The sequence below is a fragment of the Peromyscus leucopus genome, chromosome X (genome assembly GCF_004664715.2).
Source record: "Peromyscus leucopus breed LL Stock chromosome X, UCI_PerLeu_2.1, whole genome shotgun sequence".
Taxonomy (NCBI): domain Eukaryota; kingdom Metazoa; phylum Chordata; class Mammalia; order Rodentia; family Cricetidae; genus Peromyscus; species Peromyscus leucopus.
Window position 1 is genome coordinate 33754279 of NC_051083.1, and position 243793 is coordinate 33998071.

A 243793-nucleotide genomic window follows, 5' to 3' on the forward strand; every position below is an offset into this window, starting at 1 on the left:
TACAACCTAGTTAGTTATGAAGATAAATTTCCACTCAAAGTTTGCTTCCCCACTCAATATAACCTAGTGATAGTTTTTGAATCGTGAAATTAGCTTATTCCTCTACAAATCAACTCCCTGGGCCTCACTGAATATCTCAGAGGTGACAAATGTTGGAAATAACATCCGGGCTTTTTGATTCTCAGAGCAATGCTCCCATTCTGTCTCTTTGTGCCTTTCAGGGATGAATGTCACTGAAATTATTTTCGACAAAATTTGTAAGACTCCATACATTTTCCTCTTTTTCCCTGCTGTACTGACAGCTCCTTCTCAATCACTCTTGCCGGTTCATTTTCAGCTCCCCACACTGTAAGGGGTGGCGGGGCCCAATACCTCTCACTTCAGAACATTTCTCCATCTGCTCACCCTCCATTGGTGAATATACTAGTTCGTTTTATGTTAACTTGACACAAACTGGAGTCACTGGAGAAGACAGAGCCTCAATTGAGAAAATGCCTCCGTAAGATCAGGCTGTAGGCAAGCCTGTAGGACAGTGGCTCTCAAGTATGTCAGGCATCTGCCTACCTCAGGGCCCTGGCAGTTGCCATTCCTTCTGCTGTGAACACTCTGCCCCAAGCTTCTGCACTGGATTCCTATAGCTCCTTCGCATCTTTCCTCAAGCATTATCTGAGGAGAGCTCTTTTTTTACTTGTACGTGTACAACCCTCAATCTTAGTACTATTACTTTTCGTGGCTATAGAAAGGTTGAAGTCTCCCATCTAAAATAGATTTTGAATATTTATGGTATTAGGATACCAGCATATGACCATTAAAAGCCTATAGTAAATGTGGCTTGAAGAATCTGGATATGAGCAGTCAGGCCAGTGAGGTTGCTCTGCTTCATCATTCACGATTGGATTCCCATCTGCATATTGAAGCTGAGTCACCATCGGTCTTTATTCCAGCTAGCAGAAAAGAGAAAGAGGACACAGGAGAAATACAAGCAACATGTGAAATCACAGACTAGGAGAAATGCGATTCACTTACACTCACATTTCATTAATGAGGGCTTAGCCATATTAGCATACCTAAGCAAGGTTAGGGATGCTCTTGTAAACAAATCCAGCGCTGTAATACAGAAGCCTGAAGAGTTCCATACATTGGCTCTGGGAAGAGGATCAATGTTTGTGCTTGAAGTTTTCCAGGAAGAGAGTGAATAGGGTTTAGCAGGAAGTCATAAGGTTACATCCTACAGTGATTCAGAATGGCAGAAGTCAGTAGGTTTTTTTTTCAACAATATAGGGATGTTGGTTGAAATCTTTATCTGTTTCGTGTTAATGGTCTTGTATTACAGTCATAGCTCCCTTTTATTAACTATGGGGGATATTTGCTTTGCTAATGAACAGTGGTCCCAGGAAGTCTCTGATGGTCTGTGACAATAAGTATCTGTGTCTCACACTCCCTCCATATTTCCCTGGCAAACAGAAGCCTTCCTCCATTTACTCCTTTCCCAAATAGAGCTTAATCACAGAACAGATTTCCTCCAAATGGTCAAAATATAGTTTTTAAAGATTTACTAACCCAAAGCTCTTTGTAACAAACTTGCAGGTGCCTCTGATGTAAGGCTTGGCTCTGTTGAGTCCTAGCAGTGGAAGAGAGGAAATCACCATGAAGCCTGGGAACAAGGAAAAGTTTCTTTTCTTCAACTAAGCACTGGAACAAAGTGGAGGACTGGGAATTTTGTGTCTCCATAATCTTTCTCTAAAGTATGTATTAACACTCTTGTTAAAAGATTTGATTTCCTGGTGGAGTGGCACATGCCCCACACTCTGTGGGGAGAGATGGAAGCAGGTGGATCTCTGTGAATTCAAGGCCAGCCTCATCTACATATTGAGTTCCAGGCCAGCCAGGGTGACATAGTGAGACCCCATGTCAAAAAAAAAGATTTTTATTAATTTTAGTTACGTGTGGGTGTGCACCTGGGTGTAAATAGAAGACCAGAAGACAGTGTCAAATCCTCTGCATCTGGAGTTACAAGAAGTTAGGAATTGCCTGACTTGGGTGCTAGGAATCAAATCCAGGTCTTCTGCAAGAACACCACATGCTCTTAACTGTTTCCAGGGTGAACTCGGGTATTAGAGAGGAAAGCAGCAAAAATGGGAAGAAATTCAAACTGTTTTTTTTTTGTTTTGTTTTGTTTTGTTTTTAAGAAAAGGGAGGGTCCAGTGAGATGACTCACTGGTTAGAGGTGCTTGCGCCAAAGCCTAGCAACCTGAGTTCAATCCCTGGAACCCTGTGTAGTGGTTTGAGTGAGCACTGTTCCCCATAGGCTCAGGCATTTGAACACTCAGTCTCCAGTTGGTGACGCTATCTGGGGAGGTGATGGGGAGGCATAGCCTTCCTGGAGTAAAGATGTTACTGGGAGAGAGTTTTGAGAGTTTATAGACTAACCTCACTTCTAGTCCTCCCCGCCCCACTTGGGGGAGCTCTGCTTCCTGTTTGTGCTTGAAGATAGGATCTCTCTGCTTCCTGCTTTTGCTGGCTGCTATGCCTGCCGCTTGTTGCTATGGCTCACTGCCACGATGGACTTGTATCCCACTGAAACCATCAGCCAAAACAAACTCTCCTGGAAGCTGTTTTTGGTCATGGTGTTTTATCATAGCAACAGAGAAGTAGCTAATACACCACGTAAAAGGTGTAAGAAGAGAACTGACTCCACCAAAATTGTCCCCTTTCCTCCAATTGTGTTCTGTGACACATGCACCCTCCCCACAATAGCCCCACAATAATAATCAATAAAATTAAAAGAAAAGGGAAAGCACACACATCAAGATTGTTTCCATCTACATCTAAAAGGTTATATTGTTCTTACATTATTGTATTTAGTTACCTGATACATCTTATGTTTCATCTGTTTTTCAGATTTTTGAAGAGACATATTTTGGTGTGAGAACTTTGTTTCATTTGCCCTCTTGATGTGTTAGAATTTCCTGGAGATCCAGAGTGATATTCCCCAGTCTGGGGGAGCTAAAAGCAGAAACTATGAGAAAGTATTTTCTATTGGTTTCTTGTTTAACTATAAATTCATTAATATTATTCTAAACTGGAAGTATTAACAACTTATATTGAATTCACATTATATTTTTTTCCTTTTCATACTTCAGAAACACATTACTATTCTGAGTTTTCTTTTGCAAACTCTGGTTTAGATATTATGTGGCAAAAGCTGAATCTTAGCTATCAATGGAATGTCAAAGTTCCCAACTTCCAAAAAACACCTGAAGGTTGAGTCACGAAAAGGTGGGGCAATAATCATAAAATTCCAGAATGGGTAAATCTATAGTATAGAGGCACAAAATACTCTTAACCCATACCACTCTAAACACACCTAATCTTGCCTGATCTAAAAAGTCATGCAGGGCCAGGCCTGGACAGTATTTAAATAGGAAACAAAAAGTCTTTGCTTAAAGCCTGGGCTGAGTGGAAATAGGAAAGACACTTAGAGTTCGTGCTATCTTTTGAAAGGATAAAAATGTCTTAAAATTGCAAAGATGATTATGCATCTGCGCATATACTAAAAACATTAGATTGTATATTTTAAGTGAGTAAATTATATATCAAAAAACATTTTTAAAGCATGAACAATGGCTGGCTTAAAGCGAAGCTTGAAGTGTGTCATGGAAATGCTTCAACCCTACTATCACTATAACACGCATGCATAGAAGCATGTGTCTTTACTGTTTTCCTACTTACCAATTCATTCTCCAGTAGCCTCAAAGAGTCAAGACATCTGTAAATACGTAAGGAAAACAGGAATGACACATGTTACTTCCCTATGTAAGAAAAATCATTGATTTCAAGAGTCCCTGAACACATAGTTTAGAATACTAACAAAAATCTTGAAGCATATGTCCTGGTCCTCTGGCTCTTACAGTCTTTCCACCCTCTCTTCTAAGATGTTCCCAGAATCTTCAGGGTAGTGATTATATTGTAGATGTATCATTTGAGGTTGGACACCCCATAGCCAGATGTTCTCTGCATTTTGACCAGTTGTGCATCTTTGTAATGGTCTCCATCTGTTGCAAAAAGAAGCTTCTTTGATAAGGGTTACAATTACACTTATCTGTGGGCATAGGATATATATTTAGAATTGAGTTAGAAATTATACTGGTTTAGGAAGCTGGTAATGGTATGTTCTCCTCTAGGGTCCATGACCCACCAGCCATGGATATAGTTGACTAGGTTTACAATACCAGACATGAATTCTCTCCCATTGAGTGGATCTTAGGGCTTATTGACTGCTGTTGGTTACCTCCAAGATATAAGTGCCAAAACTGCACCATAGGGGATATTTTGACATGCTGGTAATTTTTTGTGGTTTTCCCAGGTCTCACCCCATAAGACAAAGAACTACAGGCAATTAATGGCTGCTAGAAGAGGTACAATTGGTCCTTCCCAGGGATGAGCCCCTAATTAGTTATCCAATACCAAGTGGTCAGCCCTGAAATCATATACCTATGGTAATACTAAACAGACTGAGGAGATGGTATTTATATATTTACTCATTTATATGTGTGTGTGTGACAATAATTTTTTTGTTTTGTTTTGAGACAGGGTTTCTGTGTAACCAGTATGGTTGTCCTGAAACTCACTTTGCAGACCAGGATGACCTGGAACTCACAGAGATCTATCTGCCTGCCTGTCTCCTGAGTGCTAAGATGAAGGGCATGCACCACCACGCCTGGCTGACAATAATCTTTAAAAGGCCATAAATTTGAGAAGTATTTTGGGGGCATGGGAGAGGTTGGGGGGAGGAGATAAAGGGGAAAATATGTAAATACAGTAGCATATGAAAATAAAAAAAATTAATTTCCAGGAGGTGCAATCTCACGGCAGACTTGCTAGTCCTATGGCTCTTGCAAACCCCCCCCACACACACACACACTGTGTTCCCCGAGCCTTAGGTGTGAATTCTGTTGTGGATATTATCAGATAGGGCTGGGAAGCATCACACTATCACTGCTTCTCTGCAGCTTAACAGTTTCTGCAGTTGTGGTTCTCTGTGCTAGTCTCTGTCTATTGCAAAGAAAGTTTATACAGTGAAAAAGAGAGGGTAAATTTGAGAGAGAGAGAGAGAAGAGAGAGAGAGAGAGAGAGAGAGAGAGAGAGCACAGGCGACACATGGGAGGCATTGGAGGGAAGAAAGGAAGGAGGAGATGATGTTATTATACTTCAACTTCAAAAAACGAAAAAGAAAAGAAAATTACAAACCTAAAAGTAAATAAATTTAATCAAAAGTTATTCTTTTAAAAAAAATCACTGAAAATAAAAATCTGTTAATTCTAGTGGTAGAAACATCAATGGTAGAAAATGTCTCACTTCATACACTCCATGTTTATGCCTCCACCTAAGGAAGTAATTCTGTGTCATTCATCTTCAAGGGTAGCTATTCAACAATATGCTGGGAATATGTTTTTTGTGTTAAAAGAGAATTATATGAATGGGGAGTGAGTCTACAAAGACTCCCTGTACAAAATGAGGCAAGTTCAGGTGCAAAGGGAATCCTTACTATCTGCTCTAAATAAACTTAAAAGAAGGTCCTGTTGACATCTTGGGATCCCAATCCTGTGGCGATCAAGGTTAGCTGGTACTTTCTGATGTGCCAGTGTTTGCTAAGGCTGGGGTGGGGAATCATTCAGAGAAGACTGATGTTGAAGATGGTACCTGTCCAGACTTGAGATTTCTTTTTCTCTGTAGTTTGCCTCAGGGAGAGAATGAAAATCACAAACCACTAAAATATTCAAAGATACCATAACTCTCAAAACGCCATGTCTGTGAACACTGAGCATTTTTTAATGAATTAGTTTAAAACAAATGATACTGGTATTACAGCTGTGTTATTTTTGAGAACGGACTCTGGAATTACAGCTTTTTTGAGATAGAGTCTTGCTGTGTAGTCTTGGCTGTCCTGGAACTCACTATATAGGTCAGGCTGGCCTCAGACTCACAGATATACACCTGCCTCTGCCTCTCAAGTGCTAAGAGTAAAGGCGTATGCCACCATGCCTAGTGAGTTACCCATTTTTCAGCACTATTTATTTTGCCATCGGAGATTGAACCCCAAGCCTTGAACATGCTAAGCACACTTTCTACCACAGAACTCCACTCCTAGCCTATACATATTTGTTTAACATTTTTAATTTTTATTACATTTATTTATTGTGTGTGTATGTGAGGAAGGGTATTACACAAATAATTTTTGGGAATTGGTTCTCTCCCTCCAACATGTGGGTCCTTGAGATCAAACTCAGATTGTCAGACTTGGTGGTAAGCACGTTTACCCACTGGGCCATCTCCAGCCCATTAGCCTATATTTTTTGAAATGGTAAATAAGACTATCTGAGTTACAGTGAAATAATTACAGGTGAAACAATATTATGCTTAGGATTTGCTTCAAAAAATTAGACAAGGGGCTGGAGCAATAGCTCAGTGATTAAGAGTACTCACTGCTCTTGCAGAGGGCCTAGGTTTGGTTCCCAGCACCCACGTGGAAGCTCACAGCCATCTCTACCTCCAGGTCCAGGGGACCTGAGACCTTCTTCCTGTATCCATGGGCACTGCATGCACACGGTGCACAGAAATACATGCAGGAAAAACACCCAAATATATAAAAGAATAAAATTTGTTTAAAAAAATTAGAGAAGGAAGAAGTGGGTAAATTTGGAGGATGAAACAAGATTGACCATGACTAGTTCCTTGTTGAATTAAGTGAAGGATCAAAGTGGCTTTGTTAAACTCTTCTGTCTACTTTTATAGGTGTTTTATATTTTCTACAAGAAAAAGCATGAACATTTTGAGGCAATGGATTTTTTTTAAACATTCAAAATGAAATCTGGGTCCCATGGCCAAAGATACTAAATAGGGGATTAGCAAAAATACTTTGCAAAAAGATTATTCTGCAATACTAGTTTCCATTATAAAGACACTATGGCCCACATGATTGGAAATGCCACTCTCTGATCAAGTTCAAGTACATGGAAGACACTCTTCCAGAGGTGCCTATCTCTATCACCCATCTCAGAAGAGGAGAGGGAGGGGAAGAATATGACCTAAATGTATCGTGTGGAAAAATAATTAAATAAAAAAGAGGAAATTTTTCAAAAATAAAAATGAAGGGAGGTGACCCGAATAAGAAAGTGGCCCAGCTGTGGCTAATTGGGAGTAGCTGGCTGGCAGACAAGGCCAGAGCAGAGTGCTGGCCCTCCTTCCTCTTGGACTAGACACACTGCCAATCCCAGGAGTTCCCCAGCTGAGAGCAAGAGGGGGTGCTTATGAAAAGAACAGAAAAACAGCTTTCTTAAATAAAAGCTGGAAAATATTCTGGGATTTTTTAAGGGGGGATTAGAAGTAAAATTAAAGTCTTATGTACTTCAAGAACATAAAAGCCCTGTATCATAAAGCCTTTTATTCTTTAACTTGACAGTCAGGCAACTTGGTCCTTCTAGCCTGTGGTACTGATGTGCATGAAATGGACCAGGGACTTCTAGTTACTAGTTTGCTATACTTTCCACTCAGAGAAAGTTTAGGCTAATAAAATTTAAGGAAAGGGAATGTTTTTCTCAAAAAAAATCTGTGTACTTTCAATTTTAATTTGCTTCCATAGTCACAGTGTCATATTTATAATTATAATCCATGTGAGGAGCCAGCAAACTTTCCATTAAGGGCTGGTGAGTTTTTTGGGCTTAACAGGCTCAGCGTTTTCAATATATGAACAAATGGGCTTGCCTGTGTTCTGATAACATTTTATTTACAAAAACAGGTAACAGTCTAGACTTGCAGGCCATTGTTGCTGACCTGTGATAATAAACTTTATCAATAAAGGAACTGTATTAGTTTCCTATCACTTTTGTAACAAACTGTCATAAACATAATGACTTAAAACAACAAATATAGGAAGTAATGCATCCATGACCACATTCTGATTAGGCTTTGATTCCTCTAGGCAGTTGGCTCTTGTCATTAGCAAGGACAAGAGTTCACCCTCAGGAAGAAAACAATACTCTAAGTTTTTGTTTTTATTTAATTTTTTTAAAAGATCTCTCCCTTGGTATGTTGCCGTTCAAGATGTGTGGTGCTAGGAATCAAACTCAAGAGCCTCGTGCATGCTGGACAAGAAGTCTGCCAAATGACTTAGAGCCCTACCTCCACTCCCAGTTTTAAAAGCAGATGGGGAGTTCTCAGCGATTCAGAACACTGAGTGAGTCTCCATATAAATCATGGTGGTTCTGTGTGGAAGCAGCACAGATGATATACACGCTCTGGAGTCCAACAAGCCCAATTCCTGCCCCAACACTCAGTGGGCTTGGAATTTGTTACTTTCTTTGCAGTATCACTTTCCTACATGAAACAGGTGTGATCACAGCTATGTGGTGTGTACTAAATGAGATAACAGTTATGCATAGGGTATGTAATAAATGAGATAACAACTGGGAAACAGAAAAGCCAATGTCTAGCCCACCATCAAGCTTGCTTCTGCAGAGCCATGGGATTCTACTAAAAAGTGAATCTCCCTCTTTGAGCACAATAGCCACAGAGTGAAAATATGTTACAGCCTAATTTCCCTGCACAACAATTTTTGGTTCTACCTCCACCATAACTTCATAATTGGGTCCTAGTTATGAAGTCAGAAGCAGCATTCAGATGGCCTTAAAATCGCATTATGTATAAGGACCTAGTTCATGAAAACCTTCTGGGAATGATAACACCTCAAACTATTTACTCTCAAATTACTCTGGCAGACCGTTCACTGGGGACACTGCTGGGGGCTGGCCATGAACTGCACTTGTCATATGTTACAAATAGATGTCAGAGAGCCATTCAATAAATGCAGTGGCTTTTACAGTCTTAAGAAATGATATTAAATTGCTCTTGCCAGAGTATGGAGCAAAGCTTGCTCAAATATAAAAGCAGAATTCTGTTTCCCATTTTTAAGAGTTAATCATCAGATGTTTTCAATAAACAAAGTTTTTAATTATCTACTGCATCATACATGTCCCTCAGCCAGGATTCCTAAATATCTACTTGACATCTCTTAATTATTTGTGTTTTAGCATTTTGACAGAACTGTGAAGAAAAAGGCCACCAAAGAAAGCCTATCAGAAACTAGAGAGAGGAAGCTGAAATCTCATTTTGCGACTCAACCAGACACACTCATTTGTAGCATTAAATAAAAACAAATAGTTCCTTCATAGGGAACTTCTAGAATCTCAAGAGAAATAATGACATATCACATCTGAGTCATTCTTCTCTGGTCTGCTTGAATATCCAATTCTGAACCTCTCCAAGCCAATGCAGATGCACACCTACTTTGTATTTATCCAAAAGAGCATCTAGGGTGAAAAGAACATTCTCGAATGCATACTCATTTCCACTTTCACATCTTTGTTTTCATGGCAGTTCATATGGAAATGAATTATTTACTTCAAAGAAAATTATTCTGGTGACTATTAACTTTCTCCTCCCTCATCCCTAGGGCTTCTCATGCTTTTCTTTTTTAATTCTCCACTTCAGAGAAAATCCTTAAGCTGGAGTTGACGCATGAGCCACATGATCAACAGTAATTTCTTTCCCTTTATTCCTTCAGGTCCTTTCCACAATGTGAATATTTCCTGTGCCTACCAGCCAAGATTCCTCAGCCAGTCTAACCAAAGGCAAAATGACCACGTTTCCTTTTCAGTAAGTGAAAGGTCTTTGAAGGCTGCTGCCAGAACTCCACTGAATGTAGAGATAGGCTACTGGCTGGCTATATTTTGAGCAAGCTAATTCTGAGGGTGATAAAATTAGGAAAGTCACAGACTAGGTGTTAAGTATTTCTCTAGCTTATTTTGGTCTGCACAGTGGGTTTGATGATTTCCTTATCAAAACTGATTTTTAAAATACAGTCTCAAATGTATGCCCAAGAAGTGTATTTAAACAAAAATCCCACAGAAGGCCTGGGTAAATGGGAAAAAGGCATAAAAGAATTTCAGTGCTATGAATATTAAAGAACTTGGACCTTTTTCATATTTATCATGAGTGTTTTATGACAATGCCTGATTTGGCTTTCTTTCAGATGGTTTAGAAATATAGAACTTCAAAAAATCTCATGCTTTTAAATGATCATACCCATTGGAAGCAAAATACAAAATGAACCCTAGGTATTTCTGGGTGGAAATGTAATAGCCTTTCTACTATCTGATAAGACCTTTGAAGACAGGCATCACCTTTAATCCAGAAATCTTATTTCTTTGCCCACCAGCAACATATATGAAATGTATACTTTTGTACAAAGAGGGTCATCACAGCACTGTTTACAATATTTTTTAAAAGTTGAACAACCCTTCTAAAAATAGAGCATTTGAAGTAAATGACATTATAATGCATCCATATTATGGGATATATCTAACCATTACAGTTTTTAAGGAAATTCATTAAAATAGTATTTAACTAAAAAATAAATTGCATAAGCATGAAGTATCATTTCAATACCTACATATCTTTATATGTAATGAGTATACAAAAGAGAAAATGATGCAGAGATGTATTCCCCAATATAACACATACAGTGATGGTGATGGTGATTTTCTCTGGGATTTCCCATACTTACTATCATCACTACAATCAAGATGTATTGCTTTTGGAGATCATAATAATGTTGGTGTTTTCATTTCAGAAATGGAATTCTGCGGAAAAAAAAATCTCTATACTCCTGGATGCATGCAATTGGTAAACTGCAAAATAGGGCAATTTACCATGTTGATGCTGTGGCTATTGCTTCAGGGCCTCTCTGTTCTCCCAGAGAAGCTCATCAAAGGTCTGTCTCGAACAATGGTGCTTCCTTCTTTTCGACAAACTTGAGTACCTGATGGAAAACAGGATATGTTTGCTCAGTTCCCTGAACATAGATTTAGATATCCTTTGTGTTGTGTCAAAACCTGTCAAGAGGGCCATAGCTCAATGGTAGAGTGAGTTCATTCCCAGTGTCACCAAAAAAGCAAAAAAATAAATAAGTAAAACCTGCTAGGAACCCACTAACATTGAGAAAATAAAAATAACTGATGATGCAAAGTATTGAAAGACTATCACAAAACTGGAACTCTCACAGCTGCCGGTGGGTGCATGGGAACCTGTTTGCACATTTTAAGTAAAGTTTTACACACATCTGAGGCTAAGCATGTACTCAATTCGGTCAAGTTCAGTCTGGAAATATTAATGGTAAAGTCGATAAAAAAAAATCATAAGTTTTAAATTGTAATTCTGAGCAACATGACAAAAATTTCATGCCATTCCAATAGTTCTTAACCTGTGGCTCATGACCCCTTTGGTAGTCAAATGACCCTTTCACAGGGGTCAACTAAGACCATTGGAAAACACAGATATTTACATTACAATTCATAACAGTAGCAAAACTACAGTTATAAAGTAGCAATAATATAATTTTGTGGTTGGGGGTCACCACAACTTGAGGAACTATATTAAAGGGTCGCAGCATTGGGAAGGTTGAGAACCACTACATCACACTCTGTCCTATCTATAATGTGAGTCATTCCTGTGTCCAGCATATAGATATATGCTAATGTATACGGTCTGACCCAGGCAGTGAGGAAACAAAAGGAAAGAACACACTCATAGAACTTTTATTACTGTTTGGTGTTACATTCTATTTATTATTATTTATTGTTAACCTTAAACATCTATTATAGAAATTAGACTTTATCATAGGGATCTTGGAATGTATTCCTAATGGCTAAGAAAGGACTACTAGATTGTTCTCATTTTTTCACTCTGTTGACTCAGAGCTGTCATTCACTGCTCTTGCTATGGCTTCATGGTGGGAGAGTAGACCTCCCTAACACCTTGGCTTTGATATGTATAGGAAAGACATAGCACATACCAATGCTATATCTAAAATCATCCATGATTGCAAGCATCACTAGAAGTTTTAGAACAGTATCCTCTGCAGATAAGGGGACAGGGTACTTCTATATATCTCACTTAATTTTTAATTTTTAAATTATATTTATTAATCTATATGAAGTAGAAAGCATATGTACATGCCAAGGCATATGTGTGGAGGTCAGAGAACAACTTTGTGGAATGGGTTCTCTTTTTCCACTTTCACGTGAGTTCTGAGGATGGAACTCGGGTCATCAGGGTTGTGTTGCATACTGTTTCAGCCACTGAACCACCTCATCAGCCCCTTTATCTTACTTCTTAATGAGAAGTGAAGAACTACCCAAGAACATAGTTGAACCTCCCAAATGTGCTTCTTGCATCCATCGAGGGAAAGGTGGGAATTTATGGCTGTATCCTGGTGTGTATCAGGCTCCTTAACATAAAAAAAAAAAATCAGACTGCCACATGAAATATTAGCCTAACCTAGGAATCAAATGCATCTCTGCAAAATTCCTTATCAGACCCTTTCAAATGCAAGCATTTCTGGCATTTTAATGGCAGATGGAACCTCTAAGGAATTTCCATTTCTAGGTGGACTAAGAATTTTCCCAATAATTCACTTTTAAAATGATGGCAATGCCCACCTAGTTTAATACCATAGTCAAGAAAGAATCTCTTTTGCTTTTTGTAATGCTTGATAAATTTGGTGTTAATAAGATTATTCTTGCCAGTTGAAAGGCTTAAATTGGGATTGAAATCCTAAATTTATCTTTGACAATGATAAGCATTCCACCAACTTGAAAGAAAACAATAAATTATCCTTTGAGCCACAAAAAAATCTTTTAATAGAATTTTATTTCAACAATATAAGCCCAGGAAAATTCCAGATGTTCATTTTATAGAGCCAAAATGAAGAATAGAACAAGAATAATCTATAAAACAGAAGCTGCTATTTGGAGGAGAAAAATGAAGTGTTCAGGAAAGGAAAATGGACTTGGGTTTTCTTAAGAGAGTGTAAAAGATGAAAGGCTTTGGGGAGTAGAATCTATTATCTCTGTACTTGCTGGTTAAGTGTGGCCCTTGGCACTTTATATAAAGAGATATCCACAATTTCAAGGATTTACTTTCTACCCTTATCCCATCATTTATACAATATATTTTGGAAAGAAAATTTAAAAATACTTTACTCTCAGTTGCCAGCACCTCTCCCTTACCCATGAAAGGAACGTGTAAACCTGAGGCCTATAATTTGAAGATTTTGTAATAATCTGACCCAAAGTTACCTAACCAAATCTTTTAGTCATCTATACTCAGCCTTTGATCCAACCAACCCTGTCTTAATTGATAACTCCAAAGTAGCTTAATGATTCTCACCTCCCTATTTTTGTCCATATGTATGTGAATATGTATGTATATGTATAATGCTGTATGTACTCATGTGTTTGTGGAGTCCAGAAGAGGGCATTGAGTGTCCTTCTTTATCGTTTTCCACTTTACTCCTTTTTGATACAGGGTCTCTCTGTAACCCTGGGGCTTGCATTTCTTGGCTAGGCTGGCAACCAGGAAGGCCCAGCAATCTCCCTGTCTCCATCCATGTCAGTGCTGGGGTTTCAGGTATAAGGAGGACCATGCCCAGCTTATTACATTGATGCCGAGATCTAAACTCGGTTCCTACTTCTTACATGGCAAGCACTCTTAACCACTGATCTCTCAGGCCCTGCCCGCTTCAAATGATGCTTATGCTGGTAGAGTGCTAGCGGAGAAAGCATATGAATTAGATTAACTCTCATTCTCCAGTGGGTCATTTATTAGCCATGCCATCTGCTCACTAGCCACATGAGTTCAAGCAAGTCTCTCAGTCATCCTTAACATCAGTTTTCCTGTCTCTAAAGTGAGAATACTAGTACTTTCCTTTAGTTCAGTGTATTAATGCTCTATTTTGACTATGAAGTGAGATTGCCAGGCACATCAAATGTGATAAGTGTCTATCATTTCATCCCTACTTCTGCTTTGAATCTCCCTAAGCCCTAGCCTTCATTCAGAGTTGCTCTCAAGTCCTACATCTTGAAACCATATCAACACCCATCCCCACCACTCAATTGGCCTTTGATATGACATTGTCCCATGGTGCTATTTAACTTTTTACTAGAATATCTTGTCTTCCCAGTGGCCTTGTAAGTTCCAGAAAGGGAGAAAGTATTTTTGCATGTGTTATACATCAACTACATTGCAGGATTATATTAGGTTTTCATGCTGTATTTATTCATTAGGGAGACCCCAAATAGAACTCAGTGGCAAAACCAGCTGCATGTTTATATAGTTGCATAGGTCTCCATAAGAGTTCCAAGTTTGTTTCATTGCTTAGCTATCACAGTCTTAGAATTCTTAGTAATTTGTGAACGATTTTTATTTGCATTTTATTTTGTTCTGCACCCTGCAATCATGGAAGCAGTTCTGTCTGGAAGGCCTCTCTGATTCAAGGAGAAAATTTAAGGATTTGGAGTATAGGATAACTGGGGTGGAGAGAAAAGAGAACTATAAAAAAAAACTACATGGAAAGAAGGCTCCAAATGTTTGCAGGATTTCCTTCAAATCTTTACCTGTCTGCTGTTAAGAACACACATATATACGATCTACCCAAGGACAGAGAAACACTCGAAGGGAGATGGCAGAGTAATTACTAGAGTTGCTATATTAATATCAAAGTTGACTTCAAAGGAAAGTCTAAGAGTAGAAATAAAGAGAGCCATGATAAAGAAATAATTCATCCAGTTGTCACAAAAGCCTAAACATTTATAGTTCTGATGACAGAGCTTTAAATGCATAAATTAAAAATGCATAAATCTGAGAGAAAACTAGCTAAGTTCACAATTTTGGTCTGAAACTTCAACATACTTTCCTCAATAGTTGACAAGACTAATCAACATAGCACCAGTAAACTATAAAATTGTCTAACATTGACAACTGACTTGACCTACTTGACATTTATGAAATATTTCAACCTAACAACTGCAGAATATGCATTATTTTAGAGTCACATGAAACATTTAGAAAGGCAGCTCCTAGTCTGGCCTGTTTTAAAATAGTTTTATTATAATTCAGGTACATCAAGGCCAAAGTATTAGGAGAATACATTGAAAAGATAGTTGGTTACTTCCAGATTCTCAGGCGGCATGGCATGTCACAGGGCAACACAGAGGAGTACCAGGCCTGATCAGGAAGCAAAAGGAGATGGGAAATGTAGACAAGAAGCTTTATTGAGTTTTTCTCTAGTGGAAAGGAATGGGCAAGGCAGGAAACTGCAGGCTGAGGACTAGCTAGCTAGTTTGAATACTGCAGGCTGAGGACTAGCTAGCTAGTTTGAATAATTTTCTTCAGACCTGGGGCTTAGGAGCTGTCCCTAGTTGTTAGGCACCCGGTTCTGCATGATTATGACAGGTGGATGAAGTCACTGGAATAAAGGAGTTCAATAAAGGAGATAATTGGTGCTGTGAGTTCTAGATTGATTGGTTTACATATGAAAGGCAATGGTTCCTGATAAGCTCTTTGCTGTCTCTAGGAACTAGCCAGTCCTGGCAGAAGCCATCCCTGTAAAATCTGAAAGATCCAAGCTTTCAAAGCATCAACAATACAGAATTAAAATGCATAATTAATAAACAGCCACAGAGTAAGTTTCAATAAAATTAGAGGGATTTCTTTCATTCAAAGTATATTTACTCAGCCAGGCATGGTAATGTAATTCTGTAATCATAGCACTTTGAAGATGGGGGAGGGTAGGAAGATCAAGAGTCAAGTTCATCTCAGCTACAATCAAACTTGAGGTCACCCTGGGTTACATGAGATTTTGTCTCAAATAAATAAAATGTATTCTCTAATCAAAAGTAATTAAATTAGAAATCAATAAAATATCTAGATAATCCCCAGTTTTGTAGCAGTTTCCTGTAACAGGAAAATTAAATAATTTTTAAAAGCATCAGAACGTATTTAAAATTGATGGAAAATGAAAACAAAGAACTTCAAACATGAAAGTTTGTGACATGCAGTTGAAGTAGTCCCTGGTGAAAAATGCATAGTGTTGGCTACACACAGAAGAGAAGGGTCTGGGGATGTGGGCTCCTGGTAGAGTGCTCTCCTGGCACCTGCAAGGCCCTGAATTCTAGCCCCATGCACACACACATAAGCCACGGTGTAGATGTAGATATCATAGAACAAGAATCATCTTCTCCTTCCACCACGTGGATCCCAGAAATAAGCCAGCACCCTTATCATCTGAGCTGTTTTGGTCTCCTTCATTTTGTTGTTTTGAGAAGGGTGTTGCTGTGTAGCTCAGGCTGGCCTACAATTCAGTCTTCCCCAGAGCTGAGATTGCAGGCATGTATCAGCATACTTAGCTCCATATCTATTGAAGACATTAGCATTATAGTGAAAATCATTACCACATCAAAAACTTCAGATCCAGATGGTATAAATGGAGAATTAAAGACAAATATTACAAACAGTAAAGATGAGAAAAGCATTTTCTAATTTATTTTGTGAGGCTAGCATTTCCTTGATGTCCAAATCACACAAAACAGGAAAGAATAGATCAGTAGCTCTTATGAATATAGATAAAACCCTAAAACTGGAACAAATTGAACCCAAAAACATATAAAAAGGATATAAAATATAAGTTAGTAGAATTTATTCCAGAAAAGCAATATTGGTGTAGAGGTTAAAAAGATCAAAACATTGTAATTATTCTTTATTAGGCTTCTCTAGAGAAACAGAACTGATAGAATGAATGGATAAAACGATAGAGTAAAAAAATATGTATATATGAACGGGATTTATTACAGAGGACTACTGCCTGTGATTTGGTTAATCCAACAATGGCTGTCTCCTGACACAAAGTTCAAGAATCTAATCAGTTCCATAGCTCTATGCCTCAGCTGGTGTTCAGTATATATTAGAATCCCAAAGAAGTAGATCTAATAGCAGTGAAGGAAGTTGCCAGTGAGAGTGGGTAAAAGCAGACAAAAAGAAAAAACTTCCATCATTCATGTCCACAAGAACATTTATCTGAGACCCTCGGTTCACTTTTCAGAATCACATGGTGGGGGCCTAGTGGGGGGGGGTGGTTGAGAGATGGCTCAGCAGTTAAGACTTGTTAAGTACTTCTTCTCTTGCTGAGAACCCAGGTTTGATTCCCAGCACCACATGGTGGCTCACAAGCATCTGTAACTCCAGTTCTATGGGATCTGATTCCTTCCTTTTGCCTCCAAGGGCACCAGGCACACACATGGTGCACAAACATACACGCAGGCAAAACACTCAAACACACAAAATTAAATAAGTAAATATAACAAATTTAAGAAAGAAATTTTAATTCTTGCTCCCCTGCATGTATCAATGATAAAAAAAATAAAGTCTTAGCAAGCGGGATGCAACCCAGTAACCCTGATAAAGAATAGCTATAAAAACCTATAATCTTTGATGAAATTCTCTACAACTGAACACACTCTTTATAAAATTATAAACAAGGCTGGTGAGACGGCTCCACTGGTAAAGACACATGCTGCCAAGCCTGAGAACTTGCATTCAGTCCTCCGAATCTCCATGATGAAGGCAGAGAACAAACTCCGAGAAGCTGTCCTCTGAGCTCCACCTGCATTCCTTATTCCTTGGCACATATGTCCACCAAGCATGTGCATGTACACACACACACACACACACACACACACACACACACACACACACACACACAAATAAATGTAAACAGTTTTAAAGGTTATAAATGAGGTAAAATGCTTCCCCTTACCATTCAACAATATACAAGACGTACTGACCAGCACATCAAAGCAAGAAAAAGAAAATCAAAAGTCTACATATTGGAAAATAAAACATCAGGTTGTCTTTGTTAACACTCGTCTGTGTAAGTGATCCTGGGGGACCTACAAAAAATGTATGCTAGAAGTGAAAATTAAGTCACCATCATATTTCTTTTTTTTTTTCAGGGGTTTTTTTGTGTAGTTTTGGTGCCTGTCCTGGATCTCGCTGGCCTCGAACTCTCAGAGATCCACCAGGTTCTGCTTCCTGAGTGCTGGGACTAAAGGCGTGTGCTACCACTGCCCGGCTCACCATCTTATTTCTATATAGTAGTAGTAAGACAGCAAAAAGTTACAAGAGTCCATTTATAATACAACATAGCTATGAGAAACATACTGATAAATTTGACAAGAAATAGCAAATCTTGTAGAGTAAAAATTACGAACCAGTTCCAAGAAGAATAAAAGACTTGAGTAAAAATCAAAATACACTGCAATTGTAGAACTGAAGACCAAAGACTTGATATTTTCTGATGTCTCTTATTTCCAAATTCATGTTGAGACACGATAATCTAAATTTCAATCAGAAGCTTAGCCTAAGAAGGAACTGACAAACTGATTCAAAATTTACATGGAAATATGCTGGGCAGTGATGGCACATGCCTTTGATCCCAGCACTTGGGCACTCAGGAGGCAGAGGCAGGCAGATTTCTGTGAGTTTAAGGCCAGCCTGGTCTACAGAATGAGTTCCAGCACAACCAGGGCTGTTAAACAGAGAAACCCTGTCTTGGGGAAAAAAAAAAAAAAAAAAAAAAAAAAAAAAAAAAAAAAAAAAAAAAAAAACGCTGGGCAGTGGTGGTGCATGTCTTTGATCCCAGCACTCAAGAGGCAGAGGCAGGTGGATCTCTGAGTTTGAGGCCAGCCTGGTCTACAGATCTACTGAGTTTCAGAACAGCCAGGAGATACTCAGAGAAACCTCTACAGAGCGGGATCCAGGACAGACACCAAAAATACATAGAGAAACCCTGTCTCGAAAAAATAGATAGATAGATTAGATAGATAGATAGATAGATAGATAGATAGATAGATAGATAGATAGATAGATAGATAGACCAGAGAGAGAGATGGCAAAGGACCATGAGGATGTGTCTCAGCTGTGCTGATAATTTTGTGAATATATATTCACACACAAACACACGTGTATAATACATCAAGTTCTACTTTTGCAATATGTGTAAATGTACATCATTTAAGCTAAAAGTTAGAGAGTAATTCATCACAAAAATAGATCAGATTATTGTTATTTAAATTGTTTGGAACTGTAAAAAAGAAATTTTAAATTAAATTTTTTCATTGGTACTAAAATTTGATAAATATTGTGCACATATAATACTCTGGTCCAGTCCCAATTATTTTTTAGATAATCATTCTAAATAAAATACTTAACAAATGTGCTCGACAGAATATTAAATAAATTAATACCACTCAACTAAGTATAATTCATTAGGGATTAAGGACCATTCAATATTAGTACACTTTGAATACGAATCATATTAATAGATCTGGGGAAAGATGAAACAGTCTTTTCTGCACACACTGAAAAATTATTTGGCAGAAACTAACAGTTTTTCAGACTTAAAAAAGATTGTGTGGGGGGTAGGTATAGAGACAAACATACACAAGTGTGCATGCCTATGTGTGTGTGCAGAGTCACGAGACTTTGAGTCTTCCTCTAAGGTCCTCCACACTAGCTTTTGAGACAGGATCTCTCACTATACCTGAAGCTTGCTATTTCAGCTAGGCTGACTGGCCAGCCAGCTCCAGGATCTGCCTGTCTCTGCCTCCCAATGCTGTGATCAGGACATTCATGGCTATCCCTGACTTTTAAATGGGTGATGAGGATTTAAATGCAGGTCTTATTTATGAAGAAAGTACTTTTACCCACAGAGTCTTCTCCTGAACCACCACTTTTGTAGAATAATATATACATAACAGGAAACTGTAGATTATTTAAAGATAGATAGATAGATAGATAGATAGATAGATAGATAGATAGATAGATAGATCAGAGGTATCTTTTAGGAAAGTCAGTACGTTCTTAAATGGGAAAGCAATAGTACCCATCCCACTAAAGTCAAGATCATGACAAAGACAATCACTATTATTTCTCAATGAGCACAGCTGAGAAAGAGCAAGAAAATGAAAGTGTAAAAACTGGGGAAAAAGTATGGTGTGGTAATGTACATCTGTAATCCTTGCATTCATGAGGCTGAGGCAGGAACATCACATGCTCTGGGCCACCCAGAGCTATATAGTGAGATCCTGTCTTTTAAAAAGTGAAAAGAAAGAAGTAAACCATCAAATAATTAACTGAAAAATTACCTCAAATATTAACAGAATAGATAAAATAATCAGCAAGACAAAAATTTAATAAACAGTATTCCAAAGAGACAGAAATGAGGTGATAGAAATGGGCACAATTATAAGAACAATAAAAGTGCTCCACTAGGTAGGAATGAAATTATTAAGAAATAAACACAATACCTATGGAAACAAAATTTTGAAGAGCAAATAAGGAGATATAACATGTTCTTAGGAATAAATGGCACCAGAAATGTGCAAATATGCCTATGTAAGTATGTAACGTTAACATAATCCCATTGAAATTAAATTTCCTGGGCTTTGTTAATTACCATTGCTTATTCTCTATTTTTACATGTTGACATTGACTGTCCACGGTTTTTTTTTTTTTTTGTATCAATTACTAACAGAGGAGTTTCCTTCACAGATTTTTTTTCTCAAAAAGAAAAGGGCAAACCTTCAAAAACCGGCAAAAGACATGAATAGGCTGTTCACGAGAGGAGGCATATCAAATAAAGATATGAAATAATGATCGGGTTCATTTGCTATTAGAGAAATGCAAATGAAAAGCAAAATGAAATACTACTATATACCCATAAAATTTGCAAAAATTACATCTGATTATGTTATTTTCACAAAACCAGGGGATAAGGTAAACTCCTTTGATAAAGTTTATAAAGATATCATTTTCTCATAAAGTCAAAGTTGTATATTTCTCCAAGATTATAAACTTTTAAGAAACTTTACTATTCATATACCAGGACACAAATACAAGAGTCACAGCATTGTTCTTTTTTTTAATTAATTAATTTATTTTACATCCTGACTGCAGTTTCCCCTCCCTCCTCCACTTCAAGTCTCCCCCCCCACCCCACCCCCCGCCACCTTCTCTCTGCCCAAGGCAATCCCAGTGTGAAGCATAGGTTCCCAAGAGTCAGCCAAAGCATTAGAGACAGCCCCTGCTCCCATTATTAGGAGTTTCACAAATAGACCAATCTACACAACTGTCACATATATGTAGAGGGCTTAGGTCAGTCGCATGCTGGCTCCCTGGTTGTTGATTCAGACTCTGTGAGTTCCTATGAACCAAATTAGTTTTTCCTGTGGGTTTTCCTGTGATGCCCTTGACCCCTCTGGCTCCTACATTCCTCTTCCACAGGATTCCCCAAGCTCAGCCTAATGTTTGGCTGTGGGTCTCTGCATCTGTTTCCATCAGTTACTGGATGAAGGCTCTCTGTGGTGGTTTGAAAGAAAATGTCCCCCAAAGGGAATGGCACTATTAGGAGGTGTATTCTTGTTGGAGGAAGTATGTCACTGTGGGGGCAGGCTTTGGGGTTTCTTTTCTCAAGCTTCACTCAGTGTGACAGTCAGTCGACTTCCTGTTGCCTGTAAGATGTAGCACTCTCAACTCCAGCACCACATCTGCCTGCATGCTGCTATGATAACAACATTGTTCTTGATAGACCCAGATTGAAAACAATCCAAATACCTATCAACAATAAAACAATTTATCAATAGTCAGATGTTTTACACTGAAATACTACATATCAATGGAAATGAATAAACTGGAGCTACACAGGACACAACGAACTGCACAAAATAAAGTTTGGATTTGCTACAAAATACCTTGATTTGAAAGTGTATAATAACTCTAGACATAGATAAAACTGTGTGTGCGCGTGTGTGTGCGCGTGCGTGCGTGCGTGCGTGTGTGTGTGTGTGTGTGTGTGTGTGTGTGTGTGTGTGTGTGTTGCCAGCATGCATGTCTATGCAGGACATGTGTGCCTGATGCCCACAAAGGCCAGAAAGGGTGTCAGATATTCTGCTATCAGAGTTAGAGACAGTTGTGAGCCATTCATTATGTAGTTACTGGGACTCAAACACGGATCCTCTGGAAGAGGAGTCGTGATCTTAACTGCTGAGCCCTCTCTTCAGCTCCCATGTACAAAACAAGGAGAACTAAATTACCACATAGATCATAAACTAGATAAAAGTGATAAAGTTCCTCCAATTAAAATTATTACAGCTGGGGCTGGAGAGATGGTTCAGCAATCAAAGGTGATTATTGCTCTTACAGAGGACCCAGGTTTGATTTCTAGTGTCTACATGAGGCTCCAGCTCCAAGGTATCCAACACTCTCTTCTGCACAAATGTGATGCACAAAAATTCATGCAGGCATACACATATACACATCAATAAAATAAACAAATCTTTTTAAAATGAAAACCTGGTTCCTTTTAGGGAAAAGAAAGAGATTAACAGGGGAACTCGTATGCTGTGTTGTAGCTGAGGTTTTCCTATGTCCCAGCCTGCCAGCAGTCGGGACAAATCTCTCCCACTTGCGTCCCCCAAGTAAACACACAGAGACTTATATTACTTACAAACTGTATGGCTGTGGCAGGCTTCTTGCTAACTGTTCTTATATCTTAAATTAGCCCATTTCTATAAATCTATACCTTGCCATGTGGCTCGTGGCTTACCGGCATCTTTTCATGCTGCTTCTCATGGTGGCAGCTGGCAGCGTTTCCCTGCCTCAGCCTTCCACCTCCCAGAATTCTCCTCCTCCTTGTCCCACCTACCCTATCCTTCCTGCCTGGCTACTGGCCAATCAGCATTTTATTTATCAATCAATCATAGCAACATATATTTACAGCATACAGGACATCCCACAGCACTGTGTTTTCCTTCTAAACTTAATGATATCTCAGTAGGAGTTCACATAGTTCATGTAATACTTCCTGATTACATTTTCTGTAGGTTTTTATATAAGTCATTCCACAGTTTCGAGGTGGAGGAAAAGCACTACTGCAATAGTAAGATGTGCTCAGCACGTAAGAGAGACTGAAGGAAAAGGAAAAGGAAACGGCTCTTTAATATACAGCTGGATGGACTGTCAAAATAGCTCAATGGGTAAACACTCTTGTCGTACCAGTCAGATGACCTGAGTTTGAGCCTCAGATCCCATGTAAGACAGCTGAATGTGGTGGCCTGTATCTGTAATCCCAGAATTCCTCTGGCAAGATAAAAGACAGAGAGAACAGGAGAATTGCCCACAAGCTTGTGGGCCAGCTAGCCTGAAGTACATAGTGTGGCAGAAACAAGAAAGACCCTGCCTCAAAACAAGAAAGTTGAAAACCAACTCCTAAAATTTGTTCTCTGATCTCTATAGGAGTACCTTGTTGTAAGTGCACCTGCACCTACCCACATGCACATATGCACACTGTAGCAAAACAGCATGGCAGAGAGATGACATGGGTAATGTGTCTAGCATAAGAAATAAGAACCATTCCTCTGTCCCTAATCCAGAGGAATGGTAGATTGATCCTACCCATGTTCACAGGCTTCAGGGTCAGGTGTTATAATAGGAACTTAAAGGAAAGGGATGTTGGCTAGCTAGTAACTATGACTCTGTGAGTTTCAGGACTGTTTATAACTGAGAAATATTAAAAGAATGTACCAAGGAAATAAAACTGATAGCATGCTCAGGCCTTGGGGATCTCCTTCTCAATGAAAATTGAGTCAAAACATGTAGTGGTCTCTGTGACCACCATGGCCAGCAGAGTAGTGATCTGTGGGAGGCAAGAAGGTAGTTTAGTTCACCATGACTCAGTAGCCAATGTTGGTTCAAACTTCAAGAGTCTGACCCCCAACTAATTTATTTTGGGCATATGTAAGCATAACACAATTTGATGATGTTTCCTGGTGAAAAAATAACTTAATTCCACGTGTGCAACATGACTATATCAAAACTCTTTGTAAAGTACATGTACCATCTTCCATAAACTTAGATTCTATAGATCTACTGAGAAAAACATGCTCATGGTAAGGGTCTGTTGACGATCCAGTGTGACCTCAGCCTCATGGATAGTACAAAGATCACCTGGATACTCCCATCCTTCTAGGTGGAAAACAGGTTATACATCTCCCCCCCTTGAAAAGACATTCCCGTGTGTTTAACATTCTTGCTTCCTCTAGTGTTTATCTGTGAGCACATGAACCTCCATGCCTCCTACACAGACAAAAGGTAAGAAAGCAATAAAGTACTTTATAATTGAATGAACATGAAAACACAACATACTATAACCTATGAACACATGAAGGCAGTTCTAAGAGGGAAATGAACAGTACAAAGTACTATAACCAATCAAATGAAAGACATATATAATAAAAACTTTTTTATTCATTTTTTCATTTATTTTATATCCTGACTGCAGTTTCCCCTCCCTCCTCTCATCCTATTCCCTCCGCTGCCTCCCCTCTGCCCCCTCATCCACTCTGTTCAGAAAAAAGATACTAAAGAAATTAAAGAAGACATGAAAATATGAAAAGATCTCCCATGCTCATGAATCAATAGGATTAATATAGTGAAAATGGTCATCCTACCAAAAGCAATCTACAGATTAAATGCAATACCCATTGTGGGAGTCCAAATTACTCAGGGTCAGAGAATCTGAGCTTGCTTTACATAGTAGGGCTGCATAAGGAGATGATTTGACCACAGTGTGGTTACCAGGTGTTTGGAATGGTCTACACTTGGCTGTAAGGTGTGCTTTGATCTTCCAAGGGTGAGGTCTTTTGCCTCTCTCCTTGGCATATTATAAAAAGCTCTTTTGAATAAACTTTGAGGCAGCTGGGTATGGACCCAGGCCCTCCTGAAACTATCCAGTGTCTCTGTCTTTCTCCTCGCTGTCTAGGTCTATCTTTCTGCCTAATATTTCCTAATTCTTCTCTCCTCCAATCAAGAACCCTTTGAAAGGTGGAAGCAGGTCTCCCACAAACTACTACAACCTATCAAACACAAAAACAACAAAAACCTGCATTATCTAAAATAATCCTGCATAATAAAAAAAACCTGCAGGAGTTTTCACCATTCCATATTTCAAGTTGTACTACAGTGCTGCAGAGCTATAGTAATAAAACCAGCATGACATTGACATAAAAATAAACATATTGATCAATGGAATTGAACTGAAGATACAGATATAAGTCCATATGACTACAGAAAGTTGATCTTTGTTTTTACAAAGAAACCAAAAATATACACTGGAGAAAAGACAGTGTCTTCAACAAGTGATGCTGGTCAAACTGGATGACTGCATGTAGAAAAATGAAAATAGGTCCATATTGATCAGCTTGCAAAAAAGTCAACTCTAAATGGATCAAGAGCCTCAATATAAAACTGGATACATTGAACCTGATGCAAGGGAAAGTGGGCAATAGGCTTTAACTCATTGGCAGGAAAGGACTTTCTGAACAGAACACCTATAGCACAGCCACTAAGAACAACAATTAAAAATTGGACCTCATGAAACTGAGAAGTGCTGTGGGATGGTCTGTATGTCAAATTACTCTGATTGGTCAATAAATAAAACACTGATTGGCCAGTGGCTAGGCAGGAAGTATAGGCGGGACTAACAAAGAGGAGAAAAGAAAGAACAGGAAAGCAGAGGGAGTCACTGCCAGCCGCCGCCATGACAAGCTACATGTGAAGACGCCAGTAAGCCACGAGCCACGTGGCAAGGTATAGATTTGTGGAAATGGATTAATTTAAGCTATAAGAACAGTTAGCAAGAAGCCTGCCACGGCCATACAGTTTGTAAGCAATATAAGTCTCTGTGTTTACTTGGTTGGGTCTGAGCAGCTGTGGGACTGGCGGGTGACAAAGATTTGTTCTGACTGTAGGCAAGGCAGGAAAACTCTAGCTACAGAGAAGTTTCTGCATGACAAAGGACACTGTCATTCAGACAAAGTGGCAGCCTACAGAATGGGAAGAGATCTTTATTACAGATCTGATAGAGAATTAGTATCTAGAATGTGTGTGTGTGTGTATTAAAAACCAACAACAACAACAAAAACACCTGAGCATCCAAAAAACCCAAATAACCCAATTTAAAAATGGGGTATAGAACTAAGCTGAGATTTCCCAAAATATGAATTACAAATGGTGGAGAAACACTTAAATATTCAACATTCGTAGCCACCAGGGAAATGAAAATTAAAAGTGCTTTGAGCTTTCATCTCACTCCAGTCAGAATGGCCAAGATCAATAAAACAAATGACAGCTCATGATAGTGAGGATTCAGACAAAAGGGAGCAACTATCCATAGCTGGTGGGAGTGCAAAATGATACAACCATTATGGAAATCAGTGTGATGGGTCCTCAGGAAGCTAGGAATAGCTCTACCTGAAGATTCAGCTAACCCCTGGACATATACCCAAAGGACTCTACTTTTATAGACAGAAATTGGAAACAGAATAGATGTCCATCGATCAATGAATGAATAATGAAAATGTGGTAATTTACACAGAGAAATATTATTCAGCAGTTAAAAAATAAAATTTGCAGGTAAATTGATGGAGCTAGAAAACATCATCCTGAGTGAGGAAGCACAGACCCCAAAACAAATATTGTATGTTTTCTCTTACGTATATGTTAGCTTTTAAGCTTTTGTATGTGATCTACAATCTCAATAACCACAGGTGTTTGTTACCTAGTAAGGACCCAGTGGGGAGGAGTGGATCTCCCAAAGAAGGAGAAATAGAAGACAGTAATATGAAGAGACAAACAGGAAACTAGAATAGGAGGATTAAATAGGGAAGGGGATACGGAGCAGGGTAGAGGGGGGGAGTATGTGGAGAAATTAATAACACAAAAGGCTATTTGAAAATTATTTGGAAGCCTAGTCCTCTAGAAGCTTCATAAATTTTATATATAGATTAAAGTAAACTAAATGGAGTCCCTAAATAATAGGGAAGACAATGTCCCAACTGGAAAGGCCACCAAGTAAAACCTCCAGTGCTGGAAATGGGTTACATCTTTTTAACAACTGGCTAAAAGAGCCCCATGTAAACCCCTAAACATCAAAAGTTATCCCCAAGGCTATTGGCTGTTCCCCACAACCTGATGGTGAAGCCCTATTGCTGAAGACAACACATACTTATGCCATCGAAAACAGAGAAGTCAAGCTACTACCTCACTAGAAGCTTCACTCCTGCTGACTAGCATTCATGAAACTGGAAGGCACCCTGCATGCTGTGGGAGGAGAAAGTTAATCATTAATACCACCCAGCTACAAACCCCATGACCTACAACAGTGACCTGCCTGCAAGATCTACTGGTACAATAATGGCATAAAAGTTATGGGAGTAACCAGCAGCTTTTAAAAACTGATTTATGGGGCTGGAGAGATGGCTCAGCAGTTAAGAGCACTGACTGTTCTTCCAGAGGTCCTGAGTTCAATCCCAGCAACCACATGGTGGCTCACAACCATCTGTGATGAGATCTGGTGCCCTCTTCTGGCCAGCAGTCATATATGCTGTATACATAATAAATAAATAAATCTTTTAAAAAAACTGATTTATGGCCCACTCCATGAGATGGATCCCATATCTGACACTGGTAAAGTGGCCAAGAACCTGAGACTAGCTAGATCATGGCCTTATGGGAAAACCTACTACTATTATTCGTTAAAAAGAACATATCAATAAAAGGAATCCTAATGACATACTGTTATGCCCATAGACTGGTGTCTCTCCCAGTTCCTATCAGAGAAGCTTCTTCTTACAGTAGATGTGAATTAACACAGAGACTCACAATTGGACAATGTGCAAAGAGTGAGATACTTTAGAGCACTCAGACCTAAATGGGAAGACTTTATCAAATCTCTCCCCTCAAGACTCAGTGATCTATATGGAAGAGGAAGCAGAATGGTTGTAAGAGCCAGAGGTGATGGGTGACTCCAAGAAAACAGTTTCATCCAGACACAATAGGAGTGGCGTATATATAAACTCACAGTGACTGTGGCTGAAAACATAAGACCTGTACAGGTTCAAACCAGACAGGGTCCTATCACTAAGAAAGGAAAGTGGACACACACACCCATCCCTAACCCAGAAGCTATCTCCAGTTGATACTCACTGACAAAATGAAAATATGTTTTCTCCAATGGAGTCTCACTGGGTATATCAACCACACATCAAATATCCCATGCTCAGGAGTAGTTGCTAACACAAAACAAACTCAATGATGTTTTTTGTGGACTTTTTTTTCATTTTACTTTATTTTGGCTTTTTTTTGACTTATTGGTCTTTCATTTATTTGTTTTGATTTTTATTTTTGTGGTTTTGGAGGGAGCTGTGTTTCTTTTTTTTCCTGGGGGTGTTAAAAGAGAGAAAGAAAATAATGTTGGGTGGGAAGGGAAGTGAGGAGGATCTGGAAGAAATTGGGGGAAGGGAAAAACAGGATCAAAATATTTATTATATGAATTTTTTTTCAAAAAATGTGTATACTGTGGTAGTCTGAATGAAAATGACCCACATAGGGGATGGCATTACTGGAATTGGTGTGGCCTTGTTGGAGAAGTGTGTCACTAGGGATGGGCTTTGAGGTTTCAGAAGCTCAAGCCAGGCCCAGTGTCATTCTCTCTTCCTGCTGTCTACTAATCCAGATGTAGAACTCTCGAGTCCTTCTCTAGCACTGTCTGCCTGCATACCACCATGCTTCCCACCACGACTAAAATTCTGAAACTGTTAAGCAAGCCCCAATAAAATATTGTCCTTGTTAAGGGTTGCCATTGTCATGGTGTCTCTTCACAGTAAAAAGAAACCCCAAATAAGACATATACCTTCATATAACCTGACTGTAGTGATTTAACCAATAAAGATTTCTATTTCTCACATTAGGGGAATGGAGAAGTTGGCAGCCAGCCCAACCTGCAAGCAGCATCTCATGCTCCTTTTCCTTTCATCTCCAGCATTCTTTGAACATGTTTCCACAGCCTGTGTTTGGTACCCAATAGTTTCTCCACCAGCAGTCCATGTCAGAAAGTCAAGCACATTCCCAGAACTCCCTTGCTGACATCTGTTCATATCTTCTGATCCTAGTTGTAGGGGAATCTGTTCTGGTATTTTCTAGCTAGGTATGTTACCTTCTAGAACAAAGATCTATGTTGCCAGACATGGTGGCGCACACCTTTAATCCCAGCACTTCAGAGGCAGAGGCAGTTAGATCTCTGAGTTCAAGGCCAGCCTCTGGTCTACAAAGCAAGTTCCAAGACAACTAGGGCTGTTACACAGAGAAACTCTGTCTTGAAAAAAACAAAAAAAATCTATTTCAATTTCATATATGACAGAACAATCTTTAGGCAGGCATCTAACAGTGTTTGGCCTGTCACTCAGAGGTTAAGATAAGCCAGGATCTATTTCCTATTGTGAGCTGAATGAATCAAGACTTTCCAGGTGAGGGAAGCTAAAGAGGAAAATGAATACAAGTAGAATATATTTGTGTAATAATGTATCTTATCCAAAGTGCTAGCTGTTTTGTTTTTTTTTTTCTTTTTTTTTTTTTTTTTTTTTTTTTTTTTTTTTTTTTTTTTTTTTTTTTTTTTTTTTTGGTTTTTCGAGACAGGGTTTCTCTGTGTAGCTTTGTGCCTTTCCTGGAACTCACTTGGTAGCCCAGGCTGGCCTCGAACTCACAGAGATCCGCCTGGCTCTGCCTCCCGAGTGCTGGGATTAAAGGCGTGCGCCGCCGCCGCCGCCGCCGCCGCCGCCGCCGCCGCCGCCGCCACCCAGCAGCTAGCTGGTTTTATACATAAAATTAGCTGCTGTGTTCTTAGCATGCAGAATACTTCCATGATCCTGGATCACATGTGGTTATTCAGGATCCCAGGGAACTATATCACTCTACCTGGGTACTATTATTATTAATTACATTATCTTTCATACCAACCACTAAAGTAGATGGCAAGACAGACAGATCTGGTGGTTCACTGCCCTGCAAGAATATTCCCATAATGGTATCAAGTAGAGCTAATTGTCTGAAAAAACACAATTATCTCTGGAAAAAGAATCTTAGCAAATGATAACCTTCATGGAGTCTACCTTGTCAGAGTGTCAAAGACCATGGGATGGATCTTTTGGTCCTACATATAAAGGTCACAGACTTTACCATGGTGGGATTAGATCAACTCAGTTCAGTGTTCTGGTTTTCTGAATGTCACCATACAAGAAAACGATTTTATATCTGACTTACAAACATTAGACCAAGATGGCAGACTGACTCTAAGTGCCAGTGTTCCCCTTCCAGACTCAAAGCTTTTGAAATAACAGGGAAGAGATATATAGATTATAGATATAGATTTAGATATAGATATAGATATATAGATAGACAGTTTCAAGACTAGCATGTTAGTGCTAGAAAGTAGTTCCTGTTGGGGGAAAGTGGAGACTGAATAAAATTTGTAAAGAACAGAGATTTTTTAAATGAACTTTTAAAGTTTTAATGTGTATATATAGTGTATACATGGGTGTGCATCTGTGCATGAAGGTAAACCCAAGTATGGAGGCCAGAAGTCAATGTCAAGTGTCTTTTTCTATTGACCTCCACCTTATTTTTGAAGACAGAGTCTCTTGCTGAACCTGGAGCTAACCAGTTCAAATAAGCAAGCTGGCCAATGAACCCTAAGCATCCACCTGTTTCCACCACCCAGGACTGGGATTACAGATGTGCACTGCCACATCTTGCCATTATGTAGGTGCATGGGGATCTGAACTCAAGTATGCACACTTGGATAGCAAGTGCTTTACCCACTGAGCCATCTTCCCAGCCCTAGAAATGAATATTTTGATTGTTTACCTTTTTTGCCTAATGACTCCTAGCTACTCGCAAGAAATTTTGGTAGAAGAAAAAAAAAACCTATCTTAATAATCCCTATGTTCTAAGCACAAAGCACTTTCCAACTTCATAGGTTTTTTTAATCACAGAAAACACTAGAAAGGGCTCAGTGGTTAAGAGTGCTTGATACTCTTTCAAAGGACCCACATTCAATTCCTGGCATCCACATAAGGTGTTTCATAACCATCTATAACTTCAGTTCTCTGGCCTCCATAGGTACCTACACACATATGATATATACATAAATAAAAATAAAATAAAATTCAATAAACAAATACATAAATAAATCACAAAAAAACAGTGCTTTAAAGAGAAAGATACATCATTTTGCATTTAGGAAAGGGTCTTGAGTGATTTTGAAAGGCCAAGGCAAATCTGACCAAGTCACAAGCCCAGAGGAAAGACAATGCTGCCTATGGAGTGCCAGCAAGTCACTCTCCCTCCGAGCAGCGAAGAAATGCCAGAAGACTCCATGGGTCCAAACAAGGCTTAAGTTGTGACAAATGCCAAGACTGTACTGGAAGCTTTGAAAGAACCACCTGACTCTCTTCATATAGTTTCCAACTCTTAGGCTTTCCAAGTCTCAGCTAGTAATGCTAGAAACAGAATTTCTCTCATAGTTTTGAAGTTTATCTGCTAAAATCACCTTGTGACTTTTGTGCTAAATGAAAAGTTTGAATTTGACCCTATGAAGTGAATTAGTATGTAATAAAATTATTTTAAATAATCTAGTATATTCATTACCTGCCCATAATATTTGGCACAATTACAATAAAACTCCATTAACATGTGGAATTCTTTAGAGAAATCTGAAATGGTCAGGATTTAGAATTATCTGATTTTTTAATGAATAAATAACAAGAGAGCATTTAGTGGTTGAGAAACAATAGCTCCTTTGAATTACATATTCACTTAGTATTACTATATGGTAATTTTAGTGTGTCTAATATTTTTATTTCCTTTCTGTTTTGTTTTTAAGATAGTCTTATATATCCCAGGCCAACCTTGAACTTGCTGTGTAGTCAAGGATGATCACCCTGCCTCCACCTCCCAAGTGCTAAGATTACAGGTGCACACTATCATGCCCAGTGTATGTGCTCCTGGAATGGAACCCAGAGCTTCATACATGCTAGACAAGCCCTCTACCAACTGAGATAGATCCCTATCACTCATACCTAATATTTTATCACAATGGGAAACTTGTTAATCTTAAAACAGGAAATTTTAATTTTAATTCCAGTTCCACTTGCAAACATAGTGACTTTCAATAAGCCATTAACTCCTTTGAACTTCAGTGTTGTAGAATATTATTTTAAGGTGTGTTACTTTTGTTTATGTTGAATTTGTTTAACTGTGAAGCTGTGTTACTGTGCCTGTGTAAAACACCTGATGGGCTAATAAAGAACTGAACAGCCAATAGCAAGGCAGGAAAACGGATAGTTGGGGCTTGCCGGCAGAGAGGATAAATGCAAGGAGAACTCTGGGAGGAGGAAGAAGTAGCCAGAGAGGGAGGAGGACTTTAGGGGTCAGCCACCTAGCTACACAGCAAGCCAAGGAGTAAGAGTAAAATTTACAGAAGAGAACAGAAAAAAGTCCGGAGGCAAAAGGTAGATGGGATAATTTAAAGTTAAGGAAAGCTGGGAAGAAACAAGCCAAGCTAAGGCCAGGCATTCATAATTAAGAAAAGGCTCTGTGTATTTATTTGGAAGCTGGGTGGTGGGTCCCCCAAAAGAGAAAAAAAAACAAGAACAACACTTAAGTTTATTTGTGAATATTACGAAAAGATTAGACTGAAATATTCACGATGCTTTTCTTTTTTGCTACCTCCAAAATATTGTGGCTTCACTTTTGACCAGGGCTCTTTTTTTTCTTTAATTCAAGTGTGTGCGTGCGTGTGTGTGTGTGTGTGTGTGTGTGTGTGTGTGTGTGTGTTGCTTGCACTCTTGTCTGTACATCATTTGTATACCTGGTGCCACAGAGGCCAGAAGAGGGCATCAGATACTCAACTGAAGTTACAAACTGTAGTGAGTCACTATATGGGTGCTAGGGATTGAACCTGGGTCCTCTGGAAGAACAGCCAGTGCTCTTAACCTGTGAGCTAGCTCTCTAGCTCCACCCCAGGTTTTTTTTAATTTAATTTAATTTTATTTTATTTTACAATACAATTCAGTTCTACATATCAGCCACAGATTCCCTTGTTCTCTCACCTCAGGTTTTTTTTAATCCCCATACCTCTTCCATCAATTCTAAATTTGCAGATACTCCTGCATTTACTTCTACTGTCCAGTGTTACCCCCTGAGACATCTGCCCATGGAAGCAGGCACCAGTGTCTGTCCCAGGAACATAAATGGACACTGTCTTGTTTCCTCAGAACCAGTCTACTTATGGAAGGCACCCGTCTAAAGTGGGAAAATGATGCTAAGTTTGAGCTACTGTGGCCAGACTAGGACAGGGGACAGATCAAATTATGCTCTTTCTTTTTCCTTTAATTTTTTATTTAAATTTTTTTCCATGCAGTAGATTATGATATTTGTTCTCTTTTCCCAACTCCTCCCAGATACACCACCCCAAAAATCATAGCTGAAAAAATCTGTTTTTTATATGCTACCAGAGCCTTCTCTGCATGGTACCATACACATCTATCCTACACACACCTAGGCACAATGCCACAAAGCCCATGTCTAATACTCACAAGCTATTTTGAAGCCAAAGTCTCTCCACAAACGAAGTTACTTTGAGCATTTCTCCTGGCTAGACCAGCTCAGCTGTAGCTATTTAAACCCCCAAATCCAGTATGCATTCATGCAAGTGTGTGTTTTTGCTACAGGTGAAATGCTCTGGTTTCTTTGAGCATGTTTAACATGTTTTAACATGTTTCTTTTAACATATTTAAGTGAGAAATGTCTCCAGCATATAGTCTAAACCTGTGTGTTTCAGCTCCATCAAAACATTATCTCTTACCTGTCAATATCTTGGCCCATGTATTGTCAATACCATAGTAGAAATCCTAAGTTTGAGAAAATTGGGCAAGGAAATTCTGTATCATCTCCCTTGGTGTTCCACCTCCCCAACCCCCTCCCTTGTGTCTAGACATTGCGGCAGGCTTCACAGTTACCACCCTTTTTTCCACATTTCATTAATAATCGTACAAGTCAAACAATAGCTAATCTGGCAATTATGCGCAAGTTAAAACACTGGAACATGTTACCCTGCATTGCCTGCCAAATCACACTGAAATTTGGATCAATGGAGGCAATGCAAGATTTTTCAAAAAAAAAAAATCACTTGTCCTCCCTTTCTTCCTGCGGTTTGGGAGCAAAATTTTAAAAGTGACCAGATTTGTTGCAAAAGCAAATTAACAACAGCATGAATCCTGCCTCCTTGTGTCAGTTTTTCACAGTTAACTGAAATCCAGAGTTTCGGGGTGGGGGAGAAAAGTGGGGAGTGAGGCCGAGTGTACCCACACCCTAAGTTCATTGCATCAGGCTGGAAAAATGAGTACCACACCCCAGGCAGTTAGATTTCTGGGGTCACTTAATCATCTGCTGTACACCTGTGCTCTGAGTGCAGGACAGCTGCCAGGAAACCCAAGTTCTTGCTCACCCCCCTCCAGGCGGGCGGAGCCACTTCCAATGCCCTAGATCAACCAAAAAAAAAAAAAAAAACCTGTTTGAAAAGTGAAGGAAAGCCAGAGCAAGCATGGATCCACAGTATACCGCTCCAGACTCAGCTCCACAAACACAGCTCTTCTGTGCTTCTTCAACCTAGGCTCCAGCTGCCCATGGCCCACGGAACCTCAGTTTCCCATGACCACAGGGTTTTACCCATGCCCTGAGCTGTATCTATGAGGGTCCCTTGCTGTCTCCAAGAGTGCCTTCGGAATTCAGGGAGTACCTAAAAACAGTACTGGTTACCCAGCCTATCTCATCCTGGGTTTCTTTGCTTCTTGTATTCCCAGGAGATGTTACTAAGAGGTAAGAACATGAATACTCAAGGAAGCAGGACATCAGTCATCTCTGAATCACAGATTCCCATGGAAATCCAGAGAAGCAGCAGGTAGGAATTTGATGGAAGGACTGAATTAGGCTCATATACAATCTTGGAAAGTTCTGTAAGGGATCTGTGCTGGGTGAACTTAAAGGTCAATTTAGTCCTGAAATACTTCAATTCCTTGTCAACATACTTGATTGAGATTTGGATCTGGATTTGGACCAAGAATTTAACATCAAGCTGGTGTCCAATTATAGTAGATTACCTTCCTTGCATCAAAGAATATTATGGTTCATTGTAGGTTCCTTGAGAGAGTTGGTCTACCTCACATCTAGAAAGAAGGACTCAGTGTCTGGAAAGAAATCCTGGAATGGTTTAGCATTGCCATTTTATGAGCCTAAATCTACCTTGAAAGTTTCCAAAAAGATCTGCCTATTGATTCTCTATAGAACACCTGCATAGACAACGATGTGGAGTCGGCCTTGAGTCTCTGAAGCAATTACTAACAGAGGAATCTACCTTAGAGTCTATTTACACTCACTGAGAGCTGGCATAGACGATAAAGTAGGTTTGTCTTGATTATCCACTACCCACATCTTGTTCTTTTTCTTTCTTTCTTCCAGCTGATGAGTACACTCATAGACCACTGGGTGGCCTGGCTAGGTGAAATCTGGTCCTTCCCCACCACCATCACCTCTCACTTGGATTCTGCAGTCACCTCTGGTCTTAAACCTTCTATAATCCATTTTCTCCTTTAAAGGGCAAATCAGGTCACAGTCTTGCTTACAACCCTCCACTGGCTTTCCATTAACATTGGGTTAGATTTGGGTGTGGTGGCGCACGCCTTTAATCCCAGCACATGCAAGGCTGAGGCAGGTGGACCTCTCTGAGTTCCAGGACAACCTGGTCTCCAAAGCAAGTTCCAGGAGAGTCAGGGCTGTTACGCGGAGAAATTCTGTCTCAAAAACAAACAACACAGAAACATTGGGTTAGACTTTGTTTCTTTCTGTGCTATGCATGTCACTTTAGATCCAGCCTATGCTTAATCTCTCTAGCTCCATTTCTTACTACTTCTCCGTTTACCTGCTGACACCATCTACAGAACTCTCTTCAGTGCTGGGACTGAATCATGCTAGCCTTCATACCTGCTACTCCTGTTCCTGGACTGTTCTTTCCCTCCTTTGCCCAGGCTACCTTTGCCATAGGACCACCCCATCCCTGGAGGGCAGGCTATATTCTTTTACAGCATCCCCAGTCCCACTTCTTGTCGCTGCTTGGTTGTCTACCATCCCTGCTGGATGGAAAGCCCCACCGATGTAGGAAATGTATCTGTTTCATCACTTCAGACACCCAAACACACTCTGCCTGGCATGCCTGGTAGGGATTTTAGCTTAAAAACTCTCATCTCTGTAGCCTGAAATATCTTAAAAGATAACAATACTACCTAATAATTCCACTTTAGAGCCTACAAAAATTTCCAACAACACTAGGTTAGAAGTTCCACCTCAACAAGAGGGACACAAGGTAGTGTAATACATATGCTTACTGTTTTTTCTTGACCTTTCCCTATACCCACATAGGAATGATACCTGGGAAACCTTAAGAAATGATATATTATTTCCCAAAACCTATTCCCAGCCTATATACCTAGAGTCTTGAAGATGGACGCAGCTTCTGACTCTTTGACTACAAGAAGAAGAGAAAGTTCAAGGACTGACAGCACAGGAAGCAGAGAAAAGAGTTCAAGTTTGGCATAAGTTAGAAGATTGCAAAAGAAACCCCAGGACAGATGTCCTCAAGCTATTTGTCTTTAACTCCACTTGTATGTTAAGAATCACATATGGAGTTTTAACAATATGCAGATATCTGGATCTTCCCAAGAATGGTTGGTGCCTTAGCACTTACTGCATATTTAAAAATTCTATATGTGATTATGAAATTTGATCAAAGTTGATTTTATTGCCGGGCAATGGTGGTACACACATTCAGTCCCAGCATTCAGGAGGCAGAGACAGTCAGATCTCTGAGTTTGAGGCCAGCCAGGACATGCAGGGATACATAGAGAAACCCTGTCTAGAAAACAAAAAGGTAAGTTTTATTGTTAGCTCTAAATGTGTGTGTGTGTGTGTGTGAGAGAGAGAGAGAGAGAGAGACAGAGAGACAGATAGATAGACAAACAGACAGACAGAGACACAGAGTATATGCTTGAGAAAAAGGCAGATGGAATCTAGATCTAGAAGTCCATTCAATATGTAAAATTTAGTTGAAGCAAGAATGAATAGGTGTATTCACAGTGACTGAAGCCTAAGAAAAGATAACCAAGGACAAAACCTAAAATTGGAAAAAAGCAAACCAATGAAGGGCCCTGAGAAGCAAAGCTCAGAGAACTAGAGTGAAGTGTGCTTTTTTTTTTTTTTTGATATATATTTTTTTATTTTACAATACCACTCAGTTCTACATATCAGCCATGGGTTCCCCTATTCTCCCCCCTCCCACGCCATCCCCTTACCCCCAGCCCACCCTCCATTCCCACCTCCTCCAGGACACGTCCTCCCCCGAGGATTGTGATCAACTTGGTAGACTCAGTCCAGGGAGGTCCAGTCCCTTCTTCCCAGACTAAGCCAAGTGTCCCTGCATAAGTTCCTGGTTTCAAACAGCCAACTCATGGAATGAGCACAGGACTTGGTCTCACTGCCTAGATGCCTCCCAAACTGATCAAGCCAATCAACTGTCTCACCTATTCAGAGGGCCTGATCCAGCTGGGAGCCCCTCAGCCTTTGGTTCATAGTTCATGTGTTTCCATTCATTTGGCTATTTTTTTTCAATAATTGAGTAAAACTGAAATTTATTATATGCCACAGTCGTCCTAGGGACCTCCATGCTATATATATAGCCTCTATGGTTCTATGGGTTGTGGTCTGATTGTTCATTTTATATCTAGAATCCACCAATGAGTGAGTACATACCATAACTGTCTTTCTGGGTTTGGGTTACCTCACTCAGGATGATTTTTTCTAGTTCCATCCATTTGCCTGCAAATTTCATGCTTTCATTGTTTTTCTCTGCTGAGTAGTACTCCATTGTGTATATGTACCACATTTTTTCCATCCATTCTTCCGTTGATGGGCATCTAGGTTGTTTCCAGGTTCTGGCTATTACAAATAGTGCTGCTATGAACATAGCTGAGCATGTATCTTTATGGTATGAATCAGCATTCTTTGGGTATATGCCCAAGAGTGGGATGGCTGGGTCCTGAGGTAGTTCGATTCCTAATTTTCTGAGAAACCGCCATACTGATTTCCACAGTGGTTGTACAAGTTTACATTCCCACCAACAGTGGAGGAGTGTTCCCTTTGCTCCTCATCCTCTCCAACATTGGTTGTCATTGGTGTTTTTGATCTTAGCCATTCTAACAGGTGTAAGGTGGTATCTCAGAGTCGTTTTGATTTGCATTTCTCTGATGATTAAGGATGTTGAGCATTTCTTTAAATGTCTTTCAGCCATTTGTAGTTCTTGTTTTGTGAATTCTCTGTTTAGCTCTTTAGCCCATTTTTTAATTGGACTGTTCAGTGCTTTGATGTCTAGTTTCTTGAGTTCTTTATATATTGTGGAGATCAATCCTCTGTCAGATGTGGGGTTGGTGAAGATCTTTTCCCAATCTGTTGGCTGTCTTTTTGTCTTATTGACTGTGTCTTTTGCCCTGCAAAAGCTTCTCAGTTTTGAGAGGTCCCATTTATTAATGGTTGTGCTCAGGGTCTGTGCTGTCGGTGTTTTATTTAGGAAATGGTCTCCGGTGCCAATGCGTTCAAGAGTGCTTCCTATTTTCTTTTCTATTAAGTTTAGTGTAACTGGATTTATGTTTAGGTCTTTGATCCACTTGGACTTGAGTTTTGTGCATGGTGACAGATATGGATCTATTTGTAATCTTTTACATATTGACATCCAGTTATGCCAGCACCATTTGTTGAAGATACTTTCTTTGTTCCATTGTATAGTTTTGGCTCCTTTGTCAAAAACCAGGTGTTCATATGTGCATGGATTAATGTCAGGGTCTTCAATTCAATTCCATTGGTCCGTATGTCGGTTTTTATACCAGTACCAAGCTGTTTTTATTACTATAGCTCTATAGTAGAGTTTGAGGTCCGGGATGGTGATGCCTCCAAGGGTTGCTTTATCGTATAGGATTCTTTTAGCTATCCTGGGTCTTTTGTTTTTCCATATAAAGTTGAGTATTTTTCTTTCCAAGTCTGTGAAGAATTGTGTTGGGATTTTGATGGGGATTGCATTGAATCTGTAGATTGCTTTTGGTAAGATTGCCATTTTTACTATGTTAATCCTACCTATCCATGAGCATGGGAGATCGTGAAGTGTGCTTTTAAATTGAAGCAATAGTAACTTGGCTCACACAAGCTTAAGCAATCAGGAAACTATGTCACACAATGGGGAGTTTGGTAGCATAGGTTTCCGGCATGGTGCATCAGGAGTCCAACTTCACTTTGCTGAAGTTTGTCTAGAATATTACTGGCTTTTTCCTTAGTCTAGAGCAGTGGTTCTCAACCTAATGTTGCGACCCTTTAATACAGTTCCTCATGTTGTGGTGACCCCCAACCATAAAATTATTTCATTGCTACTTCATAACTATAATTTTCCTACTGTTATGAGTTGTAATTTAAATATCTGATATGCAGGATATCTGATATATGACCCCCTGTTGGGGATGCGACTCACAGAATGAGAACCACTGATCTAGAGAAAAACTGGCCTTGGAGAATATTAAAGCAATCATTCATTGTCAAGAGGAATAGCACCATCGCTACTGATTTAGACTAATTATTCTTGCCTTTGACTGAGGTTTCAAGTGTTGATCATAATAACAATGACCAAAAAAAGGAAACAGAAGCCAGGGATGTTAGAGAAACTGAAAGAGAAGTGAACATGTATTCTTTTCACATAGTATAGCTGAACTATTTTTAGTTAAACATGTTTGATGATTGCTCAATGATTGATTAGCCTTATCCAGTGAGCCATGGTATATACAGCTCAAAATTCTATCTGGCCATTCAATGGAAATAAAGAAACAGGCTCATAGTAAAAAGGGAAGAGGAAAAGAATATGGAAAGATGAACAGTGAGGAGAAACAAAACATTTTTAGGATGGTATTAACAGCACACCAGACATGTCACTACCCTGCCCAGCAAAGAAAACAGTAGAACATTAAAACAGATTATCCAGAGAACACAAATGCCAAAGATCCAGAATTAGGAGCAACTGTAACCCGTGACTTAATGGTAAATCTAAAGAACTCTGGTGTCTTGTGTTACTTGGTGTTGCCAAGGTAGCCCCATAGCTTTGAAAATTTTGGCAAAGCAATCCTTGGCCAACAGAGAAGCCATCTCTCAGAGGCCTCACTTGGCCATCACCCACGATGTTGATCAGTTCCTTGATGCTATTCTCAGAACAAATTTTCCAACAGATGCTAAGTTAATGAAAACACACTGAGGATTGTAAGAGAATTTCTTTTCCATCTGCTTATACCTGTAATTAATTGAGAATAGCAGATCATAGCCTAGGCAATATATGACAGAGGCCAAGGGCTACTCCACCCATATTTTATAAAGTGCTCATGGTGCCAGTTTTAACATTACAGCTGTAAATAACAAGACTCCAGAGTCCCAAGGAGTGATCTCACTCACTAACATACATCTGAAGCTTAAAGAAGACCAATGTCTTATAATGAGTGTGGCTGAGCTCACCAGCACTCAGATGGTCCAGCTGCATTTCCTTAGGGTTCCTCTGTACATTCTCCCCTCCCTTCTCCATCTGGGAATTTCATAAACTGTTTCCCAGGGATTCAAATGTAAGTGCTAGATACTAGGAAGTTTGGTAAGAAGTAGGATGGTCACATCATCACTATAAACATAGTGAGTTGCTTCCCTTTTGGTGCTAATGAAGTGCTGTAGTTTCGATCGTAAGTATTCCCCAAAGGCCCCTGTGTTGAAGCCTGTCCCCAAGCCTGTGGCTCTATGAGAGGTGGTAGAACTTTTAGGAGATGTGGCCTGGTGGAAGAATGTGAGGTTGCCGAGGATAGACCACTGAAAGACACACTGGGACACTGACCCCTTCTTGGCTTTTTTGCTGTTGTTTTGCTTCCTGGCTGCCATGAGGGAACCAGTTTTGCCCTATGGTATAGTCCTTTCCTTCAAAGACAAAAGGTCCAGGTGGCAATGGACTGAAATCTTCAAAAATGTGAACCCAGATAAATAGTTTCTCCTATGTTTATGTCAGGTATTTGTGATAGTGAAGGACGGCTAGCTAAAACACAGAACATACCTGGAGATGACAACTGAGAACCTCTTGTTAGAAGAGGTCCGCAGCTTCCCCTGGCCTTTAAAACACTGACCAAAGTCCTGCCATGGCTAATGAGGACTTCAGAGTTCACCCACCCCTCCAGCATCACCTCCACCCTTCAGCACTGCTCACATAGCACACTTCTCACTGTCCTCTGACTCCTTGGCCAAGGAGGTCCAGGTCTCTCTGTCTAGAATCCACTCGACTTCACACCTCCTCTTCACCTGGGTTGTTTTTTCATACATCTACTTGTTTGGAGGGGGGTCAAGTGTGTGCCACAAGGCAAATTTGGAGGTCAGAGGGCAGCTGGTGGGGTTGGCTCTCTGTTTACCACGTGGGTCCCAGGGAGCAAGAGCAGTCATTAGGCTTATGGCAAGCTCCTTTACCCATAGAACCATCTCACTGGCCCTCACCTAGCTTATTAAACCTCAAGCACTCCATTCAAATATCACTTCGCTGCTGAAGCCTTCCCTTCCTTTCTAGATTAGATTAGGACCCCCCATTACAGCTTTCCCTACTGTCTGCATTTTTCTTCTACAGAGCCCCCCAACTATGTAATTCTTTAACTTCTGTAATTCTGGAACACTCTAAGACTTAGAATCTAAGTATTCTGAGAACAGTGAAATGCTTGTTTGGTCCACTATCCTCAATGCTCATCTCAGTGCCTGGCATGTGGTAACTCAGTGAGACTTCTAGTAAGATTACTGCCCGATGAATTGTTGTTCCTTATCCCCACTTGAGCTGAAGTGGGTAATTGTAATCCTAACCTACTCAATAGGTTTTGCTTTTGCTAGTTAAATTCTGTGCTCTTTCTTCCCCTTTTATTCAAGCAACTTTTAAAACTTGTTTGTTTGTGTTTGTTTTTTGAGACAGGGTTTCTCTGTGCAACCCTGGCTGTCCTGGAACTCGCTCTGTAGACCAGGCTAGCCTCAACTCAGAAATCCACCTTCCCTGCCTCCCATGTTCTGGGATCAAAGGCATATGCCACCATGCTCAGTTTAAAACTCTTTATTAAGATGTAATACACATACCACACAACTGGCCATTTTAAGCATACAATTCAGTGTTTTTTTAGTGTATTCACAGTTATTCATTCACCACCACAATTGATTTTAGAATATGTCCATCACCCCCAAAAGAAATTCCATATCCATTAACAGTCATTCCTCAATATTCCCATCCTAAGCAGCCATCTGTACTGTCCAGTATTATATTAACTTGACACCAAGCTAGAGTCATCAGAGAGGAAGAAACCTCAATTGAGAAAATATCTCCATAACCAGGCTGTAGGAAAGCCTGTAGGACATTTTTGCAATTAGTGATTGATGGGACGGGCCAAGCCCATGGTGGGTGGTGCTATCCCTAGGCTGTGGTCTGGGTTCTATGAGAAAGCAGACTGAGCAAGCCATGGGGAGCAAGCCAGTAAGCAGCACCCCTCCATGGCCTCTGCATCCAGGTTCCTTCCCTGTTTGAGTTCCTGTCCTAACTTCCTTTGGTGATGAATAGCAATGTGGAAATTTAAGCTGAATAAACCCTTTCCTCTCCAACTTGCTTCTGGTCATGGTGTTTCATCACAGCAATAGAAACCCAGCTTGTTTCAGTTATTCGGAGTCCCTTGAATTTCCATGTGAATTTAAGGGTCAGGTTATCTATTTCTACAAACAAGCTGGCTGCTCTTTTGGTAGAGATTACTGAATCTGCAGCAATTTGGGAATCATTCCCATCTTAAAAATATTAATTCTTCTTGCCCATGAACATGGCATGGCTTTCTCTTTATTTAGGCCTTTTGAAGATTCTTTCAACACTATTTGGTAATTTTCAGAACATATATGTTTTATACTTCTTATATTAAATTCATTCCTTGTAAATATGTTATTATTTTCAATGTTATTATAAATGAAATTCTTTACTTAACTTCATTATTTTATTGTTCATTCCAGTGTAAAGGAATAAAATTGGCTTTTGTGCATTGATCTTGTGCCATATAATCACGCTGTTCAAACATCTTAAAGTTATCATAACTTGGAACCTGAAGTGTCGGTTCTATTTCATCCAGTTAATCATTCAATGTTCCTCTTCGTATAAGGCCTTACTTTATTTGTTTGTCTACTTACTTATTTTGACAGTGTTATCAATGGAACATGTGACTTCAGCTCAGCTAGGTAAGGGCTGTACTACTAGACTACGTGACTAGCCATATGAACTGATGTATTTAAAGAGTGATTAGACTGAATAAAAAATGCAAGACCATCCTTTAGTTTAGTAAGAATGCGGAAACATTGCTCTCTTCTCTTTGGGCTAGATATGGCTATAGAGATGATTTAAAGCAGTCATTTGACTGTTTCCCCCTTTTATGGTTGCTTTGTATTTTTGTGTCAAGATTCTTGATGGAAGCTCAATTTCTTACTAGTTTTGTAGCTTTTTCCAAGATTGGAGGAGTGTCCCTTAGATCCATAGCACTTATAAATCTCAGAAAATTAAGGTTAACTATACTTTAAATCTTGTGCACATTGCAATTTTGCCAGTTGACCCAATAACATTTTTTAAAGCATACATGGTCTTCTAGATGCTCATGTTTGGCATTAAGTTGTCATGTTCTTTAATCCCTTTTAATATAGATCATTTCCTCCATATTTGTCCCTTATGACATTGATATTTTAAAAGAATGCTTCCTGTTGCTTTTGAATCAAATGTTCCTTCCACTTACATATTCCCAACCAGAATACTATATGTTGTGTCCTTCTCTGGGTTCCATAAACATCTGACTCTCATTTAAGGTGATTCTGATCCCCTAGTTGAGATGTTACCCAATTGCATTTAGTTATTAATATTCTAAAATGTTTTGTATTTATCTTTCTCTTGTGTTTTAACCATTGAACCTCAAGCTTTTGCGCTGTCATTAATTTGATATGCACTTTTGGTCCATTCCATTTCAGGTGACTTTACCCAACCTCTAACAGTGTTCTGTTGGCTCTCAGTTTGTTTTCTTGACTCTGATAGGTCATCTTTTAGGCACATGTATTATTTCAGCAATCTTTTTTCTTGTCTTTTATTTAGTTTTTTTTCAATTTTCATTTATATTTTGATCATCTCCCCCGCCCCGCAACTCCTCCCAGAATCCCCCCTCCCTACCCACCTACCCATCGAGCTGCATATTCTTTCTCTCTTGAAAAAGAAAAAAAAAGCACACATTAAAAGCTAAAAAAAGAAAAGAGAACAAGCAGGGAGTCCATTTCATGTTGGACACTGTCCCTGTGCATAAGGCCTGCTCTGGGCTGTGGTTGATATACCCAGTGACACTCCATTGAAGAAAACTGATATTCCCTCTCCCAGCAGTTAGCTTCCTCTGCTATTTTAACTATATAATGTCAAGATTTTTCTGCCATTAATTTGATATCACCCTTCTTATTTTGTTGTTGTTGTTGTTGTTTGTTTTGTACATTTTGTGGATAGATTCTTGATCCTCTTCTAAGTTACCAGCTTTCTCTTAGAGCTGAGATTTGTGGTCTGAATCAGGTGTTCTATATACTTTCCTTTACCCTGATGATGTATAGTCATGGAAGCAGAACTAGACTTGGAATTATGTACCCCCCCCTTTTTAGGGTCATGGACTCTCTTTACAAATCTACTATGTTTTACAGTAGGAGTCCAGTTCGTCTACTTAGGGACATATTCTTCTGCAAAGGTATTGGAATCTAGACCACCAATTTTGTATGAATCCATAAGTGACACATACTCAGAGTTTTATTTATTTTTATATCTGTATGGAAGTACTTGGAGGCATTTCACTGGTGCTTCCTAGGGTGTTTCAGTTTCTCATCGGTCACTTCTCTCTCAATTTGGAGTTACTGACAAGAACTTTCCCTTTGGTGTCTAACATTTTCTCACCCACTATGACTTCAGGTGATCACGGATGGAGGAGAGGGGTGAAGAGTAAGATGTGAGCAGTAATGTGGTGGAAAATGGATACAACTGGCTCCCAAATTGTAATTCCCTGCGGCTCGAGTAATGGTTCAGATGGTGGTTATGAATGTGTATAGTTCTTGCAGGCGACACAGGTTCAGTTCCCAGCACCCATATGGTGGCTCACAACTGTCCATAACTCCAGTTCTAGGGGATCCAATGCCCTCTTCTGACCTCCACAGACACTAAGGACTCCACAGACACTAAGGACACATAAAATAAAACAAATAAATCATATACATATTTGACATGTGTATATGTCACTAATGTATAAAGTATGCTACAAGCACTCCCACTACATCCAAGTTGTAGCTGCCAATGTGATGCGCTACTAAATGTGGAATTGGCGCATCTCTCATCATGTAGTGTCATTATGTGCCATTTCCAAATGCTCACAGTGGGTATAAAGAACTTCAAGAGTACAGATAATATCAAAATGAGGTTAAAAATGTGAAAGTAGTGTTTCTGAGAATTCACTACCTTTGTTTTAGATGTAACTTGGTTCTAATAATTGCTGTGTCCATGTGCACATGTAGAGTTCAGAGCATGACTTAAAATAGTTCTATCCTTCTACCTGGTGGGTTCCAAGAGTCAAACTCAGGTCATCAGACTTAGGAACAAATGCATTTATCCACTGAGCCATCTCATCAACCCCCATTTTGTATTTTTTAGCAAAGGGTCATCCTTCTTCACTTCTATGATTTTCTATTGATAATATTTAGCCGTTCTTTTAAAATTCCCTTTTGTTTGTATTAATAGAAAAGAAAGTCCATATTTAATTTCACTCTTCCACTTCTTTTTTTTAACTAAATTATTTTGAGAATTTCACACATGAGTATTCATTTTCATCCCTCCTTCCCTTACCTCCTCCCATGTCTCCCCAATTTCCTCCCAAATTATTGGCCTCTTTTTTAAAAAAAATGTTATTGTTTTACACACACACACACACACACACACACACACACACACACACACACACACACAATCTGCTGAGCCCATTCAGCACTGTTTACATGTACATGTGTTTAGGGCTGGCCCCTTGGGAGTGGATAACACACCAGGGCCTCGTCCCGGAAAACCCCTGCCTTTCTCTCCTCACCAGCCATCTAGCCCTTCTTCTAGAGCTGGGGCCCTTGTGACACTTCCCCCTTCTGCACTGGCATGTCAGCTGTTGTCATTGTGCAAGCTTTGTTTACACTGCTACCACATTTTTGAGATTTTTGTGGGTACACCTCCCATGTCAGACAGAGAAGCCAGTGTCACAGCAAACTTCTTGATCCTCTGGATCTCCCAATCTTTCGGCCCGTCTTCCTCAAGTCCCCTGAGCCTTAGGTATAGGGGTTGTGCTGCAGATGTATCACTTGAGGCTGGGCACATCATGGTCAGTTGCTGACTGCTGTTTGACCAGTTGTGCCTTTTGAGAATGATCTCTGTCTGCTTCTTTGGAAAGGAGCGAGAGCTATGCTTATTTGTAGCTCTAGGGATAAGTATTAAGAATATGGTGAGAAATTCTACTGGTTTGGGAAAGTAGTAGTGTAATAGTAAGTTCTCCTCTCATTTCCCTGATCTAGCCAGCCATGGGTAATTAACTAGGCTTGCAGTACTAGGCATAAGTTCCCTCCTAAATGAGTGGGCCTAAGTCCAATTAGACATGGGTCTAATTTGTTGTCCCCAAGATAGAAAGCATGAAAATGACAAGGGACCATATGGGGTGCAGGATCTCTAGGGAAGACAGTGAGATAGACGCGGGTGCTATGAAGGGAGAATTGGAAAATCAGGGTGGGAGATTTTAACTGCAGAGGGGAGAGGGTGATACAGAGGGAGAGGAAGGGGAAAGAGATTAAAATACAAAAGATAATTGGAAAAACCACAGGAAACGCATCATTTTATATTTACTTGAAATACAGATATAGGGCCTAGAGAGAGAGAGCTCAGTGCCTAAGAGCACTTGCTGCTCTTCCAGAGGATCTGGGTTTGGTCCCAGCACCAACATGGCAGCTTGCAACCACGTGTAATTCCATCCAGTTCCAGGGGATCTGACATATTATTCTGGCCTTCACTATCATGAGACACACATGCAGTGCACAGATATACATGCAAGCAAAATACCCATACACTTAAAATCAAATAATAAAGTTTTAAAGAAATATTGAAATTAAAAGCCATTTAATATATAGAAATCTGTCTGTGTGTGCGCATGTGTAGTTTAAAAGAAATGACACTAATCAGGGAGTGGTGGCACACACACCTTTAATCCCAGCACTAGGGAAGCAGAGGTGAGGCAGGTGGATCTTTGAGTTTGAGGCCATCCTGATCTACATGTTCTGAGACAGCCAGTGCCATGTAGGGAGACCCTGTCTCAAAAAGAGAGAGAGAAATGACATCACTTGGGGTCATAATGCTTCCTCTAAGATCTATAGCTGATCTAATAAAAGCCCATGATCAGCCTCCCTTTGAGTTGTTGGGCAGGGGAGTCCAAAAGACTCCCAAAACAATATAGGCTATTGCCGTTGCCCTAGTTCCCTCCCGGAACCTGAAGGCTAAGTCTCTGTTGCTGAAGGTACCACACACTTACAATACATTCTCTCATTTCTATCTCAAGATCTCACTCTTTTTCTCATAAAAATTGCTTTGGGTCTTAGATTGCATGTGCATCTATCCAGGACAATAACACTGCGTTCCTCTAAGGACAACACTAACCCAAGTTGGAAAAAGCAGAAGCTAAGCACTCTCGCTGAGGAAAGTGAGGCCAGAACCAGCTGCAGAATTACATAAAGGCTTCTGATGGGGGTCGTCAAGAGTAGTGATGGACCTAATCACCCTGAAGGAAAAAAGGAATGTTCCAACCCATGCCACACAGCCAGCCTCTTGCGGATTATTTTGAAAGAAGTTTGGGGAGGGCTTAGGAGTAGAGTGCTTGCCCAAGATCAGGCCCTCAGTTCGATCTCCAGCACCAGTAAATAAATGCTTGGGGGCTGGGAAGAAGCCTCACTTGGTAAAGTGCTTGTCACACAAGCATGAGTAACTAAGTTCAGATCCCCAGCACCTACATAAAAGCCAGGCAGGTCAGCATGTGTCTGGCATTCCAGTGCTGGAGAGACAGAGGACAGATAGATCCATAGAGCTCCTTAGGCAGCCAGGCTGGCTGAATTAGGAAGTTCCAATTTCAGTGCAAGACTCTATTTCAAGAAATGTAATGAAGAGCAACTGAGAAAAATACCTAACGATCTCTCACCTCCATATGCGTGTGCACACATAAAAACAGGCCTATATGCACATACACACACACACACACACACACACACACACACACACACATACACATGCACACGTGCAAATAGCACACAGACACACATGCATGTGCACACACATAAGCATGAATGAATGAATGAATGAATGAAAACTTGGAAAGGTGAAGTTTGGTGAAATTTACCTCAGTGTGCCCAAGAGCTTGTGAGCTGCTCAGATTGCAGCATTTATTTCATACATATCTATATGTATGGTTTTATGGGAAACATTCTATTTGGGGAAGTTGTTTTTAAAAGATTACTTACTAAATGATTCATGGCTGAACCAAATCATACATTCTAGTCAATATTTCCAATAATGTAATTGTTCAAAGCCCTGTCTGGACTTTAAAAGTCACCTGGGGAGCTTTTAAAACCTCCAATGCCGGGACCCCACTCCAAAAACTTCTGATGGAATCACCCGGGGTGGGGTTGGACCATTAGGAACTTTGAAAGACTCCCAGGTGATTCTAATTGGCAGCCAAGTTTGTGAAACCCAGTCATAATGTAACAGTTGGACATTTGATTGATACTCTGGAGAACTGGCTAAAGTAATATATTAGCCCCCAAGATAGAAGAAATAGGAAAGTCTGCAAAGTTCCTGAGGATGTTTGAAGAAAAACAAGATCATAATCATCACTTCACTAAGAAGGTCTTTTTGCTTGCTGAACCTCTGAATGTTTCACAATTAACAACAACAAGAAAAAACCTGTGTAATGACTTATGGAGCAGCAGAAGGTTATTAAATGTAATCATAGCTTGAAGCTGAGTACCAAAGCAGGGTTTGTGGATGCCAGCACGTCCAGATACTCATCAGGAAGAGTAAGTCTTCTGTGATAGAATCCCTCGGGTGTGCTTCAGTTAACACTGCAGTTCAGATAGATTCTTTCTGAGCTGTTTCTCAGGAGCACAAATGAAAATCATAAGTAAGATTATGAGGAGGAGGTCTCAAAATATTTAAACAAATAAACTTTCCTCAAGGGCTCCATCACAGAAGAGCTCACAGACTCCTTAGAGGCTCTGATCAGCTACTCACTCAAGCAGGATCCCTGAAGATCTCTTCTACTTTTTAAATTAGATTTAATTATTAACCATTTAAAATAAGATAATCATATTAATCAAGACTCCTTGATTTGTAAACAAGTCCAATTAAAGTTAAGGGAAGAAGGAATGTATTTGGTCAAATTAATTGCAAAGTTCAGGGACACACTCAGAGCAAGGCTGAATCTAGGGGACTTGGTTGGAGATGGAGGTTAGTGGAAGTGTTCCCATCTAGCAAGTACAAGGCCCTGGCTTCAGTACCCAGGATTATATACAGAAAAGGCCTGTATTTTCCACCTGACTGTTTCCCCTTTAGGGAAACTCCATTTCCAGACCAATTATCTCCCCTGTGCTAGCAAGATGTCTGAAAGGAGTATTGGGTTTTCACACAACTGTTCAGTTACCTTAGTCAAATATTATGCCATCTCCAGATCTCCAATAAAACTCATAGACTTGAGTTTTATTGGCCAAGATTGACAGGCCCTTGGACAAGTGTTTATCCCAAAGCAACCCCAACAAGCCACTGAAATGCAATACTCTTTATGGTCATACTTATGTCACATGCCCAAACCTGGAAAAAGATTGATGTGAACTGTACCTCCATGACTGAGGCCAGTCAAGATGACAGGTACCCCCCAAAAGAGGCAACCATCACAATATTTGTGAGCAGATGGCAAGCAAAGAAAAACAGAGTTTCACTACAATTTAGAAAGAAATATTTCAAACTTCCCTGCGGTTCATGTAACTGTAAGAGTTGGCAATTCATAATATTTTAGGAAATATTTTTCCAAACATCCTATTTCCCATTAGTATTGTGAATAAACATTTTCTGATGTTCAAATAGTAAATGCTAAAGGATATGTCCATTGGTAAAATTGGCACATTATGGTTTTTTTATTTGCCTAAACTAGAGCTATAATGTAGTTTGTATGAGAAATGGAATAGAATAAGGATATAGCTTGGTGACAGAGCTCCCACTTAGCATGCACGAGGCCCTGGGTTCATATTCCAGTGCTATGGAAAAAGAAAGGAATGGAAGACAAAAGAGCTAATCAAAGAATAGAATAGGGGCTGGAGAGATAGTTCAGTGGTTAAGAACACTGACTGCTCTTCCAGAGGGTGGAATTCCCAGCACCCACATGGTGGCTCTAAGGCCATCTGTAACTCCAGTTCCAGGGGATCTTGCACCCTCTCCTGGTCTATGTGTGCACCAGGCAGGCACGCAGGCAAAATACTCACACCCATAAAATAATAATTTTTAAAAAATGAATAGAAGCCAGGCGGTGGTGGCGCACGCCTTTAATCTCAGCACTCGGGAGGCAGAGACAGGTGGATCTCTGTGAGTTCAAGGCCAGCCTGGGCTACCAAGTGAGCTCCAGGAAAGGCACAAAGCTACACAGAGAAACCCTGTCTCAAAAAAACAAAAAAAAATGAATAGAAAAATATGACCAAAGACACTGCTTTCTAAATACTCTTTAGCAGAAGTCAAGTTTTTCTTGTACACAACGCTGATGTCTTGAGAAGATTTTCAAACTGCCAGCAGTGGATAAAGATAAAAATATATACAATCTCAGAAACACCATCAGCTTTCCATGGTTCCGAGGTGAGCAGTTAGAAGCAAATTAGTGACCGATGTTGAAAGAGTTCATGGTTTGTATTTTGTTAGTCTCAGTTGTCATGACGACCCACAGGCTCTGCATAAAACGCCTGAAGCCAGCAGACATGTAATGGAATACATTCCTCTGAGTGAGTCAAAGCCTTGTTGAAAAGGAAGCAATCACACTGTTGTGGAAATAAATTATAAACTCCTATGAACGGCTCCGGATTGAAATAAGCAACTTTTTTGGAATCCACTTTCTCCCTCCTCCCACATATTTTTGGTGATAAGTAACTTGGCAGTGCTTTTTTTTCTGATGGGACTACCCACCACATCTTTAAGAAGGGCCGTGGTCATGCATGCCCTGCCTGCCCACCTCACAAGGTTTGAGTGTGGGTCCAATGAGAACGTGTGGGAAGGAACTGTGAAAAAGACAATGGGTTGCACTAACATGACTAATGCTGTTCATTGTTTCCTTAACAAGCAGAAACAGAAGTTCCAGATCAAAGTTTTAACTTATTCCTGAGCCGTTAGAGGTGACTTCCTATGACACACACACTAATATTTTGCTTCATCTAAAACCCCCCACTGATGAAAGTGCAGCTGCTCCCCAGGAGTATCCTGGGTCCAAACCAGAAAGTTTATGCTAACAGAATATTGTGTGAGACAGACACCTGTTCAAATCTCAGCTCTACTGCTTTGGAGGTATGGGAACCTGATCATGTTACTTGAGTCTGCATTTCAGACCCTCATATATAAGGCTGGTAAAGGAGGTAATGTGTAGATGAAGGTTTTCCTGTGTCCTGCTCTGTCCACAGTCGCTCATACCCAAGTAAACACACACAGGCTTATATTAATTAAAATGCTCAGGCATTAGCTCAAGCTTACTCCTGACTAGCTTTTACACTTAAACTCAGCCCATTTCTGTTCATCTATATGTTGTCATGTGTTCTGTGGCTTTACCTGTATACCATTACATACTGCTCCCTGGATAGTGGGCTGGTATCTCCTCCTCAGCCTTTCTCTTCCAGAATCCTCTTTTATTTATGTCTGTTTATCCCACCTATACTTCCTGCCTGGCTATCTGGCCAATTGGGTTTTTATTTATCAGCCAATCAGAGCAACACATTCACAGCATACAGAACATCCCACAACAGTAATGGTACCTACCTACCCCATAGAGCTGTAAGAAGAATCTATGCAGAGAAGTACCTTGCAGCTTCTTGCTCATAGTTAAGAGTTAAGTAACTGTTAATTACCGTATTCTTTGGGGAGAACTAATGTTGGAATTATTTCTACCACAATTCATTCTTTTTCTCCTTTTGATTTCCTCTCTGGCTTTCAAATACCAATTGAATACTTTGGCTGTCTTGATCCCTACCTTTTGTCACCATCACGCTGGTTAGGATAAATCATTTATTGCATGATCCTCGGATAACAAGATCCACAACAATGGCTAATGAATATTTAGTTCCATATTATCTAACATTATTATTAGCATAGATGGAATATGATGAGGCCTGCTCACCTCCACATTCTTATGGAGCCTCACTAGCTTGGCAATGAAGAGGTTCTTTAAGTGTCCATGGGAGAGCCCCTTTTGGAAAGCCAGATGGCTGTGGTCAGCCATGATGACCATCCACTGCCCAGTACCTTCACCTGGCAGACAGCTGAACTTGGATGGTCCACAAAAGCCAAATTGCACAACTTTGGCAGCAAATTTTGTTCACTATTTATCCATCACTTGGACAACCTGGGTAGATTCCTGCAACTCGAGCCTATCTGGACTCTTCATTTTAGCACTGTCAGCCCAAGCAGACCAATTCCGGCTTCTGGGAACGTTCCTTTGGAGAGCAGCAGAAATGTCATCAGATTCTCTATTGCTCTTTCCAACTCCTAGATTGGTGTGGCCCATGAACCAATTCTCCTAATAGACTCAGAAAACCAGTATTTGAAGCTGCAAATTTGCATAGGATCAGTTTTTCCAAGCAATGCAGTCTCCCCTTTGGATACTTAATTTGGAAATGTTGGCATTTCTTTCTACCTGGCCACATGTGTTTTCTCCATCTTCTCAGACATTGACCTTAAGTAGTTTTTCTATATCTGTCTTTCCAGAGATTCCATGCACTCTTTTCCAGCATTTTCATTAGTTTTAATACCAGGCTGATTTTCCTTTTCCATAAAGGGATTTCAGAGTCTTTCGTTGTTCTGTGATTCCTCCTGAACCTACCTCTCCCACATAGAGTAAACTTAACAAAAGGGGGTTTTACAATCACACCTCGTGCCTTATGACAGACATGATAAGTAATACAATCTCTTGGCCTCCTCCTTCACCAGTAAACCTTAATGGTTGGGGGTGGGGTAGAGTAGTCAATTCCCAGAACAGATTTTTTCCTTCTTACTCAAAGACACCTTGGGAACCTCATGTTCAAGCCAGAACTATTTTGGGTAGAAAAGAGACAGGACATTTGATACCTTTGTGTCTGGTAAAATTCTTCCCAAATAGCACCAGATCTCAAGGCTTCTTTGCAGTTGCTAATTCCAACTACTCTTGTCTCACTCAAACTCTGAACTGAAGACCACTTCCTTTTAGGCTGGGCATCCCTTTAGTTGAAGCCCTAGTCTGAAGAGAAAATGCTTTTGATTAGAGAGGCATTAAAAAAAACAGAAGCCATGTGTCCAAAATTATTTTATTCCATCCGACCAAGTGGCCTGGTTTCTATTTTGGAAAACATCAATTATGCCCTGCAATAAACTTGCCATTTTCAAAATACAACAACCTCCAAGACAGTGATGTGCACTGAGTGATTTCCAGTGGTATCAAGAAACCAGAGATACCTAACTTAATTGGAGTGTGGTTTTCAAATTGCAAAGTTACGGACGGTATTTCACACCAATTTCCTCACTAATGGAGCCATAATTGCATGCAGAGAAGGGTTCCTCAATTTCAGCACGACTAGCATTTGAGCCAGATAATTCTTTGTTTAGGGCTGAAAGAGGAGCTCTCCTATATATTTTAGCAGCACCCCTGATCCCTACATACTAAATGCCAATAGAAATTTCATTCCACTAGTGACAGCCAAGAACGTCTCTAGACATTGCCAAATGTCCCCAGAGGGACACACCCACCCCTAGTTGAGACTCACTGGTGTCTTTCCCTTGCTTGCTTTTCTAAACTATAAAAATCTTCGAGGCCAATGAAAACTAAGCACATTGGACCATGGACTGTACTATTTGGACATTAGTATCATAAAACCCTTCATTTTTCTTACTTGAGATTTTTAGAAAGACAATTAGGTTTCCAAATATAGTTGCAGTATATAAACACTGATACCTAGCAGCTCCTAGCTCTCTGTTCTCTGCCAAACTTTACAGGAGGTTTCCCAAGAGTTTATAGGGCCCCTCTTTGGCCTAGATCATTGAGGGCCAGAATAAAACTACTCATTAGCAATATGACTAATCCACCAGCCTATTAGCTGAAATAATCTGGGAGGGGAAAGGGAGTGTCGTGTTTCCTGTTCACTGCCTTTCCTCCTAAAGCATAATATGCAGTAGTCTGGCCACATCCAATTCGGTTTCACACATTGGCAAACTTGGTCTTTGCTAGTCAGTACCTCAATGAGATCAACCAACCATTCTGACTGAACAATCAGCATCAGGATGCCAGGCAGAGACAAATGCTACACTCAATGAGCATGATTTGAGGAAAGTTGAATAAAGGAGTGATTTGTACAGTCTTATAATTTAGAGTAAAAAGAATATGATCCCAGAAAGATATTTCGACCAGGAACGTGGTCTAACGCTAAAACAAAACAAAACAGTCCAGAAGGGAAGCTGTGGCGGTGACCATCTCCAAGGGGCTGTTTCTTGCACCCTGACCCAGCGAGCCACACTGACCTAGTAAGCATGGGGGTTGCTGAAGAATAAATACTACAACTTCACTTTCTTATGCCTTCACACCTCCTCCTTATATGGTATACTCACCAAACCCAACCAGAAGAGACAGGACAAGGGAATCTACTGATACAATGTATACAGGACAGCTTCCCCACACATGGAGCTGAGTGCAAGGGGGTGGAGAATAGATATGTAGAGAAAATGGAAGCTATCCAGCCCATACTACAAGCCCAAGGAATACCAGCTGCCCTTTGGGTTAAGGAGGAAAATTCTCTCCTGATAATTTCTCTATGTCCCTTGGAGTTGTGAGACTGGTTGGTTGCCTTCAAGCACAGTGAAATTGCTCAAAGTTCCATGGGATTTTATTGTGAACCACTCAGTAGACATGGCTTCTGTGATCCCCATTTGATTTTCTTCCATGTCCACTACCCACAAATTCTGATTTGTGCATGTGTCTAGAGGAAAGTCATTTGCCAAGCTGCTTCCACCTCACTTTGCTTTCCGTGGCCACCTCACTCACTGTGATAATTTTGTATGAGCAAACATTATTTTCAGGTTTGTTGAGGATATATTGACAAAGAGCAAGCATTTCATTCTGCAGGGACGGTCACATCTATTACCAGGTTGCTACCAGGACAAGCTGTGTGGAGTTAGCCATTGAGACTGAGAACGCGGAGGGACAGACACTCGGAGGAGGCTTGAGTGGAAGCCAAAGCTTTGTGTCAGCTTCTGGGGGCTTTGCTGGTTGATTTGTTGGAGTGCGAGTGGATTCGTTATTTTTATCCTTGCTATAACAAAATACCTGATGAAAGTAACTTAAGGAAGAAAGGATTTCTTTTGTCTCACAGTTTGAAGATATTATAGGGCAAGTGTGTCAGCATGATGGGGAGGCAGCTGGTCACATTGTATCTGCAGTCAGAAAGCAGAGTGATGAATGCTGCTGCTCAGGTCACTTTATTTTTGTATTTTGTATTCAGTTCAGTACCCCAGTCCATGGAATGGTGACCCACATTTAGAGTGGATCATCTCTTCTCAGTTGGTCCAGTCTGGAAACTCCCTCATAAACATGACCAAAGGTTTCTCTCCTAGTTCAGTCCTGATCCTCTCAAATTCACAGTATTATCAATTGCATGAGGCATTAGTTGGCTTTGTTCTCATAAAAGAAGAGCCATTGCTTCACATTAGTAGCATTGCAAACATGGGTAAGCCATAGAACAGGACTCCAACTCTGTACACACACCTTAACTTGGAAGGCATCTTCCAAAGCATCCCACCGTTTGGAAATATCAGTTACAGAATGGGATCTGATTGGTGGGAGGAAAGCCTCACCAAAGAAGTAACGTTTGTACTTTAATATCATTGGGTTGAGAAACAAATGTGAGAATGTGCAAAGAATGTTCTTGGTGAAGATAACACGTGCAACAGACCTGAGGTGAGAATAACCTCAATGTACTCCAAAAATAGAAAGAAAAAAAAAAAAAACACCAGCATGGTCATGTAGTCTCAGAATTTGGGAGGTAGAGGCCAGAGCACAAGGATTCCCGAGTCCAGCCTAGCTACATAGTGAGTTTGTAGCCAGCCTAGACTACATGAGAGACTGTCTTAAGACAAAAAAACAGCAAGAAGGCCAATCTGGCCAGCCTGGAATGAGAAAACTGTGCAATCAGAGGTAGCGTCTAATTCATGTTGGGCTTTACATGCCTGAGAAGACACTGGGATTTCATCCCAAGTAGGAGGAAAAACTGGGAGAGTTTAGGTAGAAGAATGATATGATTTCATTTAATCGGTTCATTCTGGTGGCTGATAGCTTTGTACAAGAGAAATATGGAACATGTTGAGAAAGCTTTCTTGTTGTAAAGTATCTTCCCTTTTAATGATGGTCACCAAGTTGCTGGTTAGAATGCCATTACTGCAAAACTGGCATAAGCGCTTTCCAATTCCCTTCCCCTCCAGTACCTGGTGCCGCCATTTTCTTTGTTTTATTTTCAGATTCCACATATCAGTGAGATCATGAAGTGTTTGTCTTTCTCTGCCTGGCTTATTTCATTGGCCACAATTCCTTCTCTTTCTTTGTCTTTCTTCTTTTATTACAGAAAATACGTTTTTTTTCAGACAATATAGTCTGCTCAGTTTCCCTTCCCCCATCTCTTCCCAGATGCTCCCTCCCTACCTCTCCACCCATCCAACTCCCTGCTCTCACTCTTACACTTGCTCTCTTGCTTTAGAAAACTAACAAAAAAGGGGAAAAAGTGAAAAAGCACTAGAAACAGACACACACACCAAACCCATGAAAACACAAAATCAGAAGCCATAACATACAAGCAAAGACCAGTAAGGTAAAACATGTCCAAACAAAGCACTACGAGACAAAAAAAAAATCTACAAAAACACCATTGAGTTTGTTTTATGTTGGCCATCTACTGCTAGGCATGGGGCCTACCCTTAAGTGTGGTTACTGTACCCAGTGAGACTTCATTGGAGACAATAATTTTTCTTTGCAAGCAATTGTCAATTATGTCCCTCACTTTTATCCACTTTTTACAAACAGCAGGAATTCCTTCTTTTTAAGTCTGAATAATATTCTGTTTTGTGCGTGTGCGTGTGCTTGTGTGTGTGCGCGTGTGTGTGTGTGTGTGTGTGTGTGTGTGTGTGTGTGTGTGTGTGTGTTCACCCATTGATAAACATTCAAATAGTTCCATATCTTCTAGGCTATTGTGACTAAAGTGGCTGTGAGCATGGCAGTACAGATGTCTCTTTGGGATTCTGATTTCATTTCCTCCAGCTAGGACCCAGAAATGGGATTGCAGTATAATAATAATTGTTTTTAGTTATTTTAGAATTTTTCATACTGCTTTCCAGAGTGGCTGGACCAGTTTGCCTACAGTGTATGGAGTTCCTTTTCACCACATCCCCCAAAACACTTACCTTTTTCTTTTCTTTTTGAGATTATGATATAATTAAACATTTCCCCTTTCCCTTTCCTCTCTCCAAACCCTCCCATATACCCCTCCTTGATCTCCTTCAAATTCATGGCCTCTTTTACACTGAGGGAAGACCAGTGAAGACACACCTTGATCAAGACAAAGCTTATAAAGGAAAGCATTTCATTGTAGGCTTGCTTACAGTTTCAGGGGATTTAGTCCATTATCACTGTGTTTTGAAATCAGGTGATGTGATGTTGCCACATTCTTATTAAAGATTACTTTGCTTATTTGTAGCCTTTTTTAGTTCCACTGAATTTTCAATTTCTATGACAAATGCCATTGGACTCTTGGTAGGAATTACACTGAACATGTTGATTACTTTAAATAAAATGGACATCTTAATAACATTATTTTTTTCCAATCCATGAACACAAGGTTTCTTTCAAATTATTTATTTTTCAGTTTATTTAATTACTATCTTACAATTTGAGTATCCTGGCCTTTCACCTCCTTGGTTATATCTATTCCTACATATTTTATTTGTTTTGATATGGCTATACATAAGAATGTTCCCTTAATTTCTTTTTCAAATGGTTTTCAGTTAGTGTATAAGAGTACAACTGATTTGTCCATATTATTTTTTGTGTCCTATAACTTTATGGAGTTTATTTACAAGTACAGTTTTGGTAGACATTTTAGGGTGTGGATGGGCGGGACTCACGTGTATGCATATTCATGTACACAAGTGTGTGGAGGCCAGAGGAAAGACAACCTTGGGTGGCATTTCTCATGTGCTGTCACCCTTTTATTTTAAGACAAGGTCACTCACTGACCTGGATCTCACCAAAGAATCTAGACTGGCTGTCCATCGAGCCCCAGAGAGCCAGTGTCTCTAATCTCCCCAGCACTGGCAAGAGTTGGCCTTCTTATCTGCTTCGTTCCTGTTCTTACAAGAAATAATTTCAAATTTTTACCTTTTTTCCCTTTTTTGTTTTGTTTTGTTTTGTTTTGTTTTTGGTTTTTTGTTTTGTTATGATTTTGTTTTTCAAGAGAGGGTTTCTTTGAGTAACAGCCTTAACTGTCCTGAAACCCACTCTGTAGACCAGGCTAACCCCAAACTCGCTGCCACCACCTGGCAGTTTTATTTATTTATTTTTGTGGGTTTTTTTTTTTTGAGATAGGGTTTCTCTGTGTAGCCCTAGCTGTCCTAGGACTCCCTCTATAGAACAGTCTGGCCTTGAACTCACAGAGATCCACCTGCCTCTGCCTCCTGGGTGTTGGGATTAAAAACATGTGCCACCACTGCCTGGCATCAGATTTTTACCTTTGAGTATGATGTTAGCTGTAAACTTGTCATATATGGCTTATAATATGATTATATATATATATTCTTTTTCTATCTAATTTGTTGAATGTTTTTGATCATAAAAGAAAATGCACAACTTTGTCAAATGCTTTTTCCTATATCAATGGACATGACTGTGTGATTTTTATCCCTGTCATGGTACTACATTTATTGATTGCATATATTGAAATACTATTGCCTCACAGGAATAAATCTCAATTATCATGATACACAATCTTTTCACTGTGTTGTTTAATCTGGCTTCTAATATTATATTGAGGATTTTTATATTTGTGTCTATCAGGAATATTGGCCTTTAATTTTCTATTCTCACAACAGAGTCCTTGTCTAGGTTTTGTATCGATGTAACATTGGCCTCATAAAATAAGTTTGGAAGAGTTCCTTCCTCATCACTTTTTGAGAAGTCTGAACAGATTTGTGTTAATTCTCCTTTAAATATTTGGTAGAATTTGCTGGTGAGGCCATCTGTTCTTGGGCTTTTCTTCGTTGGGAAGTTCTTGACCATTATTAATTCAATCCCCAATACTTGTTATTAGGCTATTCAGATTTTCCATTCCTTCATGGGTCAGTCTAGATATGTTACATATTTCTAGGAATTTATCCATTCCTTTCAGGCTATCTCATGTGTTGGTACATAATCATATCAGTTATGTTGTGTCTCTTTTACTGGGGATTTTAGCATCTTTTTTTCCTTTTTTCTCTTAGTTAGTGAAGTTTAAAGTTTGTCATTTTATCTTTTCAAAAAACATTCCCGGGGCTGGAGGGATGACTCAGTAGTTAAGAATATTAGCTGCTCTTGCAGAAGTGTAGACCAGTTCCAAGAACCCACACTAGGCATCTCACAACCATCTGTAACTTCAATTCCAGGGAATCTGATGGCTTCTTCTGGCCTCTGTGGTTACTGCACTGATGTGTATAAACACACACACACACACACACACACACACACACACACACACACACACACAATTAAAAAAAAATAAATCTTTTAAAAACACTCTTTAGTTTTATTGATCATTTCTATTTCCTCCCTTAATTTACTTTGGGCTTAGTTTGTTATTCTTTTTCTAGTTGTTTGAGGTATAAAATGAAACTGTTTAATGGAGATTTCCCTTTTTTCTTAATACGGCCATTTATTGTCAGAAAGTTTCCTCTTAAAAGTACTTTTAGTAAACCCCATAATATTTCTTATATTTTTATTTACTCTTTGAGAATTTCAAACACGTGTGCAATGTATTTTGATCATATCTACCACCACCCATTTTACCCCTCCAACTCCTCTAGACTCTCCCTATGTGTCCCCCTCCAAATTTTATCTCCTCATGAACACACCGCAGCTGTGGTTGCCTGAACATTTACACAAGATATAACCCAGCAGTTCACAACCTGTGGGTTAAGACCCCTTTGGGGGGGCTGAACAACCCTTTCACAAGGGTCGCCTATTAGACCTGCATATCAGATATTTACATTACAATTCATAACAGCAGCAAAATGACAGTTATGAAGTAGCAATGAAAATAGTTTATGGTTGGGGTCACCACACCATGAGGAACTGTATTAAAGGGTCTCAGCATTAGGAAGGTTCAGAACACTGATCTAAACAGTCATAATTCCAATAATGATGGGGGAGGAGTTAATAAGGCCCCACCCCTGAAAAGCTACTAGTAGATAATGGAGCTAGGGAAGGGGGAGTCCGTTATCTTCTGGGGTGTGATCCCCTGGTAGGCTGTCCATGCTCCAGTGCACAACCCCGATGCTCATATGGGTAGCACTAATTGAACTCATTGGGCTATTAAAAAAATTAAGTCGCTGCGTAGTGGTGGCATATACCTTTAATCCCAGCACTTGGGAGGCAGAGGCAGGTGGATTTCTGTGAGTTCAAGGCCAGCCTGGTCTACAGAGGAAGTTCCAGGACAGCTAGGGCTTTTACACAGGAAAACCTTGTATCAGAAAAAGAAGTCTTGGTATTTTTTCATTGTCTTGGTTTTGTTTTATCTCAAGATATTTTTATTCCCTTTTTCATTTCTTCTTTTACTTGTTTGTTAAGGAACGTATTGTTTAATTTTCACATTTGTTAACTTTGAAATTTGCTTCCTGTTGTTGATTTCTAGCTTCATACCACCATGGTCAGGAAAGTACTTGATATGATTTCAATGTTCTTAAATTTGTTAAGACTTGTTTTGTGCCAGATGTTGATGGCGCATGCCTTTAATCCCAGCACTTGGGAGGCAGAGACAGGTGGATCTCTGTGAGTTCAAAGCCAGCCTGGCCTAAAGAACGAGTTCCAGGACAGCAGAGCTAAAGAGAGAGACTCTATCTCAAAAACAATCAAAGACTTGTTTTGTGGTTCATGGCTCAGTATACCTTATCCATTCTAGAGAAGTTCCATGTGCTCATGAGAAAAATATGCATTCTGCTTCTATTGGGTATTTTCTGCTTCTATTTTTCTGCTTCTATTGGGTATATTCTATTCTGTATGTCTATTAAGTCCTTGGTCTGTAGTGTTAATGAAGTCTACTGTTTCCTCCTTGATTTCTTGTCTGAGTGATTTATCCATTTTTGAAAGTGAAGTACTGAAGTCACATACTATTATTGTATGACTCTCAATTTTAATCTTTGTTTCTGTTAATATTATATGGTTTTTTGAGACAAGGTTTCTCTGTGTAGCTTTGCACCTTTCCTAGAACTCACTCTGTAGCCCAGATTGGCCTCAACTCACAGAATCTTCCTGCTTCTGCCTCCCGATGCTTTATATGTTTTGATGATCCAAGGTTGGCTACATGTATATTTGTAAGTGTTATATCCTTTTTTGCACATTTACCCTTTTATCATTGTATAATAATCTTGATCTCTTGTGGTGTTTTAACTTGATATTTATTTTGTCCACTGGAACTATTGCCACTCCTAATCTCCTTTGGCTACATTTGCATTGGAGATGTTTCTGTCCTTTCTCTTTTAGCTTATGTATGTCCTTAAAGTTAAAAAGACTCTTTTCATGGGCTTTCACTAGTGTGAAAAGACTCTTTTTATGTGGAGCCCCCATGGGACTGGAGTAGACCCTCTGGATACGGGAGATGGTTGTTTGGCTCAAACTGTCTCAGGGGCACCCAGGCAGGGGGATCAGGATCTGTCCCTGGTCTATGGGCAGGCTTCTGGACCCTGGTGCCTGTGGTGTGACACCTCACACAGCCTTGGTGCAGTGGGAAGGGGCTTGGACCTGCCTAGGCTCAGTGTGCTGGGCTCTGCTGACTCCCCATGGGAGACCTCGATTTGGGGGATATGGGTATGTGGGGTGACTTGGGAAAAGGGCTGGGGGTGGGAGGAGGGAGGAGGGGGATCTGTGAATAGTATGTGGAGTGAGTAGAAAATTTCTTAATAAAGAAAAATGAAAGAAAAAATAAAAAGAGTCTCTTATAGGCAGGACATTATTGGGGAGGGGTTTCCAGGATTTTTTGGATTTGTTTTCATTTGTTTATTTGAGGTGGGGTTTTTGTTTGTTTTTATTATACCTCGAAGTCTTGTGATGCTGTCTTAATCTCTGAAGAGGCAATCGTGCAGGGATGCTGGGATTCTGTCAGAGCTCTCCCGTAGATGTGGCTGCTTTACTCGTTGGAGGTAAAAGGGCTGGATGCCTCTGCTTTATTTCCTCTGAGACAGTACCCTAAAGTATTCAAGTTTAAGACTCCCACAGAGTCAAGATCACTCTGTGTGTGTGTGTGTGCGCGCGCGCACATGTAAAATCACTCTGTGTGCGTGCGCATACATGCCAAATGTATTGTCCTTGGGGGCTTGAAGAGAATGTTGGGTTCCCTGGAGCTAGAGGCACGGGCTGTTGTGAACTACCCAATGCAGCTTTGTATGCATACTTGTGTGTAATATGCAAGCTAGGGCCAGGGAGCGATATAGTGCTAGAAGAGCATGTGGTTGTTCCCTCATGGCATTGAATTGTGCCCTATTGGGTGTGGGGTGAGGCAGGTACAATGAAGCTTTCTCCTTCTGCCTTTCAGTGTGCTTATTTTTGTGGTTTGTTCCAGTGGGGCACTGGACTTCTCTACTAGACTCCTAATCTCCCACAACAGCACTTGTGTCTATAGGTGATTGACAAAGTCAGCGTATATGGTGGGGGAGGGGAGGCTGGGATGAGGGCACCATCTTGCTGATTTTATGCTTGCAAAATCTGAATTAATTTTAGTATCTACCCTTAATGTGTAGTAGTATACTTTTTGTGTTTTAATGGTTTCTTAGTTTAATTTTTTTAGGTTAGCATAAAAAAAAACTACTGGATTTTATTAGTGTGTGTGTGTGTGTGTGTGTGTGTGTGTGTGTGTGTGTGTGTAACCTTTGAGTGTCATTCCTCATCTTCCTACCTTATTTGAGATAGTCTCTTCAATGATACATAAGCCAGACTAGTTAGTCCAAGACCTTCTAGAGAGTCTCCATCTCTGCCTCCCATCTCCCAGTAGGGGCATGCTGGGATTCCTGCCTTTTACATGGGTTCTGGAGCTCTGACATCAGGTCATCAGGCTTGAGCAGCAAGTGCTTTTACCTAGTGAACCATTTCCCCAGGTTTCATTGTGCTGTTTTCATACACATGTATCATTACACTTTGTTCTCATCTATTCTTCTCCTTCACTGCCTTCCCCCATACCTTCTGGCTCTTCCCCTTCCTTCCCCTAAATAGACACTACTCTGCTTTCATGTCATATTCCAAAACCCTCTTTTCCTCCTCCCTTAAGACCTCTTCATTCCCTCCTTTTCTAGTTTAATTACCTACCTACCTACTGACACACATGCACACATTCACACACACATATACAGACACATGTGTGTATCATGTTAAAAGCTGGATTCTACACATTTAAAAAACTGTGGGTCCCTTAATAGCATTTTGGAATCTTGGTTGCAAAAATCTGTAAGTAGCCAGGTGGTGATGGCACACACCTTTAATCCCAGCACTCGGGAGGCAGAGGCAGGCGGATCTCTGTGAGTTCAAGGCCAGCTGGGCTACAGAGTGAGTTCCAGGACAGCCAGGACTGTTTCACAGAGAAACCCTGTCTTGAAAAATAATCTGTAACTATATACTCTTGTAATTTGCATCTTAATAAAACCAGTACCATGTGAATGATAATAAAAAAAAAAAAACTGTAGGTCCCAGGATGAAGTTCATGTCATCAAGCTTGGCAACAAGTGCCTTTACCCACTGAGCCAGCTTGCTAGCCCATCATTAGCATCTTCTTTAAATTAAATGAAAGTTCTCCATCTTGCACATGTTTCATGTTCCCTCATGACTAGATCAGGATCATACATTCTCAGTGAATGCAGTACACGAGAGATGCATCCTTAGGGCATCATGTTTGGAGGTCCATAATTTCATTTACTTCTCACTGTAAACATTGGGTTTGATCACCCAGGCAAGGTGCTGTGCTGCTAGTTTTATGTCCACTGGATATAAGATAGAGACATTTTGGAAAAGGGCCCCTCAATTGAGAAAATTCTCCCACTTGATTGGCCTGTGGACAAGCCTGTGGTGCATATTCTTGACTGGTGGTTGATGTCTGGGGGCCCAGCTCACTGTGGGCAATGCCACTCCTGGGCTAGTGGTCCTGGGTGCTCTAGGAAAGAAGGCTGACAAATAACCTTGAAAACACACATAGAAGTAACATTACATGTACTGAACAGATTATATTTAGGAATGTGTGTGTGTGTGTGTGTGTGTGTGTGTGTGCGTGTGTGCGCGCGCGCACCGCGCGCACATGCAATAACAATGAAAGAAAAGGAGGCTACGAATTTGAAGGAGAATGGGGAGGGGAGGAGTATATGGTAGGGTCTGGAGAGAGGAAAGAGAAGGGAGAAATAGGGCAGTCATTATAATCCCCAAAACAAATTTTTTAAAAAAGATAGAGGATGGGGGCTGGAGAGATGGCTCAGTGGTTAAGAGCACTGGCTGTTCTTCCAGGGGTCCTGAGTTCAAGTCCCAGCAACCACATGGTGGCTCACAACCATCCTATAATGAGATCTGGTGCCCTCTTGTGGTCTGCAAGCATACATGTAGGCAGAACACTGTATACATAATAAATAAATCTAAAAAAAAGAGGAAACTTAATTGTGAAGTGAAATAAATGAATCTGAAAAGGGAGAGAGAGAGAGAGAAAAGAAGAAGGAGGAGGAGGAGGAGGAGGAAGAAAGAAAGAAAGAAAGAAAGAAAGAAAGAAAGAAAGAAAGAAAGAAAGAAAGAAAGAAAGAAAGAAAGAAAGAAAGAAAGAAAGAAAGAAAGAAAGAAAGAAAGAAAAAGAGAGAAAAAAGCTGAACAAGCCATGAGGAGCAAGCCAGTAAGCAGCACCCCTCCATGGCCTCTGCATTAGCTCCTGCCTCCAGGATCCTGTCCTGTCCTGTCTTGGTTTCCCTCGATATACTGTGAACCATGATATGTAAGCCAAATAATCCCCACCCCCGGCAAGTTGTTTTTGCTCATGGTGTTTTGTCACAGCAATAGGAACTCAAACTAAGAAAGGTGTTATCATGTTTCTTCACTTTTAACAAATTAGCAGATTTTATGAAAACCATATACATATCTTGCTACTAAAATGATTCCAGATTAAAGAGACTAAGAATCATGACAACTGAATGCAGTTCCTGAACTTACACCAAATATTGTACTAGCAAAATATATTGCAAAGGACATGATTAGATCACCTGATAAAAACGGAACACAAGTGATAGTTAGATAAAAATATATCAACATTAAATTTCCTGACATTGAAAACATAACTATTAAGTTGAAGTCTATCTTTTTTCTTAGGAAATGAACTTATCTGTTAGTATAAAATATGTTCGATAAAGAATTCATTTTTACAAAAACAAAAAAAGCTCCTGGAGCAAATTTTGAGAAACAGATCTCACAGAAGACAGCGGGGCAAAGGTGCTTGGAACTCAGCCATTGTTTCCTGTGAAGAAGGAAGTGCTTCTTACATCCTCATAGTACCTGCTCCCATTATTCCTGACCCTCATCTAAGCATTATCCACATGCTTGGTGGGAAGCAGCTGCTGCAGTTACTGTGAAAAAAACATAGGATTCCAATGCATTAAAAAGTCAATATCTATACAGCAAATTCGCCAAACATAAGAAGGCTATTCAAAAGATACCAGATGGCCACAGGTGGAAAAAGCAGCCACAGCACGCACACACACACACACACACACACACACACACACACACACACAGAGAGAGAGAGAGAGAGAGAGAGAGAGAGAGAGAGAGAGAGAGAGAGAGAGACTGTAACAATGCTTTTTGGGGATCACTCTAGCCTGTCTCTCAGGAGTCTCTTGTTCTCTTCTGCTTCTTCATAGAAGCAGTTACCAGAGGCTGGCAGTGGACCAGCAGGCATGACCTGTTCATTGATCACTACAACCTTCTGCAAAACTGTCAATAGAACCCAGTGTGGTGTCATTACGCACCAAGTACTGGTAGTCTGAGGAAAGTGAGGGCTCACTTGTGGGTGGAAGTCCAAATGGGGTGAGTACTGTGGAAAGGCTGTGTTAGGCGTATTCTATGATGAGGCAATTCCATTCTGATGTGTAACTAATGACAATGACTTTTTATGTCTCTCAGAATATATATATATTGATGGTATTATTATTCATAATAACCCAAAGCTAGAAATGACACAATGTTTATCTATAGTAAAAATGATAAACACTGTGATATGTGCAAATAAAATACTATACAGCAATTAAGAAAATCATTGAACTAACCGTATATACAAACAAGGATGAATCTAACCAACAATACTGAAAAAAGGAAGTCAGATACAAAAAAAAAATACATACTGTATGATGCAATTGATGAGAAGTTCAGGAACAGGGAAACAATATCATAATACCATACACCATTATAACAACTCCAGAACAGTTGTCTTACAGTGAGTATGGGGTGATGGGAACAGTCGTTTGTGGTGATATATCGTGTACCCTAATAAAATTTACCTGAAGATCAGAGAGACAAAGGAACAAGCCACTGAAATGTCTCACCTCACCAACTCCATGACTTCTCTGACTGAAATCCTCTGAGTCCTCACCCGAAAGGCTCCAACTGGAAAAGCCTCAGCCGAATGAGCTTCCTCAGCCGAAAAGGCTTCTAGTTCCTGTCTCCTCATTCCTTATATACCTTTCTCCACCCAGCCATTAAAGGTGTGTGTGCTTCCCAAGTATCTGGCTCTGTTTCTCTCCTAGACTGAGCCAATCTCATGTAAAAGGGGAAATGTGGTGATATATTGTGTATCCTAATAAAATTTACCTGAGGATCAGAGGACAGAACAAGCTACTAGATTAAACATAGAAGCTAGGCAGTGGTGGCACACACCTTTAATCTTAGCACTTGGGAGGCAGAGATCTGTCTGGATCTCTGTAAATTCAAAGCCACCCTGGATTACATGAGATTGATTCACTCTAGGAGAGAAACAAAGCCAGGCAGTGGTGGCACACACCTTTAATCCCAACACTTGAGATCTCACGCCTTTGCTTAGGAAGCACACACGCCTTTAATCCAGGAAGTGATGGCTGGGCAGAGAAAGGTACATAAGGTGTGAGGAGACAGGAACTAGAGGGTTTTTCAGGCTGAGGAGTCCTAGAGGTAAGAGTTGGCTTGTTCCTTTGTCTCTATGATCTTTCAGCACTTACTTTACCAATAGCAGGTACTGAGGTTTTTTTTTTTATATTAAAAGACCTTTTAATATTCATGTTAGTCATTAAGATCTGTGCATTTTGCTCTAAGAAAATTATACCTCAACCAGGGGTCAGGCAAAGTCTAGAAGTAGAATCAGAGCTCCTCAACATTTAAGTGATCTTTTCTGTCGGGAAGTGGTGGTGGTGCATGCCTTTAATCCCAGTGCTCAGGAGGTAGAGGCAGGCAGATCTTTGTGAGTTCAAGGCCAGTCTGGTTTACAGAACAAGTTCCAGCACAGCCAGGGATACATAGAGAAACCTTGTCTCAAAAAACCAGGGCAGGGGGAGTGCTTTTCAATTAAACAAAAGTATAACATGAGTTGCTAAACAGTCTTATTAATAAAAAAAAAAAGGAGCCAGACATTGGGGTAAAAACCTTAGAGATCAGAGGAATAGGAAAAGCCACAGACAACCTCGCCTCACCGACACCTCAGTCTCCAAAGAGACCTACTTCCGGTACACCCATGCCTATATGCCTTTCTGTTCTGCCATCTCATTTCCTCTCTCTGCCCAGCTACATCACTTCCTGTCTGTCTGTCTGTACAGACCTCTATGGTTAGTGCTGGGATTGAGGGCATGTGTCACCATGCCTGGCTCTGTTCCCCAGTGTGGCCTTGAACTCACAGAGATCCAGAGGGATCTCTGCCTCCCAAATGCTAGGATTAAAGGCATGTGCTACCATTGCCTGACTTCTATGTTTAATATAGTGGCTGACTTTTTCCTCTGATCCTCAGATAAACTTTATTAGGATGCACAATATTGTGGGATATAGATGTAACTATCTTATTAAATAAGAAACACAGAGCCAATGCAAAGATGAAAGCCCAAGAGGTCAGAGCGATAGCTAAGAGCTAAAAACCTTACCCTTCACTGCCACTGCTATCTTCCTCAGCAAGAGACCTGTTTCCTGTCTGTTTCTTTTTTATATACTTTCTATTCTGCCTTCTCATTGGTTGTAAACCCAACCACATGACCTCCTCGTCACTGCCTGTCTGTACAGACCTCCAGGTAGGTCTTCTATGGTTGGTATTGAGATTAAAGGCGTATGTCTCCAATGCTGGCTGTATCCTTGAACACACAGAGATCCGCCTAGCTCTGCCTCCCAAGAGTGGGATTACAGGCATGTACCACCACCACCCAGTTTCTGCTATGGCTTGCTATGAGCTCTGACCCCCAGGCAACTTTATTTATTAACAGGGGGACACAATGCATCACCACACAAAAGAAAAGGTGCTATCTGAGGAAAATGGAGCCTCCTAACTTTCTAAAGGGGTTTGAGCTATTGACACCATTTTTAGCCGTTGTCTCCTGCCTTCCTATCCTGTCAGGATTCTGCAGTTAAGTCCCAGGAATCTAACTAGAAATGCAGGTGTGTAAAGTTCTGCCCTGTCTGCTTACATAGTGTTTTGCTGTTCAAAAAGAGGAAAGATCTCTTTTGATCCTTGCAACAGCCTCGTGGGCAAGCGTGTGCAGTTTATATTTGTTACCAAAAAGAGTCTGGAGCTCTTTGAGGATAAAATGTCATTTAAACTCAATACCTCAGGGCAGGAACGATTATAGGAACCAGAAGGGCCAAGGACACCATGAGTACATGGCCCATATAATCAACTAAGCAGGGCCCATAGGGATTCCCAAAGACTAAACAAATGAACAAGGAGCCTGTATGTGTCTGAGCTAGACTCTCTGCATGTATGTTGTGGTTGTGTGGCTTGGTGTTCTTGTGTGACACCCAACAATGAGAATGGGGGCTGTCTCTGACACTTCTGCCTGCTGGTGGGACTCTTTCCCCCTACTGGGCTGCCACATGCATCTGTGATATGAGGGATTGTGCCTAGTCTTATTGTATCTTGTTAGGCCATGCTTGGTGGATAACCCTGGGTGGCCTGCTCTTTTTTTTTCAAAGGGAAACAGAGGAGAATTGGATCTGGAGGAGAGGGGGAGTAAGTGGAGGTACTGGGAAGAGTGGAAGGAGAGGAAATTGCAGTCAAGATGTAATGTATGAGAGAAGAATAAAAGTTATAAAAAAATAAACTCAACATATCTGACTTATAATCAGGGTATTCATAAGCACTGATTTCAATACAAGTAAATACAGCAAGTGATCTTGGATTACATACTGGAAAGGGTAAATGCTATGAAGGATATGATTGGGACAGTGGATAAGATTTGATTACAGATATATGTAGAGAATAAGATCATATTTACCACTGTTGACTTTTTTATGGTGCTGGGACTAGAACCTGGGACATGGTGCATAGTAGGCAAGCACTCTACCACTCCGCTATGTCCCAGCCCAACAACCATTCATTTCTTGGCCTTGATAATTATACTGCTGTTGCACAAGAGAGTGTCCTTGTTTGTAAGAAGCACTGAAGTATTCGATGTAAGGTCATCGTGTCTACAATTTAGCCTAGAGTAGCTCATTGAAAACTCTATGTATACAGATAGAGAGGGAGAAAGCAAATGTGCAAACGTTAACAAAATGTGAATCCAAGGTGAATGGTGCACAAATAGTTGTTGGATTGGTCTTGTAACTTTCCCCATAAATATGTTTTTCTTTTAAGAAAATATTGGGGAGAGGGTAGAGGAATGGCTTGCCAGCTAAGAGCACATATTGATTTTGCACAGCACTGGAGTTTCGCCAGGCAGCTCACAACTGCCTGTAACTCCATCTCCAGGGGATCTGATGCCATCTTCTGGCCTCTGTCGGCACTGCACTCACATGCACACACCACACAGTCACTCTCATATACATAAAATTAAAACAAAAAGGGTTTCGAAGTATTTTACTAGCACATATTATATTAGTTATACACAATAACTGGTTTCATTATGAGATTTGCATAGCATATACAATGCATTTTGATCATATTACCCCCATTATCCTCTCTTGTCACCTTCCTAGCCCACTCCTACTGGTCTCTTTCTCTTCCCAACCAGTTCTCCTCTGTTTTCATGTCTTTATTTTTGGTGACACATTGAATTAATGAAGGTTTCTTACAGGAACATTCATACAGGGTCAGGGGTTATTTACAGTAGCATATGCAAGTTACCAGTGGCCACACGGCTGAAGAAAATGTCTCTCCATCCCCCAGCAACCATTAACTGCCTGTAGATCCCCAGAGAGGAGTAGAACCTCATTGGCCTTTCCTCCTTAGCAACATAAGCATTACATTTTTCTAAATAAGAAGTTTTAAAACCAACGAAAACACAACTTTTCAGACAAAATCATGCTGTGCTTATGTTGGGCTCAAAACCATAATTATCTCAGGCAGTGTGTAAGAAATGACAGAATTCTAATTCCTAGCAGATTTATTAGTCGTCTCATTTCATCAAAATACTGGCAAAATATCTCTTATATTTTTTGTTTAGCATGGTCTAGTGAATTTAATAGGAAGCCTTGCTCTTCCGGGGCCAGTTGGAGTTTTCTTTATTTTCAAATACCAGTGCTTGATTTTGAGGCCTTCAAAGAGGGAAAGACTCAGCACCCTTGTGATCCCTGATGCTTTACCAATGTCCTCGGGAGGTGGCAAGACCTTGGAGGACTTAGCCACATGGTACACAAGGAACCTTGGATGAACCTTGGATCCCAGAGACAAGGGCTCCGTCTTTACCGGAACTCCATGATCCAAATAGGTCTTGGAAGCAATAGAACTGCTGACCTTGAGAGGAAGGTAGAACCCTATCCTATCCAGTGTGTAAACATGGTCAAAAGCCATTAAATAGCTCTAGGATGGAGAAAACTAGACAACTGAGTTTGAACTTCCCCCACCGTATCAACATTGGTATCCCACATTGAATTTAAGCTAAAGTAAATAAAACTTGTTTGAATGTTTGGAATGAGTTATTCCTATCACACAAAGCAACACACACTGAAATACATGCTGAGCACCTTCTGTTGATTATCTCATCTTGTACTCACAATACCCCATGCCATAGCAATAACAATCCCCACACCATTATAGGGCCTCACAACTAACTATGTGATGTCACCATGTAAGTCACTGGTGGAGCCAGCATCTGAACCAGGCAACATGACTACAGGATCAAAGCTCCTAGCCCATCTGCCATGTTTGTGGGTAGATAACCTCTTCACTTCGGGGCCATTTCTCCCATGGGAATTCTTACCTCTAGCTTCCAGTCTGTAGAAGATGGGTCTGTTAAAGTTGCTACCCTGTGGCATAATAGCAATGGAAAGAGCCTATCCAAGTTCAGCAGAGCCCAAAAAAAATCACTCCTCCCATCCCTTTCAATAAGCAGCCAGACTTTCCATAGTGCAGATGACTAAAAGATGAGCTGATTGTGCCCAGGAGGGGGTGACTCTTCTGCCAAATGTCCTGGCTGGTGGTGTGCTCATCTCCTGCAAAGAGTGAGGTCCTTCCAAACGACTGGTCTTCTCCATTCCCCCCGTGGATGGATGCATAACTGAGTCAGGTTAGTCTGCCAAATCCAAACACTGTTCCATATCCAGCGCCTGAAAAGAGCTGGTCCTGCATTAACAGCAGTCTGTGAGGCATAATTAGTTGCAGATTCCTCCTGGAGCTGCTTAAGCTCCTTGATGTCTCAGAGATGTGGCTAGCTCTCTTTGGCAGTGAGGGGCTGGAGAGGAGGTCCAGATGTCAGAAACCAAGGGCATCATTCTGATCCAGCTTGGCTTTCCCAAGGCATGATGGGGCAGGCTCACATGCATGAATGGGGCTTTGGGGAGCACGTACCCTTTCAGCAGATCCAAACCACACAGATCACAGAAATCTAAGGGAAGTAATGTCTTCCTCATGAGCTGGCCAAATGTTAGCAATAGTCTCCATTTGGCTCAGTGGTACCTGGAGTGGGAAAAGGATGTAAGAAGCCTTTTCTCTTAGAAAAGGAGCAATATAGTCAACTAAAGACAAACCAAGTAACTAGAAAGGATTTACAGTCACACAGAAGACAAGCCTTTGGGCATGTCCGTGGTGGGGTTTCTAGATTAGGTTAATTGAGGTGGTAAGGCTCATCATAAATATGAGTGGCATCATTCCATGGAGTGGGGCCTTGGACTAAATAAAGGGAATGCAGGCTGATCACCAGTGTTCGTCTCTCTCTGCTTTCTCACTATGGACTTGATATGATCAGCTGCTTTATGCTCATTCTGCCCTGACTTCCCTACCGTGAGGGACTGTATTCCCCCAACTGTAAGCCAAAGCCCCTTCCTCTTAAGTTGGCTCTTGTCAAATATTTGGTCGCAGCAATAAGTAACTAATATATCTAAATAGCATTTTATTTGTGTCCAGACAAGTATCATGGACTTTGGTTCTGATACTATACTGTTTCCAACTATATTTACTATTGTTATCAAATGACAAAATTAATATGAATATAGCTACCTTTGGTTTGGACTTTTCCTCTGGTTTAAGAAGGAACTATCTGATATTTCCTTTTCAAATAAATAACCAAGTCAATATTCACCTAAATCATCATCTTTTAAAAAAAAAAACAATTCATACAATTTAAATTATACACCAATCCAAGTACCATAGTGAAGTTTCTCATTGTTTGCTCTATGCTGCCCAAAATGTGAACCATCTCTCTGGGCAATGTATCCACACAGTATATATTACCCACCCATTAGTTACTTGGTACCATCTCTGTTGTCAGACCAACTTTTTCAGTCAGTATCTGTGTGTGTGTGTTAGTAACCTTTTCTAACATAACAGACCCAAGTGCAAAAATAGTGATGCTGACAATCCAAATATGCAAACAAATTGCGAAGTGTTTCTTCGAGTGTGAAAGCACAGGAAGATATATGATGAAATGGAGACCACCATAACTGCTGTTGCAGTATATTATGACTGCTCTGTTTTACTGCATCTCTCTGATTTTTTTTTAGAAAAGTAGCTTACAAAGTAACAGGATTCTATATGAAGATTTTATACATACTTCATTATAAGCAATTCTTCCTCTCCCTCATCTCCCTGCCCCTCTTTGCTCATTATATTCTTTCATTTCCAGAATTTCTCCCTCCCCTTTGTTCTGTTGTCTTCCCTGCCCCTCCCTTAAAGCATCCTTTTTTCCAGTCATATGGCCTCCTTTCTAGTTTCCTGGTCTTTATCCGTATTTACTCCTCCCTGGACTTTCTACTTGACAGAGTCTAGGATCCACATATGAAAGCGAATATACAGTATTTGTTTTTCGGAGCCTGGGTTACCTCTCTTAATACAATGTTTTCCAGTTCCATTCCTTTTCCCACAAATTTTATGGTTTCATTATTCTTCCTTGCTAAATAAAATTCTCTTGTTTGTACGTATCACATTTTCACCATTTATTTGTCCATTGATGGACATCTAGATTGGTTGCATTTTCTTGCTGGCAAGATGTCTCAGCAGGTGGATGCGCTTGCTATGTGAGCCTTATGTCCTGAGTTTGATTCCTCAGAACCTGCAGAAATGTGGAAGAAGAGAATCAACTCCATAGAGTTGTCCTCTGAATTCCACAAGTGTGCTGTAGCTCATGCACCCACACACATATGATCACATGTAGAACATTGTATTAAAGTCTCCATTATTATTGTGTCTGAACCTATGTGGCCTTTTATACCTTTTAGTGTTGATTTCATTAAGATGGGGTTGCAAAATTTGTTGCATAATATTTTACAATAGATCTTGATAACTTCCTTTATCAATTTGCAGTAGCCCTCTTTATCTCGCCTGATTAGCTTTAGTCTGGAATCTACTTTATCAGCTATGAAAAGTGCTATGCCAGCTTGCTTACAGCTTCCATTTGCTTGGTAGTTTGATTTCCAACATTGACTCTTGGTTTTAGATGTCTTCCTAGCTATGTGTGTTTCTTAGAGACAGAAGAGATGTAGGTCATTTTTTTTTTATCCAGTCCATGTCTTTTAATTCATGAATTAAGGCTGTTTGTCTTCAAGGTTATGGTTAGAAGTGTTTGCTATTGTTCACTATTTTTCAATTGGTTAATTGTTATTTCTTTTCCTCCTTACCTAATAGTGCTGGATTCTTGCTTGTCTGCCGTGTTGAACATGATTGATTCCTTCTCAGTTCTGTTCTTCATCCATTGTATTCTGCCCTGCATTCTTATGTGAGAAGCTGTCTTTCTTATTCCTCCATGTATAGGATGCTTTTAAGAATTTTCTGTAGTACTGGCTTAGTTATCATGAATTACCTTAGCATTTTTGGTCTTGAAAATTTCATAGTTTTCCATCTGTTTTAATAATTTTGTTGTGTATAACAATTTTGGTTGACAAATATGTACTCTCAAGGTTTGGAGTATATCATTACATGCTTTCTTAACTTTTAGGGTTGCTGGTGACAGATTTGCTATTATTCTGATGTTTCTGCCTCTGCATGTGATTCAACATTTTTCTATTTACAACTTTTAGTATTTTTCCTTTGCTTTATAGTTTTGAGATCTTGACTATGATATATGTCTTTGTTAGGGTTTCTATTACTGTGAAGAGACACCATGAGCATGGCAACTCTTATAAGGGAAACATTTCACTGGGGTGGCTCTCTTACAGTTCAGAGGTTTAACCCACTATCATCATGACAGGAAGCAAAGCAGCATGCAGGCAGACATGGTACTGGAGAAGGAGCTGAGAGTTTACATCTTGATCTGGAAGTGACAGGAAGTGAACTGTGTCTCTGAGCCTGGCTTGAGCATATATGAGACCTCAAAGCCCACCTCCACAGTGACACACTCCCTCCAACAAAGCCACACCTCCTAATAGTGCCACCCCCTTTGAGGGTTATTTTTTTCCAAACCACCACTATACAACAATACACACACACACACACACACACACACACACACACACACACGGTTCAATATATCTACAGATCTTCAAATGAGAGAAAACATGCAATATTTGTCTTCCTCATTAGACATTTCATTTAGCGTGATAATCTTCAATTATATGTTTTCAAAAAAACATAATTTTATTTTTTTATAGCTGAATAAAACTCATTGCATAGAAATACCATGTTTCCTTTCTGTTGGTAGACACCTGGACTCATGCTAAAACTTGCCTATTGTGAAGAGCAGTGCAACCAATATGTATGTGCGTTTCCTTGTGTATGTTGCCACTAAATCCTTTGAGTATGTACCTAGAAGTAGTATGGCTGGGTTAAATGGTAAACTTTCTTTTCTTTATAAGGAAACCCCTTAGTGGCTAGACGGATTTATAGTCTGACCAGCAGTGTAGAAATATTTCCCTACATCCTTGCCAACGTTTGTTCCTATCTTCTTAATGATAGCCATTCTGACTAGCGTGAGATAGACTCTTAAACTACACTCTGTGTATGTGAGTGTGTGTGTTGTGTGTGTGTGTGTGTGTGTGTGTGTGTTTATACATGTTCATATTATGTGTAGTCAAGCTTGGCGCACTCATGTGTGTATACTAAAGTCAGAGGTCCATGTCAGGTGTCATCTCTCCTCGCTCTCCATTTATTTATTTTAGATAAAGACTCTCTCGTGCCGGGCGGTGGTGGTACATGCCTTTAATCCCAGCACTCGGGAGGCAGAGCCAGGCGGACCTCTGTGAGTTCGAGGCCAGCCTGGGCTACCAAGTGAGTTCCAGGAAAGGTGCAAAGCTACACAGAGAAACCCTGTCTCAAAAAACCAAAAAAAAAAAAAAGACTCTCTCTCTCTCCCTCTCTCCCTCTCTTCTTTCATTCATTCTTTTTTTGAGACAAGGTCATGTTATGTAGTCCTAACTGGCCTGGAACTTGGTATGTAGACCAAGCTGGCCTCACAAAATACTCATATTTTTTTTCAGGCAGGATTTTTCTGTGTAACAGTCTTGGCTGTCCTGGAATTCACTCTGTAGACCAGGCTGGCCTCGAACTCAGAAATCCACCTGCCTCTGCCTCCCAAGTGCTGGGATTAAAAGCATGTGCCACCACATCTAGCTGAGATAAGGTCTCTCACTGGAGTTGGAGGTCATCAATTCAGTAAGACTCGCTGGTCATCATGCTCCAGGGATCCTCCTGTCTCCCCCTCTCCATCACAAGGATTAGAGGCCTGTGCTTCTACATCTGGCTTTTTACATGGGGTGCAAATTCTTCATGGTTGTGCAAAAAGCCATCTCTTCAAACTGAGTCATCTCCTCAAACCCTAAAGCTCCATTCTCAAGACTGCATGTACTCCACTATATTTATATTATCTCTCCCACGAAGATGTCGTCACTTTAACAGAATTAGAGGCAGGTTCTAGGAATAGAACCCAGGGCCTCATGCATATTAAAGACTTGTTCTACCATGGAGCTACATCGCTACCATGGAAATCTTAGAGAAAACTTCAGAGGCTTGGAATATAGCTCAGCTGACAGAGTGTTTGGCTGACGTAAACAAAGCCCTGGGACCAATCCCCAGCACCACGTAAATTTGGCATGGTGATGCACACCTGTAGTCCCACCACTCAGGAAGGAGGGCCAGGAGGATCAGAAATTCAAGATTATCCTCAGATACATAAATTTGCAGTCAGTCTGGCATGCATGAGACCCTGTCTGTAAATAGAAAACAAAAGCCATTTCAGAAGATTTTTTCTAATATACAAAGCCTAAAATCACTTTTTTTTGTACTTAGCTAGATGTGAGCAAATCTTGTGGCTTCTCTGATTTTTTCCAAATCCCATTTTGTACTTAAAATGGATCTATTCATATTAAAAAAAAAACTCTGCTTCTGAGTAATAAACATAAAGAAGAAAAAGAGAAAGAGTCCCCAAATTCTCACCTGGAAGCTTAAAAATACTTTTCTGAATGAGCAAAATGGTGCACGCTTTTCTTCCAGCATTCAAGTGGCAGAGGCAGGTGGATCCCTGTGAGTTTGAGGCTAGCCTGATCTACATAGTGAGACTCTATCTTGGGGAAAAAGACAAGAAAGGGGCTGAAGAAATGACTCAGTGATTAAGAGGACGGGCTGCTCTCCTGGAAGACCCAGGTGTGATTGCCAGCACGCACATAGTGACTCACATCTGTCCATAGCTCCAGTCCCAGGAGACTTGACACGCCCTTCTGGCTTCCAAGGGCACCAAGCATGCATGTGGTGCCCAGACATATATGCAGACAAAACATGCATACACATAAATTAATTCAAATATTTTAATTAAAAAATGTTCTTGTGAATTCTTGACTTGTTCCTAAGTATGTGGCCAGGAGCTCTGCAGAGCAAAAGCGGTCGAATAGGGTCAAATCAATCATCAGACCATGGTACATTATAACTGAGATAAACAGAGCCCTATGGTAGGCAGAGCAGCAGAGTGCTTGTTTGGAATGCATGAGGCCTGGTCCTATTCCCAGCATCAAATATAAATACATTTGAAATGTATGCCTCATTTTGACTCCAGAAGCAAGGAAATGAAAATCAGGCTAAAGAAAGAAAGGGGCGTGTTGGCTATAATTTTAAAAAAGAAATGAACTAAAAATCAGGGAAAAAAAAACAAATACAAGGTCCTTGGAAGTCCAGATACATATCTGACAAACATGTCCTAGACCCACAGGCAGCCTCATACTGCAGTTGTGGCACAGTACAGGAATTCTAGTCTTTGAGGCTAGCATGCTGTTGATTGCAAGTAAGAAAATCCATCTGCCTGGGTTGTTTTTTTTATATATATAAAAAAAGTAGGGCTGGGGGTGTGGCTAACTGGTAGAATACTAGCCTGACATTTATGCAACCCCTGAGTTCCTTCCAATATACAAAGATATAGGGACATATTTTTGCTTTATGAATTAATGCTCTGTGTGTGTGTGTGTGTGTGTGTGTGTGTGTGTGTGTGTGTGTGTGGCTGAGAATGAAACCTAGGGCATCATGCAAACTAGGCAAGCACTTACCACTGAAATGCACTTGTAACCCTGAATTAGGGTGCTTCAGAGAAATGGAATGTGCAGGATGAGTCTTCGTATACAGAGTTTATTTGAAGTTTTCTTGGCAGCCATCCTATGGACAATAGCAATCTCACCGGTCCTTTGCCCAGAAGAACCGCTAGATGATTCTTCTGATCCTGTAACACAGAAAGTATGATGTTGACTCAGTAGTGCTCATTCATTGTGATATAAAAATCAAGGAACCTTATGTTACATGCGGAGGGGAGTAAAATAAAGACAATGTGTGCACAAACTCTTTTGAATAAACCTCTCTGAGACTTTCGTCCCTTCTGTACTTACATGGTAGCTACCGTCTCACACACAGAGCACTGTCAAGAATCCACCTCCATGGGTCCCTTCAGGGCGGCCACACCATCAGGAATCAAGTTTGGAGTGCCGCTTCCATGATAACTTAAGAAATTTTAGTGTTTATGGTTCCCAAAGCTAGACCAGGCATTCAGAGAAGGGGCCAACACCAATGCCCATTCCGGTGACTGCAGTCTTCTGGGTGGGAGCTCATCAAGTTTTCTTGGAACATAGCCATGTCAACTACTGACGTGGAGCCTACCACAGAGGCTCCACAGTGGTAGTGTTGCATAGTTGTGACAAAGAGGCTGTATGTCCCCAAAGCCCAGGCTATATATAGACTACCCTAAACTTTACAAGAAAATTTCCTGACCACTACTCTAAATTTTTTTAATCTAAATTTTTAAGTAGAAAATTCATTCACACTTGTGTAATTTATTTATTTGTTTGGGTTTTGATATTTATATTTATTTTTAGTTTATGTGTATAGGTGTTTCGCCTGCCTCGATTATCGTTACACAAATTGCATGCAGTACTCACTGAGGCCAGAAGAGGGCAGCAGATCCTCTAGAACTGGGGTTAAAGCTGTAAGCTGCCATGTGGGTGATGGGACCAGAACCCAGGTCTATAGGAGCAACAATTGCCCTTCACCTCTGAGCCATCTGTCCTGCCCCTGTTTGCTTGTTTTTGAGGCAGGATCTCTAGCCCAAATAACTTCAAAATCCCTGTGTAACCAAGAAAGACCTTGAACAGACAGCTCCCGCTGCTTCCACCTCCCAATTCTGGCATATTTGTATAATTTATACAGTTTATACTTATTTATTTATGGAGAGCATGTGTGCCAGTGGCAAGCATGTGGAGGTCAGAGGACAACTTGCAGGTGTCGGTTCTCTCCTTATACTATGTGGGTCCCAGGGATCAAACTCTATGCTTGGCAGCAAGTGCCTTACCCAATGAGCCATCTTACCGGACCTCATATTTGAGTAAGTTTTAAATACTTAAATATGTATAAAAAAACAGTAGATATTCAAAATGAGGAAAGGAAAAGAGAAAGGCATGAAAGGATGTACTGTGTTACATCTGAGCAATGTTTATGTTTGCATAATAGAATAGTTTTGTCATTTTGTGCATTTTTTTTTTTTCGAGACAGGGTTTCTCTGTGTTGCTTTGCACCTTTCCTGGAACTCACTTTGTAGACCAGGCTGGCCTCGAACTCACAGAGATCCGCCTGCCTCTGCCTCCCGAGTGCTGGGATTAAAGGCGTGCGCCACCACCACTGCCCGGCCATTTTGTGCATTTTATGTATCACTCTAATACATACACATATTTTTAATGAAAAAAAATTTTCTTAAGATGTATTTTGATCATGTTTTCCCATCTCTCAACTTCTTCCAGATCCTTCCCACCTCCCTATCCACCCAACTCCATGATTTTTTTGTTCTCTCTCTCTTTAGAAAACAATCAGGCAAATAAAATAAACAAACCATTATGGTTTAAAAAAACACACACAATGTCAGGTATGGTGACCTACACCTGCAATCTCGGCAGTCTGGAGGCATGGGTAGGTGGATCTCTAAGTTTGAGGCCAACCTGGTCTACAGAGTGAGTTCTAGGACAGCCAGGACTATACAGAGAAAACCTACCTGAAAATAACCAAAAAAGGAAAAAAAACATGAGAAACACACACACACACAAACAAAACCATAAAAATACAAAATCAGAGACCATAATATACAAACAAAAGACGAGTAATGCAAAAATGCCTAAACAAAGCGATGCGAGACAAAATGTCTACAAAAATACCAGTGAGGTTGCTCTGTGTTAGCCATCTACAGCTGGGCAAGGGCCTGCCCTCAAGTGCGGTTAATATATTCAGTGAGACTCCACTGGAGAAAACTAAACTTTCCTTTGCAAGTAGATGTCAACTGGAGATAGCTTCTTGGTTCTTGGTGGGCTCCTGTGTCCCCTTCCCCCTCTCAGTGCTGGATCCCATCTGTCTTGACCGGTGTGAGCTGCCACAGCTCACAGAGGTGAGTTTTTTTTTTTTTTTTTTTTTTTTTTTTTTTTTTTTTTTGCTTTTGACTCATGTAGGCTGCCTCGCACAGAGATCATGCTCTGTGAGTGCGGATAAGTGTGCGCCACAGGCTCAGAGATGAGTTCTTATGTGCATCAGTTCTGAGTGTCTGGATGATACCTCTGCCGTGTGTGTGTGTGTGTGTGTGTGTGTGTGTGTGTGTGTGTGTGTGTAATTCTTTATTGATTCTTTGGGAATTTCACATCAATTCCACTTACCCCCAGTCCCTTCATATTCACCCCTCACCTCTGCAGCCTCTCCCCCCAAGAACCCCCCCCAAATTGATTAAAAACAAAACAAACAAAACCCCTACCTCACTCCTCCGTCTTTCTCTTCATTCATCCTGTGCCACTGGGAGCAGAGATGTGTCACACAGTGTACCCTTTTGTCCAGTCAGCCCCACCTGAAAATGTTCTCTGCAATGAGTCATTGGTCTGGTTCAAGGCCTCTGACACATTATCATGACTGGACCTTCTGGACTCATGGAGATCCTGCGGCTATCATTCTCTGCCTCTTACACTCCCCTCCGGCTTACAATCTTTCTGCCCCTCTCTTCCTCATTGAGCCCTGAGCCCCCAGGGGAGGGGTTCAGTGAAGACATCCTATTCAGGGCTGAGTGCTCCAAAATCTCTCACTCTCCACACATCGTCCAGGGTGGATCTCTTATTTCCCATCTATCACAAGAGGAAGCTTCTCTGATGACGGCTGAGCATGATCTGTGAGTACAGCAGAATGTCCTTAGGAGTTAGTTTATTGCTACATTCCTTTAGCGGAGCAGTAGTGTTGGTTTTCCCCAGGACACACACACACACACACACACACAAGGTCATCTGGGTCTGTTTTGGTAAGGAGGTTGTCCTACAGGAACTTGAGCTACAATTTATCTTTTTTTAAAGATTTATTTTTTATGTGCATTGGTGTTTTGCCTGCATGTATGTCTCTGTGAGGGTGTGTGTGAGATCCCTTGGGACTGGAGTTACAGACAGTTGTATGCTGTCATGTCGGTGCTGGGAATTGAACCCGGGTCCTCTTGATGAGACCAAGTGCGTTCAGAGTGGTATGGCCATAGACTAATCAGGGTCCTCTGGAAGAGCAGTCAGTGATCTTAACCACGGAACCATCTCTCTGGCCCCCAACTACAATTTATCTTAAGCCACACTCTCCTAGCCCTCCTTTTCCCAATCCTCTACTTCCTACGGCTGCTCCCCTCTGCTTTATTAGCCAGGCTCCTTCCACCCATGGAGTGAGACTCAGGATGAACTGCCTCCAAGCCATGTTCCCTTGCAGCACACCCTCCCTCCATGACGTCACCTTGCTAAGAGGGAAGTCCCAACAATGTTATCTCTAGCTTTAAAAAAAACACCACCGACTGGTTCTGCAGTGTTAAGTCCAAATTCCACAGTGCCGGAAAAGCCCCAGCGCTCACCGTGAAGGGAATAAGAGAGAGTTTATTCTGATTGTGGTCCAAGAATACAGATTTAGGTTACCCTAATCCCGTGTTCCAACGTGGAAGCAGTTTCATGAAGTTTTTGTAGTTTTACAGAACAAAGAAAGCCAGAAATCAAGGCAAGTTTAAAATACGTTGGTGGGTGCACGGAGACGAGGGAGCTTTCTTTGTAGGTCTAGCGTGTTACCTGATGACATTTTAGCTCTTGCATTGCTGAAAGCTTGTGCTCTACGTTAATGGCTTCTAAGAGGTTTTTATTTCTTATCACGAGGTGTCACTTCAGATAACAGAGTGGGGCATGGTACAGCTATTCCAGAAGGCCAAAACTAGCCCAAGATAAAGTAATTAGCCTCTGAACCATCAAAATTCCAATCTGTCCACGGTACTGAAATTCCAATGGGTCCATTAGTCTCTCCAGACACAGACTCCTTCCCGGAGTTTAGCGTTCACAGCTTCTCTTTGGGAATTTTAGTTCACAATAGACTCAGGATCTTCCCCGCCCGGCCCCACTGCCGCCGCCGCCGCCGCCTGTTCACCTAGGCTCTTCTCTTGTGTTATCCTATGCCACCCGGCTCCTTCTCAAATCACCCAGTCTGCAGCTACAGAGAGCTGTTACTCTTTGAACCCTTCCTGCTTGGTCAGCTTTCAGTGTGCCTTTGCACATGCTGGCCCTTTACCCCCCTCCCCCTTCCCAGTGAATGTCTGTGGCTTCTTAGGTAATTGTCACTTCCTCAATGAACCTTCTCCCAGCTCCTCGGGCGGAACAGGCTCCCCCTGCTGGGTTCCTCATACCTCTGGTAATTACTTATTGATGCTTAACTCTTCCGACTGCCAAAGGCTGTGAGCAGCCGTCAGAGACTATGCCTATATCATGGCCACTGTTCTCTCTCCAGGGTACAGCTTATTATAAGGGATCAGTAAATGTTGTTGGGTAAATAGAATAATTTCTTGAGCCTCAATCAGATCAAGAGTGCGTAACCCGGAGCTGGGGAGATGACTCAGCAGTTAAAAGTGCATACTACTCTTGCAAAGGAATGGAATTGAGTTCCCAGAGCCCATGACAGGCAGCTCATTACTGCCAGCAACTCCGGTCCTAGGGGATCTGACGCCCTCTTCTGGCTTCCCCAGGCACTGCATACACATGCAATTACCCATGCACAGACACACACATAGGCACCCAATTTAAAATAATAATAAAAATAAAATCTGTAAGGGCTCATAACCTTAAGTATGTCCACAGAGAAGAGGCAATGAGGGAGCAGCAGAGGGCCCTATTCCTAACCAGCTTACTCTAACCTTAACCCTGTGAGGATAGGGACGATGGTTATCTTTAATCAACAACTTGACACACCCTAAAATCACTTGGGAAAAGAGTCTCATTGAGAGACTGTCAACATTGGGCCGGCCTGTAGACATGTCTATAGGTGATTGTCTTAAGTTAACTGATGCAGGAAGACCCAGCCTACCGGAGTAGCACCATTCCAAGGCAGGAGGTCTGAACTGTGCAAGAGTGGAGAAACTGAGTTCAGTCCAAACAAGCCAGTGGGCATGTCTGAACTCATGTCTCTCTTCTCTTGGCTGTGGACGTGATGTGACTAGCTATCTGAAGTTCCTGCCGTGACTTATCTACAACGATGGGCTAAAACCTCGTATTGCAAATGAAAATAATGTCATTACCCTCCCAGTTACCTTTTTTGAGGGTATTTTCTCACAGTAACAGAAATGAAATTAGGACAACAGGTCATGGGAGGAAAGCATTAGTATTTCTTAGAGTAGCATTGTGGTTTGAGTGGGAATTGGCCCCGTAGGCTCACATATTTGAATACTTGGCCCCCAGTTAGTGGAACTGTTTGGAAAGGATTAGGAGGTGTGGCCTTATTAGAGTAGGTGTGGTCTTGTTGGAGGAAGTATGTCATTGGATGCTGGTTTTAAAGTATCAAAAACCCAAGCCAGGCCCAGTGTCTCTCTCTGCCTGCAACTTGAGGGCCAGATGTGAGCTGTCAGCTACTTCCCCAGCACCGTGCAGGCCTGCCCATCTGTCACTGAGCTCCCCACCATGATGGTAATGGACTAACTGTCTGAAACTAACTATAAGCAAGTTCCTGATTAGATGCTTTATGTTATAGGAGTGCCCTTTTTACAGCACTAGAACACTGACTAAAACAAGCACCCACTGTTATTTTTGTAATGCTTTATCCCCTAGCACTTCCTTTGAATTGGGTGTCATCACGACTCATCAAATACTGCTGTTCTTGGGAATGGAAGACATAAATGAATAAGACAGAAGGGCTGAGGGAAAAAACACCTCATCGTCCCTAGAGAAGTCGCTCCTCGTTCCTCCTACCTAATATCCTTGAAAAGTAATAAGCTCTAACCTAAAGAGCATCATCAAGGTCTCACAAGAAAGGGCCATTGACATTTTATAAGAGGCATTTCTTGAAAGATGAACAGTGTCCTCTGGTCGCCCTCCTGGCATTTGGAAAGCTGGAGTGAGTGATTCTCATTCTCGGCGGCTCTGACACAGAGGGCACAAATGGGTTCTAGTAGAACGAGAGATGGGAGCTGCCTCCTGCTAATGTGCCTTGATAGCGTTTTGTTTAAAGTTCACAAGGATGTAAAGGGGGTGGAGAAAACATGGCCTTGATGAAAGGAAAAGGCGAACCACACGCGAGTCCTTACATGGCAACATTTCAAAGAGCCGTGCTGTAGGCCTCTGAAGTAAAGCATTGCTGAGCAGTAAACACTCGCAGAACTGCATCTGTCAAGGTTCCCTCGGGAAGCAGGGGGGACACACAAGCTGGGCAGGTAGAAGCACGTGGACTCAGGAATTGGTAAAGGACTGTGCAAACGTTTCCATACTTCCCACCATCATGGACTCACCCTCTGAACCTGTACTCAAGCTCCCAGTGAAATGCTATCTTTTCTAAACTGCCTTGGTCATGCATGGTCTCCCCTCACAACAATAGAACAGTGGCTAAGACAAGGACCCGCTACTGTTTTTGTAATACTCTCTCCTCTGGCAAACGTCGCTTGAAGTGTGATATCATGAGTCATCAGATACTGCTGTTTGGGGGAATGGAAGACAGCTGGAATGGACTGACAGGAACACTGACCTGCTCAAAGCCTGCCCCTTGCTGTTGTGGAGTGCCAGTTAAACCCACAGGTACAGCGTACAGCTCGGGCAGAGGGTGGCCTATGTCGCTGGCTGTCCTGTGTCCTGTACGCTGCCTAGCAACACCCTGGACCTCAGTCCACTTTCCTCCCTCAAGTAGTGATGATGACAACCAAAAATGTCTCCAAACGTTTTGACATGTTTAATAGGAACAGAATCACTCGAAGTTGAGAACCATAGATCTAAGAGAAACTACGTATTTAAAACACAGTCAATAATGAAAGTGGCACATGTGATACTCCACAACTCCTGTTCCAAATGGCTGCTCTAATTGTATGTAAGTTTGCCTAGATGTATAGATTTGGGGTATGGTTAATTTGGGTGTGCAATTTTCTTTTCTTTTTTTGTATTTTAAGGGCATTTTTATAATAAATTTTAATTATTTTATTTTAATTTTTTAATTACAAAACATACCATTGAAGAGCCAGGAAGGGAATTAATATCATTCTACTATTTGGATAATCTTGTTCTTCAATTCAAAGAGGCCAATGTTATGTGAATCTCTAACCTAAAGTAATTTTTATTCATTTTTTTATATTTATTTATAAAAAATATTTATGCCAAGTCCACAGAACAGCAAACAAACCAACAAACAAACCAAAAAAAAAAACCTGGGCAGTGGTGGCGCACACCTTTAGTCCCAGCACTCAGGAGGCAGAGGCAGGCAGATCTCTGTGAGTTCGAGTCTATAGAGTGAGTTCCAGGAAAGGTGCAAAGCTACACAGAGAAACCCTGTCTTGGAGAGAGAGAGAGAGAGAGAGAGAGAGAGAGAGAGAGAGAGAGAGAGAGAGAGAGAGACTGTAAGACTCTGATGAGCAGATTTCCTCTGTGCAGTGGCTCCTAAGGAAGCTAGATTTTTCAAAGCTGGAGTAAGTCACCACTGCTTGGTGGACATCCATCTCTCCTGTGTTCTCAAAGAATATTAGATGAGTGGAATGCCCAAAATGCTCTGTGTCTGAATCTTCCTAAGTGCCACAATTTGCAGTGATTAATTTTGCTTTTGTGTCCAGAGAGTATACAGATGCTTAAGATCCCCCAAGTGTTTTGTGATGAGTGATTAGTACTTGTTGAATATCTCCTTTGTGCCTGGCATTGTTCTAGGATCTGAGGTGGTCACCATGGTCAAGATGTTAACACTCACAGGGTTCCACACACTCTAGTGAGCGGAGCCCATGATAAACCCTGAAACACACATGAAATCCAGATAATTCAGCAGAGAAAGGAGTCTGCCACCAAGCTGGACAACCTGAGTTCCATCCCCTGGATCTACATGGTGGAAGGAGAGACCCAGATCCCACAAGTTGTACCATGATCTCCATAGTATACCTAGCAGGTGCACACCCACCCACAAATCCATGCACGAACATGCATAGACACAATAAATAAATAGAGTGTTTTCAAAAGAAGCTCAAAATCACCTGATTTTCATTTGTGTTTTCTAGTTCATATCTTGTTCTCATATTAATTTTATCTTCAGTAGCCCCTTGTAGTTTAATATTACACATACATCTTTATTTAGTAAATATTTACTGAATACATGCTATGTATCGGCTTCCATAGTAGAGGCTGGAAAGACAGAAAAATATTTTTTTTCTTCCCAAGAGGATTTGCTGGCGGTGGCCAAACTGTAGAAGCAAGTCACTAAAATGTGAATAAAAAACATTATAATCAAGATGCACTCCAAACAGTGAACACTAAATTTTAGTTTACATTTTATTAAGTAAAGAAACCATGTATCCATCACTTACATGTGAGTTGAGATCGGTAATATTGTCTTTACAGATTTCAGGACAGTTCCATGCTATTGGCCAGTGTATTCGTTTTAGGGTGTTAATGCCAAACTTCTCCTATTGCTTATGTTGGGTGGCCACCTGGTGGGAAGATTGTGTAAGCTCCTCACCGCCTTTATTCTTTCTCTTGTTGGAAATCCATTTGGGAGATTCTTAATCCTATTGTAGATGAGGTTTCACCCATATTTCTTATGTTAGATTACAGCCTTATGGAATTTGTGTGGTGTTATAAGACAGTCATTCCTTTTTACATGTCAAGACGCCTCCTGAGGAATTTGTCATAACAAAGCAGGTCTTTTCAGTATTAAACAGGCCCAATGCAGATCGCATGTGATTGCACATACATGTTTCATTCGTACTACCGTTGCAATGCCCCCAGAGTGGAGTTTGTCTTCAATTGCACACTGGAGAAGATTTGCCCCGATTTTTCTGGGTAGAGTGCCAGCTAGCCATCTGCTCACAAATCAGTGAGGTCTTCGCTGTGATTCAGGTTAGAGCACTAGCCCAGGGGAATTCATCTGGGTGGGATTACCATGTCATCACAGAACAGATATTTTTTTTCCCTTCTACCAGTATTCACATTGTAAGTTGGACATGTGATAGATAGAAAACGCATTTAAGAGCATTGGGATATGATTCAGTAGGAAAGAATGCTTACTGTGTAAACACGAGGCCCTAAGTTCAAATCCCAGCACCCATGTAAAAATCTGGGCGTGGCTATGCACATTCCTGCAACTCCAGCTATGTGGGGGAGCAGAGACAGGAGGATCTCCGGGGCTTGCTGGCTGCCTCCCTAGCCCCAGTTTCAGTGAGAGACCCTGTCTGGAGGGAATAAGATGGAGAGGAAAAAACTAGGACATACAACATCCTCTTCTGGTCTCTGAGTGAACACAAGGCATACCCACACCACACACACACACACACACACACACACACACACACACACACACACACACATATGAAAATACATTTAGTAACCTAACTACTGACCAACCTAGCTAAGCCACACACTAAAAAGTACTGGCTGCTTTCTTTTGTGATCTCATGGCTGGGCTGGAAACTGTGGCTGCTAATCCCCACTGGAAACACGGAGGAGGTGTTTCCTTCCGGTTGGGGATTTCTTTCTCCCTGGTGTAGCCTGGTGGGATTACCCAGCTCTTGCAGAGCAAATGCTTCTTCTCTACTACAGTACTGATGAGAGTGCCACTTAGCTGGATTGCTGAAGATTCTAAAGTCCATGACTGGTCCTCAGGCTTGTACCCAGGCTACCCGGAGAACTTTGGAACACAAAGACGCAGGCCTCTGCTTGCTCTCCTCTGGGGAGGGGAGCTGGGAATTTTCATTTTAACTTGTATCCCCATGTATGATGATGCTGTCTATTGGGGGGGGTCTGTACTTTGAGAACTGAGAATCCATTTCCTAAATGTTAGCTTCCCACATAGCCCAGGTTCCCCCTGTATAATTCAATCATTGTTCCAGCTGGGAAGAGCTGTGGAGATTTGAAACAGCTGCTTTCTGGGGTCCTTCCAAAGCCCTCCTGGTGCCTGTTGATCAACTGTTGCAGTGGGTTTGGGGTTTGTCTGTTGTATGGGTTCTTGTTGACATTATTTCATGGTATGGGATCTTATCTGTTTGTGGATCTCCAAATCCTAGAGTAGGTATGCCCCTAAAATCAGTTGTCCTTCAACAGTGACAGATCTGTTTGAATAAAATGGAGTAGATGGGAGCTTTTCGTCTCCTTCCTTCTCTCACACTTCTCTACACCTTACAGTAAAAGAAATCATAGGCAAGATTCTGTCAAAATCTTTCACTTAGGCAGGTACAAACTCTGCCATACATCCTGTTCCCATGAGCTTGGCAATACCTTCTTCTGTCCTTGTGGGTGCCTGCCTAGCCGGAAGTGCTGACCCAAGGCCCACTCAGTCATGGGACAGTCTTCCATAAGGACAGACATAAGGTCATAGCTCTAAAGGTACTTGGCCTTGGGCTCCTGGATTGCTCCATTCTGTTCATGCAGGGGCAAAGATCCCTCAGAATCCTTCTTGCCCGCCTCATCTCCAGAACACCACTTACCCGCTAAAACTTACTCCTAGCACTTCTTAGATGCATCACTAAGTTCCTCTGGTACAAGATTATTTTTATTTTAATTTTTGAGACAGTGTGTCATCAGGCGTGGTGGTACACACCTTTAATCCCAGCACTCAGGAGGCAGAAGCAGGTGGATCTCTGTGAGTTTGAGGCTAGCCTGGTCTACAGAGCAAGTTCCAGGACAACCAGGGTTACACAGAGAAATCCTGTCTCAAAAAAAAGAGGAGGTTGGGGGATATAGGGGGTCTTATGTATGGCAGGCTGGCCTCAGACTTGCTATGCAGTTGAGGATGACTGGAAACTTCTACCTCCTGACTAGTGGGATTATGGACATACACCACCACACCTGTTTTTTGCATATGGCATTGGGACTTGAGTTAAGGGCTCTGCACATGATCAGTAAGCACTCTACCAACTGAACTACATTTCCAGACCTCTGGTAAAAATTGAAATAGGGTACTCACAGGCTTTCTAATATACGGACTACTTATTAGGATTCTTCCACCATCATTGGCACAGACCTGCAGTGCAGATCCCTGACTAGGGTACATCGCAAGGTAAATGGGTGTGGAAGAGTCCAGTTAATTAGGAGGCATGTTGACGACACTCTGTTGACTGAATTCTGTTCATTGCAGATGGTATAAATCCAAGGAGCATGAAATTATTGTTCATGCATTTATTCACTCACTATTAAAAGTCTTACATATGGAGTTTTAGTCTAAGTCTCAAGAATTTTAAGTCCTACTCTTACCAACATCCTTTAGGCAACTTATGTGATAGCCTTGGACTCTTGGAGTTTAGTCTATTCATGAACAAAAAGCCTACACCGGCCATTGCTGAAACTAACCCCAGTTCCTAATGTGTCACAGAGATACTATGTTCCAGGCAGGCTGAGCTGGATAGTGAGCCCTGTCTCAACGAAAAACTAAGAAAAAAGTAAACGCAAAGGTCCTGCAGGTGGCGCTAACATACCAAGGTGGAATACCAACTTGCTGCAAGGGAAGAAAGTATGGGCACAAAGTCCACCTCGGAGTCTGTTAGGACTGGCTGGCTGGCAGTAAGCAGTAACACAATAGAGAATGGGGTGAGACGCAATCTAGCCCTCTTTGCGTTTTCCAAGCATGAACAGACATATAGGTCTGGCATTTTCACTGTGGCCCCAGCCAAAGCCAGCCTATGCCAGGAAGAACCTGGGATACACTTGAGGGAATCATAGCTGGGGGTGGGGGGCAGGAGTGGTAGGGGACTTGAGTGGAATCTGAAGGGGTGTGACAACAGATGGGTCAGATGACCGAAGGCAAGTCAAGCAGTGTCTTAGTCAGCGTTCTATTGCTGTGCTGAAACACCATGACCAAGGCAACTTATAAAAGAACGTGTTTAATTGGGGGCTGGCTGACAGTTTCAGAGGGTTAGTCCATGACCATCACGGCAGGAAGCATGGCGGCATACAGGCAGGTAGGCAAGGGGGCAGGGAGGGAGGCATGATGCCGAGAAGTAGCTGAGAGCTCATATCTAATCTACACGTTGCAGGCAAAGAGAGAGCAAGACTGGGCCTGGTGTGGGCTTTTGAAACTTCAAAGCCCAGCCCCAGTGACATGTCTCCTCCAACAAGGCCACACCCACCCTAACAAGGCCACACCTATGAATCCTTCCTGAACAGTTCTGCTAAGTGGGGACCAAACCTTCAAATATGAGCCTATGGGAGCCATTCTCAGTCAAGCCTCCACAAGCAGTTTCATACTATGGAGCTAGGAAAACTTGCGGGTGGGAGGAATAACAGAGATTAGTTGAGGCTGGGGTATGGCTCAGGGTGAAAACACCAGGCTAGCATGCACAAGGCTTTGGATTCCATCCCCAGAGCTGCCAAAAAAAATGTCAAATTTGGGGGCCAACCAAGCAAACCAAGAACCCCTGACTTAGTAAGGTGTGCCAGCTGCAGGTCGCAGCACCCTGGAAGAAAACTCACAATCCTACCATACTCTGTGTTACCCCTGACACCACTGCCCTTTGTTTTTGGAGACAGGCAGTCCGTAGTCCAGGCTAGCCTGGAAAGCATGGTGTAAAACAGGCTGCCTGGAAATTCACAGTGATCTTTAGGCCTTTGATTATCAAGTGGTGAGATCACAAGGTTAGGCACCAGGCCTGGTTCCCATGGCCCCTTGGAAGCATAACTAGAAGATATCTGCTTACATGCATTTTATGGGAGGGTGGTGAGACAGGGTCTCTCTGTGTAGCCCTGGATGTCCTGGAACTCACTTGTAGACCAGGCTGGCCTTGAACTCACAGGGATCCACCTGCCTCTGCCTCCCGAGTGCTGGGATTAAAGGCATGCACCACCACCTGGCTAACCTCCTTATAAATTTTTAAAATGAAAGCCATAGATAATATAACCTATGTGTGCACATCAGGCATAGACTTTTCAATGGCTGTAATATTAAGAAGTAAAAGAAAAAAAAAAAAGCCAGGCTATGGAAGCACACGCCTTTAATCCCAGCACTCTGAAGACAGAGGCAGGTGGATCTCTGAGTTTGAGGCCAGTCTGGATTACAGAGCGAGGTACTGGACAGCTAAGGCTACATAGAGAAACCCTGTCTTGAAAGCAAACAAACAAAAAAAGAAGTGAAAGCCATTTGTTATAGACAAATGTGTGGGCTTGGACAGTGACTATAAACAGAATTAATGTGGCTATAACAGCTGTGAGTGTAGACTGACCTGGGATGTTAGCTTGGTGACGCAAATATCACTGGAAGCCATGCTGTTGGTTATAGGATTTTTCTGCAGTGGTAGATAATGCCAGGAAAATCCCAGAACAAAGCACATTATTGACACAATTGTCTCTCCATTCGCTTAGCAAGCACTTTTGTATTCCTAGCAAATCCCCAGACTCCTCACACAGGTTTTTCACCTCTATGAATGTCCAAAGGAAAATATTGTCCAGTTGTGTGAGAAGTATGAATGGCGATGGGGTGCAGATTCAGTAGGTAATGTGCTTCTTGCAATGCAAGCGTGAGGACCAGCGCTCTGATCCACAGCTGCCATGTAAAAATCTAACGTGGTGCGTATGCTTAGGATACTAGTGCTGGGGGTGGGGAGGCCGGGGACAGGAAGACTCCTAGAGCTATCTGGCCAGACAGTCTAGCCAGTCAGTGAGCTCCAGGTGGAGAGCAATTGAGGAAGATACTCCCACATCAACCTTTGGCCTACATAGGCACACACGTGGGTGAAAATGAGTGTGCACACATGAATATGTACATAGCGCACAGACACACACACACACACACACACACACACACACACACACGGGGCAGCGGCAGGGATGGCTTTCACTGTCCATTTCACTGTCCGGCTGGCTGGTCCTAGCCAATGAAGCCCAATGTTCACCACTATGCCAGCCAGCCTCCCCTCTCCATCGGCAGATGTGGCTTTGGGGCCAGCGCTGCTTCCACAGGAACAGAGGTAATCCTTAAATCTGTCAAACATCCAACTAAGTCATTCATTCCCAAGGCACATCTGAAAGGCAGAGGTTCTCACCAAAAGCACCAAGGACACCAAAGATCTGCACATTTATATACAGTAACAAAATTCTAGCATAGGGCACGTGAAGGGCCAAGCATGAGACTTGACAAACATTAACCCATGCAAGCTTCATGAAAGTTCTAGGAGATGAACATTGTCGTTTCATTATTTAGGGGATGAGGCCATGGAAGCTCAGAAAGGTTAAGCAACTTGCCCAAGGGCATGGCGCTACTAAGTGGTTGGGCCAGGACTGGAGACCAGCTGGACTAGCTCCAGAGTCCAGCTACTACGCTGCCTCTCCATGTGCCTGTTGCTAGGTTTCCAAAGATTAGTTCTGCTTGGGAGTAAGTCCAGGAAATTGTTGAGAAAGTAACTTCAGGCCAGACTAATCAGCCATGGTTTGCATGATAGGAAGACAAGACCAGATTGAGAAGGGCATGCAAAATGATGTAATCCGTGTGTGATGGGAGTAGCCCTTAGTTTCTTGACCTTAGATGTCCTAGACTCCAGAGCTGTGAGAAATAGATGCCTCTTGTTTCCAAGTTCCCCACCATGGACTGGGTCCACTAGCCTGTTACCCTCCATAACACAACTTAAATGGCTTATGTATATAATTGTATATATAACTCATATACTTAATAACTGCCACCCACTCCCCTTCCCTGCCAGATCACAAGTTCCCCAGGAGCACAGAGACACTGTCCATTAGCCACTGTCTCAGGTTCCTTCAGAGACTCGATTATAAGGAGGGGTTCAACATGTATTGTTCAGTGAATGAAGGTGTCTTAATTAGTGTTTCTGTTGCTGTGATACGCATCATGACCAAAAGCAACTTGAGGAGGAAATGGTTGATTTCATATCACAGTTTACAGTCCATTGTATGTGGTTAATAAGTCCCTTTATTTATTTATTTTTTTCAAGACAGGCTTTTTCTGCGTAGCCTTGGCTGTCCTAAAACTAGCTCTGTAGACCAGGCTGGCCTTGAACTCACAGAGATCCGCCTGCCTCTGCCTCCTGATTGCTGGGATTAAAGGTGTGTGCCACCACAGCCCAGCAATAAATCCCCTTTTAACATGTGACACTTCACTGTTTGTTTTAATATTGTCCATTGTTTAGTCAAATACTAGGTCATCTGTCCTTAGCATTTCTTGCATCATTTTTATTCAAAAGGTGTTCTTTATTCTTTTTATTTTTTTAATTTTCAATTAAAATGTAATTATATCATTTCCCCTTTCATCTCCTCCCCACAACTTCTCTCATGGCCCCCACTCCTCATGGCTTCTTTTTTTTATTTTATATATGAATAAATACACACATACAACTTGTTGAGTCCTTTTAGTGGTGCGCAAATATATATGTTTTTGAGGCTGACCACTTGGGATTGGATAATGAATTAGGGTGCCCATTCCCTGGGGAAGATTAATTCTCCCTCTGTCATCAGTTACCAATTGCCTGTAACTCTTCATCTAGGGGTGGGGTTCCAAACCTAGGTGGGTTGTTAACTGGGGTTAGCATCATGTAGGTCTTGTTTAGGTGGCCACATTGTTGAGACTTCATAGGTGGAGCTTCCCTGTCTATCTAGAAGACACACACAACAGACTTCCTGGCTTCTGGCTTTTAGAATCTTTCCACCCCCTCTTCCACAATGTTCCCAGAACCTTAAGTGTAGGGATGATGTTACAGATGTAGCGATTGGGACTGGGCTCCCGATAGTCAGTTCTCTGCATTTTGATCAGTGATGCCTTTCTGTTATGGACTCTGTCTGCTGCAAAAAGAATCTTCTTTGATGAGGGGTAAGAGCCTCATGTAATTCCTGTACTTTTTTTTTTTTTTTAACCAGGAAGATTGCTGCATCCTTCAGCTGGTAGAAGTTTGAGTGGGTTCCCTTCTTGGTTTGGAGGCTAGAACAATTCACAAGCATCGAGGCCACTTCATCTCCTGTTAGGACATGCCATGGGTTGAGTTCCCAGTTCTCAATATGACCCCATGTTCCAAAGTCTTTCTACAATGGGATCTGTGGTCTCTTTAGGGGTTATGAGACGGGGGAGGGGGCATTAAAACAGTATAATTTTTTATGGTAATGGAACAAACTATTTCTCATCAACCATTTCTTTGCCTTTTGTCGAGTATGTATACAAAGGCAGAGAAAAGGCATGATTCTTTTTCTTTACCAGTTGCCAGAAGAATTATTATTGATCAGATCTTTGCTTCTAGGACTTTCTGAGGATATAGTTAAGACCACTCAACTTTGACTTCTTGGTGTTTTGTGATTCTTCCTTTATGCCGAAAATCATGGTTCCTAATGACATTTTTTTGAGATAGGATCTCATGTTGTCTATCTGTTGTCATTAGCTGAAGATGACCTTGAACTTCTCACCTTCCTGTCTCCAAAGTCCAAGTGCTGGGATTACAGGCTTGAACCATCGTGACAGTTTTATGCATTCTTGGGAACTGAACCCAGGACTTCTTGTATGCTAGGCAATAACTCTACTACCAATTAGCTATATTCCAAGCCCCAATGAAATTAACATAATTATGCCCACTTTGTGTATGCACGCGCACACACATGCAAGAATACATTTGAGTGTCTGCCTGTATTTAGCTTCAGATAATAACTGATGGGGTAGGGGTAGCCTTGGATTTAATCACCAGCACCAATAATAAAATCTAATGGGATCCCACCCCTAGATAAAGAACCACTGACACCTAATGACTTCTGAGAGAGAGAAAATTAGCCTTTCCCAGGGATGAGTTCTCTAACTGGTTATCCAATGCAAAGTGGTCATCTCTGAAATCATACACAAGCCACACTAAATGGACTTATCAGATTGTATTTAAATTTTTTGCATATGTGTAACAATAATAATAATAATAAAAGAGACCATCAATTAGAGGGAGGAGACATGAGAAAAATTGGAGGGAGAACAGGGAAGGTGGAGAGAAGGGATCTAATTATATTTTAACTTATAATTTTTCAATAAAAATGTAATTATTGAAGGCAACCTGTTCTACATAGAGTTCTAGGATAGCCAGGGCTACATAGTAAGACCCTGTCTCAATAGCAACAACAACAATAACAATAATTAATGGTAAGTGATAATAGTTTATATATATATTTATATTTATTGTGTATTTACTATTATATATTATATCAATATAAAACAGTGTATATAATATTTTCCCACTGAGGAGGAGGTATAGCCACTTTGTATTAAGTAACTCGTGGTCTCTCTCTGTAGGTTATGCCAGCAGCTTCATATATGATTATATTGGTTTGTTGCATTTTATTGCCATTTTATTTTATTGTGTGCTATGGTTGTGTAAAGCCTTCACATATCTGTTCTGCTATCATAAAGGCCTCTAGACCTAATCCCTCTCGCAGCATGGTGCCAGCACATTAAAGACAGTTCTGAACGCTGACTTTTCTAGTTTGGATTGTTCTGTTTTCCGGTGGGGCTAGGAGGGGAGACAACCACGAGCACATTAAGGGCTGTGGAGCACAGAGTAAGTCCCGAGTGAGTATTGGTTGTTGACACGAATGCAGCCATGTTCAGGATCCCATGCCTTGGACCCGTGGGTGTGGTAAAGCCTTCCCCAGATGAGGCTCAGAAGGACAGCAAAGCTTTTCTCTGGCAGAAGTGCAAGTGTTGCCAGATGTATACAGAAACTGTCAACCACAGCTTCCTCCTCCTGGATGACTGTAGCCTAAGACTGCTCCCCTAAGAGACCTCCTATTCATCTGTGTACCATAAGTCCTATTCCTTATTCATCTGCGTCCCATATCCCCACTGCTCTGATTCAGATGTACAAAATAAACACACTGAGGTTCCAGGTTGCTGTTGCAGCTGCTGAGCTCCATCAAGATGAGAAAACCTACCAGATCCCAGCTTTTCTGTTATGTGTATCTGTCTTTCCCCCATTCCCTCATCACCCCAGTTAGGTCAATTCCCAGAGCTGTGCAAGGCGTGGCAAAGGATCATGGGTTGCCTAAAATTCAGCTTGATTAAGAACTTTAAGGACATTTGCAAAGAAAAAGTCAACAACAGAAACATACAGGATCTGTAAATGGCCATAGAAACCCACCATAAACTGGAGAGTGCCGGGAGAAGGATTAGAAAGCAAAGTCCCTCGTTTCCAATTTCATCCAAGATGAAGGGCCTTCCTTCCTCAAGACTTTCTCTTCCTTAGGTTCCTGCCTTGGGCAATTCTTTCTTCCTCTCCCTGACCCCCCTTACATAGGCCAGGTCCCTTTGTGAATGTTTTAGCACATATGGTATTACTGTAGCCCACAGTTAACCACAATTACAATCTGTTCCCACTTGCTAGTGTCACAAAGCACCTCTCCCTTTCAGTTTCTGCGCATGTGTGCACGTGCCTGTGTATGGGTGTGTACATCAAAGGACAAATAACCGGGATCAGTGCTCTCCTTCCACATGTACCTAGGGATTGAATTTATGTCCTCAGACTTGGTGGCAAGTGTCTTTACCTGTTGAGCCATCTCCATGTAATTTTTGCAAAGAAAAGAGTAACAAACGTACTACAGTTATTAAACCACTAGTTCCCTTGTTTCTCCATGGTAGTTTCTCTAAGGCATTAACCTTGGCAATGATAAATTTCTTATTGGAAGCTATCTTGTGATAATACAAAGGTCTTGTTTCTCATTTTTTTCAGCCATTAGTTTTAGCATCTATTGATAATTCTTACCTGCAATGGTGACTACATCTTTACCATGTGATGATTCCCACCCTCTCAGTCTGTGTATATTTGCGTGTGTACACACATGTGGAGGTCAGAGGATGATGTCGTGTCTTCCTCACTTACTCCTCATTTTTTTGTTTGAGGCATGGTCTCTTACTTACCCCAGAGATTACCAATCAGCTAGACCGACTGACCGGCGAATGCCAGGGAGCCTCCGGTCTGCTTCTCCAGCTCCAGGATTCCCAGCCCCAGCGGCTCAGCCCCATTATTTCCAGCATTTCTTTTACAACAATGAATTGGAATTCCTTTGTAAGGAAACGTTGCTCCCTTCTCTTACTCAGTTATGTAGTTGTGAAGGATTCGTGGCTCTTTCTTTCCCATGGGTTATAATGTACCACAATCAGCACATATTTCATCTTTTATCCTCTGCGGATGACCGACCAGGACAGAGCAGATGACCAAGATGTCAGTTCAAGGAAGAGGGGAAAAATCAGTCAAAGCACGAGGGACCTTGTAAGAACTTTAGGTATTTTCTCCTTCCATGCTGCATTGACCAGGGGGATCAGAAATTCAAATAGTACAGTACCTTTTATCCTGAGTTCCCTAGGGACCTCACGGAAATGGTACCTGGCATTTGAGTGGAAAAGTCAACCTCTGTTTCTCTGATCCAATGATAATTTGAAGTTAACTTGTCAGTCAGCATAAAGTCCTACACTGTGGCTAATACAGTCTAAACTTTGAGGAATCATCTGCACATTTCCCTTGTTCTCTTAAAGTCGTGTGTTCTAATCTTTCTAGTGTTTGGGTAACAATGACAAACAGAGATACGGGAATCTGCCTTTTCCCAAGCATAACAGACAGAACAACTGCTTGTCTAAAACTGAGGCCCCCATGAAAAGAAGCAAGCTAACAGAAAGTCAAAGAACAAACAAGTGCTAAGGCGGCACTCTTATACTTCTATGGTCAATTATTAATATTTGCTTTCACTTACTTATTTTTATTTTTGAGACAGTCTCTCGTTAAGTAGCCCAAACTTGCCTTGAACTAAGTAGCCAGCCTGACCTCCAACTGTAGGTATCATCTTACCCCAGCCGCGCTAGAGAAGGAATGACAGGCATGTGCCACCACACCCAGGAACATCCAACATTTAACTGTTAGATCTGATTTTGTTATTCTCACTCAAGTCAACAAGGGCAACATTTTGCAAGGCTGTGTGATCTTTCAAAAGACAAATTAGGGGCAGAACCGTTTCTAGAAACCAGATGGTCAGTCTTTCAGGCTCTGACACCGCGGCTTTTCTGTGTACTGGGACAAGGCTGTACAGCTGCACCACCAGCCCGACTGGGCGAACAACAGGACCCGCCTTCCCCCCCTTTTTCGCTGGCTTGTGATGCAGAGTGCAAGAGAAAGGGCAGGCCTCCCTGAACCCCCACTTTCCCACGCAGGCGCCCTGGGGTTCCCTCCCCCCTCACCCGCTAGCCGCATGGTGACGGAAGGCGCCCACACCCCACCGCTTTTTTGGTTAATTCTTTAATGGGCGGTCGCAGGCTCCTTAGATGGGCGGGGTCTTCGCCGGCAGCCATTCTGATTGGCCCGCAGACTGGCGCGGCGTGTGATGTCGTTCCGACTCCGTCACTGCGTTTAGGGCGTGGTCTCGGCTCCGGGCGCCTCAAGGAGACTTGGGGACGCCCGAACCACTCCTTTTGAGTGCCCGGGTGCCGCGGCCACCGCGTGGGTCTGCTGCGCTCCATGAGGAAGATGCTCGCCGCTGTGTCCCGCGTGTTGGCAGGCGCTGCGCAGAAGCCGGTGAGGCCGCCTGATCCCGGGAGGCTGGGGTGGGGCTCGAGCCAGCCCGAGGAGGGGCGGGAGGAGGGCGGGCCGGACCCTCGGAGCGCGCGGCCGGGTGTCGGGGACGAGCTACGGAGCTCGCGTGGGCCCCCTGAGCGGTGCGTGTCGCCACGGCCCCGGGAGGGGCGGCTTGAGGACGGGCCCGCTCCGCCGCGCCTCCCCCAGTCCCCGCTGGCAGAGCTTCTCGCCGGTTCCCCAGCAGCGCCCCAGAACCGCCGGTTGCTTTAGGGACACCGGGAGGCGGAGCTTGGGTTTTCTCCAGCCTCCATGGGCTCCGCTGACTTGTACTCTCCTTGTAATAGCTCTTGGCCGAGAAGCCACGTAAGATGAAATACAGAGCTCCTAGTCCCGGGAGTCGGAGGTTCCGTGCACACCCCGACTAAATCATTTACTAGGCTTGAGCCCTTACCAAGTACCAACAAGAAGCAGAGAGTTTTTTTTTTTTTTTTTTAATCGTCCCAGGGCCCAGTTTCCTCATCTCTATAATGGAGATACTAAGAACGCTACCTCATGGGATTATCTCGACTCGGGGAGTTGGCGCGTGTGCCAACCTTTTCTGCCTGGCACCTGGCATGTACGGGTGCCCAGCTGGGTGAGCGTTTGTGGATCACCAGTGCTTGGTTCTAAGTAGGGTTCAGACGGGGTCAGGCTCACGGAAAACGAATTTCCTCCACTCCCTGCTCGTCTGAGCTTGTATTTGGCAGTCGATTTTAGAGCAATCGGGCATAACCCAGAGGAAGCCGCCTTTACCCTTAAACACACAGAGGCTTAGAGTTCAAAGTAGCGAAGGAAAACAGCAATGGTTTTCGGAGGGTAGGGATTAGAGGTTAAGACTTAACTTATGGCCCCGGCTTTAAAAGGTGTCTAACACCTAAGTTTTTAGCATTTTGACCTCTAGCCACACAGAGGTTGCGTTTTCTTGGTTAACTTCCATCAGGCTTTGACTTGTAATTCTGGTTTTATTGATTTCTTAAGGATTTGATGCAGTTCTGCCTCGTTTAGGGAGGCTGTGGAAAGGTTGAAAGTGTACTTCTCTAGGACTTCCATTAAGTAATGGAAAAACACCGTTTGACTGAGTAAATGCTGTATTCATGTTTGAATTGCTAGTAAAGCATACTTCTTAATGTGTCTTTGCATATGTGTATGACATTTATTGAGTTCTTAGTATATGCCCTGAATTCGGCCAGAATCTTCACGGGTGTTAAAACTTCATTATTAATTTTTAATTGGTTTGAGAACGAGTTTCCTGTGTGTGTGTAGAAATCGTTAGTTGAAATTTGTTTGTAGCGTGGACCCTGGACATGAAATAAAGTTGAAAACTAGAAGAAGCTTTGTTCCCCATAGCTCTTACTAAATCGAAGTTTCAAGAAATTGAATTAGAATCTGAAATCAGTACAAAATCCTACCTTCCATTTTTAAGACAGGTGCTCCTATTTTGTAGCATAGAGGGCAATAGGAGGCTGAGAACACCCTTAAATCATTGTTAGAAGCTAACCTTAGGTGTATTGCTTTGTCTGAAAGTCAAGTTTACCATTTCCTTTATTAACCTTACAGGAGGAAAAAATTGAGTTCTAGAGTTGAATTCACCATAGAAAGAACCTAGTTACTTTCTCACTTGGTGGTGGTATGGTGTAAACTCTCCAGTAGCTGGCTTTTTATTTTTTTTTAATTAATTAATTTTTTTTTTTGAGACAAGGTCTTACACTATGTCTCCCAGGCTGGCCTGAAACTCAGATCTGCTCACCTTCTCCGCCTCCTGACTGCTTGCATTAAAATCTGTGTCACCACATCCGGCATGCTAGGGGGGGAGGGGGGAGACGAGCTTGACCTGTCTTTGTCTCTGTGTCTCTGTCTCTTTCTGTAAGGGGCTCACTGTAGCTCTGGCTGGCCTCCAATCACAGAGATCTGTCTGTCTTTGCCTTCTGCTTGCTAGGATCAAAGGTGTCCTCACCATGCCTGGCTGTTAGTTTTCTTTGTTACTAAATTTGCTAATTAGCAACCATTCCTGAAGCCTTTCTGAATGTTGAACAAAGTTTCACCTTTAATCTCAGAGTAGACCACTAAACTCTAATGTATCTTTTTTTTATGGTTTTCAATTCTAAGTAATTGCAGATTTCTTTTTTATTTCAGCCTATGTAACACAAAATAGCTCCATTTTTGGTTTCTCATATTATACATGTGAGAAGACTTTAAGCCTTGCAAAAAGATCCTTCCTTGCAAAGAGTAAGCAGTGGCTAGTTAAACTTGTATGACTAGAGCTGCCGTGGCCAAAGATACTTAGGGGAGGGAAGAAGGATTAGGCATTTGCTTTTTGATAGCTGAGATACTATGCCTAAAGTTAATCCCCTATCCTCCTCTGAGGCCGCTGCCTGCTTTGTACCTTTCCACCCTTTTTTAATTATTTCTGCCCTTAAAATTAGGGAAGTGTGGGTTTTTCTTTTCTTGAATAAGTTGTTGAAGGTCTCCAAGGAGTTTCATGAGAGGCTGAAGTGTAGCTCAGAGATGGAACATGCACACACATACAGCATATGCAAGGTCCTGCATTCAATCTCCAGCACTCCAAACCACCCCCCCCCCCGCCCCAAGAAAACCCAACAGGAATCCCATTTAAAGAGAATTCCTTTTGGGTTTTTTTTGTTTGTTTTGTTTTGTTTTGTATTTCTTCCTCACAGGATTTCTCTGTGTAGCCTGGCTGTCTTAGTACTCAAACCAGGCTGGCCTCAAACTCAGAGAGATCCACCCACCTCTGTTTCCTGAGTGCTGGGATTAAAGGCGTGTGTCACCATGCCTGGCTCTATAAACTTTATCTTTGAGAAAGAACTTTATCTTTGCTACCAGTGCCTGGCTGTTTTGTGAATGAAAAAAATAAAAAGGAAAGGCCATGACTGCTCCTAGGTATGGTGGAGGAGTTTATTGTAGACATGTGAGAGAGCGTAGTCAGAGGCAGGGACATCTGGGAGAGTCCAGAGTGAACATGACCAGACTGAGCAGGGCCATGTGGGGAGAGGGAGAGGGGGAAGGAAAGAGAGAGGAACCTGGTGAGGCAGCCAGGAGGCAAAGGTACAAAAAGCGTGAGTAATCACAATGTCTGGATTATGTAGGGAAGAGCCTCTGGGGGAAGGGCAGCTCAGTCCCTGGGCTGGAGAGTTCTGGGTAGAGGGCTGGGGACTGAGGGCTGCTGGGAGAACCTGGCAGGCAGGTCCAGCTTTGATATGTTAATAGGTACCTCAGCGTTTAGGGGCGGGGTGTTGAAATTTAAGCTTAGTCTCTGCCTTAGATTGTTCCCCAAACTAGTTTCTGTAGTTGTTTCTAGAAGCTTATTTTGCAATAGAGTAGCTATTTCTGGCTCTACAAAATAATTTTAACTGCCAGGAAAAGAGCACAATCATTTGTTTGCTACTTGGCTGGTCTCAGGTTTAGTTTTTTCTGCGTTTTATCATTTTAAGATAGCTATGTTACACGTTCTCTCGACCTCTGATTTAACTGAAGCATCCCTCACTGGTATTTAGTTAGATTCTCCGTTACCTTTTTGGCTTTCTCAGATAACAGTAGAGCAGTTACCATATTGTGCCCTCCCCACCTTGTGTCCACGGCTTTGCAAATTTCCCTGGTTTCAGTTACCTGTTGTCAGATGTGGTCTGAATATTCTCCCAGAAAAGTCTCAGAGAGAAAGAACTGATGAGTTTTAGTCTGTGTGCTATTCTGACTGGAATGACACGGTCTTATACTGTCCTGAGTAGGATGTAAATCATCCCTTTGGCCAGGTGTCCACTCTGTCTACTCCACCCGTACCCAGTTGTTCCTCACCAGGAGTCGTCCTTGATTATCATCAGATAATCGGGCTCCTTAGTGTCACAGTCCTTGCACATGGAATTAAGTGTTAGCAGTGGTTTGAAGACATCTACTGGGGGTCTAAGACTATACCCCGTGCATAGATAGTAGAGGCTACTGCATGCCTGTAATTCCAGCACTGGGAGGTGGAGGCAATCGAACAGAGGGGGTGGGTAAGTCGATCTTAACTCTCCCTGTTGGCATGTACACTTGGAGGTATAGCTCTCCTGCTGACCTTAATTCTTCACCAAGGTCAAGTCCAGTGCTGCAAGGTGTATTGGGTTACAGATTAAACATGCCTTTTTATGGGATCTGATAAATATGCTTCACGCCTCCAGGAAAAGAAATGATACTAGTTTACAAGGTATGTGGAAATGTGGCTAGAACAGAAAAATTGTGTTTTTGTGGAATAGCACATAGAATGTTATTGTTGTACTAGAGTTTGTTCAGTTGTGAGGGTAGAAAGGAATCATTAACTCTAAGTAGTAATAGCTACTCAAACCAGTAAGGGGAATACTGTTTTTTAAGAGAACATTCTTCAGTTGTGGGGCTTCAAGAGGAGCCTTCTCAAGATTTAGACTGCTCCTGTTACAGAATGGCTGGCCCATGTCCATTGCTTTTAACAAGCATCAACATGACTAAGTTTTTTTTTTTTTCCTTCATGGGTTATACCCATGTCATAGAAAAGTAGCTTGCCTTAAATAGGGATTAACAGATAGTTTTATTTGAAGTATTTTCAAATAAGCCTTTAAAAGCCCACACGTAGCCTAGTTTCTTCAATTTGACTGTTAATTGTTGGTCTCGCTGCTTTGAAAACAGTGGAAAGTGGATAGGTTTGGCGCTGGGCCACCTTCCTTTCTGCTTTCCGATAGTGATATGGCTGCATTTAAAATCCATGGTTTAAGCATGGAGTCATGCTAGTAATGACTCTGGACAGTAAAAAACAAAAGTAATGACTTTATTTGCATCTTTTTGTTTTCTAGGCAAGCAGAGTGCTAGTAGCTTCCCGTAATTTTGCAAATGATGCTACATTTGAGATTAAGGTAAGAGGTGTTTCACTTTGTTTCTAGTTTCTTCACAGGTACAGTCCGATATAGTTTCACCTTCAAGGGGTATTCTGATACTGGTGCTTTGAAGGTGGGGTCACTTTCTTTAGAATATTCTAGAATCAAGTGTTCAGAGAAGTTTAGCAAGAATAACTTGCTGGTAGTTTAAGGGAGAGAGGCTTTAAAAATCTCCTGGCAGGGTTGTCCACCCTCTTGACTTTGTGACATGGCATCTACATATATGTATCCTGGCACATGGTCCTTCTTGAGCCAGAGGTTGGCTGTACCTGGGGTATGGGGTGGGATTCAGTGGAACGGTTGAGGATGACAAATTTAAGGAATCAGAAGCATTTTGAAGCAGCACTGTTTTTGTTTTTGTTTTAAAGACAGAGTTTCCTGGAGTCGGGGTTAGTCTCCAACTCTATCTAGCAAAGGATAACCTGGAACTCTTGCTCCTCCTGCCCTCAAGTGATGGGATCAAGGCGCTTTATCACACAGTATCCTTGAAGCACTGCTGAGGCAGGCGTTTCTTTGCTGTGGTTGAAGTTGTGTTTTATTAGTGTGGAGTTGGATCTTAGAATGAGTCGGCGGTATTCGTGGAGTAGTAACCAGAGGATGACCACCTTTCCATTTCAGAAATGTGACCTTCATCGGCTAGAAGAGGGCCCTCCAGTCACCACAGTGCTCACCAGAGAGGATGGCCTCAAGTACTACCGGATGATGCAGACTGTGCGGCGAATGGAGCTCAAGGCAGATCAGCTGTATAAACAGAAGATTATTCGTGGTTTCTGTCACTTGTGTGACGGGCAGGTAAGTGGCAGGTTTGGTAAAGCCATGCATGTCATTAGGAAGGTTTCTTTCTGTATGTCTTCTTTCCCCTGCCATCTCTTTACTTTCCCTTAAATCTAGACTTTTAAAATGGAAAAGCCACCATTTATTGACTTGTTTTGTTGTGCGTGGGTATGTATGTGCCACCCTTGTGTGTGTGTGTGGGGGGGGGCAAGAGGACAGCCTGCAGGATTTGGTTCTTCCCTTCTACCATATGGGTTCCGGGGATCGAACTCAGGCTGTCCGGCCGGCTTAGCAAACCCACTCACTCCCTGAGTTCTCTCTGCGTGTCTGCCCTCCCGCTGTCCAAGCTGGCCTGCAACTCCTGGAACTTGACAAGGCTGCTTCATCCCCCAGAATGCTGGGCTTGTAGGCATGAGCCACCACACTGAGCCTTAAATATGGTTTCTGTTTACTGGTTTCCACCCTGCTTCTTGGGTCAGAAGGATTTGTAGTAGGGATTTCAGAATAAAAACTAGAAAGCTAGGACCCACTATGAATTGTAGGCATAAGAATTCATTCACACCTAGTATTTCTGAATCTTCTGTTCTTCGAATTTTACAGTTTTAAATTTGCTGGAACCCCACTCCTGTACTGCGTGCATTTTGGGGTAAAAGGGCTATTTTGTTGTTTTATGGGTGTGTGTTTTAGTTACTTCCTTTCGTGATAAAACAGCTAACAGAAGCAACATAAGGAAGTGTTTCCTTTAGCTCACAGCTTGCAGGTGCAGTCCGCCTTGGTGAGGGAAGTCGTAGCAGTGGGAACTGAGGTAGCTGGTCACATTGACTCTGCAGTCAGGAAGCAGGGGTGGGAAAGCTGCTGCTCCCCTTGCTTTCTCCTTTTTTATTCAGTCTGGAATCCTAGGCTATGGGGATAGTGCCATCCTCATGGAGGGTGGGTCTTCCCACTCCTGCCCAAGAAACTTCTTCACAGACCTGCCCAGAGGTCTCCTAGGTCACCGTGGGTTAATACCCATCTAGTTCTTCCATTCTCTTTTCTCTTCCCCTCTTGTGCCCTGGAAGTCCCGGTATATAAAAGGGAGGGTCCGAGCTAAATTGTGTCCACCTCTCCTAGGCAGTGTCTCCTTGTGGAATTTACCATAAGTCAGGAGACTTGCATGTGGGCTGTTATCATTGTTAGTCCACCTGGGACTAACAATGGGTGCCCATCTGGGTGGTGTTTCCTGTAGTCCTTGAAAGTGGCTAAGAGATAATCTGATTCCAGAGAAAGCCTTTCCTGAGGCTGTTCTCCAAATACCTGGAATGTGTATGTCCAGAGAGTGATCAGTTTACACTGTTAGTCCTTCTTAGGTGAAAGTCAATTGGAAAAACTATGAAGGCACACATGATTTTCATAACAGAATACAGCTGATATATAACAAGCCAAGTAACACCAAAAACTCCTTGGGATTTGGCTTCCTCTGGAGGAATTCCCTGATCCCTCCAGGTAGTGACTTTGCCATAACCAGCTGAGTTCTTTTGATATTCCTGCGGCCCGCAGCAAAATACTTTTGTTGGGACAATGGCCCTGGTCAGATGTAAGCGAATGAAGAATAAACACAGCTGGGGAAATTTATCCAATTACCCCAGATATATAAGGAGAGTTGTGCCTAGTTAATGATTAGTCACACCTTGAAGGAAAAGCCGAATAGGGGAAACTCCAATAGCACACAAGAAATTCATTGCAGGATACAGCTAATCCATTCAAAAGCAAACATCACCCAGACTCCTTAAGTCTTGGTTTTCCTCTGGAAAAGTCCATAACTTTTTCCAGGTAATAGCTTTGCCAATATCAGCTGAATTCCTACTTCCTAATTCTGTGGCTGGCAGCAAGGTAGAATAAATGAGTGAAGTAAGCTATGTATAACAGAATCTGTACAATGGTAAGATGGGTGGGTCAGTGGAGAGTTGGGATGGTTCTGCCCCATCCAGAGATGCCATGACTTGGTTCCAGTCAGTGACTTACATGTTGAAACACAGAACTACGGCTTGTTTTTCATGCATTCTATCAATTTTTTAATGTTGACATGTGGCTGGTAGATGATATTGTAAAATTCTGTCCAGGCTAAAGGAAACAGCACATTTGTGGATTGGCTATAGCTTCTGGTTTGGGCCTTACCCTCGACTTTGTTTTTTGATGACAATTAGTCATTTTTTTTTGAGTTACTAATGACAGGTTTACTGATCCATGGGTTTTGTTTGTTTTTGGTCTGTTTGGGTTTTTTGAGACAGGGTTTCTTTGTATATCTCTGGTTGTCCTGGAACTCACACTGTAGCCCAGGCTGGCCTCAATCTCAGATCTGCCTGCCTCTGCCTCCCGAGTCCTGGGATTAAAGGTGTGTGCCACCACTGCCCAGCTTGATCTGTGGCTTTTTAAAATGTTGAATCTAATAGAAACTTGTTATTCAAAAATGAATAATGGCATTGCTTCAAGGTTCTTCTTGTCCTGCAGGAAGCCTGCTGTGTGGGCCTGGAGGCCGGCATAAACCCCACCGACCACCTCATCACAGCCTATCGAGCGCATGGCTTCACCTTCACTCGAGGCCTGTCTGTCCGAGCAATTCTTGCAGAGCTAACAGGTTTGCTGTGGATACACATAGAGGGATAGTGAATGGAGGAAGTTTTCAAATATCTCCCATTAAGTTGCTAAGCATTTAGGGTTAGTAGTTAAAAACAAACAAACAAACAAACAAACAAAAAACCTTAGAAGTTTCTTTATTTTTTGGTTTTTTGAGTCAGGGTTTCTCCGTGTAGTTTTGGTGCCTGTCCTGGATCATCTCACTCTGTAGACCAGGCTGGCCTCGAACTCATAGAGATCTGCTCTGCCTCCTGAGTGCTAGGACTAAAGGCGTGCGCCACTGCCGCCCGGTTTAGGAGTTTTGTTTTTGAAATATAAGCCTTCTGGTGTGTATCCTAGTACCTTTCTTGTGCCTTTGAATAAACTATTTATGAGGTCATCAGGCCTCTCAGGTGAAATTAGAAAAGCATAGCCCTGTCCAGTGGGATAAAGTTTGCTCTCACTAAACCATGAGAAAGCTAGCAGAGAAAGTCAGTTGGGTTGAAGTACTTTGTGAAATGTAGGCAGATTCTAGATAATCTGTTCAATATTCCTCTTTTCTGCTACCTTTTTGAACCTTCTATTTAGTGTGCCAGTGTAGAAGTCAGGTGTGTGTACTCCCTCTGAACCAGTGTCAAATACTGTGCTAACCTCTGAAGGTAACTGAGTGATTGGAGAGCAGGCACCACTGGATTAGTCTGACCTTCTTACCACAGACAGGGGGACCAGGACGAGTGTATGCCCCAGGGACGGGTGCTTAGACAATTGTGCGGTGGTTCCTGCTGTGTGTGGTTGGTTTTTCACGCGTGGGTGTGTGCTGCCGTTTCTAGGAAGAAGAGGAGGTTGTGCTAAAGGGAAAGGCGGATCGATGCACATGTACGCCAAGAACTTCTATGGGGGCAATGGCATCGTTGGAGCTCAGGTAGTTGAGGAAGAGCGCGTGCTCTTATACACTATCTGGTCCTGGCCGGTATCTTCAGGACCGTCTTCACCCGAGAGAACTCCTCTGAAGGATTTCAATAATTTGGGAGTTTGGTTTGTCTTTCCTTACCGCTTCTTGGCTTACCGTTTGAAGGATTAGTAAATAGATGTGGGTAGTGATTTAAAGTGGGTTCTTTGGGGTGTGTTTTAGGAGTAACAGTCTATAGCAGTGGGGCTAGCTGTCCCTTCACCTCTCTTTTTATATTTCAGTCCAACTAATGGCTCATCACCTCACTTCACTCTGACCTTCCCATAGGCAGAGCTAGCACTGGGGCCCAATTCCAAGAGAGGGCCCTGTTAAATTGACAGCCTAATAAAACCTCAGAAGCCTTACTTTCATCAATAGGAAGTCCTCATTCTCCTCACTGAATGAGAAGTGAAACATACACAGCAGCATGCACCAATATCCACTACAGTAGGTCTTCATTATCTATAGTATACATCTAGGGTTCCTTTTTGACCTTGTTGGGTGGAGAAATGTGAAGTAATATAGGATGTACTCATGTTTTGTTGCAAACAACAGGGTAGGTGGATGGTGACAGGTTGGGAATGAAGACTCGAAGCACTGGTTTAGCTTCCCAGATTCTCTGCAGGAATTGGAATTGAAATGCATTTTCACTCGGATTAATTTCTACAGTTCCTTTTTTGGTTGTTCTTCATGTTAGGTGCCCCTGGGAGCAGGGATTGCTCTGGCCTGCAAGTATAATGGAAAAGATGAGGTCTGTTTGACTTTATATGGTGATGGTGCTGCTAATCAGGTAAGTGCATCTCTTACTTTCTAATAAAAATTACTTTTATTTCCAAGTTGTGACTGGTCATATTTGGATTTACAAAGAAATGGCATATTGTTTATTAACTGAAATAGCACTCATGTGGCAGACCCATGGGAGATTTACCTTTTGGCATGGGTTACCAGAGCCTTGTAGGGGTACATTTCTGTGAGGAAGCGCCTCTTTGCTTTAATATGCTCTGTGGTGGAAGATTTTTGGTTTTTTTTTTGAGACAGGGTTTCTCTGTGTAGCTTTGGGCCATTCCTGGAACTCATTTTGTAGGCCAGGCAGGCCTTGAACTCAGAGATCTGCCTCCCAAATGGGAAGATTTTTTTAAATTTATTTTTTTTAAATCTATTTATTTCTAGTTTTGCCAGCATGTACGTTTGTGTACTGCAGATGTGCCTGGTGCCAGTGGAGGTCAGGTCCCCTGGAACTGGGGTTAAGGATGATTGTGAGCTGCCATGTGGGTGCTGGGAACTGAACTTGGGTCCTCTACAAGAGCAGCATGTGCTCTTAACAACTGAGCCGTAGGTCCAGCCTCACTTGTTAAATATGTAGCCCATTACAAACCAATAGTGTGATACAGAGACTCTTACTTTCTTGGACTCCAGGGCAATGTCAGATTCCCATCATGTCTGAACCTTGGCTCTTGGTTTCTTTGCTCATCCTGTCTTGGTCTCAGTAATCACCAGTCTCTGGAAGGCACTTAGTGAGACCCTGTTGTAGATGCTGAGTCTCAGATGCTGCTGGTTCACTCTGATTATCTGGTCCAGTGAGTGTCACAGATTAATAGCAGAGTGTAAAACTAATTGGAAGTTTAGCACTGAGTGCTTTTCCCTGTTCCTCTTGGCAGTGTGTTCTGTATTAGTAGAACCCCCCAAATGGGTACTAGTCGTACAGTACCTGCCACATTTCCCTACCATAGCCAGCACACGCTCCTTTCCCTCACCACCAGAAACATGTTACAAAGATGAGGCTGGCCCTTGCACAAGCTCTCTGTGTTAGGAAGAGCAACAACTGTTCGGAATGGTGAAAAAGTCTAGAGAGAGAAGCAGATTAAACCACTTGAACATTTCATATAATACTTTCAGGGTCAAATATTTGAAGCTTACAATATGGCAGCATTGTGGAAATTACCTTGTATTTTCATCTGTGAAAATAACCGCTATGGCATGGGGACGTCTGTCGAGAGAGCAGCGGCCAGCACAGATTACTACAAAAGAGGAGATTTTATTCCTGGACTGAGGGTAAGGCTCCTTATTGTAGAGACAGAACCATACCTACTGTCAGCTAGATGCTCTACAGTTTCATCACATTATGCCTGAATAGGTCATTAAAAGTTGAATGGGAGGGCAGGAGGTGTGGTTGGGTGGCTGAGCACTTAACTTGCCTACCATGTGGGAGGCCCTGGATTCCATTCATCAGCACCACAATAAAAGTGAAATGGATTTGGACAGTTTATTTACATTCTGCCCCTCCCACCTTTATTAACAGGTAGATGGAATGGATATCTTGTGTGTCCGAGAGGCAACAAAGTTTGCAGCTGCCTATTGTAGGTCTGGTAAGGTAAGATGAGATTGTTTTTTCATAGGCTTTTAGGTTAGAGGTTTATAATGACATTTACTTCACAGTTAAAGCCTTTTGGAGATACCCTGGGGTAATGACTAAATGAGCTCCCTGTGACAAGCAGAGTCCAATGAGGTAGCATGACCTTGGCTCATCTGGTAACCATTCCCCATTTCTCTATTCTTGTGTTTCCTTGCTATTTTGCCTGTCTTCGGTTTGTTTAATTATGTGTTCCCATCCCTCTATTAATCATAAGCCCCTTGAATGATCAAACTTGGAATCCCCACAATGCCGAATTTTGCTTATATAATAGGCATTCAAGTGCAGTCTGTCTTGCTGCTTTACCTGGCAGTGTATGGCAGTGAGGGAGAGGGAAACAGTGAGGCTAGCTTAAAAGGAGGCTCAAGTAGCTAAGTTTAACTAGTTGTTCTAAGCCCAGAAAACATGCCCCTGCAGTTTACTTTTGGTAAACTTGAGGATGAAACATGATATAAGTAGGTATTAAGAATCAGTCTGGGTGGTGGTGGCACACGCCTTTAATCCCAGCACTGGAGGTGGCAGAGGCAGGGGATCTTGTGAGTTCAAGGCCAGCCTGGACTACAGAGTGAGTTCCAGGACAGCCAGAGCTGATACCCGGAGAAACCCTGTCTTGAAAAACAAAACAAAACAAACAAAAAAACCCACCTCAACCAGTAAACTCTTGACAACTCAGCTGAATATATAGAAGATGGATAAGAATGTATTGGAGCCAGGCGGTGGTGGCACATGCCTTTAATCCCAGCACTCGGGAGGCAGAGCCAGGCAGATCTCTGAGTTTGAGGCCAGCCTGGTCTACAGAGCGAGATCCAGGACAGGTACCAAAACTACACAGAGAAACCCTGTGTATTGGATGTTGTGGGGATCTCCATTTGAGGTAACAGTTCTTGGCACACATCCCCATAGTCTTAACAATTTATGGGTCTGTTTTAGGGGCCCATCCTGATGGAACTACAGACTTATCGTTACCATGGACATAGTATGAGTGACCCTGGAGTCAGGTAAAATCATGGGGTATCTGAGTGTGATTCCCATGGTGGGTGGGCAGGCTTTGGGACACTTAAAGAAAATGGTAGAGTACATTATCATTGGCTGTTAGAACCAGATACAATTGTTTCACCGGCATCAAGGTGGTTGTTCTGAGTCTTGTCTGAAAGCAGCCTGAAGATCCCTACAATGTATGTATCCTTATGTGTTAGCATGACCTGTAATTTTAAATAATTATGTAACTAAATTGCAGTGTAGAACTACCAATGTAAAGCAGGTCTGATAAGAGGTTTGGGGGTCATTTAGTTTATGTGAGCACTACCCCAAATTCAGGCATGGCATATTCTACCTGAAGAGGATTAGATTTGAAAATCTCACTGGTAGGGCACATGGAGAGTTTAAGATGTCCCTTTTCCACTTAGCTCTAGCATGTAATTATGAATTAGCAGGCTTGAACAGTTAAAAGTAGTGAGTTTAGTCAAAGTTCAGCCCTTGTAGACTGGACTAAGGCAGCGGGTCTCAACTTGTTGGTCGCAACAACCCTTTCACAGGGGTTACATACCAGATAGTTATGATTCATAACAGTAGCAAAATGACAGTTATGAAGTAGTAATGAAAATAATGTTATGGTTGGGGTCACCACAACATGAGGAACTGTACTAAAGGGTCACAGCATTAGGAAGGTTGAGAACCACTGGACCATGGGAAACAGAACAAATTATATGGGAAGTGGATTTTGTGTAGTAACTGTCCCATCATATAGAACCCTTAAGTTTTTCCAAGTACAGGATAGGGAAGAGTAATCAGAAACCTGGTGTGTTTAGGGAGTTGCTGGCCATGCTGCTTTGGGGTCTTAGTAAGAAAGGCAAGGTGTAGATTTCTGCTTGGTCTGATGCTTCAGAGCCTATCATTCTCACCACTGCCAGCTCTCCCTTGCCCCATGCATGCAACAACTTGAGGTTAGAGGGGTAGAACCTGTGACCCTTTCTTCCAAATCAAAGAAGCAAATAAACTTGGCCCTTGTCAGAATACTAGTGAAGTCCCAAGTGACAGTAAATAACTAACTTGCCCCACAACGACATCAGGATTGGCTTGTTCCTCTCTTTTCAAAAATATATTACTATACTTCACTAAGCTGTCAGGTCACAGGCACTGTTCTTATGGGTCTGTCACTGCATCTCCCTTCTCTCTCCATACAGTTACCGCACTCGAGAAGAAATCCAGGAAGTAAGAAGTAAGAGCGACCCTATTATGCTTCTTAAGGATAGGATGGTGAACAGCAATCTTGCGAGTGTTGAAGAATTAAAGGTACAGTTGCTCTTGGAGGTTTAAGTCTGGTATTCAAGGTAGGTTCTCTGACCAGTTTCCCACACCTCACAAAGTGTCACTCCCGGGTGGCCAGAGAGGTGAGTTTTTCCAAACTCAGAAAGCATTCTGATGAGGGGCTATTGTTGAATCTGAAGTCGCACAGGGCTATTGATTTTTTGGTCTTGCTGCTGAGAAGAGTTGCAGGGCAAAGGATATGATATGGCTTAGTTGGTAAAAATGCTTGCTGTATAAATAAGGACTGGGGATCTGAGTCTGGATTCCCAACCCCCACATAAAATGGGCACAGTGGTGCATGTGGACAACTCTGGCTCTGGATAGAGGTGGAGACAGATTCTTCGAGGGTGCTGCCCAGCTGAGCTCTGTCTCAACAAATAAGGTGGGAAGTAGTAGATGACAATCTGATAGTAACCTCTGGCCTCTCAGAATTAAAGAGTTGAAAGGTAGGTCCCTGCCTCAGACTAAGCACATTTGTACAGAAACTATCTCCCCCTTTGTTTCTACAAATATCCTTTGCATTGTAATCCATACACTGTCTTTAAGTGTTGAAGAGCTACATATAATAGTAACAGGTTCTCAGACATTAAAATCATCATAATCTATGTGTTTAGGAGATTGATGTGGAAGTGAGAAAAGAAATCGAGGATGCTGCCCAGTTTGCTACAGCTGATCCAGAGCCACCCTTGGAGGAACTAGGCTATCACATCTACAGCAGTGATCCTCCCTTTGAAGTGCGTGGTGCCAACCAGTGGATCAAGTTCAAGTCAGTCAGTTAATGGGAGACTGAAATGGATGGCTGCTCATCGTCCACTGTAAGAACTCTGTGCTTTCAACTTTAAGGACATGAAATACCCAGACAAAAAGTCTTGAAAACATGTAAATTAAGGAAGAATAAGTTGCATGCAGTTTATATGTTGTTGTGTGCAGTGTATCCATGTGAATAAGAGTGTATTGGATTTGTATAGGATTTGAAATGAGTAATGCAGAGTTTATAACTTCCCCTCATCATATCCTACACCAGTTACTAAAAGGAACAACTCTGCCATTTTCTGTGGTGTGAGGCATGCTGGGATTAATGCAATGCACAGGTAGAGTAGCAGCCACCCTGCATTGTGGAGGCTGACGTCTGTTGGCAAAGGCTCTATATAATCATGTATTTTAAAATAAAGCTACTTCAAAGGTAAAATAATTTAATTTTCTCCATTTAGACATTTAACAAACATGAACTTGTACTCCCATTGCAAGGCACACTTTTTTCCTTTCACATTTAAGTATTATGCTTTATCTTTTCAGCAGTTGCTATAAGGTGTGTTGACTTATTAAATGACATAATCCTAAGAATTTAATATACTAGATCATGGTTGATGTTACATACAATTCTGTTTATAAACAAGGATGGTCTAAATTTATACGTGCTTGGATTAAATGAGCAAGGGTCCTTCTGTGTAAAGGCAGGATTTGTGTGTACAGGAACAGAAGCTTTGACCATAAGTAGGCAGGATATTTGCGGATTCGTCCAGCTTGGTTCAGTGTGAGGACTCCTGCGTTTGTCTTCTGTGCTGGGAGACTGCATGCCAGAGCCTACAGAGGACACCACCGCTGCAAAACAGGAGTTTCCATAAGAAAAGCAAACTTAGAAACAGCAACCTCCCAAGCAGGAGAAGCACTCATTTGATCTACAGGATTACATTTGCCAGCTACTCTTTCCAATATAATCTCTAACTTATTCAAGTGTGTTGTCTTTGTCTGGACCTGGTGCCATAGGAGTGTTGGTGGCTCTGTGTAGGGTGTGGGCATTTTAAACAAGAGTGAAAAGATAATTTCATTAAGATCGGAGGAAGCTACCAGCATTTTGTTTTTGTATTTCATTTAAAAATATTCACTAAGACCTATTATTCAAACCATTTGGAAGCTCTTACCGTAGTCTGAGGCACCTTAGGTCTTCCTTAGTAATGTTGTTGAGAATATCAGAAAGTGTATAATCCTCTTCAACAATCTGAAACAATGATTCAGTGTATGAGATAAGCAGCTTTTCAACAGTATCATAGGAATACTTTGATTTAGAAATTTACCTTTTCTATTGTACTGGCATCCACTCCTTGTAGTTGCAACCAGTCTATAAGTTCTCTGTCTGTCCCCAGTTCATCCGGGGGTGCCGGATTCTCCGTACCACCTAGAATGATTCCAGTTTTGTTTTATTGTATAGTAATGTATAACCATAAACTGCTTCAAAACTAACAAAGTGGATGTAATGACATATCCAAATAGAATGTAAATGTGATGTGAAAAGGAAATGAATTAAACTTTTTTGATTCAGCTACTTTTGTAATTCTTGGGTTCCCTTTCCAGAGTTATCTCTGTCTAGGGTAAGTTTGGAATTGGAGATATTGTCAGCCTCATTTATAATGCTTGTTCTCATCTTGAAAGTGTCTTAGCTTAGGCTGGATATTCCTGATTACACGGAAACTCAAAGGAAGAAGCTCGTGTTAGGATTTGGTAGCAGAGCTTATGTCCATTTCTTTATCCCAAGAGCTACTTTTATGCTCCAAGGGCAGTATTCTAATTTAGGTATCCTTTTTGACACACAGTTGTGGGGTGACTACCCCAGTCAAGATACTTTATCTTAACCCTGTCCTTTCTTAATCTTCTGTGCTCTCCCCTACCCATTGTGATTTCTGTCCAGTTTTGCCTCTTCTGGACTACTGACTAGAATCCGTGTACTACATGGTAACCTCGACCATTTCTTCAAGGTATGAATCAGGTTTTTAGTAGTTTGCCCTCTTTGACACCTACATCAGAGCAAAGGGAAAATGACTCACCATTGGATTTGTATTGTAACTGAAGGTGATGTAATTCTTGAGTTTTCTGTTCTAGAGTTAGACGCAGAAGATTCTGGTACTCTCTCTCTTTTTGAACTAGGTGTTCCCAAAGTCTGTTTTTTTTTTTAAAAAAAAAAAAAAAAAACAAAAACAACCCCTCCATCATTCATTAGGCATAGGAAAAACAAAGAAAAGGGCACAGTCCAAGTCCAAACTGTGGGGCCCCAAAGAGAAGCAAGTGGGGTGTTACTAAAGATTTTTCTCCAGTAGGTTTCAGCCTGTACGCAACTGTTTTTCTTCTTGACACCAAAGACCCAATACTGAAAGTGTGGGCATATTTTTGCAATGAAGTCAGTGATTGTGTCCCTCTTGAAATTCATGTTAAAATGGTAGTAAGAGGCCTGGGAAATTAGTGCCTTGTCACCATTTGAGGACATGGGAGTGTACAGCTATCTATGTACCCTCAGTAGACACTGAATCCGCCACTACCTTGATCTTGGAAGTCTGCAGAGCTGTGAGAAAAAATTTTGATTTACTAGAGCAGCCTCCTGTGGACTAAGACAGTTTTGTTTCAAAGTTTATCAGGAACCCCTGTTGATCATTATAACGAACTTGGCCAGAAGGACCATCTGATTATTAAAACCAAGTTGGATAAAGTAGCTGAGTCTAGAATGGGCAGCCTTCTTTCTGCACTCATTAGCAGCCAAAGCAAGAGTACTGTTTTGGCAAGAACAGCCAGGGACCAAGGATGGACAGTACAAACTAACACCTAGGACTGCCCATAGTGCACTGAAACCTTAAACAGTTCTTAGGAAGTAAACATTCTTTTCCAGGCACAGTTTCTTTAAGCAATTTACTCTGTCTCAGGGGTGGGGCCTTCCTCATCTTGTGACATATAGTCTTACTCATGGTCTCTGAGACATGAAAGGCAAGTCTGGGTACAGTTAAGCCCCAGGCTTCTGAATCTCCCCATGCTAGCTCATTAACAGGGATGGAACAGGGCTGAAAGTCAGAATCATGGCTGGCCTTTTTTGTTTGCTCATGTATCTAATAAATAAGATTAGTTTATTTTAACCACATGGCATGCCCTTTTAATTAGGTTATCTGTACTGGTAAACAAAGGACTGTAGGACTAAGCTTTAAATTACTGGAGTTCATTATTGATGTTGCCTGAGAGGGAATAGCCATAATATATATAAATGGATGGAAACAGTTTTGGGGTCATTTGGTAGCAAAATGGAGTGGGAGAGGTGAATAATTCTACCCCAACAAGACTGCAAGGAGAAAATACTAGTATTCAACAAGTAAAAAGTCCTTTCTCACCTCTGCCCTGCCTGCCTTCAGCTAGAGCCTCTGTGGTTAACAGGAATGATTCCTATTTTTGTTTATGCCACACCATGTGGATGGGCAGGCTGTGTATTTATTAACCAGTCATGTTAACACTGAGTTGGATGATTACAAATCTTTCTACAAAGACATTTTAAAGAAATGTTCAGTTTTACTGCCAACTTTTTTATGCTTCCCATCATTTTAAGACTGGAGTTTTTGCCATCATGATCATTTAGACTCAGGCCTAAAAAGTACCTACATGTACATCTTTTCATCCAAAAACATGTGCCCACTACCTAATCTCCCCATTCAGACAGCACAGCCACAGGTAGCAATGTGGTGTTTGGAACAAATGCCGGCTAGTTTACTACAGCTGTGGATGATGTTTTTCAAAAGCTTGATTCTTCTTCAGAGCAAAGGGGAATTACGTTATTCGCTTACAAGGTTGGAAAGGCAATCTACTAATGCCTGCCTAGGGATTCTACCAAGTGACCCGAAAGGCTTCAGGACAAGGCTACAGGATATGCCACTGTCTACAAATTGCTCTGCTGCCCACACTGCTTCTGTGGGGCAGGCTACAGCTGTCCAGTGCTGGGTCACATGGCGTTCCAGAGGCTCCATCGTGAAGACAAAACTCAGATGATGTTGCTGCTTTTGCTATGGAAGATTTATGTGTGACCTGTGACAAGGCATTGTACTGATTCCTGACATTGAAAGAAAGGAAGTTTTTGTCTACTTCATCTGCTGATGCTGGAAATGTACCCTTGCCCCAGTTCACTGACAGACAGTGAATATACATCCCCACTCCCCTGACCTGGATAAAGTTCTCAACAGTGACCAGAAGATCTTTACAGGGTATGCAAGATCCTGACCTGTTGGTCTCTTGCCTGAGCTTGCTCAGTTGGAGACTTGGGTCCTGCTGGTGGGGCTGGCCCTCCTGAATAGCCACTGAGCCAGGTCTGGTCCCTCTGGGTGTCACGCGTACTTTTTGGCCAAGCAGGTCTACTAAGGGATAGCCCCCTTCCACTTCTGTGTCTTTGTCTACCCCTTCAGTCTCAGAGGCGGGCTCAAAGTGGGCTTGGAGCTCTGCGAAAACACAGACCAAGGTACAGAATAGCACTCAACAAGGCAATTCAGTGCACTGCTTGCTGTATGAGGGGACTACTGACTAAAGAGATGATTTGATTGGACTCTGCAGTGTAAATATAGTCTTTCTCAGTTCACACAAGAAGAAATGGACAATGAAAGCTGTAAAGGCCAGTTAGCCATGAATGTCTACCAACAGGCCTGTGCTCTGCTTCGTGCCTAGTCTAAGGAGCGTTTGGGAGAGCAGGCAGAAGTGACTAGCAAGGGCCCAGTGTGAAGAAAGGACGGGAGAGTAGCAACAATTCGAAAGCCTGCCTTCCTCAGCCAAAGGAGAAGCAACCTGAGAATTAAGCTTGTGCTAACATTTCAAAAAGGAAGCCTCTTAAGGTTGGGCTGGGGGCACACAGCTCAGAGGTACAGCATGTACTTCAGAACACGTAAGACCCTGAGTTTGTTTCCCAGGATGAACATGCATGGACATGTATATACATAAAGCAGTATCTATAGCCATTAAAGGATGGTTCTAAGAAGGAACAGCCATGTAATTATCAACTATCTGATAAGCATGGGTGAGTATGCACCCCAAGGAGGCTGTCTGAGCACTGGAAGATCCCTGCCTTCAAACACTGACTCCCTGTTCTCCCTGTTAAGATCAAAAGTAGAATCTGTACACAGTCACCTTCACTATGCCCGGGAGGTAGGTAAACAGGGCACCATGAGATGTTATCAGGGACTTTTAGTCCCAGAAAGATCTATGACAGCATTTACTTAACTGCGGGGAAGTATAAAGCCAAAATGAAAACAGAAAAAGCAATAGCTGTTGGGCACTGAGGATATTACTAGTCTTTTGGGCAGCCTGCACCTGACCTTTAGTACAAGAGGGCACTTACCTGGGATGAGAATGGCAACTGCAGCCTGCACAGCTCTGCGAATGATGTTGTCCATTGCAAACATCCAGTGAGGCCTAATTAAGTGGTTTCTCAAAATTCTATTGACCTAAAAAATATCACAAAAGTCCATTTGTCTATTCTGTTGAACTTTTAAGAAACAGACTTACTAATTTAATTTGCTTCTTTTTTTTTTTTTGGTTTTTCGAGACAGGGTTTCTCTGTGTAGCTTTACGCCTTTCCTGGATCTCGCTCTGTAGACCAGGCTGGCCTTGAACTCACAGAGATCCGCCTGGCTCTGCCTCCTGAGTGCTGGGATTAAAGGTGTGCCACCCCCCCCACCCCCACCCCATCCCCGCCCAGCTTTAATTTGTTTCTATTCCCTCTGAGATGAAATGTTGCTGTGCTGCCTTGGATTTTGTCTGGTTCTTTCTTCTGAATGAATCTTCCTCTAGGTAGACCCGAAGTCACAATGGGTTCTAAATGATGAATTATCACAATGGGATCAATGTCATTGGGCCTCTTGGCTGTTTGAATAAAGAGCGTTTGTTGAGCATCTATGACATGACAGACTATTGGGAGCATGTGACAAGATAAACCAGACTCGGCTTTGGTATTAGAGGAACATACATCTGGGCAGGCAGAAAAGCATACCCACTGTGCTGGCAAATGCCTCTCCCTATAGCCTATATATACTTGCTCTCTGTGGTCAAATGTGATTGGCCCACTACACAAAGTGACATTTACTATGTGCTTACAAAGAGCTGCTGAGATTTGGGATTCAGGTTGTGAACAAATGAGTAGGAATGGGTGCTCCCGAAGAAGAGGGTGAATTAACTGGCTTAGTTAGCTATCATGTTCTTAAGGGCTCAATAAAGCACTCACAGCATCCTGGAATCCAAACAGGATTAGGTGAATCTGGTTGATGGATGAGCTGTCAAAGTCCAGGTCCACTTTTAGTTTTGATATTGTGGCTGCCATCACCCTGTGCTCTGGGGAGCGGATGAAGTCCCTGAGGATTCCAATTATCTGTTTGATGTGCCCAACTGAGAGAAGCAACTCTTCTGAACTCTGACAACCACATACATACACAAAATCATTTTCATATGAGTGAGTCAGAGAGGAGGTAGAACTTCCAAATGCATCATGGGAAAGTAGACTCCATTTGCTACTGGAATTGGGGGAGCTCCTGAGTAAGGGTCTCTTCCTCAATCCCCTCCATATCCTTTCTGTCAATCTTGGGGCATCCTCTCTGACAGGTGGGTAGACATAAAGCCTCAGCGCTAAGGTAGCTGGGAATGGTTCTGTCTTCCTGTTTGACCACTCTACAGGCCCCAAACGGGCCTTAGAAGGTACAGTTCACAGCAGGGCAATGGCCCTCTTAAAACAGCAATGGCTGTTCTCTTAACTTCTGACTGTAGTCCTAGGATTGGTCGGCCTCACCCTTCCTAATGCTGTGACCCTTAATAGTTCCTCATGTTGTGACCCCAACCATAAAATTATTCAGTTGCTTCTTCATAACTGTATTTTTACTACTGTTATGAATTCGAACGTAAATGTCTGATATAGAGGATATCCGATATGTGACCTCAAAGGGGTCATGACCCACAGGTTGAGGAGCATTGCTCTAGAGGCTGCTTAGAGGCCTAGGAAGCTCTAAGCTTTCTGGTGGCAAAGACGTCTTCAGCTGCCATCTGGCTTGTTTTCCACCAGAGGGCAGCAGCCACGCAACCAATGCCAGGAAGCACTTCAGTAGGCCGAAGATCTACCTTTCAGGGGAGCTTTTCTTTGTGTTTCCCTTTGTTAGGAAAAGGAAGTAAGCCCAGAGATCAGTACAACTCTGTGAATGTGCCAGAGTACAGGACACCCTGCTGTCCCTGTTAGCAGATGTCTTCCCTCAGTCTGTACCTGGACCACACACTCCTGCAAGTTGGAAGCCACTTGGTTCTGTTCCTCCCAAAGGATTCTGTACAGGATGGCTCTGCGCTCACTGTCTTTGCGTAGGAGAAAAAGACCAGGGTCCCTCTCCTCTGGGGATAAGGCCATGCTGCGGTCTTCTAAGGCCGAGCTTTCATCAGGGACACTGTGGACAAATGCATTCAACAATGTAGCATGTTGTGCCCTGGGGGAGACTCCAGAAGAGGAACTTGTGGGTTAAGATGTATAGTATCTCCTTCTCTCCCCCTCGACTCCCTCCATGGTATCCTTGGGGGAGGGAGACAAGGAGATACAGGGCCAAAAGGGAGGGTCAAGGAAGCAGAAGGGAATAGGGGAGAACACGGAGGCAGAGAGGGGGAGGAGAAGAGGAGACAAGAAAGGGGAAGTGGGGAGGGGGGAGGGGAAGGGAGGAAGGGTAGGGACAACCGGAGGAGAAAAGGGACACTGGGTAAAACAAAGGGACACTGGCTGAAGGAAGTGTTTCCTTGGCCACCCAGCTGCCCACCTGCCCTTTCTGTGACCTAGCAGATGTTCTGCTACTGAGGAACAACCAGCACCCAGCAGAGGGACACTTGACAGTACCTGAGAAGGTGGCTGAGCTGATGCTTGGGCACCTGGGCCTTCTCAAAGAATGCCTCAGGCTGGGCATCCGAGTCTGGGGAGATGGAGCCATGCTCACTGCTGCTGCTGCCCAGAAGCTCCCCTGACGAGGGCAGGGCCAGGGTACCAGCGCCACTCCGGACACCCTCTGTGGAGAAACAGCCAGAGAGTGGCCAGGTGGCCAGGGAAGGGCTTGCTAATCATGGACTGCTCTAATCTGCTGGAACAATCTCTAGGGGAAGGATCCTAGTGAAAATGGAGGTTTGGGGTGGACCTCATCTGGAATCCAGTTCTCTGCAGCCAGTTGGTGAGGCACACTGCCATAGCCTCTGACCCATCCACCCAGTGAAAAGAAGACAAACTGTTTTCTTTTTAGAGGCCAACCTTTGTTCCCTGACAGAACTTACTACATGAGAAAGTGTCATGTAGGAGTTTCTGGACTGCAGGACAGCAAGCACAGGCAGATTCCCCAATGTGCCCTTTTATCAGGTCACTCTCAACAAAGGACGGAAAATGGAGCAGCACAGGACTCTCTCTACATATGGGAAGGTACGAAACCCCAGGCAGGGGACCTCTTGCCTTCCTCCTCTTCACATTCCTCAAAGAAGTACTTTAAGTACAGGAAGGGGCATCCTAGGGATCCACAAGACGCCCTGTGCCTGTCAGAAAATAGATGCACAATTGGCTGGGTCTGCATACTCTTCAAACCTCTGGGACCACTCCTGCCCTCCTTCACATCAGTGGGCCTAGCATGGGAGGCTTGGTATTGCAGGGACCCAATTTCTTTCTCTGATCACGAGAGTAGCTCAAGCCCAGGTGTTTTCCAGCTGTCCAGGTAGGCCTTACCGGAAGGCTTGAAAGCAATTCGGTTCTTCTTGCCCTTGTTCACCTGCCGTAAGAACCCTTCTTGGAGTAGGTCAGCAGCAGTGGCCCGTTTGTGAGGGTCAGGCTCAAAACAAGATAAGATGAAGGCTCTGGCTTCGGCTGAAAGGGCTTCTGGAATTTCAGGGTGGATCTTAAACATTCCGACCTACATTGAAGAGACAGTTAACAATGTCAGCCTTGGGTGAATTCAGGTGCATGCCCTTTGAATAGAAGCTGCCATTTCATGAGGATAAAAGCTTGGTGACACTTAGGTGGAGGGCCCTTTGCTACATGATGTTTCTGCTCCTCCCATCTACAGATGGAATCTGCTTCCCCTTCCCTGAAATCTTGGCTAGTTTCTCACAACTTTTACCAAGAAACTGTTGGAGACACAATATCGCGAGGCTTTAGGACATAGGCTGTGAAGGGCCTGGCAGCCCTTGCTCTTGGAGTCTGGGGACCACCCTAGTGTGAGAAGGGAGCTAGGACAGACAACCGTGTGGAACGAGTGGCTCAGCCGCCATCCCTGCTGTACTCAGCCACGCAGGAGAGCCCTGTCGGATGATCCTGCCCCAGCAAGGCCACCAGCTGGATGCAGCCATGAGTAAAGCCAGGGACGAACGCTGGAGGACCAATGGTCAGCTCACAACTGTGGGTGCTTTCAGCCTCTAGAGCAGAGGTTCTCAACCCGTGGGTCGTGACTCCTCTGGCAAACATCTCCAGAAATATTTACACTACAATTCAGAACAGGAAAATTAGTTATGAAGTAGCAACAAAATCATTTTATGGTTGGGAGGGGGTCCCCGCGACATGAGGAACTGTTATTAAAAGGATTGAGAAACCCTGCTCTAAAGGATGGTGGTTTCCGGATAGGAAAGCCTCCAGCTGAGAAAAATCAGAGGTTTCAGAGACTGATACTACCTTTCCAGATAAAGACTAAGAGACACCACTCCCCGTCACATCTTTTTTCTCTATTTACTCCACAGCCCAGATTCTTAGCCTCCAGCTAAGCCACAAGCAAGCACAGCCTGAGTGAGGCTGCCACCTTACACAGAAGATGGTCCCCTGCCCCAGTGGGCTAAGACAGCGGCTGAGGGAGGAATAAATGCTTTCTTGTTAGGACTTGCAAGACCAAGGTAGCTTCAGTTCCTCTTCTGCCAGCTAATCCACTGCCTTGCTAAAGGAGGTCCCATGTGAACCACAGTGGAGCAAGAGTCAGTCCCCAGATGTCGCCTCCCATCATGGCCTAGGAATCTTCCATGGAAACGCCGACGTAAGCCCTCCCTACATAACCGTTCTCATCAGAGGCTGCTCTCTCACCTTTTTAGGAGCTGTCCTCCTAACCCTGTCCCTTCCTGTGCCTTTCCCAACTCCACTGTGCAACCCAGAGGTAGAAGGCGCTCTGGCTTTCATAGCCGAGGACTCGCTGCGCACTCCTTGGCTGTCCTGGGGGCTGGTTTTGACTCCCTTGCTTCCTTCCCTCGGTGAGCTCTGAAACTGCAGAGCCTTCCGAGTTTGTCTCCACAAAGCCCTTGACCAAGTGACATGTCCCATTCTCAGGACACCACTCCTAATAGCTTGAATGGCCTAAGAGTTATGAGATTATTAGGTGCTGGATAGATTCCAACTGCCAGGAATTACTTGTAGCACCCCTCACCTGAGCAAATGGGGAAGAGAGATTGGCAGTGCCCACCAGCACCGGAATACACAAAGACTAAAAAAAAAAAAAATCAGGACCTGATCTGAAGTGGGAAGAGGTAGTTCATCTCTGGCTCTTAGAATGAAAATGGCAAAGTGAGTAGCACCTGGCATCTTGCAAGTGCATGGCTGGGCTTAGGGGTAAGAAAGGGTCTCTTGTGTCCCAGGCTGGCATCAAACTTAGTATGTAGCTGAGGATGGCCTTGAACTCCTGATTATTCTACCTCTATCTCCCAAGTGCTCCCAAGAATGTGCCGCCATGTCCAGCCTAAGTACATCACTAAGAGTGCTTTGATTATGTTTTGTTGGCAATAAAAACTGACTTCATGTACAACCCCCCAAAAGTCAATACAGTTCCAAAGAGTTTGTACAGCGTATTAGTTAAGCAAAAGCAGGAGACAGGAAGAGGACCAGGAGAGTTACTTTCACCCTATGGATGAATTCAGTTCATGGCTGTCAGCTGTGCTTCCTGAGCACCATAAGAGTTCAACAGACCAGAAAGTGTTCTCCTTAACACCAGTTGCTCTAGGTTCCAAGACCTGTGACGGAAGCTGCAGGTATTGTCTTCAATGGCCCCAAATGGATCAATTATAGTTACTGATGTGCTGAGGTGAAGTTGTTTCTGTTTTGCAGCCCTTACATTCAGGGTTCTATTGGGATTGAAAGGTCAGAAGACTCTTGACTTTTTATTTTGGCCTTGGAACTGTCTGGGCTGCTGATGTGAGGCAGACAAGCTGTGAGAACCTTCTGCTAAGGCTCAACTTCAGTGACAGAATCCTGAGCTTCACATCTGGGGAATTCTGCCCCAACATCCACCCAAACCATCTAAATGAACAAATATATTTTACCTTGAACATGGCTGCTTGTGGCTCACCAAGCTCATGGAATGGAGGCCTGCTGGTTGCCATCTCAATGATGGTGCAGCCCAAGGACCAGATATCAGCTGGAGCACCATACCCTCGAGGTCCTTGATCAATAATCTCAGGTGCCATGTACTGCAGAGTCCCTATGTGGAAAACAAATGAACAAAGACTTTGGGGCACCATATTGCTTAAAAGTGGACCATAATTATATAAGTGTATGGATTTAACCGCTTCAGCAATGGCAGATGGGGTCTTCTATCGTGAAGAAACCATTTGGTTGCACCATTTTTTGATCATGCAATATGCTTTCCTTTAACATGATTCATAATGAAAGAGGATTATTTAGCCCCACAAAGGATAACTGAACCCAACTCAATATCCATGTTTTGTGCGGTTTTGTGGGGGGTTGTTGTTGTTTCGAGACAGGCTTTCTCAGTGTAGTTCTGGATATTCTGGAACTTGCTCCGTAGACCAGGCTGGCCTCGAACTCAGAGATCCACCTGCCTCTGCCTCCCAAGTGCTGGGATTAAATGTGTGCACCACCACCACCTGGCTTCAGTATGCAAATTTTAATCCATGGCAGATACAGGAAAACTGGAATGGGAGAGAAGTTGGCACAATGGTGGTGGTGGGAACAGATAGTAAAATGTAGTGTTACAGAGCTGGATCAGCCACTTAAAGGCTAGGTTCACAACAAAAATGCAGTGCTATAATAGAGGTACCTACAAGAAGGCACATGTGGATGAATAAAATGCTTGATTAGGCTTTGACTGAATCAGGGAAATTATCAATGTGTCGATTTTGTTCTCTGACAAGCAAATGCCAAGAAGCAGATGTTAAGAGAGTTGTTGGGGAGAAGGGGCATGAAGGATAAAAAGGGAGAGGACAAGGGTGCCAACCTGCAATGCAAGTTAATCCCCAGAAATGGGGGGGGGGATGGGCAAGAATCAGGTAGGAGGCATTTCAAAAGCCACTGCTGTGAGCCACCAGGGAGCTCCTGGCCAAAATTTGTATACTGGATGAGTTCTACCTTTGCCTGATCAGTCATTAGTAGGGAACTGCCTGTGTAAAGCACAACCAACATGCCCCCAGAGGGTAGTAGCCGATGCTGTCAGTGAAGTTTCTGCTCTAAAGATCAAAGAGGTAGACAAAAGTCTAGGAGGACATCAAAGCAAAGGTAAGAGCCTTGAGCAAAGCTCAAGTATAGAGTCCAGGGTACAGCAGCCAAGTGATGGTTGAGCTGGGGCAAGGTGACAAAAGGTGGCAAGGGAACAACCCTCACCAAAAAAAGTGGCAAGGGAACAACCTTCTGAAGGCTGACTTTGGACTTTGTCCTGCGGGTCAGGAGCCACCAGAAGTTGCTAAAGGCAAGGGGGTGACTGGCTATGGCAACAGGTCTGTGAATGAACTAATGAAGGGAAAGACATGGTTTGAGCAGGAGGTTGGAGAGGCCAACAAAGAGCTTGGGGAGTAAAATCTTTAGTTTTCCTTAAATCTGGCATGAGAAAAGAAAGTGGAGATGTGGACTGACAAAGAGGTTTAGATGACCTTAGCCAAGGCCTGACGTCCAGAGCAAAGAAAAAGGTCTGTCTCAAGACCATACAACCAAAGGTGATTTCCCGGGTTTTTAATCAGTGAAGGTACTACAGTCTTTTCTTGAAAGGCCAATGTCTTGCACTGTAGCTCAGGCTAGTCTGGATTTCACTATGTAGCCCAGGTTAATATGGAACTCTCCTTGATTTTCCTGCCTCAACCTCCAGAGTATTGGGTTCACAGGCACAAACCATTATGCCTGGCATCATCATTCATCCGGTGTCTCACTACATACCCTGGACTAGCCTGGAAATCACTATATAGTCCAGGCTGATGTCAAACTCATAGTGGCCTTCCTTCCTCAACTTTCCAAGCCTCTATAAGTGTGAACCACCATACTTCCTATGAACATTTTAAAGACTCTACCCTAAAGACAGCTGCTACCAATAGAATGTTCTGCAATGATGGGCATGTAGTCTGCACAGCCTGACATGGCAGCCATCAGCTACATATGACTATTATGTTGTTGAAACGTGGTTAGTGAGCCCCAAAAGAACTGAATTTTAAATGATCTTAAGTTAGTTTCAACCACTTTGAAGTTATATATTATTTTTGGTGAAGACAAACTGATTGGTGGGGTACAAATAAATGCTTTTGATTCCAGAACTGAAATGAAGGGGGAACTATTTAGTCAGTTGCAAAGTTAGGCAAGATGAAGGTGCATCTCATGTGCACTTGCACTGTGAGGAAATCCCCGTGCCTCAGGAAGGAAACTTCTGGTGTTACAATATCCCCTAGAGCTGGTGTTGCTGTGCCTAACTCAGGGAGTGGCACCGGTGGGAGCCGCTCCTTCTAATGATCTGTAATTAAGTATAGAAGGATTGAACACTGACGGTGTATTAGCACTCATTTTACTGTGCTCCGTGATGCTGGGCTGGTATCCCCATTCCTCATTGCCTGTAGCTCCCTGTTAGGTTCCACAACTAAAGGCACTAGAGCAACTCTGGAAGGGTGGAGGGGGACTTACTCTTCCCTGGATGTTTGTTGTTCCTGTAAGTACGCCCTCATGTGGACCCTCAGTTGGCTCTAATATCCAGGGTTTGTTTTTTGTCACTCTACACTCCCAGACCCTGTTTTTTGCCCCTCAGGGGTATTTACACCAGCCTAGGCACATTCCCTCCTCAAAGTTCTGATCCTTCCTCACCATCTGTGCACTCCCACCCTTATGAAGAAGCCTCCTGATGTCCTAGTCTCCTTTCTGCCTTTCCAGGTTCAGTACTCAGAAAATGCTCTGTGAAAACAACTGGGGTGATTGAGATTTTCCTGCCTGGAGCATAGCTAACATACTTAAAAAGTAGGGGTGTGTGTGTGTGTGTGTGTGTGTGTGTGTGAGAGAGAGAGAGAGAGAGAGAGAGAGAGAGAGAGAGAGAGAGAGATATCCATTGTACATAGTTACTGGTTTCATAAAGAATATTTATATAATTATTTCATATATTTTAACCATATTTCCACTCCTCGTCTCCCTCCTTTCCATATTTCCATTCAATCCCCCAGACAGTCTGTCTCCTACTTTTGTGTCATATTTAGATGTGATTTATGAATCTATATAGGATAAGGATCCACAAATGTAAGAAAACATACACTTCTTCTCAATCTGACTTATTTTGCTTATATGGTGATCTCTAGTTGCACATATATTTACTGTAAAAATATAATTTCATTCTTTATGTACAAATGTGTTCTTAAGAGAGGAAACCATACATACCAGTGACATTATACAACCGAAAGGTTATATTTAGGAATATATATGTATACATATATACATATATACATGTAACAACAATTAATGAAAAAAGAAACCATGAATTTGAAATAAAACAAGAGGGGTATATGGTGGAATTTAGAGGGAAGTAAAGGAAGAGGGAATGGTGTTATTATTATCATCTCAAAAATAAAATAATTTGTAAAAAGAACATGAAAATTTACATTATGCAGAATTCAAAAATAGTACTAAATCAGTGATGGCTAACTGATCTTGATCAAGTAACTGTCTACCTTAGTATATTTTTTTCATAATTAAAACTATAATTATTCTCCTTAAGCTAAATGTAGATTTTCTCTGTATGAGACCATAGTGACTATCAACTGTTGTCATAGGAATCAGTAAAACATCCATATTATTTATTCCTGTGTAATAAATTACTCCCAAATTTAGCAGCTTAAAACAATGTATTGGTACACAGGGTATAGCTCAGTAGTAGCATGTTTGCCTAGCATTCACAAGGCTCTGGGCTCCATCCTTAACATAACCAAAGAAGTCATTATGATCTCACATAACACCTAAGGGTGGGGACCTAGCAGCAGTCAGCTGAGCAGGCAGGGGTCTCCTATGAGGCTGCAATCCAGATGTGGTTTGGGCTGCCTGATTTAAACATTAGACTAAAGTGGCTAGGTCCACTTTGAAGCTCCCTCTTTCAGACTGGGATGAGAAGGAAGCTTGTTATCTGCAGTTTTTCATGACACAGACTCTTCCAGATGACTGCTCAAGTCATGGTTTCTATCAGTGAGAATCATCCGAAAGAAGGAAGCAGACATTTTGCTGCCACCATCACTTCTATCTTTTTCCACTCCCTGGAAGTGAGTCACTTTATCCGGTCCACATTCAATTATACTGCAGGCTGGTTCCCACATCTGACTTTGGATCAAGATTTGATGGCCTACAAATCATTTCCATGTAGCACTATGCGTCCGACTTTCATAATTCTGTAAATTGGGCAAAGGAGGTGCCATTTACTGTTATTACACAGTTTACACAGGAGGAAACTGAAGTTCAGAGAAAGTAGTCATTGAAGCTGGAAGCCAGGTCTTCTGTCCCTGAGTTCAGAACTTGACATCACTGAATTATATAACAAATCAAGAAGTATTGCTGAAGAAAAAGCCTGAAAAAGAATGGTTCCCACAGGGCTTCAAAGACACACTATTACCTCTTTCCCACATTCCTGGAAGATGGAGAGCAATGGTGGAAACCTGGGCACTCCATTTGATTGACTACTGGATTCACAGGGTAAGCATCTGCTCACATGGAATAGCCAACAGAGAGATGTGGAACCACACAAGTACTTCAGATAAAGGAACATCCCCAGTGGTATGTGTGCAAGGCATGTGTCAATTCTACCAAAGGCTGGAGTCTGGAGAAAACCTGTGAACATGGCACTGTGGTGCACTTGAACCATTCACAAATCTTGGAAAATCGTCTTGCCCTGCAGCTGGCTCTCTTTGGGGCCCCAGAGCCTCACTAGCTTCCCTCCAAGAGGCACTCTATCCTATTTGTCCCAGTCCTTAGAACCTGCCCCAGGTGGTGGTATAGAATTCACGACATAATGTCCGAAAGACTCACAGGTGCTGACTCAGCCCTCTTGGGATATACTCCATTGGAAACTTCTGGGTAGTTTCCAAAGCAGGATTTCCACATCTTCAGAAAAGAAAACACATACCATAAGGCGATTGTTTGACAGAGGAACCAAGTTATGATCTAGATACTAGAGCAAGGCATGAGACAGGGACCACAGGAGCAAATTTTCTAAAGGAGCTTTAAACTCCTCAGTACAAAGGTTTGGACCCCTTACTCGGGGTCTTCTCATCCAAATCAAAGGGCTCAAAGAATTTCAAGAGGAAAAAATAGATGTGGGGTGGGTATTGAAAGCAGCTTCTATTGAGAATGGTGTTAGATTGGCTACCTAGTGTCAAATAAGAGTGAGAGTGGGGGAATCCCCAGAAGGCTGTGGCCCATGGCAACTCAAGCAGTTCAGTGGGCATTCCAGATACGTGCACTTGAAGGGAGATCACACATGTTAGCATCTCCCTTAGACCCCTTGAGATGTTGTTAGTGACCCAAATTTCAAATTTTTATATTAAAAAAGTAGTGAAAAGAGAAGTATAGTGGCGGAGACTGTCCTAACCATGCTGTCCAAGTGACAGCCTTGTGGGAAGCACCACTTCTTCCCAACCCAAAACTTTATAGCCAATAAGAGCTTGATATTTACATAGTCCCCTCAGATAACCTGCATGGAGTATAAGCTGCTGAGGAAGCAAATGTAACAGCAGTAAATAGGGGTCCTGTAAAGTCTGGGGATACTATCACACCCTTGCAATAGTGAGTTGAAGGTAACACAAACCTCAGATTCAAGAAGTGGGACCAGTTATAGTCATGTTGGACTTCGATGTATCCATACTTTGGTCTATTATGGACTATCTATCTGGGGAGAACTAACATGTCTGTTGTCTCTTTTCAGGAAAAGTTTGTCCCACAACACTATATATATATGTCTAAGGTCACACAGGTACAGGTAGCAAGTAGTTGAGCCAGAAACTGGGACTGCTCATTCTTGATTAGAGGATATTTATAGATACAGACCAAACAAAGTTCCTGTTGTGGTTCTAATCTTAAATATGTAAGAGGGATATAAATATACATCCACATAAAGGTTCCTGTGTGAGTGATCACAGAATAACCTATATCATTCATAATTTGGGAGACTATTCAGATGGAATGGAATGAAGACCTGGTACATGCCATAATATAGATGAGCCTTGAAAACATATCATCAGTAAGTGAGGAAGGTAAATGTTTTTAGAATGTGCAGGAATATCCCAAACATGCGAATCTGCACACATACCAAGTCAATCCAATGATTGTCCAGGATTGAAACCAGGACTGACTGCAGAGGGGCACAGGGATATTGCAAGGTCAGTTGAAATGTTCAAAAATGAAACTGGGGCAATGGCTGCAGGATGCAGTAAATTTGCCAGACACCACTGAATCATGCAACTCAAATGGGGGTTCTAATGATTTTATCTCCATGAAGCGTTAAACCTACCACAACAAGGACAAAAAGCCTAGGTGTATGGTTCAGTAATAGAGCACTAGTATGACATGCACAAGGTCCTGGTTCCAGCCCTAACACTGTTCAAAATTGAGTTTGGTTACTGTAATTAGTTTATCATACCCAAGGCGAAAGCCCTTCATAGAAACATAGGAAGAAAGGGGTTCAGGGCATGCAACTACCTGACATTATTGTTTCTCCTAACAAGGTCAGACAGTCTCAGAGCACCTATGAGGAAAAGTTCCACCAGTATCCACAATAGCCAGAGTTCTGTACCAGTCAGCTGAGACTTCTTTATAGAACTCTGTTTTGTAAAGAGTAATTACATGCAGGAGAATTTTCTCACCAAAATGAGATCCCTTCTTTATTATCCCATAAACACACCTGCATTATTTTGCAGTACAAAATTCATGCCTCCTTAAGCCAATTACTTGGGAAATGTGATATGCAAAAATAAATTATACATGTGTTTTCCATGTGATTTTTTTCCTCCTCAGGGATGCTAATTATGAAATAAATTATTGGGACTCTATGATTTTGAAATAATTCCTTGTTGTATCAGAGCCCCTTTTGCTACATATAGCCAAACTAATTGGTGGCTTCCAAAGAGGAAGATATGAGTTATTTTCAATTAGAGTTGTAAAATGATAAGATAAAGGGGGACCAGTCTTATATACATATTCATATATAAATAGGGGCATATTTATATTTACATCAGAAACCATAAGTGAAGATTCAACATATTATTTATGTGGGAAATGCTAATGGAGTCCTGGTGTTGTCTTGTCCCATTTTAAGACAAATGTATCTCCTCTGGCCTTCTAACTAAAAAGCCAGTTTTGATAGATTAATATTCCCTTTGATGGGAGGCATGTCTCCACTTTGGGTGCCCAGGGACTAATACACAACAGTTCTTTTATTGAAGAAAAGTCCTTTAAAACTAGGACATTATCTACCTCAAATAAGGCAAAATTTGTCCATTCTACAACTCTGGCAATTTCAAAGATAGAACAATCAATTACCTGCCAACTATACCTTATTCCAGAACTATAAGGGTATGAGAGCTGCTTCACAGTTCTATCAGGCATGCTCTTTGTGATTGTCATGTTCCTCCTTAGGGGACCACAACCTTATTAAAAATTAACACTTCTTTCCAAGGATCAAAATTTTAGCGATAGTTGCTTTTAAGCAGGAATTCCAAAAAGCCACAGGTAGCTTGTGAGAGGCCTTATACCTACTGGTCTGGTAAATGGAAAACCAGCTGGTAATTTATATCACCTCTGAATTCAGTCCCTGTCAACATTCAGAGTGTTTTATCACCAACAGGTAGAGAAGAAAATGCAGTTCTTCAAATTCACATAAAATACCCTATTTCCCCAGGAAAATTAGCCTCCCTTGGAGTCATAATCATATCAAAATTCAAAGTGCTAGAATTCACTATAGTAAAGAGCTATTTTTATGATAGGCCAATAAAATGTCCTAATAAGTTACACAAAATTATGCTGGTATGCTACCAACTGTGAAGATATACTGCTATTTTACTGACTGAGAACCCTTAGGAAATCTCAGAAATTCTCTGTCTACCCAACTTGTGAGAGGCCAAGAAGAAAGTAGGGCAATATTAGTATAACAAATAGCTTGCCCAAAAAAAAGCATTTTAAAGTCAAGGACAATATTTCATCTACATTAAGAGTCAAAATGCATGGAGCTTGAAACAATCATCTCAAGTAAGGTAAGTCAGACCCCCAAAGACAAATATTGTGTGTTTTCTCTTATATCTGGATGTTAGGTTTTAAGTTTTAGATATGTTTCAATCTGAAAAACCACAAAGGTTAGGTCCCTGACTGAGTAAGGTACCAGGAGGGAAGACACGATCTTCCAAAGAAGAGGAAATAGAGTATAGTGTTATAAAGAGATAAAGGGAAACTAAAATGAGGAGGGTTAAGCCGGGCGTGGTGGCGCACGCCTTTAATCCCAGCACTTGGGAGGCAGAGGCAGGCGATCTCTGTGAGTTCAAGGTCAGCCTGGGCTACCAAGTGAGATCCAGGAAAGGTGCAAAGCTACACAGAGAAACCCTGACTCGCAAAACCAAAAAAAAAAATGAGGTGGGGGCTGGGAAGAGAGAATAAGGGAGGGAATATGGAGATGGACAATTAATATTAAAAGCAATTTGAAAAGTTATGGAAACTTGCTATTGTAGAAGCTTCTTAAAATATATTCATATAGGAAAGGAAGTTAAGAAAGTCACTATAAAATGGGAAAGATAATTCACCAGCTAGACATTTTATGCTACCAAGCAAATCCTCTACTGCTAGGAATGGGTTACATCTTGTTGAGGCATTGGCCAAAGGGTCCCATAGAACCCCCAAACACCACTGGTATCATCAAGGTTATTGGTTACTCTCCATAACCTGATAGAATGCCCTATTGCTGAAGACACAACTTACTTTACATCATCAAACATGGAGATATCAACTTGGTGACAACTAGAAGTTTTTTTAAATTAATTTATTTAATGTACATTAGTGTAGCTGTGTGAGGGTGTTGGATCACCTGTAACTGGAATTACAGACAGTTGTGAGCTGCCATGTGGGTGCTAAGAATTGAACCTGGGTCCTCTAGAAGAGCAGCCAGTGCTCTTAAACACTGAGCCATCTCTCTAGCCATGCAAATAGAAGTTTTATCCCTACTGATTGGTGTTCATGATGCTGAAAAGTACTTTGCACAGTAGCGGAGGAGAAAAGCCAACATCATTATTACCCAGCTATAAACCCTGCCATCTATGACAGTGAGCTGACTTGAAAGATAAACTGGTATAATAGTGGTACAAATGTTATGGGAGTAACCAATATCTTTTCAATTGGATTTAAGACTCATTCCATGAAATGGAACCCATACATGACACTGTCAAGAACATAAGAAGATAGATGGGTCATGGGCCTAGGTGAAAACCTACTATTATTCTGCTAAAGGAACCCAGTAATAAAATGACTAATGTGGTGATATTTTATTTGTGCTGAAATGTGGTGGTGATATTTTATTTGTATGTTAATAAATAAAGTTTGCTTGGAGATCAGAGGAAATAGCAAGCCATTAACACAAAAGTCAGGCAGTGGTAGCACATACCCTTAATCTGATCACTTGGCAGGCAGGGTCTCTGTGTGTTCAAGGTCACACTGGGAACAGAGCCAAGCATAGTGACACATGCCTTTAAACCCAGTACCAACCGTAGAGACATGGAGGTCTGTACAGACAGGCAGTGACAAAGAAGTGAGGTAGCTGGGCTAAGAGCCAATGAGAGTTTAACAGCAAGGCAATAAAGGTGCACGTAGACAGAAAGTAACTCACTTTTTTGGGAGCTACAGAGCTGGTGAGGTAAGGTGGTTGGTGGCTCTCACTATTTCCATGATCTCTAAGGCTTTCACCCCTATATTTGGCTCCGTATTCTTTATTTAATAAGATTGCTTAGAAATTCGTCTACATTTGACACCCAACATGGGGCAGGAATTCATAAAAAAGCCACTTGGCTGTGGCCTTGAAGGCCCCAGCTTGGCCAGAGCTGCAAGTGGCTGGAATGCTTGTGGGGATACAGAGTCCCTGGCTCAGGCCCAGTATGGCTCAGACCAGAGCATGCGGCTGGACTTTCTTTAGCTTTTAGCTTTTTTTCTTCTCCTGGTAGGTAGAGTAGTGTCTGTGTCTGTCTGTCTGTCTGTCTGTCTGTCTGTCTCTCTCTCTCTCTCTCTCTCTCTCTCTCTCTCTCTCTCTCTCTCTCTCCTCTACAGACTCCCAATGACATACTGATATATCTATAATACTACAGATTAGTCTTGTAGTAGGTAGGAATTAACACAAAGACCCACAAATGGACAATGTGCAGAAAGTGAGAGACTTTGGAGCACTCAGCCCTAAATGGGATGTCTTTATCAAAACCCTCCCCTCAAGGTTCAGGGATATGCAGAAGAGGAGGCAAAAAGATTGTAAGACCCAGAAGTGGTAGGTGACTCCAAGAACATCTTCCAGACACAACAGGATTGATACATATATGAACTCACAGAGACTATGACAATATAACTAAGACCTGCACAGGTTCTAAACAAACAAAAGACTCAACACCGAGAAGAAGTAGACACAAAGTCTCACCCCTAACCAAGAAGCTATTTGTAATTGACACCTGCTGGGAAAGGGAAAAAATCTTAGATTGTCATTTGGTATATTAACCACAGTCTAGGGCAGGTAGGGCCCATGCCCAGGAGTAACTGGACAACATGAAACAGACTCCATGTTTTTTACACACTTTTTGTTTTGTTTTAGTACTTTTTAATCTTACTGTTTTTTCAAGATTGTTTTGATTTTCATTTTGTAGCACACACAGAGAAAATGAGAGAGGGAGAGAGGGAGGGAGGGAGGGGAGAGGGAGGGAGGGAGGGAGGGAGGGAGGGAGGAGAGAGAGAGAGAGAGAGAGAGAGAGAGAGAGAGAGAGAGAGAGAGAGAGCGAGCATGAAGAAGCGCATGAGTTGGGTAGGTAGGAAGGATGGATCTTGGAGGAGTTGGAGAAAGGAAAATGTATGATCAAACTATTTTCTATGTTTAAAATCTTAAGAAAATTTAGAAAAATCAAAATGACACTCTGTGTTGAAAAAGTGACCAATAGGTAGTTTGCAGATGACCACAGATTCAGAAGAAAGCTTAGATCCAAGATGCCACCATACAGCCAGCTCTGCTCTGCTTACCTGCAAAGGTCTCAGTGCATGGGTTAATTCTTGCAAGGCGTTTAGATGTTCCAAAATCAGAGATTTTTACCACTCCACTATAGGTGTTCACCAGAACATTATCACCCTTTGGAAAAAGAACAGCGTTGAGTGTGTAAAGGCAGATTTAAACAAATCAGCACCCTATAGTGTGGGACCTTGATAAACTCTCTCTACAAAGACTGGGTCTGACATAGGATAGGGTGGGGGCTATCCTGCTAAGCTGTCTCCCTCTGTGAGTAGACTATTCTGCCATACTATAGTGAAGGCTTAGAAAAATGCCACTTTGATGGATTAGAGAAGCCCATACCTTTATGTCCCTGTGAACTATCTGGTTTTCATGGAGATACTTCAGGCCTTCCAGGATCTGTTTGGTATAAAACTTGATAGTGGGTTCCTTCATTGGTCCCCATTTGGATCGCAAGAGAGCGGAAAGGCTTCCTAGAAAGTGACATAGCAAAACCAAACCGAACCAAACAAAAGGAACCAAACCAAAAAAATAAAACAAAAAACCAACAGGATGATAAAGATTCATTTGTAAGGGGTCAGGGAAGTAAACTAAAGTGATATTTTTAACCTTACACTAGTATTCATATACTGATGATTGCTTTTCAATTAAAATGTTATGAGACTTTTTATTATTTCAATGCACACTCATTTACCCAGCTCTTGCTCATTGCCAGGTACCTTTCCAGAAGCTGTTACATGTGTCATCTCATTTAACCTACCTAATGCTTAGCTGAGATAGGGCTATTTAATATCCCAATGATGCTTACTTCAAGTATTATAGTACACATGTTATTACTCCAATTTTTACAGTTTATTTACTTAACCAGAAAACCGAATCTTAATGGATAGACCCATTCAAACTACCAGTTATAGATCCAAAAAATTACTTCTAATACTCTATTGCCTACATATAGGGATTTCATAATAAAGCACTAGTATTTGGTTTTATTATCCATTTGCTATTTTGCACTATCTCTTTAAAAGTAACCATGCCAAATGTGATATGAAAGTGTGTATTAGGGATACTAGGTATAAAAATGTTTAAAGGGGGTGGGCATAGGGAGATGGAGGAAAGGTAGGGATGGTGGGAAGGTTTATCAAAACTAAGGACGCATTAAAAAAGCCATTTAAGAAACCAATTATTTTGCAAACTAATTAAAAATATAAAAACATCTGAAGGGAGGTATCCTGCATGGGTGGGTATTGCTGCTCCCAGAATCCACAAATCTTTCAAAATTAATTTTATGTGTATGTGCATACATGAGCTTATAGTTGTCAGAAGAGGGTTTCAGATCCCTTGAAACTGGAGTTACAGACAGTTGTGAGCCACTATGTGGGTGCTGGGAGCAGTAAGTACTCTTAAACACTAAGCATCTCTCCAGCCCAAGTCATAGGTTTTTAAATGAAAATTCCAGTGCAAAGTATGAGATATCTCCCTATGACTTGCTTACCAGCAAGGCCCAAGAGGTTTTCAAGACAAAACAGGCTAATGCCATTGGTCTTGGTTGCCTGCCAGAACTAGTTACTAAGACTACTGCTGAAGACACAACATACTTTGTTTACAGGACATAGAGAAATCAAGCTGGAACTGACCATGGAACTACCTCTCTGCTGGCTACTTTTCATAGGACTATAAAGTGTTATGCAGGCTGGTAGAGAAGAAAGATAACAGTACACACAATGGTTAAACCCTACATACTCCAATACTGATCAGGCTAACAAGATGTGCTCACTGAGACAATAGGGGCATAATGGTTACAGGGGAGTGGGCAATCAATCATTTTCTGTTAGATTTTAGTTCTATTCCCCAAGAAGGAATAAATGCCTGGTACTGTAAATCTGACTAAAAGCCCATGACTGGGTAGATTATAGGCCCTACAGGAAAATCTATTACTGTTACTTAGCTAATAGACAAGTCAAATTGCCGTGTGTGTGTGTGTGTGTGTGTGTGTGTGTGTGTGTGTGTGTGTGTGTTATCCAAAGACTAGTGCTACTCTCAGACTTGGTCAGAGAAGTCTTGGTAGTAGGCAGTGATTAATGCAGGCTAATAACTTATCAAAGTACTGAGAATAAATGATTGTTGAGTACTGAGTCATAAATCTATCACTCTTCTCCAAGAATCAGAGAACATTACAGAAGAGGAAATGGAAAGAATCTAAGAGCTAGAAAATGAGGAGGAATGCTAAGAAACAATATCATTTGGATATGACATGTCCATTACAATTATAAACACATAGCAACTCAAGTTACCTTGCATATGAGCTGCATAAGACAAGGCCATTCAATATTCCATCACAGATAGGGGAAGGCTGGTAAGGCTATTAGCAGTTAATAGTTGTGGAAGTTACTTTCTTTAGTGGTCTAGACACTGATATGTTAACCATGCATGCGCTAGTAAAAAACAAAACAAAACAAAACACACACACACACACACATACACAAACCCTAAACATGCTCATATAAGCAACCCTAATTAAACACAGTGGGTCACAAAAAGATATGAAAGAAAGAGACTAGTTGGGAAGAAGGAAGTGTCAGCAGGAGTGGAAAAGAGACAACAGGTGATAATAAAGGATAAATAAGATAATGCATTATGTGCATGTATAAAATTATAAAAAAGGTCCAGTGTCCCTTTTCCATCATTTTCCAAACCACCTCTAGACTCCTAGACTGAGAAGAGCAGAGCTCAAGGCCAGAGATTTTGTTCCAATGTATAGCACTTAGTAGATAGTGAGTATTTTAGGCTGAATAAACAAGCCTGAAATAAACTGTTTATGTGACCTTTGCAAAGTTGTATAGAACTCTTCTGAGAAACCACTATTTTCCAATCTCCAAAAGGTCTGTCATTTGTTAAGTGGTGAGACAATCAATGACATCCAGACTGTATTCTCATAAGCGAATTCTAGAATGTGAAATCAAAAAAAGAGTAACTACTTACCTCCAGGCACCTGTTCCATAAATATCTTAATGTAGCCATTCTCCGAAATGGAGCCCAGGTACTGGACAATGTTGCGATGCTTGAGATATTTGTGCAGGGCTATTTCTTCATGCAGAGGCTGAGAGTACCTATTGCAGAAAAAACCAAAGCCTGTATCACTTGCCAAATCCCAGAGCTCTAGGCCCTAGTACTTCTTTAACAGTATCCACCCTGCTGCTAACCATCCTTCTGGGATCCCTTCCTTAGCTTCCACGAGAATAACCAACTTCCTACCTGTAAAACATAGGATACAGGCTGAATATCCTTAATCCAAAGCTATATGATCAAAATCATTTCAAGTAGCAACACGACACCACTGGAAAATGCCACACTCGACATTGTCAAAATGCAGACACAATGAAGTATTATCTAAAATTACCTTCAGGCTATGTGTACAAGAAACACAAGGAATTTTGTGTTTATATTTGGGTCCCATACTCTACGCATACCTTATTATATATACACAAACGTTTCAAAATCTGGAAAAAAAATCTTATCTGAAACACTTCTTGCTTCTTGTTATAAGAATTTCAGATAAGGAATATTCGATCTGTAACAACACAGCCATGTAGGGCTTCCAGGAGACCAGAGTACCTCAAGTCTCTCAGACATCGACAGAGGGCCTGTTATATGGTAAACACTCAACTAACAGCTACTATTTCTACCATCACTATTGCTTGGGCACAGATTCTCCAACAAAATTTCATCTCTTTCAACAAGTCCCTTCTTCCTCCCATGGAAGTTGGTGGTCTGGAAAATTCTGTCCTAAACTGACTTACTCTACAGATTCAACCTAGAACTAATTAGTTGCCAGCTCCAGTCTCTGGACTTTCAAGCTCTTTCTCTACCACGTTTCTTCATAGACTTCACATAAAGACCATATTGTTTAAGGTGGCACACAAAGACCTTCCAAATCAGGTTAGATGATACCATTAACATTTTTGCCTCATGAGTCCTTCACTAGTCCATACCTTACATTCAAGCTTTGCAGAAACTGCTTTCTCAGTGTATGTTTCTTAACAGCTCTGTTTTTCCCTCATAGGCCCCATTTTCTACAAAGCTATGTGTTACTTATTCCTCAATAAAACCAGCTTGAAGATGATTTGTTCTCTCAAACTTGCCACAGCTCATCCAGAAAAAGTCAGTCCCTCTCTCTTTTCTAAAAACACTTTGTGTACCCTTCTGTTATAGCACCTCTCATTTTAACTCGTGGACACAGTGTCTGCATTCTCCACCAAAGTAGCACCCTAGGATCAACACAGAATCCTGTCACCTTTTACTCCCTATCACCAACCCAGATTCATGAATGGAAAACATGCCCAGTCACCCTAAATGTAGCCTAAAAACTTTACAAGTTGGACAAAATGGTCTCCTGGACCCTTTCCAGCTCAAATATCCCAGGAACTTCTGTGGGCAAGGAAAAGTTGGAACAGCACTACCAATGGAGATACATGCTAGGAATATCCCCAAATCTACACAACTCCAACAGCTTATCTATCACATGAATAAGGGAGAATATTGGATGAGGGACTCAAGAGACGGGAATGCTCATCTTGTTTCTGTTATGCCCTTTTGGGAGTCCTTTAATCTCCTTCAAGCTTGGTTTCCATATTGGTAATCTGAAGAGATTAGATTAGTTTGTTTCAGGTCTTCATTATAATTATAATTCATATACTATACTATGGCATTGAAAACAAACAAATTGTGAATGAATGGATGGTCATACAGTTGCTAGAAATTCTGTGGAACACAGACAGTGATAACCTAGATGGAGAGATGTATGCACATATCCATTAGCACCCAGAGCTGGAGGCAATACTGCCAATTATGGTGGATGTGTCTGTGGCCCATGATTATTTCTGTTGGGGTCATGATTACATGTGTAGCTTTTGTTTAGATTTAGATGAGGTTTAAATTTAAAATGAAATGAACTAAGAACATGAAGTTGGGTGGGTAGGGAAGCAGGGAGGAACTGGGAGGACTTGGGAGAGGGGAAAGAATATGATTAAAATCTACTGTATGAAAAATTAAAAAAAAATGTAATAATAAAAATTGCTAAGTTGTAGTACTGATGGTAGGAAAACAGCCCCAAATCTATGGGTAAGGTTGAAGACCACAGTTATTAACAAAATTTCTATTGTGAAACTCTGATTTTTAACTGCATTTAAGTTCTGTAATGACATTTCCAGACAAATCATAGCCATTTTCGATTGTTACAGTGTAAATTTAAAAGCACTCAGTCAAGGCTGGAGATGTAGCTCAGTGGTAGAGTGCTTGCCTAGCATGCTCGAGGACCTGGGTTCTATCCCCAGCACTGAAAAACAAAGAGAAAAAAAAAGTTTCTCAGTCACATTTTAAAAATATTTTCAAATAGCTGCATAAAATGTAAAATTTCAGACATAGTTGTGGGTAGAAATAGTTTTCTTTTGAAATATGACATTCTTTAATCCACAAACTTCTAAGTAGTTTGATTTTTCTCAATGTATTTCTAATATAAGAGAATAAAAGCAGATCACCCTTATAATAAGAACATTACAAGTTCTGACAACATAAGGTAGCCACACCATTCTGTTGACACAGATTAAATCCTTACACCATCAGTGGCAGGCTTGGGATACAGATTGTTGAGATAGAAAATGTAGAATACTAAAGGCGGTCCCAACTTGCCTGATATCTCTCTCTGGGATTTCCTTGATGGCTATTCGTACTTGATTACTGAGATCTCGGCCGGCATACACAATCCCATAGGAGCCTTTCCCCAGGACAACTCTCTCCCCATTTGAATCATGGTCATACTCATACTAAACAAGGTAAAACAACAGGACAAAAAAAAAAAAAAAAAAAGGCAAAACACAACTTAGTGAAGAGAAGCCCAAAATTTATCTAACAAGTTTTCAAAACTATAAAGCATTATTTGAGTGCCAAGCAAAATATGATTCTTAGGCTACACACTTTTCATTTAACAATTATTCTCATTTGTTCATGTATTTATAGAATGGCTTAATGAAATGTAATTTCAGGAAAGTAAAAAAATAAGACTCACCTGTAAATTACCTGGCTTACCTTTTGGAGATTTTTTCACCACTTTAATGCTGCAATTTAAAACTTTCTAAGCATGTTAAGTACCAGAAATCAGTATCTTCCTGCATGATCGCTTATCAACTTGTCAGGAAACAAAACTCTTTCAATAGCCCGGGAAAGAATTAAAAGTCAGTAAAAGTTAACATCTTAATATCGTATACACATGTTGGGATGACCCCCTTTCAGTCATATAGTTCTAACACATGTTGCAAATGCATTTTACAATTAGGATTGCTAGTCTGTTTCACCTGCCCTATCATCAAAACGTGTTGTGACCCTGCTGGATGAGGTAGCACATGCCTATAATTCCAGCACTCAGGAGGCTAAGACAAGTTCATGAGAGCTCAGGGTTAGCCTGGACTACAGAGAAAAAGCTGTCTTAAAAAGCAAAAACCAGGCCAGTGAGATGGCTCAGTGGGTATTGGTGTTTACCATGCAAGCCTGGTGACTAGAGTTCAACCCCGCCCCTCCCCCCAAATCCATAGAAAGAAGGAAGGGAGAGAATCAACTCCAGAGTTAATTCTTTGACCTCCACACATAGCATGCACATACATAGTAAATTGAAAATAACAACATGCAGTTGCATTCAAATGTATTCGTGGTAATGATTAAAACAAAGGTGACAATGTCTAAGCAACCCTCATGTAGAACAGAGAGAAAGCAATGAATATTTCTGGGGTTTGGCATGTCTCTACTGTTTCTACTTACCCCAGAGCAATTTATACAACGAATGATGTGTGTGCTCCTTCCTACACCCCTCCTAAGATGCTCATGACAATGAATACACAATGAAGATGACTAAAGGGTCTCCAATGTCAGACTTATGTCACAGCTTTCTCTCTTTCCCACGTCTGTTGCCTTTAAAGGGAATCACTTTGATTGTAAACTAAGAATTCTTGTACCTTAACCAATTACTAAAATGAACCCTCTTGATACTTTCTGAAGAAAATCTTAAGGAATTAATTTCATTATAACTTCAAAAATATAATAAAATCTCAAGAAATTGTAATTACTGAGAGAACTTGAATTAGTGGCAAATCTGAATGACTGCAAGATTAAAACACAAATAAGTGATATACTCAGTGTAGACAACTGTGCTGTCCAAATGAGTTTATGATAATGTCACTTTCCTTAAAGTGATTTAAACTTTGATATATTTAATATACCATGTGCAAATGGATATAACTAAAGTCTATTTAGGCAAAAATCTGTTTTCAACTTGTCAGCTATTTCTCTTGGAGTCTCATAAGTACTATTAACTTAGAAAAAGAAAACTTTAATGTAATCCATTTTTCTTAAATATTCTGACAGGATCCCACGATCATAAGATTCTTCTACAAAGACACTTTAAACTTAATTTCGGAGACCCATCGACAATGATGTCTGGCTGGTTCAAAGGTATCTTTAACTATATTCAATAGAGGATTCACATGAAAATTGGGACTTTTTCTTCAAGCACCAAAGGTATATTAAAGGATAGTTTCCTAGTTCTGGATTTTCTGTGACTTACCTCTAAGGTGTCTGCATCTGCCTCTCCCTCCAGCTCCACTGTATTGCCCACTCCATTGTTTAGCATCTCTTTGACCAAAGAGCAAAATCTAGAAGAGCAAATGCCACCGAATACCACCCATCAGGATCACTCTTTCCCCTTATGTTTAACTTAACCTTATTGTATTATATTGTACCTAAACATAAAAGAAACTTCTACAAATTGTAGAACAATCATTCTACTCTTGATTTGACGTGGGACTTTAGTGATTCCCTAATCTAGTTCAAAACATACATGATGCCTAAGTCCTCTACATGAAGTACTTCTATCAACTAGTTCGTTACCTGATTCCAAAGTACCTCTCTTAAATGCAGCACATATGTAAAACAGAAGAATAGTTTCTCTTCTAGTAAACTGAAGACTTTTTTGTAGGTTCTATCCATAGACTAGAGTTAACTATATTTTGTGTATAGGTACCACATTTCTTTGTCCATATATCAGCTGATGGACACTTAGACTGTTTCCATTTTTTGGCCATTAAGTGCTGAGATAAACTTAGGAGTACAGCTGTTTCTTTGACAGACTGATTTCAGGTCAGAATAGAGTGATAATTACCAAAGGTAGAGGACAGCAGAGGACAGGGAGGGATAGAAAAAAGATTATCGGGGCTGGCAAGATGGCTCAGTGGCTAAGATCACTGGCTGCTCTTCCAGGGGACCTGGTTTCAATTCCCAGCACCCACATGGCAGCTCACAACTGTCTGGAATTCCAGTTCATACAGACATACAAGTAGATAAAACACAGATGCACATAAAATAAGAATAGGCTATATCCAGTTAGGATAGATATGTAGATCAATGGAATAGAAGTTCAGAAGCAAGTTCTATAAATTTAGAGGGTCAACTCATTTTCTGAAAGTACCAAGAATATTTGATGGAGAAAAGAACATTCTTTTCAACAAATGGTATTGGGACAATCAAATACCTCCTACAAAAGTTCAGATATACTCCTATCTTATAGTATATTAATTAAAGGGATAGTGACATATTCAGTGGGAAAGTCACTTGCTGCCAGACCTGAAGACCTAAGTTTAATCTCTGGGATCCATATGGTGGAAGGAGAAAGCCTATTGTAGCAAGTTGTCCTCTCACCTTCACATGAGCCCCTTGCACCCCTGAACAATAAGTAAATAAGTCAAAGGAATGAAAATGAACCAGAGATCTAAATATGACAGCCAAGCCTATTAAATTTATATAAGAAAAAGAAGAACTATACAGAACCTCCAATTAGGCAAAGAATTTTTTATTTAAATTAAGTTTTTATTTATGTGTGTTTGTGTGCCTCCTAATCAGTACATATACCGCGTGTGTGAAGTGATCATGGAGGCCAGAAGAGGGCAATGGATCCCTAAGATCTGGAGTTACAGGTGATTATGAGCTGCTTGTTGTGGGTTCTCTGCAAGTACTCTTAAGTGCTGAGCCATCTCCAGCCCCTAAAACTTTTAAGTATAAACAAAACTCAAATGACAAGAAAAAATGGATAAACCTAATAATTAAAAATGTTTGTGCTACCAAACCAAACTAGTGGGAACTCATGAACTTTAGACCAACAGCTGTGGAGCCTCCACAGGACTGGTCTAGGCCCTCTGTATAGGCAAAACAGTTGTGTAGCTTTGTCTGCTTAAGGGACCCCCTGGAAGTAGGATCAGGATCCATTCCTGGTGCATGAGCTGGCTTTTTGGAGCCTACTACCTATGGTGGGACACCTTGCACAGAATTGATGCAGGGGTTAGGGGCTTGGACCTGTCTCTACTGCCTTGTTGGAAGAGGGAATGGGGGAGTGGGTTGGGGGGAGGTAGAAAGGGTGGGAGGAGGGAGGAGAGGGGGATCTGTGATTAGTATGTAAAATGAATAAAAAATTCTTTAATAAAAAATGTTTGTGTTATATGTGATACTATCAGTGACATTAAAAGACAACCAAAGAATGGAAGAAAGTCTTAGCAAAGTGCATCTGGGTATGTATGGAGAATATATAAGTAACCCATAATAAAAAGGCAAATAAATAGCCCAACTAAAATTGGACAAACATCACTTTCACTAGCTGATTCAAGTTAACATTACCAGGAATAACACAAAACTATTAAGTGTGATGGCTTGAAAGAAAATGCCCCTAAAGGGAGTAGCACTATTAGAAGAGGTAGCCTTACTGGAGTAGGCGTGATCTTGTTGGAGGAAGTGTGTCACTGTGGAGGCGGGCTTTGAGGTATCAGATATACTCAAGTCACGCCCAGTGAGACAGACCATTTCCTATTGTCTGCAAGATGTAGAACTCTCAGCTACCTCTCCAGCACCATTTCTGCCTTCATACTGTCATGTTCCACCACAATGATAATGGACTGAACCTCTGAAACTGTAAGCCACCACCTCAATTAAATGTTTTTCTTTGTAAGAGTTGCTGTGGTCATGGTGTCTCTTCATAGAAACAGAAACACGAAGACACTGAGCATCCTCTAATATGAGGCACTAAGTAATACACAGTATCTTTTTTGTGCTATTCCTACCCCAAATATATAATACACATATAATTATGAGGAAACAGCAAACAAAACCTAAATTAAAGCACCAGATAACATATAATGCTTGTGCTCTTTGAAAGTATTAAATCTTCAAAATGAGAGAAGGCTATAATGCAGAGTTGGAAACTAAATGAAGCACATGATTCTAGATTGGACTGCAAACCAAAGGTAAAATACCTTGGTTTTGCTATAAAAAGCATTAGGAGGAAAATAAATAAAATTTTGTACTAGATTATAATCCCATGACCATCTTAATTCCTAATTGTGTAACTATAGTAAGTATGTAAGTGAAGAAGATTCCTTGTTTTTAGAAAATATACTGGAATATTTAGAGGCAGTGCAGCATTATTTCTATGGCTTACTCTTCATTATTTTAGAGAAAACAAGCATATGCATATAGAAACAAGGTAACATGACTGTAGCAAAAGGGTAGCATTGAGGAATTCTAGGTAAAGCATATTTGGAAATTCTTACTACTTTATTGACACCTTGCTACAGCTTTCAACATTGTTTTAGTTGGGCAAAGGAGTTGAACACACATTTCTTTAAAGAGAATACAAAAGTGTCCAATCCACACATGAAAAGATGCCTAGAATCATTTGTCATTATGGAAATGCAATCCAAATACACAATGCAATTCAAACGTACATCGATCATAATAGCTAGAACTAAAAGAACAAACAATGAAGGGGCAGGGAGGTAAAGAAATTGGAACCTTCACATATTGCTAATGGGAATGTAAAGTGGGAAAAAAGTTACCTTAAAATTCAGTATTTTGATGCCAAAAATCTACAAGTTTGTGTTCTCACAAAACTTGCATATGGATGCACACAGAAGCAAAATTCACAATAACTCAAAAGATAGAAGCATCCCACATGACCAGCAACTGATAAGCAGACAAATAAAATGCACCATTAGATATACAAGGGAGTACTGCTACTCAGTCCCTCAAGGCATCAAAGTATTGATACTGGTATGCCATGGAAAACTCGATGCTGAGAGGCCAGGCATGAAAGGCCACACATTATGCCACAACATGAACACAAATATCCAAAATTGACAAATTCATAGAAAGTAGGTTGGTATTGTATAGGGCTGAAGTTATAAAGGGTGAAGATAGGAGAAACTGGTAAGTGAATATTAACTGCTACTGGGTTTCTTTAGAAATAATGAAAATATTATCAAATTACATTGTGATGGTTGTAAAAGCCTGGAACTTCATTAAAACCATTAGCTTATATACTTTGCATGATTACAATGTATCTGGGTTCTATCTCAATGCTGTAAAAACAATTGTCTATGAATTAAAATTTCAAGAAAGTTAATAAACATTTTATAATAAAGATCCTTTAAGATCATCTGTCATAAATTTGTTGCACATATGTAAATTAGCTATAACTCACCTATTACACTGTTCTTCAGTGGAAAAGTAGATTTGAAAGTCATCAGAATTATCATGGACATAAAGAAAACAGCACCGTTCATCAAATTTGGATAGGCTGTAAAATTTCAAAACATAAGAATACTTATACAAAGCTGGATGTGGTGGCACACGCTTTTAATCCCAGCACTGGGAAGCAAAGTCAGGTGGATCCTTGAATTTGAGGCCAGCCTGGTCTACAGAGCAAGTTCCAGGACAGCCAGTGCTACACAGACAGACCATGTCTCAAAACAACAAACAAACAATAACAACAACAAAGAGAATGCCTATACACACACATTATGATGCTTTTTTAATTTGGAAAAAAATCTAAAAAAAATTACCTTAGATTTTCTTTCATTTTATAAGTCCCTGATATTATTAATCATTAATTTTATTTTAAAATTATGCATAATTGTATGTGCCTGTCTGTGTAGGTTCTGCAGAGACCAGAAAAGGCTATGAGATCCTTCAGAGCTAGAGTTACAGAGCTGGTGATTGTGATCCATCCAACATGGGTCTAATTTATTTTATTTTCTAATCTATTTCCACCCAATGTCTGGACTTAACTTACAGGGCTTCAAATAAGCAATATTCAGTTTGCTTAAACGCATCCAGTAAATGAAAGTCATCACACTCTATCTACTTATAGATTTTGCTGTTAGAAAGTTCACTCATATGGGGTCAATGTGAAATGACCCTCATTCTGCCAGGTGGTACTACAGAGAAATCAGGCTAGTTTACCATCTATACAATTAGCTCTTTAAACAAATGAAGCTACAAATCTGGCCCCTTGTTTGCCATTTCTTTTGATCCAGAACCTGTTTTTTTCTTCATTTTGAGACAAGGAATTGCTGTACAGCTCAGGGTGGTGCTGAGCTTGCTATATAGCTTCAGCTGGACTTCCAACTCATGATTCTCCTGCTTTGGCCTCCCAATAAATCAAACATTTATTAAATTATTCTTAATGCTATAGATGACACACAAAAAATGTATTAAAACAGCAACAGCTCAGGGTGATTTAAAACAAATTAAATCTAGGTTCTAAATGAGCCAGTTCTGAAAAACTTATCTATAAAAAAATAACTACCAAGGCACTTCTCCTACCTCTGTCTCGAAATGGATCTGCCTGTCATGTTATGCTAGTCCTGAAGTCTGAGTCACAGCCCTCTGTAAACCCCTGCTGAATTGGCAGCTAGAGGTATCTCCTTGAAGATATATAAATCAGAAGGCCATGACTACAACTTTTTGTACAACATTGTTTCACGTAAGGCAGTCTTGAAAATGTCTTTTGCACTATTTTGTGGTTTCTAGGCAATATTATCCAAGTACACCATTATTTTATTTAATCACTGATATGTTCAGGACAAGATCATGCTGGGTGTGAAGGTAATTAGGGATTAATTTAGTGGTTTCTGAGTTGTTTTATATTTAGAATAAGGACAGAAAACTCTAGTCTAAGCTCCTGATTTGATTAAAACAGAAAAAACAGAAACCTACAGAGGCCAAGTGACTTTACAATGTCACATATCAAAGAGAGAACTCACATCTACTTCACAGCAACTCCCACTTTTGGACATCCTGGCATGTTGAAGAGGGCAGCTGAGGTATGTTACTCTGACTCGTGGTAAGCCATGAAAGCTTGCCATTCCTAATCCAAAAGCAAGTTGCATACTTCTTGGAATATATCATCTGTGTCCCTGTTAATAGTACCCTTGCCTCCAGAGCTCTGTCCAGGAGGCCCTACTCAAGTACTAGATGCAAGTAACTTCTAACTTCAGCCCTTAGGGGATGATGGTGGTGAGCACTTGAACATTTGGCTCTAAAAAGATATTCTTTGTTTAGTCCCAGCACTCGGGAGGCAGAGCCAGGCGGATCTCGGTGAGTTCAAGGCCAGCCTGGGCTACCAAGTGAGCTCCAGGAAAGGCGCAAAGCTACACAGAGAAACCCTGTCTCGAAAAACCAAAAAAAAAAAAAAAAGATATTCTTTGTTCAGCCAAGAGACAGAACTTCTCTTTAAAGTTTGATAGCCAATCATTTCTTCTACTGGATGAGAAAAGTTACCATATTACAAGTCAGGAGGCCCTTCTAGCATCACACTATGAACTTCATATAGGGCAACAATAAAGAAAATAGTCTGTTAGTTCTGTTAAAAATAAAAATAAAGACATCACATCTTACAAATATGTGGAATCATCAAATACATTAAACACCAATAATATTTGCATTTAAATGGAGAGCAGTTACATTTTCTCTTGTGCTCTTACCTTATTCCCTTAATAGAAGAGGGTGTAAAATTCCACTCATGGATTTGTTTCTGCAAGTATCAAAGACAAGTTAATAGCTTAATTTTTCTCAATAAAGTATCATTTTTGGTTTCATCCTATAGTTAATTATTTTGTTTGTTTGTTTTCAACAGTGATTAAGGGTTAGAGCCATATACTTAGAATAACTTGGATCACATAACATATTCTGAGATATGAAAATTTGTGTCTTTGATCCAGTTTAAAACGAGTAAGCAATATAAATTTGAAATACATAGCTTGAGATAGATACACTACCTACACAAAAACACACATTGAGTAGTCTTTCATCTTCTGTCAACACAGTAAGCAAACTCTGAAACAGCCTTAAGACAGCCCATCTCAGTTGAATGGCTTATAAAAATATTTGTTGAAGTAAGACTGACAAAACTCATTTGTCTTCATTTTGCTTTCTCCCTGCACACAGAGCTAACCCAAATTTCAGTCTCTCTTGTAGTTAGATGAGGCCATATAACAGAGTCCTTACCAATGGGGTATGAGAAACCCATACAGACCTCTATGAAAGCTGAAAGAGGGGCACAAGCCTGTAATCCCAGCACTAAGGAGGCAAAAGATTGCCACAAATTCAAGACTGGCCTGGTCTACATTGTAAATTGCAGGCCACCCAAGGCTACAGGGTGAGAGCCTATATCCAAAAAGTAAATGAAAAATAATTTCCCTAATAACAAGCATATTTCCTTCTTATAAAAACAAACAGAGCATCCCCCAAGCCCCTACTGCAATCTTCTATCTTCTTTTTATCTAGCTATTCCAAGATGGTATGAGGTCTTCTATTAACCTGGATATGGCATGAGGCATATACAAAATTTTATCATGTTAAAATATTAAAATTGGGGGCTGTTTTAAGAGTATGGCAAGAAAACTAATGGGTTTCACTATATACCAAGATTCAACTTTCAAAACAACCATCGCTTCCCTCCACCACCATTTCTTGCTCTTAAAAGTTGCATAAAGTTAAGCCTTAGAAAGAACATCTAAAACACAGTTTCAGAAAAGCCAAAGACTGCACCACCAACATATAATTGTAGAAAATAATTTTAAATAGGAAAATTCACTTGGATTTCCTAAGGTTGTTGAAAATTGGTCTTTGAGATTAAATATACCACAGAAATAATCAAACTCCACAACTCAGCCTGAACTCCAAGGCAGTTGGTTGTTAGTATTTCCCAGCACACTACTGCCTCATACTTCCAATGAGTTTGAATTCTTAATAACCCAGGAATTTAATCTCATTTTGCAGTGACATTACATGAAGTTGTATGCATGCATATGAGTGTTCTCTTCCCATCATCCATACATATGCCACCAGGAAAAATACAACTGTGAAAAAAAGTGTCATCTCACTCTAGGCAACTCATTCTTGCTTTTCACAATCTGCAGATTTTCAAAATTGTAATGAATGCACATAAAATTTCTATCTCTCTGACATTTCCTCTGACAAGTGTAAGAACTTAACAAAACATTTTATTGTCAAGGAAAACTTTCTTTGTGAGACTAGTTCTTTTCCATTTCTTACTAAGAAAAAATTAAGATATTAACAATTAGTGAGATACATGCACCAAAGGAAATTTCACTTAAGAGCCAGCAACCATTCCAGGATTCAAATGAAGGCGGCCACATTGGTAGAATTCCATAACATCAAAGCCATTTTGCTTTAATAGCATTAGGTTTTTCTACAACCATCTGTCAAAATATGAGGTATTTCACATTTCTATCAATGAAATTGCGAGACTAGAGATCTGAACTTTGAAGTTCCTACCACACTGATAGGAGATTTAGTGAATGGAACAGGAACTTCTATCTTGAAGACATGGAAACGGCTCTCAGAAGTCTGCCTAAAGGGAAATGGGACAGGGTTCACTGATGTTCACTCCTTGATTTATGCTGACTTCTGAAGTGTGTTCACCTTTTAAATCATACATACATTTAGGATTTGAACATGTTTTCATGTATATATAATACAGATAGACTTTCCCCAGTCTGTAACATTGGGGTTCAGAAATGTTTCAGATTCTGCAATATATCCATAGACTTTAATAGTTGAGCATCTCTGATCTAAATATCTGAATTCTGAAATGTTACAAAATCTAAAGCTCTGTGACTAGCAGCAGTTGAAGAACTTCAGATTTTGGACTATTTCAGATGAGGGGGTGCCACCTGTACTTCAATGACAAGATTTTAGAAGAACAAAGAGGAGGCAAATTAAATAAAACGTGTGTACTTTTCAAATGAGAAATATCTATATGTGTACAAGCACATACATACATAAATCATATACATACATACACACATATGTATAATTTCTCTCTTTTGCATTCATGTTATTTAATATACATAGTGCAGGAAAAATACAAGCACATCATGGCAGCTCATCATCATTAATGATTGTTTTTTTAACTGTATTTTCAACAAGAAGATTACTCCAGAGTTAAACATTAGACAAGATTACTGGCCTTCACTTGAGATTTGACTATATTTGCTAAGGCATTTCTAATTTAAACTTGAGCCTCTGTTTACTTTACAATGCTGTGTTTTATTTGTGAAGATAATGTGTATTTTTACCTGACATCATAATCGTTCTCATTTTTGCTAACAGGGAGAAAAATAATCTTCCTTTGCTCAGGTAATGGTAGAAGTCTCCCCATACTCCATGGAAACACACACACAGCAAATAAACCTATCTAATGTACTTGTCACAGGTACTGTGCTTCATTAATGCAGAATTTATGAAAGAAAAAACCCAATGGAATACTTTACATAAACAGATGAAGATACTTCTATTACCATAAACCTGAAGTCCCAGCTCAGCATTCTGTAATCTCTATAATGGGCAATTATAATTGTTAGTATGAATATAAGTTTGATAGCAGTTATCAAAGTTATAAACATACTTAAGTCAAGGGCACCCATCTCTAAGATCACTGGCAAGGGTGAAAAATGGAAGAATCTTACTAGGTATCAATGAGAATAGTGAAATAAAGTAGGTTAATTTAGACCAAGAAACACACCATACATTATGAAAACACAAGGAATATGGCATTTTAAAAATCAGGTAGTTGGGTGTGTGTTTTGTGAAAAACTGCCCATGATGTATAGAAATCTTTAAAAACAAGTTTCAAAAGTAAAACAAAATATATGTTAGGCCAATGTAAAAGCACTTGCTGCACAAACCTGATGACCTAAATTCAATCCTCAAATCTCAAAGTAGGAGAGAACCACATCTTGAAAGTTATTTTGACCATGAAATGCCAGTTATGACATATGCACATATGTGTACACACACAAATAAATACAAATTTTTTGAATTTAAATATATATTGTATGTTCAGACCATAATGTAAAATGTCTGTGTGTATAAAATAGGGAATATGTGTGTATATATTATGCATATACAAGTGAATTTGGGGGAAGGATACAGGGATATTCACCAAATCACTAGAGATGGAGGTGGAAATTGGGACAAGGTTTGAGAAATATGAAGGAACTTTATATATTCAGTATCTACTTCCTTAAAGTCTAATTTTTTTTTGTTTTAGGACAGGGTTTCTCTGTGTAACAGTCCTGGCTGTCCTACAACTAGCTCTGTAGACCAGGCTGGCCTTGAACTCACAGAGATCTGCCTGCTTCTGCTTCCTGAGTGCTGGGATTAAAGAAGTGCGCCACCACCACCTGGCCCTTATGATCCAACTTTTGAAAAAAGAAACCAAAATTGTATTTGTTTTATATTTATTATACATAAACACACACACACACACACACACACACACACACACACACACACACACACGCTCTCCATGCCTACATACACAAAATAGATTTCTTTCATCTGTGATTATAGTTTCATACACAATCTCATAATTTACAAGTTAAGCATGGGTGCCTATTATTTCTAACACTACCACATATACTGTCCTATTTGAAGATCAATTTATTGATTCAATCATATGGAAGGAAGGGCTATTAATGATTTTTCCCCTTACCATTTCTGTGGGTGAGACATGCCATAAAGAAACAGTTCTTTCCTCAGCTTCATTGTTGATAGAGACATAAGAAGGCTGGTAGACTTTGGTTGGCTCTATTACCAGAACCTAAAATAAGAGCAGAGTTTTACAAAACACAGCAATCTACAACAGGTGACTCTGCCAGTGAGGAAGTGGAAGAATTTGTACTCAACAAATACAAAGGAGCAACTATGCCAAGCATGGCTCTAGGAGCCAGGCCTATAGCATGGCACATAATCCTCATGCATCTCTGGCTGCATGAGGGCTCTGTTTCAATGAGGGCACCCAGAACAGCGAACCACAAGGCTATCCAATCCAGTGGCACACAACACTTCAAAAAGAGTATGTCAGAAGCGGGGAAGTTATGCCTCATCCTACAGGGAGGCCTGCTTGAGAAGGTAACAGAAGAAGGAATTAAGTTACTGTTTTTGAGAGAAATAAGGAAGTAGACAGACAGGGCAGCCAGCAAGTACCAAGTATGTACATATGCAGGTAAATGAGAAGTGAGTGCTGTTTCCAAGTAACACTAGTTAATTGGTTAAGAATACGTGAGGCAACAAGGAAGAAAGAGAAGGGAAAGAAAGAGCATGTAGAAGTAGGTGGAGGGAGAGGACGAGAAAGCAAATCTCCCAAACAGAGCAACAACACATTTAGTAAGATAAACTTAAGCACAGCTTACACAGGTGTGTGCTTTCTTACTGATTCGTACCTATCCAATTTGAAACATTTAAAATTAAAACAACATTTTAAAATGTATTACCCAGAAACAAAATAATTACAATCACTTTCAATAACTGCATTTTTTGAGTAATGAAATTCTTTTTAAAATCACCCATATTCACAAAGTATCATGGCATAAATATGAAATACAATTATTAAATTTCAATTTCCAGAATACTTAGATTATCTTACTTATAAAAATTTATGAGATGCCCATAAAACTGAAACAAAACTAAATTAAAAGCCAAAAGCAATTCTGCTTTTTCAACAAGGTTTTAAATATTAATTAGTAGCACCGGAGGCAAACCAAAGTTTTGGAAAAGACAGTTTGAAATTCCTTGTACAACATGTTTTAGAACAAGATCTCTTCATTTTTGTCTTACTATTTTTGAATCAAATAATTTCTCTCTCTCTCTCTCTCTCTCTCTCTCTCTCTCTCTCTCTCTCTCTCTCTCTCTCTCTCTCTCTGTGTGTGTGTGTGTGTGTGTGTGTGTGTGTGTGTAAGGGTGCTGTTCTAATTATTGGGGGACATGTAGCAGACCCCCTAGTCCTTACACCTTATTGTCAGTAGCATCACCCCTTACATTTGGTTCTAACAACCAAAAATGTCTCCAAATTCTGCCAAATGTCCTTGAGTGAAACAAAATTACATTCAGTTGAGAGCCACTATTTGAGACACATGGGCAACTTTTTCCCAGAGAATAACTTATCATTTGCTGATTCCACAGAGGACTATTATCCAAATATTATAACTTGCAGTTTTCTTCCTTTTTAGAGTTTTTAACAATTACATAGCATGAATCCCCAGTCTCTTTGGTCTATCTTATAAGATTGGGACTAGTGGTATTGCTCAGTTGTAGAATATTTGTCTAGCATGTGCCAGTTCTTAGGTTTGATCCCAGCAAACCCCATTTAGCATATCTTACTGGAAATCTGAGTCCATTAGTAACTTCATTTGTTGCTTCAAAAATTATATCTAGCCAGAAGTTAAGCCGTTCCTGCCTGGGTGAATGTTCTGTAATGGGTTTCTTGAAGCGCTGAATTAACAGCAAGTTCTGAACTAATGACCGCAGGTACCTGGGGGAGAAAAAAAATCACAAACCTCATAAATTAGATTCCTAAAGAAACTGAAATCAATTCTAATCCCTTTCAAAGAAGTTCCCAAAACAAAGCCTTATGTACTTCAATTTGCATTTGTCATGAACTCTTCATAAAGTCACTGAGCAACCACATAACTAATCATAAGAAATAAAACAATAGGCAAACTCAGTCCAACAAAATTCTAAAAGACAGCTTTTTCTAACACCTCAATTTTAGTACATACTGTCCAACATTTTTTGGCCTATTGGCTAAGACCAAGCATCAGTATGACATCTAATTGTAGTGGAAAGCACAGGATAACTGTTTTAGAAAACAAATCAATTAGTTTAACAGAAAAAGCAATTAAAAAATTCCAATATGTCAAACCCCTTCTTTTAAAAATCTAGGTAACCTATCTGTTTTAAGGTATTTTAGAAATAGTATACCAAAACCTTGATTGAGTATGCTCTACTGGCAAATCCATAGCATAAGTGTCACAATCAAAATCATAGTATAGTATCACAATCAAATTCTGCCATTGATACGGTCAAAGTGGAGCTCATGCCTATCACTATGAGCCACCACCTCATGTTGCTGTCCTATAGTAACAATTACTTCCTTCCTGTCCCCATCCTCTCCCTCAATTCCAGCAACTGCTTATCTAAAACTTGTCTTTTACTTAAACAAAATAATCTGGCCAGGTAGACTTTCATGCCAGGAAGCCTTGATTCTGCCTATACTTTGCTGTCTTCAAGCAAACTGAATATTTGGAAATGTAGTTGTCAGGCAATGGTGGTTACAAGCTCTCTGGTACTAAATAGGGATGGTTAATATGAAAGCATCATTGTATTATTTGGTTCTTTGAGGATAAAGTATAGAGTAATCTAGAAAAGTAGACCAGTTAAGACTCTGGCTGACCTGTTTGGGCACTTACCAGGCCTTAGCCATCCAAAAGTGACACATTCCACATATAGGTCTGGCCCTTGTCTAGATACTAAAACTGCTCTAAGCTCTGGAATATCCTGTCTGCTAAGGATGTGTTTTCCAGGCACCTTTGGCCATGCTAGACAGTTTGCACTAACAATATGACTCATGGTGGAAGCCTTTGTCCATGCACCATATCAGTTTGACCTCTGGAGAAGCTGAAGACTGATATTAAGAGCAGCCACATGAACACTTTGTGCCGACATAATTCACGTTAATTTAAAAAAGCTGCTCATCAAGGCTTACTGAGCTTTCCTGGCTGGCAACACTTCATACCTGCTGTCATATACTAGTGATGGGAGAATTATGCACCATGCATACTATTCCATTGAGAAATGGAAATTGGAAGTGTGTACATAATCTCCTCTAGACACATGATCCAAGAATTTTGCCATCACTGATTTAATTTGTATTATTTTGCTGTAACAAGCCATTAACAATGAGTATAATAACAATTGTGAGTTCTCTAAGTCCTTCAAGTAAATCCTAATCATCAAACTGGTATAGTCAGAAGTTTTCCTGTGTCCCGAGACTGGCTTTTGGGTACTGGGCACTCTTGACAGTAGGCACAACATTATCAGTCAACTCAGATACTGATGTAAAGGCACTAGATCCAACCCTGGGGTTTCCTTTCTCTGGAGTCTACTTTATCTGGTCCACTCACAGCAATGTACTTTAAGATTAGGATGTTGTACACAGAAGCCATTCTAAGAGTGTTAGATGCCCAATGGGGATGCACTCTTTCAGTCTAAGAGAACTTCCAAAATGTTGATATGGTCTGAAACCAAATGTTAGTTTGTTCAGAATGGGGATAATAGAGTCAAAATGGGTATGATTAAATAAATTCCTACCCCCAGAATCCAACTGGTCTACTAAACTGAAAAGTAAGAACTAGCATGTAAACATGGGCCATTTGAAGTAATTAAATAAAACATGCAAATGTAAGGTGAGCCCTAGTCAGAGAATCCAAAATCTGAAATGTTCCAAAACCCCCAAATTTTGAGTGTTGTAGCTGTACTTCTGTGTTTATTACAGCATGATTCACAGTAGCAGAATCATGCAATCAGCCTAGGTGTCCATTAACAGGGAAAAATGATATAAACAATTGAGTGTTATTTGGCTATGAAGAATGAAATTATAACATTTGACGGAAAATGGATGGAACTAAAGACCATCAGGTTAAACAAAATAATTCAGGCCATTGAAGAAAAATATATGGAAATGTAGTTTTAATTAAAAAAAATACTTGAGTTGAAGGGGTACTGTTTTGGAAAAGAAAGGAGACCAGAGAAAAGGAAGGGAGATGGGAGAAGGAAAAGGGGGTGAGTACAATCAATAATTACATGATCATTCATACAGAAGAATTTAACAATGAAACCCATCATTTTGCATAGTCAACATATACAATTTTAACATTTGGGTTTTGAAACAGTTCAGATTTGAGTTAGGGATGCTCACCTAATAAAGAAAAATAAAGAAATATTTTTTTAAAAAAAAGAAAACAACCCAAACTCCCAAATCTCAAATGCTTAGAGTTCTAAGTATTTCAGATAAGGAATATCAACCTGAAATAGAGCTGTATTTTAGAAAACTCAGATAACATGGATAAGAGAAAACATAAAATTAAAACCTTTATCAAGTCATCTCTCTAAGGTAAGTCCTATTAATATCTAAGATAACATCCCTCTTTATCATTTACTCATTATGCAAGTATCTACTGAGCATTTATTATGAGACTAAGCTATCAATAAGGTAACCATAATTCTAATGGAGCTTCAGATATCTATGTGGAAGTCTGATATTGTCCATGTTTTTTTCTATAAGTAGCATATCAAGCACACATTTTTTAATTAAAATGAGAGTCTATAGAAAAGTGATTCTCAAAGTGTGGTCCCCAGATTATCAGTAGTAGCAGCTTATAATTTGAAAATGCAAATTCTCAGGCTCTACTGTAGATCTGCTTAATGAGACACTAGAGTCTGGGCATCACAATTTAAGCTTTCATCAATACCAATGATTCCAATGAACATTAAAGATTGGGAACTATTAATGCAGGAAACTACAAGCTGAACCTGGCCTTTCTCATTCTCTGATAAACCCTGAACATACCCCCTGTCTTTTTAGTAGTCTTCTCTGCACAGTTAAAGGGTTGACTCAGGGGTGGTGTTGTGTCACCATTTTATTAACCAGTCTTTATTATTAGTCTTTTAGTTCCAGTTTTCATTGGAGGCAAACATCATTCCCCCTCCCCCCAGATGGCTTTAAATACTCATCAGGGTGCCACAGGAAGGAGCTGGGGTGAGAGTTTGTTCCATGTATGCTGAGAGACAAAAAAGGGGGATGACCTGTGTGACAAGGCCACTGGGGTATGCCATCCCTACCACAGAACAAGGGAGTAGAATAAGAGATCCTTTCTGGAGGGTCTCAGGGCCATGTAGGAGTCAGTCCTTCCTTGGAGGTAAGATCATCTGGGAGGAAACTTATGAGCAGCTCCCACAATGGCAGTGGCAGGCAATATCTTCCTCAGTGGTGTTGCTGGTAACTGGGATAACCTATATTTTACTATATGCTTTATCACAAACACATACACATACTAATATCAAACAGCATTTTGCTCTTGAAGACACAAACTAAAAGAAGTCAAGGAGACTGACAGTCTAGTGCTGTGGGATAATGCCCTTGTACACTGGTTTAATAAAATGCTGATTGGCCAGTAGCCAGGCAGGAAGTATAAGCAAGGTGAGAAGATGAGGAGAATTCTGGGAAGAGGAAGTGTTAGGATTCTGCCACTACTCCAGCTGCATGACCACACATGTCGCAGTTCAGCAGCTAAGTAAGTCTTACGTCGTATATCATCAGTGTGCGTTGGTGAATATGTGCACATGGCATGGTCATGCAATCAGCGCATGCATGGCATAGCTCTGTAAGCCCACCTGTGCATGTTCACGGGAATCCTTAAAAAGCCAGACACAGACTCCTCCTCTTCCCTCTCTGCTCTCTCTTCCCCCCCCCTCTCTTTCTCTCTCCTCTCTGCATGTGCTTCTTCCCCAGGCCTGGTCCTTCCGCCCACCCAAATAAAGCTCTAATACTGGGTTTTGTCATGGCTCTTGCCTCATGATCTTTCCACACAGTAACCAGCACCACTTATCATTTTTAAAAACAACAGGAAGGGCTGAGTCAGGAGTCACCAGCCAGACACAGAGGAAGCAAGATAAGGCAGAACTGAGAAAAGGTACCAAGCCATGTGGCTAAACATAGATAAGAATTATGGGTTAATTTAAGTGTAAGAGCTAGTCAGTAACAAGCCTGAGCTAATGGCCAAGCAGTTATAATTAATATAAACCTCTGTGTGTTTACTTGGGGGACATGAGTGGGAGAGATCTGTCCTGACTGCCGGCTGGCTGAGACACAGGAAAACTTCCAGCTACAAGTATAGTCTCAGGAACAGAGCATGAAAGGATAAATTCTAGGTGAACATGTACTGTCTCTTCCACCCTGCACATAAAAGCAATGAGCCCTCAAAGCTGTTATGTTTGTCTTAGCTTCTTTAATAAAGAAGCACTAAGGAAGGCAAAACAGCATTTGTTGCTCTGCTGTATCTAACATTTTCTCCTTGAATGAGACATTTCAGAACAGGTTCAGATATGGAGACATGAGATTACTAGGCACAGATGGGACTTACCAGACTGGGGGTTTCAGTTTGAACAACCTCTCTGCTGCCTGGACAGCCTTCCCAATATCACTTGCCAACATGCTGACGGTGAAGAACTGACCTACATCCCAGTAATTGTTCATTTTCTCCAGGCTCCCTTTTCTTCCCAATAAACTGTTCAGCCGGACACCTTAAGAATTTGAATTTTGATATCATGAAAAAAATCTTTCTAGTTCTGCCATATTATACAAGTCTTTAGGAAAATGACAAGTAGGCATTTTATTTGGCTGATGTCTCAGGTATGCTCCTGGAAAAGCAACTCTAGTTATTTGAACCAACCAACCCCCCCCTCCCACACACACGTCTTGCTATGTAGGCCTGGCTCTCTGGAAGTCACTATGTAGAATAGGTGAGCCTTAAGGAGATCCACCTGCTTGTGCCTCCTGAGTGCTGTCACTATACCCAGCAAGTTGAACATAATTTTTTGTGTGTGTGTGTTTTTATTTTTTAAATTACACTCATGATATTCATTAATTACACTCAAGATATCAATCACATTTGTGGTATTCATAGATTACATTTGCAGTATGTATATATGTTATACATATATACATACACACACACACACACACACACACACACACACACACACACATACATATAATATATATATATATATATATATGCCCTGGAGGGCAGAAGTTCGCTACTGATGTTTTACAATCTTGCATCCAAGCTGTTAACGCCCATTATTTAGGATACACAGATACACAGACAAGGAACTTCCCTTTAGCATTCAGGAGGGTGGAACCTGGCAGGGAATTAGCATAGGGAGGATATCAAGGTCAAGGTCCGCAAGCAAGGCAACAGGTACCCAAAATGGGGGCCAGGAACCTACAGGTCCCCCTTTTATTAAAAAATGAGTTTCTGACTTTGGTTGCATGGGACATCAGCAGGTCACCTTACCCGTCATGAAGACGCCTGCCCAGGCTACACAGGTGCTCTGTCTTAGGTTGGTAAGCACCCCCCAGGAATTACCTGTCTCTGAATACTCATTATCATACAGGCTCAATCCTGTGTGAGCTGCAGAGTTAACTGCTGTCAAAGATCTCAAAGTGGCACTGGGCTTGCAATCTGTGTTGAACATAATTTTTTAATGCTCAACTTATATAACTAAATCCTAAACATCTGCAATAATAAACAGCTTTACCTATTTTCCTTAGTTCCATCGAAGTTTCAAACTGTTGTCCAGCAACTATCAGCAAAACTGCAAGGTTAATTCCCGAATAAAGAGATGACTGGAGTTCAAACCCTTTGCGATACCTACAATTATAGAACCACCAAATTCTTATTACATCATCTTACTGATTTAGAATGAAATGGGCAGATAATAATACAAACTACCTTTTCATGAAGATATTTATTGCTCTAATGTTTTATAGTCCCCCCTTAACCCTGATGAACAGGTACACACATCAATGTTTTGAAAATGGCATAGCAACATGGTAACTTACACTAAGAAGTTTTTAGTTTTCCTCCTAAGACAGTTTGACTATAAAAGCCTATATTGACTACATAAATAAGTAAATCATATGAAAACATACAAAAGAAATTTAAAATCCATTATAATCCTCCAAATGATCATAATTTGATATATAAGTCTCATTTTAAGTTAAATTCTCAGTGTTCTCTGGGTATTATTTTATAGAAATGGCATAGATCATGGGTTATTTCTCTACATGCCATTTGCTTGCTTGCTTACATTATCATAACACTGAATCACTTCTTCATGTATGAGGATACTGCCTGAATCTCAGATCCTAAATGCCTATCAATGCAAATGTGCAGAGGAGGCAAGAGGTAGGGAATTACCATATTAGGATAGGGAATGGGATTAAAAACTAGGTGTGCCATTTTATAGGAAAAAGTTTACAGTTTCATTTTAACTCTCCTCTTTATTCTTTACTAGACATAAAATGTTTATGACTACTATGATAAGGAAAAATGATTTATTCAATGGAGTAGTAACACAAACACAGTCAACTACCAAGAATTTGCCAAACAGGAGTGATTTCCTTTTCATTTATATGACAAGAGAATTTAGTGACACAGTAGTTTTTAAAGTGAGAAGCTATCATTTAGTCAGTTACAATATAGTTTTATGAGCTTTGGAGGATAATACAAGTACTACCACACAGACCAGAAGACACCAAGAAAATCATTGCTACTCCAGTCAACAGAAGTCCAACCTTTCTCTCACTCTTCAATACTCTAAGACTTGAAATTTTTTTCGTATTGGATATTCCCATTTTTTCTGTCATAATGAAAAGTTATACCAAAGAAAAGCATAGTGGAGGTTCATGCCTCTATTCTCAACACTTGCAAGGCTGAGGCAAGAGATTTGCAATTAATTCAATATCAATGTCACCTTAAAGTAGAATAGGTGGGCAAAGAGAGGGTGATGTGGGATCACAGTCTAAGAGGGAAGTTGAGCTAGAGATCTCTAAGGGTCCTAAGGTATGGGGGTGCCTGGGAATCCCAGAAAATTTTGTGTGCATAGAAATAAGGTGGCAGAGATGCAGCATATTTCTCTATGCTTTTGCTTTTGGTAGGCCACATGACTTCTTTTAACAAAATGTGGTAGAAGTGAGTTCAAGTGAGTTCCTGAACATTAACCCCAATAGGCCTCATAGCTCCCACCTTCACTTTCAACATCAGCTGCCAAATATGCATGAAGCCATCTTAGGTTTTCTAGTCCTGCCTAACCCTCAAGCTGATAGCAACTTTAGGAGTGAGGCTGAGGAGAGGAAATGCCTCAAAATCCCACAGAATCACAAGCCTCCAAAAAAAAGTAGCTACCAACTAACATTCAGGGATTTTATAGAGCAAGGACACTCCCTAACATATATTCATTGCCTAGAAGTGAGAATACTCCTATTAGAAATGAATGTCAGTCTTGGATGAAAACTCTCTCATGATGTCCTGTCCCATTTAAGAGTAAAATAATCACCTTATGTTTCATTTCATTGCTCTTCTTTTGCCTGTTTCTCACCATCACTAAATGTATCCAGCATGCTTCTGCCCCAGCACCTTTGCCCTTGCTCTCCTCTTACATGGAACACTTTCTTCACAGTTATCCGCGAAGCTGCGCTACCTTCATCTCTGTACTGGCCTTCACTATTCTATTTCAAAACACAAACTAGGGGCTGGAACTATAGCTCAGTAACAGAGCACTTGTGTAGTATGCACAAGATCCTGGGTCTGATCCCTAGCACCCCCCAAAATAGATGAAAATTTTAGACCACTCTCTCAACCCTCCCTCCCTGCTTAACTCCCCACCTAAGTCTTCACTATCAGCTAATAGCCTATAGATTTTATTTGCTTGCTGACTTCCCTTACCAGCAAGGCAAGGTTCCCAAAGATAAGGATTCATGTCTGCTGTGTCTGCATCTCCCATGCAGAAAAGTGTCTACTACAAAGTAAGCCTTGGATAAACATCGGTTGAATAAAGACAGGCAGACATGAACAGCTCACTGGGAAGATGATGCCCAATGGTGGTGGACACAATCCTGGAAAGGGCAATTGGCAGGAGTATGTGAAGCCTCATTCTTTTTCTCATGAATGAGTAAATGAATGGGATAAGCATAAATAGCAGGAACCTTTGTTTATCTGGTCTTTCTTTCAGAACCACATACACTGCAATCATTTTTGCTGTCAGTTGACAGGCATTTATGTACTAGGGAAAAGACCTGGCTACTCAGCCTACATGATTCCGCTCTATGCAGCACTGTGTGTGCTATTTACCACTCAATAGCACTGTCTCTGCTTGCATCCTCTTCACAGCCTGAGTCCAGGAAGATGTCCTTATAGATCCTCCCACACAGGCAAAACATGTCAGGAGCTGGGTGATCACAGCTTTGCAGAACTTGGAGCATGACCTGAAGAGCCTTCTCACGGTCACCTGTGCTGTTTCTCCTGAAAAATATGTTATGAGATCATAAATATCTAATTTAAGATGTTTATGTATATATGCATTTGTTCTATTCAAAGGAAAAATACTCTTCCCTTTTCAAATGTAGCAACTATTTAAGAACTGTGCCAGAAAATCTCATTAAAAAGTATAGCCAATTCCTTTCTTGATTTTATTCTTACTATATCAGAAGAAAAAATAGAGGAGAAAACAGTATTAAAAAGAGACTTAAGAGTCATGTCAACCAAATGCAATATATAAACTATGTCTAGATTCCTAATCAGATAAATCCACTGTAAAAAATGTAAGTAAGGGACTGGAGAGATGCTCAGTGGTTAAGGGACTTACTGCTCTTGCAGAGGATCCAGATTGTGTTCTCAGCACCTACATCAGTTAGCTCACAACTGTCTATCACCCCAGTTCAGGGAATGTAACTCCCTCTTTGGTCTGTGCATGTACCATGGTGCACACACATACAAGCAGGCAAAACACTCATAAACATAAAATAAAAACAAATCTTTTAAAAAAGTAAATCTGTGAAAATTTGAACACTGATATTAATGGAATTGTTATTAATTGTTATAATATTTATAGATACCATATCTATAGTTATTTCATAAAAGCACCCTTAACATTGAAACATCTATGGGTGAAGTGGAATGTTTTGATTCTTACTAAAATCTGGTCCTTGAGTAGAAGAAAGTGAGGGTTAAGGTAAAATAAAATCGCTTTTGCAAAGATAACTATTCAAGTGAATAAAGGGTATATGGAGATTAACTATAATGATGGTTAGTTTTACATATCAACTTGACTTTGCTAATGGATGCCCAGAGACTTGGTAAAATTATCATTTCTGGGTGTGTGGGTGAGACTGGCATTTGAGTCAATAGACTAAAGACTCACCTTCACCAGTGCTAGCTAGCACCACTAACACATTGAAGCCCAAGTAGACCAAAAAGGCCAATCTCAATCTGTCTTCTCCATCCCTCTCTTTGAGCTGTGAAATTATCTTCTCCAGCGCTTAGACACTGAAGTTCCTGGTTCTAGGTTTTTAGACTTCAGGGATCACATACAGTGGCATTCCTAATTCTCAGGCCTTTGGACTCACTGAATTCTACCAATGGCTTTCCTGGGTTTCTGGCTTGCAGGCAGCCTATGATGGGGCTTCTCAGGCCCCATAACCACATGAGATAAATTTTTTTTTTTTTTTTTTTTTTTTTTTTCGAGACAGTTTCTCTGTGTAGCTTTGCGCTCTCTGGAACTCACTTGTAGCCCAGGCTGCCTCGAACTCACAGAGATCCGCCTGGCTCTGCCTCCCGAGTGCTGGGATTAAAGGCGTGCGCCACCACCGCCCGGCCCGAGATAATTTTAATAATAAATATTTTTGCATTTCTATTCCCTCCATCTTTTTTAGACATGATATCACTTCGTGGGCCTGGTTGTTCCCAGAACCCACTGTGTAGACCAGGCTGGTCAAACTCACAATAATTCTGTCTTTGCCTCTCTAGTTCTTATATAAACATGTGCCACTATGCCAGGCTCTTCTTAGATTTCTGTATTTCCTATTGGTCTATGTCTATGAAGATCCTTACCTACAATCACAATAGTCTCCAATTTTGAATATTTTTGAAATTTTACATAAAATTAAAAGATAGGCAAGTATCCTGACTTTAACAATTCCACTTCTAGAATTTATAATATACAATTTTCCCAACAAGTTTTGAAAAATACTTTTGTTATGGCATTGCTTATAATAGTGAACAATTGGAGATAGCTGCAAATATCTGTTAACAGAATGGACAGATAAATGTATAACAACCAAGCTATGTAATACTATGGAGCCCTTAGAAAGGAACAAATACATAATAATGTAGAATAATAGCCATAATGTTGTACAGAAAAATGCATGATCTTGTTCTTTGAAATAAACACTACTAACACATATGCTCATGCATATAGACAGGAGCCTGGAAGGATACACCTTAAACTCTTTAGAAAATTTCTGGGAGGATTTGTATAAAATGGTTGTTTTATGCTTTGTTAATAACTAGTCTAGTGAATCTTTTAAATATTTTGTTGGGACATGCCACTCAGCCCAAGCTGAACTGAAACTTAGTATGTAGCCTAGGCTGGCCTCAACCTCATGGCAATCCTCCTGCCTCAGCCTCCCAAATTCTGAGAATACATGAGCCAGCTACTACACCCAGCTTTATAAAGAAATTATTCTTCTTAATTTCTTGGCACTTTTTAGCAGGTTTTTGTTTTCTTTCCTCTAAAGACATACCTCAAAAACTTACTTCATCATCTAAGAAGACAGAATAGTACCTAAATAGCCTTTCTTAACTGGGGATCCACAATAAAATTAAACTCTAGAGAACATTATTGTATCATTTGTATGACTATTTTCTAAATTCTCCCAAAGATGGACATGACTAGCCCCATTGCACACTCAGGAAAGAAATTTATTCATGTCATTCAGTGGATACCATAGGGCATTAGGGTTTAATTCTCTTCTTGGAACATAACCCAGATTGAGAAGGGCTAATCTGGACACTTGGCATCCTTCTGTTTTTCCACTCTCTCTTTTCCATCTTCTACTTTGGGCTTGTCTTAATGCATTTGTGTTCCCACTCTCTTTGTCATACAGTATCTAATTTAACCAGCCTGAAAACCAGATTGCTTTTTACATAGCCTACCGTGATATTTAATTATTAGAGCTAACAGATACCAAACCAACTCAAATTTACTAAAGCATTTAGATAACTCCTAATGTCTATGGCAAGAATAAAAAAAAATTAAAACGTTAATGAGGTACAAAATTTCTACACCTGTTACTAGCCAGCTTGTCCAGGTCGCAGTTTGACACGTCGCATCTGAACAGTGATCTCTAGGCGAATATTTTAGCGATAGAAAAAGACAATATAGATAGAGCATACTGCTGACTATATATCAACCTAAAATGCTTAATTGTTGCTGAGAATTCAGGTTGGGACACTTTTTTTCTGGACTAGTAATACTAAAATTTCCTTTTGAGATTTTTTTCAATTATTATTAATTTGAACTTACCCTTGTTAAAACAAAATGCCTTTGAATATACCCAAAACAAAAATCAAGCACCTGAAAAATGAAAAGCCAAGAGATTTTCAGCTTAAAAGTCACTTCAGGACAGGTGCTAAACAGCTAATCCCTTTACTGGTTACTAACCAGCTTTGGGATCTGCTTATCATTTCCAGATCCCAAGTATCTAGAAACAAGCTCTACACATAAAAACTCCTGTTTAATCAGTCAGCAACATCATTTCTGACACTAAGGACATCTCACAATGATGAGAAAGTAAAGATGATAGTGGGTCTTAACCTTATTAGACACACCTAGGGGTCTTTAAAAGCCCAGGGATCCAGTGTGCACCCCAGATCAATTAAATGTGACTCTCTGGAGATGAGAGTTCAACATCCATGCCTTTTATCCTGCACATTCTGACTCAGCATGTCTGCATTATTGCTAAATCTATGGAACAATTTGCAGTCCTTGAGCTGTCTGATCATTTGATCTACACATGCCTTTGACCTGTGTGTGCACTTAACAACTGTGGCTCCTTTTTCATTCATTTGATTAGCAGGACACTGCATTCACCTGTTTTATCTTCTTACTAGAGCTTGATAACTACTTATAGCTATCATCTTTTAACAAAGGAGTATCTCCAAACACAAACATTTGGCCCTTCTCCTCTGTAGCAAATACATTAGGTCTCCTCATGATACAATCTAATTAGAACCCGAGTTTTCAAACCATCTATATTCTGACAATCATCAAATTTCTATTTCTGGCTCAGATTTTCCCTCAAATTCTATCTTTATATCTCCATCTGAGCACATCCTTTGCATGTCTAACCCCTCAAATTCAATACATCTAAAATCATTTGATCATACTATCATAATGTCCCTTCTTGCAGCCTTCCCCATCTTGTTTAATGATTAGTCCATTATTCTTGTTATTTAGGCAAAAAAAAGTTAGTCATGATTTATGTCCCCTAATACTGTTTATTCATCAAGCAGATGCCACTGGTTTTTATTTCAAACCATATCTGAAAAGTCCACTCCTCATGAATTCCACAGTTACCACCATGGGCCAAACCACTGTCATCCCCCACCTTCTCCCTTACTTCTCTACAATGTATTCTTTTAAACATAACTTTATTTTGTTGGCTTTCTTTCTTTTCCTTTTTTTAAATGTATAGTGGAGCTGGGTCCCCTGGAACTTAAAGCCACCATGTGGGTGCTGGGAATTGAACTCAGGTCCTCTGGAAGAGCAGTCAGTGCTCTTAACCACGGAGCCATCACTCCAGCCCCTTACAGTGTATTCTTAACACAAAAGTCATTGATCCTCAAACAATTTTATATCAGGTAACAGCTCTAAATCTAACTTCTCCTGGAGCAAGATGACTGTGGTGGTGTATGCCTGCAATTTCAGCACTCTAGAGGCGAAGGCAGGAGGAGTATTGTAAATTTGAGGCCTGGGCTACACAGTGAGACTTTGTTTCACACAACAACAACTCTTCAGGGACGCTTAGCTTAGGAAAGGTATCATTTTCTAAAAATGGTCTTTTCAGTATTTCCCAAGATTTTGTAGCTAGTTATTTCTCCAGTCTCATCTCTTACCATCCATACTCCTCATCGGCTATTTACTCTGCTCCAGCTGTGCAAGCCTTGTTCATTGTGCTGGTCTCTACCTATGGCTTTCCTCCCCATGTATTTAAACTACATGACCCCTGATTACTTTCTGACTTTTACTCCACATTACTTTCTAATGAGTGAGGTCTTCTCTGATGAGACCACCATCCTTTCTAGAACATTGTTTGTTTTGCAGATACTGAAAACATAACAAAAGTCTTTAGGACATAAAAGCATGTGAACAGTCCTTCCTGTGGTGGGAAGTCATGATGAAGTCAATTCCAGAACTATGACAATTTCCACACTTGCTTGCCTAGTCTAAGTAGATGACTGAAAGAAAGAGACTTTGATTGCTGTGGGATGTCTTTCTGTACACTGTGAATGTGTTGCTCTCACTGGTTGACAAATAAAGCTGTTTTGGCCAATAGCTAGGCAGAATAAGGTTAGGCGGTACAATCAAACTGGAGATGAAGAAGGGTGGAGTTGGAGCAGATGCCAGTAGCCACTGAGGAAGCAAGACATATAGAAAAAGAGGTAGCAAGCCATGAACCACGTGGCGATGCATAGATTAATAGAAATGGGTTAATTTATATGTAAGAGCTAGTTAGTAATAAGCTTGAGCTAATAGGCCAAACATCTTGTAACTGATATTAAGCCTCTGAGTGATTATTTATAAGTGGCTGCAGGAAGGGGTGGGACAGAGAAACCTCTGTTTACATTTGATAGTAAAGACAAGGAGTAAGTCAGCTTTTTTCCCTTGGAAAACAGTATTAAAGTGATAGGAGAGAATCCAATTTTGAATCATCCCTAAGCAAAAGAAAACCACTCTCTCTAACAATTCTGTTACTCTAGCTCTATCCCCTGAATTTAGTCTAGAAAGCCACAAATGAAAGAGAAGCTCAGAAACCAAAAGCTGTCTCATGCATTAATCACAGCATTTGGATTCCAGGCCCTGCAATAACTGAATCCAAAGATATCAGAAATGGCAGTTCCTGGCTCTTCTTGCATAAATATTGACAAGACAGAAAAGGTAGCAGAGGGACAGGAGGTTGGGGGTTGGGCTAATCACAGATGAAGTGAATCAAATTAAAAAGGCAATCCACTGTCAACCAAGCTATTCTCTAGAACTATTAAAAAAAAGCCATAAATGCTAATCACCAGGCCTAGGCAAGGCTTCCAATATTCATAGTAACAAACAAAATAAAGCCATACTTCTGACTCAGGTCTTTTAGATATGGATGTGTGGAGTACAGTACAATTCTAAGATGGGCAGAGAAGCAGAAAAATGTGATCCAATTATTGAGATACAACATAACCAACTGGACTGACCCAGAGATGACTTTACTCAAAGTAAAAGAACTTGGGAGAGGTGTGGGTACCTGTGTGCATGATCTAAGCATTTGGGAGGCTGAGGGAAGAGGAACTCCATGAGGTCCAGGCTAGCCTGAGCAACAGTTTGAGAGACTCTGCCACACACACACACACACACAAAAATCTTCACCACACTTGGAAGGCAGAGGCAGGCAGATTTATGTGAGTTCAAGACCAGCTTGGTCTACAAAAGTGAGTTCCAGGACAGCCAGAACTGTTATACAGAGAAACCCTGTCTTGAAAAATAAACAAAAATCTACTCCGAACAAGAATTTGAAATTAATTATTAACAATACATTGCTTCTATAAATATTGTGTGTGGTAGGGGTAGAGAAAGGGAGGAAAAGAGGGAAGAGGGGAGTCAGGAATAAGGTGGAGAGAGGAGAGAAATGAAAACTCTAGAACCCAAGTCTAAGAACCATAGGAGAAAAAATAAAAATCATTGAATGGGCATATACAAATTCTGACACTACCAAAAAGAAGAGGAGCTGGGGAACTAGACCAATCAAAAATACACAGATAGGGGCTGATGGTGGGCAAAGTGGCTAGGAAGGGGGCAAAAAGATAACTTTGGGGGATTAAATCATTGTAGCTCGCAGCACTGGTAATATGATGAGTATATTTTGTTGGCCGCACTCATCAAATTATATCCTTACAATTTTACATTTTATTGTCTATAAAATATGACACAATGAAGTTGTGTTAAGAGCAATCAGAAGACAATTGGTATATCTGAAAGTGTTTTATTAGGTCACTGATGGGTCTGTTTTCTTTCAGATACTCTCCCAGTCTTCACTATTCTGCTTTGTTCAGGGAGCTAAGTCTTCAGGCTTCTGATGACCATCTATCTGGCTGTAGCCATTGAAAGGCTGTCTAGGCAGGTAATTGGAGGATGGGGAGGAGGAAAAGACTAGGCAACTTTGTCTATTCTTTCTTGGTTTGGGGTAGCTCTAGCCACAGCTGGTTCTCTTCCATAGACAGCTCCCAGGAGGCTGCCTCAGGATCACTACTCCAGGTTATTCCTGTATCCAGTAATATCATCTCTATTCTAGACATCTCCAGGAAAATAGTGGCAGCAGCTTCCTAGGGCTGCTAATTTCTAGGCTGACTCCTGATTTTCTGATTCCCTCCTCAACTCTTTCATTGCCTGTGTAACCAATTTCCTGTATTCAGTTTCCTCTATTTTAAATACAAAGGGTAGTTTCTGTTTCCTGACCGGGCTCTGACAGATACACACCTGCCACAGGAAAGCAGGTGCCCTCCACTGGCCAGATGCCTCATATTTACAGAAGAGAAGGAAACAACTAGAGACAACCTGTGTTCTCATATGAACAATGCCCATAGCCAAAGAGACACAAACCAACATAGTTATTTCCTACTCTACAAGTGGGTCCAAGATCCCCCAGCCTTCAGGGGGATTACAAAGAAATACGTGATGGCTCTTCAGTGACTAGAGGACCGTGCAACAGAACTGGACATTTTGCAGACTGTCTCTCCCACTTGCACAAAGGCAGCATGATTTGAAGCATATTCCTGCCTTGATCCTGTCCTGTGACATGTTACCAGAAATCTTCACAATGGGTCTAGTTAAGTTTTCACTTCTTTTTTTTTTTTTTTTTTTTTTTTTTTTTTTTTTCGAACAGGTTCTTTGTAGCTTTGCCTTTCTGAACTCACTTGGTACCCAGCTGCTCGAATCACAGAGATTCTGCTCTGTCCGATGCTATTAAGAGTGCACACCGGCAAGTTTTCACTTCTTATCTACAAGTTGTTGCAGGCTCACTGTACCTATTTCCTTTCCTTCCTGATCACCCAGACTCCATTTTCCAATTTCCCTTGCAGTTAGGTGGGATTTAATTTGGGTGAATGAGCATATGAAGGAAGGAGTAACAATCCCTCACCAGGCACATAGAAGCCTCCATACAATGATTGAAGAATAGAAACAACCCTAGTACCCACCAACAGATGAAATGATAATTAAAATGTGGTCTATGGAATGCCTGGAAACAAAAATAAGTACTGACATATTCTACAACATAAAAAGATGTTTAAAATATTATGCCACATGGCAAAAGCCACACTCAAAACAACACATATTTTATCATTCTCTTCACAGGGAGTGGCCAGGGCAGGCAAAGCCATAAACAAGGAGGAATTGGTTAGCTAGTGAGGTGAGGGAATTGGAAGTAACTACTAATGGGTTGCCAGAATAGATTAATAGTGAATAGGGAGGACACAAGAAAGGGAACTGACTGGTAATGGATAGATTTATTCAGGGGGAATGCTGCAAATGCTGAGGAAACATCTCGGAAGAGGGGGTGGAAACAATTTAAGAGCTAGAAGATAGGAAGGAGCACTGTGAAACATTGTCCTCTGGACATGACATGGCTATTAACATACATGAACTCACAGCATCTGTGGTTACCAGCATAAGACCTGCACAAGGTCAAGCCAGGTAAAAATTTCAACATGGTATATGTTGGGGGCAGTAGACTCCAGATGTTTTGCCCTAACTGAGGAGCTATTGGCAGATGACAGCTGCTGGGGAAAGAAGAATCACTTTTCTTTGGGGTGGGTGGTCACTGGTAGGTAGCCCACACCTCACTGTATGACCACACATCCATGCTCATATGGACAACACAAATTGGACTCAGTGTGCTATTTGAAATAGAGGATATAAATTTGGGAGGGAGGTGTATTTAGGGGCAGCCTGGGGGCAGTTTCAGGGAGGAATAGGGGATGGATATGACCAAGATATATATTATACATGTATGAAATTCCAAAGAATAAAAAAATTAAAAAAATTTTCATTCTTGAAGGTCCTTTGATGATTAGCAATGTTTCATTTGGATCCATGACAGAGCCAACAATCTCCATCTGTTCATAAATGAGGGGTCATGGGGTAGTTTTCTCATAGTGATTCTCCCAAGCTGCTCTCAGAAGCAGCTCCATGTATGTGTGCATAATCCAGGGATGTACCACTAAAAGCTTTCTGGGTACTCATTTATCAGACACTCAAACAAAACATTTTTTTGAGATGGGGCTTTTCTATGTTGCTCAGGCAGTCTCAAGCTCCTAGGCTCAAAAGATGTGCTTGCGTCAGCTTTTTAGTAGCTGGGACGACAGGTGTGTGACAATTCACTCAGGTTAAAACCACGTTTGAATAGAGAAATATTACATCCTAGCAAATAAAAAAACTTCACTTGAGAGAGAGTGGGGGCAGATGGGAAGAATTGGAAGGGGAAGAGGGAGATGGAGGTGTGGAAATGATGTAAATACAATACTCATGTAGGAAATTCTCAAAAATAAAAAAATATTAGATAAAGGAGAATACAGACACATAATAAAGCACAGGGACAAATAGCCAAACAAATGGAAACACATGAACTATGAACCAAAAGCTGAGGGGCCCCCAACTGGATCAGGCCCTCTGAATAGGTGAGACAGTTGATTGGCTTGATCTGTTTGGGAGGCATCCAGGCAGTGGGACCGGGTCCTGTGCTCATTGCATGAGTTGGCTGTTTGAACCTGGAGCTTATGCAGGGTCGCTTGGCTTGGCTGGGAGGAGGGGACTGGACCTGCCTGGACTGAGTCTACCAGGTTGATTTCAGTCCTCGGGAGAGGCTTTGCCCTGGAGGAGGTGGGAATGGGAGGTGGGCTGAGGAGAAGGGGAGAGGGCGGGAGGGGGGAGAACAAGGGAATCTGTGGCTGATATGTAGAACTAAATGGTATTGTAAAATAAAATAAAATAAAAATAAAAAAAGAAATTCTCAAAAATAAAAAAATATATTAGATAAAGGAGAATACAGACACATAATAGTTTTTAGTTTTAATATTATAACTGTTAAAATTTATCTTAGAAATGTAAGATACTGCCGGGCGGTGGTGGCGCACGCCTTTAATCCCAGCACTCGGGAGACAGAGCCAGGCGGATCTCTGTGAGTTTGAGGCCAGCCTGGGCTACCAAGTGAGCTCCAGGAAAGGCACAAAGCTACGCAGAGAAACCCTGTCTCAAAAAAAAAAAAAAAAAGAAAGAAATGTAAGATACCAGCTATCATCTTAACATTTAATAATTTAGCCATTATTATATACAGAACAAGCTAACTTAGATATTGAATGTTACTGTTCATTGGTACTATATCTCTTTAATTTCCACCATGCAAATCTATCAGTTATTTGACCAACATTAATCTATCATTTCACATGTATCACAGCCTTAGTAATATTTGACATTTCCATACTAAGAATATTCTTAAAAACTAAATTCATAGCAATTAGTCTGACAAGGATTTACAATTTACGTTACCCAGAGGCATCCTAAACAATCAACTTTTTTATGTCCTGTTATTTCAGTCACACTAAGTATTACAAAAATAATTGTTTAAGAAAAAAAGTATTCAATAGAGTATAACATCAACATCTCTCATAATAGTTCTCATTCATGTAAACATTTCAGTTTTGTATCTGGTTTCTTCTGCAAAGCAGAATAAGTCACTAAGAGAAACTAAAATGAAACAACTCCCATAATTCTGGGCAAAATATAATGTAGGAAGGACTTAAGAGAAAAAACACTGATGAAAAGAGGAGACATTAAAGATGTAAAGTCAACTCCAATAACGGTATGGGTAGCAGACACTCAGATCCCTGCCCTTATCCTACCAGCTCACGTCTCCACACAGACTTGGTAGAGCCTACTACCTCCTGCCACTGCTAACTCCCAGAATAGTCCCAAATGATGGGTGGGGGTTGGTAGGTAAGTTGCCAGCTTCCTCTCCCTTAGGTAAGACAACAGTGAGGTGCATCCTAATTAGAATAGAGCCCTAGTTTTCTGCTTCTTCACGCCTTCTATGCCTATAGCATTTCTTTTCCCGTCACACAATCTCATTCTTCTGAAGCATATGATTACCTCCCAAATAAATTGTGTGCACCCCATGTTTTTCAGAGGCTGTTTCTAGGGGAGAGTGTAGACTGTGACTTTATAAAGTACATAGAAAGTTTTTACTCTCTCCTACTCCCTTACCCCTCTATCAATAGGGTTTCATATATTCCAGACTGCCCTGGAGCTTACTATATGGCCAAGGAAGACCTTGAACTTCTGAACATCTTGCTTCTACATCCCAGGTGTTGGGATTACGTCGTTCATCACCATACCTGGTTTACATGGTACTGGGGAATCAAATCCAAGGGTATTGTGCACAGTAAGAAAATACCAACTGAGCTACATCCTTAGCCTTAGAAAGTTCTTACTAAGGAAAATTCCTGTTAAAATTATCAACCTGAAATTGCTTCTAAATCCACAAGCAGCAAAAACAACAAAACCAGATGGGGGCTAATCAAGGAAGAGGACAGATGATTTGAGGTAAGGTTGGCATTTAGTAGTGAAATAAATTTTAAATATGGCTTTCAGCTAGTCCATGTTTGGACAGAATCTTGTTTAAACATTCATGAATATAACATGATTATCTAAAAGCATATATAGCCTGCAGCACTACTCCCAAAGCAGTGACAGAATGGAGCTTCTATCTATGAGCAGGACTGAGATTGCTGGCAGGATAAAGGGTCCTTTAAAGGCAAGGTCTCAAAAAAGCTATGATTATTTAATAAAATTTGCCGCTTCATGTTACAAACTCATGGAAATTTTTAAAATAAAGCAATATTTAAGAGCATCTGATCCAACTCTTTTTGTTGTTGCTTTGTTTTAAAGAGGACTAATGGGTTCAGAAAAGGTTGGTGACCTGTTTAAAGATAAAACTATACAGATAGTGGCTCATATGGGTGCCCTGCTTAATTATCAGAAACACTCTAGTATCTACAGAACAAAATCCAAATCCCTCATAAGTATGTAGTCCTCAATCTCTAGTACCAACCTTCCTCAGCAGCCACCTATTTCTATCATAAAAGAGTCCTTTCATTCAGTTTTAACTAAACTGATCATTATAGTTGGAGCCTTCCTTTCATCTGGTCAACACCAATTACTGAAATATTTGGGGTAGTGCCAGGTGCACTGAGTACAACCAAAAGGCTTGTATTCAACACATAACCCATTCTCCTTTTACAGTTTTACTGCACTCATTGTGTATTCATGCAGGTATGTGCATGCATGTATGTATGTATGTAAATATGCCACAGCATCCATGTGGAGGTCAACTGGGGAGAATTTATGGGTCCTGGGGATTGGATTCTGGTGGTAAGGTTTGGCAGTAAGTACCTTTACCTGCTGAGCCAGTTTACTGTCACTCTTCTCTAATTCCTGAGAAGTCACATGACTTGCTTACAGGTTATGTGTAGGTGGGGATGCCTGGGTAGACATCAACAAAGTGGAGGTAGAATATAGTCACCTAACTTCCAAATAAAATCATTCCCTACCACACAAATATCTCTTTTTTGACAGTTCCCATAACACATATTGCTTTAGAGACAGCTGTGATAAACTAGAAATGCTTTATTCATACACACCCAAGCACTGGAGTCTTCTGTAAAGCACTACCTGAAACTATGATACTGACAATATTTAGCCTAAATATTGAACTCAGAAAGGAGATGCACAGGATTGATTTGATGGTTCTTGTGTCCCTTCAGAAATGTGTCCTGGTAAATCTGCAAACCTGCTTCCCTGATTCTTTCATGTCCTATTTCAAGAGCAATATCAAAAGAAATGAATGCATGTGAAATTTCTTAATATACACTCTGAGACATAAGAAAGGCTGAATCTACAGGAAAATCTCAGTAGTTCCTATAAATGAGGCTTTTTCTTTTTAAATGTGCATGGAATCATTGGGCAGAAGATGAGAATGTGACTTCCCCAGGTATAAATGCAGACTTACAATTTGCTCTTCCAGATTCAATATAGGAACTTGGACTTAAATATCTATAGAGAATGTCCACATGCCACCCATTTAATGCCAAGTGGAGGACTTGCTAGCAACCTACAGATTAGACTTCCTCAAGGAATGGTATGGTGGTTTGAATAAGAATGCCCCCTCCCCATATATTTGAATGCTTAGTCACCTGGGAGTTGCACTATTTAAGAAGGATTACAAGGATTAGGAGGTATGGCCTTGTTAAAATAGGTATGGCTTTGTTGAAGGAAGGGCATCACTGGGGGTGGCCTTTGAGGTTTCAAAAGCCCATGCCAAACCCAGCCAGCCAGCCAGTCAGTCAGTCTCTGCCTCTCTCTCTCTCTGCTTATGGCTCAGGATGTAGCTTTCAGCTACCGCTCCAGCACCTGCCTGTATGCTGCCATGCTTCCCACCATGATGATAATGGACTAAACCTCTGAAACTGAAGCAACCTCCCAATTAAATACTTTCTCTTATAATAGTTGCCTTGGTCATAGTGTCTCTTCACAGCAATAGATAATGATTAAGACAAATGGTTAATGATTAATGATTTATTTTATATGTTAAAATGTATTACAAATAATGTCTTGGCATCAGGGAAATGCAAGTCAAAACGACTCTGAGATACCATCTTACACCTGTCAGAATGGCTAAGATCAAAAACACTGAAGATAGCTTATGTTGGAGAGGATGTGGAGCAAGGGGAACACTCCTCCACTGTAGGTGGGAATGCAAACTTGTACAGCCACTTTGGAAATCAGTATGGTGGTTTCTCAGAAAATTGGGAATCAATCTTCCTCAAGACCCAGCTATACCACTCTTGGGCATATACCCAAGGAGTGCTCAATCATACCACAAGAACACATGCTCAACTATGTTCATAGCAGCATTATTTGTAATAGCCAGAACCTGAAAACAAACTAGATGCCTCTCAACTGAAGAATGGAAATGTGGTACATATACACAATGGAGTACTACTCAGCAGAGAAAAACAATGACATCATGAAATTTGCAGGCAAATGGATAGAACTAGAAAATACCATCCTGAGTGAGGTAACCCAAACTTAGAAGGACAAACATAGTATGTACTTAGTCATAAGTGGATACTAGATGTAAAGCAAAGGATAACCAGACTGCAACTCACAGCTCCAGGGAGGCTAGCTAGTAAGGAGGACCCTAGGAAGGATGCATGGATCGCCCAGCAAAGGAGAAATAGATGAGATCTACATGAGCAAACTGGGGGTCAGGGAGGCTAATGGAGTACAAGGGATGGGGGATGAGAACATAGGGGAATGGGAGGTTCAAGCTGGGACATGAACAGAGTGGGAGAGCAAGGAAAGGGATACCATGATAAATGAAGACATCGTGGAACTAGGGAGAAACAGAATGCTAGGGAAGTTCCCAGGAATCCACAAGGATGACCACACCATAGACTACTGGCAATAGTTGAGAGGGTACCTGAACTGGCCTACTCTGGTGATCAGATGGCTGAATACCCTAATTGTCATCATAGAGCCCTCATCCAGTGACTGATGGAAGCAGATGCAGAGATCCATGGCCTGGTGCCAGGCTGAGCTCCAAGAGTTCAATTGATGAGAGAGAGGGAGAATTCTATGAGCAAGGGACATCGAGACCATGATGGGAAAAAGTACAGAGACAACTAGCCAAACTAGTGGAAACACATGAACTGTGGACCAATAGCTGAGGAGCCACCCTGGTACTGGACTAGGCCCCTTGGATAGGTGAGACAGTTGCTTAGCTTGAACTGTTTAGGGGGCCTCCAGGCAGTGGGATTGGGACCTGTCCCTAATGCATGAGCTGGCTTTTTGGAGCCTAGTGCCTATGGTGAGACACTTTGTGCAACCATGGTGCAGGGAGGAGGGGCTTGGGCCTGCCTCAACTGAATGTACCAGGCTCTGCTGACTCCCCATGGGAGAACTTGCCTTGGAGGAGGTGGGAATGGGGGGATGGGTTGGGGGGAAAGCTGGGGAGCGGGAGGAGGGAGGACAGGGGAACCTGTGGTTGGTATGTAAAATGAATAGAAAATCTCTTAATAAATAAATAAATTAAAGAATGAAAAAAAAACTCAAAAAAAAAACCCAAATAATGTCTTGGCTCTTAAATGATATCTGAATCTGGTAGCTGCCAATATTTACTACCATGAAACTTAAAGCACCAAGAAGTGATTGACTAGTAATGCTGTATCACTGGAATTTTCTGGATATTGAGGTTCAAAGATGAAAGATTTGTTAAATCAAAGGTAAATATCACGTTTTCTTTCCTATGCAGAGTCTAAGATTTAATATATATGTATTTGTAACATGAAAGTAGAAGGGAGTATCAGGGGAAGAAAGAACAGCAGGGGGAAGGACAAGGAAAAATAGAGAGATAAGCAAAATAGAATGTTATATTATAATCTAAAAAATAAATTTGAAAATACTGTAATTAAATCTGTTACTCTGTGTGCTAATTTTTAATCATTATTAAAAAAACAACAGTAAAAAAAGTTAAAGTAACCTAAAATTAATAAAAAAAACAAGAAGAAAGATGTGTTAACACAAAGTCTCTTATATCTGACTCTAATGTTATAAGTTTAAAAAAATACCTTAAGCCACTAGAGAAGGTGAGAAGGCATTTTTCTCCAAAATGTACAAGATAAAAAAAAAATAAACACGAAAACCATATTCTAAATCTTATTAGAAAGACTGGTGTTAAGTAGTAAAGACAACTACTCTTTAAAACTCCTTTACTGGCCTCTGGGACCCAGGCCCTGGGACATAGCTGGTCCCCTGGAACCCCTACCCAACTCTGCCCCAGTTGCTGGCCAGCAGGGAAAACTCCCAAGACCAGGCTCCCCCACCAAAATGCCCCATTAGACCCTGCAATCTATAAGACCCATGCACTACCTCAATATCCATCTGCCTGTGACCCCGGTAACTTCCTGAGACAAGGAATCTGCCAGCTCCCATTGGACCAAGAGTCTGCCAGCTCTCGTTGGACCAAGAGTGGCTTCCTGAGACACAGAATCTGACAGCTCTCACTGGACCAAGAAAGGCTTCCTGAGACACAGAATCCACCAGCTCTGACTGGACCAAGAGCCCTGATAAGACCAAGAGCGAGTGACTCCCTGAGTCACAGAATCAGAATCAGCTATCTTGAATTGGGCCTAGAGCAGCTCCCTGAGATATAGAATCTGCCAGCTTCAATTAGACCAAGAGCTAAGGCTGGATCCAGATGGGTCCCCTGAGACACAGATACAAAGTGGACCAATAGGAACTCACTCAGACATAGGTACCTCTTGTACCTATTAGAGGAAGAGATAGGCAGATGTCAATGCAAAAGTACATACAACAACATAAAGAGCAATATGGCATCACCAGAACCTAGCCCTCCTCCAACAGCAAGACCGGAACATCAAAATGTAGAAGAAGCAGAAGAAAGCGACCTTAAAAATAAGAAAAAATGAAAAATTTCCTTAAAGAAATTGAGGAAAAGACAAAAAATTGGAAGAAATCAATAAAGAAATTGAGGAAAAGACAAACAAAAAAATGGAAGAAATCAATAAATCCCTTAAAGAAAGCCAAGAAAACCATAAAAAATCAATTAAACATGTGAAGGAAACAGTTCGAGATCTGAAAATTGAAATAGAGACAATGAAGATGACACAAACAGAGGGAATGCTGGAAATAGAAAATCTGAGTAAACAAACAGGAACTACAGATGCAAGCATAACCAACAGAATACAAGAGATGGAAGAGAGGATCTCTGGTGTAGAGGATACAATAGAGGAGATAGATTCGTCAGTCAAAGAAAACGCTAAAGCCAAAAAAGTCATAAAACAAAATGTCCAGGAAATCTGGGACACCATGAAAAGACCAAACCTAAGAATAATAGGGACAGAAGGAGGAGAAGAATACCAACTCAAAGGCACAGAAAATATATTCAACAAAAGCATGGAAGAAAACTTCCCCAACTTAAAGAAGGAAATATCTATGAAGGTACAAGAAGCTTATAGAACACCAGATAGACTAGACGTCCCCCAAAAGTCCCCTCGCTACATAATAATTAAACAACTAAACATACAGAATAAAGAATATTAAGAGCAGCAGAGGAAAAAGGTCAAGTGACCTATAAAGGCAAACCCATCAGAATAACACCTGACTTCTCAATAGAGACTTTGAAAGCCAGAAGGTCCTGGACAGATGTAATGCAGACACTAAGACACCATGGATGACAGCCTAGACTAATATACCCAGCAAAACTCTCCATCACCATAAACGGAGTAAACAAGACATTCCAAGACAAAACCAGATTTAAACAATCCCTATCCACAAATCCAATCCTACAGAAAGCACTAGAAGAAAAATTCCAACCTAAGGAAGTCAGATATACCCACAAAAACACAGGAAATAGATAACCCCACAGCAGTAAATCCCAAAGAAGAGAAATACATACACACTAACACCAAAAAATAACAGGAATTAACAATCACTGGTCATTACTATCTCTTAATATCAATGGACTTAATTCACCTATAAAAAGGCACAGGCTAACAGAATGGATACAAAAGCAGGACCCCCATCTTTCTGCTGTATACAAGAAACACACCTCAACTTCAAAGACAGACACTAACTCAGAGTAAAAGGCTGGGAAAAGACTTTCCAATCAAATGGTCTTAAGAAGCAAGCAGGTGTAGCCATCCTGATATCCAGCAAAATAGACTTCAAACTAAAATCAATCAAAAGAGATGGAGAAGCACATTACATAGGAAAGATACACCAAGATGAAGTTTCAATTCTGAACATTTATGCCCTAAATACAAGGGCACCCACATATGTAAAAGAAACATTACTAAAGCTTAAATCACACATCAAACTTCTCAGCACCCCATAGAACTTTCTCTAAAATAGACCACATACCCAGTCACAAAGCAAATCTCAACAGATACAAAAAAAAACTGGAATAACCTCCTATATTCTATCAGACCACCATGGCTTAAAGTTAGATTTCACCAACAACAAAAATTACAGAAAGTGTACAATCTCATGGAAACTGAATAATGCTCAACTGAAACATCAATGGGTCAAGGAAGAAATAAAGAAATTAAAGACTTCCTGGAGTTCAATGAAAATGAATGTACTACATACCCCAACTTATGGGACACTATGAAAGCAGTGCTAAGAGGAAAATTCATAGCACTAAATGCCCACATAAAGAAGTTGGAGAAATCTCACACTAGTGACTTAACAGCACACCTGAAAGTTCTAGAACAAGAAGAAGTAAAGTCATCCACTCATAAGTGGATACTAGATATAAAAACAAAGGGTAATCAGGCAACAACCCACAACTCCACAGAAGCTAACTAATAGGGAAGACCCAAAGAGGGACACATGGACCGCCCCAGGAAGGGGAAATAGATGAGATCTCCATCAGTAAACTGGGGAGGAGGGGTGGGCAATGGAGGTTAGGGGATAGGGGGATGAGAACATAAGGGGATTGGATGGTTGAGCTGGAGGGATGGAGGGGAAAAGCAATGAAAGAGAGAGATATCATGGGGATAGAAAGCAAGCCAGTGCTAGGTTAGTTGCCAAGAATTCCTAAGAATGACCCCAGCCTGGACTACTAGCAATAGTGGAGAGGGTGCCTGAACTGAACTGCCTTGTCCTAGAGATCTACAAATAGTTTACAAATAGTTCTTGTCTACTTTGAACAACCCTTAATTCCTACATGCTAATCCACTAAATCACATGGCACTTACTGTGTTGATAATACAGTAATTTTGTATGCTACTAAGTTAACTCTCAATTTGACCTAAGAAGTATAAATGTGGGATAAATGAAGGCAGGACTGAACTTTAATGAACTGCTTTCCAGATGCTATGGCTGTACAGGATACCTGCATATGGCTACCTCATTTAATGCTCACTACATAACGCCGATGTAAATTGGCATCATCAATCCAATTTACAGATGAGCAAACTGAATTTACCTTGTCAAGGTATTGCAATTCAAATGTCAAAGTAGGTGTTCTTTGCACATCCTGAAAAGCCTCCCTATAGAGCAGTGCACTCAACGAGCAAAGTTCTTGTTTCCCATGGGCCACTTGTCAATGTCTGGAGACATTTTAAATTGCTACATCTGGAGGCAGTAAGTTCTTGGTACCTAGTAGGTAAAGACTATGGACAGCTCCAATTACAGAGAATTATTGAGCCCAAATGTCAATCACACCAAGGCTGAAACACATATTGTAATTAACTATGAAATCACCAAACATATTACTACTCCTTTTTCCTTCTAATACTGGCATTTAAATAAACCTTGTCCTATTCAAAATAGTCATCTTCCATGAAAGCAGAGGAGGGACTACTGTGGGAAGATGACAAAAACAAAGTATGAAAATTCTATAATCCACTACTTTGTATGCTAATTAACAACAGTTATCTTAGAGAGCACATGCTTGCTCCAACAATATTCTGTGCTAACAACACAGCTATAAGCTTCTCCTTATGAATTTTCTCCAAAGCTGAAGGTAGGTATCTTCTTTGGTGGTAATCTATGCATTTTGTCAATTGTTTTGATACTTGGAAGTGATCAGAAGTTATCACTGAAGTCTGGTAAACTGAAAGATCAAATTACACAGTGATATTAATAGCCATAGATAAGCTTCATGCCATTACTATTCCAAGTAATTCAGGTTGAGTATCCCTAATCTAAAATCCAAAAATTTTAAGAGTATCATATTTGGATATTCAGATTTTTTAAAAAACTAATTTTTATATGTATGGGTGTTTTGCTTGAATTTGTTTGTACACCTTCTGCATACAGTGTCCAAGGATGGAAGAAAAGGGCATCAGATCCTCTGGGACTAGAGAATGTTCTGAGTCATGTGGGTGCTGGGAATCACACCAAGGTTCTCTGAACAAACAGCTCAGTCAGAGCTTTTGACTGCTGGGTCATCTCTCCAGCCCCAAATGTCATATTTTTGATGAGAGTATTCAACTGGTAAGGTCTGTAACTATTCTAAAATCTGGGGAGGGAACCCTAAAAACAAGAAAAACACTCTAGTCCCAAACATTTCAAGTAAGAGATATCTTCTAAATTCATCTTTTAAAACTGTATGTATGTATTTATTATCTATCTATCTATCTATCTATCTATCTATCTATCTATCTATCTATCTATCTATCTTTGAGATGGGGTCTCATATAGCTCAAGCTGACCTACTAACTATGTAGCCAAAGAATCTTAACTTGACAAGGAAAAAAAATGCTTTGTCACTGATCATAAGACTTAAGTATTGGTGCTGTAATTCAAACTCAGATTTGTCTGTTTGTAAAATACACTAAAATTATATTAATTTTCTGTGTTTCTTCTAAGTTGGCTTTTAGACAATTCCAGAGGCAAAACAAAAACAATACTTCCTCTCTGGTAAACTAATATTCTGAATGAAGGCAACACTGTCAAATGCAGATTATTGCAGTACAATTACTTTGAAGAGAATGCGTTTGCTTATTTGTGTAAATTCAAATGTGTGTGGGTATGTAATGCACACAGATGATTTTTTAAAAATCACCTTCTACCTTCATTCATTCCTCATTAGTTCGCTTCTCTTTAACATACAGACTTCTGTTGATATAAAAATGAGTCAGTAAATAAAGAACAAGCAGGAGGTAACCAAAAAGGAAATAAAACAGGACGATATGGTAGGATCAAGGTGGCCAGTGAGAAGCAATGTGAGCAGACAGAAAGGGAAAATAGTTTGGAAAAACAACATGCATTATCGGAAAGGCTGTTGTTCAGAAGGAAACAAAGTAATTTATTTTCTCAGGATACTAACGCAGCTGGATTTTTGTTCATAGCAGCAGGAGTCACAATAGCCAAGAGGTAAAGTTAATCTAAAAATCTATCAAAGGAAAAAAAATCCATCAAAGGATGAATGGATAGACAATATGTGGTCTATCCTTTCAATGAAATCTTACTCAAGCTTTAAAAAGAAGGGAGTTTTGGTACATAGCACAATGGGTATGGAACTTGATTACGTGAAGTCAAATGAGGTAGAAACAGAAGACTACACTTACATAGCATGCTAAAGGTAGTCCAATTCATAGAAAAACTCATAATTATTTGATGCTCAGGAGGAGGAAAGTAGAGTTGAACAATAAATACACAAATGCAGGCTTGGGAGAGGCCTAGAGATCTGCTTTATAACAGTAGAATGTATTTAATACTACTGAGCCACAAGCTTAAAATTCCTTAAGAGTAAATTTTAGATTACATGCTTTTATGACAATAAGAAACATTTGTTTCTTAACAAAAGTAACTATTATGAAAACAGTATCAACATTCAGCTACCATCTAATACTCTCAATTATATATGCCAACCCAAGAAATATAAAGAGATTGCCCAGCAATTTTAAATGGAATCCCATGGCTTGTTTTGGTAGTCCTGCAGGCACAAAAATATAAATTAAAGCCTTTTGAGATTAGTGTAATTAATGATGCCATGATACTATTACATTAGCTTTAAAAACTAGTATTACATATCACGTTATGCTAAAAATATAGTTATAGGTCCACATCAAACTGACCAGCTGTTAAATTTTGGAACTTTACTTTTTTCTTTATCCTCTATAAAATAAAAAGTTGTAATTATATAATTCTAAGTTGGCAGTGATTATGGTTCTCATCATTTGTAGGAAAGCAGTAACAAATATCTTTGCTTTTAGGTACCTGAAGACAATGTACTATAACAATTGGAAGATAGCATTTTTCTACTTATGACAAACATGTAATACAGAATGGCTATTTATAGAACCATAGACAGGAGATGGTTACACTGAATAGTGAATATGAACAGAAGAGAGAAAAGGAGGCTGATGGCTACTCCAGAGATGACAAGCCCACACAACTCTCCAAGACAAAATGGCCTTTCACTTAAACAATGACCTGGCTGGGGAGCCCAGAAGCTGAGATGGCTTCTACAGGTTCTGAGTAAGATTAGTGTCCCTCTGATGTATGCCAGATTAAGTTAATGTAATCAATGATCACATCTCTCCATTTCCAGGGACAGTAATCAAAGTGGAAAGATCTGGCCTGAATGTGGACCCAGAGAGAAAAGGGGGAAAAAGAGTCACCATATGCAAGCTCTGCTTTTTCCCAAACAAGCATGTCTACTGCTGCTGCCTCAACTGCCTGTGGTCATTAGACCCCAGGTTCTTCAGCCTTTCAATGTAGACTCACATCAGCAACACTACAAGAGCTTTCCATACCTGTAGCCTTGGACTGGGAATGAATCATTAGTTTCTCTTATTCTGCTGAGACTTCTAGCTTCTTGGGCTGAGAAACTGCCAGGTTCTCGGACTTTCCATTATAGTACAGATGGCCACTGTTAGACTATATAGCTTTCAAATGTATAAGCCAATGTATTAAATTATCCTTTATAATTATATACAATGTATAATGTACTTAACACATATATACATACATATACACATACATAACCTATTGGCTCTTCTCCTGTAGAGAACATTGACAAATACAGATTTATGGTGCCAAGGAGTAGGGAGGAACTATAGGTTTACCTAATAATGTGGTTCAGAAGCCTTTGGAATTAGTTTCCTTAGGAGTTTGAAAACATCTGGAGATATAAGCTAGAAAGCTGTAAGCAAAGTTTGATTTGGTTACAATCAGAATAACAGAATCATGGAAGGGTGATTCTAGAGCTCAGAAGACCAGAAGGCTAATAAACTGCAGACTACTAGTAAAAATTGTGCTTATGCAAGTGCATCAGGATTATGATAGGGAAACATGCAGGGACAACCAAACCAATCTAGAGGGAACTCATGAAAGTTGGATCAATAATGGCTGTGGAGCCTACATGGGACTGGACTAGGCCCTTTGCATGGTGAGACAGTTGTGTAGCTTGATCTGCTTGGGAGGCCTCCTGGCGGTAGGATCAGAATCCATCTCTGGTGCATGAGTAGACTTTGTGGAGCCCACTATGATGGGACACCTTGTGCAGCCTTGAGGCAGGGGGAAGGGCTTGGACTTGCCTCTACTGAATGTGCCTCCACATGAGAGGCCTTACCTTCTTGTGGGAGGGGGATGGGTTGGGAGGGGAGGCTGGGGAGGCAGGAGGAGGGAAGAGGGGGATCTTTGGTGTGTAAAATGAATGAAAAAAAATTCTTCATAAAAAATGTGAAAAAAGATTGTGCTTATGATATTTCAGGTGGGAACAAGAACTCTTTTAGAAATTACAGTAGAGGATATTCATGTTATAGTATCATGAAATATAACCTGTCTACAGTGTCTTGAGATTTTATAGTAGGATCAATTTAAAGGTGATAGATTGGGCTAGAGAGATGGCTCAGTGGTTAAGAGTATGTGCTGTTTTTCCAAAAGACGGGTTTAATTTACCAGCACCCACATGGCGACTCACAACCTCTGTGACTCCAATTCCAGGGTATCTGTGCTTCTTCTGGCCTCCACAGGTACAAGGCATGCAAGTGGTACACAGACATACATGCAGGGAAAACACTCATATACACAAAATAGAATTAATTTAAAAAAAGGTGGTAAACTACTAAATTTGGCAGAGGAAAGTTCAAGGGAAGCAGTCATTTGGATTGTGGCATCTATCTCATTGCCTGCTTTTAGCCAACTTTACAATGAGAATTGGAAGCAGAAAGATTTGGATATTTGCAACTTGAGCAGAAAAGCAACAGCTAGTGTTGGGGGCAGGGAAACATGGCTGCTGAAGAAATCTGGGCCTTTAAAAGAAACCAACTATTTTGCATCAGGACAATAGGAAAGATACCTTGAATATCTTCAGGAATGACCAAGACCTGGTCATTGCAGGCTCAAGGGTATAAAGATTAACTAACTTGAAAGATTTTTCTTTGAAAAAAGAGCTCTAGGGCTCTCTGCTGGCATAAGGCCATTTGGAAAGTGTTTCTCCATGTTCACTCATCCAAGCACTTATAGGCCACTGAAGCTATAGTCCAAGGGGGCACAGATACTGCTTAAGCTGGCAACAGGCCTGGATGTTGCCTATAAGATACGATTTTTACAAAGATACAGAAAACAAGAGTTATGAGGTCATGAGGCTTTACCCAGAATTCAAAAGAAAGCCTGGGGAGGGGGATAGGCAATGTGTGGCAGGATCCAGATCCCTGCAGGCAACACCTAAAGGGCAATGTGTAAAGCTGTGCAGATACAACTTCTACGGATACCAGAAAACTGAACATCTAAAGAAAGCTGCAGGGGGTGAGCAGGGCCAGCCCAAAAGGCCACATATAGGTTGCAAACAGCAAGGCCATAGCAACAGGACAACCCTAACCCACCTAGAGCTCACATAATGGTACCACATGTCATGGATGCTAGACATGGATCTACAGGATTTAAGGTTTGTCCTACTGGGTTCTAGTCTTTCTTTTGTTCCATTCCTCTTTTCTTTGGCTACATTTCTCCTTTTGGGACTGGAATTTTTCTGTGCCTTTGAATGTGGAATGTAAACAGCATGCTTTCTACATTTTACAGAGGTTCACAACTAATAGTTTACCTTTAGGCTTCAAAGAGATTTTGGGCTTGAACTTTTTAACACTGCCAGAACTGTTAAGATTATAGGAACTCTTGGAAATAAATTGAATGCATTTTGTATTATAAAACAGACATGAGCTTTTAGGGGGGCAGAGGTAGAATGTTATAGTTTAGATATGAAATATCCCCATTGGGGCCATATATTAAGGGCTTAGTTGCCAGCTGATGAATCTTTGGGAAATGACTAGATCCTGAGGGCTCTGATCTAGTCAATCTGTTTATAGATTCATAATATGATATCATCATTAGGAGGGAGTGAAAACTTGGAGTAAGTGAGTCATTGGAGGCATGCTCTGGAAATATATTTCTTGTCTCCCTCTTTCCCTTTTCCTCCTGTCAGCCATGAAGTGAGTTTCCCTGCTCTTTTATGTGATCCCCACCATACACTGCCTCACCACAGACCCAGAAGTGATGAAGTTAAGTATTATGGTCTAAAACTTCTGAAGCCGAGAGCTAAACAATGTATTTTCTTCAAGTTGTTTCTCTCAGTTAACATAATAGCGATAGAAAACAAAAACGAAAACACTGTCAAGCATAGTCATCTTTCAGCCCACTGGCTAGATCCTTGGTTAGAAAATTATGCCTGCAATAGTGTACATAGTAAAGTCTTGTCTATAAAAGCAATAGCAAATACAAAATTGCTCATAAAGGATTCTACACCATGAGAGGCCAGCAGTTTAACTGCTCAGTGGAAACTTCAAGTAGCTTTGAATGGGCTTCTGAATGCAGTGAAGTGGAAGATACCAGGAAATGCTGACTGGCTCAAACTAGCTTTCCCACTGACAGGGAGCCCTTGCCATCTGAGGGTCAAACATCATTCATGCCTGCCAACCTTTAGTAACTAATTTATGGTCATGTTTTGGTTCACTTCATAAAAGCTAAAGGTCAACTGAAATGCAGGAATACTCCTTCCCCCCCACCACCACTATTTTCCCTTATACATATAAGGTAGTACTGCTAACTTCCTTAAAACTGTATACAAAGCCAGATCCTACAACTATGTTGACAGCTGGACAAGTTAAAATAGAAACATGAACTTCAAGACTACACATACAGCTGAAGCAATTGAAAACTCTTACTGCGTGAGAAATAAGGTTCTCAGTACCAAGGACCCTTGCTGGGGCTCAACAGAGTCAGTATCTGACAGGAGATTTGAGACCAGAAAGCAAAAGGGATGTTGGTGGTTTGTGTGCAATACCAACTATTCTCCCTCCAGATTGGAAATACATTTGTCTCTGAATCATATCACACTGTCATATCCACTTTTAGATGTCAAGTTTCTACTTCAAACCCTGTTTTATTCCTTCAGTCCTTTGAGAGAACAGTAATCATTATTTTATCCACCATTTGACAATGGGTACACTCTATTCTGTCTAGTTAAAAAAAATAGCAACAAGCAACTTACATGGCTCCCAGTTCTTATTTAACAAGTTAATTTTTATAGTACTTATAGTGCACCAGGAATTTCCTCAAGAATTTCACAAGTGATGACATATTTAATTCTTTTAAGTCAACAATCAATCACATGGAGACAAGTGTTACTAAAATTGAAGCTCACTACATTGAGGGAACAGAATTATTAGATTTTGTTTTCTCAGGTTTAATGAAGGCTGGCCTTCATTCCTAAGATGCTCCCCCTAGTTTGGAGTGTTGAATTTAAAAGCCACTGGGGTTTGGGGTGAAGAACATGAAGGAGAACACACATTTTCAGAGAGATTATGATGCCTCCTCCCCTTGATGAATCAAAATTCCATCATTATTTGCTGGTATCTACAAACACACATAATATATGTCCAACATAAGTGTATGTATATTTCTATATAAAAACATGTACAAGAAATGATTACAAAGGCATTTATTTTAGCATTCCAAACCTGGAGCATCCTAAATGACTATCATCAGTAAAATGAATAAATCATGGAATATCTATACAATGGAATATTCTACAGCAACAAAAAACTAACTATTAATACACGCAGCAGCATATATGAATATCATCAACATGCTGTTGAAATCCTGAAGCCAAACACAGAAGAGAGTATGTTGTACGATTCTATTTATGTGAATTTTAAGGACAAGGAAAACTAATATATGGACATAGCAGTTGCAACATTGGTTGCCTATGGAAAGGTAGAGGTTGTAGACAAAGCTGAACAAGAAACTTCTAGGGTGATAGTTCTTTATTTTGGTAGGGGTACTGTTTAGATGGGTATATTCATTTCTCAAACTCATCAAATTATATATTTAAAAATCTACCCTTTTTTACTGCTTGTAATATTTTATCTTGATTTAAGAGACATGACTTTACATGGGTTACAAGATTCTGGGAAAATATGGGCTCCTGTTTTGTTGTTATCTTAATGATGCTGTCAGTGGTCAGTCAACAATTTGAAGCTTAATAGAGCTGCTGAAAAGTACAGCCTCTGAAACTGGGAAACCCGATGATCTGAGTAATTCTCAGCTCATTTGGAACACTTACTTTATGTATTCCTTATTTGAAGATGTCATTCATTGGAAGACTTATGAGGCCATGCTACAGGCCCCTAGCTATCAAACCAAGTTGCATACATTTCCAGAATACTATTCTGTATTGATCTGACATAATTATGTAAGTAACAGCTTACTGGAGGCAGAAAAGAATGTATCTCAGTGTGATTCTTAAAATATTTACTTTTGCCAGGCGGTGGTGGCGCACACCTTTAATCCCAGCACTCGGGAGGCAGAGCCAGGCGGATCTCTGTGAGTTCGAGGCCAGCCTGGGCTACCAAGTGAGCTCCAGGAAAGGCGCAAAGCTACACAGAGAAACCCTGTCTCGAAAAACCAAAAAAAAAAAAAAAATTACTTTTTTCTATATATTATCAATGGAAGAAAAGAGATATTAGAATTAAGACATTTAGACACCTGATATTTTGAGAGGTTGAATTTGAAACTATTTATCCTGCAAATTCACAGTAGTCATGTTTATATGGCCACTTAGCTAGAAACTACATGTCTTAGTTAGGGTTTCTATTGCTGCAATGAAACACCATGGTCAAAAAGCAGGTTGGAGAGGAAAGGATTTATTTGACTTACATTTCCACATTGCTGTTCATCACTGAAGGAAATCAGGACAGGAACTCAAACAGGGCAGAATCCTGGATGCAGGACCTGATGCAGAGGCCACGGAGGGATGCTGCTTGCTTCCATGGCTTGCTCAGCCTGCTTTCTTATAGAACCCAGGACCCCCAGTTCAGAGATAGTATTACCCACCATGGGCTGGGCCCTCCCTCATCAATCACCAATTAAGAAATTGCCTTACAGCTGGATCTCATGGAAGGATTTTCTTAATTGAGTTTCCCCCATCTCAGATGATTCTAGCTTCTGTCAAATTGACATACAAAACCAGCCAGTACACTACATTTTCCAACTTCACTTGCAGCAATATAGAGTCAACTAAATTTACATCAACAGAATATAAGAAGTATCAACTCACTTGTACTGACTAAATTTATGTCAACTTGACACAAGCTAGAGTCATCTGAGAAGACAGAACCTCTACTGAGAAAATGCCTTCAGGTCAGGCTGTAAGCAGGACCATAGGGCATTTCTTAATTAGTGATTGATGGGGGAGGGCCCAGCCTATTATGGGTGATATCCTCCCTGGATTGGTGGTCCTGTGTTTTATAAGAAAGCAGGTTGAGCAAACCATGAGGAGCAAGCCAGTAAGCAGCACTCCTCCATAGCCTCTGCATCAGCTTCTGCCTCCAGGTTCTTGCCCTGTTTGAGTTCCTGTCCTGACTTCCATCAATGATAAACAGTAAGCCAAATGAACCCTTTCCTCCCAAAGTTGTTTTTAGTCATGGTGTTTCAGCACAGCAATAGCAACCCTAACTAAGATACCACATTAAAGAAAATCCCTCATTTACTTTTCTCCTCTGGTAGCATGCACAGCACCTTTCCACACTAGGAAAGCTATCCTGCAAGGATGGGGCTTCCATATGAATAACAGCTTGATTTCCTCATGTTCTATGAATCAAGTATGTGGTATCATCAGAACAGGGTCTTGCCATCAAGATCTGTAGGGTAACCAATAGCACGGGCAATCACCTGTAATGTTGGGGTTCTATGGAACCTTACTGACCAACAACTCCAAAAGAAGCAAACCATTCCTAGCAAAGCGCTTTTTATTTGTTAGCCTATGGTATCTAGTAGAGTGACTCCATTTCAACTTCTTCTTTATTGAGTAAGTATACATGCACACATATATGTATATGTACACACACACACACACACACACACACACACACACACACACACACACACACCTGATCCAGAAAGACATCCCAGTGGTGCAATAGTGTCATGAATATCATGGCAGTAACAACCACTTTCTGACTGGATTTAAGCCCTAGTCCAGAAGATGAAACTCATACTTGGGACCATTATCAGGCCCAAAACCTGTAGCCCTAGAGTGTAATCTACTATTATGCTACTAGATGAATATGATATTAAACAGATTCCTAGCAACATAACCACAGATTACTATATCTCTCAACCATCATCAGAGAAACTTCTATTTGTAGTGGATGGTGATTAACAAACACCCACAACTGATCAAGGTACAAAGAATAAAGATTGTGGAATACTTAGCCCTAAATGGAACATATATACTGAACCATCCTCCTCCAGAGGTCCCAGGATCACTGCAGAAGAGGGACAGAAAGAATGTATGAGCCAGAAGTCATGAATGACTGCAGGAAAGAGTGTTTTCTAGACATATCAGTGCAATTCCACATATGAACTCACAATGGTTGTGACAATATACACAAGACCTGTGCCAGTGCAAGTCAGACAAAATCTCAGCATGAAGAGGTGAGATGGGCACGGAGTCTCACCCCTACTCAAGGAGCTGTTAGCAACTGTTAATGTAGGGAGAGGGAGAGTCAGTTGTCTTTAAAAGTGTAGCCCCCAGTAGGCTGACTGCACAACCAGGAATATACAGGCATCACAAATTGGACTTGATGGGTTTTAAAAAGTGGGGATACAAATTTGAGTGGGGAGGTAAGGGATGTATCTGGGGGTAGTTGGGAAAGGGGGATAAATATAATCAAAGTACAATGTACAAACTCCTGAAAGAATAAGGGGGAGGGAGGAAATCACTTGCCTCACACTTCCATCTGGTCTCTAACCCTGTACCATCGGTTGCAAGTGTAAGAGTGGCAGTGAACAAGCTTCAACTATGCAGATGATGCCAACATGCTAGGGCAGTGGTTCTCAACCTTTTTAATGCTGTGACCTAATATAGTTCCTCATGTCATGATGACTCTCAATGTTATTTCTGTTGCTACTTTATAACTGTAATTTTGCTACTGTTATGAATCATAACGTAAATATCTGATATGCAGGATAGCTGATATACAACCCCTATGAAAGTCATTCAACCCCTCAAAGGGTTACGACCCACAGGTTGAGAACCACTGGTCTAGGGGATAACAAAAACCTATAAAACAGTTGGGTGCTCAGTTTAAAAGCAATTTCTAGAGCAGTGCTACTGTGCTAACAGCCTGGTTCACTCAAATCTATCCTGCTATCTATCAAGAGGAAAATTTAAATCTTACTTAAATCATTGGATTTGCAGGCTCTTTGCTACATCATTTTAGCTAATTTCCCTACTTTTGAGGCTTGTAGTCTCTAAGCAATACTTTCTAAGTTACACACACACATGCATGCATGCACCCACATGCACACACATGCACACATACACACTCATAGGGAAAAAAACCCAACACTATCTATACTGGCTAGATTTTAGTCAACTTGATACAAGCTAGTCATTAAAGAGGAAGAATCCTCAATTGAGAAAATGCCTCCAGAAGATCAGGCTGTAGGCAAGCCTGTAGGGCATTTTTTTTTCACATTAACTGGTATTTATTCAACCTCCATATGCTAAATCATGCTCTAGGTACTAGGGTGAGGCATTGCGCATAACAAATACTGAATGTACATTAAATTTACAACATATAGTTATAAGAGATTAAATTAGAATATATCTTATATAGCAGATATACAACACACACATGGACATAGGGAACAAGATACAGAGTTCATTACATATGGATAAAGTGGGTTGGTATCTATTCAAACTTATATAGAAAAAGAAAATCAGAATGTTTTCTTAAAATTCTCAAAGACTTCTAAAAATTTGATGGCAGTGTAACAGGTGAAAGATTTTGGCATAGGAGAACTATTAATAAGGTCTTTCATTAAAACCAAATCAGCTGCCATCTTCTTGTGGCAACTCACAAACCCTAGACCAACAGCTGTGGAGCCTACATAGGACTGAACTAGGCCCTCTGCATGTGAGAGACAGTTTTGTAGCATGGTCTGTTTGAGGGGCCCCTGGCAGTGGGACCAAGATCTGTTCCTGGTGCATGAGCTGGCTTTTTGAAGCCCATTCCCTATGGTGGGATGCTTTGCTCAGCCTTGATGCAGTGGTGAGGGGCTTGGTCCTGCCTCAACTGAATGTACCAGGCTCTGTTGACTCCACATGGGAGGCCTTACCCTTTTGGAGGAGTGGATGGCGAATAAGGGGGCATGAGGGAAGTGGTGGGAGGGGGGACTGTGGTTGGTATGTAAAAATGAATAAAAATTTTTTGAAAATCTGATACCATGAGGGATTTGAGAAGGAAATTTTACCACTGACCACATAGCTCATCTTTCTCTTCATTGTACAGTATTGAACCCAGGGCATTTTCCTAATGAGTGATTTATGGGAGTGAGCCAGCCCATTGTGGATGGTGCCATCCCTGGGCTGGTAGTCCTAGGTTCTATAAGAAAGCAGGCTGAGTAAGCCATGAGGAGCAAGATAAGCAGCACCCCTCCATGGCCTCTGAATCAGCTTCTGCCTCCAGGTTCCTGCCCTGTTTGAGTTCTTGCCCTGACTTCCTTCCATGATTAACAGTGATAAGGAAGTGTAAGCCAACAAATGCTTTCCTCCCCAACCTGCTTTTTGGTCATGGCGTTTCATTGCAACGATAGAAAGCCTAGCTAAGACAGCACCTTTATCTATTGTACATCATCAATCTTACTGCTTCAGTAGTCCTCCACAGCATAAAAGATACCATCAATACCTTTTTCTTTCTTCCTTTTTTTCTGAGACAGATTTCTTTGTGTAGCCCTGGCTGACCTGGAACAAGCTCTGTAGACCAGGCTGGACTTGAACTCAGAGAAATTCACCTACCTCTGCCTAGAATGAAAGTGTGCCTGTGACTAGAGTGCTGGGATTAAAGGTATGTACCACCACCACCAAGCAATACCTTTTTCATGTATATAATCCCATCCTCTATGCTTATATCCTGTACTTATATATACTGTATATAACCTTATACCCTGTACTTGCCTTCACTTGCATCTTGTGTTCTGGTTGCACTGGCTATTACTTGGATGCACCTTGTGCAAAAAGAATTCTATGCTCACACTCCAGTCAAATGGAATGGTCTTTTACACTCTTCCACATCCTACCATCTCCCATCCATGATCTAATTCTTTAAACTTTATACCAGAAAATACAAAGAAGCTTTTCTATCCCTAAACAGAACAATTCTCTCCTTTTGCTATACTTCTATATCACTTTGGACAAACCATTTATTAAACTGCATATCTCCCCAAGTTATTAGAATTTCTTTGTTTTTTTGAAACAGAGTCTCATTATATAGTCCTGACTGGCCTGGAACTGCTATTTAAAACAGGCTATCCTGAACTCAGATATCTGCCTGCCTCTGCCTCCTAAGTGTAGGGAATAAAAATGTGTACCTCCCCACCTGGCCCTATTAGGATTTTTTTACACGTCTGATCTCATAGAATATATGTTCCAAAGGCAAAGTACCTTGTGTATTTTCATACCTTTGGCAGTTAGCATATGACTTGGATCATATCTGATGAATACTGAAAAGACAACAGAAGACTATAACAGGTCACATGTTCACAAACCCTACACTTAATCATTCTTACCTATTCAGTGCAAATGCATAGTGGAATTTAATGTTGTGCTGATCAGCCAAATCACATGTAGGCAGCATCTTCAGTGTTTCTACCAGCTTGACCATTGCATCATAGTCCTGTTGGCAAAAATGTCTCAAGACTGTGAGAAAGAGGAAACAGTTCTTCATAGATTTTTCTCCATAGTTATAAACATAAGACAGACTCCAAATTTAAAGATAAACCTTTCCTTGCAGATAGTAGTTAGTGGAATTAATGGTAGCCTTGACAAATACAGAGAAAAATATCAAAAAAGAAGATAAATGAGACAGAAGAGGAATTCCTGCTACCAGAGGGCACACACACAAGGATCAATAAAAATTTTGTTAAATCCAAAAACAAAAGCACAAGTGAGCCTAGCAACAAGGAAAAAGATGTTATGTGTTGAGTGTGGGAGGATTAATACCAGCAGCAGAACTTTGTTAAAATGAGTTGGATAAATACACATAAAAAAACTTAGTCACTTTACAATACAAATGGAGAAAACATCTTACTGCTTCCTATTTTGCCCAAATCAATCAAATTAGTCTAAGAATTTCTCAGCTGCAGCACTGTTGATATTCTAGACTTATATCTCTGCTCCAGGATGCTGTCCATGTATTGTTGGATGGATAGCTGCATCCCTACTAGAAGCCACTAGTACCCCTGCCTTACACAATCAGTTTTGACAGGTAGAATGTCTCTGCAGACAATGCAAAATACCAACAAGCTGAGAACTACTATTCCAAATGCTGCATACATTACCCTAGGGTTTAAATTGCTACCATGTATGTCTCCACTAGGTTCCATTTTAGCAGTGCCACCAACAAAAACCCATTTAGTCAGGCTTAAAATTACTGGTATTAGCCAATTCACTACCAGCAAGTCAACAGGGATCTTCCCACAGAATCTGACACTTGGCTTTAGACTTTGATGCTACTGCCTCAGAAAAGAGAAGACAATATATCCCAGGAAACTTCCAGCTCTTCTTTGGGCTAAAGAGTTCTACCAATGAAAAATTAAGAACTGAAGGCATTCAGGAAGGGGAGGGTAGAAGCAAGTCAAAAACTAAAAAAACAAAACAAAACAAAAAAAAAAAAACATTTCAAGAGCAGAGGTGTGGTGGCACACACCTATAATCACTGCATTGGGGAAGCAAAAGCAGGAGCATTGGGAGTTCAAAGTCATCTTCAGCTACATGGCAAGTTCAAGACTCAATGGGCTACATAAGACCCTGTCTCCAAGTAACAACAACAACAAAACCAAAATCAAAAAGAAATACTTCAAGAAAAGTCAATCACATTTTCTTGTTGCATAATACCACCTGTTATTAAAAGCAGGTAGCTGTATTTGTTTGTCACTCAGGCCACAGGATCCTTAGTAGCTGACTCTGTTCTTGGTCCAAACCATAAATGGATGTCTCTCTCCATCATTCAGATTTACACAATTGTGATCAACAACCTCTAGTGCAGCTTTGTAGTATTCTACAAGTAAAGCATATTATCCTTTGTGCCTCCAGAAGGAAGAGATGCAAGATACCCTTAAAACCAGTTCAATATTGAAGAGAAATACTCAGTTTTCCCCCCAGGGTTCCACACCTTGTAACCTGGGTCTCAAAATTTTCCAGTAACTTCTGATGCCTATATTAGAATCTGCTTCCCTAGTTCCTTAACATAGGTCAGCTACTACTACTCTCACTGAGGAGGGGTGGTAAAGAGAGAAAGACGTGACAAAGGCATAAAGGAAATGCTGAAGAAATGAAAACAAGGGCAACGGAGCTAGTCAGCCTCTGAATCTTAACTTTACCATGCTCTGTGAATCTGAGCAGGTTACTTCATTTCTCTGTGCCTCAAATCTCTTCATTTGTAAAATATAAATAAGAGCAAACCTAAACCATGGGGTTCAGAGGACTAATCAATCAGGATTTACAAAAGGCTTGGAGCATTACCTAGAATAAAATACATGTAAAACATTAAATTCTTAGTTTCCTATTTTAAGCACAATGAGGGCCCTTGTTGGAGTGCTTACTCCAGCTCTGATATGACAAAACTACCTCTAAATAATCTACAATAGCCCATCACCAGGTCACATACCTATTTAGATAGAGCAGCTTCTTCATCACACTCTTGATGTAAGTAAGCATACTTTGTATGAGAAATTCCTTATGACAAAGAAAAGTCAAGCATATGCTAGCCTCACCTAAGTACACCTCATACCTGGATATCACGGTAGGACAGAAGTAAGTTAATGATAATGTCCGATGTCAGAACCTCAATATTATCCATGCGGAATTTGATCCGAGTCAACTCTTTTGCCAGTTCATCACCCTGGTATTTTTCTCTGGCTTTCCGGATGTCATTTAACAAGGTTTCTTTGTAATAAGCACTAGAGAAGAAAACAAAATCCCCTGATTATATACATGCATCAAAGACTCTCTTGAGTGCTCAAATGAGCATGGTTCTCAATAACATACCATGGACCTTGGCCATCCCTGAGTCTTCCTAAGTCAGTAAACATGATAATATCTACCTTTTTTGCATACTGAAGCAATAAACTAGTAGGTGATAATAAAATTCAGCTTATTACAATCTTAAAAGTTATCTTCAAAGCTTAACTTTCTGATAGTCTAGATAATTTTCAATGCAACTCCCCAAGAATTATAGATATGTACACACACATGTACACACACACACACCACACACACACACACACACACACACACACACACACACGGCATAAAGCAAGTTTACATGATTATTTAATTTCCCCCCACTATCAACAAATTATCAAAAGCCAAACAATACTCCAAAAGACATAAAACCTAGGCAAATTCATTTTAAAAACATTTTCATCTACTAAGTGTTCCCAGTTAGTAGTCATGAAGCTGTTTCCAGGTGAAGGAGGATGGAAACTACTGGTGTGTCCAAGAGCAATCCAACAAGGGGTACAAAAAGGCCATACCAGGAAGATTACAGACAAAGACAACTGTACCTTCCACTCTTAGCTTTCCTTGTTATATTTTTCTGCAAAAATATTTTCCAATATAAAATAAAAAAATTTCTCTCTTGTGAGCATCTTGTGAGTTTTTACATACTCTCTTTTTGTTTACATTAAAGCAGTGTAAATCTATCCTGAAATGTTATCATAGCCTCTCGTACAGCCAATATTAATATGTGGTACTTCATTTAAAACTTGAAAAACATTCTCATCTAGTGGTATAGAACCCAACTTACTATGATGACCATAGACTTATTAAGTATCTTGTCCATTTTCCAAGTAATTTTAAATAGAGCCTGGGCATTACCAAGTGGTAATGCTATTATCCCATTGAAATTATATAATTGTAAAGAATAAATTTAAGCTTCTTACTTAGTAAAGAGTAAATCAACTTTAGAGAAAGAAAAGGAACACAGATAAAATGAGAACAAATATTACTTAGCCTGAATAATTATAAAGTGATGGCACATAAATGTGCACACAGTACATAGCCTGGTCCGATGCTCCTAATAAGACCTCAATTAACATTTAAAGAATAGAGTGATAGCCTACAGAAATGGTTCTGATATAAAAATACCAGTGCACTTCTTCCATTCTTTATTTCCTTATTTGTCAACTTCCATTACACTAATGATGAGAAAATTACTAGATTCTGCCAGTGTTTAAAACTGTTAACTGAATGAGTCATTAAGTTGGGTGGCATCCATTGCCCATTCAGCAGGTTATAAAGGCATCAAAGCTATTAAGGTGTTATTAGTTTGGACTGACAAGTAAAAAGTTATACCTTAGTCTTGTTTTCAAGTGTAACTGAAAATCACTTTAAAAAGAAAACATAATATGAACAGTAACTTTTATGCAAATGAAATTATGCCTGGCATGTTGGGGATATCAGATATGTAGTAAGTATGTAGCCATTTCTGCATCTAGTAATGAAGAAGGATGTTGCTAATCATTGTAGACTTGGAAATGATTTCTAAGTGCTTTCTAGCTTAAGACTCAAGATAGAGATAATAAACCTGCCAGAGTTGGTACTTGGGCTAAAAACTTACCTGCCAACCATGTTATAGAGGTTTTCAAACATAAGCACCATTAACCCTCGCATTAACAATCAACAGACACCAGTCATAGGACAGAGTTTTTTGAGCCTTTGGAAATTAAAACAAATTCCCCTAAAGCTTGTTTTCCTCCTAATACATGAATTTATTGAATGAGGAAACAAACTTGAATCTATTTCTTACAAAGACATCTGATCCCTCTGTCAGATTCAAGCTATATACCTCTTTGTTAGACCTAAAAATATGCTATTAGGAGAGGTTTCTCTCTAAACTTCACTAAAATTTTTCCTTTCAAGTAAGACAATAGCTATGAAGGTGTCAGAGAAACCCTTACTTGTTTTCTGTTGCTGCCATATGGGTTTCTAGACTTCTTTCCCACTAAAGTGTGCATCCCAAGAAAAGGCAATAGGACAGAAAAGGTGAGAAGGCTATTAACAAGTGTGACTTTCATGCCAGTACTTTAACAGTAACCCTCCATGGTTCAGGGTGCCATGATCTGAGCCAAAGTATGACATGAGGTCCTTGACATTTCATTACAAGTCAGTTCTGCCAGTCCTTTGGATTTTCATTTGTTTTGGAAGAACAAATCCTTCTTATGACACAACTTACAGGAATAAATCCTTTAAATTGGCTGTGAGCAAAACAACAGGGATCCTCTGGTTAAGAATCATTTCCTGCCCTTAACTTTTCAACTAACAACACTGAAGGTACAGTTTATTTAGCACTAAGGCTCAAAGAGGGGAAGTGACTTTTCCAAGGCTAACCAGCCGAGCAATCACCTAAGCCAGAATTCATACTCAAACCTGTCTGCCTCTGAGTGGACACTGTAGCCCCATGACGTAAATCTACAGATAACATGTCACAGGACATCCTGAGGTCAGGTTGGCTGAAGCTTGACTCAATGCATGCTTATGACAAGAACTTAAGGTCAGAATGACCTTGCTCTGGCATTTTGAGAACCTGAATAACTAAGAGTATAAAATTATGTTCAGAAACTATCTGAAAACACAGAATCTTAGAGTTGAAAGAGATCATTAAAAGCAGTCACAGAGTTAACTTGCCTGTTTTATAAAGGAGAAAGAACATAAGGAAGAGGAGTTACATATCAGTGTCACATAGGGAACCATGACTAGCCCCAGGCCCAGTTATGACCATGCTCTTTTCTCTTCTCGCTTCATCTCAGGAACTCAGCTTAGTGAGACACTAAGTGGGTAATGATGGATTCCAAAATGACTAAGTGGGTGGCCAGTGATCCCTATTCTCTGGACATCCTGGTCACTTCCAAGTATACCACCTCCCTGAAAGTGAAGGGAAAATTTCTGCAAGACTACCAGGATTTTTAGTGGCTGATGGAAATTACCATGAGGTCACACGGATGTCCTTAAGGAGGCTAGTGAACCTGTCCACCAGAGGCATACACAGTGGGCCCAGGATGGTGTCCCAGTTGGGCTGCATATACTCTGAGGCTCGTCTTTGGGCATCACTCTCGCAGCAAAAATAATCAGCACACGGAGTCACAGTGTAAGGGATGAAATAATAATTTCCACTAGATGCCTGGAAAAAAAGAAACAAAAAGTATTTCAGAAAGCAAGTGATATAGAAGCACATCTCTGGCCCTGAACAGACAGACCTGAAAGGACAGGGAAGGAGAAGATGCACAATATGAACAACACTTTGTGTGATTATCATTTCAAACCTATTAGGCTCAAAACAGAAAGCCAGTCAATTTCAAAATCACTACCATCTGTGTATGCCTCTGAATTTCACTGGCAAAATGCTAAAGAGTTTTAAGTTTTAGAAACTATGTAAGTTCATTGCCTGTCCTCCAAACCACAAGGAACTTGGACCCCTTGATAACCAAGGATTATCAAGTGGCATATTAGTTTATAGTGTAAATAAAAATCCACATTATTTGATGATTTAATACAGGTGCTATTAACTTTCGTGAATAAAAATGGTTTTGCAAGAAGCACACGTTAATAAATATGACTACTTTCAAAGATTTTATGAAAAAAATCTGTTGAAATTTTCCCAACAGTAAGCAACACTCATGTAAAGCAACATCTTTTGTTCTATAGAATAATTACAGTTGACTAAATCCTGATCCTTTGAAAAGCATAAGCATTACCTCTAAAGGGTGTAAACTCTGTATTCAATTTTTAGCACACGGAAGGCTAAAAATACATTCTTTATATGACATCCTTATAGTCAACCTTCTTTATAACTATAAATATATAAGCATGCAAATAAACTTGGCATACATATATGATTAAATAGGATGGAGACCAGTAGCCTGACTCTGGAAAACAGTCTTTTGAAAATACTGGAGGTTGTGTCAGGAAGAGTTTACTGAATTGTTGGACAAAGGGCTCCCATGGACCACCCCAAACATCACAGGAGATTACCAAGGATATTGGTTGCTTTCCACAACCTGATAGTAAGGCCATGTTGCTCAAGACAACACTTACTTATGTCATCAAACATGGAGAAGTCAAGCTGATAACCAACTAGAAACTTCATACTTTCTGACAAGCATTTATGCTGCTGGAAGTTACTCTGCATGGTAGCAGAGGAGTAAAGTAACCACCAGTGCCACCAAACTAGAAACAATTGCAACCTACAATGTGACCAGCCTGCAAGATATACTGGTGTAATGGTGTCATAAATGTTACTGGAGTAACCAATCACTTTTTGATTGGATTTAAGTCTCACTCCATGATAGGGAGCCAACACCTGACACTGTTAAAGTGGCCAACAACTTGAGATTAGATTGGTCATGGACCTAGGGAAAAACCTACTAATGTTATTCTGCTAAAGAAACATAGCAATAAAATGACTCCTAATGACATACTGCAATGCCCATAGATAAATGTATCACCCAACCCTCATCAGAGAAGATACTTTTTATAGCAGATGGGGACTACCACAGAGACCCACAACTGGACAATGTACAGAATGTGAGAGACTTTGGAGTACCCAGTCCTAAATGGGTGTCTCTATCAAACTCCTCCCCTTAAGGCTTAGGTATACAGAAGAGGAGGCAGAAAGATTACAAGAGCCAGAGGTGGTAGATATCTCCAAGAAACAGTGACTTCCAGACACAACAGAACTGATACACATATGAACTTACAGAAACTGTGGCATCATGCATAGGACCCACAGAGGTTCAAGACAGACAGGGTATCCAAGCATTGAGAGGGTTCTGAACACAAAGTAACACCCCTAACCAACTAGCTAACTTCCTTTTTGTTTGTTTTTTGTTTTTTGATTTTTCGAGACAGGGTTTCTCTGTGTAGCTTTGCGCCTTTTCCTGGAACTCACTTGGTAGCCCAGGCTGGCCTCGAACTCACAGAGATCCGCCTGGCTCTGCCTCCCAAGTGCTGGGATTAAAGGTGTGAGCCACCACCATCCAGGCTAATTTTCTTTAGCAGTGCATCACTGGGTATATCAACCACACTCCATGGCAGGCCAATGTCCAGGAGTAATTGGCCACAACAAAATGAACTCCATGTGCTGTTTTGTGGTTTTCTTGCTTCATTTTGTTTTGGGTTTTTTTTTAAATATGTAATTTATTTTTATTTTGTGTGCATTGGTATTTTGCCTGCATGTATGTCTGTGTGAGGGTGTCAGAGCCCTGGAACTGGAGTCACACACAGTTGTGAGCTGTCATGTGGGTGCTGAGAATTGAACCTGGGTCCTCCGCAAGAGTATCCAGTACTTTCAGCTGCTGAGCTTAGCTCTCCAGCCCCTCTTGTTTTGACATTTTGTTTTATTGATTTTTGTTTGGATTTTTTTTTTAGAAAGAGAGAAAGAAAAAACATGAAGTTGAGTGAGGAGGAAGGAGGGGAGATCTGGGAGGAGAAACATGATTTATATATGTACACACACACACACACACACACACACACACACACACCTATGTGACATTAAGCAGGGGGGAAAGAAAATGCTGGAGGTTTATTTGAATGCAAATCCAACAGGAACTAAGACTAAGTAGGGCTGCTCAATAAGCTAATGCTATTCCAGGTTCTGCTAGAAATATCTAGAAAGGAAACAGTCTCAGTGTTTTCTAGGTTAGTCTGATTACATTTAGACCATTGTCCCAGCTTCAAATCAGACTGACTGTCACCAAGGTGAACATAATTAATTTGAGACTAAATTTCATGAAGCCCATTCGGGTCTCAAACCTACTGTGTAGCTCAAGATGACCTTGAACTCCTGACCCTCATTTTCCTGCTTCCACTTCCCAACTCCTGATATTACCGGCATGTTCCATAGGCCCTTCATGTACTCAATCTTTTGTTTAAACTTTCAGAAAAAAAACTAGCTTAAAAATTTAGACCTTCTTTGCCAACAGCCTATTAATTACGTTTGGTGGCCTATGCCTGTAATCTTAGCATTTTGGAGTTAGAGGCGGGGGGGGGGGGGGATCAGAAGTTCAAGGTCATCCTCAGCGCTACAGGAAGTTTAAGGCTAACCTAAGACACATGGATACCCAGTCCCTGAAAAAAATTAAAACTTAAATTCCCATAGCTCAACTTGAATTTTGAAAGAATGTATATGGCACGAGGAACCATTCATCTGACTTTTTCCAATTTTTAAACTAAAGTAATAGAGGTATCCAGGAAGTTGGACATGGTGAAGATGAAACATCAGAAAATACTTTTGTGGGCTTGGGGAGATGGTTCATTCAGTACAGTGCCTGCTGCACATGCATCAGGACCTCAGTTGGGATCCACAACACCCAAAGCCAGACCTGGGGCTTGTCTATAATCTCAGTCCTGAAAGGCATGGATAGGCAGATCCCTAAAGCTGACTGGACAGCTAGCCTAGGTAAATAGATGGTCTCCAGGTTCAATGAGAAGCTGTCTTAAAAATGAGAAGAGTAATTGAGGAAAAGAACTGACATCAACATCTGGTATTCATCTGCATGCACATATGCATATACCTACATAAACATGCATATATCACACAAAATAACTTTTAAAGTATACTATGTCCCAGTAGGGCATCAAATAAGGGACAAGACTTTTAAATTAAAACTAAATGGATTAATTATAGAGAAAATTGTCACAATATCATGATCTCAGATCAAGCAGAAAATGTGGGAAATTTTACAGGTTAGAAGTTTTCCTTCTTTTTTTTTTTTAAGATTTATTTATTTATTATGTATACAGAAGAGGGCACCAGATCTCATTACAGATGGTTGTGAGCCACCATGTGGTTGCTGGGAATTGAACTCAGGACCTCTGGGAGAGCAGTTGGTGCTCTTAACCTCTGAGCCATCTCTCCAGCCCCCAGAAGTTTTCCTTCTTAATAAAATCTGCTTGATGAAAGTATAGGTCATATTCTTTTTTCTATTTTAATTTAAAATATAATTCCTCTGAAATTCTCTTTTTGCACCTTGTTGGGCCCTGTCATGCCACATTTTGAATCTTAAAATAGTCTGTTAAAAACAATTACTAATACTATCTCACTAAAACACATTTTAAACTAGGTGAGCTTTATCTTGGGGACTAGAGGATCGGTATTTTTGGCTTTGCAGAACTCCGAGTTGTGGTGGTATTCTAATTGTACTGAAATGTGATTTTGATTGTATGTTAATAAATAAAGTTGCCCGGGGGTCAGAGCTATTAGAGCCATAGCAAGAGTGTGGCGGTGGTGGCACACGCCTTTAATCCCATAGATCTCTGTGTGTTCAGGGATACAGCCAGCATTGGAGACATATGCCTTTAAGACCTGGGGGGCTGTACTTACAGGCAGTGACGAGGCAGTCACATGTTTGGGTTTACAATCAATGAGAAGGCAGAACAGAAAGACTATGTAAAGACATACACACAGGAAGTAGGTCTCTTTCGGAGAGCTAGGAGCACCGCAGGAGGAAGGGTAAGATTTTAGCTCTGAGCTCTGACCTCTTGGCTTTCTCTTTTACATTGGTTCTGTGTTTCTTATTTAGTAAGACAGTTGGATACATCTACACCGAGTATCTGTTCCAATTACTGTACTCAGCTATGGGAATGTGGAAGCTGACAGGATACCATCCACAAACAGGAGCAGGGGCTATGAGCCAGTACAATTTTATGTATAAACACAAATTCAAATTTCTTATTTGTTCATGTCATGAATTAATTATTTCCAAATATTAAAAGAAATTTTTAAACCATCCTTTGGTCTGGAGAGATGAATCAGTGATTAGGAGCACTGACTGTTCTTAAAGAGGACCCGGGCTCAGTTCCCAGCACCCATGGCAGTTCATAACCATCTGTAACTCCAATTCTAGGAGATCCAACATCCTCTTCTGGCCTCCATGGGCATCAGACATGCCACATACATATAGGCAAATACTCTTACATATAAAATAAAATAAAATAAAATATTTTTAAGAATCCTTAGCTCAGAGGCCATACAAAAACAAGTAACAGGTCTAGCTTGTCTCAGACTAAGTCTTCAGATGCTCCATTAACCATGAAAATAAGTTTCTCTGAAAATAATTACCCTGCTGTGAAACAGCAACTGGAAACCATCCCTGAGGGTACTAGCTACTGGCTGACATTGAACCCCTCAAAACTAAAGTGCCAATATTACAAATAGAAGGGGCAAAAGTTCATGTGTGTGGATAATGACTGCAGAAGGGTGGCACATAACAACTTCACTATCATCAGGAATTGCCTGCACCCGGGGAATGAAAGACCCTTCCTTCCCTCTCTTGAATACTTTGGAGTTCTCAGAGACTAAATTGCTAAGCAAACTAAAGTTTCGGTGTGTTAAAGACAGTTTTTCCTCAACCATGCCAGAAAATCCATGTTGCTAAAGAAAATTAAAGCCATTTGCATATTCAAAGTTGCAATGTTTTTTAAACTGAAACTGGTGGTTATGGTAAAGGCCTTTCAATTTCAGGCTGAAGGAGAAAAACTCCAAGTGTATTGGTGAGGTATAGAAGGTAAAACCTTTGAAGAATTATAGTATATTTTAAGGGTATTTGTTCACAAGCACCTTAGAGCCTACCTCCAGAAAAAATCACCGTAACTGATTAAATTCCTGGTTGAAAACCATTTAAAGTTTCTGTAAAAGGTTGTAATGACATGTAACAAATGGAAAAATACCATTCAAGAAGCCTCACTAAATAGTGATAAGAAAAGCAAAATTCTGGAGCATCTAAGCCATAATCTGTTCAAGTGATAGAAATTTTATTCATAGTGTCACCAAGAAGATGAGATTCTCCCCAGCTCTGGGTCTAGGATGACACTATGTCCTGGTGTTGTAGGTGCTCTATTCCTATCAAGTATGATCAAAAGGAACAGAGCTTCCCCTTTTTCCTTCAAGCACCTTCCCGCCTTTTTTAGGGCAGAAGCTCTATCCTAAGCAAAGAAGAAAAAAAAAGACAAATACTATGTTCTGATTGTTTTTATCCCTGCTTATTCAGAAGGTGAAGATTCCATGCCAGGAGATACAAACTACCACCTTACCTCGTGCATCACTGATAGGAACAGCATTAGCCCCGCAAAAGTAACTGCCTCCATTGCCTGCTCCAGAACATCAGTATAGTATAGTTCCTGAGGAAGAAGTGGCTATAAGGACAGCTTCTCAATAAGGAGCTGACTTTATGTGTAATGCAACATGTGAAATTTCAAGTCTATGGACAATGTTAAGAAACACAGAACTTGGTGGCAGGCAGCTAAGAGGAGCCTCACAGCACTCCAACAGCAATGAATGAAAGGCAGATCCACTTTAAGTTTTTCAGAGAGCAAGTCAGAACAGACTTCAAGAGCTGGACTTGTGACTGAGGGCAGAGGAAAATGGTAGTAAATGCATGATAAATAATTCCAGATTGATGTTTAAATTTTAAAAGAACAGAAGGAACCTTTGGGCCTAGATTGTTCCAAATACTAGAGTTTGCAAACAGTGACGACGACGACAACGACGACGACGATCAAATTTTAAATTGCCTTTTGGCAGTGAAGGTGCTGTCCCCAGAAGATGGAAAAGCCAACTATCATGAGAGTTGCCCAGGACTTTTGCCAATTAGTAGCAATTAGTATCCCAGCAGCTGAGGAGACCTGCAGATTTGGATGTAGATCTGCTAGACAGCTTACTTAGTTCACATGGTTTCCCTGATCCTGATTTAGTGTTGAACTTTATTCCTGTGAACAGCATATTAGGCTTTCTTCCCTGGCAAGACAGATTGACTGAGATCGTATCTTTGCCTTCTTATCTAAACATCAGTTATGAGGACTTTTTCTCTGCCCTTGATCAGTGTACAGCTTGTGAACAGCGTCTGGGAAAGTAGTGGTCCCTGGTTGTATAATTTGATTTCAGGATTTTGGACAAAAGGACCCAAGTGATTCTGATGTTTACAAAGTACCTATAAAACCCTGTACATACCTAGTTTAAATACCTCATAGTTTATCAACAAGCATAAAAAAGTGATTTACTAGAGAGTGAATCTGTTTGTGTGCATGCACATGTGTATGAAAATAAATTTATAAATGGGGGCACTTTGAAGAATGGAGAACACAGACCAGTTCAAACAGGTAGTGGCAGTGTCTTAGGAGCTAAGATTTTAGATGTAAAGACTTCAGTTCCTGCTACTTCTCTTTCTGTGGGGAGTAGAAGGAGTGAGTAGAGCTGTTTTAGTTGTTTGTGGTAGGCAGAGATAGTTAGTCTTTCTTAGTGACAAACTTCAATTTTAAGAATAATATATTGACTTACTGAGTGCAAGTATTCTCATTTTGAGACAGAGTCCGAGACTCTGGATTGTTGACATGTTGAAAGTTTGCTCCCCTGCAGAGCAAAGGGAAACCTCCTCAGTTTTCTGTCAATTTCATTTATTCATTATAGTAAACAGTGTGACTTGAGAGTAATGGTCTGGTATCTGGTCTGTGTTGTTAAGATCATTTGAGAAATAAATCTTACAATATTGAAGTACAGAATATAAAAATTTAAATAATGAATTAGGCAGTCAAAAACCAAAAAATGGTCATCTTAAAGATGGAAAATGTCCTTAGAGACAGCTTTTATTTCCTTATTTGTGTGATGATTAGTCAGCTGTATAGTACCCAAAGCATTTAAGAAATGTATCCTTTAGCTTTTTATTTAAAATAAACATTTGGGAGAAGTTACAAGGCACCCCTTCCCTCAATAGTAACCTGCTCCTCTCTCCAGTGCACCTGGGGTTTTCTTTGCCCAGTAAATCTCAATGACAACCTTGCATAATGATTAAGTAGGATGGAGGCCAAAGTCTGCAAGCATAATTTAACTTGATCTATGTTCTCTTGTATTCTAGAGAACAACACTGGTTCTGACAGAACTGAATTCGTCATAGATGTTTTTCCCACACTGCTAATCTTTGGGTGGAAGCCATTCTTTACATTTGATGGACAGTTTTCAGAAAACTTTATCAACAAGTGTACAAGAGTCATGTACATTTAGAACAGTGCCATTTTAAAACTAAACCTCAGAAATCTCAAAACCAGCAAAGAAAATGGGTTTGAAAGTATGGTGTGGAATTGCTTGTCAGACTCTGAAGAATACATGTTTCAGCTTTGGATTATAAGCCACATTTATGATTTTAAAATATATTTGAAATAAATTTATTAAAATAAAAAAGAACTGGACTTGAAGACCACTAGTATAAAAAGGGCCCACATGTAATTATTTCATACTGTGAAACATGTTATGCTTCAAGGAATCATCAAAACACAAGCAAGGGCCAGTGAGATTTCCACAAAGTTGCCCTCATACTTTCAAAAGGACAATAACAATTACTCCACACATATATTATCATTCTCTCCCTCTCCCTCTCTCTTTAAAAAAAGCAATCAAGCAAACAAAAAAGTATAGATCCTACATGTAAAGCTTAGGGAACACCAAGGAAGGGGAGTAAATGATTGTAAGAGCCAGAGTGTCAGGAAGTGTGCTGTGAAACATTCTCTCCTAGGAATGGCTGCATAAAAATGACTGGAACAATAGCATTATTAATGGACATGTTAATGTGGAAGGGGGAAACTTTCCTGGAGTCCCATCCTTAGATAAAGAACTACAGGCAACTATTGACAAATAGGAGAATTAGCTTCTCCCAGGATGAGCTCCCTTTTTGGTAGTCTAATGCAAAGTGGTCAGCCTTGAAATGATACATACACAAACAAAAAGAGACTCAGCAGGTTGTATTCATATATATATATATTTGTTCATATATATATAAAACACAAATATAATCAAAGTAAAAGAAGCTATCAATTTGATAGTGGGGGGCATTGGAGGGGTTTGAGGGATAACGGTTTGCTAGAGGAGGGAAGTAATGTAATTCTATTTCAACTAAAAACATAAAAATATTCTAGACCAACTAGGAAGACTAACAACTGGATGCAACACCCACACAGCAAGATTCATCAGAAACATGACAGAGACAACAAAGGACAAGATTGTTCAAGAGCTCAGCTGCAACAGTCATTCAGGGAGAGATTAAAAATAAGTGCCCCTGCCCAAGGCTATACCCTTCAAGGAGCCACATTGAGAGTGGCACAATGCAGAGACATAGACTTCACTGTAGTTCAACGAAGCCACAAACTAATATGCAAGTTACAAAAACAGCAGGTTCAGAGGTGTGTGTGTGGGATCAATAGACACTAATGCAACAATAAACTACCTTAAAATGTCCACTTTTTTTTAGCAAAACACAAAAAAATACACGAAGAAATAGGACAGGGTAAATCATAATACAGGGAAAAGAAAAGGCAGCATTATCTGCCTTTGAAAGGACCTAAATATTGAACTTAGAAGACAATGACTTTTAAACAGCTATTTTAAATGTTAAAAGAACTAAGGGAAACCGTGAAAGGGTAGAAAGCAGGAAGCAGAGAGGAGAAAATGGGAGCAGGAGGATTGACAAAGACAAATCACGTCTAAAAATACCATAATGAAACATATTTTGTATGTTAATTAAAAATAAACAACCAGGGCCAGCCAGATGGTGCAGTGGGTAAAGCTGCCTCCTCAAAGCACTGACTACCTGAATTCAATCCTGGGACCTTCAGGGTGGAAGGAGAGAACCCACTCTTCAAGCTGTCCTCTGACCTCACCACAGTTGCTACAACATGCACACCCATACATACAAAACAAACAATCAAATAAATAAATAAATGTTAAAAGTGTAAAGCAGAATTAAGCAAAGCCAAAAAGGGAAGGCATGATAATAATGTCTCAAATAGAGAGTATCTATAAACAGAAGTTATTGTAAAACAATAAAAAGAACCAAATGAGTATTCTGAAGTGGGAAAATTCAATCACCAAAATGAAAACTTCACTGGAGGAGGTCCAAGTAAGCAGACCTCAAGATAGAGTGATATCTCATTAATGCCACCTGAAGAACAGAGTAAAAGGGATGAGAACTATGTACAGAGTGTTAATCAAATGTGAGATAACATTAAATGAACCAGCATATACAACATATAATAGAGTCCCCAAGGGATAAAGAAACAGAAAAAAGTTCAAAGAAATAATTGTTGAAAATTTCCTAAATGAATTTCAAGCAGTCTGAAGACAGAGGTCTAAACTCAGGCACACAATACCCTGAATCTTGAAAGATCAGGTTGGAAAGATGGCTCAGTGGATAAAAGCCCTTGCTATTCGAACATGAGGAGCTGAGTTTAGACCCAGCACCCACATAAAAAGTCAGGCATGGCTACATACCTGTAAAGCCAGTGCTGTTAGGGGCAGACAGGAAGATCACTGGCTGCTAGCCCAGCTCCAGGCTTAGTGATAGAGCCATTTTCAAAGACATAAGGCAGGGAGTAATAATAAGGCATCCTTGCATCCTCCTCTAACCTCCATATGCACTTACACCTGCACACATATTTGCATATATACATACAAATCCTTATAAAGACAAAAGAGGAAATCTTGAAAGGAACAAGAAAAAATGACATGGATAAAGGAATTCCAGTAAGATAATATCTGACTTTTTATGAGAAACCATGAAGGTGTTGGGATGACATTCAATGTGCTAGGAAGGGCTAGAAAATGCATTTATAGGTATTGGCACACACCGATAACCTTAGCACTTAAGAAGCAGAAGCAGGAGGACTGTACATTCAAGGCTATTCTGGGATACCTAACAAGTTCAAGGCCAGGTTGAGCTCCTTGGCTCTACCAAGTCTCAAAGAACCAAAGACTAAGGAAATTGTTCCGTGGTAGACTGTTTGCCTACTGTGTGATCTTTAGCAATGTAAAAATAAAATGTTGTGTGATGGCTTAATTTCTTCTCTTAACTGATTTAAAAATCAAATGCAGAAATATAATGTATTTGACAACAAGAACAAAATACATACAGGTGGGAATAAAGTTGTATTGGAATAAAGACAAGACACCAAATGGTAACCTGAATCCACAGATAAATGGAAAGAATCAAAAACGTCACAGAAAAAAAAGAATACAATTCCTCCCTACCATAAACATATGTACATACACATCTACATTTTCTTATCATTTTCATTTAAAAGACATAATTAAGCCAGATATGGTGGTTCACTTCCATAATCCCAGCACCCAGGAGGCTGAAGCAGGAAGAATGCTGTGAATTGGGACCACATTAATAAATTTCAGGTTAGTCTGGGCAATGGTATGAGACACTACAGCAAAACAAAAGACATCAAAAATATTTATAAATATCACAATTAAATAATCCCAGGCCTCTGTAACATGGAGGCAGATTAAAGGCACAAGAACAGAATCTATTTATCTAGACTTCTGAAACAAACATTTCTGCTGAAATCTTGCTTCCCTTATTCCTTTAGCAAACCTATTTTCGAAAATAGCATAGGAGTAAACTTTGCTCTAGTCCTGCTGAAGTCCTGATAAGGTGTGAAAACAGCATTTTGACAAGCAGTTTGTGTGCTATGACAGGTTCTTGCTCGAGAAGGCAGAGCCAATAGCAGCAGCGACCAGTGAAGGCTTCCCTGCAGCTAGGCAAGGAGCGGCGTTGGGAACAAATGCTTAGCTACTGTTAGAGAAAAATGAGAGGGAAGAGAGGAAATGCATGAACTCTGAAATCAGTTCAGTGAGTTTAATAAACAGGACTGAAGAGAAAGCAGGAATCTTAACACTTGGGAAGGTAAAAATACTTCCTTTGAGAAAATCTTTCAGAAACCATCCCAAAGTTTAAGAAATTTGTCAGAAAGAAATTGGAAGTAATGACTACATTTTAAAAAGTAATTCATGAACTCCAAATGAAAGTAGCCTTTTGAGTGTGCTGCTTTACTTCTTACAATGAGCAAGAGTGGGCCCCACACATCTTCAAATGACAGAACACATTCAGGCTTTTGTGGGTGGACAGAGAAGAAATTAAAGACAAAAACAATGATTAGCATAGTATATGTTCAATAGTGAACCAGAATCAGTTATTTCAAACTTACAGTTATAAATGAAATAATCTCAAGAATCCAGCTCAATTAAAATAAATTTAACAAAAGCAGCTTAGTTTACTCCATGAAGAGGTATCGCAACTAGTATTCTGGTCACATTGATATGTAAATCTTATCCTAGATACTCTATAAATATTCCTAAAGGGATGATTATGGCAGAGTGAGTGAGGTCAGGAGGCCAAGGAACAACCACTGGTTTTTGACATTGAGGGCTTAGGTCTGTCCTCTTAAGATTCTAGTTCCTAGACTAGAAAATGAATTTTTCAAATTTTTTTCCATAAGTAAATATCAAACTGTGAACAGTGTCCTATACTAACACTTGGTTAAATACCAGGTTTTCAGAAGCACTCATTACAAAAGTTTACATAGTCTTAAATGTCATAACTTTTAATGCCTACCTAATACACTATCTTACTGTGTTACTTTCAATTTGATTTGAAGATTTTTAAGTATTACTTCAAGATGAACATATTTCCATATTACATCTTTGTACTGTGGTCTTTTTTTGCTGAGGGGCAAAATTTATAAAAGAAACTTAAGGTTTGTATTTGTTTTGTGTTGTGTGTGTAGCCAAGGTACCAATAAAAATTTATCTCTGTATCAGCAGGGGAGGAAGATGTGCCAATTTCATCACCCTCTCAGATGAATCAGGCCATGTTTTGTTTTTCATTTTTTGTGAAGTTAGGTGAAAAAGAAACACATTAATATTGAAAAAAAGCAATCTCATTTCAACTCAAAAACAGCAATCTGAAAAATTCAAAGGGCCAAGGATAGAGTAGCAGCTCTGATTCAATCTAGATGGATAACCCTGGAAAGTGAACTTACATATTTGAACTTCAGTTTGCTTTTCTTTAAAATGGGGACAACAATAGCATCAACTTCAACAGGTGGTAGCTTAAATATGGGCATTTCTGTGACATGCTTTGCACACAGTGGGCATCCAACAAGCAATAGCTAAGCACAGTAGCTCTAAAGCAGACTAGGACTTTTGTACCAAGGGATCCATTAATTCTTGAAGGTTTTGAACCCAAATGAGGCAAATTTAATCTTTGTCATCATGTACCTTCAAGTGAAATGTAACACATCATTAGGAATGTAGGTAAAATTGCTCTAATAGTATTAGCAAGACCAAAAGCTTTGTCACTAATAGAAATAATGGACTTTTTCCTATCAGTGCCTATAGATACCTCAAAATAACTTTTAATACTCATCATTACTACAAAATTATGATTGTTCTAGACCTGCTGTTTAATCTTATTTAATACATTTGTAAAATAGCATGGAGGTTATTATGTATTCCTTTTTAAATTACCTTGACTATAATTCAATATAATTTTCTTTATAAACCTTTATGTTTAAGCATATAAAACATATTCTCAAAATCCAAAGGTCACATATTCCTGAAGCCTAAAACAGGAGGGTATATTATTCCCTGTAGGCTAAGAACTACCACTCATGATTATTTGCAAATGCATCACACAGAATGTCTTAGCCCTGGGATTCACAGATAAAGCTTTCAATAATTGTAGGGTACAGCTCATTCTGAAGCAGTTGCCTGGATTCTTCAGGACAGCCTCAGAAGAGCATTCTGGAGCTTCCACTCAGTTATCCTTTGTTTAAAGTTTCATTTCTCTTGCTGTGATAAAATACTCTGAGACAAAGCAATTTAAAGGAGGTTTTTCTTTTTCAGTTTACAATTTCAAGTTACAGTCCACTATTGCAGGGAAGTCAAGGCAGGAACTTGAAGCAGCTAGTCATAGCCACAGTAAAGAGCAGAAAGAAATATATATGTACATGCTTAGTACTTAGCTCACTTAAAACGCAGGACCTTGCCCATGAAATGGGGGTGCCACCCCCATTCAGGGTGGACCTTCCCATCTCAATTAGCCAAACTAAAAAACCTCTCACAAGAATGTCCATAAGCTAACTCAAGCCGGAGAACTGTTCACTGAGACTCTTCCCTGGTTGATTCTTAGGTTGTATCAAATGCAGAAATAAATATATTGGTGTGTGTGTGTGTGTGTGTGTGTGTGTGTGTGTGTGTGTGTGTGTGTGTAACGGGGCTTCATTGTGCCATAGCATGTGTGTCAATAAGAAGACAACATGCTAGAGTTGGTTTTCTCCTTCTACCATGTGGGTTCTAGGGATTGAACTCAGGTCATCAAGCTTGACAGCAAATTCCTTTACTTGCTGAGATGTCTTGCTGGCCCCAGTTCACAATTAGAGCTAGCTATCACATCCACTACATTCAATCATGACTTTAACTAAAGACAGCTAGGATTGCTCCTCAGCTGCTTCTGCTACAAACGCTTTAGGCTAGGTGGCTGATAATCCAATTCTAGAATGAAAACACAGACCAAAGGCCCCCATTATACTAGCACCTACTTTTATTTATGGCTAGAAGCAGGTAGCAATATTAGTTGTCAGCAACAGAGGGTTTATGAATGAATTCTTTGGAGCAACTACAGTATGTACAAGTTAACTTTAAAATGAATAACTTTTACACTTGACCTTCCAGAAAAAAAATAATTATACTGACACAAATATTTATTCAGGTCAGAAGAGGAAAAAACTTATTAAGGGCAGACAGTGATTTAGGAAATCCAAAATAAACTGAGTTCTGAGTACTTGCAGATGAATGGTAGGAGAATATGAGACTTCAGAATCTCCTATCTTATAATTCAAGTGTTTCAGAAGTCCTTAGTGAAAATGAAAATGAAAAAAAAAAAGTCCAGAAGACTGAGAAAAGTTAGCAAACTAACGAACATATTGGAATACTTTTAAAAAATTATTTAATGTGACCATATATGACAAGGTCAACTTATTGAGGAAGAAAGTCCAAGTTGATAGCAATCCAAAAATAATATTTACAATGTTTGTTTAAGCTTCATAAATAATTTTCTAAAAATATCCATTTAGAAAAATTTGAAGTCAACACAAGTGTTTATCTAGGAAAATATAGTCTGGTTTTGTTTTTTCAAGATCAATTCAAAGAACATTCTATAATGTTACTCTTCTTGTACGCATATGGTCAAAAGAGGAACAAATGCACATAAGCTATAAAGAATTTCAATAGGATAAGTGTGCCACTTCAAGAGAAATGAAAATATCTTATATTTCAGAGCTGGCACAAAGCTCAGAAGCCACCCAATTGTTTTTAATACATGAGGAAACCTAAACCCAGCAAAGTTAACTAAGCGACTGACTCCCAGATGACTACAGAGCTAAACAAATCTCAGGCCTTTTCTCTCCTTTACAAGGATTCAGGAAAATGTTACTTCAGCATAATTCTGAAAATCTCTAAATAAATCTAAATAAGATGCCTTAAACAAATAGGTGGGTACTGTAAATTCTATGCTCTGTGAATTATGCCTTAAGGAAATTGTATTGCTGTCTTGCATTACAAAGACTGCTTCAGTTAGTAGGTACAATTTAATACCAATCATGTGGTTCTGACATTGGTCTTGTGATGGTTAAGAGGTAAAGAGACAAGTTTTATGATTTGTACATCCAAAACACTCTTACCTAAAAGAAAAAATAAGATCACAGGAATGAGAAAAAGAGACAAAAAAAAACTCTAACAGAGATTTGAGGAAAGGTAGAAATGACAGAAGACATAGAAATCAAATACGCAAAAGGCAGAGTTTGTATGTGATTGGTAGTCTAAGAATGTCCTAGCAAGCCTACTACTCAACTGTATCTCTTCTTACACAATTCAGGCTCCAAACCCAGGGAATGGTGCCCCCTCCACGTTTAGACTGAGTTGTCCCATACTAATTAACACAATTATGACAACCCCCCCCCACAGGCCAACTTGCTCAAGACGATCCCTGAGATTAGACTCACTCTTCCCAGGTGATTCTAGATTATGTCATGTTAACAATTAAAACTGACCATCACTATGTAAAAAGTAAATTATTCATTCTCCATCTACTGTGGGTTGTGGCCTTGCTTGAAATTGAGTCTTTGCTAAAACTGGTAGAAATTTTTATTTGAACTCAGAAAACCCAAAGGACATGGAAGAGAAAAGAGCAATTTAATTGTTCTTTTTACCAGAGTCCATCAAATCCCTTATATTGAGCATGCTAGTGTTGTCATTTAGTAAAATCTAAAATCTCCTGGGAGATGGGCCTCTGAGGAATTATCTTGATTACACTGAGCTGAGAAGACCTGCCCACTGTGGGTAACAACATTTTTTGAATGGGCCCCTGGACTGCACAAATGGGGAAAGGGAGCTGAATGGTAGCATTAATTTCTCTCTCTCTCTCTCTCTCTCTCTCTCTCTCTCTCTCTCTCTCTCTCTCTCTCTCTCTCTCTCTCTCTCTCTCTCTCTCTCTCTCTCTCCTCTCTCTCTCTCCCTCTCTCCCTCTCTCTTCTCCCTCCCTTCCTCCTCTCCTCTTCTCCTTCCTGTGGATGTGATATGACCAGCTGCTTTCCTACAATGATACAAAACTGTACTCTCAAACTGTGAGCCCAAATAGAACCTTTCTCCCTGAAGTTGTTTTTGTTAGAGTATTTTATTACAGCAACAGGAAGAGAAACTAAGATATCACATTTGATAATTTTGGCTCTGAAGCCATGGCAAACTTTAAAGTAAGGGGGAAGAGGAAAGGACTAGGAAAAATTCTGTTATCCTTGAACTTAGGTTTAACTATACCCATATGTTGGAGAAGCTGTCCAGAATTTAAAACAATGCTCCCAAAATTGCCAGCATCTGTTTCTCAAAGAATTTTCAATTCATTGGGATTATAAAGATAACCACTTGAACAGGAACAATGAGTTTCTCTAAAATCTTACTTTCCAGAAAAAAATAATCACCTAGTCCAAAGGTCAAGAACCAGATTAGTTTTTAATAAAATAGTACTTTTTAATAACGTGATTCTAGCTTGGAAATTTAACTCTTATGTACAAAACAACTGAACTCTGGCATTAGGGCCTGACAAGTGAAAATGAGGTCTAGCGTTCTTTCAACAATTTCTTTTATAAACATAAAATGGAACATAACCCAATAATTTGAGATATAGTGACAATGTATGTCTCCATCTCTCCTCTCTGTTAAAGTTATGTAGTTTTCAGGTAATAAACCTTCAATTCAATTGAAAAAAATTATTTCTGTGCTTATCAGCCTGAGGAATGCATTCCTTGCTCTTGATGTACATATGACTTCCATACTTATATTGTTTCTCCCATGAAATGTTTATAGTGCAGTGCATACCCAGGTGCATTATTCAGAGTCCCATCAGTTGGGAGCTCTTCAGCAGACCAGCTCTACTGTCAGACCCTTCTGGAACTTTATCAGTGGCAAAATGTACCTCACCCAAGATTATACTCCTTGCATGGGTATATGAATACAAGAGTATGAAAACCTCGGCATCTCATGCTAACCCAAGACAGTACAGAAAAGCCCTTCCAAGCTCAGACCTCCCAGGGAACATGAGCACAGCTATCACTATCAATGGGCCAGCATCATAGTTCCACTCATCTCTCTGTTCAATCTGGCTTCATGCCCTCCCCTTGCCCCCTGCTTGGGCCCTAAATCAAGTCTCAGACTCTGCTCCCAGCAATTCATATAAATCAACCCATGAAAAGGAATATTAGAACAAAAGAAGTTGCAGAATACCTTTAGATTATGCACACTACTGACAAAGTACCAGGAAGTTCCAAGGTTGACTTGACTAAACAGCCTCAGGGCTGGCTATATTTTCAATCTTTTTTCTTCCATAAAGACACAATCTTGATCTACCATAATATAAACATGTTATAGATAAAAAATACAGCAAAAGTGAGTTGTTTTCTTAGAACATTGACAAAAAAACCTTGTAGTTTTCAAATACCTGAATTATGAACTAAATGTGGTATTAAAATATTTTTGTGAAAAGTGCTTTTTTATAATCAATTCAGAAAAATAAACAGTTCCATTTATAATAATAATCAAAATAATAAAGTTTAATTGAATTTAAATCAAGGAGGTGAAAAATGCATATTCTGAAAACTATGAAACATTTGCTGTCAGAAATGAGACAACCAAAATAGAAAGATAGCCCATGTTCATGGATTAGAAAACTTAATAGTGTTAAGAATTATGTTTGTTACTTTTTATATTGCAGTTGCAAAACACCTCACAAAAGCAACTTAATGAAGGTTTTATTTTTGACTCATGTTTTGAGGATATGCTGTCATGATGGAGAATGCATCTATGGAGCTCCAGCTATGATAATTTCCAGCACTAGAAAGATCAAGAGTTCAAGGTCATCCCTTGCTACATAACAAGTTTAAGGTTGGCCCTGGCTACATGAAACCCTGTGTCAAATCAATAACAACTACAAAAAAATCTATAAAGCCTCTGATGAGGCACTTAGTTACAGAATATATGAAGATCTTTAACAACTCATAGTAAGTATACAATCCAATTAAAAAGGGGGAAATGACTAGAAAAGAAATTTTACCAGCTGGGTGGTGGTGGCTCACACCTTTAATCCCAGCACTTGGGAGGCAGAGGCAGGCAGATATCTGTGAGTTCAAGGCCAGCCTGGTCTACAGAGCGAGTTCCAGGACAGGCACCAAAGCTACACAGAGAAACCCTGTCTAAAGAAAAAAGAAAACAGAAAAATAATTTTTAACCATTAAAAATTGTAGGGGCTGGAGAGATGGCTCAGCAGTTAATAGCACTGACTGTTCTTCCAAAGGACCCAGGTTCAATTCCAGGTACCCACATGGCAGCTTACAACTGTCTGTTAACTCCAAGATCTGACAGCCTCACACAGACATACATGCTAGCAAAAAACACTAATCCACATAAAATAAAAATAAGTAAGTCTAAAAAACTGTAGCTAATATTAATAAGAAAAAAGATGGTCAATATCACTAGTCAATATAGAAATGTAAATTAAAATCACAGAACTATCACATCATATTCACTAAAATAGCTATAATGAAAAGACACACATACAAGTCAGGCACCGGGAATTGGTGAGGCTATGAGGAAACTGGACCTCTCAGTTCATGTAGAAATGTAAAACAGTACAGCAAGTTTAGAATCATTGTGATAAGTTATATATCACATATATTAAATATATATATATATATATATATATATATATATATAATATTACACACACACACACACATATGCCACAACTCAGAAATTTCACTCCTGGTATCTATCCAAGAGGATGAACACATGACTACATAAAGACCTGTACTTGAATGTTCATAGTAGCATTGTGCAAAGCCAAAAAGTGGGAACCTAAGTCTATTATTGAGGAATACAGAGAATAAATGTGGAATATTTACACAGCAGAATGCCATTCATCAGCAAAAAGATAAAATTATGAGTGTACGTTATGTCATGGATGAATTTTTAAATTATCATGCTAAGTGAAAGGCACAAAATAATGTATTATGCATGACCCATTTATATGAAATCTATAAAAATTGCAGAGATTAGCAGTTTCTTGAGGCTGAGAGTGAGAATAGGGATTGTCTGCAAGTAGACAGCTTGGGGATTGATGTAAATATTCCAAAACTGGATTGTTGCAATGGCTTAAGAACTCTGTAATTTAACAAAAATCACTAAGACAGACAGTGGGCTTAAAACAGGTAGAATTTATGATGTGTGCATTATATCTAAGTAAAACATAAAAAAACCTGGGACATGAGAATATGAGCATTATCCTAAAAGGGGGCGAGCAAAGAAACTCAGAAGAGCTGGGGATGTTCCAGTCTGAAACCTAGGGATGGGTTTATAATCCTTCAAATCCCTATAAAGCATTGCTCCTAAAAAGGAAGACAAGTATGCCTATCCCTCTTTCATATCAACTTGAAGTCAATGCACTTTCAGGAAAAATTCTAGAACCAACAAGCCACTCTCTGAAGATCTCAAAATAGCTTGTATATACAAATTTTTTTAAACATATGTCAGCATGTTTGCATGCTCAGAGTATGGCATTTAGTTTATACTCAACTCACAAGCTTTACACTTCACTATCTATGACTATGGTGGTTGTGGTGGTAGTGTGTGTGTGTGTGTGTGTGTGTGTGTGTGTGTGTGTGTCGGGGGGTGCCTGTGTGTTTAATCTTTCCAAAGTGATCACAAACCAAAATTTCTATCAGTTTCTCTCTTGTAACCTTTGATGTCATATGATTGCAGGATTCAATCCACAGACAAGGGATAACTGAGCAAACTCTTCTTAAAGTTCAACCAATTTACTTTGACATTCTGTATTAATGTTTAATCACCCACCATTAGCTGAAAACTGCCCATTCTGCGGATGCAAACCATTTTTATTTGCCTTATTTACATCCCATCTGCAATGGAAAAATTAACTCTCTTTTATTGTAATAGGATAATATTGAAGGATGAGCATGAATGCAAGCACTCCCCAGTTTATTTCCCTTTAGTCTTTCCTAGTTGATGCTATTTTATTTCCTCCAAGTTATCTCTGTCATTCTCTTTAATTCTTCTGAATGCTTTGGTACTTTATACCTTCTCAAGCATTTGAATACTAGGCACTGAATTTTTTTTTATTATTTTTTATTTTATTTTACAATACCATTCAGTTCTACATATCAGCCATGGGTTCCCCTATTCTCCCCCTTCCCGCCCCCTCCCCTTCCCCCCAGTTCACCCCCCATTCCCACCTCCTCCAGGGCAAATCCTCCCCCGAGGACTGCAATCAACCTGGTAGACTCAGTCCAGGGAGGTCCAGTCTCTTCCTCCCAGACTGAGCCAAGTGTCCCTGCATAAGCTCCAGGTTTCAAACAGCCAACTCATGCAATGAGCAGAGGACTTGGTCCCACTTAGGCACTGAATTTTAATGGAATGCCAACTATAGCAGAGGTAGCTGTTGCCAAATCCTCTAGAGTAAGTTATTCCCAAACAAACCACACTGGAAGAATGAGGCTAAGTTATACTTAGAATTACTACAAACATTAATAGAATTCCTGGGTAATTAGGAGGGTATGCCAGAAAGGCACACATATCCCCATTTCTGTTTTGAAGAGAAACTCCAAACCACTCTGTCTTATTTTCTAAAAATACCTGTTTATAAATCCATGTTCCAATTGTAATTACTTTGTTTCTAAAATGTCATCCCTGGGTGGGGAAGGAAGGCTGACCTCATGTGGGAAATTCTGTTGGTATCCTGAGTCCCTCAGCTCCTCAGTGGGACCTTCTGAAGAAGTAGTCACATAAAGCTCCTACTCTCCTAAAGAGGCTACCCTGCTAAGAACCTCATTTCCTGGGCCCTTTCCACCATGTCCCTGGAGGAACTCCAAGTGGAACAGGAAAAGTGGCAAGAAAGCCTTTCCTTCTAGAAGGGCTGGTGGGAAAGAAGCTATGCTCCAAGGGCTTATTCCTGAGTCTAAGTTATAGTTTCTTAAAACACAATACCATATACCATATATCAGAAGGTGGGTGGGAAACAGCATGGGGCACATTCAACAGGTAGGGCTAGAGGGATGGATGACTCAGTAGTTAAGAGTAGTGGCTGCTTTTCAGACGACCTCGGTTTGATTCCCAGCACCTTCATAGCAGCTTACATTCATCTATAATTCCAGTTGCTAGGGATCTGATGCTCTCTTCTGGACTCCATGGACAATGTATGCACATGGTGCACAAATAGACATGCAGATAAAATGACCATACACATAAAATAAATTATTTGGTTTTCTTTGTTTTGTTTTTTTGAGACAGGGTTTCTCTGTGTAGCTCTGGCTGTTCTGGAACTCGATCTGTAGACCAGGCTGGCCTTGAACTCAGATTTGCCTGCTTTTCCCACCCAAGTGCTGGGATTAAAGGCATGCATCACCACTGCCTGGCTGAAATATATATATATAGTAATTTGGTACACTTTCTGAGAGAGCAACCTGTTGAAATGTTTTTTTAGGGTGACAGTTTCATAAGCCTGCTCAAAGCAACATGGTGATGAAACTATGCAAGCACAGGAACTCGGCTGATGCAAATCTGGAAACTTCAGTACTTAAGGAAGATACAGGTAGAAACAGAAGGAAATGGAATTCCACCCCATTTCTTTTTTACTATATCAGAGAATAGGCATGGCCACCATACGAACTGGGGTACAAGCTCATATTCCTCCATTACCAGGAAAATTTTGGTGGGCAAGTATGGAATGTTGGCCTCCAGCAAAACAAAAGAAAACAAAAATGAGCAAACAAACAAAAGTCTTTTGTTGACTGCAGGAAGAATGGCCCAACTCAGAAAGAAACACCCAGATGTACCAAGTTCAAAGCCCTAGTGAGTAATGAATACAGACTTGCCTGACCTGACTGACCTTTTGCCCCACCCTTTGAATGGCTGAGTGAGTCCTGAACTACCAACTGAGTTGCAGGACAAGTAATTTCTAGTTGTTTTCTTATAATCAAAATCAACGGGTATGATTAAAAAGAAATCACCTGTGTAGGCTAGTAAGCTAGTTCAGCCAGTAAATGTACTTGCCACTAAGCTTGATGATCTAAGTTCAATCTCTGGCACTCACATGGTGGAAAGAGAGCACTGACTCCAACATGCATGCCATGGTGCATGTCCCTATCACCCTGTCATATATACGCAAAATAAGTAAGAATATTTTTTTTAAAATCTCCTTGCAACCTGAAAGATCATCAGTCAAGCATTTTACTAATTTATATAAATATGGCTAAAAAAACTTAAAGTACTTACTATGTTTTTCTGAGTAACCATATCCTGAAAAGAAAAAGAAAATATGAATATAAATTTTAAAGTCAATTCTTACAAGCCAGTAGTATCCCCATATTAATGGGTTAATCATTTGGTTTACCTTCTGAAATTTTCAAATAGAATGAAACTCAACCTGCAAAATTCAGATGCGAAGGAAAACTGATCATAATTGGTTAGTTCTGCAAATACCGGGGTGAGGGGGTATACTTATAAAATGTTCTCATATATATTAGAGACATATTTATTCATATATGGTTTAAGATCTCACTTTGAGGTGCTTGGTGCCCTGGTTCCTTGCCAGAGAAGACAGTAAGTAAAGCACTGTGCTATGCTTCAGTTTGAACCATTTCTTGAATGGACTAATACGAAGGCTTCAGGCCATGCTATACTCAGCCTTCTCACAGAGGACTGTTGTTCAAAGTAGTCGTGACATCACACTAGAGCTGTCTGGGCATGTTCAAAGTATAATGACAACAGTATTTGTTAACTTAGCATGATGATATGCAGCACTTGATTGTAACATTTTTACACTGAAATCTGACATTTGTTTAAAAAGAATACACAATTAAATGCCTTCCATATAAAACATTTATTATAAATTGTGACATTTCTGTTTTCAGGTAACATTTCAGTCTCCTGCTTTTTGTCTATAAATGGCTAGTCACTTCCATTTTAGGAAATAGTTGTAATGTTAAAAAATTCGCAACCTCCACAACTGTAAAAAAAAAACACAAAACTTATCTAGGTCATAGGGTTTTATTGAAGGCTTTGCTAAGACACAGTAGAGGAAAGATGTACATAATTAAGAAAATATATTCTAACTTCATATTTCTCAAAATATAAACAATCAAAATTTTCATATTTATAATTTCTAAAGGTTTCTAAACACAATTTATTTAGTGAGTACAAGTCCATATATACAGACCTATAATAATTAGATTGGTTTAAAGTCTTTGGAAACTTCTACAATATAAATTATGCTGACAAAAGTTTCTTTTCTTGGTCATATGAATGATTTCTGCACAATACAATCCTGAGCTCTATTTACATCGTACATATTTAGGTAAAGGGTGTGTAAAATTTACTATATACAGGTTATACATCTGAAACAGATAGCATTTCTTGCAGGAAATATTCTCTAATCACTTTAGAAACCAGAAAAATCTGGTTTAATATTAAATCTCAAGAAATACAAGCATTCAACTTTGGCATCAAATTGTATTGCTATATGCTCATGATTTTTAGTACTGAGGGAGCTGAACACTTAGGAATAATGTCTGTGAAGTCCAACTCTCTTAACCACTGGTTCTCATCCCTGGTTGTATATGAGGGAGGTTTAAAAGAAAAAAGCATCTCTGGGCCCCACCCTCAGAGACTGTGATATAACTGACCTGGGTGTGACCTGGGCCTTGAGGCATTTACTTTGGGTGATTTTAAAGGGCCAGTCAAGGTTGAGAGGTGCTTCTGTAAACAAACTAATATATTACTCTTAAAATGATTTCACATAGACCAGGATATCCCGGCTACTGTTAAGATATTCAACACTATTAATAAAAGATAAAGTTCAGAATAATTCTGAATAGAAATTTACATTTTATTAATATAAACATTTTTAAAGTATTATACTATCCAAGAAAGCTAGCATGAAGCTTGCAAAAACCACATTTTTGAAATTCTCAGTAATTACTGAGATGTGCAGAAACATACAGGTTTCCACAGTTTAGCTTTGCTTTCAGACTAGAGGAAAATAAATGAAATACTGATTTTGTTTATGCTATTTTTTTGCTCATTTTGGTAAACATCTTCATATGGTTACTTATGCAAGTTGAGAACTAATTTTTATAACGTGTAGATTTGGTTCAAGCGACCCATGAAGGGACTCAGAGCCTTGAGTTTACATCAATAGAAACTAACAGATTTTGCTTCTACTTCCTTAAGACTGAGTGCCTGCAAAAGTTCAATATAGCAAGGATGCTCACACAGCCGCCATGGAGTCTTCTGTGGAAGCTAGAAGGTGTGGTGTGCCGGAAAAAACTCTACAAGCCATTCTTTACTACATTTTTGAACCTCCAGTGTTGGAGGTTCTACTTCAACTGGACACAAATTAAGTATCCAAAGGAAGGTAAACAGTGCTCCTTACCTTCAATGACAGAGCAGTGTCGGCATCAGTATCATAGTACAGAATTACGTTATTAGCCATGTCAAAACTCTCTCGGACTCCAAGATGGTAGAAAAGGGACGGCTGTCTGGAGATATCGCTCATGTCCACGATGGCAACATCTGGGATGAACAAGGAGACAAGAGTTGTCAGGGGGCTGAGGGGATCTGTGTACTTAATTCTTCTACTTGTTGCTGATCATCAATGAGGACTACAGTAATTTGTATTTCTACAATCATCTTTTTACATAAGGTAGAAGTGGGGAATGATTTACTTAGGATGACCTCCATAAACTGTAAAAGGAAAACAGTAAAAATTTTTAAGAAACAATGAAGAGACTTTTTTATATACATATATATATATGTATATGTGTGTGTAACTATGTGCATGTATACACATTATATATACATACACACACTGAGATACACACAAACACACATACACACACACACACACACACACACACACATTTTTGAGACAGAGTCTCACTATGTAGCCCTGGATGGACGGCCTGGAACTCACAGAAGTAAGCTTGCTTCTTCTGTCTGCCAAGTGCTGGGATTAAAGGTATGTGACACTATACCTGTCTTGTGTCCTTTTTAAGTGCTGAGAATATGTTCTCACTTAGAACTTGCTGTCAGATTTGCTTTCAGTGGTGGTTCTTCTTATGAAATAGATATACAAAACCACATGTGGAACATTTGTACACTGTGTGAAGATGTGTTGCTGTGATTGAGATAATAAAAAGCTGAATGACAAATAGCTGAGCAGGAGAGTATAGGTGGGACTTCTGGCAGAGAGAGAGGAAGTCAGAGGGATGAATCTAGGTGCATAGGAGTCGCCAATGGGACACAGGAAAAGTCAGACATACAGGATACAGGACAGGTAACTGAGCCATGTGACAAAATGTAGATTAATAGAAAAAGATTAAGTTGTAAGAGCTAGTTAGAAAAAAGCCTAAGCTAAGGCCAAGCTTTCATAATTAATGACAAGTCCCTGGGTCATTATTTTCGGGCTGGCAGTTCAAGAAAGTCCAACAAGAAAGCTTGCTATAACATGTACCTATTAATGAAAGATAATGCAGTAAAACCCATGTGCTCAGCATTCAAGCACAAGTCAGACCCCCATATATCCCTCCATTCTACCAGAGCAAACTACCTGCTTTTATATGTGCACACTATAAGCTAAATGTCTGTATGCCCACAAAATTCATATATTGAAATCGAACCCCTAATGTGATAGCATTTGGAGATGGTGCCTTTGGCAGGTGATGACGTCATCAGGGTTGAATACCTATGAATGAAATTAGTGTCCTCTTTTATGAAGCTCCAGAGAGTTAAACTGTTCTTTCTACCCCATGAGGATACTTGGACAAATGCCAACTGTCATCAGACATGGAATTTGCTGGTACCCAACCTCCAGAATGGAGCAATAAATCTGTTGTGTGCTATCTAGGCTCTGATATTTTGGTTCCAGCAGCCTGAACAGACTATAATACAGTATATTGTATTGTTTTGTTTTGTATATCTTTATATTTAATAATACTATCATAGTTGACACATTTTTTGACTTTCTAGTGTTTGATGTGATTCAACCAATTTGTCTCAGTCTAGTTCTTACATTTTTACTTCTGTATAAAATTCCATTGCATGATGAAAAAATTACAATTTCTTTACTCAGTCTACAAATGGAGATTTTAGTCAGTTTTTCTCTTTCCTATTTCAAGGTGTTACAATTAGCATTCCTATATCATGGCTACTGGTTCACTTTGGGCATAAAAATGCTCCCTGAAGTTATGTCCTGCAGTAGAGATCTATTCATAGTAGAGGAGCAACTGGTTGCATCAACTGCCAGCATATTTAAAAGTGCCTCCTAGTACTGGTTGCCTTTTCAGAGCTGTGATTTTCAAAGCAGGGGTGGGAATGGGGGGAGGGTGATGCAAAAGCTCCACGTCTGGTGGGAGCCTCCTCGTCATATGAGTAGAAAGACAGAAAAATGTGTTCAAACCCATGCTTGCAATGCTGTGGGTCACAGAAAGGCCATCAAAGTCCTGAGGAAACATAACTAGAGCTCAAGGCAGGAGAAAACAAGGTGGCAAGTCAAGTCATTTCAGCCCCAAGCACCACTGGTTCTATCCTGAGACACCCAGAGACCCAAGGTCAAGTGTCCCTAAGCCCTGAGTGGGCCTTTGATTCTCTTAAAAGTGTACTACCACCTGCATGCCAGGCATTATACTCAACACCAAGAATACAAGTGTGAACAGGGCATAATCATTTTCCTCCAAAAGCTCTTAGAGTCCAGGGACTGAGGAGATAGCTCAGCTGGTAAAGTGCTTGTGGTGACAACAGGAGGACCTGAGATTGAACCCTAGGACTCACATCAAATGTTAGGCATGGTAGATGTCTCCCTAGGTAGAAACAAGTTAATACCTGGTTCACTGGCCAGCTAGCCTAGCCTAATCAGTAAACTCAAGGTCTAGTGAAGACTGTCTCAAGAAACAAGGTCCATAGTTCCTGTGGAATGTCACCCAAGGTTGACCTCTGTCTTTCACATTCACACACATGCACAGGCACCTCCCCCCACAAATAGAGAGAGAGAGAGAGAGAGAGAGAGAGAGAGAGAGAGAGAGAGAGAGAGAGAGAGAGAGAGAGAACATGGCAGGTGAAAGGAAGAGTTTCTGTGCTAAAGGCTAAATAAGTTGGGAAAAGCTCAGTGATAGATGTAAGGTCCTCAGCCATACTTGGGCAGGGGTCAGTTAACAAAAGCCTGGAGTAAGAAGTAATGTTATCTGCTACCTGGGAATTTGTAAGATTTATGAAACTAAACTGGAGTGTCAATGGAGTGTAAAATGGGAGGGAAGAGTGTTTTTTAAGAAGAAAAGAAAGTGCAAAGGGCCAGAGGCAGGACTGCATGCAATGTTAATATGGGAGCCAGAACACCTTTGGAGATGAATCTGGAAGGGTTTCTAGGTAACAGGTGATAAAGGCATCCCATGGGGACTGGATCTACCTTGAGGCAATGAGGAGCCTCTGGTAAGGTTTTTGAAAACCTCTTTATTATGGACCCATGCAGAGTATAAGGAAATTCCAATGATCCTCATTTCACAAATTATGACCAGCTTCCTTTTATCTCTATTGCCACCCACCCCATCCCCTTCTATATTCTTTTGAGCAAATACTAGATGCTATATTATTTTCTCCCTAAAGATTTCAGGATGCATGGCTGAAAGATGAGAACTTGAAGAAAAAAATAATACTATTAATGTCTCTTATGACTAATTTAAAATTATTTATTTTAAAATAGTCATAAGAGGTTTTAACACAGGAGTCTGTCATATTAAAATTTACCTGTTAAGAGTTTATCGCTAATAAAAGGGCAAACATCTATCCTGAGAAAATACTTTACAACTCAGTTGGGTCACTTTATCTCAAATGGATAATTCTGCTCCCTGCAGACATATGCACAGAGTAAAAAATAACAGCAGAGTATATTAGATATTCTGCCTACCTGATTTTCCCCTGGACTCTATTACTTATCAAAATTAAACTTAAATGCTTTATAGTGAGCTATTGTAAGTGGCAACAATGATGCTAATTCCAAGGCCACAATGACTACTGACATTAATTAGAGGATAGGAAGTAAAGGGAAGAAAAAGAAAAGAGTGTGGTGAGGAGAGGCAGAGCATAGAGCTGAAAGATAGCAGTCCTTAAGTTACACAGTTCATTTCTATAGGCAATCTTGAACTTGATGGAGTAGCCTTTTGCTAAGTGGGTTAAGTTTTCATTTGATAGCACAAATTCCTTCCTTTCTGTCCCCTTTCAATATTCTGCACTGAAATCTGGATACTGGCCTCACCACCTCCAGAAAGGTGGCCTTCTGTGCCTTTACCCAGGTCTTGGACAGAGACTCTCCAGTTCCAATTAAAACTATATAGGTGACTACCACTATTCAAGAAGGAATTCAGACGTAGGAGACAGTGGCTGGAGGATTGCAAATTCTAGGTCAGCCTAAGCTACACAGTAAAACTGTCTCAATAATCACCCCCTCTCCAAATTCTAAGCAATTCTGTGTTCAATAATAAAAGCATTTCAAAGCATTTCAAATTTGAAAAGAAAGAAATTGAAACAGAGTCTCACTATGTACACCAAACTAGCCTTGAATTCACAGAGCTATGCCTGCCCTCTCTCTACCTGCCAAGTGCTAGGAATAAAGGCATGTGTCACTATGCTGGGCTTATCAAACTTGAATCTTTACCTGACTGACATTTGTAGTGGGTAGCTGTTCTAGTTATGACCCTGAAACACCGCTCCTAGTGAGGTAGCAGGTAACTGTTAAATCTACCTATGACCTTGAAGTACATGCCCCTGGGGCGTGGCCACAGGGTCCCTTAAGACCTGGGATGCACATATGCACCTCCCTCTTTGCTCCCCTGTGGTTTTGGATACTGGAGACAGACCAGGCGAAAGAACAGTGCGGGACTGTGCCTCAGCCTTCCAGGACCTGCAATAATTCCTCTGTTCTGTATAGTAAGCTTTCCTTCCCTAATAAATTCTTTTGCCCTTTAAGTAGACTCTGTGGATTGCTAGCAATATCTTTACCCATTAGATATCTGTCACTCAAGTGAATAGACTGAATTCACCTTGAGGATATGTACCTAGATAAGATTCAACTGGTTTGCTTTTGGAGCAACTATGACACTAATCTAGCATTAGATTTCTAAATGCTAATTCTGATACGATACTAAACTGCATTTTTTAAGAGTCTACCAATTCAAGAAATCTCAGCACTCAAGAGTCAAGAGGCAGGAGGATTGCTGTGAGTTCCAGATCAGCCTAGTTTACAATGTGAGACTGAGTTTCAAAACAAAAATGAACAAACAACAAAACCACAAAAAACTAAGAAGAGGAGAAAAATGGAGAGAGAAAAAGAGACAATCCCTTCGGAGCATTACTTATCACAACATTCATATGCTTTGCCACATGGAAAATCCCTCTGGACATCTCAGGTGAATGTCCCTGCAGAAGACAGGTAGGGAAAGGGCTGGCTTCACTTTGCAGGTGGGGGAAATGAAGCACAAAGCTATTAACAGACTCCCCAAGGTCACTTAACTAGGGCACAACAAAGATGGTCTCAAACCCACCTTTTCTGGCACCTAGTCTTAGGCTGGCCAGTGCCTAGGTGAGGCTACTTTTCTGACTCACTTTCTAAAACTGAGCTTACCTGGGATCAAGACAATTTATGTACCAGATTAAATCTTAGGTAAATAGATCACAGATTTAAAAGGAAGAGAGAAAACGCAGGTTTTCATTACCAAATGCGTTCTGTGCGCTTAGCAACCATTACCTTCCAGTTCCTTCCAGTTAATTCCTAGTGATGCAGGCAAGCCTTGGTTGGGGGGACTATATAACATATCCCATCTTCCCTAGTCAGGAGGCAGGCATGCATGCACACACTCCTACCTAGTGCAGTTTAACTCTCTTTAGAAAGTGATTCCCCATCAGAGTATGCAAAAAGCCAAGGCTCCAGTTCAAACCTAAACTAACAGGATATTGTCTGTATTTATCATTGAAGTAAGTACCCCTCAACAATTTATCGATTATAATTATTCCAAAATGTGTTAATGTGAAGTAAGATGAAATATATAGGATTTTAATTCATTAAAACCCTGTCAAATTCTTCAAACTTGCTGAAGATCAAGGCAGCCAAAATTCCAGCATGGACAGGGGAGGGACTCTACCTGTCCTCTGTCCACTAGTTAAGACACTTGTGGCAATTGATGGCTGCTTGGGAAGGGAGAGTTCATTTTCTTTAGGAATGTGGCCCCTGAGAGGCTACCCATGCTCTAGTAGATGGCCCTACACCCATGCACATACAGGCAAGTACTAAACAGACTCAGTGGGGTGATTTTAAAGACCAAAAAAAGCATATAAAGTGGGAAAAGAAAAGTAGTTGGGGGAATAGCAGAAGAATTGTAGGGGAGGAAATAAGGGATGGATTTGATGCAAACACATTATATGCATGTGTAACATTGTCAGTTTAAAAAGACCATTTGATCAGTCTTAAACATAATTTTGTTTTAGTTTTTAAGAGACAGGGTCTCATGTAGCACAGGCTAGTCCTGAACTTGCTGTGTAGCAACAAATGATGTTGAACTCCCCACCCCCTTTCTCCACTCCCATAGGTGCTAAGATTATAGGAGTAAGTACATCACCATGCCTGACCTTTAAACATTTTTGTTAAATATTTTATAGGTAACAAACAAAACCATACTTTTTAGTGCAGTTTAAAAGTACTGAATTTACGCATCATGGCATTAGTTAATGGTATGATAGCAAATGATTTACCACAAAGTAATTGTGTGCTCATGCTGGCTCATGCCAGTCTTTAAATACACTCCAGGTTGTCTGTAAGCCTATCTTCTTCCCAGTAGAAAAAGAAAATAAAAAACAATTGTAAATAAGAGGTTTTTTTCCCTTTAAACAAAGAACTAAAGTTCAGAATAAGTTTCCTGCCACAGACATTTAAAAATCTAATTGGACATATGGTAATGCTGGTCCCCTTAAAACTGCCTTAAAAATAAAAAGCTCACCTTTACTGAACAGAAGTCATGTCTACTGACTTCTACTATAATATAAGATCTGTCTTTATCATTGTTCCTCATTTCCAACAAACTTCAGGTCAAGCCAGTACTAAGAATGCTGTGAAGTGTCATTTAAACTATTTTTCCAATATTGTAAGAAGCAGAAAGTGCTAACCCACCAATTCAGTGTCAAGAGGTCAGCACATCTTTACTGAGTGTTATCATCAGATGGGTTAACTTGCTTGGGGCTATTGAGATTTAATTAGGAGGAAGAAAGGTGAAGAGCAGGGACACATCAAGAAACTCCATCTTTTGCTTCCTAGTATTTATTTTTAAGACCAAAATAAATCATATATAAGCAAACTATGTGTGCCCAGCAAGGTGAACAGACTCATGGTGTCTAATTTCTTTTACTCACAGTGAAATATTTATAAGGCACAGCATGGCATGACTTAAGGCATTTTGTCTTTTGCACATGCATGTGCTTCTCCAACTAACAATGCAGAACAACAATGTGCCAAATTATACTTGAAGCTAGTCTGAAGTTTAAGTAGCATCCATACCATCATTATCACCCATGCTATCACATTTCTACAGTCCCTACTCTGGCTTCCCTTGTACATACTGCATCAATGTTTTCCTCTTCATCACATGGTAGTGTCTTTTCAGATTTCTGCCATTGTATTAAGATGAAATTTGGGGGGCCTTATTTCTTAGAAGGGTTTTCTAAGCACAATCTCTTCATTCAAGAGTGTTGCATCATTTTAGGATACATGCTATTTTAGAGCAGAGCTGAGTTTGATGTACTATTGCCACATGCCACCAACCATGAAAAGGTACAGGAAGCTCTTTTTTTACAATGACAAAATCATAGGAAACAGGTCCTAGATTGATGTTCTTCTCTATTTGTCTCACTGAAGTGTCAGTCAATAGGAAAGGACTTGAAGATTTTACATCTACCTCCTCAACAATCATGCTGCTATCTTCTACTTAAGAAAATCAATTGTTCCTTCAAGATCACTAGACATTGGGACTTTTGCATGACTGCTGATTTCACCTATTCTGTGCTTTATGTTTCCTCATTGGCACCTGTCTCCACAGCCTTTAAAGGCAACTGAATTCATTCGGTGCTGGCAACCCACTGCTGGATATGAAACTATCATTCTTTGGCCTTACCTCTTCTAGATTCATTATATTTTCTCATCTCTGATTTCCACTGTACAATGAATGTACAGTGCTTATTATTTGCATTGGCCATACGTCTATAAGTCACAGGCTTTACAAAGACTTAGCTGTATCTTAGTAACAAGCAGCATTCTAGACACAGAATTCTCATTCTCAGGAGACAGAACACATTTTTTAAAGAACCCATCTAACATGGTTTGAAATTTGGATCTTACAAAATCTAATGAAAATCCAACATCATTCTAAACTTAAAAATGGTAATTGCTCCCAGTTCATATAATGAATATTTGGAAGCCATGGTTTTATATATGATTTAACTGTATCCCTAAGGGTTCATGCGTTAGAATATTTTATATCCAGTGTGGTGGTATAAAGATAGTAGGACCTTTAAGAGCTGGGTTCTAATATCAAGTGGCTAGGTTGCTTGGGGACACTGGCCTTAGATAGGATTAATGCAATTCTCACTAGATTCCAGGTGGTTTTACAAGAGTTAGTTGTTATTGGAGGGCTAACAGAAATAGCCAGAAATTAGACAATGGTGATGGTTACATAACTGTGAATATACTAAAACCTATTGAACTTTATACTTGAAATAAGTGCATTATATCCCAATAAAGTTGTCTAAAAACCTAGAATGTTCATAATGGCAACACTATTCATGATTATCTCAGATAGAACCAACTCAAATGCTTCTTTATAACAGAAAATAAACTATGGCATCTTCTTGCACTGAAATACTATAGTAGTGGTTCTCAACCTGTGGGTCGAAACACCTTGGTGGCCAAATGGACCTTTCACAGAGGCCACCTAAGACCATCAGAAAACACATTTATATTACGATTCATAACAGTAGCAGTTATGAAGTTAAGAATTACAGTTGTGAAGTAGCAACAAAAATAATGTTATGGCTGGGGGTCACCACAACATGAGGAACTGTATTAAAGGGACATAGTATTAGGAAGGATGAGAACCACTGTACTATAGAGAAATCGCAAGGAATAGCTATGGCCACAGTGATGTCATACAGGTAGCCTACAAACGAACAGTAAATAAAAGGAGCCAGACATGTAAAGGTACAAACTAAAATTATATTTATAAAAAAGGACAAAATCAGGTAAAACTTACCTACCTTTTCTATATATGCTGTATCTCAATTAAAAAGGAACAGAAAGAGCACCCTCAAAGCTGGATTTTGTGTCTTTTTCTTATGCACAGAACAAACGATGGGGTGAAGGTGCAACCTTTAATCATCAAAACTCAGGAATCTTTTCATAAAAACTGCAGGAGACCATACTTCATGACAATTGTTTAAGAGATTTAGATCCGAATCTTGATTGCACCAAGCAATACACTATCCACCAAAGCAGTGGAGGAGTTGGAGAGGAATGGTACGGAGACGACTGATAGGACGCGGTTGCTCAATTGAAGGCACTGAAATTTATTTGGAGACATTTATTTTAACAAGACTCAGATACCTTCAGCCAACAGATAATAGAGTAGACTTTCAAATTCTGATGCATAAACCCAGGCATTCAAAGGGTCAGTGGGCTACTATGATAGGATGGATGAATGTTGGTCTGTTTGGGCAGATTTTTCTTCAGAAGGCAGACAGGCCCTTAGCCTAAAGAACCTGGACTTGTGAGTCTTTGAAGGATGAGAAGAAAGGAAACACAAGAGTTCTGTTGCCAGCCTCCAAAGGTTAGATTCATCTTAGGCCAAGACTAGCCTCTCTAAAGTTTTTAAGTCAAGGTGTCATGCTCAGAATGTCAATTTCGCTGGGCAGTGGTGGCACACGCCTTTAATCCCAGCACTCTGGAGGCAGAGACAGGCAGATTTCTGTGAGTTCGAGGACAACCTGGTCTACAGAGTGAGATCCAGGACAGGCACCAAAGCTACATAGAGAAACTCTATCTCAAAAAACCAAAAAAAAAAAAAAGAGACCAGCATGTCAATTTCATTTGAGATAACTCTGAGATGTAAAAGTGAAAGCTGCAAGCTTTCAGAAGAATACATGGACTACTATCTGCACAACTAAAACCTGAAAGGTGTTTTAGGCATGCAGGCATAAAAAGGCATAAAAAGATATTCTAAATCAGACTGCATCATCAAAAGCACCAACAAATGGATGAATTAGCAAGCCATAACATGGGAGATGCTCACGGCTATGACAAAGCACTTAAACACAGAATATATAAAAAGAGCTGTCAATTCAACAAAGGAACAACCATTAGATAGGTAAATGACTTCAGTGGATACTTCACAGAGAAAGGTGTCCATGTGACAAACATCACCCAGAAAAGTGTACAGCACCATTAATTATTAGGTAAGGCATACTAAATCCATCAATGAAAAACTGCTACATCCCTCACTAAAAAAGCCAAATTTTAAAAGAGCAACACTTCAAAGTATTGGTGCGGATATGAAAATGTCATGCATTCTTTCTGGGAATATAAACTAGTATAACCACTTTAGATAAAGGGTTATAAGTCCCTTAAGTAGCTGAAAATAAAGCTAACTTTTGAACTTAGCCATTTCACTCCTAGGTATTTCAAGAAGAATGTGAAAACACTAGTCTACAAAAGACACAGAGATGTTTCTAGCAGCTTTCTTTGTAATAGCCCCAAACTGGAAGCAACCCAAATGTTCATTAACAGGAGAATAGTCTGAATATATTTGCTTGTGTGTGTTTATGCCCGCCCTTGTACATATGGGAGCACATGCAGAGATCAGAGGTTGATGTATCTTCAACTGTTCTCATTTTTGAGACAGGGTCTTTCACTGAACTTGGAGTTTGAGCTCACTAATTGGCCAGACTTGCTGCCACCACACCTGGCAACTGTAGCATATTCTTTTTTGTGGGGGTGGTGGGGTGGGGGCAGGTTTCCAGACAGGGTTTCAAGACTGTGTAGCTTTGGAGCCTGTCTTGGAACGCACTCTGCAGACCAAACTGACCTCAAACTCAGAGAGATCCACCTGCCTCTGCCTCCCAAGTGCTGGGATTAAAGGTGTGCGCCACCACTGCCTGGCCGCTGTAGCATATTCTTGTGATGGAATAGCACTTAGCATTAAGAAAGAAAAAATTGCCATGTAATAATATGGGTGAATCTCAGAAACATCATGCTGAGTGAATGAAGCCACCAAAGATATATTATGTGAATCTATTTATAGAAAACCCCAAGAAAGGTAGCTCAGCTCTACTGAGCTGGAAAATCAGTCATTCCTTGGCATCTAGAATGGAGTGAAGGGAAAGGGAAGTGGAGGAGACATGGTGGGAAGACAGAATCTTCTATATGGTGATGGAGTTTGAGTTACACAAAGGCAGGTCACTTTTCGTCTTGCACATGTAGCAAATATAGTAATAGATTGGGTAGGGAATGGGTAAGGATGAGATAATACCAGAATGAGGGGTGGGGATTATAGCTCAGTGGTATAACAGTTGGCTTGAAGGTGGAAGGCCCTAGGTTCAATCCTTGTTATCGAAGGAAAGTCAGGATGTTAATAATTACTGAAGCTTGGTGCTGTACATGCTTGAAATTTTCCACGATAAAAATAATTTAAGAATGAGAAAGGGCATCAGCTATCAAATGCACCTTCTCTTTTCCACCCTCTCTGAGTCCAATTGTGACTGCCCTCTAGGCTGCCCTCTCATAGATTGCCCTCAAAGCCAGAATGAAATCTACTTCCAAGTCCTGCAACCCCTCCCCCACCAACCACAAAATCAAGCCCCACCACCCACCAGGCATTTATGCCAAGTCTTGTCACACCCAATAGCTCAAACCCTGCCCAAAGTACCGGGAAACATGCTTTTTTTCCAGCATACCCTGTATAAGTTTAGCTAGCCCTACTCCAACTGTACTAGGATTGGAATAGCACCTATCTCAAAGCCTGATACACAGAGGGCTTTAAATGTTTATGGTATGTATACCAAAACTGTTTGGAAGTTGACTGTTGGGAATCAAAAATAATAAATATTCCCTGGTAACAAATACTATATAGCCGGTAAAGCAATGGACCAGCTCACAAATCTCTCTATTTAGAACGCATTCAAGGTGAGCAGCCATGGTTCAGTTCAATTCTGCTGCTGCAATGTTTCTTTCCCCATGGCTAAGGGTTGAGGAGCATCCAGGCTTAATGCTGAGTGAGTAACAGCAACATAGAAAGGAGGCAGCTCAGGAAAGGACCATCAGAGGCCTGGTCCATCAGAAACAGCTGATGTCTGGGCAGGGGCTCATGCAGTCGGGATCCTGGAGTGAATAAAAATGCGGTGGCACATCAGGCCACTCTCTCCAACAGGGACAGAGTGAGCCAGGCAGCTTCAGGGTTACAAGCTCACCTTTAATCTCCTGCTATATTTATTTTTTTTTTAAAAAAAATCATATTTAAATAGTTGTGAATAACCGAAAAGAATTTCCATTCTATTGCCAAGGTTTCCAGTCTAGTGTATCCAGCATTAAGTTCTTTTGTTTTCCAGTATTCTGCCTTATGTATGCTAGGCAGGTGCTGCGCGACTAAGGCACATTCCCAGCCCCAGTGTGAGTTCTTTTAGATTTTTCCATCAGCCTGTAGCTTTCCTGCAGCTCCTCCAATCAACCTTTTACTAATGACACAAAAATCTAAGATACACGCACACACCCACATGGGACGACATCAAACAGTGTAAGAACACAATCAAACCCAGCGTTGAGTTGCTATGAGAACAGAAGACAGGAAGTGCCTAAAGTCATACCTCTATGGTTCCCCCACAAGACACGGGGCAGTTCAATAGTTGCCCTCCCTCACTACTCTTGTTCTAGAACAGCATTGTTAAGGAGACCTTCCACAGGAGGAAAACATTCTATATCTTTGCCATCCCACAAATAGCAGCTAGCTGCCCATACTCAGCACTTGAAATGGGGCTATTCTGATTCTACAGACCATATTTTGCTACAATTAAACCGACTTAAATGTTAAATGGATACATGTGGCCAGAGGCTACTTAATTGAACATCGTGGTTTTGGAGATGTTTACAAAACATTTGGTGGAAAATGCCAAAAAGCTTGTGAGAGTGGTGATCAGGAAGCTAGGAGAGGGCAGGGACGTGGAGATCATCTGTTTAATAAGAACTCCACTTACTGCAGGGACATTGACAGAAATTATTTATTCACAGCAAGGGCAAGGATAACCAAAGGAGATTCATAGTGTAGGCAAAAGGCAACAGTGTGAACCCAGAATGAGCAAAGGTGATGCTCTGGGTGCTCAGGTTTCATGTCTGAGCTGTCACGGCCAGTCTGTTCAAAGGAACCTGGCCAGTGAAAATGTGCCACACAGGCATGTGAACATACCCATCAGGCCAAGAAAAGCAGACACTGCCACAAATGTTTCAACTTGCTATCAGCAGGCAGGAGAGGAGAGGTGTGCACAATGGCCCAAAGAACATTTTACTTTTTTTAAATTATGATCTTCTTTTTCATTATTAAGAAATTTTCTATTCACTTTACATACCAAACACAGATCCCCCCCTTCCCGACCCCCCAGCCTTCAAAGAGTATGTTCAAACTCCATTTGGGAGCAGAGTGAATAAAAGTCGAGAAAATGAAGTAGTTCTAGGTGAAGTGGGCTCCTGAACAACTTCTCTGAAAAGATGTGGTGCTCCAGAGTATACTCAGCCTGGTCAGAAATGTCAAAAGAGTGTGCTCAATGGGTCCAGCTGCCACTTGTTTGAACAAGCCTGACGCCCCACCTCTTTCCAGATGGGAGAGGGTTTGGCCATTTGCTGTGGGGAAAAAAAAGCTACATCCGGGCTGCCTCCAGTAAACAAGGAGTTGAACTGATTGGCGTTTAGGAGGTAGGGGGGGCAAGGGTGGCTCAGTGGTAGAACTTGCCGACCCTGCAAAAGTGCTGAGTTTTATATACACAACTAAGACATCTATATCCTGCTATAACAACACGCCATGAACACTGTTTGAAAACAACTCCCGAAGTCTCTGCTCAGATGTGTTTAGGTGTAAGGTAGACGCTGTTACTTCCATTTGACCAGTAGAGAAACTAAGGCACAAACATCCCCTAGCAATTACTGTGTCACACACGAAGCTTATGAATGCCATCCAGGTTCCACCAATTTGTCCCAAAGGTTAAGGAAGGAAAACAGGCAGGTAAGAATTCATTCTACACAGGAAGACACTGTTGTCAACTCAAAGCAGAGACTCAAAAGCTGGATGGTTATATCACACTCACTACAGTGAGCCTGGAACAGTGTCTTAGTCTAGCAAGAGATTACATTATGAGATTAAAAAGTCACATAGTGGTAGGTTACACCCCGCTATAGGTATGTGAGTGTTTAAAAGAACATTAAGAAGAGTCATCACACACATGCATATAATTGCCACTTTCTGGTTTTGGAATGGAATCACTTGGAAGAATTAAACACTCCCAAGGCCTCACAGTGGATGTCACTGGTCTGAGATGGACAAGGAGATTTTGTTTTGCTTGATTCAGGCAAGATCTCACTTTGTAGCCTAGACTAGCCCCAAACTCCTTATGTAGCAGTGTCTGGCCTTGAACTTGCAATCCTCCTGTCTCTGTCTCCTAAATTACCTAATTTAACGAGTTTTAACAACAGCTCTCTCAGATGATTCTAATAAGTAGCTTGCATTGGGGACATGCCAGGAGAAAACCAACTGGGGAACAGGTCCAACATCATCTTAGCTCAGTGGTCCTCAACCTTCCTAATGCTGCAGACCCTTTAATATAGTTCCTCATGGTGTGGTGACCCCCAACCGTAACATTATTTCCATTACTACTTCATATTGCTGTGATTTTGCTACTGTTATGAGTCGGAATGTGAACATCTGTTACGGGACCCAAAGGGGTCACGACCCACAGGCTGAGAACCACTGTCTTGGGCACTAGTATGGATTGTTGGCTATTATTTAAAAAAACAAGATGAAATGGGTCTAAGTACTTGCGGTCTCTAGTTATCTCTCAAAGGGCTCCTTACTTGTTCTACCCTGTCCAGGAGGTAGAGATTTGCCCTAAGCATCCACGGTGAGGATGGAAGGGAGGGCTGCAGGAGAGAGCCAAGGAAGAGAGTGGAGGGGTGGCGGGGCTTGCGAGAGGGCGAGGACGAGGACAGTCGGAGGGAGGTGGGAACCAAGGGGGCGCCCGCCCTCACCTGCGTCGTAGAAGGCATCGAGCACGGCTGTCTCCCCGAAGTCGAGCTCCCCGAAGGGTACGGAGGTGAGGTGGGCGCCCTCGGCTTCGCAGGCACGAAGCAGGCACTTGAGCGCCCCGGCCTCGGGGCCCCCGGCCGCCGCCCCCTGGGAACTCTCGCTGCGCACGTATACAGCCCGCAGAGCCCGGCGCGGCCCGCCGCGCCCGCCCTCAGCCTCGCAGCCCGCGGCGTCCACGCCCTCGGGCCCCGCCAGCTCCGCCGCGCCCTCGGGCCCCGGCGGCAGGCTGCCCTGGGGCAAGTCCCCTGCCTCCTCCAGCAGCACCTCCGCTGGGGCCGGCCCGCCGCCGCCGCCGCCGCCGCCGCCCTCCATGTGACTGGCCCGCGGGGCTGCTGGCTTCGAAGCTGAAGCGCTGTCCCCTGCGGCACCTGCCGCCGAGGAGACGGATGGACGGCCGGCAGCTGGAGGGAGCCGGAGCGTGCCGAGAGCCCGAGGCGGCGGGCGGGCGGATGGGAGGGAGGGCGGGCGGGCGGGCAGGTGACGACGACGGCTTCCTCAGCGGCCAGCAGAGCGGAGCTCAGGGCCGGCTTGCCCCGAGCGCCCTTTGAAAGCCCGCGAGAAAGAGGCGGGGGCTCGGACGTCAGGACGGGTAGAGGGGGCGGCTGCCAGAGGCACGGGGCAGGAACGGGAAGGGCGCCCCCTGCTGGCTCCCCCGCGCAGCGCCCCCAGCCCGGACGCTGGCTGAGCCAGGGATTGCAGGGGTTAGGTTGACTGGGTTTCTTGAGTACCCCCTCTTCCTTCCCCCTAACTACTGTTAGAAGGTGCTTTCCTAGCTTTCTCCATTCCTTCTTCCTTACTTTCTTCCTCTCTCTTCCTTTCCCTTCATCCTTTATTTTCTTGTTTTCCCCTCCAAACAAGTTGAAGCTTTCATCCACGGTAGACAT

At 40.6% G+C, this 243793-nt stretch overlaps 2 protein-coding genes across 2 annotated transcripts; one reads left to right on the forward strand and one right to left on the reverse strand.

Annotated features, from left to right (window-relative positions):
- Window positions 1–99472: 99472 nt before the first annotated feature.
- On the forward strand, window positions 99473–115929 carry Pdha1 (pyruvate dehydrogenase E1 subunit alpha 1). Its single transcript, XM_028873255.2, has 11 exons — window positions 99473–99640; window positions 104497–104556; window positions 105196–105369; window positions 107839–107965; window positions 108774–108865; window positions 109590–109682; window positions 110789–110944; window positions 111192–111263; window positions 112233–112300; window positions 113486–113594; window positions 114224–115929. Exons 1-11 carry the CDS (start codon window positions 99584–99586, stop codon window positions 114386–114388), a joined length of 1173 nt encoding a protein of 390 aa, XP_028729088.1. The 5' UTR covers window positions 99473–99583; the 3' UTR covers window positions 114389–115929.
- On the reverse strand, window positions 114786–243465 carry Map3k15 (mitogen-activated protein kinase kinase kinase 15). Its single transcript, XM_028873253.2, has 29 exons — window positions 242852–243465; window positions 227918–228057; window positions 225760–225783; window positions 203024–203217; window positions 199828–199996; window positions 197606–197712; window positions 164977–165147; window positions 162383–162495; window positions 161203–161362; window positions 156383–156533; window positions 154716–154823; window positions 150679–150728; window positions 148395–148490; window positions 144438–144525; window positions 142514–142647; window positions 139808–139935; window positions 137171–137301; window positions 136843–136948; window positions 125682–125839; window positions 123118–123301; window positions 122254–122419; window positions 121642–121816; window positions 120619–120804; window positions 119737–119842; window positions 118633–118846; window positions 116432–116544; window positions 115685–115785; window positions 115532–115608; window positions 114786–115211 (listed from the first exon to the last, which is right to left on the reverse strand). The coding sequence occupies exons 1-29, from the start codon at window positions 243219–243221 to the stop codon at window positions 115139–115141; spliced, it is 3993 nt and encodes a 1330-aa protein (XP_028729086.2). The 5' UTR covers window positions 243222–243465; the 3' UTR covers window positions 114786–115138.
- Between the last annotated feature and the right edge of the window lie 328 nt (window positions 243466–243793).

Excerpts from the sequence above, each read along its gene's own strand:
- Pdha1 (XM_028873255.2), top strand. The coding sequence starts at position 99,584 with ATGAGGAAGATGCTCGCCGCTGTGTCCCGCGTGTTGGCAGGCGCTGCG. Across the intron at positions 108,866-109,589 it reads ATGGCATCGTTGGAGCTCAG|GTGCCCCTGGGAGCAGGGAT; the intron begins GTAGTTGAGGAA and ends TCTTCATGTTAG. Across the intron at positions 112,301-113,485 it reads ATGAGTGACCCTGGAGTCAG|TTACCGCACTCGAGAAGAAA; the intron begins GTAAAATCATGG and ends CTCTCCATACAG.
- Map3k15 (XM_028873253.2), bottom strand. The coding sequence starts at position 243,221 with ATGGAGGGCGGCGGCGGCGGCGGCGGCGGCGGGCCGGCCCCAGCGGAG. Across the intron at positions 199,997-203,023 it reads GACATCCGTGTGACCTCATG|TGCTTATTACAAAGAAACCT; the intron begins GTAATTTCCATC and ends TTTCTTCTCTAG. Across the intron at positions 139,936-142,513 it reads ATCCCAGAGAGAGATATCAG|GTACTCTCAGCCTCTGCATG; the intron begins GCAAGTTGGGAC and ends TTTCTGCAATAG.